General features: G+C 47.3%; 9 protein-coding genes and 1 long non-coding RNA gene across 17 annotated transcripts; 6 read left to right on the top strand and 4 right to left on the bottom strand.

Moving 5' to 3' along the window:
- Window positions 1–457: 457 nt before the first annotated feature.
- jmjd1cb (jumonji domain containing 1Cb) lies at window positions 458–86,362 on the bottom strand. 5 transcript variants are annotated; one of them, XM_060036639.1, is made up of 31 exons: window positions 85,971–86,357; window positions 48,710–48,901; window positions 34,849–34,962; window positions 28,387–28,492; window positions 27,838–27,962; window positions 27,060–27,227; window positions 25,610–25,651; window positions 24,931–25,180; window positions 23,546–24,109; window positions 22,706–23,444; window positions 21,666–22,620; window positions 20,822–21,022; window positions 20,129–20,298; window positions 19,114–19,279; window positions 15,898–18,844; window positions 13,623–13,824; window positions 12,336–12,550; window positions 11,452–11,613; window positions 11,228–11,317; window positions 10,926–11,044; window positions 10,246–10,483; window positions 8,049–8,254; window positions 7,493–7,825; window positions 6,898–7,066; window positions 6,547–6,637; window positions 5,498–5,628; window positions 5,282–5,404; window positions 3,665–3,804; window positions 3,177–3,353; window positions 2,839–2,970; window positions 458–2,527 (listed from the first exon to the last, which is right to left on the bottom strand). In XM_060036639.1, exons 1-31 carry the CDS (start codon window positions 86,124–86,126, stop codon window positions 2,417–2,419), a joined length of 9,534 nt encoding a protein of 3,177 aa, XP_059892622.1. In that variant the 5' UTR covers window positions 86,127–86,357; the 3' UTR covers window positions 458–2,416. The 5 variants fall into 5 exon arrangements, 4 of the variants coding, with proteins under 4 accessions (XP_059892622.1, XP_059892623.1, XP_059892624.1 ...); XM_060036640.1 differs by having other exon boundaries at window positions 8,049–8,251; window positions 85,971–86,356; XM_060036641.1 differs by lacking the exons at window positions 48,710–48,901; window positions 85,971–86,357 and adding an exon at window positions 37,538–38,006.
- A 2,331-nt stretch (window positions 86,363–88,693) lies between these two features.
- On the top strand, window positions 88,694–114,709 carry reep3b (receptor accessory protein 3b). 2 transcript variants are annotated; one of them, XM_060037640.1, is made up of 8 exons: window positions 88,696–89,021; window positions 102,331–102,403; window positions 105,474–105,550; window positions 105,673–105,793; window positions 105,952–106,065; window positions 108,127–108,286; window positions 110,680–110,816; window positions 112,038–114,709. In XM_060037640.1, exons 1-8 carry the CDS (start codon window positions 88,990–88,992, stop codon window positions 112,107–112,109), a joined length of 786 nt encoding a protein of 261 aa, XP_059893623.1. In that variant the 5' UTR covers window positions 88,696–88,989; the 3' UTR covers window positions 112,110–114,709. The 2 variants fall into 2 exon arrangements, with proteins under 2 accessions (XP_059893624.1, XP_059893623.1); XM_060037641.1 differs by lacking the exon at window positions 102,331–102,403 and having other exon boundaries at window positions 88,694–89,021.
- A 2,141-nt stretch (window positions 114,710–116,850) lies between these two features.
- Window positions 116,851–162,413, top strand: LOC132447029 (regulator of G-protein signaling 7-like). 2 transcript variants are annotated; one of them, XM_060037639.1, is made up of 18 exons: window positions 116,851–117,149; window positions 117,701–117,809; window positions 146,914–147,010; window positions 151,445–151,495; window positions 152,250–152,356; window positions 152,575–152,626; window positions 153,418–153,482; window positions 155,456–155,532; window positions 155,625–155,706; window positions 156,419–156,493; window positions 156,824–156,922; window positions 157,080–157,141; window positions 157,309–157,419; window positions 157,764–157,889; window positions 158,772–158,958; window positions 159,075–159,164; window positions 160,628–161,010; window positions 161,164–162,413. In XM_060037639.1, the coding sequence occupies exons 2-17, from the start codon at window positions 117,738–117,740 to the stop codon at window positions 160,631–160,633; spliced, it is 1,359 nt and encodes a 452-aa protein (XP_059893622.1). In that variant the 5' UTR covers window positions 116,851–117,149; window positions 117,701–117,737; the 3' UTR covers window positions 160,634–161,010; window positions 161,164–162,413. The 2 variants fall into 2 exon arrangements, with proteins under 2 accessions (XP_059893622.1, XP_059893621.1); XM_060037638.1 differs by having other exon boundaries at window positions 116,852–117,149; window positions 160,981–161,010.
- Window positions 162,414–165,209: 2,796 nt separating this feature from the next.
- On the top strand, window positions 165,210–166,929 carry LOC132446612 (uncharacterized). Its single transcript, XR_009522930.1, has 4 exons — window positions 165,210–165,363; window positions 165,498–165,575; window positions 165,727–166,071; window positions 166,171–166,929. It is a non-coding gene; the product is annotated as an uncharacterized LOC132446612 (long non-coding RNA).
- An 18,461-nt stretch (window positions 166,930–185,390) lies between these two features.
- Window positions 185,391–205,829, bottom strand: LOC132446047 (formin-2-like). The gene is given in 22 exon segments (XM_060036113.1): window positions 185,391–185,764; window positions 186,003–186,084; window positions 186,429–186,578; window positions 188,025–188,076; window positions 188,610–188,702; window positions 189,827–189,947; window positions 190,081–190,140; window positions 191,017–191,163; window positions 193,337–193,466; window positions 193,634–193,725; window positions 193,804–193,865; window positions 194,843–194,930; window positions 195,696–195,840; window positions 196,642–197,138; window positions 197,140–197,325; window positions 197,328–197,828; window positions 198,755–198,813; window positions 199,476–199,487; window positions 199,618–199,774; window positions 200,628–200,815; window positions 201,537–201,817; window positions 203,902–205,829. Coding segments are annotated over 22 exon segments (4,791 nt in total). The 5' UTR covers window positions 205,563–205,829; the 3' UTR covers window positions 185,391–185,737.
- A 2,343-nt stretch (window positions 205,830–208,172) lies between these two features.
- telo2 (TEL2, telomere maintenance 2, homolog (S. cerevisiae)) lies at window positions 208,173–218,779 on the top strand. Its single transcript, XM_060036110.1, has 21 exons — window positions 208,173–208,282; window positions 208,539–208,982; window positions 209,183–209,460; window positions 209,605–209,673; window positions 209,794–209,941; window positions 210,712–210,814; window positions 211,299–211,367; window positions 211,623–211,764; window positions 212,077–212,213; window positions 212,453–212,538; window positions 212,636–212,734; window positions 213,159–213,247; window positions 213,576–213,667; window positions 213,896–214,012; window positions 214,426–214,497; window positions 216,003–216,173; window positions 216,671–216,762; window positions 216,853–216,952; window positions 217,287–217,351; window positions 217,436–217,551; window positions 218,495–218,779. Exons 2-21 carry the CDS (start codon window positions 208,546–208,548, stop codon window positions 218,593–218,595), a joined length of 2,583 nt encoding a protein of 860 aa, XP_059892093.1. The 5' UTR covers window positions 208,173–208,282; window positions 208,539–208,545; the 3' UTR covers window positions 218,596–218,779.
- Window positions 218,780–219,967: 1,188 nt separating this feature from the next.
- On the top strand, window positions 219,968–257,392 carry ift140 (intraflagellar transport 140 homolog (Chlamydomonas)). Its single transcript, XM_060036108.1, has 30 exons — window positions 219,968–220,106; window positions 220,761–220,919; window positions 221,338–221,559; window positions 222,522–222,643; window positions 222,979–223,124; window positions 223,420–223,595; window positions 224,083–224,174; window positions 224,969–225,075; window positions 225,503–225,645; window positions 225,827–226,030; window positions 226,362–226,434; window positions 226,822–226,913; window positions 227,253–227,380; window positions 229,170–229,287; window positions 229,678–229,793; window positions 230,732–230,867; window positions 230,965–231,096; window positions 232,843–233,054; window positions 248,894–249,071; window positions 249,867–250,057; window positions 250,586–250,681; window positions 250,954–251,086; window positions 252,233–252,376; window positions 252,460–252,588; window positions 253,150–253,332; window positions 253,754–253,960; window positions 254,435–254,647; window positions 255,162–255,328; window positions 255,494–255,635; window positions 256,628–257,392. Exons 2-30 carry the CDS (start codon window positions 220,773–220,775, stop codon window positions 256,817–256,819), a joined length of 4,341 nt encoding a protein of 1,446 aa, XP_059892091.1. The 5' UTR covers window positions 219,968–220,106; window positions 220,761–220,772; the 3' UTR covers window positions 256,820–257,392.
- Window positions 236,953–244,945, bottom strand: tmem204 (transmembrane protein 204). Its single transcript, XM_060036399.1, has 3 exons — window positions 243,991–244,945; window positions 242,896–243,051; window positions 236,953–238,484 (listed from the first exon to the last, which is right to left on the bottom strand). The coding sequence occupies exons 1-3, from the start codon at window positions 244,268–244,270 to the stop codon at window positions 238,240–238,242; spliced, it is 681 nt and encodes a 226-aa protein (XP_059892382.1). The 5' UTR covers window positions 244,271–244,945; the 3' UTR covers window positions 236,953–238,239.
- A 59-nt stretch (window positions 257,393–257,451) lies between the features above and the next one.
- ccdc78 (coiled-coil domain containing 78) lies at window positions 257,452–264,771 on the top strand. 2 transcript variants are annotated; one of them, XM_060036111.1, is made up of 13 exons: window positions 257,452–258,064; window positions 258,830–258,961; window positions 259,579–259,665; window positions 260,454–260,705; window positions 260,844–260,894; window positions 261,145–261,233; window positions 261,871–261,958; window positions 262,482–262,598; window positions 263,013–263,257; window positions 263,375–263,515; window positions 263,823–263,898; window positions 264,348–264,448; window positions 264,555–264,771. In XM_060036111.1, the coding sequence occupies exons 1-13, from the start codon at window positions 258,014–258,016 to the stop codon at window positions 264,607–264,609; spliced, it is 1,485 nt and encodes a 494-aa protein (XP_059892094.1). In that variant the 5' UTR covers window positions 257,452–258,013; the 3' UTR covers window positions 264,610–264,771. The 2 variants fall into 2 exon arrangements, with proteins under 2 accessions (XP_059892094.1, XP_059892095.1); XM_060036112.1 differs by having other exon boundaries at window positions 264,535–264,771.
- Window positions 264,772–279,160: 14,389 nt separating this feature from the next.
- Window positions 279,161–284,763, bottom strand: metrn (meteorin, glial cell differentiation regulator). Its single transcript, XM_060036549.1, has 4 exons — window positions 284,412–284,763; window positions 283,340–283,779; window positions 281,950–282,009; window positions 279,161–280,797 (listed from the first exon to the last, which is right to left on the bottom strand). The coding sequence occupies exons 1-4, from the start codon at window positions 284,510–284,512 to the stop codon at window positions 280,484–280,486; spliced, it is 915 nt and encodes a 304-aa protein (XP_059892532.1). The 5' UTR covers window positions 284,513–284,763; the 3' UTR covers window positions 279,161–280,483.
- Between the last annotated feature and the right edge of the window lie 237 nt (window positions 284,764–285,000).

The raw sequence follows: 285,000 nt of genomic DNA, 5'->3' as shown, positions 1-285,000 counted from the left end.
TGTTGGTTACTGATAGTATAAAGTGTTCTTGATACCATATGAAGATAGTAAAATGTCAGTAGAGCCTCATATGTAATACTTTTCAAGTTACGAATACATTCAGTTCAGTGCTGCCAGAGTGTGGGGTCTATATGAAGTTATTGCTAAAAGCAGTATCTGGTATAACACTGACACCTTTTGGTGAACGGAGAGTACTGCATGTTAGGCTCACTTAAGCATCCTTATTCCAACCCTGACAACATTTGCTCAGGAGGAAGGATGCATAGAAAATCATGTGGTGGCTATAGTTGTTCTAAACTACCCCCGGTTCTTTCCGGCAGTCTAATGCTGTCTAAACCAGTTAAAGTTCTGACTTCAATCAGAATAGTACAGACCAGTACATTAGGTCCAATAAAGCATCTTTACACCGGCTTTAGTGGGAGGGTGGCTGGCTATAGCACACACAACAAAGCAACTGTTTGATAAATCCATTTTTAATGGAAAATGTAAAACCCTTTTAGAACTTCAATCAACGTACAAAGCATGTAACACTTGCACTTTAAATTTGTAAATTGAAGAAAGCCATGTTTTTTTAAAAAAATACCTCGGTGAATGTATATATGTATATATTTACAGATCATAGCTTTTCTTTTTTAAACCATTAAACTTCAAAAATCGACCATAGTAAATTTTAAACAAAACAAGAAACAAGACAATTAATTTTTCTTAAATAAATTACATCTTTTTTGTAAATGTTGCGATTTTACAGTGAATACTTTGTCAATAAAATGCTGAAGTGTATAAGTAATTGTTTTTTTCTCTTTACATAATACAACTTTACACGGTCTTTACAATAGTTTGGCAGTTACACTTTTAAAAATTATTTTATGGCATGAGGACTGCAGAGCTTAGCAAAAATTCCCAAAGTCACAGGCATCAGCTGGTGTATATGTGCGTGTGCGCATGGATGTGTCTGTGCCTGACTTGGTTTTGTGTGCGTGTACGTGTGTGTGTGTGTGTTTGTGTGTGTGTTTGTGTGTGTCCTCCATCACAGTAGAGCCGTAGTACAACAAAAAATCATGTAGAAAAAAACCAACATAATAAAACTGTACATAATTACATTTACATGAATGCGTTTCTTATTTCAATAACATCCAGTAATCATAGAGCTATAAAATAAATACATCTTCACAGAGGAAATGTTCATTATGAAAGAGACAACAAATTAACAAGGCTGAAATTAAAGAAAATAAAACAACAGTTACCCAAAAAACCACATCGACACAAAAACTACCACACACGCAAACGTCATACATAAATGTGCACACACACACACACACACACGCACACAAACGCACACATTTCTGTTTTCTTCAAGTTGTGAAAAAACAAACTTTTTCAGGATTTTTCATTCTCGTTACAAATCACAGTTATTGTCCTGATTCTGCTGGCTGCTGCTGGTGATGCTGTGATGATAGACTAACAGCCGTGCCTACAGGGCTGTCGGCACACACAGATAGACACACAGTCACACACACACACACACACACACACACACACACACACACACACACACACACACACACACACACACACACACACACACACACACACACACACACACACACACACAAGGCCCACACACACACACAGTCCCAGACAGTCCCACAGACAGTCCCACAGACGGTCCCACAGACAGTCCCACAGACAGTCCCACAGACAGTCCTACAGACGGTCCCACAGACAGTCCTACAGACAGTCCCACAGACAGTCCCACAGACGGTCCCACAGACAGTCCCACAGACGGTCCCACAGACAGTCCCACAGACGGTCCCACAGACGGTCCCACAGACGGTCCCACAGACGGTCCCACAGACGGTCCCACAGACGGTCCCACAGACGGTCCCACAGACAGTCCCACAGACAGTCCTACAGACAGCCTCAGAGTAGAGGGGGTGCCCTGAAGAGTACGGCCCCGGGATAGAGGAAGAGCGTCAGAGGGAGGGTCAGAGCGTCGTCGTGTCAACCGGACCTCCCCTGCTGGGTTTGAGCTCCTCGTTGGACGCCGCGGGGGGCCGTGCGGGGGGGGGCTTCGGTGCCCTCAGGACACATGAGGTTTGGACCGTCCGTCTCTCTCTCTTCGTTGGATCAATCCCAGCATGGAGCGACCAAGCCACGTTCTGTCCTGACCCAGCCCTGTCCGGCCTGCCTGGCCCCAGGCTATTTGGCACTAGAGGTTTGGGATGAAGATGGTTCTGGCGATGATGATGATGGTGACGCGGTGGATGATGAAGAGGATGCTGTCTGGTTTGTGTGAATGTTCCTCGTGTGTGTGTTTCCCAGCTCCCATGACATCACCAGGGTGTCAGAGACCCGTCCCCCAGTGTGGACCGGGCCCCCCCCGGTTCTAGTCCGCTCTGAAGGGGACGGGGGGGGGTCATGAACGGTCGTCCTCCTCCTCCTCCTGCTCCTCCTCCTCCTCCTCCTCTTCTCCCCTCCTCAGGGTGGCCAACGCCTGCTTCACACAGTGGTACAAGATGTTCTTCACCTGCGGAGGAGAGGGAGATGGCGCTCAACACTCAGAGATGCACTGCAGGGCTGCAGGCTTTTTATGTGGGCAGTAAGCCTCGGACAAAGGGTCCCACAACATTACATAACAAGAGATCACTCTTCTCACGCTGGTTTAAGGTGCTGAAGCCCAAGCTATTCGTTGAACGTAGAAGAGAGGGAAAGAGAGACAAAGACACACCCAAACAGACGGAGGATAGACAGAGTGGTGGAAACAGTTTCCCTGAAGGACATTGACTCGATGCTTATTTATAGCGGTCCTCCAACGAGGCAGCAGCGGCCTCCTCTCACCTGCAGTTTGTCCTCATAGTTGACCTCCTCCTTGGCGGCTCTCAGCTCCTGGGTGAGGTGGAAGGAGTTGGCCACGTGCTCCGGGGACACAAAGTCGTTGATGACCTGAACACAGCTGTGGAGGTTCTGCACCTGAGGAGGGAAGAACGCGGACGACACTCAGTCCAACACTTGCATTTGCACTTGCATGAAACAGTGTAGGACCCATCATTAGGGGCCCCTGTCCTCATCTCTCATCGTCTCAGACTCCTGCCTCCCATCCAGTTGATGTTGCCCGTTGAAAGGGACCATGATGAAAGAAGGTGTGAATGGGTGTGTGGTTGGAGGTGTGTGTGTACCTGGTGCATGGCCCCCGCTGGAATCAGAACAGAGTCTCCCAGGAACTGCACCACGGTCCAGCCCTGCACCCCGTGCTCCTCCAACAGCTGCTGCCGCTGCTTCCTGCTCAGGTACCAGCCCTGCTCTCTGATTGGGTCCTGCTCAGTGGACATGTCCAATCCCTGCTCTTTACTCAGCTGGAAGGGCGGGAGAGTGGGTAGAAAGGGAGAGGGGAAATGAAGGCTGTTAGGTTGGGATGAGGACCAGTCCTGCTCTGAACCTCACTAGAATAGGTGAACTCATCGCTGGATGCCAGGTTAGACTAGATGGCTGAAAACAGGGGAAAGAGAAAATGAAAGACAGCTTTTTGACATGCAGCATGATGAGGGTAGATATCTAGGATGTACATGCTGTATATTTAGCATACAGCATGTACATGACACATACTTGTAAATCGTGATGTGTATTTCTGGAGTACTTCTCTAACAGAGGGTGTGTGTGTGCTGACCTTGTGGAGGAAGTCCCTGATGTGGTGCAGGTCCTTGTGGAGGTAGATGTGCCACAGAGCTCCCGGCGTCTCGCTGGAGTCCTTCAGCCTCTTCTTCACGCTCTCATCCAGGTCCTCCTCCTCCAGCCTCTTCAGCACACCTAGCAGCACCACAAACACAGCAGGGGTCAGCTCATGGCTCCCCTGCCGGTCAGACCGGCTCTCCAGGGCACCTCGTCCGGCTCACACCGCTCCTTCAGACAGCTCGTGTAGAGGGGGGGGAACCCCAACCCCCCTCTACACTCACCGCACATTGATCGGAGGGTTCATCGTTTAACTAGAGCTTGTTATTCTGACTGCAGAACACTTGCTGACGCAAGGAGACAACGACACAGCCAAAACTAAAGCTGCACACATCCAGAAAGCAGAAGGAAACTTGACCTAGCATTTACTATATACTATATATAAAATATGTTGAATACTCTAAAATGAGGACTTTTGGAGCGTGCTGAAATGCACACTGCATTCTGTATGGCTCTGGGCATAATATCTGATATGACCCACACTAACGATGAAGAGGAGAGGGAGGATGAGACGAAGAGAAAGATACAGAAATATATCAGCATTCTATTCCATCGTGTGGGCTTCCATTTCCTGGCCTAGTTGTGGAATTTATTTATCAAGCAGAGGGAGGGAATGCAGAGAGAGAAACATATAAGGAGAGCGAGAGCGATCTTAGATTGCATCTTATTTAAATTGTTTTGCTTTGGCAATTGTAACTGCATGTTTTCTATGCCATGAAAGCCTTTGAATGTTAAATCTTCAAAGAGAGGTCCGACACACACTTAAAGATGGAAAACAAAGGCAGAAGAGGAAAGCACCAGACGCAGTGAGTCACTCTATTGTTGTTCCGCTGGGACTAGATGGAGCTCTCTTCATGATCATGTGCTCATGATGACGGCATGAACACATGGATCGATGTGTGGACTGGATGGCCAAACATGGGGATGAGTGTCAATTAAAGGAGGCCGTTAGTAGACAACCATCTGGATAGCAGGGTGGTAGTGTGTGTGTGCATGTATGTGTGTGTGTGTGTGTGTGTGTCTGGCTGTGTGCCTGGGAATGCTGGTGCTATTTATAGCACCAGACAGGAGAGGAGAGGCGAGGAGGGGAGAGGGAGGAGAGAAAGAAGGCAGCGACAGGGACACTGAGGGGAGGTCTGACGAGAGGAGCTCAACAGTATGAACACAAAGAGCTCACCTTCTCCCTCCTCCACCTGCTGATGAAGGACCTAGGATACATTCAGTCCATGAATGGAAGGAACAAGGCAAGAAGGGATCTCTTCAACCTCGCTGGTCGCTAAACTGGTGGTCCGTGGCTGTGTGCAAAACTAGGTCAGCCTCCTTATTGACCGGCCTGGGAATCAGTCCAGTCTCACCAGCTCATGTTTCATTGGCTCCTCAGATACGGTCTGGCTTCCCTCCCATGCAAAAGATTTCTGGCCGTTACGAGATAGACCGACCAATCACAACCATCTATCTAGCATGAGGCGGGATAAATAAGAGGACTGCTGTACAACAGTCTGAACCGGATGGGATGTTTGCCCTAAGAGAACGCAGGATTCTTTTGGATCCTCACCGGTTTTGGACAGGACCCCGTTGCCCTTGGCCACGCCCACGTAGACCAGGATGGAGATGATGTCGGAGACCTCCACATGAAGGTTGGCGGTGCCAAAGTCCTGGTCCTGGGAGGCCGCCACGCCTGGGGGGACAACAGGGGTCTGTCATTCCTACTGACCCACACACAGACGGGGCCGGGACGTTTCTTGGGCAGGGGGTCCGAGGGGAGTCCTACCGTAGGCACAGCAGAGTCGGGGCCCCAGGTCGGGCCTCACGAAGAAGGAGGGCAGGTGGGAGGCCAGGTTGAGGCTCCCCTCCGGGTCGCAGTACTCCGGCAGGGGAAGGTTCCTCATGAGGTCGTCGTACCTGGGGACGCACACACACACACACACACTGGGTGAGTCACCAGACACACACACACTGGGTGAGTCACCAGAGTGGCTCTGAGGGGGTCTCTGAGGGGGTCTCTGAGGGGGACGGGTTCCTGCTCTGAGGGGGGATGTGTTCCTGCTCTGAGGGGGGGGTGTTCCTGTTCTGAGGGGGGATGTGTTCCTGCTCTGAGGGGGATGTGTTCCTGCTCTGAGGGGGATGTGTTCCTGCTCTGAGGGGGGATGTGTTCCTGCTCTGAGGGGGATGTGTTCCTGCTCTGAGGGGGATGTGTTCCTGCTCTGAGGGGGATGTGTTCCTGCTCTGAGGGGGATGTGTTCTCTGAGGGGGGATGTGTTCCTGCTCTGAGGGGGATGTGTTCTCTGAGGGGGATGTGTTCCTGCTCTGAGGGGGATGTGTTCTCTGAGGGGGATGTGTTCCTGCTCTGAGGGGGATGTGTTCCTGCTCTGAGGGGGATGTGTTCTCTGAGGGGGATGTGTTCTCTGAGGGGGAAGTGTTCTCTGAGGGGGATGTGTTCCTGCTGAGGGGGATGTGTTCTCTGAGGGGGATGTGTTCTCTGAGGGGGATGTGTTCTCTGAGGGAGGATGTGTTCCTGCTGAGGGGGATGTGTTCTCTGAGGGAGGATGTATTCTCTGAGGGGGATGTGTTCTCTGAGGGAGGATGTGTTCCTGCTGAGGGGGATGTGTTCTCTGAGGGGGATGTGTTCTCTGAGGGGGATGTGTTCCTGCTCTGAGGGGGATGTGTTCTCTGAGGGGGATGTGTTCTCTGAGGGAGGATGTGTTCCTGCTCTGAGGGGGATGTGTTCTCTGAGGGGGATGTGTTCCTGCTCTGAGGGGGGATTGGATCTTTGAGGGAGAGGTGTGAACTGTGTGAGAGTATGCGTGTGCGTGCGTGTACCTGGTGGGCATCAGAACCATGAACTCCTCCCCTGAGGGCCAGTCCTTCAGTCTGTACACCATGGGTTCTCCGTCCTTCGACTTGGGACGCTCTGAATGGGCACAAAACACCACTAGATCAGGATTCACAACTTCATGCCATTTATTAGAATGCTCTCTATCCCACTAAACAAGCAGACAGATACACACGTGCTGGGCAGTCACACAGGTCAGGTAATAGACAGTCACACAGGTGATAGACAGTCACACAGGTGATAGACAGTCACACAGGTGATAGACAGTCACACACATGGAACACAGTGGTGATCTTGTATCTTTCCATGTCTTTGAGATTAGTCTATGATGGACTTACTGGTGATGTCCTCGAAGCCATCCCAGAACTCCTTGATGCCCGAGCTGGAGACCAGCTGGTCTTTACAGTTCAGGAGGTCTCCCTGGTGGTCCGCAAACTCCTGCTTAAAGGACTCTGCCTTCCACAGGCTGGGGTTGAGTCGCTTGTGCACCCCCGACACCAACACAGGCTGCACACACACACACACACACACACACACACACACACACACACACACACACACACACACACACACACACACACACACACACACACACACACACACACACACACACACACACACACACAATTAATGACATTTCATTTACAGAAGAGAAATATCTAGATTCTATAACCCTGTTTCTGGATGTAGAATGTATCTAGATTAACATGCTCACACACACACACCGGTGTAGCTTGGCATGATCTCAGAGGATGGGTAGATGCAGCATCTTAACAAATTGCCATTGATAATGTGGCAAATCATGTTTAAGAACATAAGTGCAAGGATGGTAGAAACGTAGAACAGTAGGCTAGCGGGCCCAGCCCAGCGCTGTGGTTAACGTTCGGGGAACGTCCCCTGGCTCTGTGTTGGCTGCTGAGGACGTGGCCCCACCTGAGCCTGCCTCCAGCACTCCCTGAAGATCCTCCAGTTGCTGTCGTTGCGGTGGTCCTTCAGCCACAGCAGCCGCCTGTTGTACAGCCAGCAGTGGGGCACGTCCGGGTACTGGTTGGGGGCGTCATCGGGCGTCGCCGCGGTGACGGCCGGCGGCTTCTTCTTGACGTCCACCTTGGGGAACTCGGCGGGGGCGGGGAGGTGGCTGGGGGGGAGGGGCTCCTGTTTGATGGACAGCTTGGCGCTGTGGCGGCTGGCGGGGATCTTGTTCTCCACCACTGAGGCGATGATGTCGTCGAGGATGTTGGGCATGGTCCTCCCGCCCTTACCGCCCTACAGGAGGCAGAGAGTAGTGTTCACCATCAAGATAGGACACCTCGAAAAGACCTTCAGAAGATTCACCTGAGGCTTCAACTGCAGTACAACCTCCTGATTAATTCAGATTGTTGTGTGTGTGTGTGTGTGTGTGTGTGTGTGTGTGTGTGTGTGTGTGTGTGTGTGTGTGTGTGTGTGTGTGTGTGTGTGTGTGTGTGTGTGTGTGTGTGTGTGTGTGTACCTGTGACGAGGTTGAGTACACGGGGGCGAAGGCGATGCCGGCGTCCGGGGAGCCCAGGCGCAGCTTCCCGGCGGTGGTGGTGAGCAGGTCCCTCAGCGTGGAGCCCTGCTCCGTGCTGCTGCCCACCAGGGACGAGGTCTTACACTGCTGCAGCACCTCCACGCTCTCGCCCTCCCGCTCCTCCTTCAGCAGCACCTTGTTCTCTGCTGGGCAGACAGGGGGAGAGGTGAGGTCCGGCCCCACGCACAGAGCAACAGAGACCACCTCCATGGCCTCTGAGGGCTGCCCTTTGACCTTTTGATCTCAGTCAAAGATTAGAGGGAGTTTTGGCATACTGCGATGAGGACATACACCTTAAGCAACGGCATCTCCCGTCATGTGGAAGCCCCCCTTCAACAGGGTAGTGTAGTAACACAGGGGTTATGTCAATGACACTACGTCAGGGGTTTTTCTAGAAAAAAAAAGTAGCAGGGAGCAGACCCCTGCGCAAAGCCGAGGGAGCAACGCGACCGAGGCGGGGGATGGTGTGGAAGGGGGGTCTCCCCCTTCCACGGCGCGAAGCCTTTAAAAAAATAATGATTAAATGGTACATTCTGAGGCTATCTTAGAGAGAAATTCTAGCTCTTGTGGTCATCCTGAAAAACTAAAATACTATCAACTTTTGGTAGACTTGTACAACTTTACCCTGTAAATAAACACGACAAATTTCAAAAATATTGGCTAAACTTTTATTAAGTAGGACAAATCACAACAGCAGCCGTCTGTTCCTGAGACTGCCCCAACGGCTCACTGCCTTGTCAAAATCAAATTGATCAATTGCAGGCCCCTCAATACTGATCCTGAGGAGGTGGTTCAGGGTAGCGTTAGTAATGGTAGACCTCCTGTGCCATGCCTCTATGGAACAAGTTTTGGGGCTCTAGAGTCAATAATGGCGACGCTATAGAAATGTTACTATTGTTGTCGTTTTCAGTTTTGCACTTTGCAGACGGTCCCTAAACTCGCGGCTGATAGCCGACTGCTCGTAGAAGCCAATGCAATTCAGTTTTGCACTTTGCAGACGGTCCCTAAGCTCGCGGCTGAAAGCCGACTGCTCGTAGAAGCCAATGCAATTCACCGTTCGCTAAAGACGGCTCGTTTGGATGAAAACTATGTTGTAGCTGGTTCTCTGGGTTACTACACTTTTATTGGGCTAATTCGGCCGTGCAGCTGCCATTTAGTTCCCTGCTACGGGTTCCCTGGTAACAGGGAACCCGTAGCTTTGTGCAGAGAGAACTGGAATGGTCTTGTATACTTGCTTAGCATCTTAGCGCCTAGACCAAAAACCCATTCAAATACATAGTAGCTAGCTAGCTAGCTGCTAATAACTTTAACGTTAGCATGTCGACTCGGTCTGGGAAACTCCAATTCGGATCGGAATATTTTTGGAGTAATTATAAGTTATTTGAGGATCAGACACATTGTCAGGTGGTGGTGTTGGGATATTTTCGCGGAGAAAAGATCGTTTTGAGAAATTGTGTATGTTGTACAGCAGCATGTAAGTACAGATCCAAGTCTGACAGGTTCAGTCGGCATTTCGGTAGGATGGCGCACGCCGGGAGTATCGGGGCGCAGCGCCCCTGTTCCCTTGTTTAGAAAAAACCCTGCTACGTCCTATGTGTCCAACAGGGGGCAGTGTAGCATGTCAGACCCAATAGGTCGTACTCTGACACACTTTCAAGCTGGGACTCTGTCATGCCTGAATAGTGGTTTTAGAAATTTGTACATTTGAAGCGGGTGATTTGTGGTGTGACGGTCATCAGACATGAGTCATAGTTTGATAGAGCCAGCCTCACGCAGCGTATGAGAGAGATGCTGTTAGAGCATGGGGCGGCATGCGGCTCAGGAGGTAGTGCGTGTTGGCTTGTAACCAGAAGGTCGCTAGTACGATCCCCGGCTCCTCCTAGTGGAGTGTCGAGGTGTCCCTGAGCAAGAAGCCTCCCCCTGTCTGCTCCCGGCGAGCATGCTGTCACCCGGCGTGGTCGACTCCGCCAGCGTTGATGTGTGAATGAATGGTTATAAGTCGCAAAAGTCAGCAAAATCCCCTTAAGTTAAGGGGAAGTGTGCAGCGTGTAGGTCTGTACGGGTCCAGGTCTCTAGTACTAACGTGGACCTTTACAGAGAGACCATTAGGAGGCGTCAGTGGGAGACAAAACATCACCTTTCTTCTCCTCTCTGGATTTCTGCTCGGCCAGATCGGCTAGGAAGTGCAGCGGTGACTGGGACTCCGGGGGCGTGGCCAGAGGACTGCTGGGACTCCCGGCCCCTCCCCCTCCTCCCACTCTGGCCCCGCCCCCGTTGGTCTCGGCCACGCCCCGCTCAAAGCTCTGCTGGGAACACGGCTCGGCCTTCACCAGCGCCAGCTGCTTGTTGCTGTGGTTCAACATGTTCTGAAGAACCTGGAGAGAGAGAGAGAGAGAGAGAGAGAGAGAGAGAGAGAGAGAGAGAGAGAGAGAGAGAGAGAGAGAGAGAGAGAGAGAGAGAGAGAGAGAGACATAAGAGGGAGACAAAGAGAGAGACAGAGAAAGAGTGGTAAAAGAGAGAATAGTTATAAACAACCTTTTTGACACAAAAATACATATTAGATGTGGAAAAGTATAAGAATCAGACAATATCTCACTACAATGTATTCTTCCCTGATGCTGTCTTTCATTGACAAAATTATTACATTTAAATGGACGTTTAAGGACCTCAAGTCAATATCTTCAGTCTCTTTATTAGAATATACAACGTATGTATAGAATTATTATGCAAACATGTCAGTGATGTATGATGGTAGTGGTTGAACTTCCCTAGTGACTATAGCGCATTTTATTTTATTTTTTTGACAGCGCAGGGTACCTGGGAGACCCCGTTGGTGGATGGCAGCTTGTGCAGGGGGGCCGGTTTGCAGGGGCAGTGGGAGGTGATGCTGAACTTGTCCCTCAGGGAGTGCATTGAGCTCACCAGGTCTGCCAGCACTACGGACACAAGGAGAACCACACACACAACAAACGGATTAAGGAGTGATGGAAACTAGGAACACGTCATAATATGAAATAGAAGAGACCAAGACCGAAGTAGGGGCTTCAAAGGAGGGAGGGATGGTCATGGAGTCCAGGACAAAAGAGTTTTCATGGAAGTGCAAATGTAATGGTTCTTACCAGTGCCCGGTATAATCTGTGTTGGCATGAGGTGCTTGTGGTCATGGGGTTGTCCTTTAACACACTTCAGCCAGGCGTACAGCTCCTTGTCTGAGACAGGGAATGTCACAACACAACACAACCTTTATACATCTGTAGCATGAGAACAACACAACATCACCAGATAAACATCCTCAATAGATGTCCATGTGTGCATGAGTGGCGGGGGGGGGGGGGGTACTCACAGTGCGGGCCCCTGGAGCTCTTCCTCTCCTTGGCCTTGTAGCAGTCCAGGCAGACCACAAAGCCACACTTCTGACACACCCAGTGGATGTTGAAGAGCGTGGCCTCGCAGGCGTCACACATCTCCCTCACGCCGCGCACTGCTCGCTTCCACGCCAGCTTGACTGCACACATCAGACCACGGCCGCCGTCAGTACACTGGGGGGCTGCTTCTACCAGACCAGTACACTGTGGTGCTGCTTCTACCAGACCAGTGCACTGTGCTGCTGCTCCAGTGAAATACAATCGGCCAATGCCGATAAACGTAAAAAGCGCAAATATCGACCGATATATCGGTCAATCACTAATCATAATGTATCCAGTGTTTCTCTTCAAGGTCATGAGGTCAGTAGGTCATCTTACGGCCCTGATACACATCAAACTAAATCCAAAATAGAGCTGGGAGCTCAGTAGAAACAGTCTTGTCCCACACGCCTCCCCATACAGCGCTGCCTGCAGTCGGTCCACAAATAGCAGTGGCATGATGACATCAGTATCTGGTGTCAGTAAATATTTAGCATAGCGTCCTGCTCTGGGTTTATTTTAAGATGAATCAGAGATTGGGACGCATTGCATAACATGTCTGTGTGTTTGTAACCTCAAGGAGAGACTAAGGAAGACGTGGAGAATAGGGGTAGGACAAAATATGGATATGCCAATTAATTTGTTCGCCCCTTCTTTGTGCGATGTGAGAATCGATAGATTGGAGCCAAACATCGAGATTTGATTTTGGACATTAACGTATGATATGGTCAGGTTCCCTGTGGTTCCCTACCCTTGTGGAGATGGAGGTTAGAACAACAGCCCCACACTTTCCCTCTGGTCCCCTGCAGGGCTGGACACTCACCTTCCTTGCGGACCCAGGAGGCGGCGCTGTTCTCCGTGGAGACCATCTGGCAGAACTTGTCCCCGATGAAGCCCAGGATGTAGCGGGCGGTGCCTCGCTCCAGGAGGCTCTCCTCCAGCACCCCGGGGAGCCACAGGGCCAGGGCCTCCTGGTCAAACTGCTCGGGGCTGGAGAAGCCGTCCATGCGGATCACCCCGTTCTTACTGTACGACAGCCTGGGGGGGGGGGCGACACCAGACATGGTCCTCTCAGTCAAACATGGACCCCTGGACTGTACAATACAGAGGTCACTACTGTAGGACTGAGGCCTAGGGGTCACAGTCAACCCACTGAGCTGAGAGGACCTTTATTCAGGGTTAGCGGGACTGAATCAATGCTCACCGTTCCCGCTCTGGTCCCCTTAATGCACGTCATGCCACTACTTACTAATGTGACAATTGTAGAGGCTTTGGGATGACGTAATGACATGTAAATGACAGTCAGCAGGGGGAGGGATTAGGGAATCCAAGCATGCTGGTAGAAATATCAGGAGGCCCACTCAAAATGTGCTCAACATTGCAGATGGAGGGAGATAAATGGTAGAGAGACAGAGGTAGAGAGAGGGAAGAAAAAGGAAAGAGTGAAATCGCGCACTCAAACCAGCAGCAACCCGTTTGGTGAGAGAGCAAAAGAGATTATGGAGCAGAAAAGCCTCTTTGTCAGATTTACCCCACTAGACCCCAGATTTACACTTATGGATTATCTAACTTGTGTTGGTTTGCATTTGTGTCCTGGTATTTATTTTTCAAATGTGTGCCATGTGTCCGAGAGAGCGAGAGCGAGAGCGAGAGAACAAGCACGAACGATATAGAGAGAGATAGAGAAAGAGAGAGAGAGCGAGAGAGAGATTGCAAGGGACTTCCATGCACTGCAGAAACTGATATAGTTGGTGAGATAGCGGCTGATTGGTTTAGAAGGTAAAAGGACTGAGCTAGCAGAAGACTGCTGGTGAACAACATGGGCCCCATCTGTGTTTATGTATTGGAGTGAAACAAAACACAGCAGCAGAACCCTCCCAAACCCTCACGTGTGCTGAGTACTGGGATCAGGGATACCTCCAACTGACAGCCGTCCATCATTCACACAAATATATACATTGTATACACACAGAGGGTATTTGCAGACGGTAGACTTTGCAAAAATGTAGTATGAAGATTCAGTGCAGGCGGGTGTTTGTCTGACACAAACCTGCCTGGACTGAATGTGCAGAAAGAAGCATTAAGTGAGGAAACGGAAGAGAGTGTTTACCGTCTGAAGTAGTAGAAGCGGCAGAAGACGGGCGAGTGCGCCGGCTCCTCCCCCTTCTTGCTGCGCAGCACCCGACACTCCCGGCACTTCTGCAGGTTGGGCCCCATCTCTGAGCACGAGTCGTCCTGCAGGAACGACTCGCCCGTCTGCTTCAGCTTCTTCACCTTCCTCCAGTCCTTCAGCACCGAGCGCGGGACGCCGTCTGAGGGACACCAGGAGGTGAGGACATGCTACACACTCTGAGAGACACCAGCTGAGGACACGCTACACACTCTGAGAGACACCAGCTGAGGACACGCTACACACTCTGAGAGACACCAGCTGAGGACACGCTACACACTCTGAAGGTTTGTCTTCGTCCTGTGGCCGAGACTTGAAGGCCTCATGAGTGTAGGCCTTCCCTGGATACATCGTTTCAAGCTTTGGATAATCGGTAGGTTTCCAAACATAGGAAAATCTGAATCAATTCAATCATGGCAGCATGGAGTTCAGTGGCTTCTGAATCCACTGATCCGTCCCAGTTGGACTCGGTCACAGCAGAGCTTCAATGTGGCCTACAAGGTTCTGAAAACACAAGACTTCCATACTATGAGAGCAGGCCTACTTCCATCATCACACATTAGAGAGGTGGTTTGAACCTTGTGCAGACAGAGTGTTGATTAGATCGCACATCAGGAACAGCGCTATTCACTCAAAGATAAATCACACGGCCGCTATTTCTGCGGCTGAAGGAACACCATAAAAGGTAAAAACATCAGCCCCCTTATTCACGTTTATTCAACTACCATTATAAGAAGGGAGAGCCTTTGGTATCTTTTGGCCTTGTGCAAACATTTTTAATAACCTCTTGGTCCTATGGCAATTTATTATACAACAAGTTTAAAGTCTTGCCGATTCTCACACTGGGTGGCTACCAGAGAATTATGATAATGTTCTAATTTCCGATAGTATTGGGTCATTAGGATGAGGGTTAGCTTTCCCTCAACTCGCTGTTCTCAGAGGGACAGCCCTTACGTTTCGTTATAGATTATAGCTGGGATTTCACTGGGAAATTCGGATGAAATGTTACAAAACCATCTCTCTCTGCATATTGCAGATATTAATGCATAGACATAAAATGAAGATTATGAATTTCTCTTTTTTTATATATATATTTTCATTAAAAACAAAACCCCTCCCGACATATAAGACATATACCATTAGTATATACTACAAGTGAACCTCCTAAGATGGCACAATTTGATTGATTCGCTATCTCAGGATTCTTTTCGTTGAAAAATGTCCCGCTTTGTTTGCTAATAAAAACAAATAAATCCCGTCAAAAAGGGTTATCTTGTTTATATTTTGAGTGTTCACCTATAATATATGCTAAAAAAATCTATCACCTCAGGCTCCGTGAATAGTGGGGAATAGCCCCACTATTCACTCCGCCTCCTTCGACGAATAATTGTTAAATATTGGGGCTCGGGACAACATGAGGGCCTGCCTTTTAGTGTGGATTGAGCATGACAGGACACAACACACACACACACACACACACACACACACACACACACACACACACACACACACACACACACACACACACACACACACACACACACACACACACACACACAAACATACCCCACACACTTACACACAGACACACACAGCTGCACACCAGATGTGGATAAGTGTCTGAAACCCTAGACATTGCCGTCATGGAGCTCTTGTTCTGGGATGTGGACGAAGCCAAGCATCGAATGCTCTAGAACAACCATATGAACACCACAAACAGCTATGTAGTCTGAATCAGAGCAGAAGACTACAGCAGAGACCGAGAGGAGATCAGGGGACGACTCCATTGGAAAACACTAGTGGCCGTGGGAGAAGGGGCTGCTCCGGGGGGGGGGCGTGTGTCTGTGTGTGTGTGTGATGAGCTCACTGCCTCAAGGGTCAAAGGCCAACACTTTAAGTTACTCTGTCAGGAAATGATTCTAGGCAAGTTAATGGGAGCCAGCTTGACGAGAGGCGCGGTGCTGGGAAGAAGCTCGCCGGCTCCGCTCTACATACCCTCCATTGTTCCAGCAGCTCGGGCCTCACACCCACGCCTGCTCACAACATAACCCCAGCACTGGGGAGGAGAGCAGAAATACTGCTTCCACCATTCGCATTGTCCAATTCTAGGGCCCCAACAACTCATTCAATGCAGAATTCCTAGCCAAGTTGTACCACTGGTATTCAGGCTGAAGCCCCTGAACCGGTTGAGTGTAAAGTGAGAGTCTAGACTTACTGCTGCTGGCCAGCTTGAGCTTGGTCTTCTCCCGGGCGGACCTGAAGACGCCGTTGGGCTTGACGTCGTCCTCGTCCTTGTCGTTGTCCCCTCTCCTCTTGGCCATGTCGTTCTGCTTCTTCTTGTAGGTGGGTTTGGGCTGGCGCTTGGCCCGGGCCTCCGTCTTACTCTCGCTGGTGTCGGAGTCGTCCCCGGCGCTCTCCGAGCCCGACTCGTACGTCCGCTTGCTGGCCTTCCGGCCCGGGGTGGAAGGTTTCCTCTCCTCCGGCCCCGCGTCCGCCGCCGCTGCCTTCTCCTCCGGCGCCCGCTCGCTCACCTTGACGCCGCACTCCTTGCCTTTCTCGGGGTTGCCTTTCTCGGGGTTGCCGGAGGTGGAGGCGATGAGGTTGACGGAGCACGGCTTGATCATCTCAGCCATGGCCGCGCTGTTGCTCTGCAAGGCGCTGGCTGCAGCCGGCGGCGGCCCGGGGACCTTCTCCGGTTTGGCGCAGACCGCCGGGGCTGCGCTGGTCGTCGTGGTGTTCCTGTCCTCCTCTGAGTGCCTTGTCAACCAGGCCTTCTTCAGCTTGTGGTAGTTGCTGGACTGCCCGCTGGCTGCGGTGGCGGGCAGTCCATTGGGCAGCGGGCTGGACTTGCCCGGAGTAGTGTGGCCGCTCGCCGAGCTGCTGCTGTCCATGGAGGAAGTCGAGGCCTGGCTGGAGAAGGAGGGAGGAGGGGAGCTGTTGGGGATGGGCTTGTCGGCCGACTGGAGGGGAATGGAGGAGCTTCCAGGAGCCGCGGTGGGGGGTGCGCTGGGGCAGCTGTTTCTGGACTGGGCTGCTGCTAAGGCAGCTTTGTGCTTCTTGAGGTGAACAAAAGAGGGAGAGAAGGCTTGGCTCGGGCTGGAGACAGAGCTGGGCATGGGAGTGATGCTCGGGCTGGGGTGGGGCGTTCCCACCGGACTAGGGGGAAGCCAGGAAACGCCGGGAGAAGAGGTGCGGGACCCGAAGCCCTCTTGATCAGAGAGACCCGAGTTGCCTAGTGGACGGCCGGCATGGCCAGCTTTATGAACCGCGAGGTCACCTCTCGCTGAGACATAGCAGCCTAGATCCGGACCGCTTATTCCACGCTTTCCTGGTGAGCTGAGTGTGGCGGAGATCTCAGTCCTGTTCAGTGCATTAGTGTGGATGGCTCCGGTATTTCTCTGCATACCACACATTGATGTGGACTTTTTGTACTGAGCACACATATCGTCCAGGTTGGTATTAGGCTGTATGACTCTACCCATTCCTGGGCTATAGCCCAGCTCCTTCACACCATCCATCGGCCTGGGACAGTCCGGCTGGGGCTTGGCTGAGTACAGCCTCCCTAGGGGCAGCTCCTTATGGGTCATGGCAGGGAGTCTGTTAGCCCCCAGGGGAGGGCTCCCCTCGTATTTGATGCATGTTGACGGGCGCACAATGACGGAGGCCATGGCGGCGTGAGGCTTGCCCCATAGTGAGCTGCAGGCAGTCTCCCCGGGGAACCACACTCCCCTCTCCCCTCCCTTCTCCTGCTGGCTCACATCGCGGCCCCTCCAGCCTTCTGCTGACGACGTCATCACCATCCTGTCGGCGGCGGCGGCGGCGGAGCCAATGGTGGCGGCGGTGCCAGCCGCCCCCTGCCCTTTGACCTCCCTGGTCTCCGGCAGCAGCGTAGGAGGTTTCTGCTGCTCCGCCGACGTCTTGCTTCCCGCCGCCGTCGCGCTCACCGGCTGTATGGGCGTGAGTGTGGGCGGAGACAAGCGGCCGCCATAGCCGCCCCTCTCCCTCTCCCGCTCCCTCTCCCGCTCGGCAGCTTCCTTCCGCTCCAGCGCATGCTGTGTGGGTGGATGGAACACAGGCGCTCGGTGAAGAGATGGCATTCCCCTGAGCTGCTGCTGCTGTTGATGCTGCTGCTGTTGATGCTGCTGCTGCTGCTGCTGTTGATGCTGCTGCTGCTGCTGCTGTTGATGCTGTTGATGCTGTTGATGCTGCTGCAGCTGCTGTTGGTGCTGCTGCAGCTGCTGTTGGTGCTGCTGCTGATGCTGAAGCTGTTGATGCTGCTGCTGTTGATGCTGTTGATGCTGCTGCTGTTGATGCTGTTGATGCTGCTGCTGTTGTTGATGCTGCAGCTGCTGTTGATGCTGCAGCTGCTGTTGATGCTGCTGATGCTGCTGCTGTTGATGCTGCTGCTGTTGATGCTGCTGCTGTTGATGCTGCTGCTGTTGATGCTGCTGCTGTTGATGCTGCTGCTGTTGCTGTTGTGTCTGCTGCTGCATCTGCTGCTGGTGGTGGTGATGATGCTGCTGCTGCTGTTGTTGTTGCTGCTGTGGGTGAGGATGATGATGGTGGTTCAGGGAGGATGAAGGGCTGCGGCGCTCCAGATGATGGCGCTCCATCCCCACCACGTGGTGTTGCTGGACCAGTGAGGCCTGCTGGCTGAGGTGCTCTGTGATTTTGCCAGCCAGACCCTCCCCGCCTTCAGGCTGGTGCTTGATGAGGGGAGGCGGCTTGGAGAGGGAGGCCTTGGAGCTGTAGCTGCCCAGAGAAGGAGCCCCCTGGACGGCCACCGACTGGGTGGCCACGATGCTGGAGACCACGGCCCCGACCGAGACCTTATCGTAGTAGGAGTTGAGCTCCTTGGTGGGGTACAGCCTGGGGGGCTCGTTCACCACACTGTTGGACAGCGTGGTGAAGTAGTTGCTCTTCTCCGACTGGGCCGCGTGCGGATGGGGATGGCCGGCCTTGGGGTTGGGGGGTGTGAGGGACGGGAGGTGAGAAGGAAAGTGCGTCTCCCGGTCTCTGTCCCGGTCCCGCTCTCTCTCGGGCCCCAGGTCAGCAGGCCGGTGGATCTTGGCGGTGAACGGCGCCACCTCGATACTCTCTTGGAGAATCCTTCGGTTCTCCTCCTTGTATTTGCTGGCTCTGTCTGCCGCTTGCACCGCGTCCTGTTGAGGAGTAAGGCACACCTCATCAAACCTCCCCAATGTACTCCATAAATACTGAGAACAGGCAGAGACATGACAGCCTGTTTGATATTTACCTGGGTATGGGCGTAGTGTTTGAGGGTATAGGTACCTGGGTATGGGCGTAGTGTTTGAGGGTATAGGTACCTGGGTATGGGCGTAGTGTTTGAGGGTATAGGTACCTGGGTATGGGCGTAGTGTTTGAGGGTATAGGTACTGGGTATGGGCGTAGTGTTTGAGGGTATAGGTACCTGGGTATGGGCCAGGCGTGCATGCTTGCCCTGGGCTTCCAGGTAGAGGCGGTGGAGATGGGCATCTTTCCCAGTGGGGGTCCGACTCCGGTCCGTATGCTCTTGCTTAAGCTGGGCCAACGTCAAGGTTCTGATTGGGTCCATGAAGCCTTGTTTATCCATGTCACTGGGAAACACAGCAGGGGGGAGGAGTTCAGACCAACATCCCAGAACCTTTGCAGTGCTGACAAGGAGTCCGCAAATGGCGGCATTTACAGTGGAATGACAGCTAACTACAATCCCTACGTGTCCAGATCTTTTCTTCCATCAATGCATTATTATAAGTGAATGGTGCACAATGGCACATTGTTCCCGAAGACGCGATGGAAACAGAAAGACATGTGTGTGTACATCAATGTCAAATGTAAACGATGCTAGTGCCGCATTATGTCGATCTGTAAGCAGAGCCTTTGCAGGCTGTGAGGGTGTTGGTTTGTGATTACAAAACTGTACGGAGAGGGTTTAATAATACCCTTTCTAAGAATGTTTGATGCTTTCATAACAAGTGATCAACAGAGACTGAATACTACCATGCACCACATCATACTACTATGTGTCTGACTCTGTATCGGACAACCCTGATGTCCGTCCAACATGTCCGTACCTTGAACATATAACAAGGCTGTCTGAACAAACCAAGCCCTCCCCTTCTAGCATGGCCCCTAGCAGCCATTAATGAGGTGAACCAAGGGGAGAAAACCCCCTGTTGGTCCTTTGACTGCTTTGCTTGCTGCCACCAGATGACTCAACAGAAAGCCTTTGAGTCCTGCAATCCTGCTAGCTTGATGTGATGTATTCAGATCAGAAAATGTTCAGAACATACAATTCAGATTCAAACCAATGGATTTGGTCGACCTCCAGTTAATGATATGACAGCACCACTTCAAATCAATATCTAGACAGACAACCCCTGTGACGGAGCCGTACTGTCCGCCTTGCATTAGTGCTGGGTCTCCCCATGGACGGTGGTACTGACTCCTTGTGCAGCTCTACGCGGCTCCTGGAGATGGGCGGGCTGGTGTGGGCGCCCATCATCTTCAGTGAGGGCCGCTGGGAGTCTGCGCTGGCGGGCCGCACCGGGACATGGGTCAGCAGGGACAGGCTGTCCCCGGCCACGGTGGGGTGGAGCCATGGGCTGGCCGTGCTCTGGAGGAAACACAAGGCAAGCCTTCATTAGACACACAGGGACTCTTTAAAGCTCTTCAGCATGCCCCAGCGTTGTGTTTGTGCTTTGCCCTCTTACGCCTCGTTCTATTGAGGCTGTGTATGTTTGTGCTCTCTGGTGTATAGCTGATGTGGTGGTGTATATGCCTGTAAACCACCTTACTGGCTCAAACAAATATTATCTACTGCTACAATACCCCAGGAGATAGTAATCCAGCCATAAGTACTATTACTACTAAAATACCCAGGACACAGTAATCCAGCCATAAGTACTATTACTACTAGAAGACCCAGGACACACTAATCCAGCCATAAGTACTATTACTACTAGAAGACCACGGACACAGTAATCCAGCCATAAGTACTATTACTACTAGAAGACCACGGACACAGTAATCCAGCCATAAGTACTATTACTACTAGAAGACCACGGACACAGTAATCCAGCCATAAGTACTATTACTACTAGAAGACCAGGACACAGTAGGCGGTCTGGAGGACGTACCCTCCTCAGGGAGGCCTCTGCGTTGACGGCGGCCGCTGCGCTCTCTGGATGGACCCACTTGGTGCCCGGGGGGAGGTTGAGGCCTGGAGGGTAGCTGGCAGGCGCTCCATTGGCGTACTGCCAGAGGATCGGGTACAGGCCCAGCCCGGCCGCCCCGCCGTGGGCCTGGGCCAGGAGTGAAGGAGGAGGTGGGACCTGGGCCTGGGAACAGACACAACGTTAAACATCCACCAAGAGCTACCATCAACACCAAGGATGTCCTAGGTTCCAAGGGCTATGGATGTTCAGGGGTAGGCTATAAATGTAACAACAAGTTGTAGGGTATAGGTGTAATAACAAGGGGCAGAGTATAGGTGTAACAACAAGGTGTAGGGTATAGGTGTAACAACAAGGTGCAGAGTAGGTGTAGAGTATAGGTGTAACAACAAGGTGCAGAGTATAGGTGCAGAGTATAGGTGTAACAACAAGGTGCAGAGTATAGGTGTAACAACAAGGTGTAGGGTATAGGTGTAACAACAAGGTGCAGAGTATAGGTGCAGAGTATAGGTGTAACAACAAGGTGCAGAGAATAGGTGCAGAGTATAGGTGTAACAACAAGGTGCAGAGTATAGGTGTAACAACAAGGTGTAGAGTATAGGTGCAGAGTATAGGTGTAACAACAAGGTGTAGAGTATAGGTGTAGAGTGTATGTGTAGAGTATAGGTGTAACACCAAGGGGCAGAGTATAGGTGTAGAGTATTGGTGTAACACCAAGGTGCAGAGTACAGGTGTAGAGTATAGGTGTAACAACAAGGTGCAGAGTATAGGTGTAGAGTATAGGTGTAACAACAAGGTGCAGCCTCACCTGCATGAACTGCTGCTGGTGTGACGGTGCCGGGTGTCCGTGGGCCAGGGCCAGGTGCCCCAGCGCTCCCGGGGAGTCCAGCCGGGGGTGGGAAGCCAGGAGAGAGGCGGTGGGAGGCGGGGGCATGGCGGGGAGCACTCCCGGAGGCAGCAGGTGGGGGAGAGCCGAGGAGGGCGGCGGAGGAGGGTGGAGGATGTGCGGGTGAGATGTGGAGTGCGGAGACTGGGAGTGAAGAGAGTGCAAATGAGGGTGGAGGTAGGCCCCGACGTGGTTGGAGGAGACGCTGGCCGCGTTGGCCACAGAGTTCTCGGCGTCGGTGCGCACGAGGGCCGGGTCGCGGTACACGGTGAAGGTCTCGTTCTTGTCGATGATGAGGGGGCTCTTGGTGTAGTTGCTGCCGTTGGAGCTGCCCGACTCGGCGCGCGGGTGGAGCGGCTTGAAGCCGGAGCGCGGGGCGTCCGGCGGCTCCGGCTTGGCCCCTGTGCGGGCTATCGGGGAGGGAGGGGTGTCTGAGTATTTAGGCATTTTATGCCTGGAGACCTCGGGGGAGGTGTGGGGTTTGGGTTTGGAGCTGTCCAGGAGTGCCTGCTGGGCCTTTGCTTTGAGCAGGTCAGAGGGGAGCAGGGCCATGCCGGCGCTGTGGTAGGGGTGGCTGTGGTGGTTCTGCGGTTTGGGGCTGGGGCTGACTCTTGGTTTGCACAGCTCGGCGGCAGGATGTGCCTTTACCTTGTGGGATGGGGACTGTTGGTGTTTTCTGGTCTCTTCTGAGGGAGAAGGGCTCTTGATGCATGGCAGGAGGCCTGTGTAGTGTTGTGGGTGCTGCTGCGTGGGCTGGAGGTGGTGATGCTGCTGATGATGAGGAAGAGGATGATGATTGAGATGGTTATGGGGGTGTTGTAGGGGAGTTTTCTCTTTTTCCACTGGCACAGCAGGCTCGGACACGGAGGTCAGCGGTCTGAAAAAAGGATTGTATGCATTTAAAACAGGCACCATAATTATTGTAAAATAGTCATAATAGAAGGATGGTCCGGCGTTCTTACCTGATGACCTCGGAGTGGGCAAACTCCATCTTGTTGCCTAAGCTGCGGACTGCTGCTATGGGGCCAGCTCCCATGGGGCCAACTCCCATGGGGCCAACTCCCATGGGGCCAGCTAGTGTGGGGCCAACTCCCATGGGGCCAACTCCCATGGGGCCAGCTAGTGTGGGGCCAACTCCCATGGGGCCAGCTCCCATGGGGCCAGCTAGTGTGGGGCCAGCTAGTGTGGGGCCAGCTAGTGTGGGGCCAGCTAGTGTGGGGCCAGCTCCCATGGGGCCAGCTCCCATGGGGCCAACTCCTACTGTGCCAGCTAGTATGGGTCCAGCTAGTATGGGGCCAGCTCCTACGGGGCCAGTTGCTATGGGGCCAGCTCCTACGGGGCCGGCTCCCATGGGGCCGGCTCCCATGGTGCCAGCTCCCATGGTGCCCTGCCCCGGTGAAGCAGGTGGTATGGGCGCAGGCACAGGCGGTGGCGGCGGCGCTGCGGGCTCGATGTCCGGCCCGCGGCGTCCGCCCTCGGAGGGAGAGGGGGACGGGGGTACGGGGGGAGAGGAGACGGGGGAGGGGTTGAGGGGGAGGTAGGGAGAAAGGGCTGTGGACTCCTGGGAGGCCAGCAGCGCCGACACGGCCTCCGAGCTCTCGCGGTGCACCGTCGCCTGGGCCTCCTCCGTGATGTCCATCACGCTGTTGCTATGGAGATGAGACGAGGACGTGGCCGAGGGCGTCTGGGACCGAGGAGTGGCTGAGGAGCAAAACAAAGACGTGGTTTGAGTAAATCTTTATCAATGCACCCCATGTTTTCAATGAACATGTCGTCTAGTTTGAAGCTCTTCCATGCGGTACCGTTCACAGTGCTCTTGGTGCTCTCCATGATGCAGCCCTGGACCGCCGTGCTCAGCAGGGGGGCCAGGTGTTGCCGTGGTGACCGAGGGAGCTGCGTCACCGCCGTCAGCTCCTGTTCCTCCTTTGTCTCCGAGGGGCCCGTCTCTTTCACCACGCAGCCCTTCCTAGTGTCCTCCGACCCTCGGACCTCGGTCCACGGCGATAGCCGGCCAGCGAGCGACGGCGACTCGCTGAGTTTAGAGCCGGCGATCAACGCCACCGGCTTCTCGTCCTCCTCCATTTTGGAAACGCTGCTGGCGATCAGCTCCCCGCCGCGGCTCTTCAACTCGTTCTCAGAGTTGGGCTCAGACGAAGAGGAGGACGAGGACGAAGAGGAGGAGGAGGACGAGGACGAAGAGGAGCAGGAGGAGTGGATGGTCCTCTTGTTGTGGGGGTGCTCACTGTCGCTGCTCTCCGACAGGTCCGAGGTCGTCTCTGTCTTCAGCCTCTTCAGGCCGGCCTTTTTCTCCTGTTCCTCGGTCTTGCGCCGCTTGTTGACGGTCGGCTTGACCTTGGGCTTGGAATCTGCACGGAGAAGCATCAGTCAGACACACATCTCTGAGGCGATATGTACTGTGAGGCAGAAGCAGGCGCAGTGCTTTGGTTTCATGGTTTGTGTTCCTACATTATTTGGTCCTGTTCTCCTCATGAAGGAGCAGTTTGTTGTGGTCCAGCTACTTTAAACTAATTTCTTTAATTAATTCCTATCATCAAGCCCCCAGCTACTACTATCAAACCTCTAAGGTGTAGAAAAGTAGCCTGACATCGCCGAACTACTTATGAGTCTGCTACCTCTCAGTTCATTTTGGATATCCAAAGTGTAGAACCAACTAGCCCCGACCAAAGCGCCTCAGGACGCAATTGGATAGACCTACAACCAATCAGGACAACGGTTGGTGTGACGCAGCATTGACCGCTGTACTGGTGAATTACATTTGACCAAATAGAGTAAAACGCCCATCTAACACAAATCTATTTATCAGCAAAAGATTTGCGTGCAATTTGATATTCTTTGAGAGCAAATATAGCGGTAGCGGATAACGAATTCGACCACAGTTTCAACAGACCACCGACAACCAGCGGCAGCCATCTTGGTCAGCCAATCATCCGATTTAACCACCCCCATATTAGATAAAGGGTTGTGGGCCCGACCCCGCCCAGGTCCGCTGGAAAGGGTCAGAACGGATGGGGGCCACACCATCTTCCAGAGCAAATAAAACACCAGCTCTGTTCTGGTTCCCAGGCCAGTACAGAACTCCACTGACTTCATTACCAGCCTGATGAAGACACTCCAGTAACAACCTCAGTGATGCTCAGTTAGTGTGTGAAGCCCCCTGTGCCCTCACCTCTCCCCGGCTCCTCCCTCCTCTCCTTCTCCTCCTCGGGGACGCTGCTGTCCGACCCCTTCCTCCTGGAAGAGCGGGCCCCGCGCTGGTCCCGGGCCCCGGGGGAGTGGGCGTGGCCGGCCGATTGGCTGCCTGGCTGGGCCTGGCTCTGCTGCTGAGAGGCCATGGCTCCCTGGGAGCCCTTTGAAGCACTGCCTGATGAGTTTGTGATGGGCCGCGGGCTGTTGGCCTGGGCTCGTGTGTAGTGACCCTGATCAGCATGACGTTGGAAAGATTCACTCGTACAGCAGAATGTAGCCACACAACAACGACTGTATCTCTCTTCTCCACTGTGTACTGCAGCTCTTCTGTAATGTGTACTGTATCTCTCTTCTCCACTGAATCTCTCTGATGTAAGATCAGCAAACAGTGCACGGACTGGGAAGTGAAATGCAGCAAAAATGAATAAAACCTATTGCTTAAAAGAGGTCAAGTGGGGTTGAGTGGGAAGGTAGGAGGAGGAATTATATATATTCTAATTCTATATAGACAAACCAAAACAAAATGATCTCATACATTTATTTTTTACTGATTTTGCCTGAATTACTGAATGTATTTTCTTATGAGGTAATCTTTGTTTCGCTGGCTCCATGAGAAACAGATGTTTTGAAGGCTGGTGCTCGGGGCGAGGGGTGGGTACCTGAGTGTTGCCAGGGGTTCCGCCGCCTCTCCCTCCGGCCGTCTGGGGGACACAACAAACAAGGAGACATTTGTTAGGGATCAAGAGGATTGGCTGGTTGATAGAGAGATCAGCAGAGCTCCATGTGCCACATCAGATCCTGATTCAGAGCTTTAAATGGCTCTCCTCAAAGTTCAACTGATTTCAACTTTGCCCTAGTTATGCTTGACTCATTGTTCTCTCTGTGGTCGCGGAGAAACAGTTCCAAGAAGATCTGTGTCTCCACAGCCGTTCGTATCCACAAGAATGACAAATGCGCAATTTGGATTTGTGGATACATATTCAGTGCATCAAGTCAAGTGTGGTCAAGTGTATCATTTATCTATTTACTAGAGCTGTCAGTTAAACGCGTTATTAACGGCGTTAACGCAAACCAATTTTTTTTATTTTTTTTTTTTCTTTGGCTCAAAACAAAGAAGCAGTAGCCTGACTGCAATGTTCAAATGACATTTGTTCAAAGCAGTCGTTTAATTGCACTATAGGCTCTTTTTTTGTATCGTCCTGTTTTGATCAGTATATGCCAATGTTGTTATCAATAAAAAAACATTTGCACAAGGCAAGCCGATGCACTTCACCATGTTGATAAGAGAATTAAAATGAGAAGAATTATGGGACAAAAAAAAAATCAAGGGATATTTAGCATAGAAAAAGAATTTGCGATTAATCGTGAGTTAACTATGACATTAATGCGATTAATCACGATTAAATATTTTAATCGCTTGACAGCTCTACTATTTACATCACAAAACTTTATTTACACGTGTGGACTTTTAAATATGTGTAGGTAATATTTTCACTACATTCACTCAATAAAGGTAACAGCCTATTTACGTTTCTTACACACAGCATCCATAGTGGTAGCATTATTGCATCCATAGTGGTAAACTATAATCATTCACCCTCGAACAATAGTTTTCACTTTCTGTTATATGTATTAATCATTAATCTCGATAGCAATCGGCGCTACAATCCAATGATTACTGCACTGTGGTACGCAAAAAGCTTTTGATAACATGAAGGAGTGCAGTTGTGTTTGAGATATCAACTTTCTCCTAAAGAGTGATAGCCAAATTGCATATATATATATATATATATATATATATATATCTCAGGCACGTCATATGTTTGTTGACCAAACTACCCCCCCGGCACAGCCAGGAGACCGTGATCAACAACATTAAAGGGTTCAGCCAGCTCTATGAACTCCACGCCATGAGCGCTGATCATTCTGGACATGAGCTGATGAGGACATGTGGCGTAGGAACCAAACAGGTGGCCATCCCCCCAGCCATCTAACTTCAATCCAAAATACTACACACAAAGCAACGGCTGCACTGCCTGCCTGAACTGGGTCGACCACATGCTGAGGCCGCAGCTGTACGTCGGTGTGGGGCGTGTGGAATGCACTCACATGGACCGAGCTGCTGCCGCTGCTGTTGTTGTTGTTGTTATTTTGGCTGGATCTGGACCTCCGTCTTGAGGTGATGCCGATATTCTCTCCCTTCAGCAGCGAGTGGACCACGTCGTCCAGGAAGGTCATCTGGATCATTGAGGGGTCCACGTTCTGAGGTTCCAGCACCTACAGGGGCCGGACAGGGTTAGCCATGGAACGTGCTCCAAGAACAACAGACTACCACCAATCAAACAGTGGAAGGGCCTGTTTTAATGGATGCCAGTTGGCTAAATGGGGCTAAGAAGTGTGTTTTTTGCACTAAGAAGTGCAAAAAAAGACCCAATAAGAGATTTATTTTTGATATCCATTGGCTTTCCTTGCTTGTGGATATTCTTTCAACTTTTAAATCAGTACTTTAAATCATTGTGTTATACCATGTTGTTCTTAAAATTAATGTGTTGTAATTTTGACACCTAGGTGACCGTCTTAGTCTGAGAAACACTGGCGCATCTGAAATCAATGCAACTTCCTCAGGAGGACCGTGCTTAGCTTGGTTATTCAGACTTCCATCATCTTGCTTATCTTGAGAAAAGAATGCATTAAAAGTATGGTCGGTGTGTTTCGAGAGTTGTAAAGAGAGAGCAGAAAAGAGCAGAAGAGAGCAAGATTTTGTAGACCTTTTTACTCCCTGCATCTATGTGCGTGTGTATTTGTGTGTGGGTGTATGTGTGTGTGTGTGACTGTTTTTCTGTGTGTGCATGCATACGTGTGTGTCCTCGTGTGTGTGTATGCTCACCTGATCATTCATGACGACCATGTTTCTACTGAAGAGGTCATGGTGAGTAATGATGCCAGTGAACCACTGGGTGGCTGAGTCTTGTCTGTACACGCGCACACGGTAGCCATTCAGCGAATAAGGACCTGGACCACAGAGAAACACAACAATTGGAAGGGACGGGAGCCAACAGCCATCAGTACAGAGCTGAGAACCAAGGGGAAAGAGCTGAATGGATGTCTGGAACTCATTTGAGGAAATGGCGCCGAAAAGATGTAATACTGCAGAAATACCTTCCAACGAACAATAAAGCATTGCCATGGTCATACTATTTATTTTCAAGACTTAATAATGAAATGCTAAGGTGGGACGGATGTTCTTCACAGCGAACTATATAATGTTTTGAGGTTTGTATGTGAAAGCAACCCATAACCAATCTTTAGATCTACGTCATGAACAAAGAACACTCAGAGGAGCTGATGCGTTAAAGACCCCCCATGTTTTTAGTGCAGCGGGTTGGTGGATAAATGTACGTATGTAATACACTGCGTGTTTAATAACTACCTTTACCTTGCATGAAGATTTCCTGAGCCTTCTGGTCTTTGAGCCAGCCCTTCACCTCTTCATGGAGCTGGGGGTTGTCTCTTAGTACAGGGCTCTGGCTGTCCACTTCATCCTACGACACACAGAGAGAAACAATGTGAGGGGATGACCCACATGTACACACAGCTTCCTGTCTGGTAGTAGATCACATGGACGGGATCCAAAGGCCAAACACAGAGTGCCTGGGGAACGAGGATGAGGGCCGCCAGGCTGGAAGCCCAGCACAAAGGGGTTCAAGAGGTCACGGACCACCTCTTAATCCCCATTGGCTTTCCTTAAACAACAAACAGACTACTAGTAAAGGTTATCAAATCAGTAAGCGTAGATGCAATCAAATGGTTTTAGTGCCATCCGAGCATTCACTAGATACTCTAGAGGGGCTGAAGAGTTTGGCTTATATGGACGGATAAGGCTGATGGTAACACAGCATCTATACCCTTATTATGATATTGTGACACAATAGGCCGGATATGTGAAACATTGGTCTAATATTATCTGACTGTATCTGTACTACCTTCTAAGAAGTGACCTAGTGATCATTAACGCATTGACATGAAGCCACTTCCCACTTCCAGAGCACCAGAGCGAGTGAGAAGATACTATCATAGCTACTGTGGATGGCACGACAACACTTCCTGTTAGCCACTGAGGATGTGAGTCACTTTTCCTGGCATTGACCTCCGGTGACCTGCTCCTACCCACACCCTTCTGGCTGCGAGCCTCAAAGCTCACTCTGTATGTGTCCACCAGTCAGGCCAGCTACCAACGACCCACTTTACGCTACGAACAACCGCTGTGTTAGGGTGGAAACATGCATATGAACACACATGCATGTGAACACACACGCACACACTAACACACACACACACACACCGGAGTGAGGGGGATGAGCGGTATAGTAAGGGAGGGGGGAGGAGAACAAGGAGTGAATGCGAGGGATGGCTGTCAGCCCAAGGTAAGGAAGAGGAGAGTGGGGGAGGATGGATGAAAGGAGGAGTGGGAGTAGAAAAAGACCATGTCATGATTAATTCAGCGAGCGGCAGGTTGGAGTCTACACACACAATGCCTCTATCTCTCTCTTCTGCTAATCCTGAAGACATTATGTTCTATACCTCTGTGCCTGCACCTACGCCAACCCAGGTTCTTTCAGACAAAACACCGCCTTGCATAAGCCAGAGTGAACACGCTTCGCTTTGGCCTCTCCCCCTCCATCAATGTTCAGTCCAAAGAGACGGTCTCCGTGGGAACTGCCAGTACGTAGCCTCCCATCCCCAGCCCTCTGACTGTAGCCCGGCCCTCGTTCTACTGTGGGGGGGGCAGGGGGTGGACTCCCAGAGCTGCAGCCTAGATGTGGTGATGTCTTTCAGTTCACCTTCCCCCAGCCGCCTCCCTCTTTCCACTCCCTCTGTGTGTCTCTCCCTGCTCCTCATTATGTCTCTTTCACACGCCACCGTTCCGTTCTGCTGCAGTGTTCCAGTGGTGCTGAACAGGGCCAGAGGCTCCAGTAGAGTCAGACACCAGGTAGCTGAGAGCCCCCATAGTCGATAAACCTACGCTTTACACAATAGATATGTCTAGATTGGATCTTTGTTCAACAACTCTTTACACCAACGGCACAACACGCCCTGAATCATGTGTTTAGATGGAGGGGTTGTTTATGAGAGGCCAGATTCTATCTAGATGAGAAGTTATCGCTAGTCCATCTACATTGAGTGTGAAGTACCTCTAAACATGGGTCTGGTTCCACCTGCCTCTCTAGAGAAAACATGAGTCTCTTCATCACCAACTCACAACCGCTTCCTAACCGCGATAGGAAGAGACTGAAACGCCTGTGGCGTTACCGTAGACCACTTCTCTTCAAGGCAATCACAAAAAGCATTAGCTGGCCTAGTTTGATGCCCATCCGCTTCTCAATGAAACAATGAGAGTTATGAGGTAGTAATATATGGTGTAACGAGTCTCCCTTTCTAGACTCGGTTGGACAAAAGAATCCCCGAAGAAAAACTGAAACAAATGTGAAAATGTAACCATATAAACAGTGTGTGTGTGTGTGTGTGTGTGTGTGTGTGTGTGTGTGTGTGTGTGTGTGTGTGTGTGTGTGTGTGTGTGTGTGTGTGTGTGTGTGTGTGTGTGTGTGTGTGTGTGTATGCACGCGCGCGCGTGTGTGTGTGTTACACATATTTTTACTACGTTCTGCTGTCTATTTTGGCCAATGGTGGGCCTTTTAGACAGTTACCAAGGCAACACAGTCTCCATGACCACCAGATCACCAGTTTCTCTGAATATCACGCAGGCCTGCCAAGCGAGGGTCTGAGGAAGATGCATTGTTGAGGGGTGAGATAAACACTGGTGTTGTTTCCATGGATTCAGATCAGACAGCCAGGCCAATTAAACATTGACAATTATATTAGGGCTGTCAATCAATTAAAAAAATGACTGATTATTCACTTGATATGCTAAATCAGCATCTAATCGCAATATGAAAACATGCTTGGGGGATAGCCCCCAAATGATGATATTCCAGTTTGAAAACATGATTGTGTCAGAGGAGGAGGGCGTTGAGAAGCAGCGACTCCCCTGGTACAACATGCTGAGGTGTGCGGCTCACGGTCTGACTGCCATCCAGAGATCCACCACAGGGGAGCTCTGGTTACCTCACTGCCAGCTACACAAGGTGAGGCGCCTTCCAATCGGGGCTTATAAATATTGAAGTTGTGAACGTAGCCAAAGTTATGGCCATTTATAATTGACGGTATGGTAGTTAGCAAGTTAGCAAGCGGACTCCAGACAGGAACGGACAAGCCATCGTTCTCACTTCAACCCACAGAGACACAGCGGTACGGCCACCTGCAGCTGTCAGACCCGCTCGCCCTCGCACGGGGGGCCCAACGCCGCCGCCACGGCCCAACGCCCTGGAGGAAATCACCTCCACGCCTGGGGACCACTTCCCCTCCAGAGAGGAACTGATTGCATCAGTAGAACAACCGCCTCGCCACGCTGGCAGACCAGGCATGGGCCCTATTCAGAGTCCAGACACGAGCTACACAATGAGGAAGTGCTTCATTTGTGTTGAGACATTGACCGTTACCGGGCCCGTTTGTATTACGATTGTAACGGGGTACCGTAGAGCGGTTGGAGGTAGAATGCTCATTTATCATTTCGCCTACTGTCTGCCGTCAGGATTTAATGATAGGCCAACGAGGCGCCGGGACATCATTACCTCAGCCAGTGTGTTACCGAATTGAATCGGGCATGAAACAAACATGAAGAAGTGTACTATCGAGTCGACTTTCTCATCAGAAAATAACGTCTGCTAGCGGGAGATAAACATAAATGATAGTCAGCCGACGTAACGTTTTGACAGCGGACTTATTCATAGTTGGAAGTCTTAGAGGGGTACATGTTTCGTTTTTTCAAAACAATCGCAAAAAGGAAATTGTTATTCTTCCATCACAAAATGTATGAGTTTATTTTTGTTTCACAGAGAGGATAAACCCTCATGGTGTCTGCCTTTGTCTCGAACCTGGAACGACCACAGTTGCCCAATGGTACTCAAGTAGGAATGGTCCAGGACCATCCAAACCCCTGTTGTGTCATGACTCCCCCAGTATACACTGACTCCTTCTCCAAAGGGTGGGCTGGGCCTGTAGGCCAGCTGGCTCTGTTCTACAACATGGATCACACCTACACATGTGTAGAGAACAGCGTGTGGGAAATTACATGACAGAGTGTGTGTGTTTGTGTGTGTCTGCGTGAGAGTGTGTGTTTGTGAGTGTGAGAGTGAGTGTGTGTGTGAGAGTGAGTGAGTGATTGTGTTTGAGTGATAGAAAGAGAAAGAGAGAGAGAGAAGTTGTTGTTACAGTAATGTGACGCAGGAGTAAATGTGGCATGTGATGGGGAAGAGGGTGCTGGACAGAGTGAATGAATAGGCCCAGTGTGTGTGTGTGTGGCTTGTGTTGAAATGGAGAGAGTGACAAGGACAGACTGACTGAGTAAGAAGTAGTCAGAGCAGAGAGAGAGAGAGAGAGAGAGAGAGAGAGAGAGAGAGAGAGAGAGAGAGAGAGAGAGAGAGAGAGAGAGAGAGAGAGAGAGAGAGAGAGAGAGAGAGAGAGAGAGAGAGACAGAGACAGAGAGACTGAGAGACTGAGAGACTGAGAGACAGAGAGACAGAGAGAGAAAGAAAGAGATAGAATTGTGTTCATGGCCTTCCAGGGCATAAGGCCATAAAGTTAGTCTGGGGGTGCTGTCAGCTGCACTCCACCAAAGGAGGGCTTGTATCTGTGTGTGTTTGACCCTCCAAGGGATAGCAGCTGCAGCCCGCTTATCTCTCCTCTCTCTCTCTCTCTCTCTCTCTCTCTCTCTCTCTCTCCTCTCTCCTCTCTCATTCTCTCTCTCTCTCTCTCTCTCCTCTCTCCTCTCTCTCTCTCTCTCCTCTCTCTCTCTCTCTCTCTCTCTCTCTCTCTCTCTCTCTCTCTCTCTCCAGACGAAGGGTAGGGTTGGCTAACTAAACAGTGACTTCATTGTACAGCTTGTGCCCAAACAGAGCTACTTCTTACTCCTTCTTCTGCCTCCTCCCTCCCGCTCTCCTTCTCCTCTTCCCTCACGTCTTCCTGTCCAGCAGAAGAAGAAGAAGGGGGAGGGCCGGTCTGCGCCACGATGAGTTGGGGCTTCTGTCCTTCAACTGCAGCCCATGTTTTTGGTCTGAGTAACTTCGAATGATTGAAAAACAGTTTAATATGGAAATGAGTATAAATATGAGTAAGAGTGCCTGGACTCTGTATTGAGTCATCCATTGACCTCCGGAGCTCTGGGCCATCCCTCCAACTCCCTCCCAAGTGTCTGCCACGCTGAGCCATCTCGTATTATAATAGTCTGGCCATCAGAACGTCACAGCGTGGCCTCAACCTCTCCTAGGTGGACTCATGGTCACTTCTTATTGGTCACAGAGAGGCTTGTGAGACCAACAGTGAGATTTCAAGCAAGATAGAGAGTGTGACAGAAGTCCAGGTCAAGCCACCACAGAGTGTGTCTGTCTGTCTGCATGAGTGTGTGCGTGCGTGCCGAGTGTGTGTGCCTGTGTATGTGCTTAGTGCGTGTGCCTCTCCTATTTATAGTAGGACAGGTGTCTAGGGAGTGTAGCTGGGGGGAAGTGATTAGAATACATTACAGTTACATAAAGCCATACATGCAAGATAAGGTCGGTGAAGGCGATGATTAGGATCGTTGGAAGCCATTCCAGATTTATGGGTTCTTTCTTTACAGACCTACAACGCGTCTGAAATCGACGATGCATCCGGCTTCACAAAAGAGCCTTTTGGAAACATTGACAGAACAGAGCAGTGTGTTGAGCTCCAGCTAGTCTAACTCATACTTCCATATCAGATCTGTCCACAGCAAAAACAACCTTCCAACAAAAATGAACACATGTGCAAGTTCAGATTTAAACGGGTAGGAATTCCAAACTGGTCTTGCCGAAAGCATGCCTTTATTGACTTTGTTCTGAACTTGCAAAGGTTATCAGAATTTCTGATAAATGATTGTGTGCCGCATCACGAGCCACAGCGGTCTGTTCAAACATTAGACTATTCTGCAACTGTTCGATTAATAAAGAAAGCACAGAGCTCCCATATGACCTAATATACCTTCCTAGAAAACCCAAGAGCTTAGCGGAAAACTTGTTCACACTGCCAGGAGAAGTGGCCGAAACATGATGTGACCTGTGTCTTCAACGTCACTTTCGATCGACATCCATCACAGTTCACAAGTTACTCCGCAAATACCAACATGGAGGACATGGAGGATCAATAAGATGTTTTCCTTTTCTGACGGCCAGAAGCTCTGCCGTCAGAGTCGGGCTCCGACCAATGAATAGACCCAAAAGGCCCAGGTCACATCGGGACCCCATACGTGCCACGTTTAAACAACTATGTGAATAGCCAAACCAAAAATCTGATATGAACGATAAATCTGAGTTTAGCAGCAACGCTTGCAGAGTGAGAACATAAGAGACCCAGCCTCTGGCCCAGACAGTGAGGCCATGCCTCTGGCCCAGCCATAACATGCACGGTCCATGCTACAAGCTACCTAGGCAGTGTGTAGCATGGACCTTACATAAGCTCCACCAGGTGTCTTTTACTGGGCTAAGGACACAGGGCGCCGCGGTGGTGTTGGAAAACCGGTTTAATGTAGAAGTTGATTGACAAGGATACATGAACTGGTGCTCAATGTTGACATGTAGGATATCTCCCAGAGTGTGTGTTGTGATGGCTGGTTTAACCTGTGCACACTGATTTCTCCAGCACAACAGGTGTGCAGCCTCACCCAGCCCCAGAGTCCCGTCATCAGTCGGACTCAGGCAGGTGAGGCTGCTTAAGCTAGCCACCCTCCGCACACACTCCACAGGGGTGTGATTCAGTGTGTGTGTGCTACCTGGTAGGGCTGGTACGCTGAAGGGTCGGACAGGAAGTCCAGCTGGCGGTCTAAAAGGAACTCCACTGCTGTTACAGAGGACAGCAAGCTCTTCCAAACCAACGGTTTGAATGCCTTGAAGAGAGGACAGAGAGACATGATTAGGAAACAGAAAAGACGTGCAACTCATGGATCCAAAACAACCACAACCCAACACCCACTAGACTACAACATGGGCCACTGGTTGGAGTCCCTTCCATGTATGGGAAGTCTTTAAGTTAGAGTGAAATAGAGACTAAGGACCGACTAAGAGCAACGTAGTGAAGGGAAGGCAATGGAAGAATCAGTGGCAGAGAGTGTATGACAACATGAGAGAGACACATGAATACATTAATGAGGAGGAAGTCTGACAGTTCAAAGGCAGTACACCCAACTTTGATGTTGCCTTTCCCGCATCTACACTGCACACACACCCACACACACACTCTGTACGTACGATGACATGCGTCAGCCTACGGTTCTGAGCTCAAGGCTGGGTGCAGATACGAGTGTAGAGAAAAGAGAGAGGGTTTATGGTCAACCACTAATGTTATTTCATGAGTAGCCATTAGATTGTATACATTTATATATTGTATTGTATACCCATATTTTATTTTGTTTGGTAATTAGCCTCAGCACGGGGGAGAGACTGTGTGTGTGTGTGGTGCGCATGTGTGCATGAGTTGGTGATTAGATAATAAGGTCATGTAATGTTTAGAGATTAGAGGAATGCTGTGAAACACACACACACACACACACACACACACACACACACACACACACACACACACACACACACACACACACACACACACACACACACACACACACACACACACTCACACTCTATTTCTAGCATGTCTGACTAGTGCTATGTTGAAGGGCTTACATAGCCATATTAAAGGTATTGGTAGCAAACATTTACTAATATCTGTACCAGACTCTGGAGCTGACAGGCAGGCTGGGAGTAGTGTTGCCAGATCGGGCCAGATTTCCCACCCAATCTGACCAAAGTCCCAGGCTGCAGTACGCAGGTTTGCAGATTTCTAACACAATCTGGCGACCCTGGCTGCGGTTGCCAGATTGTGCGGGAAATCTGGTCCAATCTGGCTTGGAGTGTGGCGGAACAGCAAGGCTTCTAGTCTGCCCTGCTTTTGCTTTTCTCTTTTTTACAAATATTTCTAGGACACATAAATATAGAAACACATACACACTCGCAACCTCTCCACATTTCTCAGGACTCCCATGAGGGTCTTCCCACACACCCTGTAATGTACAGCAACACAGATCTGAGGGCTTTGTGGCGCTCTCCTTCCTGAAAGGAGGACCAGCTAAACAGCAGGTGTACGGGTGTACGGAGTATGGGATGTTGGCCTACAACAAGAAATGACTCGAACGCAATGACTTCTGGAAAACAATTTTCAGAAGGACCTTTCTTGGAGCACACACCAGTTTTTTTAAAATACCTTATCTTGGGTTGTTCCAATAGCAACACCTTCCGGCCTACTTCTAGAAGGAGATGCTTCCGAGAGAGGCTATAGGGTCTATAGCGCTAGATACATAAGTGTGAGTCTTGAAAACAGAAAATTGGTTTTGTGGAAAGGCAGCTGTTATTCTCACACAGCGTGGTTTGTAGATGAGATGGGTGGAATAAGATTTGCTGCAAAAGAAAGCAAAGCCACAGCCGACTGAATCTTCCAAAATGGATATTACCGAACAACGTCCATACACACGCACGCACGCACGCTCGCCATAATCCGAAGAAGGTCATAATTGAAGAGACGATATTGTGGGGTGTAGTCTAGCAATACACTCTGACTGAACCCCCGCCCAGCTGTTAATGTGAGAGGAACCAGAGATACTGCCTCATAGACACGATGTTATCCTTTTCTAAAATGTGAACAACTAACTCTCATAAGCTAACCTAAATGAGCAGTAATGTTGCACACAATGTACAAGGCCGGCTGTTATTTTAACATGACATTCTTTTTTTTTTTTTTAAGTCTATATTTGCAACAGTTATTGCTTAATACAAGTGTGTCTCTGAAACTAGTTGGTGGTTAGTGTGGCTTATGCTATAAATAGATGTTCTGGATCCATTATCTCATAAGAAAAGGATGGATAGTATTTGCGTGGCAGTGCCTTGCTCAATACAGACAGAGCCAGTATCCAACTGGATCCATTGCTGTCTTGTAACATAAAACACGCTTGTGCATAGGTTGATTAGAACCACACGGACCAGTCTGAAGCCATATGGGCGACCAAACCAGCAGCATATAGCAAATACAGTTACAAAGATGCCCTGTGATATGATAGAACTAATTTACAGACATCTGATTCCAGCTGGGCTTCAAGTGCCCATGTCTTGTAACCTTTGTACAGTAATGTTACATTTACTTTTTGTCTAAAGCATACTTGCTTGAGCCACTGAACACAGAAAAGAAGATAATTTGTTTCCATACAACACTGCACACACACAGAACAGGCTGGACTCACAGTGTTCATAATGAGACCCGTAACAAGACTTCGATGGAGTGCTGGTCCACAGAGACAAAACGCTTCGCCGTTGGACCAATTGTTAGAAATAACACACAGATAACCATCCATCCAACCTCCAGGTCAGTCTTTACCATGAAGAAATGTGAAGAGATGTAGAGAGGAGATTCATTACCTCTTTTCCATGCTCACGACTCCTTTGAAAGACACAGGCTGGGCAACCAATACAAAAATACCAAACGGAAAACACAAACGGAGTCCACAAAACAGTCTTTCTTCAGCACAGTCACCCGTGAGAGAACGGTGGAAGGTTAACATGGACGCGTCAGACGCAGAGAGAGATAGACGCACAGACCTCACACTGTGTCCTGTGGTGAGGGACGTCTGACAGCCGGTCAGATGAAGAGAAAGAGGAGAAAGGAGAAGGAGAGCAGAGCACACCAGCTACATGGCCGACATTTTAACAGCTTCTGACGCAACAGACAGAGAGGGAGAGCGAGAGAGGGACACACAGACACACTTCCTCTAGAAAGCTGCAATGTCTCACACTCCCTGGCTCAGCTCGCTTGCACTCTCACTGGCTCACTTTCTATAGCCCTCCCTCAAACTCTCTCTCTCTCTCTCTCTCTCTCTCTCTCTCTCTCTCTCTCTCTCTCTCTCTCTCTCTCTCTCTCTCTCTCTCTCTCTCTCTCTCTCTCTCTCTCTCTCTCTCTCTCTCTCTCTCTCTCTCTCTCTCTCTCTCTCTCTCTCTCTCTCTCTCTCTCTCTCTCCATCTGTTTGTGTTGGTCTTTTTTCTCTCCGGAGAAGGGAATAGATTAGTCAGAATATCTGGAATAGGTTGGTCTGGATCTGGGACAATTCAAGGACAATTCCGTCTGCAAAATAAAACACCTCACTATGAGGGCAGAAATATTTATATTACAGACAATGCAAATAGAATAAACATATAAATCACCACCAGAATACTACATTAGAATATACTTCAATTGAACAAAGGGGCTGGATGGCCAAAAGTACAACTCAGTGCTGAGCTGAACATACTTTCTACCCTTCTATCTCTGTGACAACACCACCCAGGAGACAGATGCTGTTGCCACTGATATTATCTGCACCTGCCACCTAAAAATACCAGCAAGCATTTGTGAAAGCAGCATATTGATACACACACTGTGTAGAGAAAAGCTGAGAATGTGTGTGTCTTGTGTGGGCGAGGACGTGGGTGTGTTAATGTTTAAAGTATACTGTCATGCCTCTTAATAGTGTGGGCATGAAGAGAGGAAGGAAGGCCCTGCCAATGGAGTGGTGAAAGCTTCAAATGGAGAGTGCTGCAATATGATTCGTTATTCTCCATGCTGTCTCCCTCCTGAATTGCAAAGACGTGTGCACTGCACACACACACACACACACACACACACACACACACACACACACACACACACACACACACACACACACACACACACACACACACACACACACACACACACACACACACACACACACAAACAGATTACCATAACCCATCTCCATCTGGCGATGAGAGAGGCACGAGAGGGAGATTTATATTACCAGCTAAAGCCTCACATGGTAGCTTGGCCGACTTTGTGGCTACCAGCTAAAAGCTAGGTAGCCGTACACGCACACTGAGGCATTACTTGGGAAGACCTGACAGACTGGATACTAAATTTAATCAGTCATGTATTATGTCAAATATGTTACTTATGCCACGAACATTGGCCATAGCTATCGTGGAGCTCTGTGTTACAGAGGCCATAACCAATATAACTACATTGGTGTTACAGCTTTGTGTGACAGCTCCATGTTACAGAGCCATAACCAATAGAACTACATTAGTGCAACAGCTCTGTGTTACAGAGCCATAACAAATATACCTGCATTTGTGCAACAGCTTTGTGCTACAGAGCCATAACAAATATAACTACATTGGTGCAACAGCTTTGTGCTACAGAGCCATAATCAATATAACGACATTAGTGCAACAGCTATGTGTTACACCTCTGTGTACAGAGCCATAACACTAACAAATATAACTACATTGGTGCAACGCAAGGCTGCAATGACTGATTTGATCATTCACTTTCCTTATGCATTTCCTATTTCACTCTCAAAGGCTGCTGATGTAAGAGAGACTAGCTGTGTCCATTAGCAGGATTCGCTAAACATTAGAGACACAGCAGCTACCACTTTATCCTTCAGGGACATCATGTCGGCCGTCAACGCGGAGGGGAGCCATCAACACTAGCATTCAGATTGGTCCAGGTGAAGGCCATGTTGGCTAGTCTAAGATGCTTTATGTTTTATTGAAGACATATACACCATAGGTGCCCACTGCTGAACCCCCCACAGTTACATTGTCATTATTGTCATTGAATAAATATTGTGAAAAAAAAACTGACAGCTAAATAGTTTTCTGCTGAAGAGAAGGCATGATTATACAGTCATTGGAGTGGCTCACGAACGGCTTCAGAATAAGTATAGGAATCTTGAAGAGAAAACACAACTGACTTCCAGTAATAATGTGTCATTTCTGCCGCTTCTTGTCGCTAAATCCAAGTAACGATTAGTTCAAAGTAGTTAAAAATATATAATCCAGGAGTCCGGCAGATATTATTCAAGGAAGAGTTCATGTAGGCAATTGTGTTCACGTTACGTTAAGCACATGGTGTTGCTTATTTCAAATCAAATGTCCGCTAAACACAACGTTAACTTGCTGACTTGTCATCAGTTTAGTGGACAAACCCCTGTAGATAATGTTATGTGGGGAGTCAACAGTAGGGCCTAGCGCGGTTATCCCTGGTCATAACCATCTTGGTTAGTCAACAGAGATTCACACTCATTTAGAGCCATGTGACGCCCGGAACTAAAGACTTCATCCCGTTCTGAGTTCGTCTCGCGTTTGGTAATTTTTTCGAAACAATAGGGGCTTTACAAAGTACCCTTTTCTCAAAAACGGCTGAACCAAAATGAAATTAAACCAGAGACATCTCACATTTCAAAAATCTAATAATGGATTCAAATCTCTGTGTAGAACTGTATCCACTAGATCTACAACAGTGAAGAGCAGGTCAAGAACTGTGTGGCCATTGGAGCTCTAGGGTGGGGGTAACCTACATAAGACTGTATATAATACAGAGTCGACTGATTTAACTTAGACTGTTCACTTTTTCATACCAAAAAAGGGACTACAAAATCAATTGAGGAGTCCTGGTTGAGATTCAGACCGTGGAACAGATTCCATTCGGTGGGTATATCTGGCATGCCTCACACTGATTGGTGAACTCCTGATTGATTCTATAAATGAATAGGGTAGCCGTGTTCTCTGCGGGGAAACAACAATCCTTCCTCCCCAGATGATCATGTTTAGATTGAGAGCGGGCTGCGAGGGGAGCTGTGCTCACAGATGGTTGGGTGGAAGTGGGTTGGTGACAGAGAGCATTTAATGTGTTGTCCATCACGGATGGATTTAACGATAAAAATACCAAGTGATCCTCAGAGTAAGGTCTATTTACGTGAAACACTGTGTTAGTTTGGTGGCTGGCAAAAGTGAAAGTAGCACATCTTAGTAAACTAGATCGACATTTAAATATCAACTCAATAAATTAGGTCACTTATTTGTTGGAAATAACCAGAGCCCTACTGGGATCAGTGATGACCCTCAACCTCCCTGATCCACGCACATCTGCACTGTGCACACGCAAATCTGCACACGCACATCTGTACTGTGCACACGCACCTCTGTACTGTGCACACACACATCTGCACACGCACTTATCAGCACCGTGCACATGCACGTCAACACTGTGTGCACTTATCACTTAAGCTGGGAAAAAAAATGGTAGGGGAAACACTGATGAGGTAGTCCCCACACACACACACGCGCACACACACACACACACACACACACACACACACACACACACACACACACACACACACACACACACACACACACACACACACACACACACACACACACACACACACACACACACACACACACACACACCACCGTGTGTATGTGTGTGGGTACATGCATGAGCATCTGGTGCATGTGGGCATCATGCTTTTTCACATGATGCTAGTTGCTGGGCACCTGCGGTCCCTACCAAGACAGGAAAAACATTAAACCAGCCACTCTTTCTCAAGACAAAAAGGTCCATTAGATGTGTACAATGTGTATTTAACCAGCACCTTCAGGGTATACTTCATTGTATTTTTAAGTGTTGAAATGCAGGTTGGCCCACCGGAACAAATTATCAGCCTAAACCGTACACAGATACACTATTCAGTACTCAAACAGACCATGTGTGGATCTGAACCCCCTGACTTCCTCCTCCAGCTTCCAGCCTGAGTAGAGAGCACTGTGGCCCATTAACTTCATCTACAGATAACCTGCACATTATTACCATTTTCCCGATCGACCTATCGATTGGTCGTAGAGTCGGTTGAATATTTTTTTAAATCGGTTTTCTGTGGTTGACTCAAACCCTAGTGTTGTGTGAGGTCGTTAGATCATCCATCCCAGTGTCATGTAGCTCACACCAGTCACTTCAAAAGCATCAAATTAAGTTCCCAAATCCATTTTGAGTCCAGATCTAGAAACACACGTGCGTTCCACTGGTGCCTTAAGTAGCACCTTTAAGCCCTCGTTGTAGCTACACACATCAATCCCCCCCAACTCTCCATTCATACACACAAAGGGGTTCTGCTTGGTGCCCATCAGTTGTGCTCAAACTTTAGCTGTCTAAGCCTTTGTCAAGTCTCACCAAGAGTGTGACCATAACAGAGAAGGTATCAGCGGTATCCTCCATCATCATGTGTTGGTACAGCAGGGACAGGAGAGCCATGCCCGCTCTGTTCTCCTCTTCATCTGACAAACTCCTCCTGCTCCTTATCATGAATTTATCCGCCGTTTTCTTATCTGCTTCTCCCACTCATTGCCCCTGTGTATACTGGAGAAACATCTGGATTCTACATTGTAGTGTGTGTGTGTGTGTGTGTGTGTGTGTGTGTGTGTGTGTGTGTGTGTGTGTGTGTGTGTGTGTGTGTGTGTGTGTGTGTGTGTGTGTGTGTGTGTGTTACAGGAAGGTAGGGGTGATTCGGAACTGTGAAAAGACTGTTGTAGTCAGCGTGCCTATTGCCTACGGCCACAGGACACAACCACACATCAAGACCTGAAGAAGGTTCCTGCTCAAGGGTGTGAGAGTCATGAGGAGGACCGCAGTTATCAAGACGCCCCATTGAACGTGCTAGCTGACGAATAGCCAATTCAAAAGCAGTCCAGAACACAGCATTTTATGGCCTTTTAGAGTAGAAGAAAACCTGGGTAAAAAGCAGTGCTTTAAACACTAAATTAGCTGTTACACTAAACACTAAATTAGCTGTTCATGCCATTAAACAGTGTTAGGATTGCAAAGATGCTGTATTTTGCGTTGATTTATATCGATGAACGTCTAGAATGAGTCACAACAACCAAAACACACACACAAAGTTCTCCCTGTCCCTTCTACCGTTGATTTGCTGTATACCAGTGGAGGGGACCGTTGATTTGCTGTATACCAGTGGAGGGGCAGCTGTTTACCACGGAGCAGATCTTTCCATCACCCTGTACACAAGAGGCCACTGAATTAATCAGAGTTTCTTTTTTTGAACGCAGAAGGCATTATGGGGTCATGTTACGAGGGCTGTCACTGAATGCACACCAGCAACCGTGTGGCAGAGTGTAGAGATGACTGTCAGAGCGGCAAACAGGCTGGAGCTCAGACACGCCTCCGTGGTCCCTGCATGGTGTCTGCAGACCCCGGCGCTGGTCCTAACTGAGTACAAACCAATCACATGTATTCCTGGGACACCCTCCATGATGTCATTCTGAAGACTAATGCAGTGCACCCGTGTGTTGTCGGTGTTCAGTCTACAAATGCATGTGAGCATCTGTGTTCATCGTTAATGACAGAGCGCACGCACACTAATGAACTACTTAGGGATCCTGTTTTTATCATAGATACTTCCCCCAACACCGCAACATGCACTCGGTCACCCTAAGGGAGACAAATGATGTAATATTGAGCTCTGAAACACAATAACACACACTCTTTGTCGTTGTGCTTACAACACTGCCAAGTGTGAGCATGTGGGCACGCACACGCACACACACCCACCCACCGGCACCCATCCACCCACACGGTCTGCGAAAAGGGTGACCAAGGCATATTTGGTCCTCCGTCGTTCCAATTCAAGGTGAATACCATCCGCAGCCCTGTTCGGACTACATCCTCTAGTCTAGAGCGATAAGTAAGATGGACTGAGAGAGCTAGAGAATGTTTGCATGGAACTCTGGTGATATTTGCACCAAAGTAGTGCTAAAAAAACTGGGAGAATGTTTTAGAAACATGCTGCACACACACACGCAGACATTTATTGAGGTGCATTTATTGATCTATTTATTTATGAAAAAAGGTCTGCACTGGTTTCCTCTACTTAACATATATTGAAAGACAGTGAACCTGTGTGTTAAACCTAGTCCTAGACTGCTCACAGTTCCTAACCTGCTCTTTACTCTCCTAGAGCTAGTGGGGTACCCTTTAAACAGGGACTTTAATGTTATATCAATTCATTGTTGAAACTTTGAAAGGTGCCGTTCTGATTACAGCAGGGTATTTGTGGTGTGCCGATAGTGAAGTCACATCACCAAACAAAACATCACCAAACAACTCTTTAGAGAGGAGTCCTGCCTCCCTGGGACTCGTACCGGGGACCCGTCTCTCGGTCACTTGACATGGCTAGTACCTGGTGAATATCCTATATCTTGCTCACTTTAAACAGACATTGTCCCCACTGCGTTAGCTGCTGTTGAGCTGTAGGATGGTTCTGAACAGCAGCCCACAGCTGCTGTTTATGTCACTCTCAGTCTGGGTTTTGGGACGTTCCTCCCCATGGACATTATTGTAGAACTTGTTGAGTATGGGGAATTCCCCTACCCAGCCTGCCACTAAAGGTTCAACACCAGATGTGTCTTATACAGACTCTCAACAACAATATAGGACTAGTATTATTAAATGATATATCCTGCTTCAAAATACTGCAACATCAACATAATATTTGGATTTGTTTATGTATTTTAAAGATGTAACAAGTTATATGTAGCCTACATGTTATGCACTGTACCTAGAATGAAGAATGAATACATGTTACACCTTTGTTGATTTTGAATCTAAAGATAGATACTTTTGTGACATGCAATTAATAAATTAACAAATTATGGTATGACAAAAAGATAGCGGCAAGACAAGAGAAGCAATCTATGGCCTAGTCCCTGGAAACTGTTTGTTAAGTCACCCCTATCACGACCATTTCCACATTACCTAGAATTTGGTAGAGAAACACACACACACACACACACACACACACACACACACACACACACACACACACACACACACACACACACACACACACACACACACACACACACACACACACACATAAATAGACTATAAGTAATCACCAAAAGCAGAGATGAAATACAAAAACAATATTCAAATCTAAGTTCCAATTCAGAGGAGGTGACAAATGGAGGTAAAGCAGACCAGTGGGCTGAGAACAGTTCTGCCCGTGACTGCTAGTGTAAATGGGCCTTGGTAGTGGAGCATGTGCGGGAGAGGGAGGGACCATGTGAGGAGAGACTAAAGCGGAGCGTAAACAGCGGAGGTAGCTGCATCACTAGATCTTAGCAGCTAACAAGCGCGCCGCAAAACCAAGCCCTCGTCAGAGGCAGCTCAGGAAACCCACAGAAGCCTCATTTCCTCTTTATGCACGCGAACACAGACATACACACACAGTGAGGGAGAAGAAGCCCTTCCTCTAGTGTGACTGAAGACAATAGAGGAAAACATCCTCAGATCGGTGACCCGGTGACCTGCAGGGAGAGTGTGTGTGTGTGTGTGCGTGTGTTCTTGTGCTTGTGCTTGTGTGTGTGTGTTCAGTTATTGTTTTGGGCCTCTCTGAGTTTACCCTTGATATGCGTATATGTGACACATACCCCGGTATTTGCTTCACAATGTTATTCCTACAATCAAACACACCATGCCCCAAACTAAAGTGGGCACAGCTTTTGGAGTCACACTGTTTCCATGTGAGAGAATGATGTGGTAGTCAGTACCGTTCACAGATTTAGATCATTAAACTTGGTTGAAACGCTATGCTCCATTGTAGTTGTGAATTGGAAACCAACAGCCTGTTGCCATCCAAACAGTCCAGATCTGCTTTTTGTAAACTATGGAACATAACATTCCTTGGAAAACCGCACACTTTATTTCATCACCAGACCGATATGTGACTGAAGCACTGCCTGTGAAATCCTACCCAGCAATAAGGTCAGCTTGCTAAAGCTGATGAGAATCATGTTTCCATGGATACACTCAATGCAAGTGACTCTGTTGCTGGATAACCAGATGAATGAATGTAGACGCCATGAATTTCCTTAAAGGGCTAAAAGATAAAAAGCGCAAATGAAGTTTGCTATCTTCTTGTGCCCAACACACAAACACATGTCGGCCATCCAGGAACTGACTGAAAAGCAGACATGGGACATTCCAGACATGATTATGCTAACAAGTTCAGACTAGTCTAGAGGTGCGCAGGTCCAACAGGTTCCTCTGCCTGGCAGGTGAGGTTCAACACAACAGAGCAAGAGAGATACCTTATCTTACTGTTACTAGAACTAAGAGAAGAAGAAAGAAGCAGAGTGACGAGAGCGACAGAGAGAGCGCGACAGAGGGAGAGAGCGCGACAGAGAGAGAGAGAGAGAGAGAGAGAGAGAGAGAGAGCGAGAGAGAGAGTGAGAGAGTGAGAGAGAGAATAAATACGGGGGAATCAGGGAGAGGGCACATGTTTTTCTTGCCTATACAGAGAACTATATGGGCGTATAATATAAAGACTGGAGGATGCAAGGGAGGGATAGACGGAGCGCCCCTGATTGAGCTGTGCTGTCTTCCTCACACTATCACCCCTCCCCTATTGTACACTCATAACAACAACACTCAGGCTATACTTAGCTAGTCCTCGTGAATATAGACGTGAAGAAGACCCACGTCCCGAACCATGGACAGCCCACAGATCCTCTGTGGGCTGACCTAAGGCAAGAGCGGGCAGAGGAAGGGGCTGACCTAAGGTAAGAGAGGGCAGAGGAAGGGGCTGACCTAAGGTAAGAGAGGGCAGAGGAAGGGGCTGACCTAAGGTAAGAGAGGGCAGAGGAAGGGGCTGACCTAAGGTAAGAGAGGGCAGAGGAAGGGGCTGACCTAAGGTAAGAGAGGGCAGTGGAAGGGGCTGACAGCGGTCATGGACGACACCACACGTGGAAGAAGCTTCTAGCCGAGCTGCCCCAAGAGCAAAGTAGTGCTAGTTACACTTTGACCTGCATTCACCGTGGATGTTGAAACACTGCAGGGTTATCCAAAAGAACCCAACCCCTACACTAGATGGATCAACTAATTTGTATTCACTTTGCTGCAAAAGGAATGTGTTGCGAACAAGCAAAAGGGTATCAGACATAGCCTTTAGCTCAGGCACAGTATCTTCATTGAGTATCACCTTCTCATCATTGGGTCAAATGGGTGTTTTATCTATATGGTCCACTTCTACTTTGACACACCAATCACTGTGTGTGTGTGTGTGTGTGTGTGTGTGTGTGTGTGTGTGTGTGTGTGTGTCAAAGGGGATCATATATGGTCAGATGTACTGATTATCATGAAGAAGTAAATACAGATCCAGAGCATCTAATTACAGGTCTAAAGTGAATACATAATGTAGTCCATTTGATCCTAAAATATAATTATATAAAAACGATATAATATAATTTGGAATATCACAGCCAAAAGCTGTGTGCGCCTCCCGATGATATTATAAACGACCGCGTCAGGTTCTCCAACGTCCCTCGTACTTTCACAACAACTAAAGATTTGCAGCGGTGGTTATCTTGTTCGTGCAAGCAAGTTACTTGCACAAACATACGGTGCAAATTTTTGCTCCGCTTTTGATTTGAACGCACATTGAGATAGTTTGTTCCTGCAAATCAAAAATGGAAGTTAAATGGATAGCAGCATTGAGCTATTGCATTAGCTACTGCATTAATATAATCACACATCTCAATAGCATGTCATGTAGTTTCAAAGTAATTTCCAAGATATGGAGAGTTATGGGATATTCAACAAAGTCGGCACTCTGACATAGGTCACTAAAGACTTGATCCCGGTCTGAGAGTGTGTGTCTAGCGGTGTTTACATGCCCAGGAGACAGCAGAACTCCTCTCTCCTCCGCGTTTGGTCAGTATTTCTATACATAAGGGGCATTACAAAGTACCCTGCCCTAAACAACAGCCTAAAAAACTGAATTCAACCAGATTCGTGTATCAAAATGTCGACAATGAAATAAAGCTCAAATCTTCTTCAATGTGTGTACAATGGTGGAAACTATGGCCGACAAAGCACTGTTGATATATGGACAGGGTGTTGATTGGAGGTTTGGGGTATTTCTTGCATCCCTACTGCAATAACAACAAAAGTGTGTGTGTGGAGTGTGAACAGGGAGGGTCACGATGCTCCGTCAACCTAACCATTGCCAAATCTGGTCATCTGGCTCCTCAGATACAGACACACTGACACACATCATGCACGGGGAAGACATCCCACTGTTAAACAGACTCACGTCCAGCACCGAAACGCCAGCAAGCAGCTTAGCAGAAAGGTGTGTGTGTGTGTGTGTGTGTGTGTGTGTGTGTGTGTGTGTGTGTGTGTGTGTGTGTGTGTGTGTGTGTGTGTGTGTGTGTGTGTGTTTGTGTGTGTGTGTGTGTGTGTGTGTTTGTGTGTGTGCGTGTGAGGAGACTTAACGCCCATTCTTGTGCCAGATGGCGCGGTGCTCTCTCTGTCATTACATAATGAGAATACTGAGGCGTGTTTCCTCAGGAACTTAGCGTATGTATGTGTGTGTGCGTGTGTGCATGTGTGAACATGTGTGTGTGTGTGTGTGTGTGTGTGTGTGTGTGTGTGTGTGTGTGTGTGTGTGTGGGTGTGTGTGTGTGTGTGTGTGTGTGTGTGTAGGAAAGTCAAACAGACAAAAACAAATGCACCACGGCTGCCACAGTTACACCACACTAAAAGCATGAAAAAAAGAGTTGAAACCACAGAGAGCTGCAGCACAGAGGCAGACAGCGATGCAGAGCACAGAGCAGCACTACCTGATTCATCAAAGCCCTCTCTGAACCGGGCCCTAACGGGATGCTATGCAGCTCTCTGTTTGGAGAGTGTTGTTTGTTAGACTAAAAGCTGCTTACCAGGGCGGGCCACTGTATGTGTTTGGCCTTGGTCCCCTGCATCGGGCCCCCTCCCCCCTGCTCCCTCTCCCCCCCGCCCTCCTGCCTCCTGGCCCAGACCAGCTGGTGCTGCAGCAGGAACAGCTGGAAGTCCTCGTAGACCTTGACCCACTCTCGCTTCTCCCACTCCTGGTCGTCAAACTCCACGTACACCTGCACACAGAAACACAGCAGGACACGGGTTAGCGGGCAGCAGTGAAAGCAGCGCCAAGGCTGGCCACATAACATAGCAAACAGGGAGAATGGAGCTGGAGACACTTTAACATGCCAAACTGTGTTCCTACGCTCAGTGTTCCTCCAATACACACACACACACACACACACACACACACACACACACACACACACACACACACACACACACACACACACACACACACACACACACACACACACACACACACACACACACACACTCTCAGCTCTTACGAGCTCTTACACATTTCCAAGCATTGTTGAGATACTTATAAATATACAAATATATAGAAAATGTAACAAATGAATAATTGCACGTCTAATTGCTGGTATGATGTACTGCCAGAATGCACAGAGGGTCTGTGGGCTGTCCATGGTTCGGGACGTGGGTCTTCTTCACGTCTATATTCACGAGGACTAGCTAAGTATAGTCTGAGTGTTGTTGTTATGAGTGTACAAGAGGGGTGGGGTGATAGTGTGAGGACGACAGCACAGCTCAATCAGGGGCGCTCCGTCCATCCCTCCCTTGCATCCTCCAGTCTTTATATTATACGCCCATATAGTTCTCTGTATAGGCAAGAAAAACATCACATGTGCCCTCTCCCTGATTCCCCCGTGTATTCTCTCTCTCTCTCTCTCTCTCTCCCTCTCTCTCTCTCTCCCTCTCTCCCTCTCTCCCTCTCCCTCTCTCCCTATCTCTCTCCCCCTCTCTCTCTCTCTCTCTCCCCCCCTCTCTCTCCCTCCCTCCCCCTCTCCCTCTCCATCCCCCTCCCCCACCCATTGCACAGAAGGCAGAGGAGAGAGATCAACGAGTGCATTTCTCCTCACACAGCCTCTCACACCGGCTCCGCCTCCCCTCCCCCCATCCATCCATCTCTCTCCCTCAGTGCCCGCACCCCCACCCTATAATGCACCACTGCACTCAGCTGAGAGATGATTCTAACCAGTAGACATCAAGGGCAACCCATAACAATAATCCTTTTCTGGCCATCTCTCTTGCTCCCTCTCTCCCTCCACTATTTAAATATATACTTTTTCCCTCTTTCCTTTTCTTCTTTCTGGAATTCTTCCCACTCAAGCTCATCAGAAATGATCGGTTCTCTGTGCTTCTCTGGCCCTACTCTACAACCGTTTCTGAATATCCATTGTATCAAGATGAAGAACATTTATCCATTTCCACAAAGGACCACGGTGCTCTAAAGAGCCCGGCCTGTTGTCCTCAAGGCCGTTTACTAGAGACCCTGAGACCTTTCTGCAGCAGCCTGAGCACATACAGGTCTCAGGTTTGTCAGCTTTTCCACTGATTGACTTCCTCCAAATGATTTCCAATTGATCAATTCTCATCGAGGAACATGTTGCTCATCAGCAAGCCATGCTTCATTTATTTATTATAGAGAACTTTTTAATTGACCACACACTCACACCCATGCTATTGTCTACGAAACACAAATGACTAAGAAGAGTATACCTCTTTGGTTCTGTGGATACACAATCCAAATGTGTAACCAGTTAAGATTTCAATACGTTTACTTTCCCAAAACAAGACACGGTAGCAGCCAATCGAGGTTTGGACATTAATATAGAGAACACATGCGCGCACACAATATTGAGGCAGCTCATTTGCAGAGAGCAGACGGTGGGGTCAAAGGAAATAAATAGATAAACTTTAAGAGGCATTATACATTGACCGACAAAGATTCATTTTCATGATCATTTAGACAAACTTCCGAACAACCCCTTACTGTGTTTCTATTATCAAACGATGATTCGTTATGCCGTTTACCTGTAAAGATTGTGAGGATTGCGCAGATCAATATAAACGCAGGCTGAAAATATCTTTCCCCCGATATCACGGCATAGGTGGCCAACTGGAGAAAGCTCATGGCCTTCTAATATGGTGTAGCTGCTTGCGTTCCTGTTTCCAGTCCTTTGTTAGGGACGTTCCTGACTCATATCCCTGATGGTCAACCGGGGGCTTTGTGCTGAACAATTAGAAATTGCATAGAAATCCTCATATTGTCATAATGAGGCATATTACATTCGAATAGGCCAGAGATGGTCCGAAATAACATTATGTGTAATATAAGAGCCAATGGAAATGCTTGATTTAAAGTGAAGTTTTTGCAACAATATCCAATTTTAATATACAACATTATACTAGGTGAATCCTTTGTCCCCACTGCACCAGTTTACACCCGAAGAAGTTGAGCTGCCCCCATTACCCTACTGGGGGAAGAGTTGACAACTGTGAACCGGATTAAATGAAACAAGTCATTTAATCTTTTGTTTAATATAATATAATTTTGATCAAATAATAAACAAATGTTTTGGGAAAGTACGCGTCGCTAACATTGGCTTATAAAGCCTATAAAATGCATGATCTAATTCTTAGATGCATATTTTAATATCAATAGTGCATGCATGCTCTGAGGATTTAAATAGGCCAAAATGCAGAACGGCTTTAACCGGCTTGTGTCTTTTGTATGACTAGCAGGTGCAGCGCCTGCTAGTCAAGTAACAGCAGCCTCCCTAGCATTCTGACACAGAGCCCATCTACCAGGGGATGGTACTGAATCCATGAAGCTCTTTAGACCGTCTCTCACTGCAGAGAAAACCATTATCACTTCATAGAGCGGTTCTGAATGCATTAAACATGTGTAATTCGTTAAAACAGATCATATACATCCTTAGAAAACCTATCCATGTGAAAAGGAATTGATGACGTCTTTAGGAGCAAATGCTACGACACTAAGACACAAATATTGGTATGCCAATGCGCACGCGCACACACACACACACACACACACACACACACACACACACACACACACACACACACACACACACACACAGAATACCAATTGAGAGAGAGAGACATGTAGACATACTGATACATCTGATGAGTCTGTTGCTATAGAAACCAGAAGCAGAAGTGCGCATGGAGTGTGTGGACAGTCACACAATCACATACACACACAGAAAAACCCACACTGTATCAGTAGCTGGTAGCAGCATGGCCACAGCACACAGTGGAGTGACAGAGGGCCAAGGACAGACATAACAAAGGCAGCAGGGCGGACATGGAGCGTTATGATGGGGGCTCTGGTATCAGACCCCCACAATGTATATATTAGTATACTACCATACACTGGGGATAATAGGGAGCTTATTGATTACATTCCTCAATGCAATCTTGGAGTGCTTTTTTGGCTGCGGTTTTGAAGTCCAGTGCTTGACCCGGGACAGGCACACAGTGCCTGCCATGCCCATTGCCCAGCACCACAGCCATGTCAGGTCATGGTCCATATAGGTGGAAGCCCATTCCCCATTATAGCTTGCTAAAAATCAGACGGCTAATATCAGAAGAGCGTGGTTTTTTAAAACGTAACATTTACATTTTAAAGGTTTATTTGTATGTATCCCAGCAACGAGCTTAAGCAGGCAAAGCTAAGTGACAAACAACATGTGGTCAAGTGTTGTACAGAGCCCCCTATTAAGATTGGCCTCCTGACAGCAGACAGTAGTTCCCCACCACACACACAGTGTAGTGACATGCGGACCAACATTGTATGAGTATAGCACTATTATGGTACCTGCAGCTACATCAATCTTACTCTAGTTTTCTCCTCTTTCACTCGTTCTCACTTGTTCTCCTGCTCCGTCATTGCCCGAGCATTGCCCTAACCCCTCACACACACACAAACGAGCTCATACACCAAAACGAACACAAACACACACACACCCCTTCCTGCTGCCCAAATACTCTAATCTGATTTAGTGAGCTCGACTGCACAGCAAACATCTAGGCTATCCTGACTAAAAGGACCCCTTTATCCCTGTTACACACAGAGAACACACACAGACACATTTACTGGGACAGAGCCATGCAAGCACACACACACACACACACACACACACACACACACACACACACACACACACACACACACACACACACACACACACACACACACACACACACACACACACACACACACACACGAGAATGCCAAAGTGGTGGCCTAAATACAAACATGCATGCAGCGCTAAAACACCAACACACTTGGAGACCATGAGCAACTTCAAAAAGAGAACATGTTTGCCTGTAAATGGTGTGACTATTTATTGTAATCACCAGCCACGAGACTGCTGGACCTGAGCTGAGATGGTAAAGATTCACAATCTCCTCTGATGATCAGCATGTTGGGAATCTACTCAGAGCTACCAACTGGTTCAAATAAATGTCTGCTTATTTTGGTGGGAATGGGTCAAAGGTCAATAGATTACAAGGGAGGCGGTATGGTTCTTATTTTACAGACCAAAGGCATACTGACCCTGATCTGGTTAATACATCCATATTAGAAACAAAAGGTTATCTTGTGTTATGATTCTGGTCAATGCAGCCACCAGCATAGTTTATATTGGGAATGCAACATTCAGGCGGGGGAGTGTTTATGAATGAATCCTTCAAACATGAAGACAACATTGTCACAGTTCTAAAATTGTTTGTTATGGAAACATAATGGATATAAGTGGAAGGAGGAACCAGCATGCTCTGCATGTAATACGCAAAATAGGTGTGTTTGTAGAGACATTTTTATTGGTTTGTTTCTCGTTCTGAATAAGCGACTCACCTGCACATTGAACTGTTTGCAAAGGGCTAAAGGTGTGTTCCCCTCTCGTGAAGCAGAGCTAGGCCGCTGTATCAATGGAGGGGGGTCAGGGGGAGCAGCGTTCATCTCTCACTAGGAGGGATATGGAATGAAACCACTGGTCTGAATCTGGTTAACAGAGGCAAACGCCAAGGTATACCTTTAAAGTTCTCGCAAATGTTTCATTTGAATATGATTTCCAATTTAATCCGTGCAAGGTGTACTTGCTAAATGTACTAGTGTGCTAATAAATAGCTGGGTGCTATTTTTTATTTACATTCCAGCTTGCTACTGTGCCAAACATCTGATAGCTTTTTCAGTCATGTACAATTGGCTATGGTTGCGGTCACATCGTTCCCCACTAACATGGTAACATTCACCTAATAGGACGAGCTACATTATAGCCCATGCATTGTACAACTTTAGTAGCCACAATTCCAAACTGAGGTTCTTTGCATTTGGAATAAACAGTGAGTTGCAATTGGCAGGTCTAAAAGCAGAATAACCAGCGTGGTTATCTGGTTCTTCTTGAACTCAGACATTTCAATTTAAAACAGAGCAAGAAAGAGAGAGAGTGCATTTGAGGACTGGATGTTCAAGAGAAAGAACAGAGGGTACAGACAGAAATAGGCTTGATAAGAAATATGGAGATGGCATGGGGAAGAGGAGCAAACTATGCGGAACACAGAGAGGCAGTGGGATGAGGCAGAAGAGGCTGGGAGGAGAAGAGAGGCGCAGAGAGCAGAGAGAGCAGAGCATGAACACTGGAACCAGAGGAGAACAAAGGGCCACGTGACTGGACTGAAGGATGCAGACAAGATGCAAGGATGGATGAGGAGGAGGAGGAGGAGGAGGAGGAGGCGGAGGAGGAGGAGGAGGAGGAGGAGGAGGAGAAGGGAGATGAAGATGGTTGGAGGAGCTGAGGGAAAGCAGTCAGATAAAGACGGCATCGGAATTAGAAGATGGCATGGTGATCCATGAGGAAAATCAGGAAAAGTGTCAATAGAAGATGGCATGGTGAACCAGGAGGAAAATCAGGAAAGTGTCAATAGAAGATGGCATGTTGAACCAGGAGGAAAATCAGGAAAAGTGTCAATAGAAGATGGCATGGTGATCCAGAAGGAAAATCAGGAAAGTGGGTGTGGTATGAAGAAGAGGAGTTATATGGAAAAGCACAGTGAGGCAGAAGAGATAGGTATGCATCAGAGCATCATGTTTATACTGGCTTCCAGCAAGAGGGGATGAAACAAAGAGCAGAAGAACAAAAGGCAAAACAGACTGATGAAGGGGAAGCAGGTAGTCAGTGTACACACACTCCATGTGCACGCACGCACGCACGCACGCACGCACGCACGCACGCACGCACACACACACACACACACACACACACACACACACACACACACACACACACACACACACACACACACACACACACACACACACACACACACACACACACACACACACACACACACATGCGCGTGCACACACACACACACACACACACACACACACACACACACACACACACACACACACACACACACACACACACACACACACACACACACACACACACACACACACACACACACACACACTCTTTTAAAGCCTTTTGATGAAATGATATTTTGATAAGACAAGAATTGACATAAGATATCAGTACTAAGTTCACAAGAACATCAGTGTTTGGTCATTTTTTGTAGAGCAGTACAATGCAGGGACAGACAAAGCAGAGAGGAAGAGCGCCAGGAGATAGAGAAGGAACAGTGTGACTGAATCTGCCAGGCGACCAGCAGCCTTGGTAACCAGGTTGGAAACGCAGTAACCACCCCCTCCCTGACAACAGAGCCAAATGATGCTGCTGCTGCTGCTGCATTATACTGCACCAGAATACCAATCAGATCCACACAGAGACACAGAGAGAGAGGGAGTTAGAGAGACATGAAGAGACAGAGAGAGAGGGAGGCAGAGAGACATGAAGAGACAGAGACAGAGGGAGGCAGAGAGACATGAAGAGACAGAGACAGGCAGAGAGACATGAAGAGACAGAGAGAGCGAGAGAGACAGAGAGAAAAATGAAGACATGAAGAGACAGAGAGATAGAGGAAGGCAGGGAGACATAAAGAGACGGAGAGAGAGACAGAGACATGAGGACATGAAGAGACAGAGAGATAGAGACTTGATGACATGAAGAGACAGACAGAGGGAGGCAGAGCGAGTGAGAAATAAAACTAGATATAAAGTGTAAAATTAATCTTATCATGCAACATTTGAATCAAGCTGAACTGGTGGTTGGCCTGCTGCGACCCTAAAAAGCCTGCAGGGTCACACGCACTGTGAGTGCGTGTGATATAGGCCCAGTGATGCAAACAGAGTAAGACTGACTGGTAGAGGAGGGATGGATAAGTGAAAACAAAGACAGAGACAGGAGACAGAGAAAGAGACAGAGACAGACATAAACAGAAAGATACAGAGAAAGAGACAGAGAGAGATACTGAGACAGAGAGAAATACAGAGACGGAGACAGAGAGACAGTGACAGAGGTAGACAGAAAGATACAGAGACCGAGATCGAGACCGAGACAGAGACAGAGAGATACAGAAAGAGACAGAGACAGAGAAATACAGAGACAGAGAGACAGAGACAGAGACAGAGAGAGTAGTAGGCAACACTAATGTATATAGTCAAATACTACACACAGGTCTTTCTAGCCATATGGTATGGTAGCCCAGGCTGTGCCAGCTAGTTACAGGGACATTTCTAGGGATTCAATCATTTAGAGCCCTCCTAGCAGCAGTCTTTGTATTGAGGAGGTAAAAACACAAATTTCTGGCTGCCACAGCCATCTTTCAGCAAAATAGAGTAGGACGCATGTTTCCTCTGAATGAGGGAGGTGAAGGCTCCCCCCTTGAACCACAACACAGGTGGCTCCAGGTCTGGTGTGAAGCCCGTTTGACAGGGCCCTGGCTTCACAGGCCCAGGATGTGCCTTGAAGCAGCTCCTCCAGCGACCAGCAGCCAAAGAGTGAGACGTCATGATGGATTCCTCATTAATTACTCATCACTTCTCTTCCTTCCTTGTTCAATTATAAACACCAGGCACTTAAATAATGCACCGCTGTTCTGTCCGTACATCCATCTTTGCACCATCTATCAACTATCACAGATCCTACGACACATTGTCCTTACACTACTACTGTACAACAGAAACCTTATCAACATGGGCTGGCAGATACAGTTGGCCGCCTTTTAGATGCCATGTCATTCTGGAATAGAAACTTACAAACGTACGTACTCCACTTTAAAGGGTCAAGCGATGAGGCCAGGGCACTCATGGTTAAAGACAGAGGGCTGGCAGGTTTCTAGTTGATTTAATGAAGGCTGTTCTTCATTGGAGAAGGTTACGTATAGACGGTGCAAAAGCAAAAGGCAGGGAATGAACTCTGTTTGGCCTGGATGGACCCAGGATGGCCCTGATGATGGATCCACTCCGTTCAGCAGTGGGGCCCAGTGGTCAGCACTGCTGCCTCACTGCAGAGACTCCAGTGGTGGCATGACCAACAGGGGCATGTTAAAGGAGGCTGTGGGCAATTCAAGTGAAAAGTAATAGAAAAGGTCCACAGTTAGAGCGTGAAGGCCATGACGTGATCTGATGGTCTAACTGGTGAGCTACAAAGGTATTTGAACCGCTATAATGCAGCAGGCTAATGAGCTGCACTTTCGTATGACGAGGAAGCCCTGACTATCTGATTCCAGCAGGCCTTTTGCGGGCAATACCAGATCACTGCAGGGAGAGAAGGCGCCTTCATTTGTCTTTCCCATTCTGCCATCTTACTTTGGAAAATAAAAGCAGCGTTTCCCACAGCTATAAGCACAGCGCCCCTGCTCCGGGATAGACCGCCTCCAAACACAAATGGACTTTTCACAATAAAGGTTGTGAAAACAGATATAGGATGACGACAACAAAGATCCAGCAGGAAAAATGTCTCTTCGTGAAGCCTCAGTTGTCTCAATTTGTTTCTCTTATCCATGGTTAATATGCAAGCTTGATGCGAGCGCTGCAGGACTATTTTAGGCGCTGTAGGTAGGATCTCATAATTTGAGTGGTATTTGATAGAGATGGTATAGCCTTCAGTCAGCTAATGAGAATATCTGTTCATTCAAAGTGCCATACAGTTCAGCTTAAGACCGCTCCCGACTATACTTCTGACCAATCAGGGCTTCTCTTCTGTCATTTGTTTGAGGAATATCGTCAATCCCACGACACACAAAGCGTTATAACTCCACCGCAAGGGCATGAATGCAACAGACTAAAACTTGAGCAGGGAGGGTGTGCTTTTTAATCTTGCACTTCTGCTCCTTTTACCCATGGCTGTTTGAGAGAATTAGAGTCTTGGAACAATGATTTTACTATTCAACCCTGATGAATAGATCTATATATATCCAATATGACTAAAACATTATTGTTTATACGTTTCTTAAAACTATCATTCTGTGGCAAATAGTTCTACATAATACACATTGACTATTTGCGCCACTAAACACTGACACACAACATATAAAGTATACACACATAGAACACATTATAATGTATATTTACACACTGGGAGCGAGCCATCCCAACCAGCAGAATAATCCCCTGATAATGCTGAAGATACATTTGTCTCTCTCTCTCTATATATGTCTCGCTGTGTTGCTCAATTAAAGTCATGGAATTATGTCCCACCAAATAGAGGGCTTGTGTATGGAGATGGAGAACAGTATGATACAGGAGATTGGTCACGAGAGGGAGGAAGTGAAGGAGCGGGCGAGAAATATGAGAGGATTCCAGAGGGAGAGAGAGAGAGAGCGCGAGCGAGAGCGAGAGAGAGAGAGACAGACAGCCTGACAGGCAGACAGAGGGACAGAATAAGAGACAGGCAGGCAGACGGAGAGAGACAGACATGGGTAAACATCCATTAGCAGGCTGGTGCAACCTAACTTCTAGGCTCCACTGGGAAAAGAAAGGAGCAGACCGCTCTAGTGCTTTGTGCACTCTCAAAGTACATTTTTATCAGCTATGGGTTAAACGTAGTGTGTGTGAAAAAAAATGTTCCGGTAGGAGCTGCATGTAGTGCGGTGGCGTCACAGTGCTAAATTGAAAGAGGTTGGAGATCGGAATTAACACGGAGGCCTTCTGTAAATCACTGCAAATTATCGACAGCGTAAGCTATTCAAATGACTCGTTGTCAAACACCAATCAAGCTCAAAGTAGACATTGAAACATTTTCCCAGGCTACAGTTTCCTATGTCCGCCGCAATTCATCATGACTGCCGAATTGCTAACAGCTAACAAGAGCAATGATGGCCGCTGTTTGTTCTGATTCTTGCGATTCTGTTTTAGCAATATTGGTGCAGCTGGTGTAGGTGAGATATCATCTGATCAGAGTGAGCCAGTTCCTACAGCCAAACAGATCTGACATAGGAAGGGGTCAGGGGAGAAAACAGAGTAGTAGTTGATGATCTCCGACTGTGAGTTCCGTCGGAGCTAGGCCCCGCTGGTGGTGTTCTGTGGACAGCGCTCCATCATGCGGTGCTTTAGGATCTGAGTTCAACAGAAATCCTAGCTTCTAGAAGCCTGACAATGTGTCTTACACTTTTTTGCCAAAAAGAGTGATTAATGTTTATTCTAACAGATTTTAGAATATCAAATTTTTTGGGGTGAATTAAAGAGTAAGGACATGTTAATAGCCTGTAAAAAGTTTTATTCAGATAGATACATTCTGACCCTATGACACCATTAAGTTAATCATCCAGTGTTTCTATCTCAAGTATATTCATTGCATCTTATCCAATACAGCATAGCAACCATGCAGTGAATAAGGTGGTTTACTTTTGGAGGAGAGAGAACACAAATGCTCTCTCTCTATGTATTTTCATCATCTCTTCTTCTGTGTATGTGTTCATATCTGTCCTCTGTTCCCATGTCTACCTCCTCCTCCTCCTCTCACCCCTCTCCCTATCCACCTTCTCCTCACAATACAGGCCTAATAATAGCAGTGTTGCATCGAGACAATCGCTCACTGGAATCTAGGGCAGTCGCTGCAGATGCAGCATGGGAAAATCCCACTAGTCCCCTGAAGAGAGAGAGAGAGTGTGTGTGTGTGTGTGTGTGTGTGTGTGTGTGTGTGTGTGTGTGTGTGTGTGTGTGTGTGTGTGTGTGTGTGTGTGTGTGTGTGTGTGTGTGTGTGTGTGTGTGTGTGTGTGTGTGTGTGTGTGTGGTGTGTGTGTGGTGTGTTTAAACACTTTTAAATAATGTTTGCTAAGCTGTATTTGGTTTTCTTCTTGGGGTTATTGTCCGTAATGAATTGCGATAAGAGATTCAACTGTGTCTAGTTGAGTTTTCTGACGTTGTACGGGACACATATGGAAAGAGATTAGACAGAGCATACCCAATACATCCAGAGAAGCTGAACATAGCTGATTAATTTAGTACTTCACATTAGGTAGCCACACACACACACACACACACACACACACACACACACACACACACACACACACACACACACACACACACACACACACACACACACACACACACCAATCTCAGACTTTTCATTGATAAATTAGCAGAAAGACTAGCAATATTTAAGTATAATGCAAGAGACTATTTTCTTTCTCCAATCTGAAACTGTGGTGGGTTTCCACAGTATGTGATGTTTGGCATTTTTGTCAATTGTCATATTTAGCTATACTAAATATGACAATTGACCTATATACACACACACACACACACACACACACACACACACACACACACACACACACACACAGAGTTAAACACATCAATCTCAGACTTTTCATTGATAAATGAGCAGAAAGGCTAGCAATATTTAAGAATAATTCAGTGTTTCCCACAGACCAAGGACCAATGTGTGGTGCGCGGGGGGGGGGGGGGGGGGGATATTTTCTTTCTCCAATCTGAAACTGTGGTGGGTTTACACAGCATGTGGTGTTTGTCATTTTTGTCAATTGTCATATTTAGCTATACTTAATATGACAATTGGCCTGTAGCATTGATGTACAATCTGTCCAGTCATCTTCTTGCTTTGAGAAGGTGTGTAGGCAGTGTTCAGTACTGCCTCGTCCCCCAGCTGTGTGAGAAGAAGAAGAACCTCTTTGTGGCTGACCCACTTGTTCCTGTTTGATAACCGAACTCAAGGCGGTGTGTAACCGCCACAGTGCCTCAGGAGAGGCCATAACTGGTACCAGCGTAGTCAGTGTTTTATATCATCAACCACGACGCAGTCTCTGGCCCCGTTAACATGGTAAGACCCGTATGACCCGTGTGAACAGAATGTGAGGGCATGCGATCAGGAGGGTCTCCGGGCTATCTCTCAGTATGTTATTCTGAAAAAAGGTTGCAATACGCGCATTGTATCAATAGTTGTGTCAAGTTCCACTAAATGCCCTCCAACTAAATGCATTGGGATGGTACGTCACTACTTGAAAAACAGCTGACCTGCGGCCCTAACCTCAGGTTATATTCTATAAACTAGAACCAGCAGTACATGAGTCCGTCAGCCTGTGATAATGAAACAGATAAAGGTTTGAGAGTGTGGAGATGGAAGAGTTCTGATAACTTTAACACTTCAGTTCAACCAAAATCGATCCTCACATTGCGAACTGAACAACCCAAATGTAACCCTGTTGGACCAGTGGTATGTTTAAGAGTTGTTTAATAGTTTACGCTCAACCCAAGAAATCCTAGTTCAGGATAAACTGGGATTACTATAACAATGAAGCAATAAGCCAGAGCAGGGACATATTAAACAGGAGGAACCTCCTCCAAAGAGCTCTGCTTTAAAGTGGGTTGGCTGCAGTGTTTAGGAGATGTGTTGAGGCTTTCAATAACCATGCTCACCAAGGACTGACCAACAGTTGAACGGGGATGGCTTAACCATAGGCTGATGGTTTGGCGTTAGCGTTGCTTGAGGTGTCCTTTCAGTGTCATCAAAGTGGACATGTCAAACACACTACATTAACCTAGCACTTGGCTGTAGTTGTTTGAGCACACACACACACTGCTGATTGGTTCACGTGATGGTCCTATGTTGACGACTATACTACTGATTCATGTGACTACAGTTAAACCAGACAGAGTGTGGGGGAGGGATAGTCTTTGTGTGTGAGAGGGCAAGAGACTTGGAAGACAAAGCTAGAATGTGTGTGTGTGTGTGTGTGTGTGTGTGTGTGTGTGTGTGTGTGTGTGTGTGTGTGTGTGTGTGTGTGTGTGTGTGTGTGTGTGTGTGTGTGTGTGTGTGTGTGTGTGTGTGTGTGTGTTTAGAAAGAAAGCTACAGGGGGAAAGTAAGGGGAGGTCTGACATTTTCCATGCACAAAAATACACACCTACAAGCACGCAAACACACACACACAGTTTTAGTGGAATCAGCGAACAAAGAGGATCTCTGTTTCAGCGAGTGGAGCATGCAGGACTAGGTCTGTATTGAGTTACGTAGAAGCCATAAGTGTATTCGAGAGAGAGAGAGAGAGAGAGAGAGAGAGAGAGAGAGAGAGAGAGAGAGAGAGAGAGAGAGAGAGAATAGGAAAGAGTGAAAAGGAAGGGAGAAAGGGAAGGATAACAGCAAAGAAAGAATCGGGGCGAGATAGTTGACCTAAATTTAACCACTGCTTTCTCCAGCTTGACGCTAGTTTTCTCTCATACTAAAGTTGCTATACAATTATTTAAAGTGTAGGTGAACCCCACGCCAACTTTGGCGGCTTCTTTCTAAGCTAGTACTGTTGCTGTGAATGAGCGTTATGGTAAGCAATGTCCGAGGAGCATGACCCTCGCTCTGACGGGGACATCAAAATCAACCTCCCACTTTGGGAGGTAACGAGTAAAAAAGGGTTGGTGGGGACTGGCAAAAGATTCAACTCTCTCAGTTACATTTACTGAATGGAAAAGATTACTGTTGTAGATCATGTTAAGGCATATAACCCCGTTCAAAACAAAAGTATTAAAGATTTTGGCTTCAGTACCCCTTTAAGATTATTCATCTTTAAAATGCAGTATTTATTATTGAAAAAAATGTAATAACGATTCACACATTTGAAATGTTTATCAGAAATCCACACCATACGCTGTTCTTCTTTTTGCATGTTCAGTGATGATGAGAACAGTGCCAACCTGTGCCGTTTCCAGAAAATAGAAAAAAATTTGCTTGGTTGCAATTGCAAACAAAATGAGCTGTATTGATATTAGCATCGGATCTCCCAAAAGCCATGGCTCATTAAGATCAACGGTCGCGGGTTAAAATCAGTCCTCAGCGGAGGCTTGAGATGGGTTCACTCGCGCTACACTCATGGTGGCCAGCAGCCATACAACTTGGGGAGCTTGTTTACAGACATAGGAATCTGTATTGATAGGACACATCATGTCAGATCACCCGATAGGCATCGGCTCATTAAGATCAACAGTAGCAGATTTCACATACTTCCTTGAGATCAGGTCACTCAGTGAGAAAGAGTTTCATGTCAGACGAACCATTAGGTGCCTCTCCCGGCAATCTGATGGCTTCTAGTCACAACACGGCCGTACCGGCAGTGACCCGGAACTGTTACTAGGTCTTAAGCAGGCTAATTGCCGTTGCAGATTTCCCGGAATATCGATCCCTGTTCCCATTCATTCCCATTCCTGATCTCTACGGGTGAGGATGCATGGGTGAAAGGGGCTTAAGAAAGAACAGAATGACACTACTTGTATACAACCAGAGTGGAGTGTTGTTTGAACGTTAGAAAACAAGAATATATATAAGGATATAAAAGGAGGAGGAAAATTGGAAATTGCGGAAATGTTGAAATATGTATAATTGGTATTGTTCATTCATATAATGAATGATGCGTGCGTCAAACTAGCTTGAGAATGTTTTCTTTCCAATTGGTACCTTAGCTAAGGATCCTTCAGCATTACCTCCAAAGCCTGAGCCCTTTCTTTCCATTCCTCTGTGCTGCCTTCATCTCTCGGTGTCTTTATGTTGCGCTACTCGTGTGTGGCAGTGAATAGTAATGAGCGCGCTCCCTCTCCGTTAAGCAGATTGTTGGGCAGGGGGCCCTCCCTCTCTGCACAGAACCTACATTAATATGCACACAATGCTGCCGCTGTGAGTCCCTGTAGGAGACGGCTCCTGTAACATGATGGTCCGTAATGAGGTCACACCAGCGTCTGAGGGTTGGGCCAAACAAGGGGCCTTGGGCCTTTCATATCCAGGGTTCTGCAGACGCAGTGATCGCATTTCATAGACTTCATTACATACGTAAACTAGATTTATTCGTGACCATTTCAAAGTATTATTCCTTAGTTGGGGTGAAACAGGTTTTGTCCAGCAATATGAAAGCCCTGCAGGATTTTCTAGATTTTCTAGAAAACTGACGTTTGAATGGCGGTTATGGTGGGGAAGAGATGGTGGACGGTTCATGTGTGAATGGCGATTCCATCTTCCATAGAAATACATTAATTTGCGTCGTCTTTAAACAGTGAATCTTCGTCTACGTTTGATTGTGTGTGTGTAATTGCGGGATGATTGGGAGGATTGGGGTACTAAATGGGTGATACCACCGCATTGCTTGGCTTCTAGAAGGAAAAGCCTATAAGGCTGTTCTTGTAAGTTCTACTTGTGGTTTTTTGTGTTTTTTTTTGGAATTGTCTTGAGTGTGCTGTTTGCTGTGTTATGTTTGGTTTTCAATAAATCTTTATTGTTTGTTGGAGACCCCTTTGTGTAATGGTAGTGGCCTATCCAATCATTTTCTCTTTTACCGGAGCCCATTCCAGGCCCCGAATCGAAGTGGTTTCACAATGTCAGGTAAAATGTGTAGGCAGCATTTTGAAGGCAAACGTGTGTCAACAGCAGCTGTCATACCACACCATCACGCTGGTGATAATAATGATCCATCGGTAGGCTACTCGCTAGTGCAATTTTGCTGTTCCGCATTTTTTTCTATATGCTGAAACTCATCATTCACACATTCACAAATAACGCTTCTATATTCTCTTTGTGTCATGGTCCTAATGCGTAGACCGAACAGAGCTCTCAGTCTACCCACAGTTTCAAGGATGTATTATATTAATTACAGCATACAATATTAGTCTATATTATAGTATAAAAGGCTAATAGTAGTTGATCAAATGCTGACATGAGCAGACGCACGCATTGTCGTCCTAAGTCATACGAGAGTTTGTAGAGGCGGTCATTTAGCGGAGTAGTCTCTCCTTCGGACAGCTGATAAGACACTTGATTATTCTCAAGGCTTTAAACCACATTCATTGAGCTTCATATGAAAATAAATATATCGTGTGATTGGGCGATGGGTCCACGATGGGTCCGGTCTGATGAATCATAATCGACCATGCTGAATCTTAGTGGAGGACTCCGCTAGTTGTGTATGATTGATATTGACAGCCTTGTTGCAACACAGTGGCGACCTTCCTCCTTTGTCTCATCCACCTCCTCCCCTCGTGATAAATCCGGACCTGCACCTCAACGGCAGCCATGACATCGCTGGATATCATCCTTAAGAACTGTGATGTAACACACTCTGAGACCGAAGGTGGCACTAGGAACCTTGGTGGTTTTACTAAAAGCATTAAACACAAAGAAGAAGAGAAAGAAGAAGAAGAAGAAGAAGAAGAAGAAGAAGAAGAAACTTTCTTCAGAAATAAGGTTCCACGGGTCGGGAACAGCAGATTTTTTTTTCATGGGGTTTTCTGTCCGATGAACGAGGGGCCGCGTTAACAAGGTCCACCTAACATGACCAGTCGGAGCACTAACTGAACCAAATGAAAACAACGTCTCACCCTCAACCCTGAATGGGAGTCTCCCTAACTGTCGGTGGGAATGCAACTTGAGGGAAGCATTTTGATGGGATAAAATAAAACCAAAATCCACAGTAATCCTATTGAGACTTAATGTTCGCTGCTGAAGCTAACCATGCCGGAAAAACCAAACCTAGGATTCTGCTCCTTAAAAGGGACCATTAGCATAGGCTACGAAATGAGTAATAACCCTGAACAAGGGAGACATAAAAGGTCACTCCACGTTTTCTTCACTTTAGGTAAAGCATGCCATTAACTCCCATTTGGCACGTCCTCATAATGGCCCATTAGCAGTATGGCCTTGGAGAATGAATAGCAGTAGGCCAATCGTATTAACAAACACCACGCAAGAAGAGGCCTCCAGACGGGGAATACAGTGGCCGAGACACACCAATACACTCTTACATGTTCTTGGCAGACAATGCTTTGCTCTAAAGCCCTTCATCTGACCATTCAGACCACTCCAGTATGTAGCAGTTTGACCTGTTTTCACCAGGTAGCATTGCTAGCGATATGGGTGGAGCTAGCGATACAGCAGACCACTGATTGGTTAATCGTAGTGTTGACTAGACTAGACCACCCAACATAAGGTAGCGCAACACTGGCAAACCAAAGTGAACATCCCCTCCAAACTGACATTGCAAAGGAGAAAACACCACATACAGTTTTCCTGAAATTAAAGAGAATAAAAAAAAAAGTTTTTAACAAATATAAACAATGTTTCTCAAATAAATTGGCTACCCTAGCTAGATAGATACACTATGTAACATTGACACAGAGCATTTCAAGTGTGTCCAAATTCACAATATTTGGAGAGAGTACACGGTCCAAATCTCAACAAGGAAGCAAACTTGCTTATAGTTTGAGGGACAATATCCTTGCATGGTTTACACCAATTTAGTCTATCAAAAGTCAGTTTTAATATTGAATGCAGTCTGTATTTGTTACACCAACATTTATTTGATCTGGTTTTTACTGTTCTTATTTACTTACTTCTTTAACGAGGGGTGGGCGATATGGGCAAAGGATATAGTATTTTTGACAATGACGATATATGTCAATATTCTTCAGCTTTCCAAACTTTTCTTCTGACACAACGTCAATTTGATAAGCTAAAGAAAATAGATCTTTTGTGAATGGGCGTCGCAAACAGACATCTAAGACTCAAAAAGATTAACAAAATGTATTATATGGAAAGGATCCCTTCTACTATAACATATCCTACTATATCCTAGACTATTTTCATTTGAACAACAATGAAACCTGGGGAGACTAAAATAACAGTGAATATCATAAATGAGGCATGATGCACCTGCTTGTAAGAACAACAATGGCGACTACTCAATTTACACAACCCATAGTCCAGAGTCCCGCGCATAATTAGTCGACTGTGATTGGTCAGTCATATGTGGCAACGCGGGGTACTGGGAGAATAGTATATCACAGAACAAAACAAAAGAGAACATAATGGCTTTAGCATTGTTGCCAGTATTTTGACTTGGCATGTTTCATTAATCTCTGATGACATACAATGGTCATTTTATGATTCAGTACAGTTGTTACATTTAGCTCCATTAACAAACTATTTAGAAAATGTGTAAACTAATGTCATCGTATGCTGACATTGCATTATGACATTCAACCCCATGAATTTAGCTTGAATACAACATGATAGGAAAATACGTGAAATATCTTCTTTGGCGGCACTGTTTTTTGAAGTAGTAAGACAGATAAATAAGCATCCAAGCAGCAACGAAGGCTCTAGTCATTATCTGTCGACAACACCTAAATAGAAGCGTGGTTAGGGCAGGCATTAGTGCCACATGTGCAGTGTGCAAACACAGACAAACACACACACCCACACACAGACACAGACCACAGGGGTTAGATTAAGTAGTACAACTGTCTCCGTACTCTCAAATCAACGCCTTCCCTCCTCTCTGGGTCGCCTAGCAGGAAGTCTTGGGGATGTAAACAAACACCAGAGTCACTGCTGACAGCAGCCTCTCTTTCAGACTCAAACAGCCAAAGATGACCTCATCAGGTTTGTGTTTGAACTACCAAAGGTTGTAAGAGCGATTGTTTTGTTGAATGAGGTGTTTAGTTATCAGCTGTAGTTGGAAGTGGGGATTGTTAAGGCCATTGTTCATGGTCAGCATCGTCTTTATGATATTCCTGTTCTGACACAAGCATTACCGCTCTACCTACGCCTTCTTACCGCCCTCAAAGATCAAACTTTCTTACCTTTGACGTCTACTGTCAATGAAAACGCAACCAATCAAAGTCCAGTTTTCCAGTTTTTAGGTGCAGGTTTCCATGGAGACTCATACCAAGATTAACCATGTTTTCGTTGTGAGACAAAAAAAAAAGTGTCTCATTGACGCATTGACTACTTTGCCCTTAAGACCTTTCCGCCTCTAGGGATGAGGGAAGTACTCTGCAAATAAACACAACAGCTAGCTAGTAAGACAGATTGCCCTGCAGGACAAACTGCATGCTTGCATGACTCTACGTAGCAGATATGAAAGAAATGATATGAGCTCTTGTAGGTGATAGATTGTTAGTATTGTGTTGTGAGTTCTGTTGTGCAGGTCAACCCACTGACCAGCGGGGAGGCCAGGCGTACCTGGAGCCAGGATGGTGCTCGGGGGAGATGGCCTTCAATGCTTCCTGAAAGCCCTGTAGATCTAACACCTTCCGATACGCCCCCCTCCTTCTGCTGATCCCCCTGTAAACCCTTAAAGGTCCCATGGCATGCTACTTTATGGATGCTTTTATATAGGGGTTAGTGGGCCCCTAATACAGTATTTGAACGCGTTCAAGAAAATTCAGCCTTGGGGCAGTATTACAGCCACTACGAGCCAGCCCACAATAAGCTTTCCACAAACGTGCTGTTTTTTAGAAGCGGGTCAAGGTGGATGGTGGGGGTGTGGCCCTGAGCAGCTTGCGGACATAGTACCATGCGCTCTGTTTACAGTGGATGTATCGCAATGGCTCTGATTCATAATATCATCCAAAGGCGCACACAGCCGTGTGCGCCGTGTTATGTCAATTAGGGATATAACGGTATGAAAATTTAACCTCACGGTTATTGTGACCAAAATTATCCCGGTTTTCGGTATTATCGCGGTATTTTTAAATACCCAAAATATGCCCATACTTCAGACTTAAGGTACGGCCACACCAACCGCGTTGCTCGCGTTAGGGGCATCGAAAATCGTCATTTTTGCATAGGGAACCATTGGTCTAGGCGCGTTACACGAGTTGAAGCGTTGAAGCGTTGGTCCTCCCGATCAACGATCGTCGAATAGTCCCGTAGAATAGCGAGTCACGTAGAATATCGAATATTGAATGTGACTATTGTTATTTATTACATGGCTCTTCTCAATGCTGTTGAACGCTCTGTTCCCTTGCATGGTCGTGATTAATTTTTTTGATAATTCACCGATGCTAAGCATAAAATGACCGCTGTCAAGGAAGTTTATCGGTGACTTATCAACCCCAGCGTCCTCGGTTGCTAAGCGATGCCTCTTTGGTGGACTATTTCTCTGCGGATCAACACTACGAATGCTGGTAACATTAAATTATAAAAAGACACAGCGTGTGAAGTAATTTTTTTGACGTGTCTAGTTGAACCGTCATGCAGGCTGCGTTCAGTAAAATAAATAAATAAATAGCGATCTGTTTTCGGCGCATGTAGACCTATCTGCCTAAGCCCACGTTGAAATAATTTTGATAGTGCGCAGACTACCATCCACAGCATGTGACTGCAAAATGGCAGCTATAAACACCATGGCTGTGCGACCGTACATGCACTTCACAAATGGGGAATCGTACCGACTATAGATTCCACTAAACACCCCTCAGCTGGCATATGAATGAACTTTCTTCTCCTCTGTTCCCTTCTCCATCTACACTATCTAAGTTCTCTGTACTCCGCCGCAGAAAGGCCCCTTACCCCTAACTGTGGTGTTCTTCATGTATGGCAGTAATGTCTTTCAGCTGTGGGCTCAATTTGAGACAGACCAGAGAGGTTGGAGTTGGGCCCCTATATAGATGCCTTGCACCCTTCCCCCTGCCCAGATCGCAAACATGTGAACAGCCTGATGAATGCCAGTGGTCCCTAGACAATCCAGGATGTACAGTACAAGTGCTTTAGTGAGTCCACCTATGTATGAGTTAGGGACACAATTATGAAATAAAAAATACAAGGACACTATGGATACAATGGCAAATAAGAAAATGGCTGACAGATACAGAGAAAACGAGTTCAGAACAAGGCCAGTGAATGACATCATGGAAAATAGGCTTTCATACGTCTGTATAATTAACATCACTGGCCAGCACTAGTCCACATTGAACCTGTGTGTGTGTACGTGCGTGCGTGCGTGCGTGTGTGCGTGTGTGCGTGGGCATGTTTGTATCTATATCCTGTCTTAGCCTGGCTAACGCCACACATCATCTTAACCTACGATGAGATCTTGGACCACACATTCATTTTCTCGTATTTCAGGCGTGGTTTACGATTGCCCGGAGCCGTATATTGCACGCTACGAATGACTATCATATGAGTCTGTACGTAGCTCAAGCCAATCGTATCAACTATACCAGATGATGTATGTAGAGCGACAGATATTCGATGAGGAAGAAGACGATGGTGTGTCGCATAGACGTCGTCATGGTCTTGCCGTCCCTCCCCGTTCTGTGATTGGTTCCCTATCTCAGGCGAAAATCGGATCCATGGAATCCAGGCTGCTTAGCAGCGGGAAATGAAATTGCGCGCTAGGCAGCATGGGTACACCCAGGCTAATCCTGTCTAGGTCTGGAAACTGACTACTTCTCCTTACATTTGGGCTCATCATAAGAAGGAATAATTGACCTCGGGATGCAAAATAAACCACTACAGTTTCTCATTTTGCCATTGTTCATTATTCATTATTCATTGGTATTGCCTTGTTGGATAACTTGGAACCTTAGTTGCAGTAAATATTAAGAAATCTCTCAATTGTCAGACACGCATGCAAATACACAAGCGCAAATAAGTTGTAATTTGTGTGTTTCTTAGCTTGCAGCCTATACTTTCAGTGTAGTTTGAAGAGCAGCTCCATTTTAATTACATGCCACATAAAGACTCCAACCTCCACTTCTATTCTGGGGTCCTTAGCTATAAAGCCCAGTACAGATCAAAGATCTGTGACTAGAATGCATGCAGCGGTCCACTGTTGAGAGTCCCCAGATAAGATTGTGAAACGGGGCTGTCCACAAGGCTGTTGGCAGTCTGTGGGGCCGCCTGCTGCAGCGGAGAGACAGAAAGCCAGCTCTAACGTGATGCCACCGCTCATCAAAACAAAACCCAGCTCCGGGGCCTGGGGTCCCCCTGGAGAGAGACTAATGAAGGATAAGGCTGCCTTTCCTGTCAACTGGTAAGAAACTAAAGATAAAGTACTGGATTGTTATAGTTCCCCTTTTAAAATGGGCTGGTTTACTTCTGGTATGCCGCAAGCGAGTTATGGTGATGTCAGTGTTGTGGTCCACTATCCGCCACATTGAGATAAAGGGAGAGATATGTCAATACCGTCCATAAACCAACCTCCAGTTAAGACCGACGCAACTTCTCTGCAATGCTTAAAGACCATTGCACGCGGCACAAACATGGTTTTGGGGCATCGGCTATCAATCGGATATTTAACACATTTAATTTGCACCTGGAATGCATTGAATGATGCTGTCGCGGGATAAAAGAGGATGACGATAGACTGTTACTCTCACATGTTTTTGAAATGGGATGGGGCAGGCCCTAACTCTTTTCTCTTCGGCCCCTGATTGGCCCCCGATGCTCCGTGTGAACCTCATCAACACACTGCGAGACTGCATCGATCCTCATCTATTCCACACGTCTCATCTGAGGTTTTGAGCGAAGCAGCCGACACAGGCTTCTGGAAGAAGTACTTTTGCTGTATCTGTGATTGCATTTGCATGGTTCATAAGGATTGCTGTGCCGTGGCGTCTTGTCTTTGGTATCCAGCACACTGTGGAATATAGGATGTAGTCGTTACGCAGCTATCACTATTGCATGTTCATTTCAGAGATGTTGGTGATTAATTGTAAATGTATCTGATGCTGATGAGAGAAGGTCAAAGTAGCAGAACACTGGGGGGAGCCGCATTCATGTCCCACCCTGAGTGTAAAGATGAAGAGGAAGACCCTTTCTACGCGTATTGAGGAGTCGGATGATTCCCCCCTGATGGATGCAGACAGACTCAGACACCCTCCTTATTTGGTTAGACCAAAATGATTTTTATGCCTTTTGGTGATATACGACTCACATCCGATTGCAAAAAAGACACGTGCATGTCCGGTGTAAAGTGGCTCTTTATCTGAACTGGACCAAGTAGGCTCTTGGTATTATAGCAATTGTTAGTTGCTAGTGCAAAGCAAACCATCATTTGAACGTTATTATAAAAATCCAGTTGTTAAAGGAAAAAAATTAACTTAATATGTTTTATATTTGATTGAGGTAAAACTGTAATCTCATCTTCTGCAACTAGGGCCTAGACAAAACAGTTGATGTGCAATTTACATTGTTTGGAGAGTTGGTACATCTTGATTTCAAAAAGCCATCGAAACTACGGATGTGTACAGCAGATTAAAGAGATGCTTCAGAGTTAAGAAACCCATCATCTACCCACAAGCCACTACAATCAAATATATCCAAACACACAGAGTTATTTGTCATCATCATTTAACTTGCATTTCCCTGTGATGAGACTGTAGGCCAATGAATGTTACACATTGGAGAAGAGAAGGACTCGATGTCATAGTTAGACTACTATGCATGAATCCATAACATAACATGCATGCATCGTGAACGTCTACAGCCCAAAAAACACAGTGCAAATGTTTGGTTCATATTTGCTACACGACCCAAAAAAGCTTGCTTTGCAAATGCCTCAGGTCTGTTTTAGATGCAAACATTTTATCAATCTGACGCAGACGTATGCTTTGGCCTTAATATAACTGTTTGGCAGAGAATTGAAAAAGCTATGTCTAAAACAAGCTACATCTAAAACAAGCTAAAGCTGAAACAAAGAGAATACGGCATGAACGAGATGAGGGGCCGAGCCGTGACTTGACAGGAATAGCTTTAAGGCTAACATAAACAACAACGCTATGAACAACTATGTGCGCATGCACACGTACATGTGAACGCATGCACACACACATGTACATGTGCACGCATACTTGCGTGCGTGCGCATGAGTGTGTGTGTGTATGTTGGACATTGGTCCAGCAGAGCCAAAGGGCAGGCTTTCTGCCAGGTCAGGAAAACACCTGGCGTGGCTCTACGGGGGGGGGGGCTGAACGACAGTAACCCCTCAGTGACAACACTCATGACGCCCCTTAGTTCACGCTCGCCGGAACCCTACTGTCTTCAGTTAGCAGTGGGGTCCCGACGGACCTGTGCGGCCCCTACCTCTGGGGCTTTGGAGCCGCCACCGGTACGAGGTCTCACCCAGTCATAAAACCAAAAAGGCTTTGACTAGATGGAGGAAATTTCTATTCACAAAGTGTTGTGTGGTCCTGGAGATCAAACAGTACCCATGTGTTGATGACTCGATATACATGTTAACTCCATCCTGTCTTCTGCACTAGATGTCCTTTTCCAGACAAACCTTCATTAAAGCCCCAGAATATGGAACATTCTGTTGTTTGAGTAAAGGAGAAAGGCCAGAAAAACACACACTCACGTGCACCCTGACAGACAGTCACACTCACAAACACACTTGCAGACATAATCGCGTGCACCCCCACAGACACACTCAAAGACTCACCCAGAGACACACTGACGTGCACCCTGCAGACACACTCGCAGACACACTCACAAGCACCGTAACAGACACTCGCGTGCACCCTCACGTGCACCCTCACAGACACTTACGGGCACCATTACAAACACTCACAATCACACTCACGTGCATCCTCACAGACAGTCACGTGTCGTGCACCCTCACAGGCACACTCAAGTGCAGTCACAGACACACTCACAGACACCCCCAAGCTCACACTCTCTGAAAACAAGACACAAACATAACAGGACTCTGAAACATGCTAATGGGAAACAGCACACATCCATCTTGTGTGGTTCTTTCTGTTTTCCTCTCCTTAGTCTGAACCATCCTTCTCTGTAACAAGACTTAAAAGGTTTGAAGGCCATGCTTAATTCCCTGTAAACAAGGATGATGTAGTGCTTCCGCTGCATGGAGCCACTGAATATGCTATATTCTATTTATATTAGATCACAGACTCTCTCTCTCTCTCTCGCCCGCGTAAGGCGGCACGTGTCTGATGTTCTTCCCTGCATACCGATGCCTAACGCTGCACTAAGAGGCACACACACACACGTTTCCTCACATTACTAGTTGTACCGTAACCCCGCTCTGCAGCTGCATGCGCATGTCTGTGTGTGCACTAACCCATCAGTGAAAGGGCTCTTATATAAGCTCAAAAAGGAACAAGAGACGTGTCCAGTAGGGTATCTAGTCTAGTTATGACAGTCTGCAGTGAGTGCATTCTGACACTGATGCGCCCCGGCTGTACCATTGTTAACCCATCACACACAGTAAGGTTTATATAAAGTGTTGGTTGTTGTGCTTGGTATTTTGGTTCTGTTGTTTTAGGGCTAGTGCTGGGAAGAGAGTCGGTGGAGGAGGTATAGAAGGTGGAGGTCCTGGGTCACCAGGGGCCATAGGCCTGGTCTGGTGTTCATGTGTGGTCTGTTGATGTTCAAACCCTACATAGTGCCTTTACCTCACACTGCACCACTGCTAGATTACAAACAGCCCCCCCTTGGCTCCAACTTCTACACAGGAGGGAGCCTGACAAACACCGGACCCCCTAGGTCCTAAACACACCACACTGGACCTGAAGACAAACACTGAAACTCCAGGTCTTAAGCACAACTTACTGGACCTGAACACAACACAAAGACCTCCAGAAAACCCCATGAGAGCAACTGAACACAACACACTGGACCTCCAGAAAACCCCATGGGGGCACCTGGTCCTGAACACAACTCAATGGACCTCCAGATAAAAATAAGAAAGAAATGTCAAAGAAATCCGTTGGAGATTATATGTTGTATTATGCTTCTCTCTTATTGAGCTGCAAAGTGCAGAGGTGCATGTCATCTGGTGTAGAGGCAAAATAGATGGACGTGGAATAGAGGAAATCAGGGAAAACGAAATCGAGTTTCTCACCGTCTTTTCAGAACTAGATAATTTACTTTTATAATCTTTAAATATAATAATACATTTTTATTGTGCTTTTCCGACTTTCGAACCAACGTAGGTTGAAGATTAAGCATTTTCCATTCCGACCCTCCACTTCCGACCAGTAACGAACGCACTGCACATGTTTGCGATGTTCTTTGCAGATACTAGTACGAGCTAGTATCTGTATTGAGTCGGTGTATAGACTCGCCGATACCCAGTACTGCATTTTAGGCAGTATTGGAGGGATTTCCAATACTGGTATCCGTATCAGAACAACTCTATCTTATCACTCGGAAACGGATGAAAAGCTAAAGGCAATCAACAGAAGTACACAGAAAAACACTTAGAATGATGGTAGCTAGGTTTGGCCATGCACGTGTGTGTGTGTGCGCGTACGTGTTTGCGTGTGTGTGTGTGGCAGTGTTAGAGACATCTGCTAGGAAGGTCAAGTTTCAGGTCTGGATGGAGCCAATCGATGAGGCCAACAGTAGAACACCCCTTCCTGCCCTCATCTGGTGCCGTGGAAACCACACACACACACACACACACACACACACACACACACACACACACACACACACACACACACACACACACACACACACACACACACACACACACACACACACACACACACACACACACACACACACCTCAAGTGGTTATGAACTGCAGACAGGGAGCCTTCCATAAGATATAGAGCCATATGTATTGCATATTTATATTATAGAAATACAGACATTGTAAAAGTGCCAAAGACAGTAGTTATAAATCAATCACTCTGCCCTAGTATTAAGGGTTATTTGAATGAATAACCCTTATAACATGTACATTGTCTTCTAGAGGTATTACAAAACAGAGAACCCCAGTGTTTCCCCCACGTTCACACTTTTTTTTTCTCCGCCGCTGCAATAAAAATCCTTCTCCTAATTATTATTTTTTTTACGTAGCTCCTTTTAGAAAATGTACAGCGCGTAACGTCAATTGCGCAGCACGCGGCACATCGTCACGTAACCAACATCAAAGAAGAAAAATACACAGCGAGTGTGGCAGTTGTTGGCATTGGCAGTAGGCTACCCTACACGGTTGCAAAGTTACATTGATTCTAGCAGTAGCGAGTGAAGCGGAAGATCGAAGAAAGAAGGAAAGAGAGAGACAGACAGAGAGAGAGAGACAGACAGAGAGAGAGAGAGAGAGAGAAAGTAAGTTGCTAAAATGTGTCGCTACATGACCACCAGTGTTAAAAACCCTCTGAGCCCAATCATTTTATTGTATCTATAAACCGCAACCAAACAAACCTACTCATCCTCCGCCAATGACTCAACAACAACAACACAAGCCCACATGCCTCAACACCTGGGTCCAGTCAACATTCTGTGGGCAGAAAATGTCTTCAAAAATAAGAGACACTGAATTTGTCTGGGGTAAAAATGACCTGATAAATAAGTGTTGTTGTTTTTTTTGCTAGTTTGGAGGAAGGTGGCCAACCTTTCAAGCAACGAAAAACTCTGTTAAGTTAATTCTGGAGAAGTGTATTGCTGCAGTGTTGTGTGCTTTGTGAGAACTAAATTAAAAGCCTGGAGGCTATTACGTGAAGTATTCCTTCCTGCTGCAGGTGAGAGGGCCCTAGCATTGCCTCTCGCTCGTAATTACACAGCAGGACTCCACTACAACTGCCACACCTCGTCTTGTGTGCGCGTGTGTGTGTAAAAACCTGTTTGGAATACCTCCCAGTAGGCTTCTGTTTCAAGGTGTGCCATGTTGTGGCAATCTCTCTGTCTCTCTATGTCCTGTTAAAGGCATATCAGTCTCTCCTTGTGTTACCACTTGTTTGACTGAGTTGACTCTTGTCTGGGTATTCCTCACACTATAACAACTGGCCACCCTCAATCATTTCGCCAGACCTAGTGCCTAGTGCCAGACTAGTGCCACATTGACAAGACCCAACAGTCCTCAGCATAGACACGGGAATGCCGGATGCAGGAAGTGTGTGCATCCATACACTTATTTGGGGGTGAACATGTGGTTTTCTTTCAGGTGTATGTGATGCAAGAAGTGAAACAATGAACGAGTTGTTGAGCTCTGTTTGGCCCGGATGGATGGATATTGGATGGTTGGAATGATGGAGAACTGACTGGCTTGCTTGCTAGGCATTTAGCATTTAGTGCTTTGGTTGGACGGTAGTAACTACCTCCTCAATGGCTAGCAACAAAGGTTTTCAAAATAAACCAGAAAGTTTCTAAATACAAAGCAGTCATTGTAAAGGGATAGGGACGGATCAGAAGATGATTTCACAAACGCTCACAAACGTTATTTACTAACTTAAGCTTAAATTATCCACATGTGCATGACTCATGGAAAGGCCTAGAAGACTCTGTCTCTCGTGAACTGTTACCTCTTCTGTAAGAGACAGACAGTGAGAGTGACAGGAAGTAAGAGAGTCAAAGAGAGAGATAAAGAGAGAGAAGAACAAGGGGATCTGTGTGGGTCAACAGAGCCAGGGAGCCTCTTCCTTGATGAGGTAACAAGAATTTATTTACTTGTTTAATTGGGGCTCGTATTCCAGCTGAGGCACGTCAAATACCTTCTGCTACCGCAGTGCCGGTTGGGACAGCAGAGGAAGAACACATAGCCGTGCGGATATTAAACGAGTAGTGCGCTGAGACAGTGCAGAACAACACATGAAGAGCAAAGCAGGACTTCCCTTTGTCTCAGGGCACATTGGCTCAGGAGAGAACCCATTATAGGACCACAGCAGGTCATTGCTCTGCTATGTGGTAGTTGGCTTAAAATGGGAAAAGTGAAATATATAAGAGAACTGGGTGACAGGGGAGAGTTACTGAATTCCTATTGTGTGGAAGTATTGGATTATTTGCAATGTTCCCCATCCAATTGTCCATATAGAGCTACGTATGCCAATGAAGCATGAATGAATTAAGGTTGTGGAATGGTCGATATGAGGTTCAAGGTTGGGGTTGGAGGGAAACAATTAGAACATTAAGGGAAAAAGAATATCCAAATGCATATAAGCATCTGGAAGAAATTATTGTAGTTCACTATAGCCACTCAGAAACACATCAGAAGGAGTTATTTTAGTTCACTATAGCCACGCAGAAACACAGTAGAAGGAGTTATTGTAGATCACTAGCCACGCAGAAACACAGTAGAAGGAGTTATTGTGGTTCACTATAGCCACGCAGAAACACATCAGAAGGAGTTATTGTAGTTCACTAGCCACGCAGAAACACAGTAGAATGAGTTATTGTAGTTCACTATAGCCACGCAGAAACACAGTAGAAGAAATAGGGAGGGGACATAAAAAGCTTTGTTGTTATGTTGCTCTTTCTGATTGCCTGTTGTGCTCCACTGTGCTCCACTGTGCATCAACATAGCAGGCCTCCTGCACAAATCAATACCAGACTATGGACTGTTCCCCACACAAAACAAAGGATGGGATGATCAGTTTGCTCACAGTCACTAGAGGACAGATGATGACATTAGCATTTGGCAAGACACTCCTTGTCAGAAATGAGCTCATGTAAACTACCATAACTATTGCTACTGATAGTTCTTTGAAAAAGACAGGTATAATCAAAGGAATGATAGATTAACAGTGGTTTCCTTAAGTCTCAGGCAACGTCTGAGTCTGTCCACAATGTCCATAATCAAAGCTCCTTAGCACGCAATCGATTGATCCGGCTATTTCTGTTCAATATGGTAGCACTGGAATCAATTATGTCGTTCATATCAGATTCTGTACACAAATCAAAAAGGAACATGGTTGTATTTCAGTACATGGACCTGGAGGTCATTATCTGATCTATGACATGTTGTGGGACAGAAGAGGAGCAGAACTCTCCTCAGTGGTTCTCACTCTGAGAGGCTTCCTCGCGGCGGGGAAAGAGTTAAGCACTGTGCAGTCAGTGAACTCAGAGGAACCGTCGTTCACGTGGCTCAGCTGCTGTTGCTAAGGGAGAGAGGCCAGACAGAGCACTCTCTCTCCCCCCGTGCCTCTCTCTCTCTCTCTCTCTCTCTCTCTCTCTCTCTCTCTCTCTCTCTCTCCCTTTCATAGTGGCACGCTACTAATAAGCGAGTTCAGAACATTCACTCTCCCTCTCTCCCTCCATCTGCCTCCAGCTCTCTGCTCTCCCTCACATATCAAAGAGCTCGCCAGTGAGTCATGCAGCAGCAGCAGAGCTTAGCCTCCTCCACAGTGCAGGGCCAGGCTCAACTGAATATCATAGGAGATTAGAAGGAGAGAACTGCAGCACACACCTAAAACACGTGCTTTGGACGTTTACAATCAAACCAAATGGATGCATGAAATAATTGCATTTTTCATCAAAAGTTAAAATAATGTTATGCTGAGAACCGAGTATGTACGATACAATTTAAACATGCGAATGTGAAGTCATTTTGTATCGCACTATAATGTGAATCACATTGACATCAATGACTTACTGTGCACACACACACAGTATGCGGTGATGTTTAACCACTGACGAACAAACCATTTATTACAGAATATAACATATTAATGTGCAGCCTTCCCTTCCATCTGCATGGTCTGCAATGATATTGGTAGATCGCACAGCAATATTAGCTAGTTCGTATGTATATTACTTATCCGAATCCAGACCGAAATAAACAGAAAATGAAGAGGCGAAAGCATAAATGGTAAGCAGATGCTAATGAGTTCAGTTATTTCACAACAGGATTGCGTCGTTCCATTCCAGGGTCATCTGATGTCAGGGTAAAGGCATACAGCAGGGGAAACCATGACAGCACCTTGTTCCAACCTCCAGATCTCACACACAAGAATACACTAGCAGTCACAACCTTTGTTGACTCGGAACCCCCTGTGACATCAATGTGTTTTTATCCTGCCAATGTCCCAGGGCAAGATTTACAAGGCGGAAAAAACAAGGAGGGCCTCTCTGACAGCCTGGTGACAAATACACAAGGACCCTACTATAGCCATGCAGACCTCCGTTCAGGGGAACTCCCACTCAGACCTCCCCCGTTCCCTGCAGGACTCAAAGAGGGATGGCCCAACTACATTACTCTGATAACTAGGGGCCAATGAAGCTCTGTATTATGGTAAGGTGTACGCATGTCTGGTGGATATCTTATAAGTGAAGGAGCTTCCTAAGATTCAATGGAGAAGACCTGTGGTCCCTTTTTACCACAACCTAGCTCCTTTGGCTTCCAGAGCTAGTGACTTATGCAGTTAGACCCTTCTTAACAAGACAATGTCATACTTAAGACCTGCGTCTTCTTTATACAAATGTCCCACTCATTACACAGTACGGTGGCTTCTCCACTAAAAAACTAACAATGAAATGTTAGGCCTGACAACAAGCCCTCTACTGCTGCGGTCTAATGGAGACAAAGCTGATTATCAACAGTAATTGGAAGCCACACTACATGATAGGAAAGGAAGGTATCAAACAGAATAAACCCTGTTTATTAATTGCTCAGAGTTACTGGCAATGATATAACAGCTTTCTTCCGAATCGTTGGTAAAACCGTCCGTTAATGCAGCCAAGCCAGCATAGCTTGGCAGGAGTCCTCTAAACTTTATTGGACATTTCCACTGCGTCCAAGAAAGAAGTAGTCCTAAAAAAGTCAAAATTCGAACAAGGAGGCTTCTTAGAATATCTCAGTGCTTGAAATGGTGACCGTATGGACACATATGCTCCTGAAATGTAATCCAAGTGACCACAAATTATAATTGGGAGCATTGTCCGAGTGCAAATAGTTCTGGAGCCATCTTTTTCCCAACGTCCCTTTCTTTGTACATTGGTTACTATCAACTCCATATGTGCCATGTTCAGATTAATGTACCTGTATTTTGTATATTAACGAGTGCTGACTTTTTTTGTGTTTCGCACACATTACTTTACTGGTCATGTCAATGAGCACCCAATCAGTTTAATCAAACTAAGTAGTGAATGTAAACATACTGACGGTCAACATGGAACCAGAAGATAACAGCAGCAGCATGCTCCCATTGTCAACAAAGTTTATCCAGAGAGATAATCATTCATGTCCATCTCTAATACTGTTGGGGCCAATGGAAATGTCCTTAGGCATCCTAGACGCCTTCAAGGTGCAGCACGGAAAAGTCGTACAATGATTTGGAACCAAACCCAGCAGGACATGCATTCCATCTCTGCTGCCTCCTTGGGATTTCTGTATCCATGCCCTGTGGCGGAGCTACAATAATGCTGTGAGGGCAAATGTGATCCACAGGCAAGAGGACTCCCTGAACCAATCAGGGAAGAGGTTCTTAGTTGTCAGAAAGCTGGGGGTGGTCTAATATCTAAATTGCTGCATACAGAGGCAGCTACGCAGTCACCCAGAATATATATTCTCACAGAGCATTTCACTCACTAATAGCTGACATGTGGCTATGGCATTTCATACAAATTACACTTAAATCATAGCTCCTAAATCTTACATACTGCACCTGTAATGACATGCATCTCAAATCATGTAGGTCACTTCAGAAAGAAGCATGTGCTTAATGACAAATAGACACTTTTAGGCAACATACTATTGGTGATACTTGATATTTGCCTCCAGCCCAATCCTAGTGTTTTTAACGGGGAAGCATTCCGAAACAGAAAGAATGCTGTCATGGATGTGGAGAAGGTATCATTGTAGGTGTTTCTCTGGGTAGACCACTCAGGCCCAGTCATTCATACAGGAAATGATAGCAGCTGGTGAGTGGTACAAGCCCTAATGTATTCCCAGGGTTATCTGGGAGGCCTGTCAGACTTTAGAGCGAGTGCTTTATGGCTGCCTTATGTCGTAGCGTAGCGCAAGAAAGAGAGAGAGAGACAGAGTGGGGGGGATGGGGGAAGGGCAGCTAGCCAGCCAAACAGCCAGCGAGTCCATCCTGGTTTCAGATTACATTTTGTTTCCTTAGGCACCAGAAAACACACCACTAACACTCTCAGTATCCAGTTGCACCAGTGCCACAGAACGCCACAGAACACTAGGCAGCACAAAGCACTCCTGCAAGATTAATACTTCCAATATCAAGGTCATCAACCCACGCTATCATGCTTTACAGTCATTATCTCCATGGACGTTGTATAGAAAATGTTAACACAAACCTAACACTATTTTGGAGATTATAAAAATTGGTAAAAGCCGGTCGCATCCTATATTGAGAAATATATAAGCCTTGAAGTAATCCTATAATTTTTATCATAGGCCAGTTTCTAAAAAACTGAATATTGCACGTGAACAGAATAGTCCTTCAAGAAAGAGGAGGCTCTGTGCTAGGAGGCTTGTCAATTACTACATACGCATTGATACTGCGATCCATTTGTATGGTACACCGGTACGCCTGACCTGCTCTAGAGAGATCGTTACGTATTTTTCTGGTTTACAGCACTTATAGTGTTCCCGTTTGTCATTGGCTAGTCATTGTTATTGTTAGCTACACTAGCCTCTTTAGCAAACCAGCTTGAAAACCAACATAACTTTAGATTGTATTGCACGCCACGCACAGCAAGACAGATGCAATGCATCGCATTGGTGAGCGGAATAAAGTAGCAATGTAATCCTGTTTGTAAGAGCATTTAAAAACAACATTAAATTGACCAACGTGTTACAAATACAAAGAAAATAAATCTCTTTACGGGCACAGCCATTTTTGTTGTTGAGTCGTATGGTCAGCCTCACTGAACTCGGTATACTCTCCAAACTACGAGTGGGACTGACCAAAAGAGGGAGTTCCTCCGTGAAATGCCGCAAGAAAACTGGGAGATTTCCCCACTTGCAACTCGTAAGGCTGGTGTACGATACAAATGGATCGCAGCATAAGTAAGTACAATGACATGGATACTTTTAAACATTCACTGAAGCCAGTCACTAAAGGTTTAATATAATCTCAATCAGAAAGTGAAAGCTTCCGTGTCCTGTGTGTTGACTCTGTTTTAATTAAAGCACAGATGGATCGGCTGGATCAACACAACCAAACATATTTTCGAGTTAAACTCCCGCGCCATTTGTAGGTTCTGTGTGTGGTTATCGAAAACACATTTATTTTAATTACAGAATAGAATTTCAGAGAAAAGAGAAATGTAAATACAGTCAGTTAAAGGTCCAACAGTGGCATTGCCTGCTACTGTACACATACATGCATGAACACAAAGACACGCTACAACTGTAATGAAGACAATGGGCGCTATAGGGTGACCTGGTGCCCTGCTATCTCATCCATTGTGAATACACATGAGCGTGGCATTTTCTGATGAATGTGCAAATGCTTTGCCACTGAGGGAATTTTCCTTCTGGTTCGACCCCCTGTATCTTTGTCCCTGGAGGTCTACAAACAAGGCCACCAAGAAAAGAAGAGGCTGAAAAATGGTCTTTAGCAGTTGATTCTGGATGACATGCCTGCTAAAATTCCATGGACCATTATAGGAGGAAATATTACCTTTCATATCAACGCCCTGTGTTTTGTACTTCTCAAACCACCTTCCTTGCAAAATAGGATGATTTAATAAAGATATAGATAATCAAAGGAAAGAACTAACATAATGTTCAAACATGTCATCATTATGAGTGGATACCGGTAGTTTAACTCAGTATTAAACAAGATTGTTTAGCTTAATAAGACTAGGTTGTCTTACAACGGTAACTGTTTATGATAGACCTTAATTTACACTGTTGCTACCAATTTTGTCCAGACAGTAATGATTTCACTTTTGCATGATCTCTTCTAATGCTTCCATCTAATTGAGCCAAATGAATTATCCAACATGACCTCCATTAGCCTTACTCTATATGTCCCACATTGAGCTGGCTCTGGGCCAGTCAAGCTGTGGTAAACCAATTGCCAGTCCAGCTGTCGTTTACCAAACTACCACAGTTAACAATGCAAAATACCAGAACTATTAGCATACCGACATTGTTTCGATTGAAACTTTGAGTGTAAATAATTACGCTACTGTCAAATTCAATATAGAAGTAAGTAATAGTTGATAGTTTCATTGACATAATTGCATGCCTGTTGTATTACAATACAGCACCATGAATCATTTAATCAAATGTGAAACATGGCGATCCAAGTACAAGTCTGCTCTAGAACTATGACCAGAGACACTTGACAAAGGTCTGACAGCCTGGCTTGACACACTTCTTCTAATCTAATCTCCAATCCTCTTCCTCTGTATTCAGTCAGCTAGTTAAGCTGCTTGCTAATGAGACTTTGCCCTATTGTATGGAATTAAACCAGACATCTACTCACGGACTAAATCCTGTCACATGTAAAGACCCCATTCTACAGGGGAATTAGAAAACATGCTAGTGTTATCTGGGAACATGTCTTTTGCAATGGTCAAACATAGAATACAATATAGGTAATTTAAGAGATTCCATAAATGGAACATTCAATTATCGTTAAATGCATTGGCATTCATCTAAAATATTTAGTTAATAAAATACATTCTAGCATAACTAATAGACTACAGCCCTTTTGCCATGATACCAAACACAACTTGAAAAAATATAAAACGGTACACAAGGTTGAAATCACTTATAACCCTCTAATCAAAGATTGGTACGGTTATTACATATTGAAATATCTGTAACGTTATGATGTTAACATTAAAGCCAAACAGCAAACACAGACATTCAGTCACAGATAACACTCCCTCAAAACCAATACAACCACCATATTGTCCTGTTGTACTGTAATTATACTAACTGTACCTACTGTGACCTGTTAATTAGTAGTTAAATAGTAGTAGTAGTAGTAGTAGGAGTAGTAGTATTATAAAAGGCCTTAATGTTTACATGGAAAGCTACATTTCTTCTCTGAACAAAAGGAAGCAGGGAGTATATGCACACACTGTGCAGTAAGTATCCCAATAAAAAGGGTTTGTCAGGGCAAACATGTCAGTTTGTATTGGGAAATAGACCAAATGTGATGGTAGCCAGAAAATAGCTAACAGTATCTTTACAAATATGTGGTCTGCTCCTAAAATGGTGATTTAATTCAAATTGACTACACGGTTAGGGCTATTTCACAAAGCTTTCAAAGAAACAAACGTGGTCTTAAATGACAAAAAGCATTTCAACTCCAGACAAACTGACTATTGTTCAGCCTGCAGCACGATAGTTTTATGTTTTTACAAGTCATGAATTCCTCAGGCCGGGTCCAAGTCGGAGCAAGGGTTGTAGTCGAGGACAGACTCCGGCTCGTCAGAGGACAGACCCCGGCTCGTCAGAGGACAGACCCCGGCTCGTCAGAGGACAGACCCCGGCTCGTCAGAGGACAGACCCCGGCTCGTCAGAGGACAGACCCCGGCTCATCAGAGGACAGACCAATAGTTCTGCATTGAACGGCAACATTCAACAAGTGAAGAGACAGTACATCTAAATGAAGTTCTAGAAGGCTGACATTCAGAGTAAGTAAACAGTCAGTGTATCAACAGTGTAGAAGTGATTATGAAATGTAGTCTGCTTTTAATCAAACTACTTGAAAAAGCGTTTCCAAATGTCCCTCCTATGTAATAGTAAGTTGTTACAGATGTGTTTTAATGTCATGTTTGTTTTACCTGTGTGTCTCAGGGCTCGTCTTTGAATCAGTTAGATTGTGTGGCCAAAAGCACCAGGTAGGAAACAATCCCTGATGAAGGTTTCCTATTCAATGTCGTTGATACGAACTTGACATTTGTATTAATAACTGTCCAATCCTTTAATGTGTGGTCTGCATTTAAGGAGGTAGTTTTTAAGAGCCAGTGTCTGCTGAGAGCGACCCCCTTCTGGGCGCCTGATGCTTCTGGGGTCCAATAAGTGGACACAATGCTATGGATATCACAGTGAGATGGCTCAGACACCCAGCCACATGTAATAAGCATGTGATAACGAACCAATAAGCTGTAATAACATAACATCCCTACTCATTCATCTACCACGTTGAGCCTCAACACCAGGTCTCCACTGTCCCTAGCCTCCCACCACGGTGAGCCTCAACACCAGGTTTCTGCTGTCGCTCAGCCCACCACGGTGAGCCTCCACACCAGGTCTCCGCTGTCCCTCAGCCCCCACCACGGTGAGCCTCCACACCAGGTTTCCGCTGTCCCTCAGCCCCCCACCACGGTGAGCCTCCACACCAGGTTTCTGCTGTCCCTCAGACCACCATGACCAGTCCAGCTACCGAGGGTTTTGCATCTTACTTTGCATATAACAGTGAGGATAAACCTGTGGTTCAGTCTTACCGTGAGGTCGGGGTTGTCGTTGTCCCGGTGGCTGACGGCTCGTATGACCCCGGACCTCCAGGGCCACCGGCCGATGTCCCCGCTCCCCGGCGGCTCGTCCCCGCTCACGCAGAGGAACCGCTTCCCGACCAGCTCCGGCCGAGCCTCGGCTGCCATGGCCCTTCACTGGTCCCAAACCTCGACAAACCTCGACAACGACGCCCTTAACGATCTGTCATTTACTACATGAAACCAGCTCTTGAATCATACCAAATAAAGAAAACAAAAAAGAGCCGATATGTGTGAGTAAAATCTGCAAAACGACCCGGGGGGTTTAAATATCTAGCGTCTCCTCCGCCCGCTCAACGTTCGTCTCTGTTCGCTCTGAGTGAAGCGGTGGGAGCGGGTCTAACCACCGCTGCATTCGACGAGGTGTTCCTCCGCTGCAGCGCCCCGAGTTGTAGTGTGGCAGCGGACGTGTGGTTACATCCGCCACACATAATCTCACTATGGAATGCCTTGCTTTAATTGTCGTTTTGACTGAGTTACTACACTGCCTAATTACATCATGACCCTGTTAATCCTTGGGGAAATCTATGGTTGGACGATTCAATGCAAATGTCCAATGTTTTGCTGCCTCACAGTCGTGTTAAATAGTGCTCTGACGAAAACACCGTCTTGAACCTCATCGCACATCTGTCTCAAAATAAGCTATGGATATGTTTTTCTTGAACTGAGGTTCAAGTAACATCTCACAGTGGCCACATACCAAATCGAATGAATTAACACACTAATTTAACTTCCCATTCACGCTTTAATCGAACCTAAGTATTAACATATTCAACAATTATTATTGTGTGTGACAATTTAGTGGCATTTTCTATTTCATATGATGGGTTTGAATTAGGAATGTTTTCTATTGATGACAAAAAGGTTGTGTAAAAAGGGATGAAGGCAAGACTGAGAGAATAATAACAAAGAACGGTGAGACAAAGAATGTAACATGAAAGAAGGTGGCGAAGCAACAAACATGTGCCTGTGCGTCTAGTAGTACTTGTAGTAAGACATCTCCCTGGATGAACCTTAAGGGTAGGGTTTCAGGAAGGTTAAATAGAAAAAGATGGACAACATTTTTAATGGGCAATGGACACAGAGATGTCAAAAGATAGATGAACAAAATATATCTGGAGGGCCCTCAATGAGGGGGCAAATCAATTAATACTTTTTCAAATTTAATGAAAGATGACAGGAAGATCTTCAGACAGAAATAGAGACGACAGACCTATAAACATACCGACAGACAGACAGACAAATAGATAGACAGATAGATAAATGCATAGATAGGCATGTTTGGTGAGGGTTATTTGGATGTAGTATTTCAGTATTTCTGATGCATGTTTGGCTCTGTCTCAGGCTGTCTATGGCTAGCAATCCTCTGCTGGGAATCTCCCTGAAGAACACTGCTCCCCACTGCAGCCTGTGCACCTTCATGAATAACAAGTAGCTATGGACCTAGCCACCAGAATATGCTCAAATGCAACACTCACACACACACACACACACACACACACACACACACACACACACACACACACACACACACACACACACACACACACACACACACACACACACACACACACACACACACACACACACACACAAATACACAATCATCCAAAAATGCACAGTGCAGTAATACAATGCATTAAATAATGAAAACAAAAATAACTGACACAAAGGGATTCATAACACAGACTCCACACAATATCCCCACTCCTTCTGTCTGGCTTACAATATTTATCACACATGCAAGCTACATGCAACAATTACATATATTGATATACAAACACAACCACCCAGACACCCAGACACCCCCACACACACACACACACACACACACACACACACACACACACACACACACACACACACACACACACACACACACACACACACACACACACACACACACACACACACACACACACACACACACATATTTATGATTAGCTTTAACTAGTTATTAACACATTTATTCAACCATGTTTCTAATGTATTCACATTTTCTTTTTAACTAACATGCAATCTATACGATTTGTAACCTCTGGGTGCGAGTAAATTGACCAGGTTCCTGTGATTTATACTTAATAATTAAAGTAAAAATAAAGTTAATTGAAATGTCACAAGAGAGCAAGAGAGTCCTGCTTTCCATTTCTATAATTATTGCTCACAGTGCCATTTAAGGGCAGACCTTTCCTATCAAAAGAGTTAATAATAAATAATAATAATACATTTAATTTAGAGGCGCCTTTCAAGACACCCAAGGTCACCTTACAGAGCATATATTCATCATTCAAAACTATGTAAAACAGACTAGGAATAAAACGTAGTTAACACATTTACACAGAGCACTTTACTTCAACAGCATTGAAAAAAAAAAAAAACGTCAAACTCTGTAGCTTCGTAAAGCAATTCGTTGTTAATGTAGAAAATGGATTTCAATCAACCACCGCTGTCAAAATGAAGCGAACCAATGGCCTTCGTGTATTAAGTGTAAACAGACCGGACCGAACCAATCGAAACGATGCTGCGGTTGTTCTTCCTCTACGTCACTGAAGGTTGGCGCACCTCCATTGTTGCCAGATTGGGCCAGATTTCCCGGTCAACCTGGCAACACTTGGCTGCAGCGTGCCGCATCCAGTGTTGCCAGAGTAGCCGGGATATCGGACCCAATCTGGCAACACTGCTCACCTCTCTGCGCTGGGCCAGACAGAGAGGTGAGGCGGTCCCCGGAGGAGGTGAAGGAGCGCTGAGAACTCAATCTTATCGGACATATACACACCTCTATTTCGCAGACACGTCTGCCACATATAATATATATAGAGAGAGATCTAATCTGATAGATACTTTGATCCTTCGTCGGTCTTAGGTCGGAGTTAAGGGAGGCTGCCGTAAATTAAGGGAGGTTGCCGTCAGTCCTCATCGGTCTTTGGGCCTCTCATCTAAAGATATCAACACCGTCCAAACGAAGAGAGCCATGGTGTCCTGGATGATCTCACGAAGCGTTGTGTAAGTTGAATTTGAATCGACCTACTGCTTAGTAGATGAGAGCACCTTTTACACGCACGATTCGATTACTAACGCCGGGCTGTGTTAGCATGCTAAGCTAGCGCCATCCAGACAACAAGCTGTGTGTTTTTTCTTTGGACCTATGCTTTGGACACAGTAACTGTTGGATACAAACATGTAGACCCCATGTCAACGAAGGTAAGCATTGGGGTTAGTTTAGTGGTTGTGTGATGCTTGTGCTATTGTGGTTATTCCGGGAGCTGTGAAGCGAGCTGACGAGCCGAACCTGTTGAACTCGTCGAGCTGAAACGTGTGACTTCGGTGTGAGTCACTTGAAGAGCTGAGACGTCAGACATATACACACCTCTATTTCGCAGACACGTATGCAATATATATCTATATCTATATAGAGATTTAATCTTATAGATACTGTGATCCTTCGTCGGTCTTAGGTCGGAGTTAGCCTGAGTTAAGGGAGACTGCCGTAAATTAACGGAGGCTGCCATCAGTCCTCATCGGTCTTTGGTCCAGTTGGACATCGTCTCATGTCCAACTGGCTTCCTGGTGCATAGAACAAAGTGTTAATAGTTGCATGCCATTGTGATCAGCGATGGTCGAATAGCTTTCTGGTTTTTAACAAGCTTAACAGAGCCTCCCGAGCAGGACCCATGGACTGTAGGCCTGTATTTTAGACCACTGAGTTCCCTTCTTATCAAGACTTTCTCATATCCATCTGATTAGTTCTGCAGAATGTACTCCTAAATGATATTCCTTTGCATGTAACTTTTTACTCGTATTAAATTCTGCAAACTGTATTTCCCCTGAAAGAACATCCAACCAGGCTGTTTGATCCGTTGACATGCTAGCGTAATCATCGTCTACCATTGTTGGGCCGTGGTCGGTGTGGAATGGAAGGCGATATAATTCTAACCATTTTGCTGGTCATGGTTCCTCCTTCTTTAATTGTGCATCTTGGTGTTGTATCTGCAGAGACGAGCAGGAAGCATATTTCATGCATGATTTTTCGTTAACCAAAATCTAATGGTCGCAACTTTCCCTTCCATATGAAAAAAGATTGTGATGTGGGTAATGTCAGTACTACTGTCCAGACTAGATGGGACATGATGTCGGTAATGTCAGTACTGTTGTCCAGGAACATGATGTGGGTAATGTCAGTACTAGATGGGACGCTGATTTATTCCAAATCCTGCTGTTAAACACAACTCCCAAACAAAATAAGTTGTGGGAGATTTCCCAATACCATTTGTGCAAAATCTTCTGTTAGATTTCCTACTGACGTCGGTATGGTTCTTGCTGTGTGTGAGAGCGACACGAACTTCGTCTGAGCAAAAAAAAAAAAAATAATAATAATTTATAATAATAATAATAATAATTCATGTGCACGCAGAGACTATGGCGGCCGAAATTAGACTATGGCGGGGCGCCATAGTCTTGTCAATGTGTGGGAAACACTGATGATGATGCCGAGGTTTCTGATCAGGGTGGAGGGAGTGACAGAGTGACCATCGATGCAAAGTGAGAAGTTCTGGGAGGTGGGGATGATGGTTTTTGGGCCAAAGATTATAATTTCAATCATCCCCGCCACACCGGCAGGGAATGCCAGCTCACAGGTCTTTTTATATATATACTTTTTAAATCTCTCCACACGCTAACGATGAACACGCTTCCATATGCCCAGGTCTCTGACTGAGCGTACACATTACATCTATCAAGGGAAGCACGACATTGGAACATTCCTGTCCTCCTGACCAATCAAATCAATCAAGGACACACACTGAGAAGATCAGTGAACCAGTGTGCTGTTTAAACCGGAGAAACTGTGGTAGCGATGTAATGGAGCCAGGAGCGGAGCCTGGAGCGGATCTAGTTGCCTCTTAAAACGTGGGTCTTGTTGCAAAGCCAAATGTATCGTCAGAGTTTGGGAGTATTTTGTGTTTGAACCCAACGACCACGACCAGGGGTAACCAGCGAGTTTAGGCACGGCAGTGAGTGAACACCACTCTTCTGATACGCACCTGAGAACAATGCATCCTTCTGTGTGGCCTCAACTCTTCAGAATGCAAGGAATAGCCCAGGAAACAAACTTTAAATTAGTAATACTAAATATTGCATTCAGATAAATGTAATGACATGTGGCATGTAAGTGGCCGTTCCGCTAGTGATCGTAACGAATCCTCATGAATAAGCTTAACAAAAATAAACTTTAATTTGTTATCACCATAGACTAGGTTGGTCCATCGTGGAGTCATGCACATACATTTCCTCCGGAAATGGTGGCCATGACAACGACTCCGAAACAAAAAACAGATTCAAACCTAATGATCTTGTCACCAAACTACGGCTTTTGTTATTGTTTTGATTGAGTGGCAGAAATGACCTAAAATACTTTAGGATACAGAGGCGACTGTAGGCCATATTTTAATCTGGAAGGAGAGCAGAAGACTACAATATAAACTCCAAAGGAAGCTCCCTCCCCAAGTTTCTCTGCCATTGAGAAGTGTTGCCCAAATGCACCTGTGCTGAGCTTAGCTGCTTGGAGGAAGGCAGCCGGTTTCCGATCCCTGTTTTGTCCCCGGTCTGACTCGCCAGACGAGCCACAAAGCACTGTGTCAGGTAGCATCTCGTAGTCAACACCACATGTTGTGAGATGCTATTCTAGGTTTAGTTCTGTGTTTAGTATAATGGGTCCCAGAGGATGGTGCTGCTATATGTGCCGAGGAGACAAATCTGGTCTGTTCACACTCAAAGCCTGTCCAATGTTGGGTTTGTCTTGGGGTGGTGGGTCAACTCTGGTGCGGACCAATCCTCCTCCGCTTTCACCTAAACAACGGTTGGATTTGCTTGAGGTGAGGACTTGGTCCAACAATCTACAGGAAACAAACCATCGCCGTCTCAAGGCAGCACAGCTCCAGCTCCGTCTCACATGAATCCTCATGTTCCTTTATATACATATGAATCCTCATGTTTTATTTATGATTGTTCTCTTGTTTCTCGTTCCACTGGAGGTGCTCTGCAAAGCGTTTTACATCCGCCGTAGCTCATGTGTCCGATCAATGTCCACCTTCATTGCCTTTCTTTTTATTGCAAGAGCGATTTCAAGATGGGTGCCCTTGGTTTATTTGAGGACAGCGACCGTGGTCCTGACAAAGCCAAGTTGTCAACCCAACAATAGGTTTGACTGCGCCCTTAATAAGATGTCTTATGCGGTTGCTGTCCGATCGATGGGTGCTGAAAAAGTCAATTCATAAATCATTTGAGAACTACACCAAAAAGTGTTTGTGCCCCCTGGTCCTCTATCAGCCTGTTCATGTCGACCCTCAACTGTTGGTGGTGCTGGAGAGGAGAGTGCGGGCATCCCAGCATCTCACTGGGTGGGATCTTCCCTCCAACCACAAGTTATACGGGAACGGCCAGTAAAGCCTTCAGGATTATCAAAGACCCCAGCCACCCCAATCACGGACCGTCTGTATAATCCCAGATTATACCCATTTTCTATTATTTTTTGCAACAAGCTCTTCCATAATTGAATTCGCTGTAGGAAAACCTAATTTCAAATTTTGGTTGATAGTTTGGATTTCTGAACGAAAATTAGAATATTGGGTGACCAAAAAGAGAGGAAAAAACATAAAAAGCTAAAGAACAACATCATTTCGGATTATTTTCCTCTGTCCTTATCAGTGGCTTTGCGATCCACACGTCCAAATCGGACATGCTAATGGCAGAGCTTAAAGGTATCCTCAACTGTTCAGAAGACACGTCGGCCTTCTCCCAATTAGCACAAAGTAATAAGTGGTTTGGAATGACATTCCACGGCAGGACGAGCACTATATACCCAGAGAGAATTCACTCATTCGTTGGTCGATCATAAAGGGATAAAACATTACTGCTGCCTGTTCTATTCATGTTTAATGGATTACCGAACCATTATTACTATAGTAAGCAGAGCTTTTTAGTATATTTATGCCTTGTTAATCATTGAAATAGCTGCTAAAACCAGTCTTGTATTGTTTTTTTCTTGATGTTTGTGGGGATGTGATCACTTTGCTGAAAAAAACGGAGCTCTCTGTCCAGGGTAGCCGCGGGGTCTTAAAAGTCTAAAAAATGTCCTAAATTAAGGCCTTAAAAAGTCTTAAATTGCGTTACCCAAGTCTTAATTTTTTAAAGATGGTCTTAAATTTCCTACTAGGATATGTTTTCGTAGTCAACCGGACTGTAACACAAGGGGAAAATGGGGGGGCGTTTTGCGTATCGGGGTTTTGCGTAACGTCAGAGAAAGTCTAATTTATTGGAGCATGCGCGAACAATACTTTGGGTTTTCGCGCCGGCAATCTCAACAAACATAATCAGTCGAGAGGAGACGCCACATCATGGGGAAGCAGGGCTCTAAAGTCTCCACGCATTCGGCGTGAGACACACGCAATTCGACCCATGCACACGCTCACACGCCACACTTCGTATTTCTCACGCAGAGAACTTAACAGGATAGCGCCCACCAACTTGCGCCACTATTTAACAGTGGAACAGGTAGGAATCAAATGGGTTCCCCTTACGAAGGGTGACCAGACGTCCTCTTTTGCCCGGACATGCCCTCTTTTTGAGACACTTTAAAAAAAAAAAAGTGTCCGGGTGGAATTTCAAAATCGTCCGGGATTTTATTAAAGCCTCATACATGTTCACATTGAATTTGCGTTGCGTTCCTCTGGGTCTGTCACAAACTACTTAAGCTACGCCCTCCCCACCTCAGTTCTGTTCGCTTTGCATTGCTGGAAGTGAGTAGGGGGAGTGGTTAAGTAGAGCCTTCAGATTGGACGGTTTGACTTAAGAGTTACCGTCATGTTTTTTTTTGCCATTATTGTTTTATAGGGACAAACATTAACAAATTTCTCCTACAGGGGATTGATAAAGTTCTATCTATTGAACAGAAAGAAACACTTGGTTATACTTTACACACTTTACCACAGCATTGGCCTACTGAATGCCACAGATATATTTTAAGCATTGGACTGAATGCCACATAAATATATAATTATGTTTTTGCACGTTTGCAACGTTTAAAAGTTCAGGGAAAAGTATAGCCTCTACTGGTGTTGCTTAGGCCAATATCCTTTTGAGGCAGTGTTGTTTCCGAATATTAGTGTTAAGGGCCAATAATGCTTACTATCATACATTAGTCACCATGTCTGTGGACGAGTTAGGGTTAGGGTTAGGGCTGGCTCCATACATTACGAAGGAGTTAGTAAAAGAGGTCAACGAGGCAAGTGGTGGATTCATTGAAATGGTTGAGGAAATTTGAATGCTGAGAAACGACAGCAATTTGAAAAGAGTTTGTTTGTTTATATTTTATATTGTGTGTTGAAAGTTTGATATTTAAACCAAAAATACAGCTACACTTTCACACCATCACTTTGTGTATTGTTTTTTTAATCTTTTATTATCATTTCTGGGTACATGGTCTTAAGAGACATCAGGCCTCTAGGCTTTGAGTTAGGCCCTCAGTTTGGCTCTTTGATTGGTGAGTGCACACTTATCCTTTGGCACATTCATTAATGTATTGACATGAATGTTTCATATGTTCCAAAAAAACATGAATAACATATGCACGACCGCGTTTTACGACTGCTTAATGGGTGCGATGTAGGTCTTAATTTTCATTGAAGTGGTCTTAAAAAAGTCTAAAAAAAGTCTTAAATTTGGGTTGATCAAACCTGGGGAAACCCTGTCTGTCTCAACCGCCAACGATTGATCTCATAGAGGTTTATATTAGTTATGGTATATTATATTTCTGTCAAATGAAATGCAAGTTGATTTGTAGTGTGGGTCAGCTGAGGCCCCTAGCCTGTACACGGGGACAACCTGAATGGCAACACATAGCAGTGTTTCCCATACATAGACCAATGTGTGGCATCATTCATCTCCGCATAGCACTCTTTCTCATCCTTTCTCATCCTCTCGTCCTTCTCGTTCACACACGCACACAGAGACAAGCGCCATACATGCCAAGAGAGTACTAAAGTGTGACTTCACGTTTCCATAGCAACCGATTTTCGGTTCTACACAAACCAAATTAAGAAGGGGACAGGTACGCAGGTCTGGCTCCATGGTGGGTCCGTCCCTCATCCAGGAGGCAAACTCCAACACATCTATCAACCAATTGTTTTGAGAGTATGCCGACGTTGGTAAATCCTTTTTTAATCCTGCCCAAACTGACCTGGTATCAGAAAGCACAAAAAAATAATGTGGCAATAAGATTGATTCTTTTGACTTGTTTTAAGGTTGATTATCAGACAGCCCTGATTAACAAATAATTGCATTGTCAGCTCGCTGGTTTCACCAAATGCTCCACCATAGCTTTAAATTAATCCTTAGACAAGGATACAGCTGCACAACAACCCTAGATAGTTTGATGAAAAGTGACCTGCCTATTTATACAACAATGAGTCTGCATGCTGATGCTAGTCACAAGGTGTTATTTCACAGCAGGGTGTGTGATGTGAAGACCAGTCTTTCAAGCCGGTTTACATTCTATATTGCGTTTCTACATTCTCTACCAGGGATAGGGCAGATATTATCTGCACTACCAATTCGTATTATACTTTATCATCCTCAAATGGTATAGACCCACTCCTCAGGTCCAGCCTCCCCTCTGCACCTCAGTACATCTGGCTCCCTGCACACGGGGCACCCAGGGGTGCCAGGGAGCCGGAGCCCAGCCTGCTCAGTAGGGGCCTGTGTTCTCAGAGAGGAGAGCTTGGGAGTTTGGGGGCTGAAGAACGAAGAGAACGGGATGAATGGCAAGATGGCATGGGCGGTTTCTTCAAACAATTATTTAATTGTTTTGATAACCTCATCCCTCTTTCGGTGGGTGTGTGGTTGTGTGTATTACAATTAGTGTGTGATAAGATGGGGTTGGTGTGGAAGAGAACTCAATCGCCAGCACAGAACCTGGGACAACAATGACCTTATACTTAGATTTGTTAATAGTCTAGTTGAACCCTATCGCAATAGTATGTTGAACCCTTTGCCCTAATTCCACATCATATACAAATGATACTCATATTTGGTTAATCTAGTCTTGAAAAACTAAATTGAATCACCAAAAGTCTGATGGCACTTTGGTTTGTTACTGCAGAATCGAGTTTTTATCAACTGATTGTTTTCCCTTTTAATTCCTACAGTGTTGTGTTAATAAGGCAGAAAGTAAAACTACAATTCCACGTATATTGCTGCGTGGGTGGCTTTGGATCCACTCATCGATCCGGGTCTTACTCAGTGACAGTAGAGCTTCAGTGTAGCCTTAAAGTATTTATAAGGCCTACTCCCAATCATCTCATATGAAATGGGCGGTTTGAAACTTGTGCAAGGTTCTGGAAAACCCTGTTTATTAAATGTTAAATTCATGAAATGGGCTTCTTGCGCGTGGGCCTTGCTGATTCTCCTGACGGCAAGTGTCAGTGCTATTGTGAATATTCTAATAATTTGTTCATATCCCATTACAAATCTAACCAAGGATAATTTGGCCATCCAATGTTGGCCCAGGTCGTAGTTGATGATACCTCTACCTCAACTAAAGCGTCTCAGACTGAGGAACGTTGTACATATTGGTTATGATAACATGTATTTTAAGTGTATCCCTGGGATAGGCCCATCACCTCTACATCGGAGGAAGGCATCCCAACCTTCTACGCAGGGACGTATACATGGGAATTCTTTGCGAAGCAGCTTGTATTGGGATGAGAATACATCCATGAGGAACACGCATCTGGATGTTCTGCCTCAGCCCTGCTTGCTGTTGTCCAGATGTTTTGGATTGTTTTGTGACTGCTGCTTTAAGTTTCTCTTTCACTTCATACCATGAGTCCTCTTACTTATAACATCTGGCTGACTGTTGTAGTATGGCGTGTGATGGAGAGACTCTTTTTAAGTGAATAAAAATCAGCAATTGGAAACCTTTTCCCTGCTATCATCACAGCAGTAAAATGGTGCATTACTCATGTTTTCTACTCTTCTCTTCGGGTCCACGCCTGGCTCCCAATAGTATAGACATAGAATACAGGAAGTTACCTCAGGGACTTAAGAGCCAGTGACCCCAAAACCACTTTCTTTGGCTTTAAACGTGGTAATTTGTCTTATAGGATTGTCAACATAGTATTTGTGCCATTTGATCACCGTTACTGAAGTAAGTCCCGAATTTAGAGAAAAGGGGTAAAAGCCTATGTTTTAGCCGCTTGGTCGTGCCTTTTCCGAGCTCTGTCTGGGCGGTGTGTGTGTGTGTGTGTGTGTGTGTGTGTGTGGATGTGTGGAGCTCTGTCTGGGCGGTGTGTGTGGATCTCTCTCTGGGCGGTGTGTGTGGATCTCTCTCTGGGCGGTGTGTGTGGATCTCTATCTGGGCGGTGTGTGTGGATCTCTCTCTTGGCGGTGTGTGTGGATCTCTCTCTGGGCGGTGTGAGTGGAGCTCTGTCTGGGCGGTGTGTGTGTGTGGACTTGTGGAGCTCTGTCTGGGCGGTGTGTGTGGACGTGTGGAGCTCTGTCTGGGCGGTGTGTGTGTGTGGACTTGTGGAGCTCTGTCTGAGCAGTGGTTGACTGCGGCGTCCGAATGAAGTCACTTACTTATAGTATAACGCTTCGGTGTGTGTGTGGATGTGGTGAAATTCCGTCTGAGCAGGGATGTTTTTAATGTCCCCAAGTGAGAGTTATGCTTCCTAGAATAGAATAACGCTACGGTGTCTGGCAGGCTTCATATGCAACATCGCTAAACAACAGTACTAAAGAAGTTTCCTTAAGTTGGCGTGGGTCGTAACTAGGGCTGAACGATTTGTTTTTTGAAGTCTTCATCAATAAAATAGACTAAGACTCTGGTACGGCTCAGCTGTGCGGCTTGACCACATATCAGGAGTGGTAGCAAAAAACTCCATCGTCTTAAGCTCTGAGGCGACTTTCTCTTTGCACTTTTTGTACAGCTCTGGTATGGCAGTCTGACTGAAGTATGTACGGGAGCGTATACTGTACCGTTTATCAAGCGTATTTATCAATGCCACGAACCCAGGCTTGTTCACCGTGTTGAGAGGCATCATATCTTTGGCTATGAACTCGGTTATTGCCTGAGTGATTTCCCCGTGCCGTAAGTAAGAGTAAGCTATCTTTATTTGTAGAGTATATAATTCAAAATGTAATACGAAATAGGCCTTTCCATGTGGTCATTTTATATAAACTAATTATTCATTGAATTTACAGAAAATGTGCTATATCGTGATATATATCGTTGTCGGGATATGAATGACCTATATCGGGATATGATATTTTGGTCATATCGCCCAGCCCTAGAATGATACTTTCAAACAGTTCGGTCAGTGATCCCTGTCTTGAGGTATTTGGCTTGTCTAGCGCACTGGTGAACGGCATTTTGGTCAAACCACGGTCATACAATCATTTGTGGTACTTTTTAAGTGAATCGCGTTTTATCACATCGCGATATTATCGCAAATACAATTAATCGTTCAGCCCTAGTCGTCACCATGGAGATAACATCACCCCCCCCCGCCTCTGTCCTAGAACTCCCAGCCCCAAAACCCATGGTTTTAAATCCCATAGTGTTGAATTCATCTAAAACAGTGGCTCCACTGGCTCATAAAGATAAGTGAGAAGAGCAAGGGCCTCAGTTGGAGAGACAGAGCTGGCTCCAGCAGGCTGTGGTTTCCCTAGCAACAGCAGGAGAATACAAGGCAGCAGAAAGAACCCAGCCTTCCACTAACCCAGGTGGCTGTGGGAGACTTATGTTATTCTTTACATCACTTGCAAAGATACAGAGTGTAATGGTGTTTTCCAGATGCTTCGTACACCAGCCTTACGAGTTGCACTTGTGACGTAATTGCCTGTGTTGTAGCACTTATAGCGTTCCCATTCATCTTTGTGATTGTTTCATGTCATTGGATCCTCCTCATCCTCATCGTCATCCGCTTATCCGGGGTCGGGTCGCGGGGGGAGCAGCTCAAGCAGGGGGCCCCAGACTTCCCTTTCCCGGGCCACATTGACCAGCTCTGACGGGGGGATCCCGAGGCGTTCCCAGGCCAGTGTTGAGATATAATCTCTCCACCTAGTCCTGGGTCTTCCCCGAGGTCTCCTCCCCACTGGACGTGCCTGAAACACCTCCCAAGGAAGGCGCCCAGTGGGCATCCTTACCAGATGCCCGAACCACCTCAGCTGACTCCTTTCTAAGTAAAGGAGCAGCGGCTCTAATCCGAGTTCCTCACGGATGGCTGAGCTTCTCACCCTATCCCTAAGGGAGACGCCAGCCACCCTTCTGAGAAAACTCATCTCGGCCGCTTGTACCCGCGATCTCGTCCTTTCGGTCATCACCCAGCCCTCATGACCATAGGTGAGGATAGGAACGAAGATCGATGTCATTGGATAGTCATTGTTATTGTTAGCTACATTAGCCTCTTTAACAAACCAGCTCGAAAACAAACAACAAAGCTTTACATTGTATTGCACGCACAGCAAGACCGTGCAATTCATAAATTGGTGACATTAATAAAGTAACAATGTTATCAAGTGTGTAGGAGCATTTAAATTTAAACGACATTCCACCGGGGGCGTTCCTCCGTGAAATGCCGCAAGAAAGCTGGGAGATTTCCCCACTTGCAACTCGTACGGGTGGTGTATGAGGCATCTGGAACACACCAAAAGGGACTACCAGAAAGATTATGTTTTTTTTACAAATACGGTAACATGTTGGTCTTCTATTCAAATCAAAGTTTACAGCTAGGATAGGACAATGACAGAAATCAGTCAGAGCAAACTAGATTTAGTATACATCTGTAGAAATCCCCCCCTCCCTTCAGGCCTTTCTCCGAAGCCCCTCCCCCAGAACACGTGACTCGCGCTAGCTTCAGTTCGCTTTAGCCAAAGGTCTGCTAGCCTGGTGGAGGCTAGGGCCTGATGAGGCCTAAAAAAAAAAAAAGTTTGGTTCCTGTTGGTTGTCAGTTGAGGTCATGGGTAGGTAGGGAATTTATTTTATTTTTTTATTTTATTTTTTCCAGCGGCAGCGAATGATAGGTAGGTTGTTTTCATTTAAAAACGAGAAAATTCGCTCATCCTTGTTCAGAATGAAGAGGTGCTGTACCAAAACGTGATTATAGTTTGCATAAAAAAAATAAAAAAAAGCTCATAAAATAATTTGGGTCACACATAAATTAACAGGGTCGGTCGGAAACCGGAACCAAACAAAAATTTTTTTTAGGCCCGAGGGCAGGATTGTGTTAGCCAGGTAGGGAGATGGAAAGGCATAAAGCATGCCTGTCCAATCATTTAATTTGGGCTAGATTAAATTATTGGACAGGCTTGTTACAGGCCTGAAAAAACACAGATGCACTGATAGAAACGATCTAAACTCGATGTATTGATTGCTGCCTGAATGTTAAGAGCATTTCAGCAAATATGTAAAAAATGCTTCTAAAATGTACTGCTTACGCAGGCTTAAAGTCATTTTTCAAATGTTTATCGCAATGGATTATTTTGTACTGAACTATATTTTTCTTGTAGGAAAACTGAAGTCCTTTCATTTTCACCAAACAATTGGTAACTTTCGATTTTTTTAATACAGATGTGTGCCAAAGGTAAATTATTTTTTTCATTGCTGGGCCATACTGCACTATCCATTCCTAGACCCTTAATTAAAATGGTATAATAGGTTTTCATAGTGGGTGTCCGGTTCTACTGGTATTTGTCAAAAATGTCCTTATTTATACTTATTTTGGTCCTTAGTTATTTTCTCTGTTTTTCTCTGTTACATGTGCACGTAACCAGTATCTGTTGTGTCTTCTGTGTTCATCTTCTCTAAGGTCAAGTGAACCGCTGTGAGTACTTGTCTGTTCGCCTTTAGAGGCAACATGAGACCGCAAACCAAAACCACTACAGCTACTAAGTCATGCAGTGGAGATCAAAGTTCAGCCCCGCCCGCCACCCCTAGGTGTCAAACAAACAAACTGTCAGTCAGTCTGTTAGGAATGAGAAGAGGAAGTCTTCCTGCTGGGAAGAAGACTTACATGCTCTATCTTTCCATTCGCTTTTCTGGGGACTATAAAAGGCATTAAAAATAGTTATTTAACTTGTTGTACCGCAACACATATTTTTTATTTGAGCTTGCACTCTTAGAAATAATGCCTCAATGTCTTAAAATGACACAAACAACGTTGTATGATTTGGGTTAAAGGGAAGCTACAGAACTCAAACGACCCATGATGCAAACAATTATTTGATTCAGTTCACGTTGAACATCGTTTTTTGGGGATGAAACCATATATAAGGTGACAATGAGAAGAATTGATTGAAGTATTTGATTGTTTTGTTGACTACACAGTAGCCACTAAACTTAAACATCTTCTGTACTGATGATCACTAAACTAAAGCTCTATGGGGCTAGCTTCTGTACTGATCAGCAAGTAGCCCCTAAACTACAGCCTCTATAGGGCTAGCTTCTGTACTGATCAGCAAGGATGGCAGAGCCACTAGACTACTGCCTCTCTGGGGATATTCTCTCTGTACTGATCAGCCAGTGTGGCTCTATGGGGCTAGCTTTTGTCTTGATCAGCCAGTATGGCTCTGTGGGGATAGCTTCTGTCTTGATCAGCCAGTGTAGCACTATGGGGTTAGCTTCTGAACTGATCAGCTAGTGTAACTCTATGGGGCTAGCTTATATACTGATCAGCCATTGTGGCCTGTTAACTCTGCATCACTGCATGTGCACGATACACTGACTGAAGTGAAATAAAAGGTATACTTTGGATATGACTATTTAACCTAGCCTAAAGTTCAACATTTAACATTCAAACAAATCAAAACGTCGTCGTACATGACAGACAGGCAGCATAATAATGGTGTGGATAGACCTTTAGGCGCTGGTCCTGTCGAGTCACGACTGGGCCTCACTGGCAGTGAGCCAAGCCCAAACGGTCCCCCTATATTACCAGGGCAGGATTCAACAGCAGCTCTCTGTCGGAGACCAAGAGGGAAGGCTGAGTCAATTTCCCCGGTTTCTCCCAAACTGAATTGAACATGAGATTATCTTGCGTACGTCCCTTTAGAGACTCTTGAGTTTACGTGTTCACTGGCTAGGAGTGCTTTTTTATTCTATATACTCGCATCGGACGCTTGTATAATCTCAATTGGATACAGCACACACGCTTAGCTTGGCATTCGTAGTCTACATTTATTGCATACCAATATTGATGAGAGAAGATTTAACAAGCTGAAGTGGTTTTAATGAGATGGATCCTTTTGTTTTGTTTCCTAGGCTGCTGTTTGGCACTCTCTATCCTGCATACTACTCTTACAAAGCAGTGAAGACCAAAAATGTCAAAGAATATGTAAGTATACGAGCTACCAAGGTTTTTGTGTGGAACACACACACACACACACACACACACACACACACACACACACACACACACACACACACACACACACACACACACACACACACACACACACACACACACACACACACACTTTTTCCAAAGCCCGTTGGCTGAATGGAGCTGTGTGCCGCTGCTGGTCCTGATTTGTCTTTTTATCCACAACACACGTGCACATCCTGTTTGAATCCTATTGTCACACAGGGTTCGAGATCGGCGGTTGACGAGATGATCTTAGATTCCAGATGCTCTAATCGTTTTACTTGCCCTTGATACAGTTTTATGATTGCATAACAAAATATATCTATTCATCAATCCCTTTTTGGATGCACAATATTTAATCTGACTCCGATTGGATCCTCATTTTGCAAGCAATTAGTTTAGACGCTGAGGCTTTCAATGACCGTTCATGGACTGAGAGCACGTTGTGGCAAACTGACTTCCTTGTTTTTCAGTCGGTTATGAGGTTATGCTAATGTTTATCTCTTTATGAGGTGATATTCTTGCAAACCTCTAATGTAGATGAGCATAGGCTTAACATTGTGACGGCGTTAGCTACCTAATGTTTTATCACTCACATGCAAATTGCTGAAATGCAATTCGTAAGCAATAATAATAATAATAATACATTTTATTTAGAGGCGCCTTTCAAGACACCCAAGGTCACCCAATGTCTCCTATCCTCCTATATCCAGTGTTGGGAAAGTTCACATTCTACATGAACTATTTCAAAGTTCAGTTCACAAATTTTTAAATAAACTAGTTCAGTTAAACGTTCATAATTCAAAATTCTGAACTAAGTTCACAATTCCAAAAAATGAACTAGTTCATAGTTCTTTCTAGTTCTATCGTGTTTTATTGTGCATTTTGTAAATCCCATTGATTTCTGTTGGAAGACTCATAACTCGTTGGCCGGAAACGGAAAGGGGGGGTGTCATGTGAGCTATGAGCCAGAGAGCTAACGTTATGGATTGTACATATTTATAATTCGAAATTCGTCTCAGCCTTTATACCACAGATACTCTAGGGTCTATAGCATATAACCGCATTGTCTGATTACAGTTCAATACATTTTTCACAATTTAACAGCTCTCTTTTATATCGGCCTAGGAAAAGAATAGTGGATCTTCTTCAAGTGTCAGTATGCTCTCGGGTTGGCTGAGGTCTGGCTCAGACTACTAGACTCCCATGTACTGGCCCGGTCAGGGTCACTCATTCTGCTGACAAAATACCAGCATGCCGCTAGGAGTACTGGGATTTCCACATGGGGATTTCACCATTTATTTTGGGAGTTGCTGCCGTCATCACACACCGACGTTGCCTATTGTAGCCTATGTTCTGTAATGCTTGGCTCTGATGCCGTCAGGGTAGGGCTGGGCGATTAATCCACATTTTTATCGCAATTTCGATTTTAGTGTCAAACGAACACAAAACTAATCAAATCGAATTTTCATTTTTTTTATAGCTGGATACATATCTGTACATTATTTTATGTTTGAACATTTTCTTTTTGAACACTTTGTCAAAAAGAGCCGAAATTTCCAAGTCAAAGTTCAAAAATAATTGTTTGAATAATCATGATTTCAATATTGACCGAAATAATCGTGATTATGATTTTTTCCTTAATCGAGCGGCACTATGACAGGGTTTACTGCAGCTAAATTAATCGAAATCACCTAACCATATCATTGTAACTATATATCTTAATTTCGATTTCTGGTCCAGCCATATGTATTGGTCCCTTTTAGAATGAGCCTCTATACATGCATAGGGAGCATGGCGATGGGATCATGCTGTCCAAACACAAGAAGAACAGACATCTCTCTAGAGGCCTTCTGAAGTGCTATATTACATGTAAGCTATAACCTATAGTTCATAGACGTCTGTTCAGACGATGACATCATCTCTGAACTTCCCACTGGCACCCTATTGGCCTGTACAAGCCGACCTAGCTTCTCCTACAGACCGCCTCACCAGAAGACCCTGGAAGCATGTAAAGAGAAACGTATCCTGGGACATTGATAATGGTGAGAAGATGCTCAGAGCAAGGCCATGTTTTCGGTTTCATTAACCGGTTTTATCTTTCATGTTCCACTAACTTTGTGAAATAAATTTCTACTCCGTGAACTGCTAGCATCACCTTTACCTCTTTGAAAAGATCTTTCGATGTGCGTACTCAATTGTGAATGATATTTCAACTTGTTTGGCTTGCTGAAAGCGAACGTCAAAAGCACCATTCAATTCCAGTTTCAAGCATCGATCCAAGTGTCAGGTCTTTTCTTACTCATTTATGTTATCTTACCAATCAGGCATCAGATGAATGATCTTAAATGTGATGGCAGAGGAGCTACAGTCTGGGTGAACAGATCTGTTCACTCTCTCTGACTTCATATCTGGACCTATCATGTTGCTGTAGGCGGTGAAGCACATCATTGGCCAACAGCCAACACAGACTCAGCCAGCGATAGTCATCTTCTACCGGAGAGCGGGACTGAAGCATCCTGCCCTTGAAGAAGTGGCTTAAGAGTTTCAGATGGACCCCATGTAGACAGGCAACATGAATATGTGGATGGTCCTACGAGGCTGTGGTATGACTGCTGGATCTGAGTTTATACCCAGCTCCTTCTAGCTGAGTGTTGATATGTCCCTGAGCAAGATACTTAACTGCTCCTGACGAGCTGGCTGTCGCCTTGCATGGTTGACTCTGCCGTCGGTGTGTCAATGTGTGTATTAATCGATGTAAGTCGCTTTGGATCAAAGCGTCTGCTAAATGCCCTAATTGTAATTGTAATTGTACCCAAACTTGAAATGAGGTTATATTTCATGTGGGCGTAGGCAAAGCCTAGACGGCTACCCCTACGATCATAGAATTAGAGTTGTAATAACATAACTATCATTTATCTAGTGCTCCACAATGGCTGTTTTAAGAGCCATTTGTCTGGCTTCAGAAGGTGTGATATCATAGGTAACGTTTCCTGTACAGTGTGCGTCTGCTCAGCCTGTCTGTCCTGTCCCCCTGCAGGTCAGGTGGATGATGTACTGGATCGTCTTCGCTCTGTACACCGTGGTGGAGACCGTCACCGACTCTACCCTGGCCTGGTAAGTTTGGGATTTTCTGTGCATCACAAGGCCATTCTAAAGTCCCAAAAACTCCTAGGCTGTAGCTACGCTGATGCATAGAGATGGGTGGTCAAAGCTCAATGCCTGCGTATGTCTCGCAGGTTCCCTCTCTACTATGAGCTGAAGATAGCCTTCGTCATCTGGCTGCTGTCTCCCTACACCAGAGGAGCCGGCCTGATCTACAGGAAGCTGCTCCACCCCCTGCTGTCCTCCAGAGAGAGGGTAAAGGACTCCAAGTCTTAAGCTCTGGCACTTGGGCTCCTCTGTGGAGGGTCTCAGGTGACCGTCAGTGGAGAGGGCTTTCCTGATTGAAATATATATTGAAATGTGATTGTTATTAAGAGCTTACCCTCTCACTCTTCCTCTTTCTGCCCTTCCAGGAGATCGATGACTATATAGTCCAGGCCAAGGAGCGGAGCTACGAGACCATGGTCAACTTTGGCAAGCAGGGCCTGAGTATAGCGGCCACTGCTGCTGTGACCGCCGCTGTGAAGGTGTGTGCGTGTGTGTGTGTTTGTGTGTGTAGGTGGGTGTTTTATGTCTAGCTTGTGTGTGTGTGTGTGTGTGTGTGTGTGTGTGTGTGTGTGTGTGTGTGTGTGTGTGTGTGTGTGTGTGTGTGTGTGTGTGTGTGTGTGTGTGTGTGTGTGTGTGTGTGTGCCTTTTTTAATTTGAACTTTGTTTGTCAGCCGTCCAGCTCTCTGTGTGGAACTTGGCTGAAAATCTCAAACAAAAAGTTTAGAACAGTGTTCAATGGTACTGTTGGGCTGAAAGAGGAGCCTATTCTATGTATGTATGTATGTATGAATGAGGTGCAGCTCTGTAAATGGGGCCAGCAATGAGCTCATTTTGGAAGTCAACATATGTCAGCCATACCAGCTTGTTTCCAGAGCATGAACTTTGTACATGTGTACATTTAACATTCAGTCTCTTGCTGTAACTAGCGGTGCTGGTCAAACTATTATTGGGCTTGAGGTCAAAGTGATGATGTAACAACGTTTCATCACATGCAGGGCTTTGCCTGGGCTGTAGATTGGATGAATATATATAAATCTATATATATATATATATATATATATATATATATATATATATATATATATATATATATATTTGACAGATCTGTTCAAAATGATGTGAGATTTGGGCCAGGTGTTGGTGCTACTATTATAATGAGGCCACAGCATTGTAGTATTTAGTACTTCAGTACTCGTCTAGGTTAAACCAGACCTGGCCTTACAGACTCGTTCTGCTTGAGCCCTGATACCGTACATTACTATCTAATATGTTGTTAACATGCTGCTGGATATGAATCCAATCCTTAGCCTTACTTGGGGCACTTCCTTCCCCAAACTTCCCCAAATATTTATAACTTTCTGCTGGTTACCACTCTGCTCTCTCCGTTTCCCCCCCTCTGGTACTGACCCCCTCTGTCTTTAGGACCCCTGTTCTTCACCTGGCCCCTCGGGGAGGTAAAGCATCCACAACTTCAAGTGTTGACGGCATGAAAACCCCTATTCTGCTTCCCCATCTACACCCTTCCATGTTTCAGCAATCTGCATGGCATTCCCTTACCGATGTCTCCATACTCTTCTCTCGCCTCCCTTGCCCGTGAGATGTCCTAAAGCCTTGTTCTCCAGTGCAGATGGACGGGTCATTTTAGATCGAACCTGCCTAAAGCAGCTAACACAGTCTGGAGTGAAGTGTGTAACGCATGCTACAACTGTTAAATATGTAGCGCTCCTTCGTGCCCGCCCATAGATGAATATGGAACCACGGGCCTGGGACAGAAGGAGAACCATGGAATGCGTGATTCATCAGGAGCAGCTGAGTTTTACCTGGGTTCTAATATGTACAGACAGAACTCTGTCACATCTCATTGGTCTCCTAGTCGGGGGTGAGCCGGGGTGGGATGGCGTTGTGTGGACCTCAGGCTGCGCTCCCCTTGTTGGCACACGTCTTCAGGGGCAGGTCCTCTCCTGTTCTCTCACGGAAGAAACAAGCATGGAGGGGCACTCCCCTCCTTTTTTCCTGAGAGTCATGTATCAAACGCCTGTGGTGCATCTAAACAAGACGACTACCGTAATAAGGGTTAGACCACTACATTAATAAACCAGTTTCCTGTCAAGTCAGACCACTACAGTAATAATCTAGTTTCCTGTATGAGTCAGACCACTACAGTAATGAACCAGATTCCTGGGTAAGTCAGACCACTATACCAGTGCAGCACTTGCCATCATTAGGATTATGCAACGGGTCCCTTAGGCAAATGTCCTTGTAGACCAAATGTCCCTGCTTTATATTTATTGTAGCTTTTGTAGTTTTTCCTTTTGTGTGTAAGCACTATCCGCCCATTGAAACAGACTTGTATTCATCTGCATGTGGTTTAATACAAACGTTATGCAAGTTGGTCCTGATTGGGTTTGAGTTGGGTTACTGAGTGTGTGTGTGTGTGTGTGTGTGTGTGTGTGTGTGTGTGTGTGTGTGTGTGTGTGTGTGTGTGTGTGTGTGTGTGTGTGTGTGTGTGTGTGTGTGTGTGTGTGTGTGTGTGTGTGTAGGGTCAGGGCGCCATCACGGAGAAGCTGCGGAGTCTGAGCATGCATGACCTGACCCAGATCGGCCAGCAGGACGAGTCCCGGGGTAACCAGCTGTACCCGTACAGCTCCTCCAACCCAGCTGTGAAGAGGGCTCAGAACCAGGACACTGTGGACGGACCAGGTACCCTCCTTTATTCTGAAGACCCGTAAGCCCTGCAGGGTGGTCCTGCAGGCTGGGATCAGTCCCCCTCAGGCGCGTGACTGAGGCTGGGGACGGCCCCCTCCTGGGAGAGCAGCACATGACCTTCAGAGGGCTACGCCCAGACACAGGGTCATGTGACTGTGGAATGTGGCTTCACTTTGTGAGTCATAACACTTACTTGGGGAGAGGAAAAGGCAGTGGGTGGAGAGAGAGAGGGCTGGGTTTATAGGAGAGTCTAAGAAAAGACTCAGAGGCCACAGTGTAAACACACACACGCACACATGTTCAATTATGGAATTAATGATTAATCAGTGAATCCTTTCCTATTGGGAGTGGTTAGTGCGCTACTATTTAGTGCTACCTTAGGTCTCATGTGACCTTCCTGTTTGTTTCTCCGTCCATGTGGGGTAGGGTGTTGCTTTGTGTTCTCCCGTGAGTCAAACAGACTGGAGGTTTTCTCTTGAGGATCCGTCGGCTCTGTCCTCAGGGGAGACCGTAGGAGTCCTAATGCACGCGTTGTGTGCGACGTTCAAACATCCATCGTCACTCTGGGTCTGTCTCTCATTATCTGGGCGACGTACCCTCGTGTACGCTCCGACTCTGAGCCCGCTCCAGAGAGACCCAGAACAACACACCTCACCGTCGGACTCTCAGAGCGCCCTCTGCCTCCACGTCCTCGTGGCTGCCCTCCATTTTGCTGGGTGTGATGGATGGTGTGTGGAGGGGGGGGGGGGTTGAAGGTGAAGAGAAGGGGGGGGGGGGAGAACAGGAAGTGTTGGGGGAGGGGCAGCTGAGGTGGACTGTACAGAGTGGTACTGTTGGAAGTGATGGATGGAGAGAGAATGGGCGGGCCCTGAAACGAGGGGGAGGGGGGGAGGGGGGCACAGCAGGCCAGGTGACAACCGCTCGCTGGAGAGAGGGGGGGGAGGGAGGGCCGCTGTGAATCCAGCTGACGCTGCAGAAACAAGGGGAAAGGAAAGGAAGAGAATAGCAATAATTAAGCATGGAAGAGAGATACTTTAGGCACACTCACCGACACACGCATACACAGACACACAGACAGGAGTATGAGGTTCACACAAAGCATCACTGTTAAGGGAATGTTTTATGACTATTGCTATCCTTTTCTGGTGTCTAGGGGCGGGCCAGAAGGCTCTGACCCTCCCTGATTCAGGAAACTTGAGAATTCCAACCTCCGACTTGTAACGTTGAGGAATGCTCAGTCGTGGTAAAAAACGTTTTCTGTAGCCCAACTCAGTGTTCTCCTCATGTTGGGAGTTTTTCTTTGTGTGTGATCCTGCTTGGCACGGGGCCAGGTGGCCGGCTGTCCAGACCTTCAGACATGGGGAGCCGGTCAGGGCCCTGATAAGAGACCCCTAGGGGCTGACCAACATGGCCCAACATGCAGCCCTTCATCAGGGAGGCGTAACCTTTTTCCCTGACAAGCTCTGTAGAAGAGTGGCTTTCCATATTTCAATCTGCCTTGGCCAGAATGGTAGTGTGCTATAGAGCTCTGTGCTAAAGATAACTAAAGCAATTAGACTCTGTAGTACTGTAGTATCTTATTAGAGGACTGATGGACCTCTCTGTACCACTGCTCAAGTAGGCAGCGACTAGAGTCCTGATTGGCAGCCAATATTCCTGGACCAGGTGGTGTTGTTGTGAAGTACCACACCCTTCCTAGGTGGAGAACGTTACCTCTCCCCTCCATCCCCCCAATGGCCGTGGTTCTGGGAGAGGTCGCTACCTCAGCATTGAACACCATTCAACAGCAATGGGCTGGTGAACTGCTTTATATGTACCTGTGTAGATATATGAAGACTCGGCTGCCAAATGAATCCTTTCACACACACACACACACACACACACACACACACACACACACACACACACACACACACACACACACACACACACACACACACACACACACACTCTGTGCCTGGCTCAGATTCCACCCTCTCTCTGGCGACGCAGGGGATTTTTCCCTCTTCCTCTTCCTGGTCTAATAGACTCCAGATGTGGCAGCAACAACAGCCCAGCGCGGCAGGGCGGCTCCACAGACCAGGGCATGAGGGAAAGCAGCCTGCTGGGGAGTCTGGCCCTTTTATTTAGCTCTGTGACGATGAGACTGCATGTCCCTGTACTTAAAGCTCTGTTTTCTGCCCGTTCTCCGGGACTCCAAAGGACATCTTTGTTGTTGTTTTTCTGTGGTATTTTCCCGACTCCAGGAACAAAGGAGACGCTTTAGTGGTTCCTGTGTGTCTCTGCCTCCCCCTGCTGGAGGACTGTGGGCGTCACACGTCCACCACTCGGGTCGTGTCTGGGAGGAGGTGCTAACATGGGGCCTGTGTGTGTGTGTGTGTGTGCAGAGCACGACTACGACCAGGAGGACGACCGCACCGACGACGAGGCGGACCCTATCTTCTCAGAGGATGAGGCCGTCACCCAGAGGGGCCTGAGGCGCTCGCAGAGCGTCAAGATCACCCGCTCCCGGGTCCGCAAAGACGTGAGTGGCCGGGAGCACCAGCAACAATGTCCCACTATGTCCCCCTCCCTCCCACTGTCTCCCTCCCTCTCCACTAATGTCCCCCTCCCTCCCACTGTCTCCCTCCCTCTCCACTAATGTCCCCCTCCCTCCCACTGTCTCCCTCCCTCTCCACTAATGTCCCCCTCCCTCCCACTGTCTCCCTCCCTCTCCACTAATGTCCCCCTCCCTCCCACTGTCTCCCTCCCTCTCTCACTAATGTCCCACAATGTCTCCCTCCCTCTCCACTAATGTCCCCCTCCCTCCCACTGTCTCCCTCCCTCTCTCACTAATGTCCCACAATGTCTCCCTCCCTCTCCACTAATGTCCCCCTCCCTCCCACTGTCTCCCTCCCTCTCCACTAATGTCCCCCTCCCTCCCACTGTCTCCCTCCCTCTCTCACTAATGTCCCACAATGTCTCCCTCCCTCTCCACTAATGTCCCCCTCCCTCCCACTGTCTCCCTCCCTCTCACTAATGTCCCACTATGTCCCCCTCCCTCCCACTGTCTCCCTGCCTCTCTCACTAATGTCCCACTATGTCTCCCTCCCTCTCTCACTAATGTCCCACAATGTCTCCCTCCCTCTCTCACTAATGTCCCCCTCCCTCCCACTGCCCTCCTCCCTCTCCCACAATGATTTGTACAAATCATACATATTTATGAATCCAAGGTTTGAGCTACTACCTTTTAAAGTATATATATTTTACCATATATAATATGTCTATACGCATTAGCTGAAATTCGTCCTAATTCGGAATGGTTTGGGCTTTACCTTTTCACATTAATTTTGTATTCATCGTTAGACATATATTGTGATGAATCATAAATGATTGTCGAACAATATATCGATTTGTATATGTCGTAACGTATCGTGAGGTACCCTGTGATTCCCACCGCTAGTCCAGGGCATAGTACACATGGATGTAGTGCCGTTCTGCCCTCCAAACTATATATCTGGCCTTACCAGATACTGGCTGTGTGAGGTAGGGCTAGAAGAGGTATCCCACAATGCATCTAGATTTAAACAATGGCCGTCAAACGTGAGCACAATTCGAATGATATCTTTGCATTTGTTAATAAAAACAGCTAATTCCCTTGGAATGTCTTAGTTTAATTCAGACAAAAAGGAATATTTTTTGCTGAATTATGGTTGCTTTATTTAAAAATGACTGTCTAATGAATTTTACTTTTGTTTTTTTTTAGGCACGCTATGGATCCCTCAAAATCAAAAGCAAGAAGAGACCAACACTGAGTTCCGTTAACTACGCACCGTAGAGACACACACACACACACACACACACACACACACACACACACACACACACACACACACACACACACACACACACACACACACACACACACACACACACACACACACACACACACACACACACACACACACACACACACACACACACACACACACACACACACACACACACAGTGCTGTTGACAAGAGGTTGAAGTCATTGCAGGAAGATGTCCTTTACTAGAACTGCACATATATTGGTTCCCGTTTATTTTTTATTGTTTTAAATATCTAGATGCTGAACTCATTCATGGAATGAGACTCTCAGACATTTTATTCACACAATTATTTGTCTTTTCATTACATAATGAATGCCAGCTGATCTTTTAATTTTTTGCATTCTAATTAAGATCTACTGTTGGCTATTTGGATGCTTTGTATGATATTTAATTTTTTCTGTTCTGAGTGTATATTATTCTGGTTGTTGTTGCTTGAGGGTTTACTTCCAAAGAAATCAGGCAAATCCCACCCACAACTATTGGTGGACAGGATTAACTTTGGGAGCCAAGAATACATTTTGTTCAACATATTTTCATAAAGACCTTGATTGAAAACTGCTGCATAAACCCAGTCAAACACAGCCATACCAATGAAGAGGAACAGATCAATAACATGTGTAACTTACTTACTTTATTTATGTAATCTCCTTGAGCGCTTTGCATTCTGGGACATTTCAGTATTTACCTGGGGTGGGACTAGCCTGGTCCTACCAGACTCTCGTACTTTATTTCATTTGTACAGAGTCTGGACCTACTCAATTGACAAACGTTAACTCACTTGAAGGCGGGTGTCTTTTGAAGTTGAAAACTATTGGATCTGCCCAGTGCCAATCTGGATCTGCCATAACCAATCGCTAACGTTCCTTCAGGCTGTAACAAACCAAACACCGTGAGTGAAGATGTCCGTCAACGAGAGCTGACTTTAACGTCATTGATCTCAGCCATTCTCTCTGTATGCTGATTGGACGAAGAAAATTTAGATGGAGAAAATCCATTAACATACCGAAGACCCAGACCTAGTACTGAAGGGAAATTCAAATTGAGCAGAAGTACTTAGGCGGGCGGAGCCAGACTAGGGTGGGGCCATGTCGTTGTTTTACAAGTCATAAATAAGTCTTTGCACTCAATTCCCACGTCAAGAGAGGCAAGACCCATGTCAAGACCCATTTCCCCAACTTTGGTTTTCGATTACAAAACAAGTCATTATGAGCTCTTCACCAAATGTTATTTCATTTTATCCTATTAACATATCAAATTGACATAACTCATCAAGGCTTTTTAAAACATAAATATATTTTAAAACAAGTACTGATCAAGTACTTAATAATATAAAAAAACGTTTGCTGAGCATTAGCTCCACGATCGGCCTCTAATTAGTGTTGTGCAACTTCAAATTTTGAACTCCGTTGGAAGATGTTGCGTCTGTAATTTCTGTACGCCAACAAAATTATATTTGATATAATTATTCTCTGACTGGAGCTTCTTCGAGGTTCTGGGTCTCAGCTTGATTGGATGCTGTGGCATTGTCGCAGACAAAGTGCATCTGGGGAATTCTGTGACCTGCTGGGAATGAAGAGCGCAAACCTTTTTTGAATCAGGGACATTTAAGGGAGACCAATTGAGTCGTGGCACACTTTTTAAATAACATACCTTTTCAACTTTGGGCTTTGGGGAAGGTACCACGTAGTTTCAGGTCCAAGTGAAGCCACGAGTCATTGGCATTTTTAGTCCAAGGCCAGTTGAAAGTGTTGACTTTGTCAAGTGGAGTCTTGTGTCATGTGACAGCAGGCCACACCTCTGGTATCTACAGCCTTAACACCGTGTAAAACTATTTGGAGATGAGGTATTTTTCCTGTTAACATCTCTGGTTGTAAATATGAACATTTATACTTTGTATGTATCATTTGAGACCAATGTTTTGGGATGCTTGCATAATTTTTATCAGTATGCTTTTGATATTGCGTTCCTTTCTTTTTTAAGAGCTCTGTATTGTGACCACTCTTTTTGCACACAGGATTGTCACAGCGTTTCATCTCAATTAGAATGTAATCCTTTGATAGGAGGAATCCAGCTATGCACCCAAGGGGAATGCAAAGCCAACACCCTCAGCATTTTTGTTTTCATGTACATTGCCTGTTCTCCTCACATAACAACATTAATGCCACTAGGAAGAGCTAAGGGCTAAGAACCAGGACTCCAATGGGTGGACCAAGTGCCTTCATAACCGATGCTTATCAGGAGGCGTTAACAGACTAACGTGGAATTACACTCCTCTAATAAACCCTAGCTTTAAACTCCTCCGGTAATGTTAACAGATTGACTTGTTTTACAAGACTATGCGTGGTGGGTCCTGATGTCGGGAGCGATGTGCACAGAGAAGACCTTTGCCTACCTGGCTCGCTTCATGTGTCGACACAAAAAACGTTTTCGGAGCAGAAATGTACATAAAGTGTTGCCTCCTGTTTTAAACGACTATACCAAAGCTCTGCATGGCGCTGGCCGGATTGATGACGTGTTGATGCTGATCAAAGTATATCTGAATAAAGTTGGTTTGAGAAATTAAAGTGTGTTGTCATACTTTTAAAATGTATTTTCTACAGCTGATGATAGGCATGACATATTGACTTTGATGCAAGGTTTGTGTTGGCTCAGGCTACATCCTTTCAAATCCAGCCGTTAATGCACACTACAAGTATATAACACTGCTTGAGGGAAGGTTTATTAGAACGTGGTCCTATAAGACTTAATTCAATTATATTCAATACGTGAGGTATCAGTATTCAATCTCTTCAATTCCTCTCTGAAGTGTTGGTACACATCTGTCAGTTTAGTTCAGTACAGGTGATTTTTTTTTTGCATTTGAAGAGGCATGGCGCTAGACCTTTTTCCCCGCCTCAGTGACATAACTCAGCCCCCTGATTAATCTACAGCCCCCTGATCAATCTATCAGCCCCCTGATCAATCCACTCCTGCTGTTCTAAGCTCCACTGACCAACAACTCACTGTATCATACACTGAACTCACTATAGATACCAAGTATTTAGAAGCATTTAACAGACACACTAGTATTTGAACACTTTAAGATTATTAGCCTGCTTTTTGAGTATTAATTTTCCTTAACTCTATCTTTGCCCAACACGTGTTGCCCCTCTAACTAATTAGGACCATCACGTGTTGGCCCTCTAAATAATTAAGATCATCAATTGTTGCCACTCTTACTAATTAAGACCTTCACGCGTTGCCCCTCTAACTAATTAACACCATCACGTTTTGCCCTCTTACTAATTAAGACCATTAAGTGTTGCCCCTCTAATTAAGACCATCACGTGTTGTAATTAAGACCTCAGACACTAGAGTGCAGCAGAGGCCTGTTTCTCGACCATGCGCCAGATTACATGTGTTGTTATAATAAGGTGTTTAACGTGTTATTATTACAATCTAAATATGAGATAATATAAGAAATAATAGATAGGAAAAAATGTATAGAAGAAAAGGTCAATAAGTAGATGCATGGTACTTTACATATATTATATATATTTGTATTGTTGTGTATTAGATCAGTATTTCAGTGGGCTCAAGGTTGCATGAGTTTAGATCAACTTAAAAGCAGACATGTTGTCTTAACGAGGCTATCATTAATTATTTACACTCCATTCCTGATTCCGTTTATATGTCAGGAATGGTCTGAAGGGATATGTTGGGTTAGCCTTTAGTCTTTATATTCTTCCATGGAGGATATGATGGAGCTGTTAGAGGTGAGGCTGTTAAGAATCCGAGGAAATGAGAGAAGGTTATACTGGGAGGGAAAACAAGGAGGGAATTGGAGAAGATAAGGTGTTGTTCCACTGACCAGGGGCGGAGAGGACTTAAGGAGCAGAACATTTCTTGATGTCTGAGGATTGAGGAACATCAAATATCCAGGCTGTCATATAATAAGGCCCGGACCTGTTCTCATAAAGGCCTGACGGTCACGGAACACGCATTTAGAAGAACGAGGCTGGCCTACTGCAGAGCCATCACCTCCACCCATCGCACCGTCACCGTCCCCCCTCGGACCCGAGCCCGCGTCACGCTCTGGGTTTCCCCGTCGAGATGTGTTTCCCCTAGTCCCAGATAATGACTGTCAGGATGCGTTCCCCCTGTTCTAAATGGTCAAATTGAATGATATCAGCCTGAAAATCACAGCACTTATCTGTTGTGGGGAAATAAGTCAGCAGTATGAATTTGAAAGATGTGTGAGCCTCCTTTCCTATGGAACAGAGGGGGAACAGTATCTGACAGTAATATTCCAAGCTGTCAGGATGCGTTCCCCCTGTTCTAAATGGTCAAATTGAATGATATCAGCCTGAAAATCACAGCACTTATCTCTTGTGGGGAAACAAGTCAGCAGTATGAATTTGAAAGATGTGTGAGCCTCCTTTCCTATGGAACAGAGGGCCTTTTCGGGTAATTTCGGACGGGGGCGGGGACTAGGGGAAACACATCTCGACGGGGAAACAGATCTCGACACAACACCGGGTTGTCCGGATCGTCCCGCGCGTTACACGGTAAGCGCGTGAGCAGTCGCCGTCCCGAGGGAGCATGGCACGTGAAAGATCGTCTGTTTGCATTGTCAATTATATAATACCTTCCTCTTCCGTATGTTCGGTCGCAATTCGCAACCGTAACGTTACCAAGGCGCTGATGACGTCACTCCGCCGTGATTGGCCCCCACGAATGATGCGCGCTCGCGGAGCCTTGACTGGTGCGCGGCAGCGCGGTGTAAAATTCGTCTCGTGCGGTAAACCTCTTTCTCGCGGGCTGTTCCGCCCTCTCGTACCATCCAGTCAGCTGTGAGCCGTTATGCCCGTGTGTTTGCCTTGGGGGCTCGTGGACACCGACCAAGCAAGCAGCACCGGGTTCTAGGAGAACCATAATAACAGGTGCACAACGATAGAAGGCTCGTGACAGTTGACGTCATCATCTTTGAATTTCCTCCTCTTCGCGCGCAGGACGACTGAAGAAGTAAGAGATCAGACCCCGAGTGACCCTTGAACGGTGCGGTCCGACGGGTCAGGAACCCGAGTGTGGGTGTTGGTAGAACGGCCCGTGTGGATCAGTCCACTGGTCCACAGAGCAGGCGGGACTGAGGTCGGGAAGTTAGGAGCATGTTGGGGTGTTTTGATCTTTCCGACGGGCCACCTGCTGCGCCCTCCGACCAGGTCCGATGGGGTCCGATGTGGAACTGGACTGATGATCGGATTGTGGTTGTCAGCCGATAGTCAACAGAAGATAGGATCAGTTTGATAACAGTACAGCCACCTTCATTTGGGGACATCGTCTTTAACCAGGAGTTTTGTTTAGCAGCTTTATAGCCTCATTAATGACAAATATTTTTCTGCTGTTTTTATAATGGGCAAGAAATGTATTTTCCAAGGGCTTTAAGTGGTAGTAATATAACACAGACCGATGACATTATTTGGATCATTTGAAGGTATTTGTACAACCAGATGTGTTTGTTATGTGGCCTGTACTGGGAGCAGACTGACTAACCCTGAGGCGACTCTGTCCCTCAGGACTGCTGAAGATCTCCACAGGTCCTGGTGGTCCGCCATGGCCCACACCAACACCAGCATTCCCCGTGGGGCGCTGGAGGATTCGCCTAACATGCTGGTCTATAGGAAGGTATTCTGTCTGTCTGTCTGTCTGTCTGTCTGTCTGTCTGTCTGTCTGTCTGTCTGCCTGTCTGTCTGTCTGTCTGTCTGTCTGTCTGTCTGTCTGTCTGTCTGTCTGTCTGTCTGTCTGTCTGTCTGTCTGTCTGTCTGTCTTCAGAGACACACACAAACACACACACACAGTACATTAAATACAGTTCCTATTGCTGGCTTGGATATAAGGGGCACCACATAGAGAACGTATAAGTAAGCTCTGTCCTGCTAGAGCTGGGCCTATGGGGGCCATGGGGGGGGTGACTGCTGAGCACTCATGGAGTCAGCATGGGGGAATGAGACTGGATGACCACTGTTCCGTTTTCTCCCCACGGAAGGGGTAACCCGGTGTACAAAGAATATTACTCGGTATTCCACTTTTGTTTGTTTATTTTTCAACAAAGGGAAAGCAGCTAATAAATCAAGTGGCTGCACACCGGGTCAAAGTTATGTACCAATAATACAACTCTTGCGCCACCTTTTTATTGGGCGAACACCGGTCACATGGACCCACAGCACACTGTTCTCTTAAAGAGGCACTACACCATTGGGCTGCCGAGCCTCAGACGTTTATCAATAACTTAACTAAGTAAATAAGAAATAACAAAACTACACAAATGGCAGACCTTCACAGAAAACACAACACCTCCCACTTAAGTTGATGATCTTATGATCCAGGCAACTTACCAAAATCAATGTTGCGATGCATCACAAGTTGCGATGTCGGCATCCCTGACGATCCCTTTACTATCAGGGTAGACTTTCAGAATCCGGCCCAGACGAAACTGACCTCTCAAAGCGTTTGGGTCAGCAATCCAGACGAGGTCGCCGACTTTGACGTTCCTCTCTGTCCGGTGCCACTTGTGTCGAACAAACAAATTTGGGCCAGCTAGTTCTCTCCACTTTGCCCAGAACCGGTCCACTCCGATTTGAATAGCCCTTAGTCGACGCCAGGGATGGGTCTCTAGGTCAAGCCCGCTGGTGTCTCCTCCAAGCGATGCTCGACCCAGTATTAGGGAGTTAGGTAGGGCTGTAACGATACACAAATTCACGATTCGGTTTGTATCACGATTTTTGACCCACGGTTCGATACATCCCACGATTCTTTTAAATTTAAAAAGCATTTTATTTAAACAACACTTAAATACCAATTATCTTAATGTAACATTTAATAACAAATAATTTGGAACACTGAACAGATTTGAACCGAAATAATACTATTAAAGTATAGCTAAATTAATAAAGAAATAACCAAAGATTGCAGTTGGAGGATGCTTTTTGCTGGTAGGCATAATAGGGCCCCTTTAACTGTTTGGTTGGTTTATTCAAATATCCTTATTAGCGCTTCTTATTAGGCTATGTAGCTTAAATAATGATAATTAAATAATCAGGCCGTATAGAATGCAACATGTTTAATAGCCTAACTTTCAATAGATGAGGAAAAACATGAACGTCGCAATAACGAGGCATAGTGTTACGAGTAGCATATGTGTGTGCGGGAGAATGGCAGTGTGCGTATGCGTGTGTGAGTGACGTCAGCGAGTGAGTGGACGAGCGAGGAGAGCGAGCGGTAGCGCGTGTGTCTAGTGAAGAAGCGAACGAGTCCGGTAGAATAAAGTACCCATCCTGTCAATAATCGGTGGCCGCTTCATTCCGACCTATAAGCAGACAAACTGCCAGTCAAATCACACAAAACAATAGAGACAGGATCACACAGGCAATTTTTTTCGCGCTTGGCCAACTCTGGATAAATGTCGTTCATATCGCATATGAGGACTTCGACGGCTGTGGAGAAATGCAATCCTCCGTAGCCACGGAGAGCTGTGATCACAGAGAGGGCATCTCGTCACATATTTACGGCATCGATAGGAGGGGGCGCTGTCAGCAGACTATTATTTAGACAAATTATTAGCAAATTTCAATCTGACAATTTGACTGAAGAGTTAGAAATGGCATATCGCGCTTCTGCCTTCTCACACTGCGAGACAGGTTCGTGGCTTTGAGTATCGCGATTTTCGGTTTGATACGCGTATCGTTACAGCCCTAGAGTTGGGTGTTAGATACTCGACCGAGTCTTCCTGTTCTTGAGCTCTGGCATCGATTGGACGCTCGTTTGTCAGGTTGGCTGCCTGATAGAACAGAGTCTGGAGTTCTCCCCATGTGAAAGACTCTGTAGCTCCTCCAAGGCTTGTGAGCGCCCTCTTCAAAAGCTTTACAGCAGCCTCCGCGGCTCCATTTCTGTGGGGTGCATCTGCGGGGTGGAACTCCCACTTCCACTCGGTCCCGTTCTTGGCGGCTACATCTTCCATTGGCGCAGCCTGCAGGCAAGCCAGGTGTTTATGCAGCTCACGCAGAGACGCCTTGGCGCCAACAAAATTGGTGCCTCTATCGGACCATAGTTTCTTTGGATGCCCCCGCAGAGCAACAAAGCGGGAGTACACTTGGAGGAAGCTTTCTGCCGACTGGTCATCTGTGAGGTCCGCATGGACGGCTCTCGAGGCCATACAACAGTAAACAATGCCCCAGACCTTCTTGCTTGTCCTTCTTTTAACAGCGTCTTTTACTTGTAAGGGGCCAAAAAGATCGAGGGTTGTGTACTCGAATGGGCTTGCTCTTTTGGTTCGCTCTTGAGGGAGATCACTCATTATTTGCCTGCACATCTCGGCTCTTTGCTTTCTGCAGGTGACACAGTTGTCCAGCACCTTCTTAACTGTCCTTCGTCCCTGCATGATCCAGGCTTTCCTTCTTGTCCGTAGAAGGGTAGAGGCGACACCTTCGTGGTTTTCCTCATGTGCCTCCATAGCCAGCAGGGTTGCTAGCCACGACTGGCATGGGATTAGCGGTACAGCCACCCTGTCCTCATCCCAACGTTGGATTCTCCCTCCGCAGAGAAAGAGTCCCGTCTTTTCCTCCTTCTGATCCACCAGGCGATCCAGGGTTGTGTCGCGGAACTTGACAACGTCTTGAGCTTCGAGAGCTACATCTTTGAAAGCTGTTGCTCTTTCTTCCACAGACAGGCATGGTCTTGCCTCCCACTTTGACTGAACTGGGGCCTGGCAGTTGCCACCCAGCCAGATTTCCACTGCTCGTCTTATCCAGGCGATGGTCCCGCACAACCGTGTCAGTGAACTGAACCTTCGGGGGTCCACAAGGCGCACAGGCGCACAAGCGCAACGCTGGTCGGGCCCGACCATTTCCTGGGCTGGGCTCAGGGCCGAGAACGCCTTCCTCCGAAGTTCCCCGATCTCTTCAGTGACAGAGGGGTTGATGTCTCCGGCGGTTTTCACCGGCCAATCTGATTCAGGCAGCTTCAAAAAACCAGGGCCTTCCTGCCAGACTGATCCCTCGGCAAGCTCCTCAGGGGATGCTCCCCTTGTGATGGGGTCGGCGATATTGTCTTTTCCTACGACCCACCTCCAGCTGTCCACTGGTCCGGCTTTTTGGATTTCTCCAATCCGGTTTGCAAAAAATGTCTGATAGCCATAGCTATCCTTCTGGATGGCTCCCAGGACTATCGACAAAATGGATCCACTGTTCGACCTTGATGTAGCAGTGCTTCTCGAAGTATGTCTTCAGGCGGGTTGCAAAGACAGCCCCACAAAGCTCTGCTTTAATGACATCACCTTTCTGGTCTAGAGGGGTGAGCTTGGCCTTTGATTCGACCAGCTTCACTACGACTCCATCTTGTTCCGTCTCCCACCGAAGGTAAAGAACGGCTCCGTAGGAAGTTTCGCTCCCGTCGGAAAACGTGATCCCCATCGGGCGGCCTATGGCTCCATGGGGTGTGAGGCTCCTATCAAATCTGACTTGGCCAAGCCTTACATACTGCTCAAAGAGCTTTATTGCAGCCTCTCGAAGACGTGTCGAGAGAGGATCATCCCAGGTGTCCTTGGAGGGACGGTCTCTTCCTGCTTCCTGAAAGGACTCTCTTATGAGCATCACTCCTCGTTGCTTGGCAGGTGAGGCCAGGCCGATGGGGTCATAGAACCCTGCAACCTGACACAGCAGCATGCGCCTGGTGAGAGGGTCGGGGGTGCCGTCTCTGATCTCATCCTCCCGTAGATCCAGCCCGGTTCTCATCTTTCCTCGCCTCTTTGAAAAGTTCACAGACGTTAGCACACGGAGTTTGTCAGATTCGGGTTCGTATCCCACTCCCAATGCCTTATTCTCTTCGAACGCATCTGGTTGGGGAGTATCAGGGTCTTTGGCTCTGTCGACCCGACGTTGTTGGGGTCAGTGGGTTTTTCACTCCTCCCACTTTGGCCTGTCAGGACCCAGGGCTTGAGGGAGAAACCCCCTGCTTTTAGGATCTCCTCCACTCCTTTGGTCATTTTAATCAGGGTTTGGAGGTCATTATGTGACGTCAATATGTCGTCCACGTAGCAGTCCTCTGTCAGCAGGGTGTCCGCGGAGGTCTTAAAAGTCTTAAAAAGTCTTAAATTCATTTTTCTAAATTTAAGGCCTTAAAAAGTCTTAAATTCATCAAAAATGTCATATGCTGGTCTTAAATTTATAACTCGGAGGTCTTAAATTTGTCGGGGCAGGGTTATTTAATTTTTTTTTTTTCTCGCGGGACTTTTCGGGAAGGAGATGTATGAGGGGCTACTTTCTTGCTAGCTGCATATATAAACGGATGTCTGCACGCTTGCTAGCTAGTCTGCAACAATGGGTAAATGCAAGTTCAACGTCAGTTGGCTGGAAGACGTCCGTTTCCGAGGTTGGCTAGCGTCCGTTGCCAACCCAGAACAGGCCAGATGCATTCCGTGCAAAAGTAGCCTACATTCAAGCTCGGCACCATGGGGATTAAGGCTGTCGTCAGCCATATGCAGAGCCAAAAACATAAAACCTCTGCCAGGAGCCACACACAGACTCCAGCCATTTCTACGTTTTGCATCTCTGCCCCGGCGCTACCGCCGCAGACGGTCCGCGCTGCTAGCACTGACCTGAGGGCAGCATTTGGTGCGACACCAACACTGAAAGCGGAGGTGTTGTGGATTCTAAACACAGTGGTCAAGCACCAGTCCTAAAACTCGAATGAGGGGATAGGAGATCTCTTCGGTTTGATGTTCCCTGACTCTCAAATCGCGAGCACCTTTACTGTCCGTCCACACCAGAAGCGAATTGAGCGACCAAATCGCCGGAAGTCATTCACTTTCTATGGGCAAGAGCGACCAAAGCGACCAAAGCGACCAACGCTACCAGCGGCCAAAGTTGAGCGACCAGAGCGTCAAAAAGAAGTTGAAAACTTTTTAACTTTATGCAAATGACTATTATTCGCTTCAGCGACCAAACACTGACAGCCAATCGGAATGTAGACGCTCTTCGCTTGCGTGGATCCCAGGGAACATCGGCAGGCACTTTGGTTCCTACCTACCTTTATTCACTCACTGAACAAAATGTCGGCTGAAGTATTAATCGCGGCTGTAACTGGGCACCCGGTGTTGTACGAACCCACCCTTTTTCAGTTCAGAGATCGAAACGCCATAGTGGTTTGGATATCAAGTGATGATAAGCGGGAGTATTTATAGGCTACATCTAGAACGTTCGTATTTAAGCGGGAATCATTATAATTTGCTCTACATGCCACCAATCTAACCAACCAATCGCGTGTAGCATGCTTTAAACAAAACCGTCACATAAACAAACTAATCGACAAGACGAGGGATAAATGACAAGGGATATATCTCTTGTCTTTTATCCCTCTATTCCCCACTATTCACGGAGCCTGAGGTGAATAATTTTTAATTAAATAGTCTAGATAGATAGATAGTCAAGTCTTTATTAATACCAAACGACACAAATCGTCGGGAATCCATTTAGGTGGTTCGTCCCACACAGGACAGTAGCCTACAAGACCACACAGAACAAGTCTGACTGGACATACACACAATACATCACATTAAAACTAGACACGCGTTGATAGATAGATAGACAGAAAGGCCTAGATAGATAGATATGTTCCATTATTTGCCTTGCGGAGCCAACCAGTCCTGTGCACGTATGCAAATTAGCCATGTGCGCCAACGTCTATTTGTTTTGAATGCGACGAATGAGTGCAGATCATGATTTGCAGATCCAGATCAGTGAAACATATTTCAACTACTACAGCACGCAGGGTTTTTTGTTCTCGGTTGTAATTAGCCTACATTTTAGGATTTTTTTTATATTGGGGGGAATCACTGTCCTACTTGTTGTCGAAGCACTTTATCGAACAAGCAAAACCGTCTCGGCAATATGGCCAAGGTGTATGGGAGAGTTCAATATTTGATATGGCTGTCTGTAGGGCCTACTAAACGCATACGGCTCCTTTAAATGCGTCTGCATAATTGAATTGTAGGTCATGAGCGACTTGAGCGACCAAAGCGAACAGAAAAATTTGCAGCGAATATTCGCAGCGACCAAAGCGTCTTTGACACTTTGGTCGCTCCTGGTGTGGACGTACAGTTACTGCTGGAAGGGACAAAACGGCGTATATAACTCGCTTCGGACCAGTGCCTTTCATCCGAAACGAGCGAATCTGCAGCGTCAACAAGGCTGATTTTGTTTTGATATTTGAGACGTTGAACCACGCCACTAAAAGCAAGCAACTTGACGTGCACGTCCGATATTGGGTCGGAGATCGAGTGCATTCCCGGTACTTGGGCTCGCAATTCATGGGGCCCCACATATATGGGGGTAAAAGGGATGATGATACATAATATTTTTTAGACAATATGCAGAATCTTTTCACTTACTAATTAACACGGTCGGCTATTTTGCCAGCACGCCACCCTAGCCATATTATGGGCAACCGTGTTCCCCTTGGCTGTGATTTGAACTTTGAATTCCTCGTAGGAGTTCATAATAATACATTGCTCTCTTTGGATGAAATACACCGCTCTTGCGCGATTTATTTTGCATAAGGGTGAGTCAAATGACGCGAGAAACGCCCCTTTTATGTGAACGCGCATTGAACCTAAAGCGGAAAACCTGGTTCAACTAATTGAATCTAAAGTGAGCGTCGTGGTACCATTTAACTGTGATTGCGAGTTGCGGCTCTGTCGAGCCAGGTTTTCCCAAGAAAGCCTGGGTATGTTCAACGAGGTTCGTGGTATAGCCTACCCCCCAGGTCTTACAGAAGGCATTTATTTAATGGTGAAAATATTATTAATCAGTGGCGTAAATATCGACGGTGCAACCGGTGCAGCTGCCCGGGGGCCCAGACGCTGTCACCCCCCTCTCAACAACTTACAACTTGGGTGCACTATAAATACGTGCTGGGGCACCCAAATTAAAAATGTAGGCGCACCAGTGCACCCAAGGAAAGAGTTAGTCTGGAGCCCTGGAGTATCACTTTATGTTCAATAAACAGACAGAAAGTAAACTTGAATGAGTCTCATTGAGTGACCATGCTATGCTTGGGTTGTAATACAGCGGGATCCCCCCCACCATCGCGGGTTTAAGGTCTTAAATTTCATTCAAGGTGGTATTAAAAAGGTCTTAAAAAGTCTTAAATTTGACTTGCTGAAACCTGCAGATACCCTGGTCAGGATCCGGCGTTCTGCAACCATGGATGCAAACTGGGGCAGGTTTGCCGTCTCTCTCATGGCAACCTGAGCGATGCATCCGGCAGGCTTGTCGCCGATGTTGACCCTGACGACGGCAAACACACCGATTTCATCATCGGGGTTATCCCTCCAGAGGAATCGATGGAGGTGTACCTCCTCGTCCTTCAGCCACACTGAATTATAAAAAAATTTAACATCACCAAGAGCAGCGTACAATCTGCTCCTGAATCTCAGGAGGACGCCTCGGATTTGGTTGAGGACATCAGGGCCTTTGTGCAGAAGGTTGTTCAGGCTCATCCCTTTAAACTCCTGGCTACTGTTCCAGACTATCCTCACTGGCGTTGAGCTAGAATGAGGATTCGGGGCGACCAGATGGCTGATGTACCAGATCGGCCCGTTCCAGCCCTCAATCTCTTTCTTTGTAAGCTTGATGGCTGCTCCTCTTGATACCATCTCGCGGATCTGCTCTCCATATGCCGCTTTCCATACAGGTTCTCTTGCCAGTCGAGCCTCGGTGTTCCGGAAGGTTGCTTCCGCTGCTCGGCGGTTATCTGGCAGAATCGCTGGGTCGGCCTTCCATGGGTAGGCCGCATCCCAGTGTGGGGCGTCACTGTGCTTGTCTACTAGCACATACGAGAGGCAGTCCTTTATTTTCTCTAACTCCCTTTCTTCTCCAAGGGTCATCTCTTTGCCTCCCGGGGGACACTTGCTGCACTTGCAGCTCCCGCATTTCGGGTCACATGCTGCTCCAATACTGTCCCACTTGAACCACTCAAACACCTCTTTATTCGTGGCAGTGGTGCTGCTGAGTGTCACTTTTTCCATCCTCGTTGGGTCCTCGTCACTCAGGTCTATGGTATCCACAAGGACCTCCTTGTACACCCTTGAGGATGTTCTCATGGACCTTGCAAAGTGGGTTTCGGACTGGTGCAGCGTTAGGTCGACCATCTCGAAGAGATCAGGGTGAGTACCGCCAACAGTTTTGCCCAGTGGGCCGTCCCAGAGGACTAGATCTCCCTCCATCTTGAACGGCTGTGGAACTAGGCGACCTTCCCTGTGGCTGATCAAAAGATCTATGTTCTCAGGACGGACCAGTTCTTCTGCAGCGACGTCGGGAAAGATCTTTTGCAGTTGCTGCGGAGTGACAGGCTGACTTATCTCCGCGATACTCTCCAGGCCATAGCAGAGCAGTTTGTGTTCCGTTACCGTCCCCTTGGTGGTCTTCACTCTTAGACGCAGGGAGTATCTCTTGGTTGTGACAGTCTTTCTCATCCCTCCTACTCCATGGACGATTAACTTAATGCTCTCACCAATCAGTCCAAGGCGTTGGGCAGCGTTGTTTGTTATATAGTTGGTGTCAGAGGCCAGGTCAATAAGAGCACCGATTAGCTGGCCTGAGTTAGTGGTTACGTCCAGCAACATCATTACCACCGGGTATTCTTTCAGTCCACCTCCAGCAGTGCAGATCGTTGTTGAGACTTTGTTGGAAAATGCCTTCCTGAATTCTGCTCTCAGTTCCGGAGTGACTTTCGCCAGGAGCTCTACCTGCTGGCTGGTCATCCCGAGGCCTTTTCGTTCCACCCTCTTGGTACCTTGCTCCTCGCTACCAGTGTCTTTTTCTTGAGCGATGAACTTGGGGCAGAGCAGATAATGGTGAGACTCTTCTCTGCGGCAGTCCATTTTACTGCAGAGAAACTTTGGGTTGCAACGGCCATCCTTTAGGTGGAAGCACAGGCACAGATTGCATCCCCCATGGGTCTTTAGATGGGCCTTTCTCCTCTGGAGATCCATCTCCCTGAAGGCTTTGCAGGCAAACAGCCTGCCAGCGTGTGTCTCATCGGCACAGGCAGTGCATGAGCCCAAGCATGAGCCCGTTGACTGGGACCCTCTTTGGCCTGAGGTGGCTTTGGAGAACGCTTTCTTGGCTCCTCTTTCTTGCTTGTCTGCCGGGCCTCTCACTGAGGGGCTCCACTCTCCAGGAATTGCCTCCAGCAGATCCAGCTCCTCCAGAATTGCCTCCTGTTTCTTCAGGAAGCGCAGTAAGCAGTCGAAGTGGTTAGATGGAGCAAAACCATTCGCAGCCTCAAACTTGTGTTCAATCCATTTCTCCTTCAGAGAGCTTGGGAGCTTGCTTTCAAGGGACTGTGCTACCCAACGGTTCTTTATAACATCCTCTTCTCCCAGGATCATAAGGTTGCTAAGGGCCCGCTCCACAGTTTGGATCAGTTCAATTGCTTTCCTGGGGTCGTTTCCTTTTACGGGGAGTAGGGCCTGAACCTCCTCGGATATCCTCAGGACGATTTTCGCCTTGTTCCCGAAGCGGTTGTCGAGGCGCCTGAACATTTCATCCGCCGACGCACAGCTGGACAGAACCAGGTCTTTTTTCACTCTGTCGCTGAGACTTGCTAGGAGATGGAACCTTGTAACCCCAGCCGTCCTCTGTGGGTTTCCCAGCTGTTCCAGCTCTTCCCACTCAGCCTTCCACCGGTAGTAGTCGGTCATGTCTCCTGAGAACGTGGGCAGGCGTGTTCTTTCAAGACTGATCCGTGGTCTGAAGCCGTACACCCCGGGATTCATGCCAGGGATGCTTTGTGGTGGTGCGTGTGGGAAGTTCGGAACCGCAGGCGCCGCCTCTTCTCCCCCGTCAAGCTCTTCAGTCCGCTTCAACTTTTTCCAGCTCTGCACCCAGTCATGCAGTCTGTTTCCCAGGTTGTATAGCTGCTGCTTGTACACTGTTGTCTTGGCTTCAGAGACAATGGTTTCCCATTCAAGCACCTTCCGCTCGAGCATGCTGATCCTCTCCTCCAGGCTCTCTCTCAGGACTTGACAGTCTTCCTCCGGCAACTCCTTCACGTCAGTGTACTCAACCTCGGCACATTTCTCCTCTGCACCGTCGGCGTACAGTTTTATTTCGACATAGGCGAATTTGAACCATAATGTCTCCTTAGCGAGCCGCAGCGTGTCTGTGTATGTGTCAAGGCACTTCGCCGTTTTCTCCTCTGCATGAGCTGCTTCTTCTTCTGCCTTTTCCACTCCTCCCAGAGCATCAATATATTCGAGACCAGTATCGTGCACCTTTTCAAAGTCCACACCAAGTGTTCTGATCTCGTCAATTTTTCCTAGGAGATCTACAGTGAGGGACAGCTTCTTCGCTCTCTTGCTGAAGAGGGCCTGTGCTGTTGAGCGCTTTCCTTTCAGGGCCGCTAATTCTGCCAAATCCATCTTCCTTTTCTCGCACTGACCAAGGCGCTGTTCCACAGAGGGGTCTATTCGGCCTATTCCTCTTCCTTTGGTGCTCCTTCACTGGTCAATGCTGATAGGGCGGTGACAGACTTGGCTCTTGGCTTGATGTGCTCAGGCCGTTTGATTTATTAGTGTTCCGTTTTCTCCCCACGGAAGGGGTAACCCGGTGTACAAAGAATATTACTCGGTATTCCACTTTTGTTTGTTTATTTTTCAACAAAGGGAAAGCAGCTAATAAATCAAGTGGCTGCACACCGGGTCAAAGTTATGTACCAATAATACAACTCTTGCGCCACCTTTTTATTGGGCGAACACCGGTCACATGGACCCACAGCACACTGTTCTCTTAAAGAGGCACTACACCATTGAGCTGCCGAGCCTCAGACGTTTATCAATAACTTAACTAAGTGAATAAGAAATAACAAAACTACACAAATGGCAGACCTTCACAGAAAACACAACAACCACTGAGCCAACGGGGGGCTCCTAGTCGGGTTTGGCCCAGAGGGAGGACTCTTTTATCCAAAGCGACAACCATTCATTCACACATTCGCACACCGACGGCGGAGTCAAGAACAGGTAGGCTGAGGCGTCTTGCTTAGGGACACCTCGACACTCCAAAAGGAGTGTCCGAGCCGGCTATCGAACTAGCAACCTTCCGGTTACCTGTCAACCCTCTCCATCTACTGAGCATGGATTTCTGAGGGAGTGATTCCTCTGTAGGTTACATTGTGGCCTCGTCGATTTCCCTACAGAAACTATTTTCCTTCTTCCTGTCGTGTTCTCTGCTGTCCTCATTCTCCTGCCCCATCTGACCCGCCGTATGCAGGCCAGGAAGCAGAATGAGTGAGGTTGAATGGTATTGCGGTGTGAGCGTTGTGAGCCTTTTCATGGACCCCTCTGCATTCTGCTGCAGTCCTTAATGAGGTTCAGATATCACTTAACCTTTAACCAGAAACACCCCAGGAAGGAGAGATAGCACCACTCATTAGGACAGAACTAATGTCACTGCACGCACGCACGCACACTTGCGCACACACAGCCACGCACGCAGGCAGGCAGACACAAAGACAGACAGATAGACAGACAAACTTTTGTCTTAAAGACAGACATTTTTATCACAAATGTAATATTTCTCTATAATGTGTACATGTGTCTGTGGGTGAAGTATTCAGAAGCCTGTTATCTAGAGTAGGGCTGCACAATATATCGAATTTTTATCGCGATGACGATATTGGCGTCCCACGATGACACGTAGTGTTCCCGCGATATTTTCGCGATATTTTTTTTAAATGTATTTATTTTTTTATTTTTTTATTTTTTTAAATTTACATTTAAATTTTAAATAATGCGTCCGCAAAAAAAAGAAAACGAAAAAAGAAAGAGCCCCGCCCATGCAGTAAACGCTCTACCTCCGTTGCAAAGCAAACCAAGCGCTCCCTGTACACCTGTCTGCGATTGCGTGGGTCCGGCGCGAAGCGTGAAAACAGGGGGAGGGGGGGGGGGGCGTGGCCTGGCGGCAATTTGCCGCTGAGCACAGTGTGTGGCTCCTACCACAAGGGGGTGGTAGAAATTCGAAAGATTTTTTTTTCAATGAATAATCGTGGTAAATAATCGTGATATCAATATTGATCAAAATAATCGTGATAATCATTTTGGCAATAATCGTGCAGCCCTAATCTAGAGTAGCAAACATGGAAGACTGAATTGCAGCATGAATAATATTGCTTCTACTTCAAATAAAGTAAAATAAAAATATTCAAATATTAGCTCGCTCTATTGAGATTAATTGAGATTTTATTTGATTATTCTGATGTGACAGTGAGGGGCGATCTGACAACAGCTGTCGATTTAAAGCTAATGTGTTTGATCAATAGAAGATTTAACGTTCTTCTTGTTTTTTCCTCCACACAACAACATAAGAGATCAGGTTAAAAGTCAAATACAAATAAAAACACAACAAATTCAACAGTTTAATGAGTAAAGGCTTGTGGAGTTTGCTTCTGGTGCATCCGCTCGAAGCCAGATAACAGAACAGAATTGAGGAGACAACAAGTTATACATAAATACAACACAACAAATAAACAACCTTTAGCTACATAAAAAGTGCAGTGCATATTCTGTCAATTATTCTGGAAAAAGGTTCAATTTGGTGCAGCTGCGAGATAAGTGCATTGCAGGCAAACTTTATAGGGACAGGAACAGGAGCTATGGTGGAGGTTGAAATTGATTCACTTTTCAGACATTAACCTTTCCAGGGTCCGGTACTCAGGCTGTGTTGATGCGTGGGGCAGTGTTTCCGCTAGAAGAAATTGGTGCCGGTCATGTGACCGGGAAGGTTTCATTTTACCGGTCAAATTGAAAGAAAAAACGGTCGGATATTGTCCGTGTTTATTGCACTTAAAAAAATGGATAGGCAGGCTATATAAAGAAGAAGAAGTGTGTGATCATATTTTGATTCGCCATGGTTGTTAAATACCGGTGCTCCGCAAAGCTTGCCGCCGGCTTTCGCTAGCTTGCCGCCGTTTAGTTCATAAACCTACGGTAGTCTATAGGGGAGCGTGTCTATAGCTGTGTTCGAAATCGTTCCCTATTCACTCACTCACTATTCCCTATATAGTGTCCCTGATATAGTGCACTATTTAGAGAACAAACAAACGAGAATTCGGACACTACGCTTAAGATTTCTAAACGTCATTTGCGTCAGTAAATGTGCCGGGTATTTGTGTGACGCAGACAGATGCGCCAACATCATGTAAACAAACCGGTCACTCACGACGAAAGCTGGAGGTTGTATTGATGTTGAATTTTACATTTCCTTGTTTAATTCATTTTGAATGTTAAATATTCTATGTTAAATCCCAAATAAATTGTTGACATTTCTAAACGAAAGCCGGAGACACTATATAAGTCCACTATATAGTGCCCTATATAGTATATAGTGCCCTATATAGTGGACCACTGAGAATTCGAACACCCTACAAAATGGCGTGCACCCTATTTAGTGCACTACATCCATGATAGGGAACGATTTCGAACACAGCTTATGTTCCCCGAGTCCTATGTTCCCCTCTTTGTATGAGACTGGGGAACATAGGACCCTTTTTTTTTAAAAAGGGTCCTATGTTCCCTGCTTTTCCCAAAAAGGGTCCTATGTTCCCCGATATGTATGTGACCGGGGAACATAGGACCCTTTTTTTAAAAAGGGTTCTATGTTCCCCGGTCTGTTACTTTTTCCACCATTACTGCCAAATTACGGCCGAGATAACTACCATTGCATGTCTTTACCTTTTGTGGAAGAGGGAGAGACGTCGGAGAACCTGACGCAGTATATTCATACGCCGGTAAACAAACCCCGAGAAGCCCAATCCCTACGAGAGCTCCCCGCGCTACGGCCATCCGGAGGCGCACAGGGCCCCGTTTGCCGATATCGATGGATCTTCGCTCGTAAGATGGTTCGAAAGGTGGATCTTTCGAACCATCGATAATTTCTTTGGAGCGTTTCCCGAAACTCCTCTTAACGTGAACGCGCATTCGCTGCACTCAAGACGAACGTAGGATTGTACCTGTCCACTGACATGGTGCTGAAACGGGCTATGACGCAGGTGGAGACGCAGGAATGTCGGAGGAAAATGGGGTTAAAAAGGGTTAAAATATCTCCCCATCAAGGCCAACCGCAGAGTAGCCTACGAAAAGAATAGATTGCAATAATATGAATGCTAAAGATATTAAAACACAATTGATTAAGCCTAGGCCGACATATATATCAGTCCTAATCCTGAGCACACGATCGGGAGGTGGAAGTTGCGCTTTAGATGCCTTCACAAGTCCAGCGGAGGGCTCCAGTTTTCGCCGGCCAAGTCATGCGCTGTGATATGTGTGACAGCTATGTTGCACAACATTGCAGCTAAGGCTGGGGTAGCTTTGGTTGAACCGGAGGACATTGAGGACGATGACGACGAGGAAGATCGGTGTGAGGACGGCCTCCCTCATAACTACGCGGCTGGTTTTCATGCACGTCGAAGAGTGATTGAGACTTTTTTTTTAACCCCCTCCACCCTCCCACATGTCACTAAACATTCCCGTCAACGTGACCAATCCCCACCATATCCCAGCCTTTTGCCTGCTCCTTTGCATTTTTTTAAATATTTTTATAATTAATAATTTAATTATTTTTTTATTTTACATTATTACATTACATTATTTTAGGCTACGTTTTATGAGTAGCCGATGTCAGTCTGCACAAATCCCCCCCACTTTCTCTCACACATTTTAAGTGCCCTGCCTGCTCAAACATTTCCTGGACTGTCTCTCTCAAACTAAGAACATAATGGCCCACATTAGGCTCAGACGCACGTGATACACCATTACCAAAGTGTTATAATAAAACGCATCCAATACTAGGAATGTCCGCTGGTTACGCCACTGAGGCTATAGTAGGCTAACGACGTAGGGATTGAAACAGCCTTTTCGCCACGACGTACGCAGCTCGGACCTCCTCGAGAAGCCCCCCCACCCCCCACGGAGACTCTACCTGCTACTACCAGCTTTAGCTTCTGGCTACTAGCCAGCAGCCACCAGCAGGCCGGATCCAGGCTCCTCAGCCCGGCTAGCAGCTACCATCGGGCCGGATAGGCTACAGGCTATCAACAGGTACCATGTCGCGAAGGAACGGGAAGAAAGGGGGAGATGAGGACTTTGTGACCGTAGACCAGGTGCATGAATTGCTGGAGCAACAGAAACTGTTTTATAGAGAGCTGATGGAGCAGCAAGAGAGTAACTTTAAGAACTTTTTGACAATCGTGACTGAGGCAAATAACAAGAGATTGGATACAATGATGAAGGAAATAAGTGAATTGCGGGAAAGCCTGCACTACACGCAAAAAGACGTGGATGTACTCCTTGCTAAGGAGAGGAAGTCAACCATAAAACTCTCTGAAATTGACTCAGATCTCTCTGTCGTTGCGACAAACATTACTTCATTCCTGCCTAAAATTGACTACTTGGACAGTCAGTCACGACAAAATAACATTGTGATTGATGGGATTCCTGAGTCTGAAAATGAGAACTGGGCTGAATCAGAAAAGAAGGTGCGGGAGATCTTTGATGAGAAGCTCAAGCTTACTAACATGGAGTTTGAACGCGTACATCGGACTGGGAAATCAACGGGAGTGAGAGCCAGGCCAATAGTTGCTAGATTTTTTAGATACAAGGACAAAGTCAGAGTCATGGAGAAAGCAAAGTGCCTAAAAGGGACAAATGTGTACATCAACGAGGACTATTCGGATGCTGTTCGGCAAAAACGCAAGGAACTCATACCAGCTATGAAAGCCGCACGGGAGCGAGGGGAAATTGCATTCCTCCGTTTCGATAAACTCATAGTCCATTCTGCATCCCGATACCCAAGCAAAGGAGATGGAAGTAAAGACAAGTCTGGGGGTTCGTAACCCAAACATGGATAGTCACCGGGACTGTAAGTCTCATTTAAGATTCCAGTTAATATCATGAACTTGAACTCTTTAAAACTTCCTAATAAAGGCTTGGCGATTGCTCACGTGAATGTGTGTAGTGTTCGAAACAAGATTCATGAATTGAACAGCCTAGTGCAAGCAAACACTATTCATATACTTGCATTGACCGAGACTCATCTAGACTCCTTCATTCTGGACCCAGCAGTATCATTAGAGGGATACTCCTTATTCAGAAAGGACAGAGACAGATATGGAGGGGGAGTTGCTATTTACATACAAAGTCATCTTCCTTCAAAATTGTGTCTGGAATTTATGTACAGTGACGTAGAAGCACTGTGGGTTAAAATACACCTACCTCACTTGAAACCAATATTGGTTGGCTGTTGCTACAGGCCCCCTGGAGCAAGCGCCCAGTATTTTAATGATGTATGTGATATGATTGATAGAGTTGCTGACTCAAGGAGTGACATTTACTTACTTGGGGACATGAACATTGATTGGCTAGCTAGCAATTGTTCCTTAAGGAAAAAGTTAGCATCACTTTCTAAAGCTTGTAACTTGTCACAAATAGTTTCCATACCAACTAGAGTCGTCACTAATGATGTAGGATGTACTTCTTCAACATGCATTGATCATATTTACACCAATGTCCCGGAGCACTGTTCAAAGCCTATTTCTCTACCAGTAGGATTCAGTGATCACAATGTGACAGCAACTGTAAGAAAATCAAAGATTCCAAAAATGGGTCCTAAAATTATACATAAAAGGGCATACAAGAGATTCATTGAAAACAATTTTATAGTGGATGTTGGAAAAATTGATTGGAATGGCGTGTATAAAGCTGATGACCCAGAGATATCTTTAAATGAATTCATGAAAGTTTTTATGAAAATAGTAAATAAACATACTCCCATGAAAAAGTTTACAGTGAAATCTAGAGTTGCCCCTTGGATTGATGAAGATATGAAATGCTTAATGAAACAGAGAGATGAAGCCAAAAGGGTGTTGGCTACATCTTGTTCATCGGAGGACAGACTTAATTACTGTAAATTGCGAAATATTGTGAATAAAGTGAACAAAAGTAAGAAGAAGGAATATTATAAGCTAATAATAAGTGATTCTAGAAATAATGGCAAACAACTTTGGAATACTCTAAATGAAATTATGGGAAGGAAGAAAAATGGGTGCGCTTCTTTTGTAGAAGCCAATGGTGTGTTTCTTACAAAGCCACTTGATATTGCTAATTATTTTAATGACTTTTTTACAAATAAAGTTAAAAACATAAGGCAGAATATGTGCTGCACTAACTCCAATACTTTAAACTTAATAACCAATGAAATAATGAAGGATAAGAAATGTACTTTTAAATTTCAATGTGTTACCACTGAAAATGTCAGAAGGATGTTGGAGTCCCTCCCTGCTTATGGTTCGGCGGGCACTGACAATCTAGACAGTAAGATACTGAAGGTAGCTGCCAATCACATTTCTGGGCCTATTTGCCATATATTGAATAGATGCTTGCTAACTGGAAAATGTCCGGGACGATGGAAAGAGGGTAAAATAATACCATTGCCCAAGGATTGTAGATCAACTTTCAGTGGACCCAACAGTCGTCCTATAAGCATTCTTCCTGTACTGAGTAAAGTTATGGAAAAGATTCTTTATGTTCAGATTCAGGAATATTTCACCTCAAACGGTCTAACCACCAAATACCAACATGCATACAGACAGGGACATTCAACTAGCACTGCCCTAACACAGATGACCCATGATTGGTTAAGGGAAATTGACGACTCAAAGGTAGTGGCTGCAGTTATGCTAGACTTTAGCGCTGCTTTCGATGTTATCGATCATGAGCTGTTGATTAAAAAACGTATCTCTTATGGGTTTACACCCACTGCCGTTACCTTGATTAAGAGCTATCTCTCTTCTAGAACACAGAGAGTCTATTACAATGGCAGCTTATCTCAGAGTAGCAGCCATTTAACTTGTGGTGTGCCTCAAGGAAGTTGTCTGGGACCTCTCCTCTTTTCTATTTTCACTAATGACTTGTCTTCCGCTGTAAAAAATGCTAGTATTGTGATGTATGCTGATGATTCTACAATGTATTATGCAGCTAACACTCATAATGAACTCAATCAAGTTTTATCACAAGAACTAGAAACTGTGCATGATTGGATTACATCAAACAAGCTGGTCTTAAACATATCTTAAACAAAGGGCATTATTTTTGGGTCTAGACACAGGTTGTCTGCTAGGCCAAAATTAGACTTGTATGTAAACAAAGTACCAATTGAACAAGTGGAGAAGGTACAATTACTTGGCATGGTCATTGATAACCATCTGACATGGTCAAAACAGATTGATAACGTCATTAGAAAAATGGGTGTTGGCATTCATATGACTAGACGATGTGAACCATATGTACCATCTCATATTCATGAACAAGTGTGTCGATCTTTAATACTATCCCATCTGGACTACTGTTCAGTGGTATGGGCCTCAGCCACAAAAACAGTATTATTAAAACTACAAGTTGCCCAGAACAGGGCTGCTAGGCTTGTTCTTGGTTGCTCGTCAAGAACTAGCGTTCGTAAGATGCAGTCTAGTTTATCATGGCTTAGTGTTGAAAATAGGCTTGCCTCAAGCACAGTGACATTTCTTGGCAACACATTGCGGACACACAGGCCTGAGTTCTTGAAAGAGCAAATTGTTCTTTGTAATACTGTGCATAAACACAATACAAGAAAGGCTAGCAATGGTGATATTGTGCAAGCTCATCCAAAAACCAATTTTCGGAAAAGAACAGTGCTTTACAGAGCAAGTACAATTTGGAATGAATTGCCTCAAGATATCCGTCAAGAAAAAAGCAAAATATCCTTCAAAAGGAGAATAAAGGTGCACTTTTCTTAGTGGTTATATGGACGCTGCTTTTTGTAGGAACAATGTATGCTTTCATTCATGTTGTCTAGGATTACTATCAAGTATTCTAGTTTAAACTGTACTGTTTTAGTTATTTATTATACTGTATTAATAATTGCTGAACTTTTGTGATGTATTATGTATACTGTTATTATAGTTGTGTTTGTATGAACTGTATTTTAATACACTTAATAGTATTACTTGTAATGTGGATTTTATGTGGACCCCAGGAAGATTAGCAAACTGCTATGGCATAAGCTAATGGGGATCCTTTAATAAAATAAAAATAAAATAAAATAAAATAAACGAGGCTCTTAGCGTCCTACGAGTACCCTGGAGCACTCGTTAGCTACTCGTGACTCGTGAGCGTTTTTAAGAGGTTTGTTACCAAAGATGCTTTCGGGAAACGGTGTGAAAACTGTACGATGCTCGTACGACCCACTCTGCGATCCACTTAGGCTAAAGATGCTTTCGGGAAACGGGGCCCAGAGCTTTTGGCCGTGATATTATTATACAATTATATTATATACTATTATATAAAGAGCTCCGGGAGTCGCAAACGGCAACAATCACTTTCTCCTCCATGCTGCAGTTCACCCCGGACTGCACTGCACTGAGTTGGCCGGTTGATCGCTGATTGGCTGTTACGTTAGACATGTCACTCTGTTGAACGCCGATTGGCTGTCATTACGCGAATGCCGCGTCAAAGTTTAAATATTTTTAAAGATTGATAGATTGCGGGGAACTATGTTCCCCGCTTTTCCCAAAAAGGGTCCTATGCTCCCCGCTATGTATGGCTACAGGGGAACATAGGACCCTTTTTGGGGAAAACCGGGAACATAGGACCTGCTCAATTTTGTTCTGCTCAATGGTTGAATCTCCTCGTGACTGAATGTTTGTATACAGGGCGCATGCTGTATGAGTGCAGGGTTGATGCGCTCCACTTTTGTGGAGAACCAGCGCCTTGAACATTAAGCATAAAACGAAACCGGATCGTTTTCGCCCGTTTCGGCTCCGTGTGGACGGGGCCTTATTTCCAATCGGTCATTCTGACCGGAGACATTTAGAATTTTCGGTCCTCCTCATTTTTTTCCGGTCAAGGACCGGTAATTACCGGACAACGGGAACTTTGGAGTAACTTAATGTATATTGGGTTTCATGTTTGACAGCAGGTGCACTCCACACTGATTGGATAGGACAAGGACGGATTGGGTTAGTGTGTTTGAAAGGAAGATAGGGTTAGGTTTCTAGATTAAACGATAGTTATGTTATTATAACTCTAGTTCTATGATTGTAGGCGTAGCCGTCTAGGCTTCACCTTATGGGCTTATCCTGTGAAAATTCAAACTATGCACCAATCAGCGTGGGCACGCACACATTTCCCACGGTATCGTGTCTATATAACGCGGTGTATACCGTCGCTCATCCTCCACGCTTTTCAGCAGTCGGAAGGTACAGCAGGTGGGAAACTAGACGGCTACGCCTACAATCATAGAACTAGAGTTATAATAACATAACTATCGTTCTATTTCATGTTGGCTACGTTCGTCTAGGCTTCGCCTTATGGGCTAAGGTGAAGCTGCGAGCGGAGCCCGATCAATGTACTCCTGCTGGACCCCAGTCAAAACGACTTAAGTCACCAGAGCACATTAAGACTCAAAAAGCCAAGGAAGTGTAAAACACAACAGCTTAATAAAAAACTAATTCCTCCTAGATCAAGCAAGGCAATGATCAAGAGAGAAAAAAGTGAGTCCGTAAAGACTCCGGCTCTAATCCGTGCTTCATGGAACCCATGAAAAGGAAAAGAAAAACCAGAGCAACACGGTTTCCATTAGGTCCGCTACTACCGGGGGCGGAGCTACGGAATCCGGCTCTCCAATAATCTCGGCCGTTTCTTATTTGAAAGAAACAGCGGGAGTGCCATACTGGCCAACAAAACCACCTGACAATTGGCGGGCCAATAGAAAAACCCCCTAGCCTGTTTTTCATATCGTCGCTATAACACACAAACAACTGTTGTGTGGAGTGGAACGCGGCCGAGCGATTCACGTACATAGCCAATGCCCGAACCGGGCACAGGAGATGCAACTCCGCCTACGCCTCACTAGAATGAGGCGGGGGGTGAAAAGCCTTAAGCACAATATCCCTCGACCGAAAAGAACTATTAATGTTCTTCGGGAGGAACACAGGATTAGGTCTGAGCAACGCGAAGGAGCTGTCCTCGTTTAGCAACAAGCAACTCGGGCTGACAGACAGAGCGGTTAGCTCACCGGCCCGCTTGGCAGAAACCAAGGCCAACAAGAGCGCCGTCTTAAAGGACAGGGCATCCAAAGGGGCCTGAGAAAGAGGCTCGAAAGGATCCCTGGACAATCCGCGCAACACGGTGGGGAGATCCCAGCGTGGTGTAAGCACGCGTGAAACAGGCCTAACCCGTCTAGCCCCACGCAAGAATCTCTTGACCAGTGGATGGCTGAAGATCGGTCCACCATCACAGCCTGCATGGCCAGCCGAAACGGCAGCCGCATAGACCTTGATAGTGGAGAATGCCAAACCTTTCTCCAATAAGTTTTGCAGAAACGAAAGCACGCTTCCCACCTCGCATTGAGATGGGACAGCGTGGTTCCTCTCACACCAAATAGAGAAGGCGCACCACTTCGCCGCATAGAGGGAAGAAGTAGAAGGCGCACGAGCACTCTGAATAGTGTTGATAACCGTCTCAGGCAAACTTTTGCCCTGCAGGATCAACCTCTCAGGAGCCAAACCAACAGCCGTCCCGAGACATCGGGCGGGTGGTGCACCGTCCCGTGGGCCTGTGAAAGCGCATCAGGCCTGAACGGTACTGGCCACGGCGCCGACCGCGAGAGCGCGGCCAGCTCTGGAAACCACAGAGCTGAACGGTTCTCCGGGGACACTAATATCAGGGACAGTCTCTCCTGTCTGACCCGTTCCAGAAGAGGAAGGATCAGCTGGAGCGGGGGAAACGCATACAAGAGAGCCCGCGGCCAAGGTGTGTGTGCCAACGCATCTACCCCCAACGGGGGGAGATCCCGAGGGCTGAGGGAGAACCACCACCTGCAGTGCGTGTTCTCCCTGGACGCGAAGAGGTCCACCTGCGCCGTCCCGAAACTCTGCCAGATCAGTCGGACAATGTCGGGATGTAACCGCCACTCGTCTCGGCGGGGACCGCCTCGAGACATGAGGCGGAACAAAGTTCTGGGCGCCCGCGATATGCAGGGCTCTCAGACTGAGGAGATACTGATGAGCCCAAAGCCAGAGCTCGACCGCCTTTCGGTGGAGAGCAGGGGAGCGGACTCCCCCCTGTCTGTTGATGTACGCCGCCGCCGCCACGCTGTCTGTCCGTCCTGATCAGAACGTGGCGGCCGCGCACCAGGTGAAAGAAATGCAACAGCACTTTCCTCACAGCGTCGAGCTCCAACACATTTATGTGTGCTGCGGGGGGGGGGGGGGGCACTCGTCTCCGACCGAGTGAGAGAGGCACGTTCCTCCCCAACCCGTCAACGAGGCGTCCGTGAAGACCACTAGGTAGGACGCCACCCTGCCCAGGGGAACACCCCTGAGAAGGGCGGAGGGTCTTTTCCAATATTCCAGGTCTGGCGACACCGAACGGGGAACGAGGAGCACCCTGAGCTTGTGTCGCCTGGGGTCCAGCCGTTGGCGAGCAAACCACCGCTGGAGTCTGCGCATAAAAAGCAGACCCAGGGGGACCACGGGGTGGGCAGCTGCCATCAGCCTTAACAGGCGCATGGTGGACAGTGCGGTCACGTTTCTGCGAACTCGAAAACGGGAGAGCGCCGACAGGATGGCGTCTCGCCGAGGAGGCGAAAGCATCGCAGTCATGGTGGCTGAGTCTAGGCAAAGCCCCAAGTAGTCTGTCCCAGTTGATGGCAAAACTCAGGAAGGAGAGATGGTTTATCACCAACATGGTGTCCCTTCTCGCGGTCTCCTCTGAGTTGCTCAGAATAAGCAGGTAGAAAATAATCCTCTTTCCCTGACACCTGAGCGGTTCCAACGCCGTCTCCACACACTTTGAGAAGGTGTGCGGAGCCAGGGAGTAGCCGAACGGCAGACACTGGTACTCGTACGCCATCCCCATGAAGGCAAACCGGAGAAACTTCCTGTGCGCCTGCCGAACAGGGACGTGGAAGTAAGCATCCTTGAGATCCAGGGATGTGAACCAATCGCCCTCTCTCACACACCAGAACAACGCTCCGACAGTGAGCATTCTGAACTTCCTCGTGGCAACGAATCTGTTGAACACGCGAAGATCCAGAATAGGTCTCTTTTCCCCTGACTTCTTGGAAACCAGGAAGTAGTGGGAATAAAACCCTAGGTGAGACACGTGGGGGGGAACGACAGTGATGGCCCCCTTCACTAAGAGACATGCCACCTCTGCTGCCAGAGCCGTTCTCGCAGCCGGGTCCCGTGGCGTGGTCTCCACCAACCCCGTAAAGGGTGGGGGACGACGCTTGAACTGTATGGGATGGCCCCATCTCAACTTGGTGTCCAACCACGATGGCAGAACGCACCGCTCTTGCCAACACGCAAAGCGGTCGGAGAGAGGGCGAGCCGACAGCTGAGGAAGACCGTCCAGGAATAACCCGTATTCTTCGGCCCCTACCGCCTCCACACTGCGTGTGAACCAAGGGGGGATTCCCATGAAAGGGAGGAGGCTCAGCGAGCGTAGGAGACGTACCAGAACCAGCCGCTGTAAAAACAACGAGCTGTCTAGACGTTGCGCTCGTGCCCGCTGAACAGGGAGCGAGCCGTCCGGCCGCCGCACCTTGGCGCATGCGCTGTCCGCAGGCTGTAGCCACAGCGCGCGGACCCGTCTCCTCACCTCCCACAAACTGTTGAAGGGATGTAGAGGGGATATTGTGGGGAACCAGGAGACCGGTACAAGCGGCTGTATCCACGGGCTCGTGCAACGTGTCTCTGATCCGTCCACGAGGCTCCAAGGGACACCGCTTCTTAGAAGCAGGTGAACCAGAGGCCATGTGAACACGCCGTCCGACCGCCACCCTACAGCCACCGGGCTGAGGGGGGGAAAGAGGCAACATGGAGGAACGCACCACAAGCGTAGGACGCAGGTGGCCTAAGGAATATCTTAAGGTACCATGTACTGCCGTTCGGCCGAACGGTCTTTACTTTTTTCTTTATTGGGGAAGGAAAAAGTAGGAGCAAGCTTCCGGAACTTCCCGGTCCGTGGCACTGCTCTCCCCGTCTGCGGCGGCGGCGGCTGCGGCTGCTGCTGCTGCTGCGGCACCGGGACTGGAGTCGGAGGCGGCCCCCTGGAATGCTTGGACCGGCCTGGACCCCGCTTCCTCCCGGCCTGCTGGTGGGAGGAGCCCGTGAGAATCGCCCCGAACCGGGAACGATTCTCACGGACAGACTGCTGGTGCGCGAGAACCTTGGAGAACCGGGGACCAAATAGGCCATCCGGCGCTAATGGACCCTGGACGAGGCTGGCCCGCTCTCGTTCCGGCACCGCAGTGTGGGAGAGCAATATGACCCTTTGTATCATGGTAGCCCATGCCATATGCAGGCCGGCCGAAACGGCTATCGGCTGGCATTGCTGGAGGATGGCGCTGGAAAAGCGGGAAACCGCCAGCCATCTCGCGGCTTCCTCCGGGCCGTAGGCCTCCCTGTCAGCCGACAAGGAGACCATGGCAGAGGAGAGCAGGGCGATGTTGTTGACCGCCGCCGCGGATTGAGAGGCACAAACGAACACCCTGTCCGTTAGGCCGACAATCTGCTTCTGGAGGCGGTCGGGGGGCAGCGGCTTTTCGTTAGGGCGCCATCCGGCGCCCGGACAGAGAAGCGGCCCACCCCTCCAGATTGGTGAAATCCGTGTAGGATTTCACCGGGGCCTTCAGGGTCGAAGGGTCCCCACCGGCAGCAGTGAACAAGAGCTGCACAGGCGGGAACAAGGGGCACTGGGTAACCCATCGGGAAGAAGATGGGGTGCGAAAGCACTCGCCCTGCATGCCTGGAGAGGATCCCCTCTTCAGGCAGCTCCCGGCAGTCGACACAGGAGATGGAGGCCGCGATAGCAGCCGCGCCGTGGTCGGCGCCGAGGCACCGAAAACACGCCAAGTGCCCGTCACCAGGTGCCAGGGAGGCGGGACAGGAGGCGCATAGGAGTCCTGAAAAGGACCTAGCTCCAGGAGCGCTCTCAGGTGGCCCTGAAAAGGGCCGTTTGTCCACGGCCTCGCCCGAGCCGCTGCCACCGGCTTGGGAGATCCGTGTTGAAGTCATCTTCTTCTTACTTTGTAGGGTTCTCAATTCTCGCTGATAAGCACAAGTGCTGAAAGAAAAGGTAGGATGAGCGACGGTATACACCGCGTTATATAGACACGATACCGTGGGAAATGTGGGCGGTGCCCACGCTGATTGGTGCATAGTGACAAGCCCATAAGGCGAAGCCTAGACGGCGTAGCCTACATGAAATAGAACTTTAATCCGTAATCCGTATATAAATATCTGAACTACCTTTCTGTTTCTCCAGAGTAAAACCAGTCCATCCACAAAGCATCTTTCCAGGTATCTCTTCTCCTGAAGCCGTTTGGTTCTGCGATTGCTTGTGCCGAGAATGACCCTAAAGGATGGGCTCTAAGGCCCAATCCCATTTCTACCCCTTACCCCTTCCCCTTACCCCTTCAAAACAAGGGGGAGGGGTAAGGGGAAGGTTTAAGGGGTAGAAATGGGATTGGGCCTATGTGTTCCAGAGTGGTGACTGAGGGGAGGACTGACACTGCACTGTTCTCTGGACATGCCATTGATGAGGGCGAGGCACAGAGGGCGGGAGCAGGGCCCAGGTGGCTCATGCATCTAGTAATGCTGTCCCCCGGAGCCCCCCTCTGAGAGCGAGGGCCCCGGGGACACACCCAGCGGGGGTTGGAGCCGGATTATATCTCAGCAGAGGGGAGCTGGGGGCATTCACCTGTTTGGTCTACCGATTCCTGACGTTGACAGCAGGTTGAATATAGAAGGTGTTGTGTTCTCCTTTCACACCTCTGCTGTGTGTTTCTGATTAACTTGGTGGTTTATTTTGACCCTGATGAAATTAAGACAATGTCATTTTCTTTATCTCTAAAAAGCTGTTTAAGAGTCAGTGAGATTTCTCACTCCATATTATTCGATTTTCTGACAGGCTCTAAAGCTGTATTGCAATTAGTTTCCTCAAGTTTAAGTCGTTTTTAATCGGCCATGACATCATCATCATCGGCCAATGCATATCTTTTCAACATGACAAAATCTGCCAATATTATGGGCCAGCCAATGATATTTGAGCTGTTTGCTGTCTGTCCGACTCCTCATAGACCCCTCTCTTCATTTAGGTTTGGAGCTTTGTTGCTATCCAGGCTTCCTTGTTTCTTGCCCAGAGCCCTCCCACTCGCTTCTTTCCGGTGTTGGGCCAGAAGGTTATATTGATGTTACCTGGTAAGGGTAACACACAACTTCCAATAACGTGTGTAGCATGTGTTTTTTGGTCGAGATATCTACCAGGAATCAGATCAATCTATAGCATTAACATGTAACCCCGCTACATCACTTCACATTCACAATACGTTTTAGGGTTGGATCCTCTGCATATGTATTATATTTAATGTAGAAGTAAAGAGATAAGGAGCTATTCTGTGTGTCATTTTAGGGTTATTTGATTACCATTTTTAACTGTGCAATGCACCTTTACTTTACACTAGGGGTGTTCTCGGCTAAGTCGTTTCAGGTTTTGCATAATATTAACAATAATAGGCTATAATACTGCTATGAAATCAAGCTTGGTCTGGTCTCTGTGGAGACAGAGCTCTGTTCTGTCTGATTACACACCGTATTCACATCATGACAAAACCTGCATCGTTAAATAGACTGTAATTTACTGATATTATGAAATGGAAAAATAAAAGGCAAGGCAAGGTAACTTTATTTATATAGTACTTTTCATACACAAGGCACCCTCAAAGTGCTTCACGTATAAACATTGTCATACAATAAAATTAAATAATAGATAAGTAAATGAAAACATAGGCAAAAAATGAAAGAGAATCACTTCACCAGCGCCAATGGTACGAAAGGACCAGTGCTGGTAACATCGTAAAAACTTTTTGACATCTTTAAACCTGGCAAACATTTGTTAAATGGTGTTACTTTCGAGGCTAACAAGTTAGTCATGTTGGTAAACGGTCATATCCTGGCTCCTTGTCCTGGGATGTTTATCTGCTCTTCACATTCTCTATGTCTTATTCTTCACACAATATTCCTCCTTTTACTTCTCAAGCTATATCACACACCCTCATTAACACTTGCACACACACACACATGCACACACACGCACACGAAAGCACGCACGCACGCATGCACGCTCGCGCATACGCACACAGACACACACACACGGCAACCACAGCATGACCTAACCTATCCTAAATGCCATGTACACTTCTAGAGCTAAGCTTGGTTTTCATGTGAGGCTGTTTACCCCCGTGTTGTGTTTTCCGATATAATCCCTAATGATGTCAACTCCTCCCGCCCCTGGGAGGAGCTGGGAGCTGAAACCTTTACACACTGATCACTACTACTACAGTCAGGAGCTCTCCACCCATCCCAGTCTGTCACTAGCTCTGTCCCTCCAATTCTATTCATATAATTTCAAGCTTTGCTTCGTTAATCTCTTTCACAGAACTTAAGGACTCAATTCATGATTCCATTATAATTCATTAGTAAATGGGTTCTGCATTGCAATGGAAAGGCAATCTCCTCATCTCTAATGCGTTTGGTTTGTTCATTTATTCATATCAGATTGAGCCTGATTGTACATTGTCAACCCATCCATTATCTACATTTGACTGGAGGTACTATTTAAATGTTAAATTGATGGAGGTAGCTCAGAGGATCTACATACTGAACCTCCACCCAGCTCAACCTCCACCCAGCTCGTCCAGACAGCCCTGCCACCGCCAGGCCACCGACACCTCCGCAGGGCACGGCAGCAGCCCAGGCCCCTGCTCCCAGGGCGGGGGGACAATGGGGTTTGGGGATGGTTTATTTTGATTTATTTATTTTAAGTATTGTAACCCTGGAGAGAGTCTGTGCTTTGAGTTGGGTATGGTAACCCTGAAGGGAGTCTGTGCTTTGAGTTGGGTATGGTAACCCTGGAGTGAGTCTGTGCTTTGAGTTGGGTATGGTAACCCTGGAGGGAGTCTGGTTTGAGTTGGGTATGGTAACCCTTGCCAGAGTTCTTGGGTGGCAGGGGGGAGTTGCATGCTCCATAAGGTGTTGTGTGTGGGTGTGTAGCTAAAATGAAGCAGCCTCGTGAAGCAGCCCCTAGAACAACATGGAGCACCTGGTTATCATCCTCTACACACTTAAATGAAAAACGGCTTCAACACCACCACCCTAGGTGGTGTAGCAGCCTCCTAGGTGGGGTGTAGCAGCCTCCAAGGTGGAGTGGCGTAGCAGAAGTCACACTAAGCTAAGCTTCCTCCCTCTGTCTGTCTGAGCAGACAGGACCTCATGGTTGGACATGATCGTCATACTGAAGTATCTTTGGTAAATGATACTCAAATATCTTTGGTATATGATACTCATACTGAAATATCTTTGGTACCTGATACTCATAATGAAATATCTTTGGTACCTGATACTCATAATGAAGTATCTTTGGTACATGATACTCAAATATCTCTGGTACATGATACTCAAACTGAAATATCTTTGGTACATGATACTCAAATATCTCTGGTACATGATACTCAAACTTAAATATCTTTGGTACCTGATACTCATAAGGAAAATATCTTTGGTACATGATACCCATACTGAAATATCCTCCGTCCGCACATGATAATCATACTGAAATATCTCTGATTCCTGTTTTCAGATGGAAGACGTGGTTGCTCGTATGCAGGAGGAGAAGAATGGAATTCCCATCAAGACTGTGAAGAGTTTTTTATCCAAGATCCCCAGCGTCATATCAGGTAGGGCCTCTTCTGCGCAGCCTCGCTACGCTCATGGTATGGTCATTCATGGGCTCTACAACCTACATAAGGTCTCTAGTGAGGACAGGAGAGACGGTAACCGTGGTGGAGATAGATCACAGTGCTGGCTGTCACCGAGCCAGCACTGATCATAGTTTGTAGATTCAACGGTCACCAGAACATCACTAGTGATACAGGCTCTTACCCAAGCTCTAACCCTAACACCACAAGAATCACAATCTGTTGAAGAAGAAAATAATGTTGTCAAAGTCCACTGTTAATTATTGGGTTGGTTTCATATATAGTTGATGCAATACATTAAGGCTGAATCATAAGACCTAATCACATAGCACTAGTCATAACCATACACATGATCACGGTTATTAGTTGCAGCCTTTCGAGACGGAAGTTGACTTTGCATACATTTTTTACAGATCGGATTTGAAAACAATAAATAATGTAGCATTCAATAGATTGTGATGTATCAAAAATGTCTGTGTGCAAGTGAAGATCAATTACTATTTTCACATTGATGGCCATCATTGCAAATTGCATACATGCAATACAAATACTGGAAACGTTTAACCACCACAGGCTGTTCAGGCCAGCAGGGAACTCACTCAGAGTTTAAGATTCTCCAATAATGTGTAACAGGCAAGGCCGTTTATGGCTATGAGTGGTACAAGCGACTGCTTAAGCACCCCCCCCCCCTTTGTTTGATTTTTGTTCAATAATTTATATTTGTCAGTGGTTTGTCAAATTGTTCAGTGGTTTGGATCCATGGATCAATCTCTAAATGTATTCAAATAGAGCTTCTGTGCAACAATACTGCAAGAGTTATTCTACAGGAATATAATAATAATAATAATAATAATAATAATAATTTATAGGATTTATATAGAGCTTTTTTTCTGGAGGTCACTCAAAGTAACTTATCGTCATAGAGAATACCTATAGAAAAGAAAAACAAGAAAACAAAATACAGAAAATCTCAAAATAAGGTTTACGATAGAGCGAGGTGATATGGGTGGGGATGCTTCTTGGAGAGGTGGGTTTTAAATTGACTTTTGAATTAGGTTATTTTTTATGGCAGATTGGAGGTCTTTTGGAGGTCTGTAAGGTAGAGGGGGGCACGGTTATTGTGGGCTTTGTTGGTGATGAGCAGGATCTTGAAATGAATTCGGTGGTGTATTGGGAGCCAGTGAAGATGTTTGAGGATGGGAGTTATGTGTTCTCTGGAGCGGGTATGGTTGAGTTATCTGGCAGCAGACTTCTGAACCTACTGGAATTCCACTCCTGTTTCTGAAGTGGAGGAGGAGAAAGTTAGCCTGGCACCGCCCACCTACCTACTTCCGCTCAATTTTCATTTCACCTCAGTACTAGGTCTGGGTCTGCTTCATATGCATGGGTTCCTTGGAAGCCAGATTTTGGGCGGTCCAATCAGCAAACAGAGGGAGTGGCTGAGAACGATGACGTTGAGGTCGCGCGCCAGTTTCAGTTGTAGTCAGAGGAAGACCAGGAAGACAATGGAGAAGGATACGAGAGAAGCTATTCGGTCTGTTGTGGGATCGCTGCCGAATATTGATCAATTAAAGCTGGAGCAAGAACAAGCTTTGCTGAGTTTTGTTGGTGGCCATGATGTTGTGGCGCTTCTCCCCACCGGGTTCGGGAAAAGTTTGATTTTCCAGCTGGCTCCGTTAGTGGTGAAGGAGCCGGTCCCGTCGCATGACATACATCACGACCAAACGCTATGCGATTGGTTATGGCAGATGCAGAGTGGCACTGGGCAGATCCAATCTTTTTAAAACTTCAACAGACACCCGCCTCCAAGTGAGTGAACTTTTGTCAATTGGGCAGTTCCAGACCTTCTGTACAAATGAAATGAAGTACGATGGTCTGGGAGGACCAGGCTAGGAGAGAGTGGGTCGAAGACGAAGATGTTACAGAGGTGGTAATGGAAGGGAGAAAGAGGATCAGAGACCAGAGGAAGAGGATCAGAGACCTGAGAAAGAGGATCAGAGACCAGAGAAAGAGGATCAGAGACCGGAGAAGAGGATCAGAGACCGGATAAAGAGGATCAGAGACCAGAGAAAGAGGATCAGAGACCAGAGAAAGAGGATCAGAGACCGGAGAAAGAGGATCAGAGACCGGATAAAGAGGATCAGAGACCGGAGAAAGAGGATCAGTGACCGGAGAAAGAGGATCAGAGACCGGAGAAAGAGGATCAGAGACCGGAGAAAGAGGATCAGAGACCGGAGAAAGAGGATCAGAGACCGGAGAAAGAGGATCAGTGACCGGAGAAAGAGGATCAGAGACCGGAGAAAGAGGATCAGAGACCGGAGAAAGAGGATCGGAGACCGGAGAAAGAGGATCAGAGACCGGAGAAAGAGGATCAGAGACCTGAGAAAGAGGATCAGAGACCAGAGAAAGAGGATCAGAGACCAGAGAAAGAGGATCAGAGACCAGAGAAAGAGGATCAGGATGGAGAGGATACAGGATGGGCCGACAGATGTACCGGTGCACAAATGGATTAACATGAGCAGGTATTAATGGCTTGGGTCGAGGTGTGTGTGTGTGTGTGTGTGTGTGTGTGTGTGTGTGTGTGTGTGTGTGTGTGTGTGTGTGTGTGTGTGTGTGTGTGTGTGTGTGTGTGTGTGTGTGTGTGTGTGTGTGTGTGTGCGCACGCGCGCGTGCGTGCATAACATAAGCTACAATCATAACTCCATGCAGAGTGCTGCATGGATGCAGGTAGCCTCAACTACCTGTGGTCAACAACACACACGCAGCCAGGCAGGCACGCACATGGCTTTTTCAATCTTCAAATTTTATACTTTCCATTATTTCTTGAGCATCTTGAGTCCTCTGGGCCCCTGAGGATCTCAGGGCCCCCACGGCCCTAGCCCTCTCCCTCCTGCTGTGCTCCGTTCTCCTGTCTCCTGTCTCCAGCCTCCTAGCTTCTTGTTTCTGGGGTCTAAATCGGCAGTCTGCTTTCTTCTTCCTCTAGTCCTTTTGGTTTGCTCCAGGGAGCTGAAGCCTGGTCCTGGCATCAGGTGGGCTCAAAGAGGCGCTACGTTGACGTGGAGCTATCGTGCCAAAGGAGTAGATCTCAGCCTGTCTCACAGCTGCAGCGTTCTCACTCAATCCTGAACCATCTATGAATATGTTGCCGCCAATAGTCCTTTAGGCACAAAAGGATCTGAAAATAGGTGAACAATTCCCACATTTTTCCTTTCCGTTGGTTTTCCGGCTTTTTTAAGTCGACGTGGCATCAATAGTTTCCTTTTGGATTCCAACTTTCTCAGAATAAGTGTTATAAAACAGGGAACGAACTACCTCAAAAACAAATGTCCCCTGATGTATGAAAGAATGCAGAACCATGTACAATATCATAACCCCCCTCATCTGCAAACTGCCCTTGACTACACTATCTTACATTTGGAATAAAGAGTAAAATTCCAGTATCACTGCAAAGTCTGAAAACATAGGATGTTTCATAGAAGCACAGAGTTTGCTCGTCTTCATGGGTGAGTAGAGGAGAGAAGGGGGGGCTCAGTGGGAGAAATACAGGGGGCCGAACACCCCTGGTTGACACCTGAGACACCCTGAAAGCCTCAGCTACAACGGGGGGATGGGGGATGTCATGAATTGGCGAGGATTTGTGGTATCGTAATATCATCAAATAGTGACAGCAAGAAGAGTCAAAAAAAAAAAGTGATGATCAACATCATCATACGTCTTAATGAAGATCTCTCTTCATTACTGTTTGCAGTGCCTCCTTCATCACAGAACTAAAAGCTGCTATACCCTGCGCTGCGGACTGTGGCCGTGGAAATATTATTTTTTGATAATTGCTAGATGAAGTCGTTGTTGGCAAACATGTAAAAAATGAAAGAACAGAAAAAGTTCATTATTAAGTCATTTTGGATTTTAGAAATAATAGTGACGAGGGTTATGCCTGTAGTCAGCTATGAAGTCGCAGAGGTCGGGGACCCCTACCCTGCCATACTGAATATCAGTATGGTAGGGTCTTATTTTCATGGGATTATACACTTATTAAACCTACTGATTATTATTACACTTTTCTGCCAAGTCTGTTGCACTAGATGCCAATCAATTCTACACACTCTTCCTTTAACATACTTGTAATATGATAGAATAGAATATAAAAATAAACAAGCTATCTATGTTGAGCGGATACAACCCCCAGTGAGATGGTCATTTTACATTTTTAGTTCCTTTTGTCCATCACTTTAAAAACATTTAAATAATATACATATTTCAGGTCAACCTGACACTCAGATGAATAGCTGTCCCCATCCCTGCACTCAGAAGTGTTCTCTCCATGATATTCTGCCAATAGAAAACAGTGGTGGTGCTGGGGAAATGGATGTTATGAAACAATGTGATGTAACCATTAATACCTGGGTTTTTCAGGGTCAGACATTGTCCAGTGGATGCTTACACATCTAAACATGGAGGATCCAGGTGAGAGACTGTCGACTGTTCCTGTTGTACTGAAGCTGATGTGATGGCTGGTGTTCAGTGACCTGGGGACCAATCAGAGCAGTGTCATTAGTGGAGTGGAATATCAGCCACTCAATCAGGCACTCACCATTAAGGCTGGTGACTTGGAGACACGCGCTTTAGCTTTTCCCTATTAATTTTATTAGGATTTATTTTTTAACACTAGTGATGGCTGGATTAACCTGGTTCACACTGATAACTAAATGCACCATAGGTGTGCAACCTGACCCGGAGTCCAATCAGACTCGGCCTAGTGAGGCTGTTTAAACCAGCCGTCAGCCATACATTCCCACAGACCCCCAACACTAAATTGAGGCTTGTGAGAATCACCTGCTGCCTACCCAAGGCTGGTCCCGTCTTGCTGTTTGCATGCAGAGAGATTGGACTCAGAAGAGGGATTACCCCAGTGGCCATTCAACGCCATGTGGACTTGAAACCTTTACAGTCACTTCTTCTTAGAACGTTAGCATCCAAACAGTATGCTTTTGCTTATCTTTTCACTGGCAAACGTTAATTAAAACTAATTTGAAGCAAATACGGTGAAAAGCCCTATTCATCCAGATTTTAATTTGTCTGCCATAGGACTTTAGATTATTTATCTAAATTCTGATTTGTGAGACTACTTTCTGTATGTACAGAAATGTAGTTAAACGGGATGTAATTGTATCTCTCTCTCTCTCTCTCTCTCTCTCTCTCTCTCTCTCTCTCTCTCTAGTCGAGGCTCTTCATCTGGGAACGTTGATGGCTGCTCACGGCTACTTCTTCCCCATCTCTGACCACGTCCTGACCTTGAAGGACGACGGCACCTTCTACCGGTTCCAGGTAAGGCTCGTGTTCCCACCCAGCCCCAACCTGTCCTGATGCAACAGACAGACAGTCGTTCTGTATGGACACCGAGGCCAGCAGAGATCTAGAGAAATCTCTAGTATTAGTAAAAAGGAAATAGGAAACTAAAAAGTGTTTGTCCACTAACTCCTTGCTGCCATTCAACTTGTTAGTTTGTTTCTCTCCCCATCCGTTGGTTCTCTCTCTGCCATCAGACTCCATACTTCTGGCCCTCAAACTGCTGGGAGCCAGAGAACACAGATTATGGTGAGAGACTGCAATGGTTTGTATTGTACTGCAGAATTAGTTTCAATTACACTTTTCATTTTGAAATACCATATCTACCTTGTATTGAAGTTATAGGTCAGTCACTATGTGAATGGATTGTATAAAATACTCCATTGAATGGTCAATAAAATCACCTGCCTTCGAACTGTCAACAGACTGGACGGAATGCCACCATTAATAAATATTTGTGTGTACGTATGTATGTGTGTGTGTATATATATATATATATGTGTGTATATGAGTTATACCTTATGTATATGAGGTATAAAAAACATTAGCAGATGGAAACTGATTTTATTAATAGGTTGCACGGGAGAAAACATTTCAACATTCCCAAGGTTTGTTAAGAGTCAGAGGAGAGATAGATTACACTATGTAGATGATTTAAATAATTAAAAACATTGCATGTGTTCTTATTCTACCAATCTACCTTGCTAGATCTTTTCAGTCCCTTTGGCCAGAGACAACCGATAAAAACCCAAAGTGAACGTCCCCAAGAGCAAGCTAACAAAGGGCTTCCTTTGAATCGGGTCAGGAGAACAGAAAACACAGCCATGTGTTTAATTGAATAATGATGAATAAAGAAGAGTTTGAAGAGAATGTAATCAAAGAGGTCAGAGGTCCTCTCCCTCATAGCCCAGAGGTCTCCTCTCGTAGCCCAGAGGTCTCCTCTCGTAGCCCAGAGGTCTCCTCTCGTAGCTCAGAGGTGTCCTCTCGTAGCTCAGAGGTGTCCTCTCTGTTCCATGTCCTCTCCATGCGGCGGGGGCCAGCCGTCTACCTGTGCAAGAGGACCATGCAGAACAAGGCCAGGCTGGAGCTGGCCGACTACGAAGCGGTAGGCTATCATGTAGCGCGCTGCAAGCCATCTTGCTGCGCGATCTGACAGTAGGCTATGATCCCACCATCTGACGGTAGGCTATGATCCCACCATCTGACAGTAGGCTATGATCCCACCATCTGACAGTAGCCTATGATCCCACCATCTGACAGTAGGCTATGATCCCACCATCTGACAGTAGGCTATGATCCCACCATCTGACAGTAGGCTATGATCTCACCATCTGACAGTAGGCTATGATCCCACCATCTGACAGTAGGCTATGATGTGGCAGCCCCCCCTCACCATCTGACAGTAGGCTATGATCCCACCATCTGACGGTAGGCTATGATCCCACCATCTGACGGTAGGCTATGATCCCACCATCTGACGGTAGGCTATGATCCCACCATCTGACAGTAGGCTATGATCCCACCATCTGACAGTAGGCTATTATCTCACCATCTGACAGTAGGCTATGATCCCACCATCTGACAGTAGGCTATGATCCCACCATCTGACAGTAGGCTATGATGTGGCAGCCCCCCCTCACCATCTGACAGTAGGCTATGATCCCACCATCTGACAGTAGGCTATGATCCCACCATCTGACGGTAGGCTATGATCCCACCAATCTGACGGTAGGCTATGATCCCACCATCTGACAGTAGGCTATGATCCCACCATCTGACAGTAGGCTATGATCTCACCATCTGACAGTAGGCTATGATCCCACCATCTGACAGTAGGCTATGATCCCACCATCTGACAGTAGGCTATGATCTCACCATCTGACAGTAGCTATGATCCCACCATCTGACAGTAGGCTATGATCCCACCATCTGACAGTAGGCTATGATCCCACCATCTGACAGTAGGCTATGATCCCACTATCTGACAGTAGGCTATGATCCCACCATCTGACAGTAGGCTATGATCCCACCATCTGACAGTAGGCTATGATCCCACCATCTGACAGTAGGCTATGATCCCACCATCTGACAGTAGGCTATGATCCCACCATCTGACAGTAGGCTATGATCCCACCATCTGACAGTAGGCTATGATCCCACCATCTGACAGTAGACTATGATGTGGCAGCCCCCCCTCACCATCTGACAGTAGGCTATGATCCCACCATCTGACAGTAGGCTATGATGTGGCAGCCCCCCCTCACCATCTGACAGTAGGCTATGATGTAGCTGCCCCCCCTCACCATCTGACAGCTCTTCAGCATCATTAGGTCATGTTGGCGGCTTTTGTCTTTTATAGTTCATATATAAAGATACATTTTATTAGAAAGGATATGAAGATATAACTTCATATCTTTCTTATAGTTAATACAGAAAGTAGTGAATATATTAAAAAGGATGCAAAGATATATATTTGAATACAAACACATTCCCATGCAAGATGTTACCTGCATTTCTAATAAATTCACATTCACGATGTCTTGGTAACACTTAACAATAAGGATAGAATAATTAATCATTAATCAATATTAGCTAATGCAGAAGTAAGTATCATTTATTTTACTGCTAACTAATGGTCTATTAATGATTGACTGATGGGGTTCATGTTAACTCTGGCGTTAATTTACAAATTATATGATAGGGTAAGGGTTAACACTTACCCTTACCTTCTAAAAACCCTTACCCTATTCAATCTTGTATGAATAAATACCATAGTTAACATGAACGCAACCTTATGAACATCGTTAGTAAATGATTACTAGACCATGAGTTAAAAGTTCGTTACTGTACCCTTCTTTAAATGTGTTACCAATTACGTCTCTCTAGATAGTTTGTATTGAATTTGTTAGAATTGTTAATATTGTTCGCAAGGAATAAGTCAGTGTGTGTGTGTGTGTGTGTGTGTGTGTGTGTGTGTGTGTGTGTGTGTGTGTGTGTGTGTGTGTGTGTGTGTGTGTGTGTGTGTGTGTGTGTGTGTGTGTGTGTGTGCGTGATTGCGCATGTGCGTGTGTCATTCAGGAGAGTTTAGCTCGACTTCAGAGAGCCTATGCCCGTAAATGGGAGTTCATCTTCATGCAAGCAGAAGCACAAGCTAAGTAGGTCGGACCAACCATCTGCCTTCACACAAACACAGAGCCGACGTCAGCACGTCACGGAACACATCCCCTCTGCTTCTGCCCCTGCTCAGGGTAGACAAGAAGAGGGACAAGGTGGAGAGGAAGGTTCTGGACAGCCAGGAGAGGGCCTTCTGGGACGTCCACCGGCCTGTGGTGAGAGGCCTTAGCTGGATAATCTCATTCACATCCAGTGTGATGGAAGGAATTGCTAATCAGTGCTGCGAACATGTCTGTGTACTGAAAAAAAAGTTTTTAACCCTATTATACTTACTTTTTTAAGTCAATTGTCTCAAATGAACGTAAAATAAATGTTTGAAAAATGTTTGTGTATGGTCATGAGGTTTTTGGACCTAACCTATTATGTTCGTAATATAATATAAGAGTATCTTGTAGTACTGGACGTTGATATCCATTTTAACACACAATGTTACAAGTTACACTTAACAGGTGCCGTAGAGCGCCGCCTAAGGCATGGGGCAGACAACAATCCAACTATCCATTGCATATTTAACAGTACCCTCTGCTAGCTGTACCAATGCTAGTAGTGCAGGTGCTGCTCAATGCAGTCAGTTAAGGCTGCTGTATATTAGAGCTACGTTTGTCTGCCTTTGACACGGCTAACATGTCACTCTCCTGTGAGTGACAGGTGAGATGGATTCCCCAAAGGGAAGATCTCTTCCCCAGAGAAGAGATGCTCTGAACAGATCCTCGAGGCTAATTACAGCCACTAGTTGCTGACGGATGGCTCGGCCATTTCTAACACATCACCCTCAAATGATGGCTCTTTAATCTGACCTGCAGCGCTTTAATGGGTGCTATTCACATGAACGACGTCTCCTCACCCTCTCCTCTTGTTCCCCTCAAGCCGGGCTGCGTCAACACCACAGAGACGGACATCAAGAAATCCTCTCGGATGAAAGAACCGCATAAAACCAGGAAGGTGAGTCTTAATACTGAACATTTGAAATCCCAAATAATCAGATAATAATCAGCAAATATATGAGACAAAAAAACTGTGTTGACTGTTCCACAATGTGAATTTTAGGAGACATTTTGTATTCATTTGTTAATTATGTTTCCTTCATTTTTTCCTTTGACCATCTTAACACCCCCCCTCTGGGGGTCTAGAGAGGGAGCCAGACGAGAGAGTAAGAGGTCAGGGTGTTCACACTGCCACCTTAACGCCATCTTTCGCCCTCCTCCTGTCACCTCCCCCCTATCTTCTGTCGGTGGTCCTCCACCATTGTTCTGTGGGTGGGTGTGGTCCCAGTCAGTGTATGGCTTGCAGAACGACGTTGGCTGTCACAGTCCTGTGAACACTGCTACACCAGAGACCAAAGAGCCAACGAAGGAGGAGCTACGGCAACAGGCAAGGCCCACACTGATACGGGCTCATGGAATAAAGGAACAGAGTTTCCTCATTTGATTAAAGCAGATAGTGATAAAGTACTTGAGACCTTTGGCCTCTTCCCTTCAACCTGACAGCACCTCTATTTACTCTGTTTCCTTTTTTGTTTTTTCATCAGATTCTATGTTGGCAGGCCCAGCTGGAGAGACATCGGTTAAAGATGTCCAAGGCAGCAGACAGGTAACCCCTTTTTTCACCTCAGGGGTCCTCACTGGATCCTGACTCGTCCTTTACTCTCATCATCACAATGTGTTATCAACCTGACAAAGGACAAAAAAACGGCACCATGCATGAACACTGAATGGGCTCAATCCAAAGCCTCTGAACACGTCCTCTGCTCCCCTTAGCCTGATCAGCTACAGCCAGCAGTACACGGAGTACGACCCCTGCTTCACCTCCCCGGAGCCCTCCAACCCCTGGACCTCTGACGACACCACCTGCTGGGAGCTGGAGACCAGGTCACGCCCCCATGAACACGCACTCTACCTCCGCTCAGGAGGAGATCTCTGCGTGCCCAGACCACATCGAGCTCGCTTCTGCTAATATTGTCGTATAATTTAATAAAACCCTTTTCAACTTTATCCACGTGGGATGCAACGCCGTGTGGATGTGGCTCAGGCCTGTCGTTACAGCGTTACAATCAGACGGCTGAGGCATTGCCCAACAAGGAGCCTTTTGGCCCCGTCAAAAGACACGGTGCACATCACAATGACATGTAGAGCACAGGGTCCAGACAATATCCTCATATCATAGCTTGACATTAGTGTGTGTGTGCCAATGTGTCTGTGATGTGTGTGTGTAGTAAAGAGCCAGGGCAACAGAGAGTACGGCGATGGGGATTTGGCTTCAATGAGGTTCTGAAGGATCCGGCCGGTCGAGAACAGTTCCTCAAGTTCTTGGAGTCTGAATTCAGCTCAGAGAACCTCAGGTTGGTCATGAAAACAACACTTCAAGACCCTATGCTAGGAGCTAGGATGTGTTAGCCTGGTGAGACCCTCCCTATGCTAGGAGCTAGGATGTGTTAGCCTGGTGAGACCCTCCCTATGCTAGGAGCTAGGATGTGTTAGCCTCCTGAGACCCTCCCTATGCTAGGAGCTAAGATGTGTTAGCCTCCTGAGACCCTCCCTATGCTAGGAGCTAGGATGTGTTAGCCTGGTGAGACCCTCCCTATGCTAGGAGCTAGGATGTGTTAGCCTGGTGAGACCCTCCCTATGCTAGGAGCTAGGAGACCCTCCCTATGCTAGAAGCTAGGATGTGTTAGCCTGGTGAGACCCTACCAATGCTAGGAGCTAGGAGACCCTCCCTATGCTAGGAGCTAGGATGTGTTAGCCTCCTGAGACCCTCCCTATGCTAGGAGCTAGGATGTGTTAGCCTCCTGAGACCCTCCCTATGCTAGGAGCTAAGATGTGTTAGCCTGGTGAGACCCTCCCTATGCTAGGAGCTAGGATGTGTTAGCCTCCTGAGACCCTCCCTATGCTAGGAGCTAGGATGTGTTAGCCTGGTGAGACCCTCCCTATGCTAGGAGCTAGGATGTGTTAGCCTCCTGAGACCCTCCCTATGCTAGGAGCTAAGATGTGTTAGCCTGGTGAGACCCTCCCTATGCTAGGAGCTAGGAGACCCTCCCTATGCTAGAAGCTAGGATGTGTTAGCCTGGTGAGACCCTCCCTATGCTAGGAGCTAGGATGTGTTAGCCTGGTGAGGCCCTCCTGATCTCCACTGGTTCCTGTTGTGGTTGAATACGGTCTTAGAAGGCTCAATAAGTCCTCCATTCATCATGTGTTCACACAATGAGCGCTGGACTGTTGCTCAGGTTCTGGCTGGCGGTGCAGGAGCTGAAGAAGCGGCCCGTCAGAGAAGTAGCGACTCTGGTCCACAACATCTGGCAGGAGTTCCTGGCCCCGGGGGCACCAAGTGCCATCAACGTGGATTCCAAAAGCTATGCCAAGACCACCCACAATATCAAAGACCCCGGCCGCTACACCTTTGAGGACGCACAGGTGATCCCAACGAATGTCCGCTGTCACCCGCTCACTTTCTGTTCCTTTAAACAAAGCAAAGAGAAACGGTGAACAATGGAGTTTGAAGGAGATCCTCCTTTCTGTTCCCCCTGCAGGAGCACATCTACAAGCTGATGAAGAGCGACTCGTACAGCCGCTTCCTCCGCTCCAGCTGCTACCAGGAGCTGCTGCAGGCCAGGAAGAAGGTGAGACCTAAACAGGAGAGCTGTGTCTGAACAGGAGACCTGTGTCTGAACACTCATCTGTTTGAGTGAAGCGCTCCAAACCGTATCAAGGAGATCACTCTGTGCCTCTGAACACAGCTCCGTATCGGGGCTCAGTCCTGCAACAGGAACATCATGTCTCTGTCCTGTTCCACTTTCTGCTAAAGCTCACACTAGCTGGGTCATCTCTGTTGAGGCTTGCCAATTTGTTCATTTGTTTTTTTATCAATAGGTCTTGGCCTGACATTAATATCATAGAACAGGGGTGCCCAATACGTTGATCGCGATCGACCGGTCGATCAAAAAGGTAGTGCGGATAGATTGGGAGACATTCCAAAAAAGTAATTAAAGAAAAACAAAAAAGGATCATCCCTACGACATTTACCACTTCATTGACGAAAATTGTCTGTCAGACTTTGACAAATGGTTTCAAGACTTAGCTTTACTCGAGCCAAATGCTACATTTATGAGCTATCCATTTAGGGAAGATGTTGAGGTTGATGTACTCGCATCAAACAGCACTCTTTCACCTGAACATGTCTGCAGTGGAGGATGACATTTTTACAGTACAAGTTGATATTGAGTTTAAGTTGAGGGCTCATGGACAATTTGAGAAATACTAAAATAGGAAAAGTATCCAAACATGAGGAAATATGCTACCTCCTTGATTGCATTATTTGGCTCTACTTATTTTTGCCAGTCAGCCTTTTCCCACATTAAAGGGGACATATTATACCACCAGGTGTGAGTATGATTAGCCTTACAAGCTGTTTCGAAAATCTGCCCCATATGACATCACTAGTGGGCGTGTCCACCTAGATCTGTGCTGGGTAGATGAGCAACGTTTACTTCAGTCCACTGGGTAGGTTGGTAGAATGATCTATCCAGCACACATCTAGGTGGACACACCCACTAGTGATGTCATATGGGGCAGATTTTCAAAACGGCTTGGAAGGCTAATCACAGTCACACCTGGTGGTATAATATGTCCCCTTTAAGTCTAAATACCATTCCACCATGACGGAGGGACATTTGGAAGCCTGCTTGAGACTAGCTACGAGCAGCTACTGTCCGGACTATGCAACCCTGGCGGACTCCATTCAGCGCAAGTCATCAGAATATGTACTCAGTATATATAAATAAATATATGTTTAGCATTTTTTAATGTAAGTCGATCATTTTGACCTGGCCCTTTTTTCAAGAAAGATTGTGGGACCCCTGTCCTAAAATATCGTGTATATGAGGTGCCATAGGGTGAAATTAACCACTGGTGCCTCCAACACATCTTAAAGCCTCCCGCTCTCCGTTGTGCCTCAGTCTAAGCTGCCACTGTTGCAGCACTGTGGAATGTGGTTCCTTTTGGTTTTGGTGTCCTAATATTCAGATGGATTTCCTTCTCATGTCTGGTTGTTGCTTTATTGCTTGGCTTGTTGTGTTCCCTGCAGCTGTAGCTCTCTGCTCTCTGTGTTGCACCTCCTCCCAGCATGTCGTTCGCTGGTTTGCTTTGCATGTTTTTTGCTGTTGTGTCTTTTTTGTGGTTGTTTTTGTCTTGATATTCGAACTAAGCCGTCTGCCATTTTGAGCGATTGTTTTGTGATGCGGTAAGTGATTCCTTAGAGAGAAAGAAACATTTGCCATTAGGGAATATCATGCTTTCTGCTAAATGAGCTACAAAGTATTTTCAATAATTCTGTAAATGGTTGTTCATGAAACCTAGAATGTTAAATAATTGTATTCTTCAAATGTCTTCTTATTTATTGTTGTCTTATTGCTTTTTAATTCCCTTCTCTGGCCACAGAAAAGCAAAACCTTGTTCTGAAGTACGCAGGTAAGATCTCCCAGCAATACTCCATTCAGACATTTCTGAAGGTCAAATTACATGATGAACCATATCATATTTGACATTGCACTATATCATATTTGATATAATGTACTATATCATAAATAATGCTAATTGGATTCTTCTGTCTTTTTTTATCAGGACCACAAAGATCAGCTCTCGACAATATCAACTGTAGCAAGTGGCCATGGAGACGTCTCATATGAACTGTAGCCATGGAGACATCTCATATGAACTGTAGCCTTCGTCTCTTATAAACTGTAGCCAGTGGACATGGAGACGTCTCATATGAACTGTAGCCATGGAGATGGAGACATGGAAGGACAGTCCTGAAAAACGATTTTGTGGGGTATTACATCCTATGTGCATATGTGTGTGTTTCATTGACATTTTCCAGACAAACATCCCCACCTGGAAACCAATCACATGAGAACAATTCTTGGGAACATTTCCACAAATGACTCAAATGGATCTTGTAGTTTTCCTACTCCTTGCATACATTCCATCTTCACAGAGAACACCAACGCAAGGGAAGCAATGCTGTAGCCATGGTTTAATGAGTTAGCTCAGACTGGTATGGAGATCCAAGTCTTGGATTGAGACTGGGATGGAGATCTGCATGTTCACTGGCTACAGTTCATATGAGACGATGGAGATCCCAGTCTAGGATGAAGACTGTGATGGAGAACCCAGTCTGAATGAGATCAGACTCAGTTATTAATTTATTTAGGTTTATTTAATTACACTTAAAATAAATAATGGGAGGTTTATGGATCAAATATATGAGGAATACTTTAATCAGAAATCTCAATGTGTTTTTCTTTCACTAATGTTTGTGGTTTGAAACACTGCTGGTGAGTGAGGTGACTGTCTTCAAGGGCTCATGGCTACAGTAGAGGAGCAAGAGACACGGTCCTGTCCATCTTATTTGTACAGCCCTAAATCACAGTTTGAAGAAACTCTAATCCAAACGGAAAAAGCTCCAGAAGGAACCAAGAGTGGGAGAACCAGAAGGGATGTCTGGTAGCAGAAACAAAGGTTTCTTAATATTAAGCCTTTGGAGAATAATTTATATTTGTTGTTAATACAGAGCTAAACTCAATGATGTCCAAGGTTAATGTTGAAAACCAAATGGGGTTAAAGGTTAGTAGGATTTATTGTCAAGGCAGGTCTCTGATATTTATACCTTTTATATCGATTTCCCTTTTTTCAGATGTTGAGGATCTTAATACTAGAAAAGTATGAAACGTCCTATTAAGGGTGTACTATTTATATGGCTTCAGCTATGAAGCAGCTCATAAATGTTTGTTTGACATTTGACTGGATATCATGACATGCTAATGTAATAAATTATGTGATAGCAATTTAATAAAGCACAGCCTAGAATTAAATTCTTTGAATTTTTATCGCTCCCCTTTACAGGAAGTCTCTGATTATCCTGCTTTACTTACCCCAAGAGCTAAAGACCATTACGAGCTATCTTTTCCCACTGTATTGTCCCGCTGGTCAGTGTAAATTAAGCCTGAGGTTGTTGTAGGAAATGCGTTAATTCTTTCTAACAGATTGTTTAACTGACCATATATCTTTGTCATGTGACCGCTTGAGGGGAGGGGAGCACTTTAGAATAACAGCAACATTTGAAGTTATTCGAGGGAAGTAGCGTGTAACTGAATTGGCATTACTCTATAAGCGATAGCCTTTATATACTAAGATATTGCTATTTGTGATTATAACTTCCTTAACGGACCAACCGAGATCCACACTATCCAGCACCCACAACCGTCTTCACACTCAGAATGTAGAGGGAGGGTTCAAGTACGACCGATTGTCCCAAAGTGTCCCAGCTGGCGTCAACATGGAGAAGATCAGTACTGGTATCATCTAAAGGTGTGCAGCACCTCTGACAGGACGGCAAAACATCCAGCAAGACAAGAGGAACCGCCTCAGTGACTGTTAATGGCGCATGTTACGTGGTAGTGCTGGGTCTTGTGCTGTTTTTGTTTGTTTTGCACTAATGTCTTGCTTTTGCCTCCGGCACTCAATCATATCAATCACCTCCTGGAGGCGGAGCATTGTGGCTGCAGGTTGCTGTATGGCTCGCCCTGATTGTTGGCGCCGCCCCCACACATATAAAGCCAAGTGGAAGATGGTGGCTCACTCTCTCATCTGAGCAGAGACGCTGGCACACTTGTACCTTTTGTCAATTTTGTTAAAGATTTCATATTTGTTGCTACCCTTGGTGGTTACTTTCTGCACGTTCAGGTAAGAGCAAGCGTAGCTATATAGCTTCCACTGTTTTATTTTGTCCGCTGTCGGGCACGGAAGTTAGATAAGCTGAACCTCCCAGGCAGTTAGCGTGAGGTTTTTCCTTTGCGTTTTTCTTTGTTATGTGGTAACCACCTAGGCCTTTTCTGCTGATGTTTTTTTTTTTGGTTGCTGTTACTTGTTTCACTTGTGCGAAACCTTAAGATCACTGTCAACCATAAAACATTGTTGTCTGTCTTTATGTTGGGTTGTCCTATGGCTGCTGATTTCATGCATATTGGACACCATATCATAAAATGGGGGCTCGTCCGGGATTGTTCTCCACCGAGGTTTTTTTCAACAGAGGATGTTTTTCCCTTTCTGTTATGTGGGCGTTGGCTGCAGAGTTATCGGTGGGTAAGTGTGTGCCAAGCTCTGTCGTTTTCACTTTTTCACCTAGTTGCACTTGTAATCGCGTTTTTTTTCTTTCCTGCTTCTTTGGCTGCTTAACTTGCTGCGTCGCAATGTTTAGTTTTGAGGGGGCTGTGGCTTATCCAACAATAGAAGCTATAACTACCTCCCCCGTGATCAACTAGTGGTGATTGCGGGTCATTATATAATGAGTGGCTGAGTGGCTAAAGCAGATCTGTTGGAGTTCTTAATTGATACTTTGTCTGCTCGGGGTGTTTTAGAAAGGGTTGGCGGTAAATAGCCTATTGACGGTTCCAAGCCTGGCTCACTTCCTTCACCCGAACGTCCAACTACGGCTTCTGTTTCTATGGCTGAACTCGAGCTCTGTTGCTTGAGCATGACTATATAGAATGAAGGACCTGGAATTGCAGCAGCAGGCCCTTCGTCTAAAAGAGCTTGAGATAAAAGCTCGGGAATCTACTGTAGTTTGGTTCCAACTGATCATTTTGATGTCATTCGCAACCTCAGACTTGTGCCTCCTTTTAACGAAAAGGAGGGTGATAAGTTTTTTGCGCATTTCGAGAGGGTCGCTACTGTTATGAAGTGGCCACGCAACGTATGGACAATAACTACAGAGTATTTTCACAGGCAAGGGCCAGCAGGCGTATGCCTCGTTATCTTTGGAGGATGCTGCTGAGTATGACAAGGTGAAGGAAGCAGTATTGTGTATTTACTTGCTTGTCCCTGAAGCATACCGGCATAAACTATCAAAAGCCTGAATCCCTGAATTATGTTGAGTTCGTCTGTTTGAAGAGATGTTGTTCGATAGAGGGGTTGGATCTCAGAATATTACATCTTTTGAGGGTCTTCGTGATCTTATAATTATGGAAGATTTCAAAAATTGCCTTCCTAAAAATGGCTCGACTTACTTGGGTGAGCACAAGAGTAGTATATACTATGTCCCCTATGGGTCAATTCCTATCTGAACTCAATTCCGGTTGGGGAGGGGGTGGGGGGGGAGGGGGTATCCCTATTCACAGGGCCACTTCCTGTTTATGTTTTATGACGGGTCATAAACCGTGTGTGTGTGTGTGTGTGTGTGTGTGTGTGTGTGTGTGGAATGCCATAGGTACCTACGTGTGTGTGGAATGCCATAGGTACCTACACGTGTGTGTGGAATGCCATAGGTACCTACACGTGTGTGTGGAATGCCATAGGTACCTACGTGTGTGTGTGGAATGCCATAGGTACCTACGTGTGTGTGTGGAATGCCATAGGTACCTACGTGTGTGTGTGGAATGCCATAGGTACCTACGTGTGTGTGTGGAATGCCATAGGTACCTACGTGTGTGTGGAATGCCATAGGTCAGGAGTCTACAGATGGGCGTCTATCATGCATAAATATACGGGGTCGTTGGTACGGCGGAGTACAGCCTCTGATCCCGGACGGTAGACAAGCTATTCTAAGATAGTAAACGCGTCGTAGCGGTTGGAAGAAAAAAAAACATCGAGCCGTCCTGTGCTACTATGCCGACTGACTAAGTATTCATATGAGTGTATTATGATTATATTATGACTATGTCTATGTGAATCAGCTGTTTATATCTGACTGAAGCCGTGATTACTCCACAGCGATTCGCGGCGCCGGCGGTGAGAGCGTGAAACATCAGCTGGGTCCACGTGGAAGTATGTTTTTTTTTTTATATAGTAGCGTATAATATATAGTTCCATAACACTCTCTCTATCATTAATATTATTAGTTGTTATGGTATATTCATGCAGAACAACGATTAAATTTGTGTTTTCCCAATGTGTAACAGGTTCGAATGATATTCGGCTCAACATTCAAAGAACGATTCTAGCCGACCAGACTAATGTGGTGACAAGCGGTAGCTTTGGTAGGTTGTTAATACGTCCGCTATTAGTATATCTATAGGTGTATTACCAAAATAAAATATATATTTATTTAGCATCTAAAACAACCAAACCTAACCCATAAATACTTTTGTATTTTTTATTTTTTATTATTTTTTTTTGATCCACGTTTAGTACCTATCGCAGCCGTTGTGAAACAGCGAACCCCCGGACCAAGTCGGCTATCCAAGAAGAATTTGAAAAGACCGGCGGGGATAGTGGTGGCTATACCCTGCTCACCGCTGGCCATAGATCAGCCACAAATTCCGTATAAAAAGGCTCGCAAGGACACCACACCTAGTGTTTTAGCTCCGGATAATTTTAACCAGGTTATCCAGGCAGTCATAAACCCGCAAATCGCGCAACATGGGGCTGTATGGTCTAATTCCAAACACCAAGTGATCGGTGCAGTCGAGGTGCATGTGCCTGCGTCGCCTACAGAGACCGTCGCAGTGCAACCGGATGGGACCATACAACACGGTAGGAAATTAATGAAAAAAAAAGTATGTATATATTCTATAGTGTAATGATTATGATGGGATTGATACTGATTTATTTACTTTTTTCTATTACAAACAGTCCATGGAGATCCCCAGTGTGCGCCACTACCAGTGCTGACCGCCGATGATTTGGCTGGTCTTGACGACCTCTCGTGCTGGTCTTCATCGCTGTTGGACCATATCGACTTCACTCCAGCTCAGTGGATCGACTCTCCTGCTACATTCTTAGGGGCTACCACCAGTGCAGAGCCTGCAACACCACCAGCCTGCAGATCCTGCATCTGGATCCCTACACGCCATTCAAGACCCTAGCCGCGACCCCCCGTGCATCGTGAGTCCAAGCACTCATGAGGTAGCGGTGCCGCTGCTACCAGCCGGCCCCGCAATTGCTGTTGATGAACACCATGTGGGGGTGCGATGTGTTAACTGGCGTAAAGAATTTGCTGATAAATTTGCCTTGGTAACTGCGGCGGTGGATGTAAACTCCTTAACCATTGCTCGTCAGAGTAAACTGGGTGTGTTGGCTGGTAAACGTGATGAGCGTAGATATCAGGATCTCGAAGAGCAGACGAAGCAGTCCTTCATAGCCATCAGGGCCGAGATTGCGCGTGATCGTATGACTGGTGAATCCCCAAACACTGAGACGCGTAATGGTCGTGCTATCGTTGCCCTTCAGCGTAAGCATTTGGATGCCGAGGCAGCTGTGCGTGTCAACACACAGGGCATAGAGAGAATTAACGCGCAAGAGGGGTTAAGAGCTGCTAAAACCGCTAGAAAATTCTGGTTAATGCAATCTGCTAGCGAAGCTAACGTCAATGCCTATCGGGCAATGAGTACCGAGATAAGGCGCACTAGCAAAGCTTACGATGGATGCTATTATTTGATGTGTGTTTTTGTTTTTTTCTTTTATTTCGGGGAGAGGGTATTTTTTTGTTTTAAACTGCATGTAATAAAACTTTTTTCTTTTAATACCTGACTAATTAACGTTTTTTTATTTTTTATTTATATATATATATATTTTATCTATTGGCATAAAAAACTATAGCTGTACACTATGCATAACGCCATTAGCCCTAGAAAAAGGAAATCCAAATCTATAGACGGTAATCCCAAGAGACGGCGTAGATCTGATAGTGGGGGTAGCATTATGGATTTAGAACTTGAAGAGATGGCAATGAGGTATGACGCAACCGGCGATACGTCTCATTTGTCGGCCGTAGGACATGTGGGGGGTGGACGCATGTATGCAGAAGGTTGTTTAGACATGCGGGAAATATGTGTTGGCCTAGATAGAACTAGGCGTGCGTTAATTGCAGCTGATGCATGGGGCCATAGTATGGCTAATGCTCTATTGTGGACAGGGGTCCACAACAAACGGGGTGGGGTACGTTTGAAGTTAAAAAACATTCCCTATGATGAAATCATATACAAGAAGAAGTATAATGCTCTATATCAGGCAGCACAGATAAATGTTTCGAACGAGCCATGCCTAGATGACATGGAGGGGCTAGAGGCGCCAGGAGATTTAGGATGATGTGCTAGAGTTGGTGGTCACAGGGGTCCACAACAAACGGGGTGGGGTACGTTTGAAGTTAAAAAACATTCTATGATGAAATCATATACAAGAAGTATAATGCTCTATATCAGGCAGCACAGATAAATGTTTCGAACGAGCCATGCCTAGATGACATGGAGGGGCTAGAGGTGCCAGGAGATTTAGACACAAGGGGTGTGTTGTATGCGGGGGCAAACACACGAGATGTACTTAACGCTGTCGGTGGGTGGTTGGATAGTGCACAAGTGAGTCTATACATATCATCGCAGATCGATGTATTGCATGGGTCGCAACGTGATGAAGGGGTTGGCGAGGGTTTTCAGGACCCCCCGGCTGTGGCAACAGTGGCAACGCCATTGTTATTCAGCCCTCCTGCTATACTAGATGAATATATCGTTAGCTGCCCCTCTAAAACGACGGGTTGCCACCTTCCTGATCCTTTTAGGTTTGGGTCTCTTTTTGATAGATGCCAATCTTTTATTCTGTTTACGACGTCGTGCCGGTGCACGGGTACGCCCACAACCTATAGGAGGATACTTTGTTGCTCTTCTGGCATATACCCTCATGCCTGACCCCTGCTGTTTGGGCGTAGATGCAGCATGGGCTATGTTGGTCATAACGTCGCCTATAATATGTTTAGCAGCAGTCTTCAGATGAGGCTTTGCTATGCTAACCCCGCGCCTAAATAACGGAATAGCCATTCTAAAGAGGCTACAGAACATCCCTACGATGCCAGCTCCATATTGGGTGCTGCTACCCTCATAGCCAGGTAGCCCACTCCCTGCTTGGTTTAAATAATACTGAACATATTTGTTCTCGTCGTAAGGCGGTGTATACCCCCTCATCCCTATAGATGGTGCTATGAATTCTACTGTTTTACAGGTCTAAAATGCAGCTTGAGTATCACTTTACCATATGTGAATTTTATATTTGTATTCTGGTCAGACTTTAGATCGATTTCAATATCTCCAAGAGGGTCTCGGGCTACGTGTACGTAATGCGGCTTGTCGAACATGTGAATGCAGTGTCTCCTGCTGGTGTCGGTTATATTAATACTCCTTAGCAGGGGGACATAACTATCTCCGACCAGCTGATGGTCGACAATGTCGCTATATATGAACATGTTGTAACACCCACCGTGAATATCGGTGGGATGGGGGGCGTATGCTGCATACGATTTATGGGCTGATAGCTTGACCCCTGCATCGAAACCCAGCATAGCAGCCAGTTTTCCTCTAAAGACGATAGATATGTGGTCATCTCCTTCTACATAAACGCGGTTTCTAATACCTTCATGATGTAGTATAACTCTACTGCCAGGATCATGTTTGGCCCAAGTCTTGTTGATTTGTAGTAATAACGATCCGATACTCTCATAAAGCCCACCAACTAATAGACATGATGTCCTATGACCCGTTTTACCATCGTGAACGGTCATCGTAGCGTCCTCGGTAGGAAAACTATGCCAGCTGCATGGGTACTGAGCTTCAATTAGGCCTACTTCATAGGGCTGCTTGGTGTGTATAGATTTTGCTAATTTAGTTCTAAAATTCCATATCTTATTTTGTGGGTAGATCCCTGCCGATGCATTACTCGCTAGAGTCACATAGAAACCCCCAGACACCTCCTTATCCATCGTACACTCTGGGTATAATGGATTGTATGTCTCTTGTATGTCTCTTTATGCATCGACTAGTGTCTTTTCAGCTATCCATGAATTGAATGCCTCCGGCCAACCCAGCCATTTGACATATAGCAGATTCTTAGACCCCTCCCTTTTTCTATCTATAATCTTTTCTATTTTATACACCTTGTTTTTAGACACTATAACTTTTTGTAGCTCTTTCTCATAAAATGTTCCATGGACAGGGGCACCTGCATAGTCTTGCAGCTTATAGACTGGAGGACACCTTGCTATGCGCTGCGATATTACAAAATATTCATCTGTAAATGTCTGCTCATACCCCTTTCGAAATGTAGCTCTGACTTTTGAAATTCTAACCGTGTCACCAACATCGTATCTAAACACCACCATCGGCTCTTGAGTGGTTTTGTATAGCGTATTAAACACTGTTTTCTCATTATCTTTATCAACGCTGACCGGGGTCATTTTTATCGATCTATGGTATGAATGGTTATAAGCATGGACCATATCCTGTAGTTTATCCACATATCGTTTGGAGTTGGCAGCTGTTAAATATCTCCACATGCGGGTTTTCAGAGTCCTGTTGAAGCGTTCCACTATACTGGCCTTGGTCTCGTTAGATGTAGAGAAATGTTTGACATTGTACCGCTCCATCAAACGCTGAAAGATCTTGTTATAAAATTCTTTGCCAGCGTCAGTCTGCAGTTTATCGGGGGTACGCCCTTCACCAAGAATATCATCAAAAGCTTTAGCGACGTCGATAGCCCTCTTGGATGGTAACGGACGAACCCATGCATGTTTTGAGAATACATCGATGCACGTCAACAGAAAATGCACACCATCATTTTCGGATGCATACTCTGACATATCCACTAAATCATCCTGGAACTGTCTATCTACCCCACTAACCAATACTCTATTTCTGCGGAAATGTATCGGTGCAGGTACATGCAGGGTGTAGGGATCCTGCTTCAGCAGCCATTTCTTGATATATTTTAGTGGAGGTACTGCACCCTCACTATGCTCGAGGGCCGTTCTTAGTTTATTGATGCCACCGTAACCCCCTGGTCCGGAGGGATCATAATAAGTCTTATGCAGCCGTTTATCCATGTCGTATGCCTGCGACAAAAAAACGAATACTGAAACAATGATCAGAGTTATCCATCCTTTTATTTAAAATGTCTGTCCGCTCAAAACAATATTCAGATATAGTTTACAGGCAGATTTATTTTTCTGTACCATTTTACAAGACATCATTCGAGCAGTACTAATACACTCTGCGTATGAGGCATTATTCATCTTTAAGACATCCGACACAAAAGCACATATACACATTACATGACCGACAGTAAAACACTCCCCGTCTGAGAAATGGTTAAATATTTCAGCTAACATTAGATCAGTAGGCAAGAATTTCATGACCAAATCATTCCAATCCTTATACATACATTTGATATAAGCATTATGATGGACAAACGTATCATTTTCTATGGCAGCATACATCAAAACGGCTAGTCTATCTGATACAGACTTGCTATCCGCATCATACGCATAAGAAAATAAAATCCCCATTATAAACGCCACCCATCAACAGGCTTTGGTTTGCCTAATGACAATGTAGGACGCCACATTTGTATGGCTTCATATATCAGAAGCAGATGTTCATCGGACACACCTTCGGTGGTCATTAAATCCAGTTTTTCGGTATCATAGGTATTGCATATTAAATCACATAGATAAGATTCGACCACACCATAGATTTTTCCGGGGGACACAGTCAACCCTGTAGTCTTCTTTAAAACAGTTTCTAAAAGTAACAGGAAGGGGTGTCTGTCCAGGATAACACAAATGTCATGGTAGTGGGATTCGTAGTGATGATGTGCGCGCCCTGCAGGCATGAATGGCGTCGTTGACTTGGGCAATCACATTGGCATCCCCAGCAGGCCGCTTGCTTCTGATGGCTAATGATGGCTACCACACAGAGTCCCGTGGTAAATCGCAGAACAGCCAGCGATGCAGGGTTTAAACGGATCTGTATTGATACAGGCCATCCGTCATCTCTCATAGCAGTGTCCACCTCCAGCTCACTGTCCTCTCCGATGTGTAGGAAGGACAGATTCAATCCGGTCAGATAGATGGCATACTCTTGAAGCCAGTGGGGTCCGGGTTGTACGGCCTTTAAATCAGCAGTCTCCATAGCCACACCCCCACTTTGCACATGTTCATCATTGACCTGTGCTGCATAGCGTATCAAAAATATACCATTAGAATATGAAAATAAAATAAAAATACACACAACACACACATATTAATATAAGGTATAGCCTATCAAAAACAAAAAAACACAGTTCTTCATGCGTCTTAGCCATAGAATCAATCTCTGCAAAAATTCCACGTAGTGCAGACAAATCAGCCCACTGCATGAAAAAGGCATTATCAAAATAATCAGCAGCTTCTAAAACACTGGTGCATAGAGGAGAGCTACCGATGCAATGCATATCATAGCACTGTGGTAGCTCGTCTGTATCAACACAGCGTCTGAAAAAAATGAACTCCTGTGGTCTCTTCGTATGATAGTTTACTTTGCATCCATGCGATGAATCCTCGATTCATACTGAAAGGTCCATTGGAATACATGGGTTCCCGCATGCCATGTACCCCGGACACCGTCTAGCATGGGGCATAAATTCTCCAAGAAAAAATTCCACTCGTGAACGTTCAACCGCCACTCTGTAGCACAATCTTTAACATTCAAAATAACACAGCCATCGACCCATGATATTACATACTCCAAGCCGTATTCGCCAACGTGGGTGAATGAATCCCCGGCACTCCGGTCTCTCAAGCCTAAAACAGGCCTCGCTCTTTTGAGTGGAGCATTAAGCAGTACCGCATCTCCACAACTATTGACATAGTTAGACACAGGCGTACTAAAGTCGGACATACCATCAGGCATCTGGTTTTCAATGTCCTCATTGCTCGACGCAGAGTCGTCCATGGCGGGAGAAGACAGTGGTGACGGGGTACGAGGGTCCCTATACAACCACATAGCACTATCTGATCTGTGGGTTTCTTCTGATGAGCAGTCCATGCTGAATGAAAAGAACACTGCAGACAACTTGATGAATGCGGGGACCCTACAGCAGCCGTCGCCCCCTTTTTCAACTATGTTTATGACGCGTCATAGACCATAAACCGGAAGTGCCCCTGTGAATAGGGATACCCCCTCCCCAACCGGAAGTGAGTTCAGATAGGAATTGACCCATAGGGGACATAGTATATACTACTCACAAGGATTCTATAATAATAATAACACATTTCATTTATAGTGCCCTTTTCATCCGAAGATCTCAAAGGGCTATAGGTTAAAAGCAAAAATAAAAAATAAAAAGGGGGTTTAAAAACACCTTAGAGTGGGATCCAAAGGTTTTCTTAAAAATAAATGTTTTAAGTCCTTTTTTAAAGCAATCAGTGGATTGTGGTGCCCTCAAGGTGTCAGGGAGGGCGTTCCACAGGCATGGGGCGGCAGCACTGAAGGCCCTACCTCCCATGGTCCTCAGTTTGGTTCTGGGTATGTGGAGGAGGTTAGAGTGAGTGGAGCGGAGGGAGCGTGTTGGGTTATGTTGGTTGAGAAGTTCTTTGAGGTAGCGGGGGGGCATGTCCATGGATACATTGGTAAGTGAGGAGGGAAACCTTGTACTCAATCCTGGAGGAAACCGGAAGCCAGTAGAGTGAGTGGAGGATGGGGGTAATGAGGTAATCAGGATCCTAGCTGCAGAGTTTTGTATGTATTGAAGCCTCTGCAGGCTCCTGCTAGGGATCCCGATGAGTAGTCCGTTACAGTAGTCCAGTCTGGAGGAGATAAAGGCATGAATTCGTTTTTCGGAGTCTGATAGGGAGAGAATGGGGCGGAGTTTGGAAATGTTGCGGAGGTGATAGAAGGAGGTATTGCAGAGGTGGTTGATATGGGATTCAAAAGTGAGTTGGGGGTCCATTTTTACACCAAGATTTGTGACTGCTGATGAGAGAGGGATATTTGAGCCAGAAAAGGTGATGCTGGTTATGGATGATGATTTGGTCTGGCGAGAGGTGCCAACCAGGATGGCTTCGTTTTTGGAGCTGTTGAGTTGGAAGAAATTGTGCTCAATCCATACCTTTATCGACACTTGGTGAGTTTTGATGGGGATGACGGTGATGTTGAAGGTGGGGTGGCAGCTGTGACATTGACATAGAGCTGTGTCTCATCAGCATAGTAGTGGAATGAAAATCCAAGGGACCCAGGGAAATGCATTCTATCCGGTTTGTGAGGTATGACTGGAACCAATTGAGGGGAGTGCCGGTGAGTCCAGTGGTAAGGTGGAGGCAGTTGAGAAGAATGTCATGGTAGACTGTATCAAATGAAGCAGAGAGATCCAGAAGGATGAGGAGGGAGGGGGAGCCAGCGTCGGATGACCTCAGGAGGTCGTTTGTAACTCTTACGAGTGCAGTTTCTGTGATGTGGTCGGAGCGGATGCCGGACTGGAATTTTTCGTAGAGGTTGTTTAGTTTGAGGTTAGGGTTTAGTTTAGTTTTGAAGGTGGGTGGCAACTGCTTTCTCAAGTACTTTGGTTATGAAGGGGAGATTGGAGAAGGGCCTGCAGTGGGATAGGACTTCTGGGTCAAGGGTGTGTTTTTTGAGCAGTGGTCTGATTATGGCTTTCTTTAAGACGGGGGGGACGTGACCAGTTTGGAGAGAGTGATTTATTACAGAGCTGATCAGGGGACTTAAGACAGTGATATGGGTATTTACCAGGGAGGTTGGGAGGGGGTCCAGGGCACAGGTGGAGGGTTTCATCTTCCTGATGATGTTCTGCACCTCTTCTGATGAAACCACAGGAAAGCAGTTTAGGGGTTGTGAGATTGCATATGTATATGGGGGAACGGTTTGGGTGGGAGGACCGGAAAGAGCAGAGCGAATATGTGCAATCTTTGATTTGAAAAAATCCATGAGGTGATTGCGCTGTTCTTCTGTGGTGCCAGTAAGTGGGGGGGGATTGTGGTTTGAGAAGATGGTTGACAGTAGAGAAGAGCTGTTTGGAATTTCCTTGATTGTTTCTGATGGCGTAGAAAAGTGACCTTGCCTCTTTAAGGGACTTTGAAAGTTGTAGTTGGTGCTCCCGGTAGATTGATGTGAACAGTGAGGCCAGATGTTTTATATCGCCGCTCAAGGACTCGCCCTGCTGCCTTCATCTTCCGCAGCCCATCTGAGAACCAGGGCGCTGAGTGGGTGAAGGTGACTGCTCTGGTTTTAACAGGTGCATGGTGATCCAGGAGGCTACTCAGATGGCTGTTTTAGTAGTCCACTGCTTCGTCGGCTGAAGAGTGGAGAGATACTGAAAGTCTGCTGCCAGGTGTTCTTGGTTAATGTTTTTGAGGTTTCTAAAGCTGATATTTAGTTTAGTCTTGGAGAGGCTGGATGAGGATGGCAACTCCATAGAATTTATCTTGTTGTCAGAGACACCAAGGTCATACACCTGCAGGTTTGTGAGAGGGGCAGAGTTTGTGATGACCAGATCCAAAGTGTGCCCCCTGGTGTGTGTTGGGACATCAACAAGTTGCTTCAAATTAAAGCAGTCCAATAGTTGAAGAAATTCAGCAGCAAAGCGGCAGGAGAGGGTGTCGACGGGGATGTTCATATCACCTAAAATGATAACGTCGGCAGAGGATGTGCAGAAAGTTGTGAGGAGATTTGACATCTCAGGGATGAAAGATGTGTTCGGTTTTGGTGGTCAGTAAATAAGGAGGAACAGCACGGAGGAAGGGGGCTTACATTTAAAAGCTAAGGCATTCAAATGAAGAGAGTTCAGGCATGGGCTGCAGAGATAACTCCAGATCAGTGCGATGGATGACTGACAGGCCGCCACCACGTCCTGTACTTCTGGAGGTATATCTATATCCTGGTGGACAGCTCTCATTTAAGGAGGAGAAAGTATCTGGTTTGTGCCAGGTCTCTGTGATGCACATAAAATCCAGACATTGATCCAGTATATGATCATGTATAAGGCAGGATTTGTTGCTGATTGATTGGGCATTAAAAAGCTCAATTTTGCTGCTGGATGAAGCAACAAATCTTGGCAGTGGTCGTAGCAGACTAGAGTCCACTCCACGTTTTCCATCCAGCTCCCTGAGAGGTGTTGCCATGACTTGCCCAAACTTATCCAGTAGGAGACAATGCTCTGATGACGTGTGTGAGGTGCGACAACTCGCGTGACTGACCAGAGAGCCGGGATGGCAGGACTTTTCTGTGGTTTGAGGAACTTACTTCGGGAGCCTCTGTGGATATAGCGCCGACGGAAGAGAAGTCCAAGTTGTTTAATCACTGTAATGTCCGGTGGGGTAAAGACATTTTTGAGATTCATCAGCTGGTTGACGGAGTACCTCAACATAGTGGTGCCGGCGGCAACGTGGGAAAAAGTACACTGCAGGTAGTGTGCTAGCAGCAACAGGTAGGCAACCGCTAGATTTGAAAAGGTCCACTGGTCGGACGTGGATAGTGAAAAGTTAAAAGATTAAAACGATTAAAAAAAACAACACTGTTGTTTTGGCTCGACTGGAGAAGCGACGAAACAGAGAGCGCCAGCGTCCTCCCCTGTCCGATGACTGGGGAGGACAATGCTGCCGTGAGGGTGGATGAATATGCTTTAGCTCATAGAGGTATGAATTCTTGTCCTGCTAAACTGGAGATAAGAGGCAGCAGAGAGAGGGGTCATGTTTCCTGAAGCTCCGCTAGGCATTGGAAAACACTACTTAATTTATCGTTCAGATCTACTTTATTTTTTTTTATTTCATGATCATAATACTTAACAATATATAGTTTGTTTCCGTCGACCTCCATCGCTCGATTCAACAAGACATTTCGTCACCTTTTATGACTCCCGGATCAGACCGCATCAAATGCCTTGGACTTTTCCAGGATACAGTGCCGATGGGTGAGTTTGCTGAGCTAACTCAGACAAATACACAACAAGATGATCAAAGCTACACTGTATCCTTCCCGAAGCTGGACAAGAGAGACAGTTCCTGCTGCGTCTCACTGGCACAGAGTCGGCGCTAAGCCAAAACAACATACCAAAGTGAATCAACAAGTTCCCTCAACGCCAAATGCTAAGCTACCCAAAGCTAAAGTTGCATGTTTCAGCCAGATTAGGCTGTCACTGAAGTTAACCCTGCCGCTGAAGAACAAGTTCCTGCCACTTCAAGAGTCCACGAACTCGCCTGCCACCCATGCACCCCTGAGCCCCGAGATGCGTCCAGACAAACAGTGCGGACAGAGACCGTCCATGAACCCGTCGTCATGGAGGTGAGCTGCGCATGCGTCAGTCACCCGTGCACCCCTGACGCCTTGTTCACACTACGTGCGTCCGTCGCTGGATGGCCGAGGGCGTGTCTGACGTATAGGGGAATAGTCTCTGTAGACGCATACTGCAGCCAATCAAATTGCTTCCTGCTACAAAGCCGATGTGTGGATATAAATACAAAACAGGTGACTTAGTCACACAAACAGGTCATTAAAAACAATGCTATCATTCCACATTTCTTTAAAAAAATATAACCAGCGGATTTTCCAGCTTCTTCCTGCTTGTTATTGCAAAATGGATCCAGGAAACGCGTGGAGTGTATTTGCATAACCGTGATCTGATTGGCCGACGGATCCGACGCTGCCTGAAAAGTTGAACACTTCTCAACTTTTTGACGCAGCCCACGGAGCCGAATGGACGGACGGACCGACAATGCATTTCGCGAGTGCCCCATTTAAAGTCAATGAGATCCGCCGACGGACGGAGGTAGTGTGAACAAGCCCTGAGCCCCGAGATGTGTCCGGACGGACGGTGTGGACAGAGACGGAACAAGAACCAGTCGCCACGGAGGCGAGCTGCGCATGCGTCTGCCACCGCCACCTCAAGCCAACAAGGGCCCATCTCACAGAAAGCAGATGAACCAGACACTCTGATTATAGGAGACTCAACCTTCAAGGATATAACCAGTAAGAAGATCAAAACATGCTACTTCCCAGATGTGATGGTTAGTGATATCACTTAATGATATTCGAAGAGAACAGTCATAACTTCTGAAGAGGGATAACACTGATCTATTGGACACACTGGACAAAATACACATTAAGTCATTCATCAGTGGACCCATACCAGCATTTGACAGGGGAATAAACAGATTCAGTCGTCTACTTGCACTGAATACATGGCTTTCCAGAGTCTGCAATGAAAGAGGAAGGGGCTTTATCAACAATTTCAACTTGTTCTGGGGGCGCAAATATCTTTTCAAAGCAGATGGCCTACACCCAAACAGGTAAGGCTCAAAACTGTTAAGGGACAATCTTCTCTTCTCGCTCTCCCACAAATCTACCCTGCCATGACGCACAGGCCACAGTCAGAGCACAGGTTGAGAAGAAGCCAGACTACAGCCTCCCCCACACATCTACTCTGCCACTATCTGACACACAGATAGCAGACAGACCACAGAACTTGAAGAGAGACAACAGCCTGCCCGACGCCATGGACACGTGCCTGATGCTGGCTTGGCGAGGAACGGCCACCCCCCTCCTGTGCACTCCCCCATCGACGATGACCTCCAGCCTTGTATCTCCCATAGCCACAACAACGACTCCAGCTCCACTGTCTCCTCCCTTTGCAATTTTCCAGCTGAATTTAAGAAACTGGAATATGTTGGCATCAAACTTGCATCTGTGTCAATGATAGCATCGCCATGTCATGGCCACAGGCTGATAACACCCAAGCGGATGGAGCCCCAGCCCCCCCCCCTGTACTGATAGTGGTCCTGAGTATTACTGAGAAAAAAAAGGGTTCAGCCGTAGACACAGTATAAAGGAATTTTCGCATAATCTGCTGAACCCAAGGTTGCCTACGTCAAAACATGTCAACGTGTGCATTCCTGCTGTAGCCACTAAGAGTAAACAAAGGGAAACTTAGACACACTGCTAACCTCACAAATCTCATACCTATTGCCTCCAAACCAAAAACAACCTTAAAACCTATCAACAACACCATCAGGATGGGTCTACTTAATGTTAGGTCTCTGAATAACAAATCATTTTTAGTTATTGATTTTATTACCACTTCGAAACTGGATTTTATGTTTTTAAATGAAACATGGCTGGAACAAAATAACAGTGCAACCATTCTGATAGAGACAGCTTCTCCCAACTATAACTTTTTTGATGCATGTAGATCTGGAAAAAAGAGGTGGATGGGTTGCTGCTATATTTAAAAATGTATTTCAGGGGAAACGGATGTTATTTGGTGATTTTCCATCATTCAAATACCTTTGTGCTGTATTGAAATGCTCCCCCAGAGTTCTCCTATTAATTATTTACAGGCCACCAACATACTCTGCAAATTTTTTCGATGACTTCACAGAATTATTGTCTAGCATCTCCACAGACTTTGACTGTTTAGTTATAACTGGTGACTTCAATTTTCATACTGATGATTTGAATGACAAGTGTGCAAAAAAACTTTTAAACATTTTGGACACATTTGAACTGTCTCAACATGTGAAAGAGGCTACTCAATGTAAGGGGAACCCTCTAGACCTGGTTATCACAAAGGGACTCAAAGTTTCTGATCTCTCTGTGACTGATCCTTCCTTGTCTGACCACTTTTGTGTTTTCTTTATATATTTTATTCCCGACATACAGACAAAATCAAATACTGTCAAAATCTCCTTGCTACCACCTCTCAACCCATGTTCTGCTGATGATCTTGTAGAAAACTTTCATTTGAAAATTTTGAAAATCATAGATGTCATTGCACCTTAAAAGGTTAAAACAATTTCTGGAAAGCAAAAGGCACCCTGGAGAAAAGCTGCTTCTGTAACAGCACAGAAAAAAGAATGCAGGAAGGTTGAACGCATCTGGCGTAAAACAAAACTTCATATTCACCATGATATCTATAAAGAGAGCTTCCGTTCCTACAATTTAGACTTAAAAAGTGCTAGAGAAACATTTTTCTCCAATATCATTAAAACCAATACTAATAATGCAAAAAACCTATTTGCAACTGTTGACAGACTGACCAACCCCCCCCAACACAAATTCCACCTGATCTCCATTCCACGCAGAAATGCAATGAATTTGCAGCTTTTTATACTGATAAAATTGAAGGCATCAGACGCGCCATCAATATCTCCACTTCAAACAAAAATGTTGGACTACCACCCTGTTCAGGCAAAAGTAACGTGGCAGGGATGGCATGCTTTAATGTTATAGACTCTAAAACTCTTGTGGAAACTGTGGCACAACTAAAGCCATCCACCTGTTGCCTTGATACTTTACCTACCATCCTCTTTAAGAATGTTTTTGAATGCCCAGCAATAGGCATATTGCAGATAGTTAACAACTCTCTCCAGTCAGGCAATTTCCCAATAGCCTTGAAAACTTCAGTTATTTAACCCCTTTTAAAAAAGCGGAGCCTAGATGCCTCTATTATTAAGAACTACAGACCAATATCAAATCTACCCTTCATAAGTAAAATCATTTAGAAAGTTGTCCTCCAGCAACTAAATCACTTCCTGGCATCAACTGGTTGCTATGACACCTTCCAATCAGGATTCGACCCCTGCACAGCACCGAGACCGCCCTTATTAAAGTTGTAAACGACATCCGTCTTAACACAGACTCTGGCAAAACCTCAATACTAATGTTACTAGACCTCAGTGCTGCATTTGACACTAGTGTAGACCATACAATACTTTTGGACAGGTTAGAAAACTGGGTGGGGCTTTCAGGCACAGTCTTAAATTGGTTCAGGTCCTACCTACAAAATAGGAACTACTTTGTTTCCATTGGCAACTTTGCATCAGAATCAACCAACTTGTGGAGTCCCACAAGGTTAGATCTTAGGACCCTCTTTAATCAACATCTACATGCTCCCACTAGGGCAAATCATGCAAAATAACAATATTGACCATCATTGCTATGCTGATGACGCAAATCTATGTATCACTATCACCAAATGACTATCGGCCCATAGATCTGCTGTGCCAGTGCATTGAGCAAGTGAATGACTGGATGTGCCAAAATTTCCTTCAACTAAATGAGGACAAAACCGAGATAATTGTATTTGGTGCTAAAACGGAAAAAGGCTTAAAGTAACCCAGCACCTTCACTCTCTGTCCCTGAAAACCTAAATCAAAGCCAGAAATCTAGGGGTTATCATGGATTCAGATTTACATTTCGACAGTCACATCAAATCAGTTACCAATTCTGCATATTATCACCTTAAAAATGTTGCAAGACTTAGAGGGCTCATGTCCGCCAAAGACTCGTACATGCCTTTATCTGTAAGCTTGATTACTGCAATGGTCTCCTTACAGGTCTCCCAAAACAAACTCTAAGGAAGCTTCAGCTTGTTCAGAATGCTGCTGCTAGAGTTCTAACAAAGACCAAAAGATTTGAACGTATTACAACAATTCTTAAATCGTTACATTGGCTTCCTGTAGGTCAGAGAATTGATTTTAAAATGATGTTGCCAACCTATAAATCCCTACATGGTTCCGGCCCAAAATATTTAACTGATATGCTTCCACTTCATAAGCCTTCTAGACCACTAAGATCTTCAGAGACTAATCTGTTAATTATCCCCAGAGTAAACACGAAACATGGGAAAGCAGGATTAAGTTACTATGCAACAAATAGCTGGAATAAACTCCCTGAGGATTTAAGACTTTCCCCAACTCTGACCACCTTTTAAACAAGACTGAAGACGTTTATGTTTGCTTTAGCTTTCTGCTAAATCTTAAATACATTGCACTTTCTAAAAAGCTTTTTTTTAACTTTGCCTTTATTTTCTATTTTATTACTAAAATGCCTTTTTATCTTTCCCTTTATTTTCTATTTTTTACCAGAAAGACACATGATCTGATACCAGAGAGAAAGGATAAGGGTTTGAGACCCAAGTTCTGTCTGGGTTAGAGTCCTAGAATCTGGAGAATCTTGGAGTCCCAGAGAAAGGACCAAGTTCCTTTTAGGTCGGGTTGGAGTCCCGACGTCTATCTGGGTTGGAGTCCCAGAATAAGGCCTTTGGTTCGTGGTTAGAGTCCCGATGTGTGTCTGGGTTAGAGTCCTAGAATCTGGGTTAGAGTCCTAGAATAGACTTGACTACAATCCGGGTTGGCGTCCCAGAGAAAGGACCAAGTTCCTTTAGGTCGGGTTGGAGTCCCGACGTGGGTACCAAATTCCTTTGGGTCAGGTTGGAGTCCCGACGTGGGTACCAGAGAAACTGTTGATCTGATCTTAAACACATTGGACTTTCTAAAATGCTGATGTATTTTGCTCATTTCTTTGCATATGTTTTCTTTTTACTTATCTATTATTTGATTTTATTGTATGACCATGTTTATATGTGAAGCACTTTGAGTCTGCCTTGTGTATGAAAAGTGCTATATAAATAAAGTTGCCTTGCCTTGCCTAAACCTCCATATGTTGCCTTTCAGAAAACCTTTAGGCCGGCTCAGGAAACCGTAGCTGACAGCGCTCGAAGCGGTGAGAAAAGAGTGACTCGTTTTAATGATCAGCGTTAACGTGGACACTGTAAAAGGCTTGGGCATGTACTTGCAAACTGCTTTCAATTGAAACGTTAGAATAGCTCTCAGTCCACTTCTTTCCATGAGGATGCTAATTGTATTACTTCGCTTCCCCCAACGTCTCGGAAAGATGAGAACGTTAGTCAGGCTTTCGCACCGTTTATTACGGATGCGTTTGTCACTTTGCCGGGTGCCCCTGATGTGCGCATTCCTATAAAAATGCTTCTTGACACTGCCTTTCAATGACAAGTCTTATACCGAAGAAAATGTACTTGTACAAGGTTTTGAGGTTTTCTCTCCATGAGGTTTCACTCGTTTCCAGTTTAATTACCGGTGAATTTAAAGGCCCACTATGCAACTTCGGGCATTTCTTCGCTGTTTTCTTGGTTTTGGCACGCACATTTCTCTACACAGCGCTCCCTACAGCTTCGTAGTAGATATTTCACAACACTGTCGTAACAACTCGTTGACGACCCTTCCCCATGCACTTCTACGCGAGCCATGTGCATTTGTTTTCAAAGAAGCCGGCGAATGCATGGAGCCATGTCCGAAGTAGATGTTCATAAAGTGTAGGCAAGGTTATACATTTTTAAAAGGGTGTATTTGTATTGCAATAAACATAAATCCATCCTTTTTTATAGTTGACGGGGAGAATTTATATCCTAGATTATAATTGTTTTATCTTAGGTTGAACAGAACAATCAGTGCAAGAGGTTTGGCCAACATAATAATCTAAATAAACAAGAACCTGGATTCGGGGATTCAGTCTGTATCTGGGGGACGAGACAGACGAACAGCAAAACACCCATGGAAACAAAGGTGTTTATATGGTTGCAACCAAGCAAGCTAGAAACATACAGGGCTCACAACAAAACGGTCGAGAAAACAATTTTTACTCACAACAAAATGGTTGAGCAAACACATTTGTACAGAGACTATCAACATCAAGAATACCACAAACACAAAGGCCACCCAAGGGTACTTTCAATTTCAAAAGCAACACGGCCGAGTCGCCGTCTGATTTGCAGTCTTCTTTTTCTTTCAGTTCACGCAATTCCTGAAAAGCTTGCCCAACGTTTACTCGTGTCTGGCCTCTCTGCCGGTCAGTCTCCCTTTTCTCTTCTTCTGTTCCTCCGACATTGGGTTTCTCTGTCTCTTTTTAGTCGGCTGATCTATGATGAATATAACAATCCCTTAGTGACTTGTGTTTATATCGAGCCGGTTCCGTGTTTGGGGGTCTGTGCCGTAAAGCAATTCGTTACTTCGCGAGACCCGAGACTCCAGCGAGAGTGGGCGGCAGGTCGCCGGCAGAAACATATTCCCTTTCTCCGCCAAGATGCGCAAGGGTGAGTCGAAACAACGAACAATCGAACAAAAATGCATAATAGAACCATCGCAATGGCTCTTAGCCTGTTATATTAAGGTAAATCAAGCCAAAAAAGTTGCATAGTTCCCCTTTCACTCGTGTCTGATCTCTTTTCTGGTCCATTCTTCTTTTGTTCCACCGACAGTCGCCTCTTGGGTCCCTTATCAGTCGATTGATCCATGATGAATGCAACAATTGCCTCGCAACTGGCTGTTTATATCTAGCCGGTGCCATGTTTGGGTGTGTGTCTGTGCCGTAAAGCATTTTCGAAACTACAATCTGACTACATTTTCGAGGATACTTCCGCTGCGTCACATCCGGATTGCGAACAGAGCAAGTTGCATATGCGCTTTTTCACTGGAGAGGCGACATGGGTAAATGACACACCCACCAATCGACCCAGAAATCGATGCAGAACCATCAGCATAACTCTCAACCTGCATACTTAATGTAATTTTGGCTAAAAAAGTTGCATAGTGGGCCTTTAAGATGGGCGTTCGGCCTTCTCTCCCTGTCAAAGACGTGCAAGTGGAAGCCCCTAACGGCCTCTGCAAAAGATGAATGGCGGGTGCTTAAGCAGGTCGTACCCACCCCTTGTCGGAATGATATCCTGTGCCCATGATAATCATTTCTCCGGTCATTTAGGCATTAATAAAACGTCGGATTGCATCTTGCGTAAATTCTTTTAGCCAGGTCTCAAAGGTGATGTTGCGAAATATTGCAAGATGTGTCACATTATGCAGAGGCGGGCCGTACTATTAGGCAAATCAGGCATTTGCCTGGAGCCCTGGGCCCCATAGAAGGCCTTTGGGGGTCCCCAAAAGGCCCTCTCTAAATTTTTTCCCCGTATTTATTGTTTTTATAAAAATCTATCCACAATATTAGCATCGGGATGTCTAATTACTCATATTTTGACGGTCTTTCCGTGTACACCCCCCTTCAGGCTGCACTACATGGACTATTCCATGTTACACGCATCACGCTCATCCCACGAGAGAGGGAGGGAGGGAGAGAGAGGGAGAGGGGGAGAACAAGCTCAGAGACAGGAGAGGAAAAGAAACAGTGAGACAGAGAACAAGCTCAGAGACAGGAGAGGCAAAGAAACAGTGAGACAGAGAGACGGAGAACAAGCTCAGAGACAGGAGAGGCAAAGAAACAGTGAGACTGAAGAGGTAAAGGATGACATCTTAGGTCAACAGCCAGTGTAATATGTGTCACCATAACTAGCTTTTTGTTTTGTATGCTATTCTCACTTTGCAGGTGACACAAATAGATCACAATGCCCTGTCCAACCCCCTGCTGTGACCTACTGGAAACCTAAGGTAAATAAATAATTAACAGTTGCATGAAAGAAGGACAGTGACTTTTGCTCATCCCTTGTATGGAGTGTCTCATTATGCCATATTAGGTACATTAGACCGGTAGATACAGGGGCCCCAAAATCACTGTTTGCCTGGAGCCCCAAAAGGCCTAAGTTCTTCACTGCACATATGCCAAGTCACAGGCATGCCTAACCAGCTTATTCCCCCAGCTCCATTGCAGCCGATACCTCATGACTGAACCGTTTGAAAACGTAATTCTCGACTGCGTTGGTCTGTTGCCGCAAACTAAGTCGGGCAAGGAGTACTTGCTCACCGCTATGTGCACTGTGACACGTTTTCCCGAATTGGCTGAGGAAAACCTTGGCTTTAGCCAGAAACGAATGAAACAGCGTTACGATCGAAAAGATGTCCTGCATGAGTTTATACCTGGGTATAAGATCATGGTGTTTCTCCCCCATTCTCGGCTCCGCTCTTCAACCGCGCTATACCGGTCCATATCGTGTCGAAAGACGTGTCGTGAGGTTAATTGCGTCATAGCCACACCAGACAGGAGGAAGACATCTCGCTTGTGTCATATCAACATGCTCAAACGCTATTGTGAGCCAGATGCCGCTGCTAAAGTTAACGTCCCCGTTGAAGGGATTGATTCAGTGGTTGCGCTGTCCAGCACAGCTAGTGCTGAAACTTGAGAATAGATTCTATAGAACGGAAAATAATAATGCATTATTATAACATTGAACTTAGATCATCCATAACCCGGCTCATCTGTGTATGGATTCAACAACATGATAAAGTGGAATCAAACCACAAGACACATGGTTTCCAGTTTATTAATAGAAAACAACCCTCCTCTTTGTCTTTAAAAGAAAAAACATGAGCTGATGCTTTGAGTACAAGCAAACGTATTTGGTCGTGAAACCAGACATAAAGAATGAATTATAAAGACATATAACTTTTCATGAAGCACAAGATGTCCTTCCAAAAAGATGACTGAAGATATTCTTTGTACACGGACCAATTCACTACCTTACACAATTGACAACCATGAAATACAAATTTTAAAATACAGGACTTTATTGAAGTGAAATTAAGTACATTTGTACTTGTAGATGAGCTACTGCAAGAGCAAATACACCTTGAGTGTGATTGGACGAGCAACCGTCAGGTCTTCATTCCCAGTTTGGCTTTCTGTTAGAAAGGAATAACAACTGCTTAGTTTAGTTTACCCAGTTTGAAACAAGATTTAACATTTCTGTTTTCTTAACCGCAGTTTTTAGTGTAAACTACACTAACAACTGCTTAGTGTAGTTTACCCAGTTGGAAACAAGATTTAACATTTCTGTTTTCTAAGAAACACAGGTCTAAATGAGTGAAACTAGTTCATGCAGATCAATAATAGGCTCTGGTGGACCCCACACACACTTACAATCCCTGAGGCTTGTTTGGGCTTGACGCTGAAGGTGGCCTTCTCCTTGGCCTGCTTGAAGCGTTCCTCTGCAGCCTTCAGCCTGGAGGAAGAGGCAGAGGATGGGAGGTTCAAGGCTTAATAAGACTTTATCAACCTAGAATTCACAGTTGAATATTCAGGAAGGGAATGATGCTGTTGATAAGATTGATAGATAAGGACTGGATAAATGTAATAACAGTATCTAACAAATTGCTTATTCCCTTTGTATTCTGAGAAGTATTGTTATGCATGAGGCAAAATTCGCAATTTGGAATCCAAGCACTACCAAGCGTTTTACAGACCAGCGACAACATGTAAGGAGATTACCTACAGGTGAAACCTACCAGTACTTAGCCTACCTATACTTAGGTCAACCTGTACTTATACTTCCTGTACTCAGCCTACCTGTACTGGAGCATCTGCTTGTTCTCCCTCTTCCACTGGTCCTTGAAGTCAGAGGAGAACTCGTGCCAGAGGGTGAAGAAGGTTCCAGGGGAGATCTCCTTCTCCCCTGACCGGGCCTTCACCGAGAAGGACACGCTCAGCTCCAGGAACCTAGAACCAGTTCACCAGTCAGTCTACAAGAACCAGTTCACCAGTCAGTCTACAGGAACCAGTTCACCAGTCAGTCTACAGGAACCAGTTCACCAGTCAGTCTACAGGAACCAGTTCACCAGTCAGTCTACAGGAACCAGTTCACCAGTCAGTTTACAGGAACCAGTTCACCCGTCAGTTTACAGGAACCAGTTCACCCGTCAGTCTACAGGAACCAGTTCACCCGTCAGTCTACAGGAACCAGTTCACCAGTCAGTCTACAGGAACCAGTTCACCAGTCAGTCTACAGGAACCAGTTCACCAGTCAGTCTACAGGAACCAGTTCACCAGTCAGTCTACACCGGAACCAGTTCACCAGTCAGTCTACAGGAACCAGTTCACCAGTCAGTCTACAGGAACCAGTTCACCAGTCAGTCTACAGGAACCAGTTCACCAGTCAGTCTACAGGAACCAGTTTACCAGTCAGTCTACAGGAACCAGTTCACCAGTCAGTCTACAGGAACCAGTTCACCAGTCAGTCTACAGGAACCAGTTCACCAGTCAGTCTACAGGAACCAGTTCACCAGTCAGTCTACAGGAACCAGTTCACCAGTCAGTCTACAGGAACCAGTTCACCAGTCAGCCTACACAGGAACCAGTTCACCAGTCTGTCTACAGGAACCAGTTCCCCAGTCAGTCTACAGGAACAAGTTCACCAGTCAGTTTACAGGAACCAGTTCACCAGTCAGTTTACAGGAACCAGTTCCCCAGTCAGTCTACAGGAACCAGTTCCCCAGTCAGTCTACAGGAACCAGTTCCCCAGCCAGTCTACAGGAACCAGTTCCCCAGTCAGTCTACAGGAACCAGTTCACCAGTCAGTTTACAGGAACCAGTTCACCAGTCAGTCTCCAGGAACCAGTTCACCAGTCAGTCTACACCGGAACCAGTTCACCAGTCAGCCTACACAGGAACCAGTTCACCAGTCAGCCTACACCGGAACCAGTTCACCAGTCAGTCTACACCGGAACCAGTTCACCAGTCAGTCTATACCGGAACCAGTTCACCAGTCAGTCTACACCGGAACCAGTTCACCAGTCAGTCTACACCAGGACCAGTTCACCAGTCAGTCTACACAGGAACCAGTTCACCAGTCAGTCTACACAGGAACCAGTTCACCCAGTCAGTCTACACAGGGACCAGCTCACCCAGTCAGCTCCCACACAACACGTCCCTGTATCGTAACAACGTAGAGGTTTGTTTGATTGGTCTGCTCACCAGAGGGTGATTGTTTATCAGATGTTTGTGAGACAAACGTCGTACCACACATCAAACCCAGTGTCCCTGAAACACTGGTTTGATTCCGGTACGGTATGAGTTATGAATAAAGCATGCTGTATGAATCCATGACCTAACCACTATTAAAGGAACATGGCGCAATAACTCCCGTTGAGGTCAGAGGTCACTCACGTTTTGTGAGTGTTGTTGAGTAGTGTGTCTTGTGTCTCCAGTTCACTTTTGGCTGTTAAAAAAGAACACACAAACAATTAAATGTACAGGTAAAAAACAAATAACATACCTTAAATGACACTTTGTTTACCAGTCAATGATAAATGATGCACATATTATGTGTAGTTTGAGTACCCCCTCAGCATGTGACCCACTGACGGCGCCACGGGCGCTTCCACTTTGGGTCAACCAAGGAAATGAAATAATATCAGTGGAACTCAAACCACCTTTACATGAGGCCGAGCACAAAGGAAGAGGAGTGAGAGGAACACAGAGGAAGAGGAGTGAGATGAACACAGAGGAAGAGGAGTGAGAGGAACACAGAGGAAGAGGAGTGAGATGGACACAGGGGAAGAGGAGTGAGATGAACACAGAGAAAGAGGAGTGCGAGGAACACAGAGGAAGAGGAGTGAGAGGAACACAGAGGAAGAGGAGTGAGAGGAACACAGAGGAAGAGGAGTGAGAGGAACACAGAGGAAGAGGAGTGAGAGGAACACAGAGGACGAGGAGTAGAATTAACTCCATGAGGGTGTTCTGCAGCTCTACCTTTGCTCAGGAACTCCTCCATGTTGTCCTTGAAGGGCTGAAGATGCTCTTCTTCTGAAAGCCGCACCACCTTCTCCACCTCGGCCGTGCACGCTGGGGAGGACAGGAGTGAACCATAGTGACGCACCAGAAACTTCAAAAGGATGCATGTGTTAAGCAGCAGACTAAAGAAAAGCACAACGTCTATAGTAAGAAAAAGCTGGGTATGAGACAGGAAAGGATACTAATTATATTCCAAAATTACTCCAAAGGTAAGATTTTATAAGCTTAAATTAGAACCTGATAGAAAGCAAGGACCCTGCCACAATAGCATCATATACCTTTCTACATTTTTAAATAACTGTTGAAGGTCCTCCAGTGCTTTGGTTTGGGTGCCTCGAAATGAAATGTTGGGTGCGCACCCCAAACCGTCTGTTGTAACACACAACAAATCAAATGCCTTCCCACTGCATAATGGGACAAGGCAGGGTTGCTGCATGAGCTCTTGTATTTTGGATTTAGCGCCTGAAACACTAGCCCTTAGAATAAGAAATCCCCTTAATATCAGCGGTATCCAGACTGTTCAGAGAGCCGTATCTCTCTGTACTGGACGACCTGCTCACTTTTTTTTGGTAAAGTTATTCCTAAAGAAATCATGTTCAATTCCATTTGGGTGAATGTAGAGAGCTCATTGAGAGCCGCTCTGATAGGGCTCGGGGACCCAAGAACGATGCTCTCCCTTCCTAGATCCCTTTATCTTTCAGGAGCTGCCCATCTGCTTCATTGTTTAAACAGATGGACTGCCTTCTATCTGGGGATATCAAGCACCTGGCGTCTCGCTAACAGGAGCTTGGAGATCGGGAGGACTAGCCCTCCTGTTTCCAACACTATAGTTGGGCTGCTAAGGCAACAGCCGTCGTGTTCAGGCAAGATCCCCGCCTTGGGGAAACATCCTTAGTGTGTGGCTTCATATGGAAGGATATGGAAATCGAAAAATCTATCTTTTTGCAATGCTATTATCTAAGGGGGAATCAGCAAATTAATTAGCATGTAACTAAATGTTAATTAATCATATTTTCGTTCCAAAACTCTGATAAGGGTTTTGATCCGGGAAGAACAGCACTTGGTATAATGAAAGATCTTCACATTGATGTTCGATTGATGTATTCTCAGAGTGGAACTCCTGCTGTTCTTCTTCTACCACCTGCTCAGCCAGCTGCTCGTTGTTGGTTCGTTACCTCGGAGGTCCTTCCTCAGTCGCAGCACGTCCTTGTGGAACTCCTCAAACTTCATCTGTGACGCCTGGAACAGGTCCTGGGGTTCTGGGAGGGGGTAGACGCACGTCTCCTTCCCAGCATCCTGACAACAGCAACAACAACAACAGAGAACGTTACATGCTGCTCACAGCGAGCCCCTTGTAGCTCCTGCTGCTTTCATTTCAACATGGTGTAAATGGGAGCGTAGAGATGTGTAGGACGATAAGGTTATCTACCTCGTCAAAGTGTTGGAGATAGTAAGCAACAATATACGACAGAAGACTTCTGGTGTTATCCTGTGAACAGAGAGCAAACATTTAAACATTTAAACATTTATAGATACACCGTTATTAAGTTATTTCTCCTTACACACTAAATAAATGTTCACTGACCAACCAGCCCACAGGGTAGATACAGCCTCTTTATTTATCCTATAACAAGTATTACATGTAGATACAGCCTCTTTATTGATCCTATATCTAGTATTACATGTAGATACAGCCTCTATATTGATCCTACATCAAGTATTTTATGTGTACAGCCTCTATATTGATCCTATATCTAGTATTACATGTAGATACAGCCTCTATATTGATCCTATAAATATAACAAGTGGATACAGTACTCGGTTGTCTGTCTGTCTATCTATCTGGTGCCACCCCACACAGTCCTCAGTCTCTCTGTCTGTCCGTCTGTCTGGTGCCACCCCTAACACAGTCAGTCAGTCAGTCAGTCAGTCAGTCAGTCAGTCAGTCAGTCAGTCAGTCAGTCAGTCTGTCTGTCTGTCTGTCTGTCTGTCTGTCTGTCTGTCTGTCTGTCTGTCTGTCTGTCTGTCTGTCTGTCTGTCTGTCTGTCTGTCTGTCTGTCTGTCTGACTGACTGACTGACTGACTGACTGACTGACTGACTGACTGACTGACTGACTGACTGACTGACTGACTGACTGACTGGTGCCACCCCTCACACAGTCCTCAGTCTGTTTGTCTGTCTGGTGTCATTCTGTTTGTCTGTCTGCTGTCAGTCTGTCTGTCTGTCTGGTGCCACCCCTCACACAGTCCTCAGTCTGTCTGTCTGTCTGGTGTCAGTCAATCACTCTGTCTGGTGTCAGTCTGTCTGTCTGTCTGGTGTCAGTCTGTCTGTCTGTTGGGTGTCAGTCTGTCTGGTTTGACTCACGGCGCTCTTGACGTCCTTGATCTTGGGGAGGATGTCCAGGTTGAAGCCGTCCGCCTGCCCTCTGCTGCGGTTCCCTCCGTTCATGAAGTTACCGAAGGCCAGGATCAGGCCCAGCACCTTCATGACGCCCTCTCCGGTCCGCAGAGTCTGGAAGGGGAGCCGGTAACGGTCAAAATATAGTAATGTCGGATAGACCAAGTCAAAACGCAGATCTGACCACGTCACTCAGCGACCATTACCGACCACTTGTCATCGCAGAGGGTGGCAAAACAACAGCTATCTCCTCATCTTCTGGTCCACTCCAGATTCAAACACTGCGTGACTATTTTGTTAGTGTTTTAGGAACTGAGGCAATATAGAGAAAATGGTTCAACCAACCCTTTGACTTGGTGTGCAAGGCAGCACTGTCTCTTCCTTGTTAGTTTGAAAAAACAATTAATGTAAATGTTTTTGGGGTAAATATCATATTTACATAATTGTATGTAGATATCTTTTGAGTTGAATAGCTCAACTATTAAACGGAAGGTACCTAATGCAGTGGCATATCATTGAATAATTCACAATACTAGACTACCACCTAGTGCACATATTTGGAAATACTGAATAGAACACATGCCACAACTACAATTTTTGTTCATTAAAAGACCAGCCTCTGTGTGATGTTCGGTCTCTGTCTAATTTGTTATTTCCCACCAAAATCCTCTCCGTTTGTCCAGGCTCCTGGGAGAAGCTGCAATATTGGGGTTTAAGAACTGTCTGGAAGCCAAAGAGTTCATATAGAAAGAGCAACAACCAGGCAGATGAGGCTCTAGCGTTTGGCAGGGCATCAAACACAATGGGCTTGTGATCAGATAAGCAATATACTTGATCACACATTTCGGCCTTACAGACAGGCAAACCACAAAGGAAATCCAGACCAGTGTGGCCAAACTGGGGGGAGGACCACTGACGTTTTGAAGAAGATTCAACGAGTCAGCAAGGTTCCTCAACCCTTATTAAAGGTAAAGTAGGAGAGCAACAAAGACCAATATGAATGTATCTATGCTGAAGTGGAATAGAATTCAGTTTGTATCCCATTCGGAATAGTGGAGGCCAGCAGATCAGACCACTGGTTTAAAGTCTGGGAACAATAAAGGTCAATCTGAGACCGATCTGAGATCGGTCCCTGGCTTGCCTCTCACTAGCATGGCTCCGCCCGCCTACTTACTTCCGCTCAATTTTCATTTCCCTTCAGTACCACGTCAGTGTTTGTGGTATATTCTCAGGTTTTCTCCGGCCAAATTTGCCGGTCCAATCAGCAAACAGAGGGGGTGGCTGAGAACAACGAGGTTGCGCTAGTTTCAGTTGTAGTCAAATGTTAGCGATTGGTTATGGCAGATCCAGAGTGGCACTGGGCAGATCCAATCGTTTTAAACTCCAACAGACACCCTCCTTAAGTGAGTTAAAGTTTGTCAATGGATTCTCAAATGGAATTAAGCACGAGTCTGGAAGGACCATGCTCACCTCCCACAGGACTTAAGTTAAAAAAAATATCCATTTAGACGTAAAGTACGCAGTGGAGGATGTACAACGCTTTACCCAAAACGACAAAAAAGTACATTTGTCATAAGAAAGTGAAAAAATATATGCTGTCTACGTACTCAGTATAGCGAGTACAGTGGGTCTTTATAAGCTGTATGTGACTGAGTCCAATGAGTCAGAGAGGAGCGCTCTAGCTAGGCGGCCGACTGTAGAAAGAAGTGAACCACATTGTGGTTCATCTAGAAGTCGAGGTTCAAAGATGATGCTTTAAACCTGCACTATTTAAGCATCCCTATTGGCTTGAGTTGAACTCTTATACTTACAGGTAACAGCTGCTGACCATTTTCCCACAGTGGGGTTTGGTTAGGTATCCTGACATGCCAGATTGGTTTGGTACACAGAACCATCTGGGAAGTGGATGTACCAAGCTTCATATAATATAGTCCCCCAAAGGATGCTGATTGGTCAGAAACATTGTGGTTCGGCCAAAAGCACAGAACTTGGTGCTTGGCCAGATGGATTCTGGATGAACGTGATCTCGCCAATCGAGATGCTTCGAAGGTTAGGGTGAAAGTGGACCAGAAGAAAAATGATGTATAGATACAAATATCCTGGATGGATTCACACGTGGATGGGCTTGTTTTGTTCCTGAGGAACTGATATTTTGTCCTGGAGTAAATAGCTGCTGTAGAAAAGTATAATGCAGGTTTAAGTTGTTCTGTGGATATAGATTTGTATTGTTATTATTGAATTGCTGGGATTTCAAGATGCTGGAGTTGTAACTGAAGGGTTCTGTTACCTTGCACACTCGCTGCATAATGTCCAGCTTACGGACTATCGAGGAAATACATTCCGTGAAGCTGGACTGGAAGAGGATGCAAAAAACTCGCTCGTGGAAGTTGGGGATCTGGGCCAGCTGGAACAGGAACCTGAGAATAAACGAGACCGGCAGGCAGCGTCAAACCCAGCCAACATGTTACAGTTAGTTGTTTAAAGGGGGAAAGAAAGGACAAGGCTTGCTGGTGGTACCATGGTGGGCTGCCATCTGGTTTGTACATGTTATTGGTAGCATTAGTGTGGACGCAGGAAGACGTACTGTTCAGGTTTGTCTAGGGGCTTGGCGTGGTCCTTCTCTTTAGAAGACTTGAGATGTTTATCGATCTTCTCCATCTCCTCCTGTTGTGCTCTCTACAACTCAAAAAAACATTTGGTTAAAAGGGCTATGTGGAAGAGAATGAGCAACAACACAGTAAATATGTTTCTTACGTTTTCGTAGAGGGCCTGCAAGGTCTCCAGATCCACTACGGAATTATCCAGGTTAAGGATGGCTGGGGACCACAGGGCACACATGGGCTTCACATCTCTGATATGTTTTGGCTCTACTTAAGTGTTTAACGTGGTCATACTAATGCATCATAATCAGTACTATTATGAACTGAGAAACAGAAAAAAATATTCAGAGAGCAAAAACACAGGACTTGTACGGTGGAGGTCGGAGAAACGTTAGTGACACGCGGTCGGAAGGATAACGCCAACGGCGGAGTCCAGCTCAGCCACAATGAGAGGTTGTCTCAGTCAGCTGAAACTAGAACTGCTTTTGGACTTTCCAGTATTGAATGTACTTTGATGCAGCAAGGTGAATAAAAGCCATGGCTATTATGGTGCAACAGCAAAGAACTACAGCCTCAAAGAGCAGAGAGACAACCTAAAGCTTTAAAGCCCCCAGGCCAGTGGGCAGACCTAATCCTGGTGACAGCTGCATAGGGTCCAATCTGCTAATGGACAGACTCCCACACCACCCCAACATGTATGCCCCTTGGTACAGCGATGGTATCTGTTATACATTACTGTATGGGCCCCTTCACAGGTCCAGCCCTCTACACATTCCCAGAGGAATCAAAGGGGTACAATGTTTAAATATAATCGAAATGGCACTGAGGGATTTCCTCTGAGATGTCTTGGGTTTGCTTCAGGCCGGATCTTGCACGACAAAGAGTCAGTGTTTAAATCTGATTGGCTCAAGTTTCAACATGTTCATATGTGGAAATCGGTTGAAGCCCAGCCAAGAACAACCTCTTATGAATTCAATAAATCGATCAATCAAGCTTTTGCCCTTCTGCTCAACAGGGGCTTTCTATCCTCCATGAGCTCACCTGAGGATAACACAGATATTCTAGCTTCTGGAACATATGGGCCACAAAGAGCTCAACTATTGACTTCATAAAAAGGTGTCAAACAACTCAGATAATGCCAGAGCCTAGTCTCATGATTATGATTAGTTAAAGTCAATTAAAGTTAAAGTTACCATGCTGGATGTCCTTCATGTCCAGGTGGAGAGAAGACATCAGAATCCCCACAGCCTGTGATCGCTTGTTGTTGAGTAATTTCACAACCTGGGGAAATACACACACACACACAGACAGACACACACACACACACACGCACACACACACGCACAAGCACACGCACACACACACACACACACACACACACACACACACACACACACACACACACACACACACACACACACACACACACACACACACACAAATGCACACAAAACACACACACAAACGCACACAATGTGAGGATAAAGATGAACACAGAATCCTTACAAAATAAGGAAATAACAAAATATCTGACTTCATCATTGGAAGTGCATTCCCAATAATCTTAAGTAGCCCCCTCTTATGGAAGAGCTGCTGCTTCCTGTACTGGTGCTGTACTGGTACTGTACTGGTGCTGTTCTGGTACTGTCCTGGAGTTGGCAGGGCCTGGGGCCCCAGCGTTGCATGGGGATATATCATGCAACACTATTCATGAAATAGTTCCTTATGTGTGCTGGGCTTCTCTCTCCTGTTTGAGGCACGTTGTAAGTTAACATGGGATTTATTTATTGAGTTGCATTTTAAGATTTATTTTTAAAAAGTGTTCAGCGTATTATTATTTAGAAAAACTTTGTGTAAATATTTTTTTCTGAGATTGTTTTTTGTTGACCATTCTTTGTTCAATAGTTGAGGCCAGTATATTCCTGTCGCCCTCACCTCAGACTGGGGGATACAGTGAATGACGAAGGGTTAGGAGGAAGGGCAGGGCTTCTGGGGGTCTGCTGTGAGCATGTTCTTCATGTGTTCCCCTGCGCCCGCCTCACTCACCTGCTTGGCCTTGGACTTGGTGATGGTGTCCGACAGCGGCTTCTTCTTCTCCTTCACGGCCGTCTTGGAGAATAAATCCACAAACTCCTGGAAGTCCACCGGGGGTTCCTCGATGCTTTCCCAGACCAGCGCGGACGCCACCTCCCTGACAACACCAACACACACCAATGTTAGACACAATCTGCACTTATACATGTACATCATTCTGTCAGGAGTTAAGAAGGTGGTTCTAGAACGTCAGCTGACAGTCACTGACAGCTGATCGTGGGCTAGGCCCTGTCTAACACTGTCTCCCCATAGCTGCTCTTGATCCCACAGCACCTTTAATACATGAACCCATCACTGATTAGAATAAGTAGGAGGTACTCATTATCACTGATTAGAATAAGTAGGAGGTACTCATTATCACTGATTCGAATAAGTAGGAGGTACTCATTATCACTGATTCGAATAAGTAGGAGGTACTCATTATCGCTGATTTGAATAAGTAGGAGGTACTCATATCACTGATTTGAATAAGTAGGAGGTACTCAGCATAATTGATTTGATCAAGTAGTTCATCCTGAATGTACCAATTTGCACCAAAAAAATTAACACTTCTGTAAAGACGTTTACCTCAGCTGCTATTCTTATGATCTGTATATTTCATATTTATTTGTTATTTTATATTATTTTAACTTTATTTGATACGCATATTTTTTACCTTTCTTATATACTTAAAATGTTGTTGTTGTGAATGGCACCGTTTGGATGAACTTTAAATTTCACTGTACTATGTGCAATGAGAATCAAGAGAATTCTATTCTAGGAGGTATTCAGTGTTATTGATTGAATAAGTAGCAGGTACTCAGTATTAAGGATTTGAATAAGTAGCAGGTACTCAGTGTTAATGATTTGAATAAGTAGCAGGTACTCAGTGTTAATGATTTGAATAAGTAGCAGGTACTTCTTGGTCAGCAGCTGTATGCGCGTCCAGTAGAGGGGCTTCATGGGCCTGGGGGGCTCCAGGGCCGCCTTCCGGGGGGGCTTGTCCTGCATCATGCCCAGAGCGAACAGCCCCATGGGCAGAGGAGGGGGCAGGCTGCCCAGCGCCCCCGGGGCGCCGAACAGGGGAGGGGCCGGGGGGCCGCCGCTCGGAGGCGGAGGCGGGGGTGGGGGCGGACAGCCAGCCCCTGACCCGGGTAAAGGAGGTGGAGGAGGAGGTGCAAGTCCACCTGGTAGTGGAGGAGGAGGAGGTGGTGCAAGTCCACCTGGTAGTGGAGGAGGAGGAGGTGGTGCAAATCCACCTGGTAGTGGAGGAGGAGGAGGTGGTGCAAATCCACCTGGAAGTGGAGGAGGAGGAGGTGGTGCAAATCCACCTGGTAGTGGAGGAGGAGGAGGAGGTGCAAATCCACCTGGTAGTGGAGGAGGAGGAGGAGGAGGAGGAGGAGGAGGTGCAAATCCACCTGGTAGTGGAGGAGGCGGAGGTGGTGCAAATCCACCTGGTAGTGGAGGAGGAGGAGGTGGAGGAGGAGGAGGAGGAGGAGCTCCAGGCATGCCAGGCCAAGGTGGGGCGGGTGCCATTGCACCTGCTGGTATTAATGGTGGTGGGAGGGAAGCGGGTGGAGCGATTGACATGTGCCCTGGAAGAGGTGGAGGTGGTGGGGGTGGAGGAGGGGCCATCATGTGCCCTGGCAGAGCTGGCGCTCCGCTCTGTAGCTGGCATGTACACTGAAACTCGGCCTGCACGGCTTTGGGCGAGGTGGGAACGGGGAGGCCGTGTTCCCGGAGCTGCTGCTCCTCTCCGGTGAAGCCGTTCACCATCAGCGGGTCGGCAGTGCAGGGCACTCCGAACCGGTAGCTGTCCTCCATGGGCGACGTCTGCACCGACTTGGCCTCCAGGACCCCCCCGAAGGCCTCCGTCTGGAGATGGACGTCACACACCGCCCGGGGGGGGGCCTCCTCGCCTTCCCCGCCCTCCCGCTCGGGGTGGTCCGCCGTGAGCTCCGCGGTGTCGGGCGGTGCGGCGGGCGGAGAGGCGGGGCACTCCAGCTCGGCGATCTTGGTGCGGAGGTCCTCGATGGTCTGCTCCAGCTGCTGGATGACGTTGATGTGCTCCTCCTTCAGATGGACCGTCTTCAGGAGGGACTCCTCCTGGACAGAGGACAACGTTAGAGCTTTGACTGACCCTCTCCATTAATAAAGGGGCACAGTGTTAAGCACATCAAACCAACTCATAGAGCCCCCCCAGGGAAGACGACGACTAGAACATTGACAGGCTGTTGAGGCCAACTCTGGGCCCGTCATGCATGGACCATCTATACCATGTTGAGGTCATCCTGGAGCAACTCCGAGCATAAGGGGCAGAGACGCAGGCCAGCCATGACGAAAAAAGAGTACAGTGATGCATTGTGGAACGTTTTATAACACTGCCCTTGTGTTATAAAAACACAAGTGCATAATACATTAACAAGCAAGTAGAAATCGGGAAAGAGTGTCCAGAAAAAATGCCAAATTACAACCACCGCACTGTCCGCACATTATAATAAAATAAGGACATGGTGAATACATTTTAGTACGACACAAAGAGTTACCATCCCGTCTAGATTCATATCGAGAAGGGGTCCCTTACTTTAAACAGCGCTCATTACAATAGATGACGCTACTGCCATCTAGAGGTGGGAAAATTAAGGCCGGATAATAAATGACTCAATGTTATTGTTCAGTATTGTGACGTTGTTGTTTAGTCATTGCAAAAAGTTAAGTTATCGTTGCTAGGGTTTGTAGTCTAATTTATATTATGTTGAGATAGGAAAATCAAATCCAAATATCAGGAACAAAATACCATAAAATGACCATATAACTCTAACTAATGAATTTACCCTCACATGGACTTTTCACAACTAAATGTATAATTCATAAGCGTATAGTAATTGATATAGATATTGTAAACATTATGATTATGATTATAGTGATCTTATATTTGTCCATATTGCCCAACTTTCTCTGCAGCTACTCATTGATAGTGTGCTTTGTCCCCCGTCATCTTCCAAGCCTATGTTCTCCGAAAATATATTTACCGGAAGGTATTTCATCCCCTCCTCCTTGGTTTCTGGATCCATAGTTTCTGACAGATGTTCTGGGGGACAGAAGGTTAACATGTTCACACCAGACACCTTCATCCAGGACCGCCTTCAAGTGAGGCAGAGAGCTCAACATGGCCTCATTCTTCATCAATGCAAGAAATAGAAATCACAATCTGGCCACAGTGGCTAGAACAGTCCAAACAACAGTGTGTGTGTGTGTGTGTGTGTGTGTGTGAGTGCGTGTCTGTGCGTGTGTGTGTGGGTGTATGTGTGTGTGTGTGTGCATGCGCATGTGTGTGTCTGTGTGTGTGTGTGTGTTCGTGTTTGTGTCCATGCGTGTGTGTGTGTGTGTGTTTGTGTTCGGGTTGTATGCGCATGTGTGTGTGTGTGTGTGTGTGTGTGTGTGTGTATGTTTGCATCGTGTTCTTGTGCATGCTGTGTGTGTTTATGTGTGTGTGTTTGTGTGCATCTGTGTATGCGTGTGTGTGTGTGGGTGTGTGCAGGCGTGCGTGTGTGTGAGTTTGTGTGCATGCACATGTGTGTGTGTGTGTGTGTGTGTGTGTGTGTGTGTGTGTGTGCGTGCACGCACGTGTGTGTGTGTGTGTGTGTGTGCTTTTGACATGGTGGCTTCAATTCCCCCCCTTAGATCAGGCAAAAAATAAAGCTAAATCCAAATATACATCTCCTAAATGAATGACACACTAATCACACTCACCTTCGCATTCCTCTAAAGACGGTTAAATATAGAAAGGAAACAATTGATGAAAAATTGTTAAAAGAGATACTTTCATGAAGTGGAAAGAGTCGGAGCAAGGTAGACAGCAAAGGAGGTGTGTGGTGGCGTTCTCTCTCCTTACCGCTGTCTGTGTGTTGTGGTCCGGTCCTGTCAGGTTCTCCGGCCCCAGCTCTTACTGAGGGCCAAAGACCCCTGACCTGAGCAGGCAGGCGTCCCTCAAAGTGCTCCATGGAGTTGGGGGGCTGGCTGACTGCTGCCCATGTGTACAGCTGCTCCTGCTGCTCAGACACAGTGGGGAGGAGGAGGAGGACGGTGACCCACCACACAGACGTCTTCTGATGCTTTCACCCAACGCTCTGGGTCCAAGGCCCAACGGCTCAGCCTCCCTCCTGTCTTCCTCTTGTCTCCCTCTTATCTCCCTACTGTCTCCTTCTGGTCTCCCTATTGTCTCCCTCTTGTCTCCCTCTTGTCTCCCTACTGTCTCCCTACTGTCTCCCTACTGTCTCCCTCCTGTCTCCCTCCTGTCTCCCTCTTGTCTCCCTACTGTCTCCCTACTGTCTCCCTACTGTCTCCCTCCTGTCTCCCTCCTGTCTCCCTCTTGTCTCCCTCCTGTCTCCCTCCTGTCTCCCCCCTTCCTCCCCCTCGTCTCCCTCTAGTCTCCCTCTAGTCTCCCTCTTGTCTCCCTCTTATCTCCCTCCTGTGTCCCTCCTGTCTCCCTCCTGTCTCCCCCCTTCCTCCCCCTCATCTCCCTCTAGCCTCCCTCTAGTCTCCCTCTTGTCTCCCTCTGATCTCCCTCTTGTCAACCTCTTGTCTCCCTCTGGTCTCCCTCTGATCTCCCTCTTGTCTCCCTCTGGTCTCCCTCTGGTCTCTCCCAGAGCTCTTCTCTATGGAAATCTTGATTTCTGATCCAGAAACTTTTGGTTATTTTGCTGAAGTATTTTTGGTTTATGGATTTCATTGATTCAGTTTCGGTTAACTATTTATATTTTCTGCCATTTGATTTTGTTCTAATAGTCCTATTTTCAAATAGTTCTAATCCAAAGAGCTTAATAAAATGAGCTAAAGGACAGAGATGCAGTGAGGATGCTGTCTCCCCAGTACCAGTACCCAGTGGTGACTGGGTCCACTCACATCAAACCTGGCCGTAGCGGTGGTGGTGCTGGAGGTCATGTGGGCGGGGCTGCCCCCCAGCTGCTGCCTGAAGCACTCCGTGAAGGGGAGGAGCAGGCCCATGGCCAGGATCCTGGAGCACATCCTCTCAGCCTCCTCGGGCTCCGCCTGCTCCTGCTGCGTGAACAACTTCTCCAGGAGGGTCCGGCCTGAGGGGATAGGACGGGTGGAGGAGAGGGTGGAGGAGTGGGGAGAAAAGAGGGTGGAGGAGAGGGTGGAGGAGTGGGGAGAAGAGAGGGTGGAGGAGAGGGTGGAGGCGAGGTTGGAGGAGAGGGCGGAGGAGAGGGTGGAGGAGTGGGGAGAAAAGAGGGTGGAGGAGAGGGTGGAGGAGTGGGGAGAAGAGAGGGTGGAGGAGAGGGTGGAGGAGTGGGGAGAAGAGAGGGTGGAGGAGAGGGTGGAGGAGTGGGGAGAAGAGAGGGTGGAGGAGTGGGGAGAAGAGAGGGTGGAGCAGAGGGTGGATCAGAGGGTGGAGGAGAGGGTGGAGGAGAGGGTGGAGGAGAGGGCGGAGGAGAGGGTGGAGCAGAGGGTGGAGCCAGGGTAGTTTGACATGAGAGGGGGAAGGAACAACTGCACCCTACACTCCCTCCGTCACCCCCACAGAACAAGGATAACCAGTGTGCAGTGTCCTCCTTTTAGTGCAGAGTTTAACAAATAAAAGCTCAGTGGCTGCAATTGGAGACAGCCTGCATTTCTACAGCCAACCGACTAAATATTTGATGGACCAAAGTGGAACGGCTCCAGTAGCTCAGCTTGACTCCTGATTGTGGCCGTCTAACCCAGTTTGGGTTGACTCCAGTGTTCAAGCTGAGGTTCTTCCTGTTGAAGTCGTTCCCCCCCCCCGGAGCAGGCCGGGCCCGGGCCGCCACTCACCGCTGAAGACGTCCTGCAGGCCGCAGGCGGGGGCGTGGGCGAGGGACGGCCGCCGGGCGCTGCAGCACAGCGGCTGGCTGCCCCCCCGCAGCCGGTCCTCCGAGCCGGCTCCGTATCCCTCCAGGAACTCCCAGGAGCCCTCGCTCCCCTCGCCGGGCCCCCGGCCCCGCAGGCCCCTCTCCAGCTCCAGCTCCTCCGTCCAGTCGGCCGAGAGGCTCAGGGGCCGGCCCAGGCTGCGGGGCCCCTGGCGGCGCTGGACTCTGCGCCGCTCCGTTGGGCCTCTGACAAGCGTGCAGGGAGGCCAGAAAAACAATCAGGGCCGAGCTTTGATATCACATCACCGACATGGACCGCCATGACAACCGGCAACAACGGAGGGAAACCGATAGGCCAAGTGCGGCCAACCACGTTGAGGAGAGCCCCTCCCCTGCCCAGGGTCGGAGGGGGGGCGGACGCAGGGGCGGCTGAACCAGGTCGTTGTGTAGAGACAATCAAATGGGGCCCACAGTCCAAAATAACTCAAAGTGCTCTACGTTACAGAAAAAGTAATAAAGGGGTACTAACTATGCTACTATGACAGAAAACGCTAAGAAGTTCTCTTTAGGATGCCTCTCCGACAGTGACAACACTGTGAGGTGGACCTCTGACTATGTTACAGACAACACTGTGAGGTGGACCTCTGACTATGTTACAGACAACACTGTGAGGTGGACCTCTGACTATGTTACAACACTGTGAGGTGGACCTCTGACTATGTTACAGACAACACTGTGAGTGGACCTCTGACTATGTTACAGACAACACTGTGAGGTGGACCTCTGACTATGTTACAGACAACACTGTGAGGTGGACCTCTGACTATGTTACAGACAACACTGTGAGTGGACCTCTGACTATGTTACAGACAACACTGTGAGGTGGACCTCTGACTATGTTACAGACAACACTGTGAGTGGACCTCTGACTATGTTACAGACAACACTGTGAGGTGGACCTCTGACTATGTTACAGACAACACTGTGAGGTGGACCTCTGACTATGTTACAGACAACACTGTGAGGTGGACCTCTGACTATGTTACAGACAACACTGTGAGTGGACCTCTGACTATGTTACAGACAACACTGTGAGTGGACCTCTGACTATGTTACAGACAACACTGTGAGTGGACCTCTGACTATGTTACAGACAACACTGTGAGGTGGACCTCTGACTATGTTACAACACTGTGAGGTGGATGTGCCTCTACAGTCGTTACAGACCAAAGTGTAAGGCTCCCACTAGGCCGCCCCTAGGGCAGAGGAACAGTGAAGTGGCCTATAGGCTGCCCCTCTGGCCCACAGACATCAGACGTTCTGTGTACATCACTGGCGCATCCGACAGCTCCACTTTGCAGCTAATAAAAGACCCAGTGCTGATGTAGCTGCCCATCTTCTTAAAGGCAGTTCCGGGCTGGGTGATTGAACCATAGTAACCATCTCTCCTGGCTTCACAAAAACATCCGTTACCAATATCATTGCTCTAAACCACCTGCTCATACCGAATAGCGTTTAGCTCAAGCGTGCTCTGACCACAAATGGAGAAAATAGCAATAGAGCAAATTGTTATTTTGTAATTAATACAGACAGATTAAAAACTGCACTATAACAAACGTGTCATCACAAAGACCATGGTTCTATTGCTGTTCATATCCTGACCAACACGCTCATAGGAAATAATTCAAGGCAGTATCTGATAAGCAAAGGGATTTTAAGAAATGGTATAGGGATGTTTTTGTTACTTTGCTTTCATCACAGACTAGTATTATCTTTTAAACTCACTGAAAATAGCGAACTGTTTCATTAAGATTGAATAAGTGTGTTTGAACTAGACAGGATATGGCTTTAGGACAGTAGTATGTTTGATATGATAATATAAAAAAAACGCTTGTCATATATCCCACATATGATCTCAAAAACAACCTTCAACAACCACATCAAACAAACATGTTGGCAGTTTCACCGCTGTGAAAACATTTCATTCCAATGACCTGAATAGATCATAGATATTGTTATTATAACCTTGCTTCCTGTACTCATCCATTTTTGCTTTGTCCACTGCTAGTATGATCTTTGATTAATTCTACTGTAAACACAATCTTTCCAATGCACCTGAATCAATCAATCAACCTTAATGCATTAAGCTGCTGTAGGAAGGAATAGAGCAGAGAAGAGTTGAATAACCAAAGAAATGCCCATTCATCGCTCACCTGCCTGCACCTTTTAAATGAGGAAGACAGCAAAAGCGAAAGTTCAACTGAAAGCACTGAAGTTTGGTTGAAGTGCGACACAAAGAGAAGAGAGCCCGTGGCCCTGGGCCCACGTACCTGTGCACCTGGCTGTGGACCCTGCGGGGAGACTGGGGACTCTGTGACGGAGACAGACCCGGAGAGTGGCCCGGCGAGCTGAGCTGGCGGGTGGTGGTCTTGATGTACGAGGGGAAGATAGGGGGGTAGGGTTTGACGCTGGAACCCAGTGTGGAGTAGCTAGGAGCAGAGCACGTAGACATCTTGAGGAGCCGCGCTGAGACTGTGGGGCTCTCCTGTGGGGGCCACTGACTGGGGCCCCTCCTGGGCTGGGGAACAGGAACGAAGGCGCTGGTGCTGGTGCTGCTGAAGCAGTGTTGTTGTGACTCAGCACTCAGACACTCCGACAGAGACTCCTCACTGGTCCCCGTGCCAAGGGGGCCGCCCCCCTCTCGCGAGGCCCTCTCCGAGATCAAGCCCTCGATTGGCTCATCACTCGGAGAGTCTTCTTCACCACGGCCGTCCGAAGAACAAGCGGGTCCATCCAGACCAACCTGAACCTCCTCAACCATCCACTCCACGCCTCCCTCCCCTCCCTGCTCCTGAGCTGGGGGTTCAACAACGCTCTCCGATGACGCCGAGAGATCAGGAAGGGCTCTTGATGTCGCCTCGGCAACCAAGCCTTCCAAAGCAGCGCCATTGTCTGCTGTGGGGATGGACGCATAAGGAGAGGTGTTCTCCTCCAAAACACACCAGTCCTTTTGTCCCGGGGAGACCTCAGGGTCCTCCGGTACGCTCTGTGTCGTCCCCTCTCCATGCGCGCCCTCCCTCTGCTGTATCCCCAGCCCCCCTCTCCCTCCCCCTCCCCCTGGCTCTGCTACAGCCAGAGGGAGACAAGGAGTCGGTGGGAGGCCGTTTTGCCGGGCAGAGCTCAGTGGCCTCCCGGTGTCGAGGAACGACAACGCGTCCGAGCCCAGCTCCAACTCTGGGCTCGGCTGCGACGCCGGGGAGGTCAGGCTGCTGGCCTCCCCGCCGTCGTCCGGCCTGCTCTTCTGTCCCCCAGCGGGTCTCTGGTTCGGGCCCTGCCCTCCCCTGGGCTCGGGGAACAGCTGACCCCCGTTGTGCTTCTGTTGGTGCTGGAGTCTGATGGCCTGCTGGATGTCGGCCAGGAGGTCCTCCTGGTCGGTGGCTGAGTGGAAGCTGTAGATGTCCGTGTCGGACCCCGAGCTGGCCCCCTTGGGCCCGCCCTCCTCCGCGGGGGAGGCCGGCTCCGTGGGGGCCGGCGGCTGTGCTTTGCGTGTGCCGTCCTCTAGCGCCCCTCCACCGGCCTCTCTCTGGAGGGGGGGGTCTCTCCTCCGCCCCTCCGCCCCGCGCTGCGTAGCCGCGTCTGCGTTGGACGAGCCGAGCTTTCCTGCAGACAGGTCCGGTGTTTTGGTGCCCTGAGACTGAGCGCTGTCCAGCTCGTCTTGTTGCCATGCCAACACATCCTCCTTGGAGCCCGCTCCTCCTTTCCCCTTAAGGTTGCTCTTTCTCTTGCGGATCGAGAAAACGGACGACTTGGACTCGGATTTGTTTTTCTTCTTGGCTGGCCATGTGCCCGGCTCCCCCCCTCCGCCCCCCCCTTTCTTGCCTCTTTTTGTTTTGTCTCCTTCCCTCCATCCCTCGTCTAGAGCGGTGTTGCTTCCTTCCCCCGATGACGCGGCGGCTGCAGCCTTCCTGTGCTTAGCCTCCTGGTTGCCCATGTCTCTGGGAGGCTGCTCCGCTCAGGCCATGCAGAGCACGGCCGCTCCCATCGCGGGGAAATGTGCAGGCGCTCGGCGGAGTCCCCTTGATGTGCGCACGAGGCTGACGGAACAGGGCTGCTGCTGTTATTATGCTCCGCTCTTCCACCGTCCGCGTGATTGCGTTTTTTTTTTTCCCTTTCTGGTGACGAGGGGCGGAGAAGTGGCGACGTGGATGCTGATGCAGCTGAGATGGAGCGTGTGCTCACAGAGGCTCCTCCCCCCCCCCTCTCTCTCCTCCTCCCCTCTCTCCCCTCCTCCCCTCTCTCTCCTCCACTCGCCTGTCTTCCCCCCCTCCCATCTCCCCTCGCCAGCCCTTCTGCCGAGCGGAGTGACGCAAGATGCGCACTGGTGGGAGAACGTAGCTCATTACTGGAGCAACCGCGGCTGTGCTTCTGCGCAGAGCTCAACCCTGGTTACTGAGCAGGCTGGTGGGGGCTGGGGGGCCCGGGGGGAGGGAGAGAGAGAGAGAGAGAGAGAGAGAGAGAGAGAGAGAGAGAGAGAGAGAGAGAGAGAGAGAGCCTCTACATTGACAATCTTAACTGAGAAGCAGGTCTGAAAGAGAAATGGAAGCAGAGTGAGACAGGAGGGTGAGAAAGGAGAGCATAAGAGACAACATGGTAGCGGGAGTGCTGATGCTGTTAATGCGGTAGTGCACTGCCTTTGGGGTGCAGGCTCTGAGGCTGAGAAGGAGGGTGGGGGAGGCTGTGAGGAGAGGGGTGGGGGATGGCATGTTGATAGGGGTGGGGGATGGGAGCCCTAGCAGCGGACTGAAGCCAGCTCTGGTGGGGCCTGTCTGTCATACCGGGTACTGCATGGTAGTCTCTCCATCCTGATCACCCTGTCATAGCGAGCTCTTTCCTGAAGGGGGTGCCCCGGGTACTGCGTGGTGGTCTCTCCCTCTTGTAGCGGCTCTCTACCCTGAAGAGAGCTCTGATGAAGCGCTCCTTCATCTTTTGGCACCTAACATAAATATAATTATTGGTTTATATTTTTTAATTGTTAGAGCTGGTTGTTCTTAACTCATGATATTTGTTCTATATTGGTTAATTATTGGTATTTTAGTTATGTACATTCAGTATTATTCTGTGGTGGTACGTTCGTATTTAATACAAAATTATTATAAGTATTTTCAGTAAACTTCCTGGATTTGTTAATGGGTGCAATCAAAAGTTACAATTAATTATTAATGTATCAACATGATCTGTTCTGCTTGGGGAGAGCCCAGCCAAATCACATGATGCCTGTAAATGTCCAGAGTCATCAGACACAACACTCCCTCAGGCTGGACTATGGATCCCCTATTTAAAAGAAGACTATTTTAAACAACACACTGCAGAACGTGCAGCACAGCAGTCTGCAGGTAATGGAGCTAGCCATGGTGCTGATCCGTCAGCCTTTATTTAAGCCACTCACAGTGATCTCATAGACACGTCAGAAACAGGTCGATGTTAGGCATCTTAAGGACGCCCGCACATAGGTAGGCTGCACACATCTAGGACGGAGACCCATACCTTTCATCTGGAGGGGCTCTCCCTAGCTTCTAACCTTGGTGCCTCCCATCTGGAGTCCTGCGGGGTGAGGAGGTGTTCTGGTGCCTCCCCTCTGGAGTCCTAGGGTTGTGGAGGTGATCTGGCGCCTCCCCTCTGGAGTCCTGGGGTTGTGGAGGTGTTCTGGTGGTGACCCGCCATGGCTGCTGCCCGGTCACCTCTTTCAGCAGAATGTTCCAAATGTGAGCAATCAAGTCCCACTTCAGACAAAAGTCTGGTTTTGAGTGATAATCGATAATCGAAGTCAACTCTATGAGCAACTGCAGGGACACATGGCCAGTTGTTTGTAGAATATATATGCACTGTAACTGTGTCCCTTCAGTCTCAAAACCTAGGCTCCAGTAGAATAGTCCAAATCATTGCTCCCTATGTATTTTCCTAACCACTTTTCCGAGAGGTCTCTCCTTCTGCTACTTAGAGGATGTCCCAGTGTACCCTTTGCTAAAGGAGACAAGACAGGAAGCATTGAAGCACCTCTCGTTGGCATTAAGAGCCTTCTACCAGCTCCTATCATGGCTTAGTAACTCAGTCAGGAACTGTTCGAAGCAAGGTTGTGCACTTTGGCCTTGTTAAATAGAAAATGCAACCTTCCCTGCCCCTCACCCAGAGACATGCTTCAACAAGTGGATCCGACTAGATAAATACTAATAATGAAACAAAAACAGTTGCAATCCAAGATCGGTTTACTTTTTAACAATACAGACAATTATTGCAAGAATTAATGCAAGATCATAAAATAGAGATTACCGTGGGCCGCCTGCAATAGGGGTTAATTACTATTAGGGAACACCCAGAGCCTTTATTGAATCGAGCTCTGGGAACACCCAACCACAACCTTGTTGGTGATCGAAAGGTAACGCAAAGTAAGTACACATTATTAGGAAGAACAACAAAGGGGTCGACAACAACGTTTAAACAGAATCAGCTTTCGTTGTCAGACAAGGAAGTGATTGACGCGAATAATAATACACATCAGAATATAATATAGTTTAAACGCGCATAACATAACGTATCGTACGGACGATTTCACTAGAACCGTGGCGGACCATGTTACCCGGAACCTTTGGTCGTTTACTGTCAGTCGTTGTCGGACATATTTTGAAGGTACACCGAATAGAACATGCAGCAGAGGTAAGCGATATAATCGCTAAAACATGTCGTTTTTCATGGATATTAATAATCTATCCTTAATTCTGCTATTAACTGCACACTACACATGTTGGTTTCAATATGAGGACTACAAAATACCTCTTCACTATAACTTAGTAGGGATGTCATGTTCGTCAACCAGAAACCTGGTTAAGGTTGACTTACCTGACATCCTCTCTATAGTAAATATTTATTATTGGTAATGGTTTCGTGGTATATTGTCTTATTCGGGCACTAGAATCTAGATGGACGACATGCAGTCAATGACAAGAGAAGAGGAGATCCCTGCGTCTCTGGGTCGTTGCGTCCTCACCCTCACCTCCTCCTCCTCGGAGCCCAGAGAGCTGATCTCTACCCTCCAGACCCTCACCTCCTCCTCGGACACCAGAGAGCTGATTGCCACCCTCCAGACCCTCAACTCCTCCTCGGACACCAGAGAGCTAATCTCTACCCTCCAGACCCTCAACGACCTCACGGCCGATGTGCCGTGCGGCGCCGCCAGCGCGGAATTTAAGAGCTCCTACTATACCCGCACTCTCCAAGTCCTGATCAGCAGGATAAACGCCGACTGGGTGCAGCAGCTGACGGTCGCCCAGCGCAGGGACCTGTGGGATGGCTTGTTCTTCCATGGTCCCCCCGAACAGGCTCTGCTGGTCCTGATGGACGGTTTGGGGACGCTGAGGTGGGTCTTGGTGATCGGCGGTGGTTTTAATATTAGTTTTGTGTTTGTGCTTTTTAATACTTTATTATTTATTCAAATCGATTATATTTTTACATAGTGCTTTCCAAGACAATGCAATGTAATTGAAAGAGCAAATAAAAATAAGACTAAATTATGAAGAAATTGCCAATAAAACAGATGATTCAAAATGTACCCATCAGCCCTAGCGCCGGGAGGGACCACCTGGTCGACATCTTGGAGGAGTTCCTTAGGAGCGGGGGTCTGGACCGGTTACTTTGGTCCTACTGTCAGGGCCAGGGTCCGCGCGACTCTCCCCAGCTTAGAGAGGCCCTGCTGGGGCGTCTGGCGGGGCTGCCCGACCTCACGGCCAACCGGCTCCACCCCCACAACCGGGAGCTGTTCCTCCCGGAGAGATACTGCGCCCTGCTGGCCACCGCCCTGCTCCACGCCCTCGAGAACACCTGCCAAGCGCTGAGAAGTGTGTGTGTGTGTGTGTGTGTGTGTGTGTGTGTGTGTGTGTGTGTGTGTGTGTGTGTGTGTGTGTGTGTGTGTGTGTGTGTGTGTGTGTGTGTGTGTGTGTGTGTGTGTGTGTGTGTTTAAAACCTGTATCTTGTTCCACCAGACGGCTGCGACTGCTCCCTGGTGTTCGTGGCCCAGGTGCTGGGTAAAGTGTGTATCCATGGAAACAGTGGTGAGTAGTCCACTGCAGAAAGTGGATGGTGGTCGGAGGCCTTTGTGTTTGAGTGGGGATCTCTGAGACGGAGGTGGTGTTGAGGTGAGCTTCCTGTGTGTGGGTCCTCTCTGCCCCCAGCGCTGGTGTTCGGGCTGCTTGCGCCACGCCTTTCCCTCTGCACGCGCTCAGACGTCGTGTGGCAGCGTGTGAGCTGGAAGCTGATGGAGAATGTTCCGGAACGCTGGCTCGAGCCCGTGGTCACTGGGATGGTGCTGGCCATTGGCAGGTAGGGAGTCAAACTTGCAACCTGTGGCTATAGAATAAACAATGTAACACACAATACAAGACTATATACAAAACATTCCACAATTCAATGCAATACAATGCAAAAGGGGAAGACCCAGGACTAGGTGGAGAGATTATATCTCAACACTGGCCTGGGAACGCCTCGGGATCCCCCCGTCAGAGCTGGTCAATGTGGCCCGGGAAAGGGAAGTCTGGGGCCCCCTGCTTGAGCTATTCCCCCCGCAACCCGACCCCGGATAAGCGGACGAAAAGGAGATGAGGGGAGATAAGACAATGCAAAAGATAATACACAATAATATACAAAAGTACAATACACAATACACCAACCATGACAGGCCTATACTGGTCACTGATGGGCAGAATATCTTTACACAGGTATGTTGCCGCTGTTGCTAGATGTACTGGGCAGAAGAAGACATTGTGACTTTTTGTGAACTCTTCAAATCCTGCTGACCAATCACAGCAGACTGGGCTACTCAGGAGGGGGGCCCGTTTCAGCGTCATGACCCAAATCACAACGTTTAAATTGTTTTAGCAGAAATGAACACTGTGAGAGTAATAAGGGGTATTTCTAACATACAGACATGCAACCCTATTCTAGCAGTACTCCCAAATGCAATTATTAACCCTAAAACAGCATGACATGGGATCTTTATCTCCTCCTACTCCATCCTACCAAAGCTCAACTTACCACTAGATTTCCTGTGAGAGTGAGCCTAAGCGTGTGCCGTGTGCTCCTCTGCCTCCCAGACCTGCAGCTCTGTCCAGGGTTCTGGGGAACCTGGTGCTGAAGAACAAGAAGGCCCAGTTCCTCCTGACTCACAAGATGCTGCTGCTGCAGTATCACCACCAGGTGAGACGCCATTACAGAACCCTGTCTCTCTCCCTCTGTCTGTCGCTCTCTCTCTCTGTGTCTGTCTGTCTCTCTGTGTCTGTCGCACTCTCTCTCTCCCTCTGTCTGTCTCTGTCTCTCTCTGTGTCTGTCTGTCTCTCTGTGTCTGTCGCTCTCTCTCTCTCCCTCTGTCTGTCTCTGTCTCTCTCTGTGTCTGTCTGTCTCTCTGTGTCTGTCGCTCTCTCTCTCTCCCTCTGTCTGTCTCTGTCTCTCTCTGTGTCTGTCTGTCTCTCTGTGTCTGTCGGTCTCTCTCTGTCTGTCGGTCTCTCTCTGTCTGTAGTTCTGTCTCTTTCTCTGTGTATGTCTCTCAAACCTGGTGCCTTTTAGGTCATGCATAAAAACAGAAGGTGTTCTTTGACTGGACTGATGGGTGGTGTTAGACTGATGGGTGGTGTTGGAATAGACTGATGGGTGGTGCTGTACTGATGGTGGTGGTTCCCTACAGACGGCCGTATTGAGGACCATCCTGGGGTACCTAGCAGCCGACAGAGAGAGAAGACCTCTGCTCATACAAGTGAGAAACTTTGAACTGCTGAATTTCGACTGCACAAAGACATGCCCCCCTCCCAGAGGGGAGCCCCCCAGGGCAGGTGTGTGTTTGTGACTCCACTGTGGATCTCAAGTGTCCCCAGACCTGTCAATCCGTGGAAGCGTTGAGGTGTTGGTGTTTGTTATATACAGAATGTATTTACATTCAGGCAGTAACGTCTGTGTGTACATAGTTTGAATAGTATGATATATAGCATATCTTTGTAAAATGTTTGTGTAGGTATTAAGAAGTGTGTGTGAGACGTGGTCCAGCCCCAGCTCAGTGAGAAACACTCCAGTAGAACAGCAGCTCTACGTCAGCAGAGTCCTGCTGCTGTCCGCCTCGCTGCTGAGAGGAGAGGAGATAACACTGCTACGCTCTGGTACACACACACACACACACACTCACTGACTCACTCCCTCACTGACTGACTGACTGACTGACTCACTCCCTCACTGACTGACTCACTCCCTCACTGACTGACTCACTCCCTCACTGACTCACTCAGTCACTGACTCAATGACTGACTGACAGACTCACTCACCCCCTCACTCACTTACTCAGTCACTCAGTCACTCACTCACTCACTCACTCACTCACTCACTCACTCACTCACTCACTCACTCACTCACTCACTCACTCACTCACTCACTCACTCACTCACTCACTCTTTCCCTCTCTCTCTGTCTCTCAGAGCTGCTGCAGTGCATGCTGGGAGGCATGCAGTCTCACCTGGACAGTGGTGTGGTGCGGCTGCGGAGGCTGGGCATGGTGGTGGGCGAGTGTCTCAGCTCCTGTATGGACCTTAATGGCACCAAGCTAGCCTTTGAGGTGACCGCAAACTGCTAGCTAGGTGCTTGGGTTATGATGATGTGTATGCGCACAAGATCAGTGTGATGAAGACCATGGTGATTTAGGTGTTACTAGATGGAGGATGATGTAGTTTTTCGATTATGTAGAAGGTTTTGTGTATGTTAGCAGGGTTCGAGGGGGATGTCCTGTGTTGGTGGAAGATGATGATGATGATGATGTTAATGATGATGATGATGATGATGGTGGTGTTGTGTTAGTTTGAGCGAGATGAGGAGACGGAGGAGCTCCGGTCGCTGATGACTCCCCAGGAGGACGAGGAGTCGGATCCCGACCCTGAGGACGGGTCAGCAAACATTCCTTCACATATCTAGAATGCCAGTAATTCAATCTGATCGGATTCTCGTTTTGATATTATGATTTGACTTTCCCCCAAAATGTAGAATAAACCCCTGTACAGATGTGACTCCAGTCCCCAGGGAGTCCCCGATGCTCCCTGAGCTGGAGGAGACACCAGCAGAGCCAGACTCTGACCTGGACAGGTAACTTCAGCTGCTCACCTCATGCTCACCTGTACAGGTAACTATTGGCCTCGCCAAGCCAGCCTCCATCGTGCGAGCTCACTTCCAGTTTTGCCGTGAGATGGTGACACGGCAGTGTGGCACGGGCAGCAAGACTCAGAGAAACACTCAATCTGAGCAATCGGCAAGCCCCACAAGATATACTGTGATATACCTGTAGATGACGATACCGGGCAGACTGTTTTGGTAGTGTGTACAATGGCTACTGTCAAAGATTCGAGCATTGATACTATAGAAACTGATTGATCTGATCTAGAGTGGATGATTTTAATGGAACATGAACATAAAAATATCTTGTACAGGTAGCTCTACTATACATACTTAACCTGACAGTCACCATGAAGTGTTCTCCTGATGGACAATGAGATTTCTTGTCTGTGTCCAGTGACGATGACCTCACTCCCTACGACATGTCCTGCGACCAGGAGCTGAGCAAAGCCACACCCCCTCGCTACCTGAGCGACTGCATGGACGGTATCGGGATTTTAACACATCTTATAAAATATTTTCAGTACTTCCAATATGTAGCCGATCCATATTTTACCTCCAGGTGTGACTTTGCTTGTCCAGTGGATGGCCAGCCAATCCATTGGACTTGTAGTTGGTACTGTACCGACTTACCAGTTGGTACAGTCCAATGTTGATACGGTCTACTTTGTATAGATCAGTGTACCGATGAATGGGTAATAGTGGCTAGGACCCCTAGGCCTGCCGTACCAGCCAGGCAGTAGTGGCTCCTGCTGTCTGTTCATGGTGGTGAAGCAATGCTGTCTTGCTCACCCCCCCCCCCCCCCCCCCCCAGCCCTGCAGACCTCCTCCGACGCGGGGCACGTGGAGCTCAGTCTGAGGGCCGCCGAAGGTCTGGTGAGGAAGAACGTCTCCACCACCAGAGAGGTCAGAACCCAGTAGAACCAGTAGAAGTCCCTGGGTCTACGACGGGGCGAAATATCAGCCGCACTCACACACACACACACACACACACACACACACACACACACACACACACACACACACACACACACACACACACACACACACACACACACACACACACACACACTCTATTACTTTATTTATCTTCAACACCCCTGTGTGTGTGTGTGTTTGCGTGTGTGTGTCCAGGTCAGCGTCCAGATGGTCCGGGTCCTGCTCCACCTGGAGGACCGGTTCAGCACGCCCGGGTTCCTCTCCCTCAGACACACCACCATGGTGGCCCTCGCTGTGACCGACCCCGCCCCTGTAAGGGCTCGCCTACACTGTCTCACGCTAACCAGCCACCAGCTAACCCATGACACCATCTAACACTATGGAACCCCTGGAACTGCTGCTGCGCCCTATCAGCGACCCTCAGCTCACGGTTAACATGGGCTCCACATGTACATTGTACATCGAAAACCATCCCTGCATGTATGCTATAATGGTGTCCTCAGGAGTGAAAGGGGTGAGTGGACAGCAGCGTTCACCGTCCAGGAGTGAAGCTCTGTGAAACACAACTACCGCCCAGCGACTGGATCCCGTTGTGCTAGCCCCTACCAGCCACTCGACTACCCCTCATGCCTACGGGGGCTGTGTGTGTTCTCTAGATACTCTGCTGTGTTTTGGTCACTCGGTTTGATTAAACTAACCGGTCTTGTTGGTCATCTCCTGGACAGGTGGCGAAGTATCTGACCTCCGAGTTCTACTCTCTCAACTACAGCCTCCGCCAGCGCCTGGACATGCTGGAGGTACGACCAAAGCCCTCTCTCTGCTGCTAGAGCCCTCAGAGGCTGGTGGGCAAACGGTTCATCCAGACCATAAACTGGAGTTGGGTAGTCAACACGAGGCCACGTCCACCTGAAGAAATAGACCAGCCTGATAATCATTAGAAATGTAATCTTGAATATCTGGTTGGTCCCGTTTGACTAGTATAGTCTACTGATTACTAAACATAAGGATCTGGGTTCAAACCCCAACTTCTGAAGTCTACTTGCAGGCATCCTAGAGCTAGTTGCCTTGGCCATTACATGCTCCTTAATGACGTCTGAAATCACAAGGGGTGGGAATTGGAAAAAATTTGATGATTTGATAGTATTGCGATATTTGGGCCACGACTCAACATTATTGCAATTCTTGACATAAAGCGACACATCAGGTATTGCAATTCGATTCTGCAATATATTGTGATTCATGTCCCCCATGTCCTTAGCCCAAGTTAAGGAGTTCAAGTACCTCGGGGTCTTGTTCGCGAGTGAGGGTACTATGGAACGTGAGATTGGCCGGAGAATCGGAGCAGCGGGGGCGGTATTGCGTTCGCTTTACCGCACCGTTGTGACAAAAAGAGAGCTGAGCCGCAAGGCAAAGCTCTCGATCTACCGGTCGATCTTCGTTCCTATCCTCACCTATGGTCATGAGGGCTGGGTGATGACCGAAAGGACGAGATCGCGGGTACAAGCGGCCGAGATGAGTTTTCTCAGAAGGGTGGTTGGCGTCTCCCTTAGGGATAGGGTGAGAAGCTCAGCCATCCGTGAGGAACTCGGATTAGAGCCGCTGCTCCTTTACTTAGAAAGGAGTCAGCTGAGGTGGTTCGGGCATCTGGTAAGGATGCCCACTGGGCGCCTTCCTTGGGAGGTGTTTCAGGCACGTCCAGTGGGGAGGAGACCTCGGGGAAGACCCAGGACTAGGTGGAGAGATTATATCTCAACACTGGCCTGGGAACGCCTCGGGATCCCCCCGTCAGAGTTGGTCAATGTGGCCCGGGAAAGGGAAGTCTGGGGCCCCCTGCTTGAGCTGCTCCCCCCGCGACCCGACCCCGGATAAGCGGAAGAAAATGAGATGAGATGAGATGTCCCCCATATCATTCAAAGGCATTACAAAAAATGAGGAAAATAAGACTGCTCAACCCACTTCAAATGTCACATTTAATTCTGTGAACATCATCTTCTACACATTAACTGAAGTGCAAAAACTTAGGAGGGTAGTGCAAACACTTTGTCCTTGAAGAAATTCAGGACACAGGACCTTAGTAATTATTCTGTGAATAGGAGTCATTTCACATGAATGCTGAGCTCCAAGCACATTAATGCAAATCCATTATTTTATTTTTTTATTAAATACGGCAATACAATTTTTTTTCACCACCACTACAAATTACTTGAAGTTGCTTTGGCTGTCCGGAATAAGCTTTGTTCAGCTGGATGGCTCAATAGTAAATGAAGAATTTAAATAATATAATCTTTCTGTACATTATCAGGTGCTGGCCATGTCTGCCCAGGAGCTCTCTCAACCAATCAGAGCAGGGGAGGCTCTGAACGAGAGGGCGGCGCTGGTGGCGGAAGTCACGTCATATCCTGGAGACGACCCGGTCCACTGGAGACAGGTGGTGGAGAGACGGATCCAGGGCAAGACCCGACGCATCAGCAAGGTTATCCACTCCTCTATCGGCTACTAGACCTGACCAGACCAGACTAGACCTACACAGATGTGTTCCTAGGGCGACCACTTCTGTATTACAAACAAGCTGGGGGGGGGGCTGACAAGAATCAATGCACAGTAGTATCGACTACTACTAATACCATTATTATCCAACCGGTATTTATGAGTATAGTACTAGAATAGATTTCAAAGTGGCTACAGTTACATATGTATGTATATTTATATGTATATATGTGTATATAATATATATGTATTATATAAAGATATTTATTTAGAAGGGGTGTGTGGTGTGTTGCTTGGTGTCCAATGGGGTCTGTTCTGGAGGAATCAGGTGTGTGTCTGGCTCAGTGTTGCCAGATTGTGCCAGATTCCCCGCCAAATCGGGCAGAATCTGGCCCAATCTGGCAACACTGGTCTTGCTGTCATAGGTTGTGTGGTTTGGTGAGTTGTGCTCCCCCTGACTCTCTCTCTCTCTCTCTCTAACAGGGGGTCACACGCCCTCCGGCTAAGGGGACAGCTAACCGCTACGCCCCTGTGGCCGGACACTTCTTCTTCCCCCTGCTGCAGAACCACGACAGGTAGGAGCTCTCCCCAGGGTGTCACAAAACTGCCTGGACACACACCTGCACACTGCAGTCCCCCCTGAACGTCACCTTCATCTCCCATAGGCCCCAGGTGACCTTCGACCTTTTGGGCAGCGACCACCTGGTTCTTGGACGGCTCATCCACACCCTGGGACTCCTGGTGCACCTGGCGGTCAACGCTCCGGTGAGCAGCCAAATTAAAAAATTATAAATAAGTTATTAGCATGGCTGCCCACTGGGGGGCGCTGAACTCACATACAGAACACAGAGGACTGAAACGAACATTTTCGAACATAAACAGTTTAGGTATTCAATCTATAAAATGTTCATGTTTTTTGTGCTCTTTGATCATGTCTTATCAGTTTTTCATCTATAAATTCAACCTATTTTACACAAACATTATATATCCTGCCATGTAAAATATAAAAAATATATATGTATTCATCTATTTACAGCAAGGAAACAGTGCTTGTATTCAGTTGTGCTCTTCTCTATTCTGTTGTGATTGGCTCCTGTAGGTGGCCCCCCAGATGGGCCGAGCACTCCTGGACTTCGTTTGGGCACTGCGTTACCACGCCGACCAGTAAGTAGGTGTAGACGTGATGGGGGGTGTCCAGGCTTCTCCACCCCTCTCTAACCGACCTTTGACCTGATCCCTCTGTGATAGGATGGTGAGGCGTGGTGTCCTCTTCGCTGTCTGCTCCGTCTTTCTGAGCATGCCCAGTGAGAGCCTCCTGACGGAGCTCAGCGAGACGCTGTTTGAGACCCGCGCCTGGCTAGCAGGTAAACATTAGCTTATACCGCCGTGTTTGTATCAGAGCCTGGCTGGTAGGTAAATGCTATGTTAGATGTTTATTGTACTTTATTCTTCTCTGCTCTGCTCTATTATCCAACCCTTCCTGCTCTACTGCCCAACCTGTTTCCTCCACCTGTTTTTAACATACTCTGTCTCATTTTGGGTCAAACTCATGCATAGTCAACACTGCTGCCAAGATAACAGGGCTCCAAACGCACAGGTCATCAAACACCCACTCACGCTAGCCAGTAAAAGCAAGGCTGTTCATTATGCAGTTATAGGCTAAGTTAGCTTTTGAACGGCTATGTGTGCCGTGTGTGATGCTCTAGCACTTAAGGCATGTAGGCTAGTAGGTAGCTGCTAAGTCACCTCAGACAGCAGCTGCTAGACATCAGAAAGTGACCTCCCCACTTTGCACGCACATGGACCCACACACACTCACACACGCGCGCCCAGCTGTGAAGACTTCTGGGAAATGAGGAGTGTTCCAGGACGTCCTGTGCAGACCAGCAGCGACAGGATTAGCTCATCTTCCGTTAGATTCATATTTATTTTTTGCTTTGAACACTCCAGGGATCACATCCTCTGTTTTAAATTGAAGGAAAAAAGAGGATTCAGTCAGGAAATTACCAGAATAACTATTTTAATATTAACTCATAGCGCATACTTCTCTCCAGAGTTAGTGAATTCAGATACATGTTATTAAGGAGCAGGTAGGGGTTTGGCATCTGGCTCTAGGTAGTATGCTAACTTATAACTTTAAAAACAATAGTTATTATTAGTTGATATTATAGTATACATAATACTTTTTAAAGCATCCTAATCAATCATTGTTTTGAGTGATTTTGGAACGATTTTACGTAATGTCCTGTTGAGTCTCTGCTAGCCTGACCGGGGGAACTATGTCTAAATACTCCTGTCTCTCTCTAGACGTGGCTGAAGCCGATTCCGATGCCGACTGCAGGAGTCTGGCCGTTCAGAGCCTGGTTCTCCTGGAGAAGAGTCTGAAGAGACAGCTGGAGGCTCCATGAAGCTCACGGCTTGGTCTGGAGGATCTCTGACCCCCACCAGCCCTCCAGGAGGGATTGGTTCGCTGAAATGATTTGAAGTACGACCCGTTGTAAGGTGGAGAGAACTGTGATCCTATTTTAGGAAGAGCTCTATGCCCCATGGATATATCTTTATTTTTTTTACAATAAAAAACATTTCATAATACTGAGCTTTTAGCTTTGATACACAACCCGTGGCTGTTGAGAATGGACACCTGGTGGATGTGTGTTGCTTCCGTGCCCACGGGCGGTTGTCGTGCCAGCGTGCGGTTGCCATGACAGTGAGTTGTATGTTGTGACCCTCCCTGACTATGGCTATAAGATTATTTGGTCATGACCAAATTGCCATAGAAAAGGCACTCTCAAGAATGTACGATTGCTCGACCGCCGAACACACGAGAAAAGACCCTGCCTTGGGTTAAAGCGTCGGATAACACAAACCCTCGCATCCTAAGAGGACCACCTTTTGGTCGGGCTGAAATTATTAAGACTGAATCACAGGATACTCTTATTGTGCTAGAGCAAAGGATGTCCTCTTTGACCACTTCCTGTGAGTGAAGAAACATCTCCCTCCCTGCACTGCATCGTGTTTATGAAGGATGTCCTGGGCAGCACTCACCCAGACACAAGAAGTACAGTCCAACACAAACTATCCAGCCTTAACACTTAGCATATTTAAGGAGAAGGATTAGGGCCACATGTGATGCATTTTTGAGTTCTGAGTTCAAAGCCAGAATTCAGGTTTTTTAATTCAGAAATCGTAATCTCAGTATTTAAACTCACATTTGACCCTAATCCTCTTCAGTAGATAGGCTTGTTGTTCTGATCCATTGGCGATAATGGTTACGGTAAGGCTGATTAAACTGCTGATGGTCTGTGCTCTCCACCTGTTGATCGGTCCATGGAGAGAACCAAAGACGGATGAGTGTGCCTGAGTATAGTTTAAACGGCAAGGTAACCCAGTGTCTTGAGTTCATATCAAAGTTCCACCTAGTTCATTCTTTCATCACACACGTGTCAACATTAACTATTACACTGTTTCTCTACTTATATTACTTAATTTATTTGTTTTTGTTATTATTTATTATTCTAATGATGCTGGTAATTTTTTCTCCTATTTTTATTTTTACGTCTTTATTTACTTTATCTTGTATTGTTACCGCTATGTGAGTGTTGAGGAACCAAGCCTAAGAATTTTAATCTTGTGTACTTAAGGTTTAATAAAAGTTACTCTGATTCTGATAAGTTGATAAACGATCAGACTTTTATCAATGACTGTAGCCCCGCCCCTTCAGCGTCAGAATTGGTTGTCAGGGTAACGGAAGACGGACCCCGCCCCTTGCAGCGTCAGAAGTAGTTGTCAGGGTAACGGCAGAGCGACGCTTCTTCGCGCACCTACGGTGCTAAACACCCATCATAAAGTGATGCCTTGCTCCGGGTTTTAGTGGATTAAAGCTATCTGACCTCGACAGAAAGGCGAGGACTGTCCGCAGGTAGCAGTGTGATGATCTCCCTGTCGTATGAAGTGGTTTATGTTATTATAATTATTATGTGCACTCCAATAAGGGTTAGCCTCGGATGCTAACCTTAGGTAGCTGTCATGCTAACCACATCAGTGGATAAGTGTCACGTTAACATAACATAACTTGTTATTATGTATGTGTATACTCGAGACACACGTGAGAGGTTGAGCCACAGTGTATCTTGCATTGTGTCTTTTAAAACGCGAAACCTATTCAAACAGTGCATACCGTGAATGCTAACTTGTGTGTCTGCTAGTTAAAGAATAATCCTAATTATTATAGTATTATAGTAATTTAACTCTGTACCTCAGCTTCACAAGGTGATGTGTAAGGATTGTATCAGTAAGACGATTAGAATTCATTCCATTCATGAGCTTCAAAGGTGTGCCAATGTGTGTGCTGGGATGACTTTAACCTAATACAGTTCGAATGTTACGGTGACTTAACGTTAGTACTGTATGCTATTTAGCACTATATACTATTAGAAAGTAGTATATAATACTAATACTAATGGAATTATATAATGGGAGGGAACCAGCTGCTAGTTATAGTGTAGTACTAACTTGTTTGCAGTCTTACGAACCGCTAGATTGAGGTTAGGTTAAACACTGCTCCGTTTTGCAGAGTGGCCCACCCATGGCGGTGTACTTCGACCACCGCATCGAAGCCCCTCCCAGCAGCGGGGTGCCCTCCCAGTTGGCATGGCACCCCAGGCACCCCATCCTGGCCGTTGCCTCCAGCAGCTCAACGTCCGGAGGCAACGTGGACCTGTACCTGCAGCAGGTGAACGAGCAGTCAGAGAGGACCTGTGTAACATACTGCCACCATTTGTGTCAATAATTTGTAACATACTGGGATGATGTATAATATACTCTGATTATGTGTAACATACTCAGATAATGTGTAACATTCTACTACAGGGTGTTACAGACTTTGAGGATGTGTAACTTACTCCAGTAGTTTTTGTAATGGTCACCTCAAATGCTTGGTAGTTGGTTGGATTGTATAGTGGCAAGTATTTTGAATATTCACTGGCCCCCACAGGTGCTAACAAAAAATAATCCAAAACAACTACAATACACTTATTGAAAGTGTCTCTCTCTATACTAGCTGAACACATACATTCGTACACGGTATGTTGTCAGTACCTGTGTAGGTTGTATATGTATATCTAGGAAGTTGACCGGTGGTTGTTCTGCAGGGGGAGTTTGTGGAGAGCTGCCACCTGGAGCGTCCAGACCAGGCCACGGTGCTGCGCTGGCACCCCATGAAGCCGCTGCTGGTGCTGGGCTGGGAGAGCGGCGAGGTCCTGCTCCTCTCGCACCCCTCTGGGGAGCAGAACCCCCTGCCCCCCACACACGCCGCCCCCATCACCCTGCTGGAGTGGAGCTGCTCCGGGAGCCGCCTCGTCACCGGGGACCAGGTGAGAGCCACCGTGGAGCCCACACACGGTCAGCACAGAACCTTTCTCTGAGATGGGAAGCAAGAAATGGACAAAGAACCATGTAATTTATGAGGGAAAATGGTGGGTTGACGCTTGCGCTCGCTTTGAGATCTGGGGACACCGGGCACGGCGCGTTCGATGGCTCTGTCTACAAACATTTAGCAAAATAAACTAAAAGTCCAAACTAGAAGAACCTTGCATTGATTGTGATGCTAGCGTTCACCACCCACTAGAAGCACCTTCCATTGATTGTTATGCTAGCGTTCACCACTCACTAGAAGCACCTTCGATTGATTGTGATGCTAGCGTTCACCACTCACTAGAAGCACCTTCCATTGATTGTGATGCTAGCGTTCACCACTCACTAGAAGCACCTTCCATTGATTGTGATGCTAGCCTTCACCACTCACTAGAAGCACCTTCCATTGATTGTTATGCTAGCGTTCACCAGCTCAGGTGCTTGAACACTCACTGGACGCTAATCACTCCGCTTAAGCCCACCAGTAAGACAACCACTACATCCTCAATGAACAAACCCCATTCCTTCCTATATTGCTGCCCCAATTGCTGCCCCAATACCTAGTTCTACCAAAAATGTGTTTACGAAAAGCGTCACAACATGGAAGAAGAATTCCCTCAGACAGAGATGTCCCAGTGTTTTAAGCTCTTGTTTCGTTCCTGTCCCGAAGCTGGACTGTAGCTCCAGTTTAACCAGTGAAATGTGGTGTGTTTAGATGGGTGTGTGGGCAGTGTGGAAGCTGGACTGTAGCTCCTGTTTAACCAGTGTAATGTGGTGTGTTTAGATCGGCGTATTGGCAGTGTGGAAGCTGGACTGTAGCTCCTGTTTAACCAGTGTAATGTGGTGTGTTTAGATGGGCGTATCGGCAGTGAGGGAGCTGGACTGTAGCTCCTGTTTAACCAGTGTAATGTGGTGTGTTTAGATCGGCGTGTTGGCAGTGTGGAAGCTGGACGCCAGAGGACGAGTACAGGGAACCCCCCTGGTGAAGCACGACTACGGCAAAGCTCTGAGCTGCTGTATCTTCAGAGCCACGCCCCCCGCAGAGTATGTACAACACGCCCACGCACGCGCAGCACACACACACACACGCACGCACACATGCACGAACGCATGCCCTAGATTGTGTTGAGGTAGTGTGTATATTGAGGTTTGTGTGTAGTGATGTAGAGTGTACATTGAGGTGTGTGTTGAGGTAGAGTGTACATTGAGGTGTGTGTGTGTGTGTGTTGAGGTAGAGTGTACATTGAGGTGTGTGTGTGTGTTGAGGTAGAGTGTACATTGAGGTGTGTGTGTGTGTTGAGGTAGAGTGTACATTGAGGTGTGTGTGTGTGTTGAGGTAGAGTGTACATTGAGGTGTGTGTGTGTGTGTGTGGTTCCAGGGACATGGCGGTGCTGGCCAGAGCAGCGGTCGGTGGAGATGAGAGAGCGCTGGACCAGTTCACCTGGGGGAGGGAGGGGAAGGAGGGGAGGGGCCAAAAGAGCAGCCTGCAGGAGGGCCTGGTGTTCTACGTCAGCACTGTGGACGGTGGGCTTAGCACCACCATGCACCACCCACTATGACCCAACACACAGCATGACACCACCATACACCACCCAATACAACACACAGCATGACACCACCATGCACCACCCAATACAACACGCAGCATGACAACACCATACACCACACGCTATGCATAACCAGCACACAATACAACAATACATTTCACTATAATACAATACAAACACACAGCACAAGGCAAACTGAACTTTAGTGTACTATACCATACTATGCAGTCCATTAAAGGTAGTGTGTGTTTGTGTGCTGTGTGTGTGTGTAGGCAAGGTGCACAGTGTGGATGAGCGCGGCAGGACGGCGGGGCTGCTGGCGTTGGACAGCCCCGTCCAGAAGCTCTTCTACCTGGAGAAGAGAGAGGCGCTGGCCGTGGTCACGGAGAGCCTCACGCTGTCGCAGTACACCCTGGGGCCAGAGGGGGGCGCCCAAGAGCTCATGAAGGTCAGACCACTAGCACTGGTTCACTGAGTCGCTGAGCAGATGCTGGTATCCAAAGGGACCAGATACAGGTCATGGAGGAGCAGACAGGAAGGGGAGGGGCATCTTCTTAAAGGGGACCTATTATGCTTTTCGACTTTTATGACCTATAAACGTTGCTATAATGATTGATAGTCATGTTTAACCATACACAAAAAACGATGTACATTTTTCTGTGGCATTTAAAAAAACAACAATGTCTTCCCATAATGACAACATTTTTAATTCATTCCAAAATAATAATTTCTATCCCAACAATATCTAACATTCCAATGTTCCCATGCTTCCAAAATGGATGCGGTCATTGCGATGGGACTTAGCATCGATGTACAAGCCCCATTGTGAAATTGTGCTGCGATACACTCATTTTGTTAAGAGTTGCTGTGATGCGCTTTTTTTCTGAAGAGGGGTGCTGGTGCGCTGTTATTCTGAAGAGGTACTGTGTGTGCAGGTGAAACTCAGCGGTCAAAGCGGGAGGAAGGCTGATGTGGTCTGGACAGAGAGCGGTCTGCTGTTCACCGCCACCGGAGAACAGGTCATCAGGTGGGTACACACACAGATGGTCTCAGAGCACTGAGGAAGAATTTTTTTCTGCTTTATGTCCAAGGACACATGGGCCCAGTTCAATATGCCTTCACTCAATTTTATGTCTACTGGTTTGTCCTATGATATTCTCACAAATCAGACTTTGCATAAACAACAAAAGAAAACTCAAATCTGTGTTAACGGGGAATTTCACTTTCTTTCACACATTTTTTTAGACCAATCAAGCTGCATGAGAAGGGGATCAATCATGTCATTGGCTAACGGCAGACACGATCTTGGCCAGCCCTGGTAAACCTCCTGGTGGGAGACGAGCTTAAACACAGTTCAGATCACAGCCCCTCCTTGTGGACTGTCCACTGTATAAATACACACATTAAATCCCCTTCTGAAAGCATTTACATTTAGGGGTTTTGCTGACGCTTTTATCCAAAGCGACTTACAACCATTAATTAACAAATTCCCACACTGACGACAGAGTCAACCACACAGGGCCAACCAGAGTGTCAGGAGCCGTTAGGGTGTCCCTTGCTCAGGGACACCTCAACACTAGAAGGAGCTAGAAGGAGCCGGTGATCGAACTAGCAACCTTCCGGTTACCAGTCAACCCCCTCTACCTCCTGAGCTACTGTTGAAAGCAGTACTCACTCTTGCTCATGAGTCTTCTTGGTAGAATATCTCTAAAACGAACCAGGGAACTAGGGGGGACAGTGTTTGACATGCGGCCCAGGCTCTGTGCCCTGCTGGAGCCCGTCGGCCCTCTGAGAAAGGCTGACAGTGTTGTGTTGATGCAGGGTGTGGGATCTGGAGAGGGATGACAACTACGTCCTCTCTCTGGACGAGGCTCTGGGCTTCCAGAGAGGGGAGCTCATCAACTGTGTCTCCTACTGCAGCGCTAAAGGTAGAACGGACACACACACACACACACACACACACACACACACACACACACACACACACACACAGACACAGACAAACACACAGACAAACACACGCGCAAAGACACAGGCACGCGCACACATTCAACCCACACACATTCAACACACTCTCATACACACACAGTCAACACTGAACACACACACACTCAACCCACATATACACACACACACACACACACACACACTGAACCCCCCCACATACACACACACACACAGCACAGAGACCCATGATGTTTTCAGCACATACACACACAGAGCATGCATGTTATATATATTGTGTGTGTGTGTGTGTGTGTGTGTGTGTGTGTGTGTGTGTGTGTGTGTGTGTGTGTGTGTGTGTGTGTGTGTGTGTGTGTGTGTGTGTGTGTGTGTGTGTGTGTGTGTGTGTAGAGGTGCTAGCAGCAGGGACCAGTCTGGGCAGGGTTGCTATGTGGAGGATGATGCTGCAGCCTAGCAACAGCAGGACTGAATCAAGGGTCTCCTGGAAACTCCAGACCCCGACCGAGACGGAGGGCAACGTCACCCAGCTCCAGGTAATGTCTGCCTGCCTGCAGCCTGCCGGTCGGTCCGTCTGTCTCTCTGTCTCTCCATGTTCCTGACTCCTTCCCTTCCTGTCTCCCCACCTGCCAACCTGTCGGTCTACCTGTCTGTCTGCCTGCCTGTCTCCCGACCCCTGACCCTTGACCCCTGACCCCTGCCCTCTGCCCTCTCCAGTGGGGCTCGGGCCTGAACCTCCTGGCGGTGGGCAGCGTGTCGTCGGTGCTCATCCTGCTGGAGCACGTGATGCTGGCTCACTTCAGCCAGCAGGTGGCGGCGGTGCAGCTCGCCCCCTCCCAGCTCAGTGTCAGCCTCTCCGCCGAGGACCCCCCGCTCGCCCTGCGCACCCACATACACATCAAGGGGGTCTGCGTCACCGCGGTAACCGCTCACACGCCCGCCACACGGACGCACACCCATACAGGCGTAGGATACACACATCCTCGCTGCATCACGCCATGCATGTTTCATCCCAGACAGGGTTCTAAATGAACACGGGTCCCCTGGTCCCGGCCTTGGGACTAGAACATGCTCTGTTGTTCCTTGAGTCCACACGTGGTATTGCATGTGTTCATTCTTATGGACAGTTACATCAAGTTCTGGCCCTGGGACCTGCTCATGTACCTAGGGTTCAAGTGCTCCGTGTCGGGAGGCACTGCTTGACGTGTGTCACCATGGAGATGGACCTGAGGAATGAGCCGTGTTTCAACAGAACTCTGTCACCGTGTGGAGTGGGAAGCAGGTCATCGTCTACGAGCTCTCGGCCGGTGCTCTACATAGTACAGGTACGGACATATTCCACACTCACTAATCATGTATTAATACAACACACTACTGCTACTTATAAAACACATACTAATACTACAAGTTATCAATGCTTATCGCGGATAAATCCATGCAGATATATGAGCTTGCGGCATAGATATGACTCTTTTTCTCTCACCTCATCTCGTCTCCTCCCCTCTCTTATACTTTTCTCTGCTCTCCTCTCCTCTCCTCTCCCCCCATCTCGTCTCCTTTCCTGTCGTCTCGTCTCGTCTCCTTTCCTCCACTCTTCTCCTCTCCTTTCCTCTCTTCTCCTCTCGTCTTCTTCCCTGTCATCTCCTCTCCTTTCGTCTCGTCTCCTTTCCTCTCCTCTCCCTTTCCTCTCTTCTCTCTCCTCTCATCTCCAGGTGGGTTCCAGTGTGATTCTCAGGTCTTAGCAGTGCAGGCTGACAACATCTACACTGTGGAGCCTAACAGGGTGCAGGTCCGCACACCACAGGTCAGTAGACACACACACACACACACACACACACACACACACACACACACACACACACACACACACACACACACACTCATCACACATTCACACATTCACACATGCGCATCTCATGGGTGTGCAGTCAGTTTCTCTCGGACTCTAGCCTGTGGGTGTTTGTTGGGACCTGTGGGTGTTTGTTGGGACCTGTGGGTGTTTGTGGGGACCTGTGGGTGTTTGTGGGGACCTGTGGGTGTTTGTGGGGACCTGTGGGTGTTTGTGGGGACCTGTGGGTGTTTGTTGGGACCTGTGGGTGTTTGTGAAGACCTTTGTGAGCCTATGGTTATCACGGTCCTGCAGGGCACAGTGAAGCAGCTGCTGGCCTTCTCAGAGGCCGAGGGGAACCCTGTGCTGCTCAGTGTGTGCCAGACCTACCTGGCCGTTGGCACGGATACCGCACACGTCAAAGTCTTCGACCTGACCAGACGGTACGGGATTCGGCCACTCTAATGTCATACGACATTCAAACAATATTATAGGGTGACACAGTATGGGTAAGGCTGTTCAACTCCAAGCTTAAAGGTTCCAAGTTCGATCCCCAATTTCTGCATTGTAACCTGTAGCGATTCTGGAGCAAGATGCCTTAACCCCGCCCTGCTCCTTAATTACGACTTGCTTAATGGATAAACAGTATTAAGGAAGGGCCTTCCCAGTCTCTTGGTTTAAAGATCCCATGGCATGACAATTTCACTTTATTCGGTTTTCTAACATTAATATGATTTCCCCTAGCCTGCTTATGGTACCCCAGTAGCTAGAAATGGCATTGAGAAAACAAAGCTCAGACACGCTGTTTAGGACATTTTCCCCGTATGACGTCATACGGAGACATGCTACACACACAGCACACAGCTTTTGGCCTTGATAATATATATTATATGATATAGATATCTTTGTGTAATATATTATTTAGATATATAGCTCCAGGACTCCCGCCGGAGCACCCAGAGTGTTCTAGAATTTTACAGAACACGGCCAAAGGCTGTGTGCACCTCGCCAATGCGATACATCAACTGTAAAAAGGGTGCATGGTACCGTGGCTGCAAGCTGCTCAGGGCCACACCCCCACCCTCCTCCTTGACCCGCCTCTCTCCTCCTCATTTGCATTAAAGCTACAGACACCGAAACGGCGCGTTTGGGGAAAGCTCAATGTGCAACTGGCTCGTAGTGTCATTTTGCACAACGGAAATACTGTGTTAGGGGCTCACTAATATCTATATTAAAGCATCCATAAAGTAGCATGCCATGGGATCTTTAATGTGAAGAATAAAGATCATAGTAGGGCTGTGCAATTAATCGAATTTCGATCGCGATATCGATTTTGGGGTCAAACGATCTCCAAACTCGTATAATCGAGTTGAAACGATTAATTTGACATTTTCCGTTTTACAGTAGGCCTAGAGAGTTTATGAAAGTTTATGAAAGAGACGCGCATGCGAAAGCATTCAACGCGGCGAGAGGGAGTACAATCTAACAGGCGTGCTGCATCAGGAAGTATGCCGTTGGCAGGAGGCGGGACATGCCAGTGAACCGCCAATCAGCAGCATCGACTGTTGACAGACATGTTGGAGTAGACCTACCGTGTGGAATATTAAAGTTTCAGTAACGTTACAGTTTGATGAACGATAACAAGCTCCTATAGCAGACTTTAACTAAGAGTTCTTTAAGGCAGAACTGCCAAGTACATCTTGTATATGTATTTCTGTTTAACAACAATATGATAACATTTGATTTTTATAAAACATTTCATGAATAAAATATATATACTAAGACCATCAAATATCACACAGAAACACGTATAAGTATCCAAAATTTGTGCACTTAAACAGGAAGAAAGTTAATTTTGGATACTTATACGTGTTTCTGTGATATTTGATTGTCTTAATATATATATTGTATTCATGAAATGTTTTATAAAAATCAAATGTTAGATTCAGAATGTTGTGGCAGACAGTACACTTACACACGAAAATGGTTTTATTTTGGATACTTATACGTGTTTCTATGTCATAATTGATTGTGTCAATAAATGCATGTTTTCAAACTCAAAAATAATCGTTTGAATAATCGTGATATCAATATTGACCAAAATAATCGTGATTATGATTTTTCCCATAATCGAGCAGCCCTAGATCATAGTACCTTCCTGAAATGGCTATCCTTTTATTTTTTTTACATTTTAGACCTAAATGAGGAGTTAAAATGTGTGTCTGTCTTCAGAGAAGCCAAAGCCCACTGCAACGCCAAGAACCTGACGGAGCTCATCCCCAACCTGGGAGCCCTGCACTCGGTCAAATGCAACGCCAGCGGCAGCCAAGTCAGCCTCCTCGTTACTCAGGTATGGAACAGTAAAGGTGATGGAAACAACAGTGCAGGTGGTGTAATAGACATGATCAGGGTGGTGTAATAGACATGATCAGGGTGGTGTAATAGACATGATCGGGGTGTTGTAATAGACATGATCAGGTGTAATAGACATGATCGGGGTGGTGTAAGACATGATCAGAGTGGTGTAATAGACATGATCAGAGTGGTGTAATAGACATGATCAGGGTGGTGTAATAGACATGATCAGGGTGGTGTAATAGACGTGATCAGGGTGGTGTACTAGCCGTGGTGTAATGCAGTGCCGGTGTTGTAACAGTGCAGGTGATGTGATGTACCTAGTGCAGTTGGTCTCTACTAGCCGTGGTGTAATGCAGGCGTTGTAACAGAGGTTCCTGTGTAGGTGAACGGGCGTCCGGACCGTAAGGTGTATGTATACGACGTGGAGATGGACACGATGCTGCACTTTGACTTCTTCATGGGACGCCCCCTAAGCAGCCTATCCCAGGACATTGAACGGTAACCTTTGAGCAAGGTTCTCACAACCCCTCACAATAGTGAGGGGTTTGATTCCCTACCTGACTTGTGTTGAGGGAACCAATTATATTGTTTGATTAGGGAATATCCCTAACCTATCACTGATGTCACTGATCCATATATAGATAGATAGATCCAGGGCTTGAGATATTATTTTGAATGTACCATACTTCTAAATAATACCAAAGGCCGTTTCTCTGACTGGGAAACCAATTCATTCCTAACCTACACATATGCACCCGTATTTGCACATGCATGCGATTCGCATCTCGCCACAGACTCACTTTGCAGCGTTGGTTTGTCTTGTATTTATTAGGGCTGGGTTCAATTGATCAACACACAGTATCCATCGATTTACAAAAAAAAAAAAAAGCAGACAACATTAGCAGACATCATTTACAATATATCACTGGTCCCAGTAGTTCCCAAATCTCTTTTGTAACACTTCCCACCTAGGCCTCGTGATTTGCCTTGTTTGTTAACTTCAATGCAGCCTCAATTTCCACCATAGATATGGGCCGAGCTATATCTGCTGCCTTTGGTTCTTTTTAGTGTTGGTAGATCTTGTATGTTTTAAAAAAAAAAAAAAAAAAGATTTCTGACGTTCAAAGTTTGGAGTTGATTGATATAAATCCTGTGCATAACTTTGTCAATGTTTCAGATACCAACCTTTACTTGGCACTTGTATTGAGTCTATAGATGCTGTGGATTCACCTGGTCTCAGTTTTACAGTTTACGCTTGGCTTGGTTTGCTGAATGCATGATGCAAGGCGCTCAGTCAATCATTGAACTCTAGCGTAGTTCTTCTTCAGTAACCTTTTAAGGGAGGCACATTTTCCTTCTAACACAAATGTATTAAATGGCAGCATTTCCTAAAAGCGTGTGTGTGTGTGTATGTGTGTGTGTGTGTTGTGTTCCAGGCAGCAGCCTCAGTTCCCAGAGCTGAGCGCCCGCTGTCCCGTGTCCCACTTCTGGGACGAGAGCGAGGCGCGGCTGCTGGTCTGCGAGACGGTGCCCGCCGGGGCGGAGCCTGCCACCTCATCTCAGCCGGACATGGTACCCCACCCCGCGCTGGTCTTCTGCGTCAACACCACGGTGGGATCACCTCGAACCGGCGTCCACTGTCTTCTTCTTCTTCTTCTCCTCCTCCCAGGCAGATGTCTCCGTGGTCACCTTCTTCTGCACCCAGGAGCACGGCCTCCTCCTTCACGACGTCTTCCCCAAGCCCCCCGGCCTGCAGGGTCTGCTGGCCCTCAACGTCCCCCACTACTTCTTCACACGCAAGGTAGCCCCGCCACGCCCTCTGGGCCCCGCCACCACAGAATCCAGCCGCCCACTCCCCGGCCTAGCATCTGTTTTTACTTGCCTCGTGGATCCTGAGTACTTATTATTTTAGTAATAATTAACTGCAGTTATAGAGCGCTTTTCAAAGCAGTCAAAGTGCTTTACATACTGACTGTGTGTGTGTGTGTGTGTGTGGTCACATCGCACATCATCCACTACCAGTGTGGAGCTCCCACTTGGGTGCTGCATGGCAGCCCGTATGCGCCCTGAGGCTCGCCACACACTGGCTGTCACAGGGGAGAGGTCAGGAAGGAAAAGAGCAGGGCTGATTAAGGGCTCATGTTGGATTAGGAGGCAGGTTGAGGATTTGGCAGAACGCCCATCCCTGCAATGAGGCCAGATGGAAGAGCCCTCCCTCCAACATCTCTACCAGCCCCCACATGTCCCCGGGCCTGACCCCCAGAGAAACCAACAGTGGTAGGCAGATAGTCGTGGGGCTGGCTACCTCACACACCATGTAGCGCTGCAAAGCAGTTACTACAACGCTACACTATGGAATAAAGCGTTGAAATGATTAAAAGTAAATGTCATTTTAAATGTCCTGTTTCCCATGCAAGGAAGCGCCGCAAAGCACTCTGGGTAGGCTGGTCTGTACTACTGGGACTATGCTGGTTAGGGTAGGAGCATTTGAGATCCTCTGGGGTTGAGCATGGCACTCCACTGCCCTCACTGAGATGGGACCCGATGCAAGCTCTTCTACTGCTGGGCTTTGTGTGGCAGGCTAGGAACAAACTTCATAAATGCCGGCAATTCATATTTCAGTGAGTAATGATAACTGCTGCGATCTCTATGAATGCGTGTGTGTGTGTGTGTGTGTGTGTGTGTGGGCGGGCGTGTGAACATGTTCTTTCTGTCAACACACAACACACCCAGCTGTTGTTTTGGAGGGGTGGTGTCTATCTGCCAGAAGTAAGTTCCTGTGGATGTGGAGTTCCGTCCCCCCCCTCAGTGTGGTTCAGTGGTCCCCTGTGTCTCGTGCGGCCCCCCTCCTGAACCTGGTGATGTGGTAGACCTGTCCTGTGCTTCAACCGTCCCCATCTTACCGCCAGGCTCCATGTGGATTAGTACCTTCCATGATGGACATCACATGTTCACTGAGCTGCCAACATCTAGGCTGGTCCGCCCTGTCCCCCGGCCTGCATCCTGTCCACTAACCGTGGCTCCCTCCGCTGGTCCAGGAAGAGGCTCCAGGGCTCCTCAGGAAGCCCTGGGTCCTCTCCCTGATGGCGCCCAGCTCTGAGGGAACAGCGTCTTCATCTTCCTGCGTCAACCCCTTAGTCCGTACTAGTGATGTCACTAATGCGGGGGATGTTTAATAATGGCATGTCATGACGCAGGCCTTTTTAATGTTCACTTAAGGGGCTGTTTACTGGATGACTTTCCAACCTATCAATGAAAGAGACAGAGGCCCAATGCATCACCAGCTTATTCCAGGACCGCTCATAATTCCTTTTTACTTGGAAGAATTCCCAAGGTCCACATCCTATCCTGTAGGCATCCTGATGCCCGTGAGAAACGTGCCCCTAGCCCATACCTGCTCCTTAATGACGTGCACCAGAATCCACTGAGTAACTGATGTTACGGTAACATCATGCCTCCTAATGAAGACATGATGTTAAGTACAGAACAATCCTATTGTGTGTTAGATGATCGGTAGTAACCACACGGTCCCCGTCCCCGTCCCCAGCCTGGAGAGAGCGGCCAGGGTGCGGGGGAGGAAATGGCCCCCCCCGCCACGGCCGGCCGGCCCCCCCACATGGTGTCCAGGCGGCCCATGAGGGACTTTGTGGGCCTGGAGGGCTGTGAGAAGAGCACGCGAGACGCCATGCTCAACTTCAGCTTCTACCTGACGGTGGGCAACATGGACGGGGCCTTCAGGTCCATCAAGCTCATCAAGAGGTGAGAGCCCCTCAGAGGATCAGTCGCTAGAACAGTACCTCAATCCCAGCAGTATTAGGGCCAATCCCAATCCCTTACCCCTTCCCCTTACCCCTCCCCCTTGTTTTGAAGGGACAAGGGGAAGGGGTAAGGGGTAGAAATGGGATTGGGCCTTAGGCCCAATCCCATTTCTACCCCTTCCCCCTTCCCCTTACCCCTTCAAAACAAGGGGGAGGGATAAGGGGTAGAAATGGGATTGGGCCTTAGACTCAACAAAATGTGTTTTAGGCTGAGAGGACGAGGAGGTAGGGGGTGGCATGTCGTCCCCATGGTTAAGGCCCAAGGACAACTTTGTGATGCTTCTTGAGTACCGTCGTCGGTGTGAGCTTTAAAATGAGCGATGTTGTATATGTAACGCGCCACACACCGTTATGTTATACAATAAGGATGGATGCCCAAACCCAGACCCAGACCACTCTGACCCGCTACCCCCCCCCCCCCCCCCCCCCCGTAGACCCAGACCCACTCTGACCCGCTACCCCCCCCCATAGACCCAGACCACTCTGACCCGCTACCCCCCCATCCAGTATCCACCCCCCCCTACAATCTGACCCCATCCAGCACCCCCCCCTACACTCTGACCCCCTCCCCACCCCATCCAGCAACCCCCCTACACTGTGACCCTCTCCCCACCCCCACCCCACCCTGCTGTTAAGCGGCAATGATTGCTATTAACTTCAAAGCCTCAGGAAAGACCAGGGGAGTGTATTGTTACCGCAACCTTGACTCCAGCATGCTGCCCCCCTGAGGCAACACACGCACACGCACACGCACACGCACACGCACACGCACACACACTGTGGCAACCCCCGGCACGGTGAGCGAACCACCTCCTCCCAAACAGGACACATCATAGCTGGCAAAAAACCAACCTAAATTAACACTAAATTAAACAAAGTCTCATACGGAAAACAATGCAACAACGAAAAAGAATCGACGGTCCTGTCCCCGTGGGTGGCATCCCGTCACCCACGAGGACCGGTCTCTCCGTACAGGAGCCCCATGGCTGGGAGAGACCCGAATGAGTGGAGAAGCAGGCTATCGAAGCCCTGCTTCCCCACCTGTTCCTCAGGTGCTCTGCATCTCCTTAATTGGCCCGGGCCGGGTTGCCACAACACACACGCACGCAACCGCGCAACCACACAAACAGGTTGTACCCCAGAGTTCAGCATGCCCTGTGTCTCTCATGGCCTCCACAGTGAGAGATGCGGAGGGACAGGAACTGATCAAGCCCTGACCTCCACCCTGGGGGTCATACCCCTTCTGCATGCCATCACTGGTCTATGAGAAGGTCTGGTACTGTTTCTGCTGTTGTTTACCATGGCCTGCTGGGCTTTGTGTGTGTGTGTGTGTGTGTGTGTGTGTGTGTGTGTGTGTGTGTGTGTGTGTGTGTATGTGTATGTGTATGTGTGTGTGTGTGTGTGTGTGTGTGTGTGTGTGTGTGTGTGTCTAACATGCCCATTCCTTCCTGTTCACAGCAAATGGGTCACAGAAAGGATGTGCTTGTTCCCTTCCTGTAGGACTGTGTGTGTGTGTGTGTGTGTGTGTGTGTGTGTGTTCCTGGGTCTGCTTGAGTTTATGTATGAGACTCATTTGAACAATCATGCGATATGATCTCTAGAAGAATACGTGATACAGGGCACCCTCTCCATCCCACTGCAGTATCCCCCCTGGCACGTACGAGTACTACGCAAATACCTATACAGAGTACACTGTGGAGGGGAATGTACTCCGGACGGCGATTTCAGCCGACGTGATGACAGCTTTAGCAAGTTCCTCATTCAATGCTATTTATATTCCAGAAACATCCTTTTTTTTTTTTTAAGGGATGGGTATTGTGCCCTTTCCCGGCTATGAGATGATGCACTTCCTGTGTTGTGTCAGGCCGCTGGTCCTGTATCTTCTGGGACCCGTCTCCACGGCAACGCTCTTTGAACTGCCCAGGTCTCTCACGTATCGGTGCTGGTGACAGGCCATGCGGGGCGTGAGAATAACTCCCGCCCTCCCATAGAGGTCTCATGTGGAGACTCATGGTAGTAGGAGGGGAGGTCCAGACCGCTAGCGTGCTAACCGGCTAGAGACACTCCCTGTGCAGGTCCTGGGCTACGGCCTTTCCCTCTCCTTTTCAACACACCTTCCTCTTTGTCTTTCCTGGCCATAAAGACACCAGAAACCCATGCAATATGTAGATGTGTTTTAATTATATCACAGGATCTAATTCAGATTCAGACAACTTGTTTATTATGGCAAGTGTCTATTCATGACGATGTTATTTTTGACTTTAATGTATGATATTTATAGCAGAGAGAGAGAGAGAGAGAGAGAGAGAGAGAGAGAGAGAGAGAGAGAGAGAGAGAGAGAGAGAGAGAGAGAGAGAGAGAGAGAGAGAGAGAGAGAGAGAGAGAGAGAGAGAGAGAGAGAGAGAGAGAGAGAGAGAGAGAGAGAGAGAGAGAGAGAGAGAGAGAGAGGGAGAGAGAGAGATGGTTAAGGTAGTTTATCTTGTCAATAGCCTGTACAGCCACTATGGTAAAACACCTGTATGTACAGTTCATAGCCCAGGAGTCTGCAAACACACACTATGGTACCCATGGACACACACACACAAACACACACACACACACGGGTACGCGTACTCCACAAGCCGTGCCTGAGAGGCAATCTCACGTCACATCCAGAGGAATGTTATTTCTGCTGTCACCAGCACTGGGCTACTTCCTCTCATTCATGGTGGCCTTGACTAGGCTTACCGTCAATCCACCATCCCTCCAAGAGTGTGTGTACTGAGCAACCACCAGATACTTCTAGAGTGTGTGTACTGAGCAACCACCAGATACTTCTAGAGTGTGTGTACTGAGCAACCACCAGATACTTCTAGAGTGTGTGTACTGAGCAACCACCAGATACTTCTAGAGTGTTTGTACTGAGCAACCACCAGATACTTCCAGAGCAGGGGTCTCAAACTCGCGGGCCGAAGGCCAATTGAGGCCCGCAGGATGATATTTTGTGGCCCCCTACTTGACATCAAGTTTAGTGTTAGTGCGACCCGCGCGTTGTTATCAAACGCAAATTTATAGGTTGACCCGATAGGGTAGGTGACCCGAGGTCCCAGTATTGCCGGGACAGTCCCAATTTTGAGTTGCGTGTCCTGAGTCCTGACAAAAGCCAAAGGACGCTAAAATGTCCCGGTTTTCAACAACCACTATGAAAGTGATCTAATTATAGCCCGATCATTAACTTAGATTGAGTCAGTTGTGCTACTTTTTTTTGTGGAATACATTTTGTGGCCCAGCCTGACCTGAGGTAGAGTCTGGACTCTACCTACAGCGGCCCCCAGGTAAGTTGAGTTTGAGACCCCTGTTCTAGAGTGTGTGTACTGAGGAACCACCAGATACTTCCAGGATGTGTCTACCGAGGAACCAACAGACAGTTCTAGAGTGTGTGTAGTAAGGAACCACCAGATAGTTCAAGAGTGTGTTTATATGAGGAACCACCAGATAGTTCTCGAGTGTTTGTATGAGGAACCACCAGATAGTTCTAGAGTGTTTATATGAGGAACCATCAGTTAGTTCTAGAGTGTTTATATGAGGAACCACCAGATAGTTCTAGAGTCTGTTTATATGAGGAACCACCAGATAGTTCTAGAGTGTGTTTATATGAGGAACCACCAGACAGTTTTAGAGTGGTTAAATGAGGAACCACCAGATAGTTCTAGAGTGTTTATATGAGGAACCATCGGTTGGTTCTAGAGTGTTTATATGAGGAACCACCAGATAATTCTAAAGAGTTTGTGTGAGAAACCATCAGATAGTTGGTGAGGCTGGGGAAATATGAAATGAAATACAACAGCATGTGCCTGTGTTTTTCCCATGGGAACTTGTATTGATTTATTGGTAAGATATATTACATTATTTTTATGTATGCCTATGTTGGGCAGTTATTCATGTGTAGTATAATACCCATAACCTTAATAAAAATAATAACAATAGCACTATTCTTAATTTAATTCCATGTACCACAAGCGAGCAGAATTGAGTCATCACCAATAATGTACTTCAGTATCAAAACATGGTTTTTGCCATCCCACAACTTAGGGTTGAGTGTACTAAAATATATTACCTAAATAATTATGCACCCAACCACTCATCTGTGATCGATTAAAATCTTTGTCTGTTTGTCTTCAATCGCCTTCAATTTACCAAATCTATCATCACAATCTTTGGTATGTGTTCGGAAGAAATGTGAGGGATAAAACGGGACTAGGCCAGAGAGGTTGAGCCTTGAAGTATAGGTTCTAAAACATTGTAGATAACTTTCTGTCTACAACTTTCAGATCGCAGGAGTCCTGGGCTCAATGAAACTATTGAGGTATTTTGGTATCTCTGTTTAGAAGCAGTTTTATTCTCCAATCTATAAGCTTTAACAAGCATGCAGTCATAGTGGTATGCTAAAGCTATGTATGTAGCTGAAGGGATGCTAATCCTCAACAATATAAACTGACTCCAAAGACAGGGTAGCGCCAGGCAGTAGGGGTATAACTTTACATGAGCCTCAAGATCCAGCTTGATATCCACCTTCTCAGGGACTACAGTCATGTTCCATAGCCCCCCAGTCTGTTCCGGCCACGCCCCAGTGGGACAACTGGTGGTGTGTAGAATCTAGCGCTGAAGGCCTACAGTAGAAAGTAGTTCATGTCTTTACATCTTCGGTCCCAAATTGAAGCTGCTCAACAGCTTAGCCACACCTTGCTTGTCAAAGAGTCATGTCGTCATGGCAACAAAGGTTCCTTCATTCCCCCCCCCCCCACAAACAAGCACTTTCATACCTTAATGAGATTCAGGAAAACACGCCAAAACAGAGTGATCTCCAATTCTAATCCGATTATTCCTACTGGTTGGTCTGATTTTGTTTCTCGCTGAACTGAAGAATTCAAATCAGCTGGGATTGCATTGCTTCTTTTCATGTGCCACTAATTGGAAAATCTCCTCATGAACCTGAAGAAAGAGTTAGTGAACCCTGAAGGAGCAGAGCTCTACGCTGTATGTGCTATATGTGGACTGGGCCGTCTGCCGGCAGTGCTGTTCTAGGAGCCACGGCTCCATGGGCCATTAAACATGGCCGATCCCCAAGGGGGCGGGGCTTGTTCCGCTCAGCAGGGCGACTCAACATAGTCGTTGTCCAGTCGGGGGTGGAAGGGCGCTGCCAAACTCTGGCTGATGACGATGACCCTGGGCGCCATGCAGTCGTCACGGCGATGCAGAATGTTCCAGATGAGCATGGCGGCAGCTAGAGTGGTGAGCAGACAGGCGGCGATGTCCAGGTAGCAGGAGTAGGACAGGTGTGTGTACGGCCCGATGCGGTAGAACGTCACCAGGCCGATGACCAGCACGAAGCCTGGGGAGGAAGAACACGGAGGATATGGTTAGCTTCAGCAGTTAGCTTCATTACATGGTTCAAATTCACAGTTAGCTGCACCACGGTTAGCTTTATCACATTGTTCCACATCAGTTAGCCTCACCACAGTTAGCTTCATCACATGGTTCAAGAAAACCCTGACTTTACCTGCAGAGTGCAGACAGGCAGATGGACATGCAGTCTCTTGTGCTGACCCTTAATTGTACCATTAGAAGACTCCTGATCTATAGCACTGATGGAAGCTGTGCATGACTCTGACTGCTACACAGGGGCTTCTGGTGATTTCCCCCTATTCCTGTTCCTCTTTATAGTGGAGCCAGTCTGTGCTCAACAATAACACACGCATCAAGAGTTTAGACGCTCCACAATGGTGTAAATAAAGAGAACGAAAATACCCCTGGAAGAGAGGGGATGTTTGCCCTTCAGGAAGTGAATCAGTGTGTTTCCTGCAGCTCCACCGTGGGGCAGCACTGCTGAGAGACTCTTCTCTCTCTGCCTCCACCACTGCGCAGCTCAAAATAATAGAGCATAGAATCAACTTTAAAGATCCAGATCTCAAAAAGTACAGTCAGGACGTACAATAATGGAAAAACTGGCCATGGGAAAATGTACAATGTGTATAGAAATGTTGCATTCGCATTAAAAAAAGGTTAGGTTAGCATTATGTGTTAGCATTAGCATTGAGCAGCTCTTAACTTCTATCTGGCTGTGTGGACTCTCCCTACAGTAGGATAGCTTTATGTGTTATTGATATTGAGCAGCTCCTTATCCCAAGACCTGAATGATCTCCACCATGACATGGGTAGGCTGGAGACCTTCTCTTGGACTTTTGGCAAAGCCTTATCTGCCAGCCTTCCTTCCCCCTCTTCCCCTCTCCTGCCTTCCTTCCTCCCCTGGTCTCCACGCCTACAGGTTGGGTTCTCGGCCAGACTTCTGACATGATATGTCAGCCACAGAGAATCTCAACTGGTCTCTGTTTGAAACCCAGCTCCCAGATTCACCAAATCCTCCCCAGGTCAACAGGGATGCAGTTCATTCTTAGGTCCACTCACCCACCTCTACTCATGCTTAACAAGCCTCTGGCCTCTCTGTCTTAATGAGCACTTAAAGGACCTTCTAAGAATACCTAAATCTGTCAGACTCAACCCATTTTGTAGAGAACTCACTAGTAGAGGGATCCAGACTTCCCAGCATCACCTCTTTCAACCAACAGGGTCAGACTACATTTGGGGAACAGAGAATGTAGTCGGACACCCCGTTGGTTGAATTCCTCAGCTTAAGAGTGTGTGTGTGTGTGTGTGTGTGTGTGTGTGTGTGTGTGTGTGTGTGTGTGTGTGTGTGTGTGTGTGTGTGTGTGTGTGTGTGTGTGTGTGTGTGTGTGTGTGTGTGTGTGTGCGCGTGCATGGTTGGTTCTGCTGTGTGTGCGTCCATGTGGAGACACAATGGAGACGAGGAATGGCAGTGGTGTTGCCAATGAATGCCAGCAGCGTTTCACACACAACAAGCAGCCTTCCAACCCCTCGGCTCCCACTCTTCACCTTTGACCAAGTTGGCATTCTGGTCCATTCAGAAACACACCCAAGGCTTTTTAAGAATGAGCTGACCATCATCTTTCCATCAGCGCCCCGTCATCTTCTGAACTGACAAATGTGTTAACATTCAATCTCACAATGTCAGAAAACAAAAATCAATGTACCAAGAATGTCGTCCTCTTCATTTGTTTTAGAATCGAAGCTTGGCTTTTTAATCCACATGTTGGAAGGATCGATCAGACCCGCACAAGACGGGCCGTGGAGCGGGTCTATTGATTTCTTAAGCCATTGTTTCCCAGCCTAATGATAACGCTGACAGAATGCTGATTACCCAGTGTACTGGATGGCTCCAGTGGAGCTGGAGAGGGGCAGCCTGCAGCCAGCCTCCCCGCCGCCCGCTCTACAGCTGGGGTTAGAGCGGTCAGAGCCCTCCATGATTCACCACTGGATGGTGGTTCTCCGTAGGCTGCTTGATAGGAAATCTGCCATTTGTGGAACATCAATGAATGAAAACTGAAAGCAGCCTCCTGGGCATGATGATGACATGTTGAAGTGCCTGATCTTAAATTAGAATAGCTCATAATATTGGCTAATAACGAGAGAAGACTGAATAAAAATCCCCCTAATGTGGTAGGGGATTAGAGATTTTCTTTATGTAGCGCTGAATTAGTTTCCTTGGCATATACATAAAGCACGAATGGGTGTCTTGTTGTGTTGTCAGTGTTGTGATTGGCCAGGATGCTCTTGTCGGCTATAAGATGGGTCATCAATTTGACCCTAATCTGGTCGGGACTTTAAATAGAAGCTCTAAAAACGGAGTCCAGAGGAAGATTTTCCCAAAAGAACGTCACTGTGGAAGAGCTGCGTGTAAGCGAGCTATTGTTCCTGTTGTAACTAATGTCAGGGGCTTCCAGGTCCTGATTGGTTCTGTTTACAGCAGAGGTGGATCCGGTCGCCTCCGAGTTCTGAGATGGATTCTAGATGATATCTGGTGAGACTCTGGAGGAGTTCTCCGAGGTGGGAGGGTCCCTCGCTACACACCCTGTAGCCTTTGTGTCTGCCGTTGTCCGGACTGGGTGCCGCCGGTTCCTGGATGTTTAGTGAAGACCCACATAAAAGCCACAACGTCTTATCGGGACAGTGTACCGCCACACCCCCGGGGTAAATCGGGACATTCCTGTGGTCCTGACGCGCAGTACGCACGCATCTCACTCAAGAAAACACTGTTACACCAGCACTCAATCACACACACACCCACACACACATACAGGACAGGTACACACTTTAACAATATCACACACACACACACACACACACACACACACACACACACACACACACACACACACACACACACACACACACACACACACACACACACACACACACACACACACACACACACACACCCATACACACAAAAAAACCAACAAACATCCAAACAAGCCAAACTATTTACACAGTCTGAATCTCTCGATGCCCAAATAAACACAATCCAAGGCGCACGCACGGTGGCACATGCATAAACACAGCCACCAGAGCACACTCATGCAAACAGTCCCTGTCCAACTGTCTTCCACCCCCCTCCCGCACCTCCTCGTTTTCCTTCCCCCGGCGTGGGGCTTTTGCATAACAGGTAGTTGCAGGCATTTCCTGGTCCTGAGCAGGGATATCCTGGCGCCCGCCTGTCGCTCCCCGGCTCGCTGCGCCTCCGGCCCCCCATCCCTGGGAGCGGGGGACTAAATTTAGACTAGACGCAGGAGGCTGAACCGCTGCAGCGCTGGTCCCGGTACTACCAGCAGCCCTGATGCTGGTCCAGTGGGGCTGGCAGAGGCTGGCGCTAACACTGCCAGGGTGAGGGCTTTGATTCCCTGTCCGGGTCAACTGGTAGAGTACGGCACTAACATGGCCAGGGTAAGGGGTGTTATTCCCGGTGCAGCTCAACTGGGAGAGCAGGGCATTAACACTGCCCGTGTGGGGGTTTGATCCCCTCATTGTTGAGAATGTTTGCACTCACAGTGATGATAGACACCTTGGATCATCCAAAAGGGTCCTATCTTATGTATTGCAGTAGTAAAACAAGCAGCCGCTCTGGCCAGGATGTGCTGACCCAGACCCCATTGGGACGGGGGAAAGGTACCGGGGGTCTTGGCCTCTCTTGTACTCCTGGTCCAGGTCTAGCTCCAGTCAACCATTCCTTGGAAACTGGTTCCTGGACTGATAAGGAGCGACTCTTGTTCTTCTTACTTCCCTTCCGTCTTCTCCTCCTTCTCTGGATGGGTTACTTTGTTCTTGAGACCAAACCAATCAAGCCAACCTTGTTTGTTTTTTAAGATGGGAACAACTCCAAATACACAAAATATATTTTTAGAATCATGGACACGAATCACTCAACTTCCAGACCTTATTTGGCTCTGCAGAAACACGTTTTTTTTCTTACACGACTTGTAACCCGATTTGTGATGAAGTGAAGACATGGAAAACATGTAATGAGTGAAGTAAACAGGACGCTAAGGCCTCATGCTTTCAGGGTGGCCAAGGATGGCAAGGAATGAAACATTAAGTTCTCTACTTGAAGAGATGGGATGTCCATCATTAATATTATTAAGGTCCAGGCTGAAACACAATGGTTCATTAGTAGATTTGACTCATCTGTCGTCTGTTAAGGACCTTGGGAACCAAGGAAATGATTCTCCTTATTTTAATCAAAAACCCAAAGATTATCTAATTAGCTTATAATGGAGCAATCTCCGGCAGACAAAATGCACATCAGATGAGCCGGAGTGGGGTTGAAACTGGGAAGCACTGGCGGGCTAACACACAGAGACTTACGGCTGGGAAGCCGTCGGTCCACTTACTGGCGAGCTGGAAGAGTGCAGCGATGGCCTCCTCCCACCACTGGGAGTCCTGGCTGATGAAGGGTAGTTCCAGCAGCCCCAGCAGGTAGACCAGCTGGCCCGCCGTCAGCGCCACCGTGGCCATCAGGTTACAGGCCCGCATCATGTCAAACTGCACTGGAGAGAGCAGACCACAGAGGGGTGAGCCGGGGTATCACCAGCACCAGCTGACCTTCACATTCAACTAGTTTCTCACTGAAGGAGAGCATTGACATTACCTCGGACAACGATACCAGTCAGATTTCTAAACTTTTTTACCTGGAACTCAAACTTGACCTTATTTTAACTCAAAGTCTTAACCTGTGAGGACTTGTGTGGAGTGTGTGTGTGGTTGATGGCTGGTTGAAGCAACCTCACCTTGCTACAGTCTGACTTATTAGACTCAAGGTTTGGGTAAGGCTGCACACCCAGGGTGCATTGGATAACCACCACTCACACTCAGGAAGATCTATGACATGGCAGCATGGAACACCGGCTCTGATTTAATGAACCGGTTGCATAAAAAAACGTGTCCTGATTTGGGCTGAAGAACCTTAGAACTTTAACGCAAACTCATGCGGTCTTATTGTCAGCAGCGTCAATGCTGAGAATTTGTCCATTTCATGTTTACTAGCTGACCTCGGCCCTGGGCTGAGCGACTTTCTAACTGTACATGAATCATTGTAGATCTATGGTCCTATGAAGGCAATGGCTGGGCAGTCGTCCAGGATTACATTATTCTGTCAGGCCCTTGACACCACTTATGGCTGCGCTGTGTGCACTCTAGCAGGGCTAACATGATGGAGATGTGTTACATCACATGGGAGCCTCAACAGCGGTGTGTGGTAAAACCTTTTGGGTAGAGATGTGTTTGACTACTCTCTACTGTTATTAAGTTAGCATGTTCCTTATGGATAATAAAAAATCCATTACAATCAAAAAGCCTTTTAACTGCAGAATATTGTCAGTTTCCTTTGCTTTTCTCCAAATCTCCATATGGAAGTACTTCAAAAAAGCCTTGCTAGAAGGTATGGTCAATGTGGTTGTTCCACATGCCTCGGTTCGTGAAACACTTACGTTTTACGGTGCTGCGGGACTCCTGGTATCCTGCTAGCTCCGAGCCCCATCCCAGGCCCTCACACTGCCTCTGTGGCCCCTGGCCCCCCCTCCCGGCCTGGGGCTCGTCCCGCACCCTCTCCCCTCCGCCGGGGCACATCTTCCAGAGCCCCACGCTCCGCTTGCGTCCGTCCTCCAGCCTCTGCAGCACCCAGCTGGGCGTGAAGGCCGCCACGTTGTTGAGGACTAGGGAGAGTAACGCCACCGCCACCGCCGCCACGACCAGCCTCCGGGCCGCCATACGACCCCCGCCACCCGCCACCGCTCCTCCACCCCCTACGCCTCCCGCTCCAAAACCCTGCTCCTCCTCCTCCGCCTCTCCCTCTTCCTCCTCGCTTCCCCGTCCCTGGCTGTCCTGGCGCTCCTCTAGCGGAGCGACGTCCGCTGTGGCCTGCACCTCCCCCTCCTCCTCCTCCTCCCTGTGCTCCTCCAGCGAGCGGCTAAAGCTGCCTCTGGGCTCTCAGAGTCTTAGAGGACGTCTCCATTCATGGTCATCAAGGGGAAGCTGGGATGCTGCCGGGGGGCTTCAGCCCTGCTCCTCCTGGGGCTGGACTGCTGCTGTGTGTTGTCTGCTCCAGCAGAATCCCTGGTCCATTCCCCTGGCTCTGTCTGTGTGTCAGGCTGCAGCCCGGCTGTCGCTTTGCCCTGCCTCCCTCCGTCTCGTCCCTGTTGCTGCGTCCCTCCAGGAGCTCCACTGTGCAGCACGTTAGGAGCAGCTTAACGCTCCACGGGTTAGCAGGTTTTTGTCCAGCGTTGGTTCTCTGTGGTGCTTGGGGAAGTGGCAGATCCTTTGCAGAGTGTTGTAGCAGCAGTGCTGGTGAACTGATCTCTTACCCACACTCTCTCTCTCTTCTGGGAGGATTTTACTCTCTGACAAGCTGCACAAAGTATTCTGCCCCCTCCCCTCCTCTCTCTCTCTCTCTCTCTCTCTCTCTCTCTCTCTCTCTCTCTCTCTCTCTCTGACTGCCTTTCTCTCTCTCTCTCTCTCTCTCTCTCTCTCTCTCTCTCTCTCTCTGACTGCCTTTCTCTCTCTCTCTCTCTCTCTCTCTCTCTCTCTCTCTGACTGCCTTTCTCTCTCTCTCTCTCTCTCTCTCTCTCTCTGACTGCCTTTCTTTCTCAAACCTCTCCTCTCCTCTGTTGGCAGAATCAGAGGTCAAGAGAGTGTGTGTGTGTCTGGGGGGTGGGACATCTGGTTGTGGTTTATTCTTCTGTGTGCAGTGTGAGAACATCAAACTTTCTTGCGCTCTCACTCTCTCTCTTAGTTTCTCTGTCTCTTACGCTCTCTCAAGAGTCAAGACTCAAAGGGCTTTATTGCTTTACAATCATACAAAAGCAAAGTAAGATACAAAAGGTTCAAATTGATCAAAATATGCATGAAACATGAAATGTTCCATGCAGTGCAATCCAATACAAATTCAAACCGTGTGCAGTGAGATAGTTGAATTGAAGATGGTTAATCAAACCATTCCCCTTAACTGTTGTGCTTTGTTTGTGTTAGCTGCAGAACCAGCCAGCTGACAGGACTTCTTTCTGAGGGGAGGGCTTTGAAATGGAGAGTGTCTGGATTGCTTTCTTTCAAGTGATTGTTAATTTCAATTCTCATTTTGGGATTGATGATTATCATTTGTTTTCGTCCTAATTCTGCTTGACATGCTTAATCTGGTGTTTTGCTTGGACTCGATTGGTGTGTGGGCCACAGACTTCACTGCCATAGCGTCCATTATGAGGCTCCTTTATCTATTTCTGTCTCTCTCTCTCTCTCTCTCTCTCTCTCTCTCTCTCTCTCTCTCTGCGTATCTCTACCCCTCTCTCTCTGCGTATCTCTACCCCTCTCTCTCCTAGCTGTGGTTTAAGTGCTGCAGGATGTGTTTCCTATAAGAGGAAGAGAGATGGAAGAGATGAGGATTCTACATTTATTACTGTACCTATCTCTCCCTCTTTCTCCCTCTCTCTAGCTCTCTGTCTCTCTCTCCCTCCTTCTCTGTTTATTTGTGTATTATGAGGGCCCCCAAAGATTTGGGGAATTTCCTGTTGGCTGATTTAATAAACAGCTCACATCTGGTTCTGCTGAAGAGAGGAGGGGAGCAGCTCTCCTGACGTCGAGTGAGAGAGAGAGAGGGGGAGAGAGAGAGAGGGGGAGAGAGAGAGAGGGAGAGACCCCCCTGCTGGTTTTGAGCTCAGCCGCTATACTCTTGGAAGCATGGAATGTTCTTGATTCATGCAGACATGTGAAACGCTCAGACCCTCCTCCCCTCCCTCACATTCCTTCTCTCCTCAACAAGGCCCCAAAGAAACACCAGGGAAGCAAACAACTTCCTCTCGCTGTACGTTACTTGGCGATTTAGATTCCCACCGCTAACAACGATACGTCCTTGGGCAACACCTGCTGATCTCTCTCGGTAGCTGCTGCTCTGGGCAAAAGATAAAGAGACTGAAGTGACCTAGGCTATGCATGGTTATGGGGAGGTCTTTGTTGTTGTTGTTGGGCTTGGAAGAGGGTTTGGAACGTTAGTCTGTGACCCCCTTCCTACTGTGTGTGGGGTAAAGAGCTGTATCTAACACCAGGTCAGCCCAAAGCCCTGTCCCTGCTCCCGGCCCAACCACTCTGTTTGAAGCCCCGGAGATAGAGAGCACCAGGGACCAGTGGAACAGCCCACAACCTTCCAACCTCCTTTGGCACGGCCACTTCTTTATGACACACGTCTAGGACAGATGAGACTGCTACATGCACACAATAGTATTAGAATATTTATCTATCATATCCCCTCTCTAGCAGCGTGGGCCCTGATCACAGTGAAACACAGTTCTTCAAGAGTTCACCGCCTACAGGAGCACTTCTTCCTTCTTCAAGGACAGCAGCTGTGCCCGTTAGTGAGATAGTAATGGAAGCAGTGAGACTTTGTACGAGGCTTCCCTGTGTCATACGACCGGTGGTTGCTGGGAGAAGATGAAAATGATAAAGTAAAGCAAAATAGGAATTTCCGATTACACTCCCTCCTTTTATTATCTATAAAATGATAACAAAAGGTTGAAATGCCTTAGTCACCAATCAAGGTTACATGTGATCACTCAAACTTTGATTGAACAATTATTTACAAGCAGGCTTGTCCATCAATCAGAAACAAACCATTTCTCTGATATTTGTTGGAGAAAGAATCTTCAGAAACCACATGACTAAAGGTCCATAGAAGATTGAAGCATTTGCATGCCATTTCAAACAAGGTATATGTCAAACATGATATATATGACATGTATATATGTATTCTGAAATGCAAAAATGCAAAGACGTTCTATACAAACCCAGTTTAAACATAGCTTCACCCAACCTCAGTATTTTATTTTCTAACAAATCCAAATTTTGTTTGAGATACTCATGATTTTTACCACATCACCCAATGACTAACGTATAATGACGCATCATGTCCAATGATCTGCTCACAGTACAGATAACTCGACCATGTTCAGGAAAGATAGTATAATAATTTTGTCTTTATTGGAATTCTCAGCAGATTGGTTAGCCGAGTGAATATACAATCAGTCGGTCCCCACTGTCATATCACTTTAATATCACTGTGTCTGATACTGTCCTATGCAAATACATTTGACTTTGACTATGTGACACAATGGAATAACAACGGTTCCACTTAAGAGGAGCAGGCAACAAATGGTTCTTGGATCCTGCTTCCCGATCTCCAGAAGGGGTGCCGAGGTCTGGGTCTGCATCATTTGAGAATCCTGTGTGTACCTACCATTGCTGGTCAATGCTCTCTAGCATTCCCCTGTTGACACGCTCTCCTTACTATGTTTCATAGTACCATAGTGGGGAAGAAACATTTAGGCAAGCCAAGACGCCCATTTGGGCCGTACCACAACCCTGTATGATGTTCTGTCCGGCAGGTTTACACGACTGAAATCATATTGGTATATATATTGGTGTATTGTTAATCAGAATGAACAATATACCTTTAGATTTAGGAAAGAGGGGGCGCGTGTTATCCCCATGGTTACGACCCACGCCAACTCATGATACTTTTTTAGCAGCGTCGTTGTGTATAAGCGTTATAATGATCGATGTTGTATATGAAATGCACCACACATTGTTGCGTTATACTATATGTTAACAGTTATATATATATATAGGTGTCCGGGAAGCCTAACCCTCACTCAGACATTGAATTCAAAGCTGTGATTAACTTAAAGCGCGTAATTCCCATGTCACATCCCGGGCTCCATAGACTTCTAAATGCAAAAGTCTCCTCTCTAGCAGCGTGATCCCTGATCATAGTGACACAGAGTTACATGCACATTTACATTTAGGGCATTTAGCAGACACTTTTATCCAAAGCGACTTACGATCAGTTTGTTTGTCAGAAGAAAGAGAAACGACAATATGTCGCTTTCGGTACAGTAAAGATACTCACAGAAACAAGTGCTAAGCATGTTCAATTGCTAGGTTAATCCATTCCCCGTATAAGATAGCTAGGATAAGACGCTGCACAAAAACCGGTCACCCCCTTGCAGAGATGGACAGCAGCTGTGCTGATTAGGGCGATAGTAATGGAAGCAGTCAGACATTGAACAAGGGGCCCCTGTGCTCGTACCACTCTATCTATTGTATATTATTGTGTATTATTAGGACTTAGTTTCAGTTGTGGTTAAGGTATGATCAGATGTGCTTTTCATGTTAGTGTTGCATTGTTCACATGCATATTGAGATACTTCTTCTACCCCTACCCACCGGAGCCCCTCTGTCCGCTCGGCTTGAGGCTCATCTACTGGACCCCCGCTGCACCCCTTCCCCCGGTGTTGACCTGGGACCACCAGTGTGTGGCCCTCCTGACCCCCTGTCCCTCTGCCCCCCCAGCGTGGCCGTATGGGAGAACATGGCCAGGATGTGCGTGAAGAACCGGCGTCTGGACGTGGCGAGGGTCTGCCTGGGGAACATGGGCAACGCCAGGGCGGCCCGGGCCCTGAGGGAGGCCCAGGCCCAGCCCCAAGCCGAGGCCCAGGTGGCCGTGCTGGCTGTTCAGCTGGGCATGCTGGTGAGACTCCCATTGGCTGCTATCAGTCTGTTAGAGAGCATCCCATTGGCTGATATCAGTGTGTTAGAGAGCATCCCATTGGCGGCTATCAGTCCGTTAGAGAGCATCCCATTGGCTGCTATCAGTCTGTTAGAGAGCATCCCATTGGCTGCTATCAGTCTGTTAGAGAGCATCCCATTGGTTGCTATCAGTCTGTTAGAGAGCATCCCATTGGCTGTTATTGGTCTGTTAGAGAGCATCCCATTGGCTGCTATCAGTCTGTTAGAGAGCATCCCATTGGCTGCTATCAGTCTGTTAGAGAGCATCCCATTGGCTGCTATCAGTCTGTTAGAGAGCATCTCATTGGCTGCTATTAGTCTGTAAGAGAGCATCCCATTGGTTGTTATTAGGCTATTAGAGACCTCTCATTGGCTCTGTTCATACCTGGCATCTACCCGCCTCTTGTGTGATCAATCACAAGTAGACAGCTCACACCTGGCATCAGTACCGCCACCACATGCGTCCATCTTGAGATCAGATTTCACTTCCACGCTTTATATGCAAATATGTTCATCATTTCCGATTGCAAAGACCAAATGCGTTGCGATATTAAATGCATCTGAGATTAAAGATGGTGTGTTTTATCCAGCGTAAAGTAAGAAACGGTTTAATATAAGTATGTGGATGGTGAGTGTTCAGTTGACACTAGTTTAGTGAAGTTAAAGCCAAGGTTAGGCCGTCGAGCAAAGCAAGAGGTCATGGAGCTAGCCACCAGACAGCGTCCTCCTCCCCCCTCATGCTGTGGCCGTATGACAGGAGGAGGCAGAGAAGCTGTACCGGAGCTGTGAGCGCTTCGACCTCCTCAACCAGTTCTACCAGGCGTGTGGCCGCTGGCAGCAGGCCCTGGAGACGGCCCAGACCTCCGACCGCATCCACCTGCGCTCCACCTACTACAACTACGGCAAACACCTGGAGGCCATGGGGGACCGGACCCTGGCCCTGTCCTAGTAAGACCCCCAGCCTTAGAGCCACTCTCAGGTCCCCCTGGATGTGCTGGGCCTGTGTTGTAGTGCTACGTGCACGCATGTACCCAAAGCCAACGTGTCGCCATAGCAGGTGGTGAGAAACACCACAGTGGATGACGAGGAGAATCAAATGGGAACCTTGAGATCCATTAAACATTCCTCTATAGCTTGATCCCTAGGCCTAATACTGTATATAATGGCATGGTTAGCCTGCAGCCCATCCTCCCTGCTACGAGGAGGTCTTCTCCAGGCTCCATGATCTCCTCTGATTGGTCCACGCGTGAATCATGCATTTCAAAAAGTGTCGAGAAGTACCGTTTAGTAAAGCAGTAACACTTATGCTACATACTTTTACGCGCTCATTAATTAACTGGAGACGCCGTCCCCGTCCCCCCTCTTATCAGTGTTTTCCTCACCCACTCTGGGATTGGCTGCAGGATAAATGACCATTTTCCAATCTAATAAAAGTCTGTGTAGGAGACTGACATTATGCCACCTCCTGTGTTTCAGCTATGAGAAGTCGGACACCCATAGGTTTGAGGTCCCCAGAATGCTGCAGGACGACAGTGGTTCCCTGGAAGTCTACGTCGACAAGATGAAGGACAAGTAGGTCCACATTGGGATGGAGATAAACGTGTTGAGTGGAGCTTGTGTCAACTCTGTGTTGAGTGGTGTCAACCCCCGGCGTTTAATTCATATTATTTATAGATGTATAGATATTTTTAAAGAACATCAACTATTGAATAAAGACGACTGATTAAAGTGGGTTGATAATTCTAAGGTCATAGTGCTCCACAGTATTTGTTTCCAGGCCCTCCAGGGCCTCGTGCCTGGTGGGGCCTGAGGGCGTGATGCTAACCAGCGTGCGTCTGCTCCAGGATCATCTACAAGTGGTGGGCCCAGTACCTGGAGAGCCAGGCCGACATGGACGCCGCGCTGCTGTACTACGAGAACGCCCAGGACTACCTGTCCCTGGTGCGGGTGCACTGCTACCTGGGGAACATCCAGAAGGTAACCTGCTGTTAGGCTGTAGGCTTATCTTTTGCGGAAGCTATTCTCAAAAGGTTGGTAGTTATATGTGATGCTGTGTGTTGTTTTTTTTGCGGTTGTTGCCCCGTGAACACGGGCGAAAATAATCTGTTTTCCTTTGATGCGGTTGAGGAATATCTCCGTAAAGACGGATTCATTGCGATACCACATCGAGCTGTAGAAACGCTGTAGTACAAATTCCAGGCCCATAAGGGGCGCTGCTTCTGCTACAGAAGAAGAAGAGGCGAGCATACGCATAAAGCGCTGTTTACAAACATACAGGAGGAACAAGTAACAAGGCGAAAACGATCTTTTTGCGAAAAGGCATCGAGGTGTAGAAACGCTGTGGTACATATTCAAGGCGCTGGTTGTCCACCAAAAACACAGCGCATCAAGCCTGCAACTATCCAGCCTGCGCGCTGTATACAAACATTGCAACTTTCAACGCAACTCTAACATAATAATTCTGGAGAGTTGTTATCCCCATGGTGAAAGCCCAAGGCAACTTTGTGGCAGGTCTCTTTTTTTAACGGCTATCCAGTTACCTACTCGTCGTTGGGCATTATGGTATGGGCGGTATCATAATAAATGTCATGGGGAGCGACACAGAGTCTGCAGAGTATTTCAAGGTGGAGGATTTCTCCCCCCCCGCAATCTATGCACGGGAGATAGGTATGTTGTCCAGTCCCACCTAGTACTCCACTGTCAACACTAACGTCTTCTGCAGGATAAGCCCCGATCCCATGATAAATGTCATGGGATCGAGGTTATTTTTGTGGCATCCGAGTTCCTCAGATAAGGCACTCAGACGTCACGAAAGTAACACCACCTATGTTCAGCAGAGTGGAAACGTTCACATCGTGCTTTGGGAATGAAAAAAACAAGGATTTCACCCCCTTTTTTACTAAATAACAGTGTTACTTTAGTAACGGGGATAAAATTAGATTGCTACATGACTGTTGTAACATATAGCAACAACAGATGAGTGTTTAACAACATAACAACAGATTACTCTGTTGATGATTGATGATGATTCATAAAGACTTGATGGATTGGTGGATTTTGCCTGCAATCATGGGTCTGCAACATGTGACATCACATGACATCCTGTGGCTGTGTGTGCACCAGGCTTCAGAGATCGCCAACGACACAGGGAACAGGGCAGCTTCGTACCACCTGGCCCGGCAGTACGAGGGTCACCAGGAGGTCAAACAGGCCGTGCACTTCTACACGAGAGCACAGGCCTACAACAACGCCATACGTCTCTGCAAGGTAAACTACCAGCAACTGCAGGGTCCAGTGCCCTAACCCCCTAAGACTTAGCTTAACGTGTGCGTGTGCGTGTGTGTGAGCAGGAGAGCGGTCTGGATGACCAGCTGATGAACTTGGCGCTGCTCAGTAACCCTGAGGACATGATGGAGGCGGCCTGCTACTACGAGGAGAGGGGCAGCCACATGGACCGGGCTGTGGTGCTCTACCACAAGGTGAGCCCCCCATTTTTCTCTGAGCATCTGTTGTACTTTGGTCTGTCTCTGGTAGTCTGTCTCTGGTGGTCTGTCTCTGGTACTCTGTCTCTGGTAGTCTGTCTCTGGTGGTCTGTCTCTGGTACTCTCTCTGGTGGTCAGTCTCTGGTGGTCAGTCTCTGGTACTCTGTCTCTGGTGGTCTGTCTCTGGTACTCTGTCTCTGGTACTCTGTCTCTGGTACTCTGTCTCTGGTACTCTGTCTCTGGTACTCTGTCTCTGGTACTCTGTCTCTGGTACTCAGTCTCTGGTACTCAGTCTCTGGTACTCTGTCTCTGGTACTCTGTCTCTGGTGGTCTGTCTCTGGTGGTCTGTCTCTGGTACTCTGTCTCTGGTACTCTGTCTCTGGTACTCTGTCTCTGGTGGTCAGTCTCTGGTGGTCAGTCTCTGCTAGTCTGTCTCTGGTGGTCTGTCTCTGGTGGTCTGTCTCTGGTGGTCTGTCTCTGGTACTGACCCCTGTCTGTCATAAGGTCAGGACCCTTGCATGTCCTTCTGTGGGTAACCCAGGTAATTGTGAGTTCCAGGCGGGTCACATGTCCAAGGCCCTGGAGCTGGCGTTCGCCACGGAGCAGTTCTCCGCCCTCCAGCTCATCGCCGAGGACCTGGACCACACGTCGGACCCCAGCCTGCTGACGCGCTGCTCCGACTTCTTCATCAAACACAGCCAGTACCAGAAGGCCGTGGAGCTGCTGGTGGCTGCCAAGAAGGTAAGACACCTGAAGAGCAGAGGATTAGCCCGGGAGCCAGACGAACATGAGAGCTCCTGTTTTATTTGCTCTGGCGTTTGCATCCGGCCACCCTCCCGTTTAGACCTGTTGGAGATTACAGTTCGGAGGAGCCTTATGGGAGCACCGTTAAGGCCTTAACAAGGTTTAAAACAGTAGTATGCTAGGACATGTGTAACAATGAGTGCCTAGGGGGCATAAATGCGCTCTGTCACGTGATTTGCAAATTCCGATTTTCTCTATAATGTTTATTTCGTTCATTAAATGTTGTGTGTGTGTGTGTGTGTGTGTGTGTGTGTGTGTGTGTGTGTGTGTGTGTGTGTGTGTGTGTGTGTGTGTGTGTGTGTGTGTGTGTGTGTGTGTGTGTGTGTGTGTGTGTGTGTGTGTGTGCCTGCCTTCCCAGTACCACGAGGCCCTCCAGCTGTGCGTGGACCAGAGCCTCATCATCACCGAGGACCTGGCGGAGAGCATGACGGTCGCCAAGGAGACGGGGGAGCTGACGGAGGAGTCCCGGCGCGAGCTGCTGGAGCGCATCGCCGACTGCTGCATGCGCCAGGGGGACTACCACCTGGCCACCAAGAAGTACACGCAGGCCGGCAACAAGCTCAAGGTCAGGGCTCGCGTCACACAGGGTCGCCTGGCCGTTTAGAAACATCTGGTTCCAGTTTGTTAAACGCAGCAGTGCCACCTAGTGGACATGGTGCAGAGGTGAGCCCATGCTGACAGAGACTGGGGAACCCTGGAGAATCTTCCCATGATTCCAATGGATTCACTGAGAGATGGTGCTGGGAGCTAGCTGACTAGCTCCTTACAGTGCATGTAAACCAATAAACATGTAGAATACATAGAGCAAATCAGTTTACTATTTAGCAGACCCTTTAATCCAAAGTGACTTTCGGTGAACTTAAGACGTCTTTAAGGAGCAGGTAGGGGTTAGGGATGTTTTGGCCTGAACCAAGAACCTTGTAGGAATCAAACAGCATGACCAGTAGACTATCCCACCCCGAAATAAGCAGAAACATGCTAGATCTGTGAAGCCTGTCTTTACTAGCTAGTGAAGATGTTTTACTGTGCTGTAACCCAGGCCATGAGGGTGCTGCTGAAGTCCGGCGACACAGAGAAGATCGTGTTCTTCGCCGGCGTGTCCAGGCAGAAGGAGATCTACATCATGGCGGGGAACTACCTGCAGTCTCTGGACTGGCGCAAGAACCCTGACATCATGAAGAACATCATCGGCTTCTACACCAAGGGCCGCGCCCTGGACCTGCTGGCCGGCTTCTACCAGGCCTGCGCACAGGTACGCCCACCCGCTCCCTCCCCCTGTTGCCATGGAGACCAGCTCCACTCCCTGCCCGTTACCATGGGGATAAGCTACATCACTGCCTGTTACTATGGAGACAAGCACCGCTCACTGCCTGTTACCTTGGGGATAAGCTACATCACTGGCTGTTACTATGGAGACAAGCACCACTCATCTCTGTTACTATGGGACAAGCCCCACTCACTGCCTGTTACCATGGAGACAAGCCCCTCTCATCTCTGTTACCATGGAGACATTCTCAGATCTTCTCCCTTTTACAACATTTTCATTTCGTAATTCAGCATTTTATTTATTTAGTTATTTGTGTGTACGACATTTCCAGAGATACCGAGAGCATAGAAAAAATACAGAGTTGTTCCGTCATGTTTTCCACTCATTTAAAGACCCAACTCCTAGATAAAGATAGACCAGGGTCCATAAGGAAGTGCTCCAGCTTCAGTTTGAACCATGCTGGTCTCACTACTAGCTCCATGCTGTGTTTGTCGTCCAGGAGGAGATCGATGACTTCCGGGACTACGAGAAGGCCTTGGGGGCTCTGTCGGAGGCCTACAAGTGTCTGTCTAAGAGTAAGGAGCGCAGCCCTGGGGAGCAGGAGACCAGACTGGCCCAGCTCCAGCACCGGGTCACCCTGGTCAAACGCTTCTGCCAGGCCCGCAGGTCTCTGTCACGCCGCCATGTCTCTCTCCCTCTCCCTCTCCCTCTCCCTCACTCTCTCCCTCACAATCCCTCTTTCTCAAGGTTTTGAGCTGCCCGCGCTTTACATCGTACAGTACATTAGATTTCCCCCGCATGTTTTAAACCATTTCGTTTCCCCGTCTCCAGGGTGTGTGATGAGGACCCGGGAGAGGCCATGAGTCTCTGCGACGCTCTGCTGGAGGAGCCGGAGCTGGACACGGCGGTGAGGACCGGAGACGTCTACGGCCTCATAGTGGAGATCCACTGCCAGCAAGGACGATTCCAGCAGGTGGGTCAGACATACACCCACCACCCAGACCGCTCAAACACTGCACACCACAGGGTACGTGGAGCGCGTCATGGCCTAATTATACTGCCGCACCAAATACTAGATGCTGAGTGTTGGGCCATGGGCCTCTACATCTGTGCTTGCATTCATGGTTCTCCATCTGGGATTACAAAGAATCAGTCGCCGAAAGGCTCCAAAGTCACTAAACCTGGGGATCTTCATAATGTGACTATGATGGGTCATCTAGTCGATAATGAGCCAACCGGGCAGCGTAGCAGACGAGACATGGAGCGGTGTATGTCAACTATGGCAAAGACCTCTAGCCTTTGACGCTCCAGCCTGTGTGGTAACGACCCGTGAGGCTCCAGCCTCTGTGGTGACGACCTGTGAGGCTCCAGCCTCTGTGGTAACGACCTGTGAGGCTCCAGCCTCTGTGGTAACGACCTGTGAGGCTCCAGCCTCTGTGGTAACGACCTGTGAGGCTCCAGCCTCTGTGGTGACGACCTGTGAGGGTCCAGCCTCTGTGGTAACGACCTGTGAGGCTCCAGCCTCTGTGGTAACGACCTGTGAGGCCCCAGCCTCTGTGGTGACGACCTGTGAGGCTCCAGCCTCTGTAGTGACGACCTGTGAGGCTCCAGCCTCTGTGGTAACGACCTGTGAAGACCCCAGCCTCTGTGGTGACGACCTGTGAGGCTCCAGCCTCTGTAGTGACGACCTGTGAGGCTCCAGCCTCTGTAGTGACGACCTGTGAGGCTCCAGCCTCTGTAGTGACGACCTGTGAGGCTCCAGCCTCTGTGGTGACGACCTGTGAGGCTCCAGCCTCTGTAGTGACAACCTGTGAGGCTCCAGCCTCTGTGGTGACGACCTGTGGCTAAGGCTCCAGCCTCTGTTCATTCAGGTTGTTTAGTTCACAGATGGTGTCTCTCCGCTCCCTCTCTGTCCACCTCTGGAGCCCGACCTAGCTAACCTTAAACCCCCGTTCCCCTCCCCAGGCCTACCGCAAGCTGGAGGAGCTCCAGAGCAGCCAGCCCAGCCTGAAGGTCAGCGCCTACGTGAGCCCGGCCAGCCTGGAGGCCCTGGAGGGGGCGCTGGGGGTGTCTCTGGGCCGCGGCCCCCCGCCCCCGGCCCGGCGCAGCGACAGCGGAGGGGAGGACGACGAGGTGGAGGAAGACGAGGGGGTGTAGAGATGAAGACCTGGTGGAGGACTAAAGGACACGGGCTGAGGAGCAGAGGCACGGAGAGACCGAACCTGAGCTCACGGTTCACCTCCAATAATAATACTGCTCCGCCGGACCCTTAGGGCTCGATATTCTCAACAATAATAGATCCTCTTTATCTTTAAGATTCAGAAACAGGGAAGTGTGTTCATAGATAATATGGTAATGTGTGCTGGATGCTCGCCTTACGTCCTGCTGGTTAACATGCATATTATCCTTTTTTCTATTTTGAATTTTGGCATAAAATCTGTATTATGAAATGCTCATATATTTATATAAAATAATTTGCATCGCCAATCTTGTATTTTATGGAGGCAGAAATATGTCAATTCTCTCTTTGTGTACACTGTTTTGTATTTACACTGCATTTCACTGAATGCAGCATATCTTGAGTGTTTTGTTCAAATACGTGACAGGAAGTTCTTGCCTATTTTTATCAAACCATTAATGTTATAGGAACAATGCAATAGGCCTCACTGTGGCTTTAGTTTCACACGAAAATAAACATTTAATTATTTGTTATTATAGGTTAACAAACTACATCATTTTACTTTAGGCTGTTAATGTACATCGATGTCTAGTTTATCCATCTCTAGTAAATCAATATATCGATATGTTGAGACGTATCGATCTGTTATTGAGACATAATGGTCTGACGGTCTGTGATGGGCAGAACTCAAATACTAACCGTTGAGGCGCGCTGCTGCCGCGTGGATCTGAAAGGTGCTGTGAGCGCTCGACTGAAGACCACGACCAATGAGAAACCCTTTCATTAAGTAACCCTTTCATAAGAGTAACCATCCCTATTTAGATAGTGTCCTACACATGTCTATGAATAGGTCCAGTCATATCCCTATTATAATATAATAATATAGCCTATTATGGTATTACTATTAAATTATAAAAGTAATATAATAGTAATATTTGTATTATAATATATTTGTTAGAGTCACAAAAATGCGTGTCAGGCCCTTGTTTCCCCCCAGCCCGGTGATCATGGCAACGTTATGACGACGGAGTTGGAAGTCCTACCAACAGCCCGGAGCCACAACACATCTCTGTAGAAGTTGTCGTAGAAGGTCTCCTACTGACACAAGACTGGAGAAGGTGCCTCTAGAAGGTCTGAAGAAGGTATTCGGCTGACCAGGTAAACGGAGGAAGATGGGAGCTGCAGACCTTCAGGAGCAGCTCCGTCATCTAACCGGAGAGAACGTGAGTTGGTCGACGTCTCCTGCCGTCTGGTTTCGACCCATTCATCTGAATAATAATAATAGGCTATAATAATAATGGTGATAATCAATAGATCATTAGATGTTCACATCAGACACACATTCTGAAACATGAGCGTATTCTTCAATCTTCACCTGCTTGCTCTTACTTATTGTAAAAGCGTTTCACCTGGAGAACACGTTTCTCTAGCCAGAAAGCTTTACATTATTTATTTAAGACTAAGAAAGCAAAAGGTTAGTGTGTTTTCTATATTCTTTATGAAAATTAACTGATTGACGGTGAGCGCTCGGCCCAGATGAACGTCTCTCGAGGTATTACGGTAATCACCTGGTGGTGAGCCGGGTCCAGCTCAACGACTCTCGAGGTATTACGTTAATCCCCTGGCGGTGACCCGGGTCCTGCAGGGAAGGAGGGTCTAGCAGTCATCAACCAACCAAACGAGGCCACACACACAAAAATGGTCTTAATCTGACATTTATAATTTAGCAATAGACCAAACTATTCCAGGCTGTATCGATATATCTTGATGGGACTTGTACACATCACACGTAACCATACCAACCAACCACAATATACACATTTTGGCACATTTAGTATATCAAAATGTATCAATTGTGTATATCAAGTAAGGTCCATTTGTATCTTTTATCCCGTATGTGTTACACACACACACCCACACACATACAAACACACCCTCACACACAGCTGGTCCTCATTGTCTCACAGCCGTTTCCCGTGTCCCCTTAGTCCCGTCTCTTGGAGGAGAAGCAGCATCTCTCCACCCGGGCTCTCTATCTGGAGGGGAGGGTCTCCCACCTGTCAGCCTCCAACACACACCTGGCCTCCAAGCTGGGCCAGGTGGAGGCCCACAAGCTCCAGGTAGGCATGGTGCAGCAGACTCACCCTGTAACTAAACCCTCACTCACTCACTCACTCACTCACTCACTCACTCACTCACTCACCAACTCAGTCAGTCAGTCAGTCAGTCAGTCAGTCAGTCAGTCACTCACCCAGTCAGTCAGTCAGTCAGTCAGTCAGTCAGTCAGTCAGTCAGTCAGTCAGTCAGTCAGTCAGTCAGTCAGTCAGTCAGTCAGTCAGTCAGTCACTCACCCAGTCAGTCAGTCAGTCAGTCAGTCAGTCAGTCAGTCAGTCAGTCAGTCAGTCAGTCAGTCAGTCAGTCAGTCAGTCAGTCAGTCAGTCAGTCAGTCAGTCAGTCAGTCAGTCAGTCAGTCAGTCAGTCAGTCAGTCAGTCACCCTGTCTATTCCCTCAACCACTCACTCCCCCAATCACTCACTCACCCACTCACTCACCCTGTATCTGTACCCTCACCCACTGACTCAATCAAACTCTGAAAAAATGATACCGACATACACCCAACCACGCACGCACGCACGCACGCACGCACACACGCACGCACACACACACTGATGTGATGAACACAGACACACTCACTCACACATTGAACACAGATGGGGCTTCTCTGCGGGGTCTTCAGGTGTCGCGGGAGTTGGTGGAAGAGAAGCTGCAGCAGAACGCCATGAGGGAGCTCTGGGAAGGAGAGAGGTTCACGCTCAGAAACCAGGTGAGCTCTGGGAAGGAGAGAGGTTCACGCTCAGAAACCAGGGGAGGGGTGCTGTATCCATGGAAACCAGGTCTCCCTGAAATGTTCAGGTCTAGCAGAGAAAGAGAGAGAGAGAGAGAGAGAGAGACTGCAGTGATGAGTGATGAGACAGAAAACGAGGCAGTCTCTCTTGTCTGCCTGTCTCCCTCACTGTCTTTCTGTGTGTGTCTGTCTCTCTTCCTTTCCTTCTATGTCTGTTTCCCTCTGTCTTTTTATCTGTTTGTCTCTGTCTTTCTATCTGTCTGTCTCGCTGCCTCTCTATCTGTGTGTCTGTCTCTCTGTCTTTCTATTTGTCTTTCTTTCTGTCTCTCTGTCTATCTGTGTCTGTCTCTCTGTCTATCTGTGTTTGTCTCTGTTTTTCTCTTTGTGTGTATCTGTCTCTTTGTCTGTCTGTGTGTGTATGTTTGTCTCTCTGTCTGTCTCGGTGTGTGTGTCTGTCTGTCTCTCTGTCTGTGTGTGTGTATGTGTGTCTGTCTCTGTCTGTCTCTCTGTGTGTGTCTGTCTCTCTGTCTTTCTATCTATCTGTGTGTGTCGGTCTCTCTGTGTTTTTCTGTCTCTCTATCTGTGTGTGTGTGTGTGTGTGTGTGTGTGTGTGTGTGTGTGTGTGTGTGTGTGTGTGTGTGTGTGTGTGTGTGTGTGTGTGTGTGTGTGTGTGTGTCTCTCTCTCTCTGTCTGACTGTGTGTGTGTGTCTGTTTCTCTGTCTGTCTCTCTGTGTGTGTGTCTGTGTCTCGGTCTGTCTCTCTCCTAGGTGTTGGACCAGGAGGTTGTAGTAGCCCAGCTGGAGGAGGAGAGAGATGAGTTGCGCAGGGAGCTGCAGTTCCTCCTGTCTCGCCTGCAGGTGGCGGAGGAGAGCAGGGCGGCCCTGCCTGAGGAGCACAACAAGAGGAGCTGCGAGGTCGCCCCCTGCAGGCACCTGCAGGAACAGCAGCTCAGCACCCTGGAGGGAGAGCTGCAGCGCATCAGCACCCTGATCAGCACCCTGTCCCTCCCCCGAGTCAGAGTGAGAAACACACACACACACACACACACACACACACACACACACACACACACACACACACACACACACACACACACACACACACACACAGGTCCCAGTGTATATGGTCTTATTGTAGTGTTCTCTTCCTAAGGGCAGCCAGAGGACCTGTCTGCTCTGGAGCAGCAGCACCGGAGCATGGAGCGCAGTGTAAGACCTCTCTAGGACCTTCACTCCATGTCTGTGTGTGTTTGTGTGTTTATATGCGTATGTGTATAGACGACGTGTGTATGTTTATGTTTTCTTACATGCGTGTGTGTGTGTGTGTGAGTGTGTATATATACATGTGTGTGTGGGTGTATATATCTGTGTGCGTGTGTGTGTGTGTGTGTGTGTGTGTGTGTGTGTGTGTGTGTGTGTGTGTGTGTGTGTGTGTGTGTGTGTGTGTGTGTGTGTGTAGCTGCTAGTAAGCCAGCAGGAGGTGCGTGGTATGGTGGAGGCGATGAGGAGGGAGCATGAGAACCAGCGGCTCAGACTGGAGGACAGAGCGTGAGTACAGAGACCCCCACTGGGGGCCGGAGACTCTAGTCCAGCTTCCTTTACCTGGCTCACTGATCCCTGCTAGCATCTGCTTTTTATTGATTTATTGATCAAAACATTTCCTCTTTGAATGAAAACCAAAACTGCATCCAAACCAGTGATTCGAACCAGTTGCTTTTGTACAATATTCCCTCACCTGGGCTCGCTTTGATTCCACACTGCCACTTGTAAAGAGCCAAAACGTCTAAACAAACTCCACACCTAAGCAAAGGACATCGGTCCGAAGAGGTCGGGGGTCGCATCACGGTCTGAACTGTGGTTCACCTGGAGGCGGGCGAGACCCTGTCTACTGGCAGACCAGAGTTGGTTTTGGTCAGCTCAAGCGTTTGAAATAGCCTTCCCACCACTCCACGCAAACCTTGCTACCTGAGGAAATACTCCAGGGTTTGAACGGATATCATATGAACCAACAGCCCCAGCCCTCACTGTCACTGACGTTCAGACGCAAACTTTTCCCTGAAATAGATTGATGGTGTACGCAACAAGCAGAAGTGTTCTCCCTGGTTGCGTGGGTCTGGTATGGGGAGGTGGTTCTATGTTGGTCTGGTGAATGCTCTGCCCTGGTTTCCTGTGTTCTGGCCTCCAGGCTGGTCATGGGTGAGGAGCAGCAGAAACAGAGGGAGGCAATCCAGAGAATCCAGCAGAGGCTTTCAGCAGAGGCTTTCCCCAGCACGGTGAGAACCGTGTCCCCCCTCTAAAGGTCCTACTGGGTACCGTGTCCCCCTCTAAAGGTCCTACTGGGTACCGTGTCCCCCCTCTAAAGGTCCTACTGAGTACCGTGTCCCCCTCTAAAGGTCCTACTGGGTACCGTGTCGCCCCTCTAAAGGTCCTACTGGGTACCGTGTCCCCCTCTAAAGGTCCTACTGGGTACCGTGTCCCCCCTCTAAAGGTCCTACTGTGTACCGTGTCCCCCTCTAAAGGTCCTACTGGGTACCGTGTCTCCCCTCTAAAGGTCCTACTGGCTACCGTGTCCCCCCTCTAAAGGTCCTACTGGGTACCGTGTCCCCCCTCTAAAGGTCCTACTGTGTAGGTGTCTGAATAATACCCTCATCTAATATTTAATCTGGACTAATCTGTTATCCAGCTAATTAATAATCTAGAGTAGTCTTTTATCCAGGTAGTGTATGATCTAGTGTGGTCTATATCCAGATAGTGTATAATCTAGTGTAATCTATAATCCTGTCTGTCTCTCCTCAGAGCTCTGAGCATCAGCTGGTGGAGCTGGAGAAGGACAACTCCAGACTCCAGCTGCAGGTCAAACATCTCAACGGGGAGTACCGCGCCAGACTGGTGTGTTACCTGCACGACCTGGCCGTGAGTGCACATGCACACACACACGCATGCACACACGCGCACGCATGCACACACACACACACGCACACACGCGCACACATGCACACACACACACACACACACACACACACACACACACACACACACACACACACACACACACACACACACACACACACACACACACACACACACACACACACACACACATACACACACGCACGAATGCACACATATGTACACACACACACGCACGTGCATACATGCATATACACACGCATGCACACACACACACACGCAAACACACACACACACACGCACACACACACACAAACACACACACAACCACACACACATGCACACACACAGACACACATACAATTGACTTTTGTCTGTGTCTGTCTCTTGTCTGTCTGTCTATCTGTCTTTCTGCAGGATTGCATGGACAGACCTGAAGTTGATGGGAAGGGAGGAGGAGGAGGAGGAGGAGGAGGCAGTGGTGAGGAGGGGCAGGGTGGAAAGAGCAAGAGGAAGATGTTTGCATTTGTGGAGGACATGCTGCAGGAGATCCGATCCTCCTATAGCTCCAGAGAGGAGCAGTTGGCCACGGCCGCTCGCTCCTACAAGAAGAAACTCCAGCGGCTCTCCAGGTCCCACCAGCACCTCCTCACGGCTGACAGGTAGCGTGACTCACGAGGTACTGGTCCTGTCCCCCCCCCCCCCCACTCCTCCAGCCCTCACTGGCCTCCACGTTGAGCCTCCCGTGGTTCCCGTCCATCTGTGTGTCCCCACACTAGGGCCCAGCGGGAGCCGACCCTGGGCCGGCCGGAGAGCGGACCGGACCCCGTGGCCCTTGGAGGCCAGTTCAGCCCGGAGGTTCCTGAGGGCCCCAAGCCCGGCCAGCGCCGCGGGGCACGGGAGCCAGCCAGCGCTCAGGGGTGAGTGGCTCTCATATCACGTCTCACTCTCTACAGGCATTGAAGAGTCAGAAGGTGAACTAAGGAAGGTGAAACAGATGTACGACATCTCAGCCTTCTAGCCAATGTTCATCTGGGACCTTTTTACAAGCTTTAATGATATTACATTTATATCAACTCTAATCAGTATATTGGTTGTTTGTGATGAGATGTCGTGGAAAAGTACCTCTCCCTGGCCACATCACGGGAGCCCATCAAAGGAACATCTCCTATCACAAGCAAAATGTTGTCATTCAGTTTAGCATGATCACTTCACTTGTTACCACAGCATCCCAGGACAGACGAGTGAGGAGGCCAAGGCTAATATAGAAGAACATCAGAAGGAGATTAATCCCTCCGTGCTGGTAAACCAACCAGTGATCCTAATCTGTAATCCTTGTCATCCTAATCTATCATTTTAGTCATCTGTATCTATAATCCCAGTCATCCTAATCTGTAATACCAGTCCTCCTAATCTATAATCGTAGTCATCCTTATATATAATTGTTGTCATCCTAATCTATAATCCCAGTAATCCTAAACTAAAATCCCTAAAAACCTAAAAATCATCTGTATATATAAACCAAATCATCCTGATCCATAATCCCAGTAATCCTAATGTATAATTTTAGTCATCCTAACATATAATCCCAGTCGTATGTATTATAATCCCAGTCACCTGTATCTGTATCCAAGTAATCCTTAAATATAATCTGATTCATCTCTTTATAATCCCAGTCATCCTAATCTATAAACTCAGTCGCCAATATAAAGCATGCATTTTATTTTGATATGGATGATCTTCTCCTAACAGGAAGTGTATGAGAAGGAGCGTGCCCAGCTCATTACCAGGGCAACGGTCGCTGAGGGACAGGTGTCGGAGCTGCAACAGTACATCGACAACCACCTGGGCAGGTGATGACCATTAGGACGCAGCGCTCCGCCCCCTCTAGGGCTCACACCCAACACTCCCCCCCACCATGCACCCTGACCCTCAGAAGGCTCCTCCCCCCTCCTCCAGGTACAAACAGGAGATCACCCGGCTGAGGGGCGCCAAACCGGACCAGAGCAGTTGAACCCAGACCAGAACCAGAGAGAACCAGAGGCCCAGTTATTTTCTGCTCTAGGAAAACAATCAAGATGACTTCATCTTCATCATCACCATCATCATCATCATCAGTGGCAACCGCAGCATCATCACCCTCATCATCCACCTCATGAACCTCACCTCCTCCTCCTCCCCTCTCCCTCCCCCTCCTCCCCCTCCTCCCCCTCTCCCTCCCCCTCCTCCCCCTCCTCCTCCTCCACGTTATATTCACATTAAAAGTGAAACTTCTCAAACAACTCCACACTGCACTTCCTCGGATCTTAAGCAATGCCCTGAGATTCTGGCCTTGTGTCCCTCAGTAACACACAGAGCGCCGCTGGCTCTTTGTTTCTTCAAAATGATCTCTGGTTGGTCAATGTAGCGTTAAAGACATCTGCTTTACGTGCTGGTCACGGTAGCTTTGCTGACATAGTTGGACGCAGGTGAAGAAACGCCGTCTGTCCGCTGGGCCCTCAGGCCCTGCTGCTGTAGAGCGCGACTGGCTCTGTGTTATTCAACGTTATTTATATTGAACGGCTCCAGTGGGCGCTGCTCTACCCCCCCCAGTGGTACTCCGAGGGGAAGCAGGTTCACAGGTCTAGAGGTCCCAGAAGGACCTTCACCTCACTTCACAGATAAACACCTGGGATCATAATGTATCCACTGGCTAGTCAATCACAAAAAAAATGAATGTGTGGATGAAAGCATGCTTGCAGCACGTTTTAATAATCCATTCTGGGTATTTGTGGTGGAGGTGAGCGCACTGCCGTTCCTTCTTCCGCCAGCAGAGGGCACTGCCGCTGTCGGCTCGTTCAGGGAAAAGCCCCCTGAGAAATGCAGCCTTGAGAAAGAAATGCTTGGAATGTCTGTCGGACTTATGTCAATTTCACGAGCCTAAAGAAGAAAGACAGAGCATAAAGATGGGGTCACCCTGGTGGGAATAATGTCATTCCAAGTTAGCCACACACACGCACAGACACACACACACCCACACACACACACACCCACACTCACTCACTCACTCACTCACTCACTCACTCACTCACTCACTCACTCACTCACTCACTCACTCACTCACTCACTCACTCACTCACTCACTCACTCACTCACTCCCCCAAAACATAAACCTACTCACTCATTCACTCACTTCCCCCATACACTCACTCACTCACTCACTCACTCATTCACTCACTCACTCACTCACTCACTCACTCACTCACTCACTCACTCCCCCAAAACATAAACCTACTCACTCATTCACTCACTTCCCCCATACACTCACTCACTCACTCACTCACTCACTCATTCACTCACTCACTCACTCACTCACTCACTCACTCACTCACTCACTCACTCACTCACTCACTCACTCACTCACTCACCTCCCCTCCTCCCCCCCACCAACACTCAAACCCAGTGTGAGCGTGGGCCCTGGTCTCGGTTGGTCTTAATGTTAAATCATTATTCAAAGCTAGGCTACGCTAGGCTAAGCTAAGCTAGGCTAGCCCATTCCAGACATGGGAAATGACAGACAGGGGAGGGGGGCTGAAGAGGGGGCCATTCATAGAGTTCCCATCACCCAGGCCAATATTCAGGGGCCTGGCCGGGGAGGGGGGGGGGTTCTGGGGGGCTCACGGGGAGGGGTGAATGGGAAGTGGGTTCCTTGGTGATGTATCACACGAGCAGTGCCCTGGGAAACGGTGGGGGGGAGGGGAGCAGCGAGGGGGGGGGGGGGGTGATGTCTGGTTCGCTGCCAATAGAGTCACTGCGCCAGAGATGTGGATCCCCCCCAGACATACACACACACACACACACACACACACAGAGGGGCCTGTGGGAAAGAACGCTGAGCAGATCGCCGTGGCAGCAGCCGCCGTGTCGTTGGGAAGATTGGGAATACGCTCTGATGTCATTTCCTGTTTGATTGGAGAGAATTCTGAGAGTTGTGTTACCTCACTGGATCAAATCAGGAAAATAAAAAGATGTGTGTTTGTGTGTGTGTGTGTTAAATTAATAAATGAATTTATCTCATGATGTTACATCACTTCACTCTGGTCTGCTGAGGACGCCTCCACTCAGATCAGGTTACACTCCTTCCTGTCTTCTGGGAAACCATTTCCTGTCCAGCACCGTATCAGGGGAGCAAACATTGAAGGGATCATCTGATTGGTGGTAACAGAGGTCATTAGACAACACCCAAAACGTATTCAATCAGGAGGAGGAGGAGGAGGAGGGGGGGGGGGGGGGAATAGGAGGAACAGGGGTCGGAATAGTAGGCTAGAGGGTGTGTGTGTGTGTGAGTGTTTGTGTTTATCCTGAACCTAATTGGAACGGACAACCCTTGTGTGGTGGAGCACAGAGGATGATGTATGGGAACAGTGAGCAGAGCTCTACAGAGAACAGGAGGAACGGGAGAACAGAGATACATGATGAGAAGAAGACAGAGGGAGGAGAGGAACAGGGGAGGGCAGGAGAAAGGGGTAGAGAGGAGAGAGATTGGTTTCAACCCCCAATCGAGAATATTATGTCTGATGACCACGAGAGAGACGGAGGCGTGGATGAAAGGCTTTACTGTAGTTCATCTCCTAAAATATAAATATATAGATATCTATATATCTATAGATGGGTCTCTCTCTCTCTCTCTCTCTCTCTCTCTCTCTCTCTATTTCTTTCTTTAAATATATATATAGTCTGTACAGTTTTTCTAACAATGAGACACCTGTCTCTTCCCCTTTGATGCCCCCCCAACCCCACTCAGCTTCTGGGTAGTCTGAACCCCCCCCCCCCCCCCCCCCCACAGCCAAGTTGGGTGAGGGGGGAGGGAAACCTGAAGGACCGTGAACTACAAGTGGAAGATTAAGACTGGAGAGAAAGAGAGAGAGAGAGAGGGGGGGGGGGGGAGGAGAGAGAGACAGAAAGACAGAAAGAGGGGGGGAGGGAGAGAGAGACAGAGAGAGGGAGAGAGAGAGAGAGGGAGACAGAGACAGAGACAGAGAGAGAAAGGGGAGGAGAGAGACAGAGAGAGAGACAGAGAGAGAGAAGAGGGGGAGGGAGTGACAGAGGGGGGGGGTGGGGAGAGAGAGTCCAGTGAGATTTAAAAAAGGGGAAAGAATTGTAAAGACAAGGAAACGGAGTGATGAATTGTATGAGCGTCGGGAGCCCTGGGGTGGAAGCCGACACAACAGGAGAGAGAGAGAGAGTGAGAGGGGCGAGGGGTGGGGTGAGAGAGGCCCAGATGAAAGGATCAAATGTGAAAGAGAGAGAGAGAGAGTGTGGAGGACCAGGGGAATGTGGGGTGAGAGGAGAGTTACAGTACGACTGTGGGAGCAGGGGGCGAACAAGGGGCGAGTGAGAATGAGGCTGAGGGGACAGAGAGAGAGAGAGAGAGGGAGAGGGAGAGAGGGAGAGTTTCCCACACTCTCCGTTCCCACCGCAGCCTGATAATCCCTGCCTTAATTGGGAGAGAATTCCAGCACACATGTTCCCCTGGAATGAGGAGCAGGGAGGAGGAGAGAGGAGAGGAGAGAGGCAAGAGGGGAGGAGAGGTGAGAGGGGAGAGGAGAGAGGAGAGAGGCGAGAGGAGAGGGGAGAAGAGGAGAGGAGAGGAGAGGAGAGGAGGAGAGAGGGGAGAGGAGAGGAGAGGAGAGGAGAGGAGAGGAGAGGAGAGGAGAGGAGAGGGGAGAGGATAGAGGAGAGAGGCGAGAGAGGAGGAGAGGAGGAGAGGGGATCAAGGAGGAGAGACGAGTAGAGGAGAGAGGACAAAGGAGCAGGGAGGAGGGAGGAGCAGGGAGGAGAGGGCAGGGAAACTGGCCACTGACAGGCTCAGATTATATTCTAGCATTATGGAAAGAATCCCTACAGAGAAACAAAACTTTTTTCTTTATCTTTCACTTGTTTGTTATTGTGCCTAACCAACTCTCGCTCATAGAGAAGTCTCACTCTGAAATCTCATTGTTAATTTGTTGCGGGAAATGTTCCTATTATCCTTACATCTGAACTCTCCTTCACCCAAACCTTTGGAGAACGCTAAGCTACCCTTTCTGTAGTCCAACACAACCAACTCTCCGGTCTCCAGCCCGTTACTACCGTTCTCTTCCTGCAATAACTCCTTGAGCGCGACTCTGAACAAATGCACAGTGGATCAGGGTAAATGTAAAGAAAAAAGTTGTATTCCTCTGCATGAATCAGGGCTCTTTAGTCCCAAAGCACTAAAAACAAGCATTTTTAGGGGGCATCAGTCAATGGGTGCTGGATTCAAGTGCACTGCATTAATGCCGGGTTACAGATGCAGGGTTTTCCATTAATACTGGACGAAATTCAAACATTGTTGTTCGCATTAGTTCCTTACATACAAAACGATCTGACGGTAGAAACAGAAGCCCTCATTAAACTCTACTCTACAACTGAACACGTTCTAAACAGGCGACCCTCAACATGCTCTTAACACACTAACACATTCTAATCATGCCAATGGACTCCCTACAAGCGCGTAACATGCAAACAGACTCTAAACATACAATAAACGCTACAGATAGATGTGCAAACAGTCCCGCACACGCAACCAGACCTTCCCCACCTCCTCCCGGTGACACCACAGGCAGAGCTTTACACGCAAACATCCAACCCCTCCATCCTCCACCCTCCACCCTCCACCCACCAACACACTCTCAACCCCACCTGCACTCTAACCCTGCACTTTTCATCTGGTTCTTTTAACCATATTACCAACAAGCTCCCTATAGGTCACTCTGCCACAGCCCTAGCCTCCACCTCTCGTCACCCCAGTCTCACCCTTGCCTCACCCCAGTCTCCCCCTCGTCTCCCCTAGCCTCCCCCGAGTCTCGCCCGGGCCAGAGTTTCGGTGTAAGATGGTTTCACGTTGTGGTGAATGCGTGCTAGCCCTGGCCTGTTGACGCCAAACAAAGGGTTAGAAGACACCAGCCTATCGGGTGACACCAACACAACACGCCCTGATTGGCCGCCCGCCGAGCCCAGTGGCCAATCACACGGTGGGAACTCAACAGTATGTCTCTGAGGTGTAATTTAAGATGGCTTCTCAGCAGAGAGAAAAAGACACAAAGAGAGAGAGAGAGAGAGAGAGAGAGAGAGAGAGAGATAGCCTGTCTGGCTGTCTGTCTGCCTGCTTGTCTGTCTGCCTGCTTTTCTATCTGCCTGTCTATCTGCCAGTCTGTCTGTCTGTCTGTCTGTCTGTCTGTCTTTCTGTCTGCCTGCTTGTCTGTCCGTCTGTCTGTCTGCCTGCCTGTCTGTCTGTCTGTTTCTCTGTCTGTCTGTCTGTCTGTCTGTCTGTCTGCCTGTCTGTCTGTCTGTCCCCACCGCGCAGCACGTTGGACAGTCCTTAATGGTTGCAGCGTGGCTCTCATTCCCCACATGGCTGCAGGTCGGTGCCCCGGCGGGCCGCAGGTTCGAGCCCCCTGCTGCAGAGAGGTCTGCTATTCAGCCTCTCGTCTCCTAGCAACACAAGCAACCCAACCTGTTGCTTTGGGCTACCCCCACTCCCTGAGAAACTTCTCTCTCTCTCTCTCTCTCTCTCTCTCTCTCTCTCTCTCTCTCTCTCTCTCTCTCTCTCTCTCTCTCTTTCCCTCTCTCTCTCTCTCTCTCTCTCTCTCTCTCTCTCTCTCTCTCTCTCTCTCTCTCTCCCTCTCTCTCTCTCTCTCTCTCTCTCTCTCTCTCTCTCTCTCTCTCTCTCTCTCTCACTCTCTCCCTCTCCTCTCTCTCTCTCTCTCTCATCTAGAGGGATTGGACCAGAGAATATTCTGAAGGGATTAGAACCATCTGCAGCCTCTTGAAGAACAATGCCCAGCTCCTTGCACGCCTGACTTCGGACTCCCCGGGAACAACCTTGAGAAGGAACGAGCCCTGGTCCTCTTCTGCCACCGCTCACCCCTCCCTCAGTAAAGATAACCCCCTACTGACCCTAACTCAATCTCCAGGCACCCCCCCCCCCCCTCCCCATTGTCTCTAGCCCCAGCTCAAGCTTTAACCCAAAACCATTACAGTCCACTAGGAAGATATTCAAATCTGAAACAAACTCCAGAACTTTCTCTTTAATAATGCTCATACTAGCTTCCACCTAGGTGGCTTTTACTGGGCTCCTGGAGACCAGGAAGCAGGCTGGGGATGTTGGAACCGGTTTATTATAGAGGTTGACTATAATAATACTGACTGTGTTACATGCAGCCTTGCAGAGAGTGTACGTGGTGATTGGTGACTGGTTTAACCTGTGCAAGCGAAACCGACCATCCTCTGAAAACACTCCACAGTTTGACAAACACATCTAGAAACTAAATTAAACTCACAAGTAACTGGTGACTTATTTTGATACGTCTTGTGGTGGAAGTCAGCTGGGAAGATTTGAGGTTGGAGTGTTATTGGTTTCTCTTTCCATCGTGACAATCCTGATTTTGCGGGTTTGGGTGCTCACACCACGGTCCCACAGAATTCCTGAACCCCTCTTGGCGAGATCTCACATTCCCACTCCGGCTGTGCGGGCGTGTCGTGGGAACCAGAGTCTGTCAGCTGGGAATGCAGAGGGTCTGAGGCGTCGGTCATGGTCTTTATGTCTCTGGGCCCAGGGTTAGCTGGGTCTGGATTCAGGAGGGCTGAGGAGTCAGCCTGGGTCTTTATGTCTCTAGGCCCAGGGTTAGCTGGGTCTGGATTCAAGAGACCTGGTCAGTCTGGGTCTTTATGCCTCTAGGCCCAGGGTTAGCTGGGTCTGGATTCAGGAGGGCTGAGGAGTCAGTCTGGGTCTTTAGGTCTCTACGCCCAGGGTTAGCTGGGTCTGGTTTCAGAAGGGCTGAGGAGTCAGTCTGGGTCTTTATGTCTCTGGGCACAGGTATAGCTGGGTCTGGATTCAAGAGGCCTGGTCAGTCTGGGTCTTTAGGTCTCTAGTACCAGGGTTAGCTGGGTCTGGATTCAAGAGGCCTGGTCAGTCTGGGACTTTAGGTCTCTAGGACCAGGGTTAGCTGGTAGTGGATTCAAGAGGCCTGGTCAGTCTGGGTCTTTAGGTCTCTCTGCCCAGGGTAGGCTAGGCCGGCTGGATTCAGGAGGATGGGGAGTCGGTCTGGGTCATTAAGTCCAGGATCAACTGGGACTGGGCTGGACTTTGAAGGTTTAAGTTATCGTCCCTGGTCTTTAGGTCCTGGTTTCCGTAGTTCGGGCTGGATTCAGGAGGTTTTAGGAGTAAGTCTTGGTGTTTATGTCTTTAGCTTCCTGTTCTGCTGGGTCCCACTGGTTTCTGAAGATCTGAGTTGTCAATCCTGGTCTTAAGGAATTGGATATTGGTCCTTGAATCACAATACAACACATACCCGAGGTTTTAAAATGACACCGGTGAACTGTTCGTGTGAACACTCTGACAGTTAAACTTTTAATTCCCTTGTTGTGTTTTTACGCCGTAAGGAAGTTCAGGGATCTATTGTGGCCGTCCAGGAACTGGTTATTTTCTTTGTGTACATTGATGTGGAAACGTAGTAATTGGAAAAATATGCAAAAAACAATTTGTTGTCATCCTATTTCTTCGTCGTAAGAAAGGAGTAGGATTGCGGTTTAGAATGCTTTACTGCCGTTCCTTCTGCACTTGTAGCGATTATTTAGTCATCCGCAGACGCTTATATTCAGTCTACCAGCTGGCCTCCAACAGCTAGAGGCTCTCCCTACCTGCTCCTTCATGACATGTATCAAAGTTCAATGTCACGCAAGTTGGGATCAAGGCCTGAACAGTAAGCAGAGCCTCGGCTGGGGGTCTGGGTTCTGGGTCTACTGCTGGTCCAGTAACTCAGTGTGGTTCTGGGTCTACTACTGGTCCAGTTACTCAGTGTTCTTTCTGGGTCTACTACTGGTCCAGTTACTCAGTGTTCTTTCTGGGTCTACTACTGGTCCAGTAACTCAGTGTGATTCTGGGTCTACTGCTGGTCCAGTAACTCAGTGTGGTTCTGGGTCTACTGCTGGTCCAGTTACTCAGTGTGGTTCTGGGTCTACTGCTGGTCCAGTTACTCAGTGTGATTCTTGGTCTACTGCTGGTCCAGTAACTCAGTGTGGTTCTGGGTCTACTGCTGGTCCAGTAACTCAGTGTGGTTCTGGGTCTACGGCTGCAGGGAGGGTCCGGACCCTGTTTCTTGTCTCGTGTCAGGGGTCCCGTCCCCAGCATGCCCCCACAACCCCACACAATCTCACTGTCTCTGTTTATGTCTCTCGCTCTCTTTCCTGGAGACTTCCTGTTATGGAGACTGTGTGTATGTGTGTGTGTTTGTGTGTGTGTGTGTGTGTGTGTGTGTGTGTGTGTGTGTGTGTGTGTGTGTGTGTGTGTGTGTGTGTGTGTGTGTGTGTGTGTGTGAGAGATTGTTATCGCCCAGAGAAACAATACAGGTTTGTAGTCTCTTTAGTGTTGGCGTGGAGCCCTGATTTGAACACCAAAGTGTTTCATATCGGGAAACATAGAAACATAGAAACATCAGATGTTCACTACAAGAAAATGGAAACAGCATATTAACAGCATGGTTTTGTAAAGACATGCTCATCATAATGTGTGTCGTATTATTGTGTTATGCATGCGAGTAATAACCACAAGAAATATTAAATGTTGATTCAGCTACGCATCGAGAGACAAATGTATGAAACCTCTAAGTCCCAGGTAGCATGAATGAGACAATCCCCCACAATGCACCTTGCTGATGTAAACAATGTAGACACCACAGAATGGGATGGACGTCTGAAACAACAACCTCCATGTGAGGGATGAGGGTCCTCCAGGGAGGTGGTATCAGTAGGAGCAGAGTTGGGCCGTTGAGGGACTCCCTGGTGGGGGTGTTGTTACACCGACCAAGGGCCCCTGGCGGGGTCGGCCCCTGGTCACCTCAACAATGGCACAGGGGTCGAAGGATGTCCCGCGTCACATGATATAGGAGGGGCCTTTGTTTCCCCCTTATCAGTCGGACAGCAGTCAGGGGACCGGTGGGGGTCCGGGGGGCTGGGTCTCGTGGGGGGGGCCCGGTATACTAAAACTATATTTTAATGTCATGTTGAGTTGCATCCTTCACCTGGTGCTGCTGACCAGCTGGCCTGCGCTGTCTAACGTCTCTCTGACCAGGCATGAGGGGACGGTTTCACCATGGTTACACTAGTTCAGCTGAGCCCCGCACGCCGTGCCGAGGTCAGAGCCCAAAGCGGTGGTAGGATTGATCCCCGACCGCCGTTCTGTCTGAGCGGAGTGCGACCACACCCACACAGGGCGACCACGCCCACACAGGGCGACCCCCCCCACACAGGGCGACCACGCCCACCACGATCTCCTGTTGACTACTGGTTCTAAGGCAGTCGACACTTCTCTGATTCTCTGCTTTGGTCCCCTGTCCGCACTAAAAGGGCATTTTTGTCTGACAAAATGTAAATATTACACTACATTTCAGTTATCTCTAATAACATACTCCACGTGTGATATCAAGTTACGTTTGATGATGTTTGCATAAAGCAGCAGTGGGTGTAGCGTGCAGAGGTTGGGGCCTGTGGTTGGTGTTGGAGCATCTGAAACGGGTGGAGGGGTTCTAGCGGGCGCCTCCACCTCCCCAGGCTCCACATTCTGCTCCACCAGCTGCTTCGCTTCCGGGGGATTTACTCTGAGCTGCGGCTCCGAGGCTGGGGTGAATCACACGGATCCGATTCACCACGCTGTGGAAACTCTTTCCCTCGTTCTCCTTTTCCATCCCTCTGTCTTTCTGTCTCTCTGTTTCACTTCCTCCACGTCTTTCTCTACCTCCCTCTCGACTCCCTCTCTCTCTCACCCCTCTTCCTCTCATTCTCTCTCCCTATCTCATTGTTGAAAACAAAGGACTTTAAACAAATGGGTTGTGAAAAGCCATCCATACAGGACCTCTACTCTCGGAAATGTAGAAGAAAAGCACAGACTATTCTCAGGGACCACAGCCACCCTAACCCGACGGTCCACTCTGCTACCGTCAGGCAGACGGTATCGGAGCATCAGGACATGAACCACCAGGCTCAAGAACAGCTTCTTCCCAAGCACCACAAGACTCTTTAACTCTTAACCCTAAGATCAGGGCCTCCAGGATCAGCGCAGATGCTGACTGAGATGCTTTGTTATTTATATATAAACACTGTGCATACATATTTAGATATATACTGTACACATATTCTAGTTTTATTGAAACTATGTGAAACTTTGTTGTTTGTTTTGTACTCTTATCTTATATATATTTTTTGCATTGTGGAGAGCTTGGGACACAAAAATGTCATTGCCAGCTATGAGTGCTTGCCTGTTATGTTGAGCATTTGACAAATGCAATAACTTGAGCTTGAACTTAATGGTGGAAAATGTTAATACTGGTGGTAAGATTGAGTACCATCTCTGTGTCCGTGTCTCTCTGTCTCTTCTTCCCCCCCTCGTGTCTCATCTCCTCTGGGGCGGCAGGTGCCCTCCGTCTCCACGTCATCAGTCAGCGGGGATGTCTGTTGCTACGCCGGCTCTCAAGGTCGCTGTCATCCGTCCCCTTCTCAAGAAGCCCACCCTGGACCCGGAGGTCCTAGCCAACTACCGGCCTATCTCCAACCTTGCCTTCCTGTCCAAAGTGCTAGAGAAGGTAGTTGCTTCTCAACTTCAGGACCACCTCAAACACAACAACCTGTTTGAAAAATTCCAGTCAGGATTCCGTTCAGCCCACAGCACTGAAACCGCCTTGCTCAGGGTGACGAATGACCTGCTGATGGCAGCCGATTGCAGGATCACCCTCACTCCTCATCCTCCTGGATCTGACTGCTGCATTCGACACAGTGGATCACACAATCCTCCTAGAGCGCCTCCACACCACCATTGGACTGTCAGGCTCTGCACTCAAGTGGTTCCAGTCCTACCTATCTGGCAGAACTGAGTATGTCTCACTGGGAAGATGCAATTCCAGACAGCTCCCTGTCTCCTGTGGTGTTCCACAAGGGTCTGTCCTCGGCCCCATCCTCTTTATTATCTACATGCTCCCCCTCGGCTGTGTTGTCAGCAGACATGGGATGTCCTTCCACTGCTATGCCGATGACACGCAGCTGTACATCAAAACTGCCCCAAGCCTCTCTGCTGCCATGTCATGTCTCACTGCCTGTCTTGGGGAGATAAAGGCATGGATGAGAAACAACTTTCTCCAGCTAAACAGCAGCAAAACCGAGGCCCTTCTTGTTGGCACTCCACACCAGGTTCAGTCATCCTCCATAACTCATCTCACCTTCGACAGTCAGGTCATACCCCTCTCCACCACAGTCACAAATCTAGGAGTTAGGTTTCACCCTCACCTCACCTTCAACGATCATATAAAGCATCTGTGCAAAATCTCCTTCTACCATCTCAAAAACATCGCCAAGCTCCGCCCCACTTTAACCCTGCCAGATGCTGAGAAGCTCGTCCACGCCTTCATCTCCTCGAGACTGGACTACTGCAATTCACTGTTCACTGGGATCACTGGCAGGAACATCCAAAAGCTGCAGTACATCCAGAACTGCCAGGATCCTGATGAGAGTCAGGAAATACAACCACATAACCCCCATTTTACACTCACTGCACTGGCTCCCTGTCTCATCCCGCGCTGACTACAAAGTCCTCCTACTCACCCACCAATGCATAAACGGTCATGCCCCCCCTTACCTGCAAGAACTCATCACTCCCCAAACATCAACCCGCCCCCTCAGATCCAATAACAGTCTGTCCCTGCAGATCCCAAACACCAGGCTACGCACCATGGGCGACCGGGCCTTCGCCGCTGCAGCCCCTCGACTGTGGAACAGCCTCCCGGACCACTTAAGGGCAACACAGACACTAGACTGTTTTAAGACTGGCCTAAAAACCTTTTTATTCATAAAGGCATTTCCGACTTTTTAAAAAATGTATACATTTTCTTAAACTGTCCTTTCGTCCTTTAGCACTATGAGATTCTGCTTAGAATGAAGAGTGCTCAACAAATAAAATGAATTATTATTATTATTACGCAGCGCCTTGTTTTCAATGTTTAATGTTGAGATTCCATTATTTCAGTTCCTCTGGCATGGGCTCCCTGCTGGGCCGCGGTCGGTTCTCCCACACAGCCCCTCTGAGGGGGGGCCGTGACCAAGGACTGGGGGGGGGGACGACGACAGTTTCCACAGTCTTCAGGTTCACACTAAACCCTACATCATTTGCAACACGCTCAGACATTATCACCTCAGCATCTCTCTCTCTCTCTCTCTCTCTCTCTCTCTCTCTCTCTCTCTCTCTCTCTCTCTCTCTCTCTCTCTCTCTCTCTCTCTCTCTCTCTCTCTCTCTCTCTCTCAGACTTTCCAATTATTTAAGAATTGGTTTGTTTGATGGTAAATGTTTGTTTCTGGAACAACCTGCAGGTTCCTCTGCCCCTGAGACTACTGGCTTAGCAATAGTTTTGATGCAGAATCTTTTATCTTAACATAATTGTTGAAAGTATGCATAAATATATGCATGATTTGTACTAAACGCACTCTATCTGTTCTAAAAGAACAACCTCCTAAAGGTTCCTCTATCTGTTCAATAAGAACAACCTCCTCCAGGTTCTTTAGCGCTATCTGTTCTATAAGAACAACCTCCTACAGGTTCTTTAGCGCTATCTATTCCATAAGAACAACCTCCTACAGGTTCCTTTATCTGTGCTATAAGAACAACCTCCTTAAAGTTCCTCAGCTCTATCTGTTGTATAAGAACAACCTCCTACAGGTTCTTCAGCTCTATCTGTTCTATAAGATCAACCTCCTACAGGTTCCTCTATCTGTTCTATAAGATCAACCTCCTACAGGTTCCTCTATCTGTTCTATAACAACAACCTCCTTAAAGTTCCTCAGCTCTATCTGTTGTATAAGAACAACCTCCTACAGGTTCTTCAGCTCTATCTGTTCTATAAGAACAACCTCCTATGGGTTCTTTAGCTCTATCTGTTCTATAAGAACAACCTCCTCCAGGTTAGTTAGCTCTATCTGTTCTATAAGAACAACCTCCTACAGGTTCTTTAGCTCTATCTGTTGTATAAGAACAACCTCATATGGGTTCTTTAGCTCTATCTGTTCTATAAGAACAACCTCATGTGGGTTCTTTAGCTCTATCTGTTCTATAAGAACAACCTCCTACAGGTTATTTAGCTTTGGGTTTCTCATGCCGAGTTCTGGAATTTTCTCCAAAGTTGAGGGACAACAGAATTCCCAGCGTTCCCATTCAGCTCTGCTCCCGGTCTTTTCCCGGCCCCTCTCTAATGGCTGTGTGTTCGGTGGGCCCCTCACCCGCTCAGGCATGTCGTTTGTTTGGGGCCCTTTCAGGCTCTCTTTCAGGGGCCCTCCGTGCTGTGCTGGGGACGTCTAAAACTCTTTAAATACCAAACATCTCAGGCCTTCAGCCATCGTTCCTGCATTCACACAGTAAGGCGTTGTTATGCCGTTGTTCTCATCTTTTTAGAGGCGTGTTCGCTCATAGCTCAGCTGGGACTAATCCCCACAAAGCTTCGGCTACTCACCGAGTCTTGCTCTGTCTACTGCGTCGTCAAAGTTTGGTCATTTTTCCTGACAGTTTAAAACCCTGAAGTTCAACTGAATGTTGATCTAGGAAGTCTGTTGGGACTGTTATTTTGCACAACAGCTTTACAGTGAAGTTAGAGGATTTGCCTGGTCTGCTGTTTGGACATTGACTATGTCGTCACATTTACCACGTCACTCCCCCGGATGGTGCAGGCTACTAAAGCCTTTCACATCCATTCTATTACAAACGCCTGTTGAGCAGCTCCCATGGCTCCACCGTTGTCTTGTCCAACACAGGTATGCTTATACAAACTGCCCCTCGCTGAACAGGTTCCTCAGCAGATGAACTGATCCACAAGTTCTGATGGTGTTGACCACTGAGCATACTGAGCACACTCAGTTCTCCCTGAGCATACTCACAGACTTCAGAGGCGTGCAGTTAGCATCCTGTTAGAAGCCAGTGGCTGCGTTAAAATTATCAATTCTGAGTGCAGAGCAACATTTCAATAAGTCAGTTAGTGATTGACTGAGGGAAAGCAGCCTTCACTTCTGAATGAAGTGCTCATTTACTGTATCACAGACAACTAAGCACAAATGTTTATTTTTTTCCCCATCAAGCTGGTCCATTGCATCAATTTGGTCAAAGCAATAAAAGATTAACCATTCAATAGAAGATTTGCCATCTTGCTCATGATCAGGATATTTCACATTCAAGAACTCTAACTGCTCACCTCTTAGTCTCAGAGTCCATGGGCATACACAGGGCATGTGATCACAGAATCCAAACTGGTGGATTTGTTCATTTGTGGGCGCCATTTGAGATATACTCCCAGCCAGGGAAGGTCCTCACCTTGTTGTGACATAACTAAGATAGAGCTATGGGAGCTGATGACCAATCATTTGTAATAGAATGGATGTCAATGGCTCGACTGCCCAATATCAGAACGTATATGTGGAACAAAAGTCATAGCTGATGTACATCTGGGACATTTGACAAAAAACTAATTCGAAGACAGAAATCTTTTCTGAAACATTTTAATAACACAGAAAGCAGATAATAGACAACACTTGAACATTTTTTTCCAAGTTAATTTCTAAATTTTCTTATTAACATATTTACATTCACATTGGTATGAACAGAACGTACAAACAATATAAACTGTATCAAATGGCAGTGAACAGCTTCTACTGGTTTGGTTTGACCCCACTCCCTGTGTTTTCCACTAGTGCAGATAAAAGCAGCGGGCCAGGGGGTAGGTGCTGCTGGCCTTCTGAGGCTCAGACTTCTTGGTATTCCTGGTGTGATGGCCTCACCGTGAAATGGCGTGTTTTGGGGAACAAAGTTTTCACATGAAAACCACTTTAAAATCAAGCAGTGTTGAGGAAAGAATGAGATAAGGTGTTTGAGATGATTAAACCAACGAAAGGGGGGGGGGGGGGTAGCCAGGACAGAGCCCTGGTAGGACACATCTCTTAAAGATGATTATTCAGGGAAGTAGACCCTGGACCTATTCACCAACCAGATCGGCCAGCTAGGTTACGAAAAAGTGCTTTCAGCACTCCTCTGAGCTAAAAGTCTGCAAAGCTTTAACCTAGCCTAGCGTAGCTTCATGCTCGCTTCAGCTCTGGGCCACATATATTAACTTCTCAGTTGCTCTGCTATGCTACATATAGTCGCTATGCATTTGGTTCATTGCTTCTAGCATCTCTCTTTCAGACGTCCATCTCCTTATCAGTGCAAATTTTAATTCATTAATTTTATATAATTTTAAATGACTACATTTCGCCGGCTAAGGAACAGCGCCGATGGGGACTGGCTGCCTCGTCGTAGCTATGAAAACATGAACTTTAATTCTTCTTCCCGTTTCCAACCCCAGAATGGATCTCCCAACACATTTCATACAAGAACCATTCAGAACCATACAAAACATTCCTCGTTTCCTGAGTTCCTTGAACGCACCGCCCGAGCAGTCCTCCTCAGCGGGGGCGTCAGCGAGCCTGCATTGACAGGAATGCTTCTTCTAGAACAGTTTGGTGGTATTACAGCAGCAGATAGTTCATCTCCATCTCCCCTGGTCTGGGGAGGGGAGCTCACAGCTTATTGCACTGGGAATCAAACCACAGGATCACCCGGTGGTCCCCCTGGAATCAGACCACTGGACCACACGGTGGTCCCCCTGGCTTCTCCACGGACATCACATTCAGGACGCTCGCTCCAGGGCTGGCTCCTGTGTGGATCAGGCTCTGTGCACCCTGGGAGACCCGGGTTCAGAACCCGGGTCTTCAAGCTCTGGGTTCCGAGCTTCAGAACGGCGCCGTAGTGTCTCTCCCCGGTTCTGACTTCAGTCCACCGCCAGCTCACACGGGATCTGCCGCGCCTCCTTGGCGACCAGGTAGGCCTGCAGGAAGTCCTTGTAGCGCGGCGCGCAGCCCAGCCACGCCTCGCCGAAGTGCACCCGGCCGGTGAACAGGAAGCTGCCGGCGCCGGGCCGCACGCCGCACTGCTGGAAGGTCCTGATGTCGCCCCGCCGGGTCAGCCGGCCCGCGCCCGTGAACAGGGCGTACTTCTGGCGGAAGACGCGGGTGGCGCTGACCTTGATGACCGCCGCCCGGAGGCTCTGGTCCGCCTCCACCGAGCGGATGTTGCCCCGCACCACTGAAGAAGAGAACAGAGGAAGCCTGGTTACCGTCTGGAACGCCCTGGGTTAGAGTCTGAGGGGCGTCAACTGGCTTGATGTGTAAAGGCGGGACTGATGAGACCGCAAGACATTTAAACCAAACTAGTCGTTTCTCCAACTAGCGAAGGAGATAGTGGTTACACTGAACATGATGACTCTCCTTTCCTGACGATCCTTCACCTACGATAGCCCCGGTGTGTTCCCTGTTGAATGCCACTAGTCCATCGAGCATCTTCATCTAATTCTGCACAACGTTCTGCCCTCCTTTGTCAGGCTGCTCCACTACTATGGAAGCTGTGTCTCCAGAGGCGTCAAGCTGCCCTATAGCTCTGCCGTTAAGTGTCTTTGTGTTGTTTATTTTATGCCTTTGTGAAATAAAAAAATCCATAATATTGTCAACAGCTAAATAAAACTCTGATCTGAGCTATAAATCCAAGTTGAGCGCTGAGGCTGTGGAGTGAACGAAGCTTTCATTTAATAAAGCTGTTATCTATCTTATCTATCTATTTCTTTCCACTTCATTGTTTTTCATAAACGTATCCCTGCAAACACTTCTAATCAGAGGTTTTGTTTCTCATGGAACTGAAATCCGATGCTGGGCCACATTGGCTGCAGTCTAGACGTCCAGTTTTACAGTCCTCTTAAAGTGTTTGAATGTCGCTCATAAAAGTGTCACGCTCTGAAGGTCCTTCCCCTGGTGGACCACACCACTCTCCCCTCTGGCAGGGGTGGGTGGATTAGCCCACTACACTGCCCCTGGGGCTGGGAAGGGTTTCTAAAGGCAGGGGAACAATGCAGTGCTATTTCACCTTTAACCTTGCATATATTAGGAGGTTTTGGAGGGAGGATTTGGATTGAATTCTCTCGGTCTCCAGGGGGTTTGACTTTAAGCAAATGCGATAGGAATGATTGTTGGATTCCTGCAGTAAATTGGTTCTGAATCAGATCATGGAAGCAAATGGTTTATTGAAAAGAGAACTAGTATACATTGTGCTTCAGTCTGCCTGTGTGTACCTTGTTCTGTCTGTAAGTAGTTGTTGCGTGTATGTGTACGTGTGCTTTGCTCTGTGCGAGTGTATGTTTATTGCTTTATGAGGGTCATTTGGAGAGGCTGTCAGTAGTAAACCTACCGAAGTCGCTGGTGCAGACGGCCATCAGGATCTCGGTGTTGTTGCAGGGCCTGCAGGCATCTGGGGAGAGACAGAGCTTCATTAACTCCCAGCCCGTCGCCACAGAGCTGCACCGGTGCTTTCACTCTTCTAATACCTCTTACAGTGCTATGTCTCTTTGTCTGTGAACACACCAGCTTAGTTTCATATCTTATAGTCTTATATCTTGTGGGCCAGACATGGAGTATCACACACACACAACCAGCCGCCCACGCAGACAGCTGTGGCAAGGGGGTAGAGAGATGTGTGAGGTCACACCCTGACCTGGGCCGTTTCACACCTCATCAAGTGCCAGCCTAGCTACCACCTCATCAAGGGCCCACGGGGGGAGTGGGGTGGGGGGGGTTTAATGAGCATACTTCCATTCTAGTTTGGTGAAGTAGCTTCCTTCCTGCGCGGACATGCAGCATGTCTCTGGGAGAACCTTCTCTACAACTGGTTTCATGAAGTCCAGGGTTACGTAAGAGATGGTTTAAATCCGGTGTTAGGTTAGTGATGGTTAAGTTTAGGTATCAGGGTTAAGATGGTTAAGTTTAGCTCTCAGAGTTAGAGATGGTTAAGTTGAGGTCATTTAAAAGGTTAGGGCCCAGATTTGGGGGAAGCAGTGCATCATGGGAGTAAAAGACTGTATGGATGCAGCCGTTTGCTCTGCAGAGGAAGAGGAGGAGGATGAAGAGGAGAGGCATTTTTCAAACTTCTCTAACTCTCTCTTGTTCTGATGAGGCCCCTCGATCCTCAGCCACATTCTCCCACATCGCCTTCCCTCCCCTCCCCTCCCCCATCTCCCCCCGAACCTAATCAGTTACTGGGGTGAGAGAGAGAGAGTGAGAGACAGAGAGAGAGACCGGTGGGGGGAGCTTCTCGACCCCTCGTCGTCTAGGTTACGGCAGTAATGCAGAGAAGAATGCTGAGGCAGCCCTCAATGAAAGGGCTTTGGAGAGCCCCACATACTGGGCTATTGTCCCTCGACCCCCCCCCTCTCTCTCTCCCTCTGTCTGCACCAGTGCAGTGCGTTCTGCACGGCTGCACACGCTGCTAGACCCTCAGGACGCGTCAGGGTGCCCGGGTCTAATGTGACAGCCTCTGATTGGCTGGCTGGATGTTCTACCGCAGGTAACCGCGACCGACTCGTTGGATATGTTACACTTAACGATCATGTCTTAGGAATTAGACCCCTCCTCCGTCGATGATGTGAGAGGGTCCTCTTCATCAACCGCTCAACGTTCTTTATATCAATCTCCCTTATCGATCGATCCACTCTACCCGTCCTCTCGCTCCTGATCGATCACCTTTTGCAAACCAATCAACGGTATCATGTCCATGTCGACCGGGCCGTCTGATTGGTGCTCACCTTCGCTGCTGACGCGGTTGGAGTCCAGGGACAGCCGAGCCGTCCAATCCCCTCTCAGCTCGTAGCGGAAGGCGGCGATGCGTCGGCTGATGTCCTGGTGGGGGGTGGCCTGCAGGTAGAGGGCCAGCCTCTCTCCGGGCAGCCGGCTGAAGCAGCGCACCCTGGGGGGCGCGGCGGGGTCCGCCCCGCGGTCCCCCAGCAGCAGCTCCAGCACCCCGTCCCGCTCCAGGTACAGCTGGGCCCCGTGGAAGTCTCCGGAGGGCTTGACGCAGGCCGTGATGAGGCCCGAGCTGCCGCCGCCGCCCGGTCCCACGGCCGCCGAGGGCAGGCGGGGTGACAGGCTGAGCCGCAGCGCCCCCTGGGGGTACAGCCAGTCCAGGGTGCCCTCGGAGCAGTGCAGGGAGATCTGCTCCACGCTGCCCGGCTGCTGGGACAGCCCGCTGGGACACGGGAAGAGAGAGAGAAGGTTAAGTAAAGTTTGTGGAAGCTGTTTTCTCTCCATGACCTCCGACCCTGCCAGGGTAGCGATCACTCAGAGCTGGTCGCTGACCCTGCCTGAGGTGGGTCAGTGTGAGGGAGACGTCAGGCGTTAGAAGATATTCTGCGCTCTTAGAAGTTAGCACGTCGGAAGATGAGTAAAGTGGAGAAGGACGAATTACACGTTTGGACCTAATGGCCGGGAGACGCCTGCTCGTCGGCGGAAGATGGTATTCTGCACAGCTCGTGCTGCGGCATTCTGGGCTACGGTTTATGAATAAATCCTTCAATACACTAGACGCTTTAAGAAATAATTCGCATGCAGTGATGCGCACAACCTATTCCCTAACGCTGTGCTCTTCGCGCCGGTCTGAGGGACGGTCCCCTGTAGAGGGACGGACCCCTGCAGCGACCATGCATCCGTTTGAATGGCGCTCTGCAGACAAGTCCGTGCTTGTTTTCTGACCTGCAGGGTCCCGCACCCTCAGACACCGCGCTCGGCTTTCTCACCAGATGCAACTACTCATTCAACTAAGTTGAATCCTAACATCATGGTTTGAATAACGGATTGTATAAAAGGGGTTTGGTTACTAACCTTCCTCTCCAGCTGCACTGGTCCTCGGAGTAGTTGCACAGAGCGACGTTGAAAACGGCGACGAATAAAATCCAAACACTGTAGATCCCAAAATGAAACATTTTCGACGCAAGAGGAAAGTTTGGTGACTCGCGAAAAATAGAGAATGAAAGTTACTCCAAAAGGACGTCTTCCTCCAATCTTTCTTTTTTAAGGGAGCTCTATAAAAATAACAGATCACTTTTCCCTACAACCTCCATCTCTAAGGAACCGTCGGTTCTGGAAGAGATCCCGGGTACCGTGAAGCAGACTGACCCTGAAGCTTCCCGGAGGAGGATGTGCTCAGAGTGCGACGCTCTGTGGAGTTCTACAGAGTTGACCCCCTCTCCGGAACTCAGCCGACCAATCAGCGAAGAGAAGGCCCAACTTCAAGGCCTAGGGAGGGGGGCCTCTCCCTGGAGGGGGAAGGGAGTCCATCAGTATGCGGGCCATGGGGGAGATAGGGGAGATGGGGTCAGGGGTGGGCCTACTAGTATTAGTATTAGCATTACTATTGTGTTCCCACGGCTGCCAATTAACTAGTCAAATAATGACTTAACTATGAGCTCAC

The sequence above is a fragment of the Gadus macrocephalus genome, chromosome 18 (genome assembly GCF_031168955.1).
Source record: "Gadus macrocephalus chromosome 18, ASM3116895v1".
Taxonomy (NCBI): domain Eukaryota; kingdom Metazoa; phylum Chordata; class Actinopteri; order Gadiformes; family Gadidae; genus Gadus; species Gadus macrocephalus.
The sequence above is the reverse complement of the archived record's forward strand: the minus strand, read 5'-3'. Positions and strand labels throughout refer to the sequence as shown.

What these genes read in the sequence shown, in the direction of transcription:
- jmjd1cb (XM_060036639.1), bottom strand. Translation starts at nt 86,126, where the DNA reads ATGGCAGCCGAGGCTCGGCCGGAGCTGGTCGGGAAGCGGTTCCTCTGC. An exon ending in ACCAGCAGCAGTTCATGCAG is followed by an intron (nt 21,023 to 21,665) that starts GTGAGGCTGCAC and finishes GTCTGTTCCCAG; the next exon opens with GCCCAGGTCCCACCTCCTCC. An exon ending in CAGAGGCCTCCCTGAGGAGG is followed by an intron (nt 20,299 to 20,821) that starts GTACGTCCTCCA and finishes TGTTTCCTCCAG; the next exon opens with AGCACGGCCAGCCCATGGCT.
- reep3b (XM_060037640.1), top strand. Translation starts at nt 88,990, where the DNA reads ATGGTGTCCTGGATGATCTCACGAAGCGTTGT. An exon ending in CTGTGACCGCCGCTGTGAAG is followed by an intron (nt 106,066 to 108,126) that starts GTGTGTGCGTGT and finishes GTGTGTGTGTAG; the next exon opens with GGTCAGGGCGCCATCACGGA. An exon ending in GGACACTGTGGACGGACCAG is followed by an intron (nt 108,287 to 110,679) that starts GTACCCTCCTTT and finishes GTGTGTGTGCAG; the next exon opens with AGCACGACTACGACCAGGAG.
- LOC132447029 (XM_060037638.1), top strand. Translation starts at nt 117,738, where the DNA reads ATGGCCCACACCAACACCAGCATTCCCCGTGGGGCGCTGGAGGATTCG. An exon ending in GGGACGTCCACCGGCCTGTG is followed by an intron (nt 155,707 to 156,418) that starts GTGAGAGGCCTT and finishes GTTCCCCTCAAG; the next exon opens with CCGGGCTGCGTCAACACCAC. An exon ending in ATGTCCAAGGCAGCAGACAG is followed by an intron (nt 157,142 to 157,308) that starts GTAACCCCTTTT and finishes TGCTCCCCTTAG; the next exon opens with CCTGATCAGCTACAGCCAGC.
- telo2 (XM_060036110.1), top strand. Translation starts at nt 208,546, where the DNA reads ATGGACGACATGCAGTCAATGACAAGAGAAGAGGAGATCCCTGCGTCT. An exon ending in AGACCCGACGCATCAGCAAG is followed by an intron (nt 216,174 to 216,670) that starts GTTATCCACTCC and finishes TCTCTCTAACAG; the next exon opens with GGGGTCACACGCCCTCCGGC. An exon ending in CTGCGTTACCACGCCGACCA is followed by an intron (nt 217,352 to 217,435) that starts GTAAGTAGGTGT and finishes CCTCTGTGATAG; the next exon opens with GATGGTGAGGCGTGGTGTCC.
- ift140 (XM_060036108.1), top strand. Translation starts at nt 220,773, where the DNA reads ATGGCGGTGTACTTCGACCACCGCATCGAAGCCCCTCCCAGCAGCGGG. An exon ending in AGAGCCACGCCCCCCGCAGA is followed by an intron (nt 222,644 to 222,978) that starts GTATGTACAACA and finishes GTGTGGTTCCAG; the next exon opens with GGACATGGCGGTGCTGGCCA. An exon ending in TGCAGGTCCGCACACCACAG is followed by an intron (nt 226,914 to 227,252) that starts GTCAGTAGACAC and finishes ACGGTCCTGCAG; the next exon opens with GGCACAGTGAAGCAGCTGCT.
- tmem204 (XM_060036399.1), bottom strand. Translation starts at nt 244,270, where the DNA reads ATGGCGGCCCGGAGGCTGGTCGTGGCGGCGGTGGCGGTGGCGTTACTC. An exon ending in GTCCCGCAGCACCGTAAAAC is followed by an intron (nt 243,052 to 243,990) that starts GTAAGTGTTTCA and finishes TGCTCTCTCCAG; the next exon opens with TGCAGTTTGACATGATGCGG. An exon ending in TGCACTCTTCCAGCTCGCCA is followed by an intron (nt 238,485 to 242,895) that starts GTAAGTGGACCG and finishes CTTCCTCCCCAG; the next exon opens with GCTTCGTGCTGGTCATCGGC.
- ccdc78 (XM_060036111.1), top strand. Translation starts at nt 258,014, where the DNA reads ATGGGAGCTGCAGACCTTCAGGAGCAGCTCCGTCATCTAACCGGAGAG. An exon ending in TGGAGGCCCACAAGCTCCAG is followed by an intron (nt 258,962 to 259,578) that starts GTAGGCATGGTG and finishes CGGGGTCTTCAG; the next exon opens with GTGTCGCGGGAGTTGGTGGA. An exon ending in GAGCCAGCCAGCGCTCAGGG is followed by an intron (nt 263,516 to 263,822) that starts GTGAGTGGCTCT and finishes TTGTTACCACAG; the next exon opens with CATCCCAGGACAGACGAGTG.
- metrn (XM_060036549.1), bottom strand. Translation starts at nt 284,512, where the DNA reads ATGTTTCATTTTGGGATCTACAGTGTTTGGATTTTATTCGTCGCCGTT. An exon ending in CAGTGCAGCTGGAGAGGAAG is followed by an intron (nt 283,780 to 284,411) that starts GTTAGTAACCAA and finishes CCCGTGTCCCAG; the next exon opens with CGGGCTGTCCCAGCAGCCGG. An exon ending in CGTCTGCACCAGCGACTTCG is followed by an intron (nt 280,798 to 281,949) that starts GTAGGTTTACTA and finishes TCTCTTCTTCAG; the next exon opens with TGGTGCGGGGCAACATCCGC.